Source organism: Podarcis liolepis (assembly GCF_965112155.1).
Source record: "Podarcis liolepis genome assembly, chromosome: 14".
In the NCBI taxonomy this organism is placed as follows: domain Eukaryota; kingdom Metazoa; phylum Chordata; class Lepidosauria; order Squamata; family Lacertidae; genus Podarcis; species Podarcis liolepis.
In genome coordinates, this window is record NC_139569.1 from 37,940,323 (window position 1) to 38,228,680 (window position 288,358).

Below are 288,358 nucleotides of genomic sequence, written 5' to 3' on the forward strand. Positions count from 1 at the left end.
TTAGTTTGTAACTATAAACTGTTTATTATTGCTATTACTATTATTGCTATTGTTGCAGTTGCTATTAGTTTCTGTTGATTTATTGGTTTGTTTGTTGCTCGTATAGGATATTTTGTTATTTCTTAATGTTTGATGCTTTCTTGTATTTTTATATATGTGGTAAGCTGACTTGATTGGCTAGAGAAACCCAGCAAGGTGGGCGGGATATAAATTTAAAAAAATATTATTTATTATTATAAACATAAGTCAACACCACAAAGTGAGCTTCCTGCCCCCACTTCAAATAAATGCAAGGTGTGTGGCGGATTGTATTTTCTTTTCTTTTTTAAGTATAAATCATTTAAATATATGTCTGACTCCCCCTTTATCACATACACAGCACAACAGGACAACAACCTACCCCCCTCCATTGTGTATGAATCAATATGGCTAACCTGACCCAACAACCTATCCCCAACACACATACAAACAAGCCACACTGCAATCAACTGAGAAATTTAAAATTGTATGTGTGCAGGGTCAGCTGACATTCAGGCTGAGGCTACGGAATGTTTAGCCGTTATTGTTGAAGTTCTACTCTCTTCTTTTGAAGGACATACTTTGGAAAGGAATTTGAGGTAAACTGCCACACATACCTGGATACACACAGAGCTGAAGAAGACAAGAATTACTGGGTCATGGTTACCGGGAATCCGAGCGACAAATCAACCACGATGTTTGATAGGCCGAAGCCTCCGTCGGACGCGGACAGAGAGCAAAACAGCGAAATCCCCAAAGTAATATGCCCCTGCTAAAGCCCATGCTTTAAAAAGGAAATACAAAAATGTCATTTTTTGTGCTCATGTAAACAGAAAGCGAGAGAGAGAGCGTGAGAGCTGAAGCTGTAAACTGGCAGCAGAGCACGAAGGATGCTTTGCTATTTCTTCATTCGAGCTGAACAGATAGGTGAGGATGTATTCAAATAGAAATAGAAATCTAACATTATTCTATCCTGTAAAAAATAAATAAAAAATCCAGAATACAATATCAGTACAACAAACTTAGAATCGCCTTAGTTTTTTACGTACCTTGGCCAGCATTGTGTCCTTTCCTATCCTGATCACTAGGTGGCAGCATCTTTTAAAAAGAAAGCCAAACATAAAGAAAACTCTCTCCCACCTCTCCTTTAGGGATCTAAAGGTGGAACTACACCAGTGTGGGCCACCTGGTGTCCTTCAGATGTTGCTGGACTACAATTCCCATCATCCCTGAGCATCATCAACATCATCATTTTGTTTGTATACCACTTTTCCATAGTTCAAACCAGTGTTTTTCAACCTTGGGTCTCCAGCATTTTTTCGGACTACAATTCCCACCATCTGTGACCACTGGTCTTGCTAGCTAGGAATGATGGGAGTTGTAGTCCAAAAACAGCTCAAGACCCGAGGTTGGGCAACACTGGTTTAAAGTGGCTTACAACATGAAATGAATTACATAATTACAAACATAAACAAATGTAGTCATGAACAATAAATAAAACACAGCAAAAAGCCCACAGCCAAATCAAACCATTTGCACATAAATCATAAGAAGATCTAAAGGTGCAAAAATAATAACAGCAACCATGCCCTCAAACAACCCCACAACTTAAGCATCTGTTCAGCAGCCTCTGCTGTTGTAGCTGGAGTCAGTCAAGCTCTGCAAGTGCAGCTTTCTCCCAATTGAAGTGCAGAGTGTTTGAGGACTGGGACATTCGCAGGGAAACCAAAATGCTTGTTTACAAAGCTATTGCACTTCCAACCTTACTGTATGCTTGTGAAACATGGACCACTTACAAACGCCATCTCCAACTCCTTGAAAGATTCCATCAACAGTGTCTCTGAAAAATTCTACACATCACTTGGGAAGACAGGCAAACTAATTCCAGTGTACTGGAAGAAGCAAAGATCACCAGTGTCGAAGCCATGATTCTTCAACATCAACTTTGTTGGACTGGTCATGTTGTGCGGATGCCTGATTATTGTCTTCCAAAGCAACTACTCTATTCTGAACTTAAAAATGGAAAGCGTAATGCTAGTGGTCAACAAAAGAGGTTTAAAGACTCTCTCAAGGCAAATATTTAAAAATGTAGTATAAACACTGACAATTGAGAAACACTGGCCTGCGAGTGCTCCAATTGGAGAACAGCCTTTACCAAAGGTGTCATGGACTTTGAAGACGCTCAAACTCAGGACAAAAGGGAGAAACGTTCTAAGAGGGAGGCACGCTTGGCAAACCCTCACCGTGATCAACTTCCACCCGGAAACTTATGTCCCCCCTGTGGAAGGGTGTGTGGATCCAGAATTGGCCTCCACAGTCACGGACTCACTGTTATGACCATGTTCATGGAAGACAATCTTACTCAGCTACGAGTGATCGCCATAGAAGAAGAAGACGACCTTTACTCCTGAGGAATCCTTGTCCATAGTCAGGCACCTCTGTGGATAGGTCAGGTTTAAGGTGTTATTTTCCCCACAGGCTTGGGACCTGTTCAGCCTTGATGACAGAGGCTGGAGCCACCCTGGCAGCAGACCACCCCACCTCAGTCTCATTGCAGAACTACAACTCCCTGACCCCAGATGGAGCCTGACCCAAGCCTTGGCGTAAGGCCGGGTGATAGAATCATAGATTTGGAAGGGACCCTGTGGATCATCTGGTCCAAGCCCCTGCAATGCAGGAATATGCAGCTATCCCTTACGGGGATCAAACCTGCGATCTTGGTGTTAACAGAACCACGTTCGAGCCAGCAGAACTATCCTGGTGGCTCCTCCTGGTCCTCCTCTGATGAGGACTCCCCCAGTTGAGACGTGACCATGTGTAGGGACGGAGGAGGCATCTGCAGAAGTCAGATTCCAAAGCCAACTCTCCTGATTTGATCAGGGCAGGCCATGACCCAGATCAGAGTATGAGTTCCTTTTGGTCCTCTTTAGAATCTGCAATCCTGTAGATTCTATTACGGGGTTGGACAGAGTTATTGCTGCAGCCATCGGATTCCCACATAAGCACATATATGCTTGCATGTATCTCTATCATAAGTTTTTGGGTTCAAAGGATTTCCTGTAAAATTCACATGGAAATGAGACAGGGCAGACTTAGCCCCATCCCCATGAAGAACTGGAACGGACAAGACATTGATGGATCTGTCCGTTCCTAAAAACGAGTAGCAAGGTTCCTTGCACCAGGAAAGTGCACCTCAAACAAGACCATGGCTCTCCCCAGCAACCCCCCCCCCAGACTTTCTAAGCCATTTTGCCAGCTCTAGGAGTCTACGGTATGTGATGCATTAGCAGTCAAGAACCTGGAATGCATTTGTTTTCCAGCTACGCTGCTGCAGGATAATTTATGCAGAGGAGTTCCTGGTATATGTTTGCATACAAACTGGTTGGGGCTTGCCTTCTGACTTATGTCAAGCCCAGTCACACGTGGAATATCGGAGCAAAGCTCAGCGGTCAGACCACCCAGAGCAGGAATCTATGCCTGTTATCTGGCTTTCAGCAGGGCTAGCAGTCCAGTCAACTCTAGCTGAGAGACCGCCTTGGGGAGAAACTATTCTCTTCTCTTCTTAAGCATAACATGGTGTGACACAATGCCTAAGGCAGCACCTAGCATGAAACCAGAGTATTTTCCCCCAAACACTTCCATGAATCCTTTGGATGAATTGCTGAACGAACTTTATTTTCACTCAAAGTGGGGTCTTGAGCTAGGACCGCATGGGGTGGGGTGGTATGTGCACTGTGCATGCAGAAGGCTTCAGGCACATTTCACAGTTAAAACATCAGCTAAGCACTAGTTGGTGATGGGGAAAACCTCTTTCTTTCTGCTGGAGAGTTGCTGTGAGTCAAGGGAAGACAACTTCGGACCAGGTGGACAAACAGGTTGCAGGTTGATGTGGCATCACTGCACACCATCACTGGCATCTGAAATGTGCTACTTACTCAGGGTAGACCCATTGATGTGAATGAATCCACGGTGGACATTTCCAGCAACTACAGTGGGTCTGCTTGTGAGTAGGACTGGCACTGGTAAAAAACCCACAGACTGCAGGTGGGGGGGGGGAATGTTCCTGGACAGTTTCATTCCTAAAAGGGGGAGGATCACATGAGAGAATCCTCTCTCATCACTAGATACAAGTGTATAACCCCAATGCACAAAAATATCCATTTACTAGTCCAACTTTCTTCCTTGATGATTTGCTTTAAAATGCCTGAGTGATTCTTCCTGTCACTCCATGGGGAGTCATTCAGCTGTATGGAACCAGTACAGTCCAAAAGCAGTTTTACTATTTCATCTTTTGTTTGTGTGAATTAAGGCACAAGTGTGTGGGGGGTGGTTAGATTTTAGCTGCACTTCAAAAGGAGCTTGCAAACACATTCATTTTTTTTTCTGAGCATCATAGCAGCAGCCGAGATCCCTCCAGCCCCCCCAATAAAATATTTGAGGGGCCAGCCCTCCCCAAGTTGATGGTCATTGCCATTCAAATGGTGTGTGCGCACTGTGTCTTGTGATCAATTATGCTGTGTGTGTGTGTGTTACCGGGCTCCCTCAATATTTTATTCAAGTTCGCACCCTGGCTGAGTGTGGAGCCCCCAGAAGAACACTTGTGCTTCTCAAAAGAGAAATCGACACCTCTGTACATTTCGTGTTTCCCTCTTTTAAAAGCAGTCCCATCAGCCCCCTCCCTCGACCGACTTGTGAGTTCAGAGAGCCAAATCTCTTGTTGCCTGAATTCATTTTTAAAAGGCTGTTACGGGCAGTGGCGGAATTTTGTCTCCAGGTGTCACTGGAAGAGCGAAAGGCTCTTTCGCATGCTTTGCATAAACACAGTAAAAGAAAGACGCCTCCCCCCTCCCTTTGTGCCTGCTTTCTATGAAATTAAATTAGGAGGACTTGCCATTTGCACTGTATACTAGCGTGTGCACAAACGTCGTCAACCTTCCCCTGCAAGCAATTATTTCCCCCCCTGAACAAAGCACTCATTCATCACACATGCACACAGACTCTCTCCCCTCACAGCCCCCAGTCCAACTCCAGCAGGGCAAAGTTGATTTATGCCACACATTAGGCCTCTTACACAACCCTACTGTAAGCTGTTTAGTTTCAAGAGCTACACATTATATAAAGACCTCGAGGCAGACTGAAAGCTCTTTTTGTTCGTAGCATGTGTGGGCCGGACACGAATCAAGCTCTTGTTGCCTTTATTTTGCAATGAAGTAAGGTCCATTGTATGGCCAGGATGCTAATTTAGAAGAAGAGAGGTGATTAAAGGCCATCCCCCCCAAGAAACATAACATTTAAAAAAAAAAAAACCAGCGAAAACAACACAAGCTGTCTCAGCCTAGGCACACTTATGAAATGACTGACACCTTGGGTACGACCGGGTTTCTCTTTCCCCGAATTGTGAACAGGTCTTGTGTTCCCGCGCGCAACCTTCAGGACATGGGTGTGCGGGTGTGATGGGCCCGTAGTTTTCCATCTCATGTGCACAAACAGGATCCCAACTGCCTGGTATGGAGACGCTGGGGTTGGGATAAGCAGCGACCAGTCAAGGAATGAGCGGGAGGAGCCAGTCTCACCGGATCAAAAAGGCACCTCGGCTGCATCAGTGGCACTCAACTCTTCTTAACGCAAACTTTTAGGGAGCAGAATTCTGGAAATCTGAAGACGGGGGTCGTCGTCTCGCAGGTAAGTGACTTGTTTCCTGTTTGGCTCGGCTTGCAATCATTTCTCCCGTAAAGTTTGGTCAATTGAACCGCTACTCAGCATGGGGACAGCCTGCTTTTAATTTGAATTTGGCAAACGAAAAAGAGGGAGGAAGAGCTGGTGAGAAGGCTTGAAGAGGCAAAGGAGCTCATTCCAACAATGGCATGTTGGCGAATTGTGTTTGCCATGATGAACATGTTAGTTTTTACACTGTCTTGAGAGACTTGGTGCGTTCTGCTAAGGCTGCATAGCCACCCTTTTGGAGTCTCCTAATTTTTTATCTTTTGTGTGTGTATGGGTATGGAGGAAGCTTCCAGACTCTTGCTGGGGTTTTTTTTGGGGGGGGGGGGTGTTCATCGCACACTGGCAAATTCAGGTTGTGCAACTAAAGTGGACTTGGCAGTCTTGCATAAGAAACCTGCCTTCAAACCAAAACCTCAAACCATTTTGTGCTTAAGGAAAATGACAGGAAAATGCACTGGGAAAGGTGGGTGAAGAATTGCTTGGGGCAACGTCATATACCCCCCCCCCCGCCAACAAAGCACAATGAATGTTCAATAAACAGATACCTGGAAGGGAGCAGAGTTTGTTTGCAAATGCCTCTAAAGTAGAGGTGAGTGAATCTGTCAATGTTAGTTCTCTCAATTGCTCCTTTTTCCAGTGTTAAATCCGGTTCTCTACATTTTCACATCAGTTTTTTTTTTTAAGCACATGAAAATTCATCAAACTCTAAATGTGAATTTCTCCTAATTTCTGTTTGCATGCCAATTTCCCTCATATACAAATTTTTGCAAAGCCATTTCCCCATAATATGATGTAATGTAACATAATATAATAATGTATGCTATTGTCACCAATACAGGCATATTTTTATGCACACTTTATAACCCAATATATGTTATTTGTTTGTGCACATTATATGGCTCTGCAAAATTTAGAGACCTGTGAATTTCCAAAGATGGCTGTGTTGGTTCATGTAACGATTTGGAAAGTGTGGTACGTTAGCCTCTCAATGTGAACTGAAGCAAATTTTCAGGTTGGAGAGCAAGGTTGCAAGTTCTCACAATCAGGTTGCTGCCCGGACAACTCAAAATAGCTGGAGTTCCTCCTCCCTAACTTGCTGGACTCCGCCATCTAAGCAGTCTGTCTTGGACCAACTTCAGTGTTAGGTAATTAGCAGCACCTAAAAAGGGATCAGATGAATGGAGCCATATTGAGGGCAACTGCATGTTGGTGGCACCAGGCTTCAAATCTCTGAATGATGCCTCCCAGCAACTCCCTAAAGAGGATGAAAAGCATGGAAGGGACAGGATGGAACCCTATGGGACCCCAGAGCACAAATACCAAGGGGCTGAGCAGAAGTTCCCCTAATGTCACTCTCCACTAGTGGTCCTGGTAGTAGGAGCAGAACTACTATAGTAGTTCCCCCACACCCAAGTTTACAGAGTTACTCCAGGAAATCATGGTTAATGGTATCAAAAGCCACCGAGAAGAGACCCAACAGGGTTGCATAGGTTACATCTCCCTTGGTATAGGTCTTTAACCTTGGTGACCTAGACAGTTTCAGTGTCAGAATGAGGTCTAACACCAGGCTGAAATAACCCTAGATCACCTGCTTCCTACAGCCATATCTACAGCTACTCAGCCACCACTCTGTTAGTCGCTTTGCCCAGGAAAGAGACATTAGTGTCCTAGAATCACAGAATTGTAGAGTTGGAAGAGACGCTTAGGGTCGTCTAGTCCAGCCCCCTGCAATGCAGGACTCTCAGCTAAAGCATCTATGGCAGATGGTCATCCAACCGCTGCTTACACACCTCCAAGAAAGGAGAGTCCACCACCTTCTAAGGAAGACCACTGTTGAACAGCTCTTACCGCCATAAAGTTCTTCCTGGCGTCTAGTTGGAATCTCCTTTCTTATAACTTGAAGCCAAGTTACTGTTGGGGTCCTAGCCTCCGGAACAGCAGAAAACAAGCCAGCTCCATCGTCCATTGTCCTTTAGATATTTGAAGATGGCCATCATAACTCCTCTCAGTCTCCTCTTATCCAGGCTAAACACACCGGGGAGGGTCTTTTAGGAATGGCCGCACCTCCAACTCTTTCAAGGCAGCCAGTATCACACCCTCTTGTAACGACATCTTGACCCCCACATCCTGAACCCATCCAGTGCACCCCACCCAGCTAAATTTGATAAGCTAAACGCCACCCAAGGACTTTCCCTTTGGATAGATTGCGCCCAACAATAGTGATCATTACAGTGGTACCTCTGGATGCGAATGGGATCCATTCTGGAGCCCCGTTCGCATCCTGAAGCGAACGCAACCTGCGTTTGCTCATGCGTGGGTCACGATTCACCACGTCTACACATGCGCATGACGTAATTTTGAGCGTCTGTGCAAGCGCAAGCAGCGAAACCCAGAAGTAATGCGTTCTGCTACTTCTGGGTCGCCGCAGAGCGTAGCCTGAAAACGCTCAGCCTGAAGCATATTTAACCCAAGGTATGACTGTATTTGAGACTCATCTGGATATTTCAGTGACTTCCATGGTGGCAGCAGGGAAAGGAGGAAGCTGGGAGCCCCACTGACATATGCCCCAAAACAGGGAGAGCGGTTTGGCACAAAGAGATAGCAGATGACATCCTGTGCCATAGGTAAGTGTGAGGCGATGCAAGTCAGACGGGCGTCTGAACTTCATCTATCCACTCACAGGCTGTATTTCTAAGTTAACCACTCTAGAAGAAAAAGAAAAATAGTCTTAGGCGTTACTCTGCACGGCTCAGTGGAAACTTCTGCTCAGCTCACAGCAGTGGTTAAAAAAAAAAAAAAAGCAAGCAAAACAAAACATTGGGACTGTATTAGAAACCAGACCAGGAAGAATAGGATACATTATAAGACTAGCTGCATGGTAAGCATTTAGTTTAATGGCGTATATTGAATGCTGGGTATTTTAAGTTTTAAAAACATAGACAACAAATGTGAGGTAAGGAAAGAGGTGGGGGGTGAATACGCAGTGTGGACCTAGCAGTTTGAGGGTTGTAGTCAATGCTAGTCCTACTCAGAGTAGACCCATTGATGAACAGGACTACCTTAAGTTCATTATTTTCAATGGGTCTACTCTGGCTACAACCCCAAGACATGTCTTCTACCAGAGGTACTACCCCCCTCCCCAGTAAAACCCCATACAACCCCCCTATAACTGCAGCAGGAACATTAGAAGCTGCCTTCTTCCAAGACAGATCATTGCGTGGCAAGTCCCCTCCCCCATGTGAAATGAAGACACTGGACACAGTATTTAAGGTTAATGGGCATAAAAGGCCACAACTTTATTGATTACAGAATTGGAAGGTATTGGCCTTAGGCATTGGCTCCTATCAACTACCCGGCATGGGAACCGGGAAGGGTTGTCCACAAGCCGTGGGAGTCCTGTTGAAGTACGCCAACTAGGATCCCAACGGGTATCACCGCTCTGGGGCGTGCCGGAGGCCCTTACCTCCCAAGGTTTCGGACAAGGCAACGCCCCCCGGAGTCCTCTACCAGACTACCCTTTTCTTTTGGGGAAGGTGATGGTGTTTCCTTCCCCCCTTCATTTGCATAACAATTGACCCCTGCCAATGCCTAACCGCCAATACCGAATAAGTTGTGACGTTTGCTACGAGGTAGGCAAAAAAACCAAAAGGCTCGAAGTGTGCCAACTTGGAAAAATTCCTACCAGGCCCCTTGCGGCGACCAACCGAAGTCCATAGCAAGGTCAAAGCTACCTAGAACCTAAAGGGTGGATGGGACGGGGAAAAAACCGCTCAGCTGGAACGGGGCAAAGAGGGCGGTCCCCAGGCGTGCCTAGCCTTAAATAGGCTAGGCCACGCCTCCCCGGTCCGCCGATTGGCGGGCCGGGTCGCCGACATGCTCGGGGATTCCCTAATCACACGGGGGCAATGGCCAGCCCCCGCGTGCGGGATGTGGGAGGGATTTCTGCCCGCAACCCCCTCTCCTCCCAGGTCGGAAATGGCTTTGCTCATTTTGCTCAATGTTGTCTTACACTGACCACCCAGGGTCTCAGGTAGGGGTCTCTTCCATCCCACACATTGCCAAGAATTGAACCTGGAGCCTTCTGCATGCCAAGCAGGAGCCCTGGCTCAGTCATCAAAGCCCGGTATGCAGAAGGTCCCAGGTTCAATCCCTGCCGTCGGCCAATAGGGTTGGGAGAGAACCCTGGAGAGTCACGACCCGTCAGTGTAGACCAGGCATGGCCAAACTTGGCCCTCCAGCTGCTTTGGGACTACAATTCCCATCATCCCTGACCACTGGTCCTGTTAGCTAGGGATGTTGGGAGTTGTAGTCCCAAAACAGCTGGAGGGCCAAGTTTGGCCAGGCCTGGTGTAGACAATACTGAGCTAAATGGACCAATGGCTTGACTCAGTATCAGGGCAGTCTCCTGAATTCTACCATTGAACGATGGCCTTTCCCCGTACAATAAAAACAATAGGCAAAAATGCTCTCGAAGACCAGGAGCTTTGGGTCAGCCAGATAGCTCAGTTGGTTAGAGCATGGTACTGATAATGCCAAGGTTGCAAGTTCGATCCTTGTTGTATTGGCTAGCTGCGTATTCCTGCACTGCAGGGGGTTGGACTAGATGATCGTCAAGGTCCCTTCCAACTCTGTAATTCTATGATTCTTTTCCATGATTCACACTACATTCCTGTTTTATTAGAAAATGGATTGGTCTGTAGCTCTGTTGCATTTATCACCACGGAGTAGCTAAAGAGAGCTACGAACCTAGCACAATTGCTACCCAATTTGCTGGGAAGTGGCTAACTCCCAATAATGGCACATTCCAGGTGGAAATATCATGCTGTGGTTAGTCACTAGCCCACCCCTTTGGAAAGCTGCCACCCACCTCCTTAGTTACAAGCGACAGATACATTCTCTCTATAAATAGGGACTGGAACTGCCAGCCTTACGTTGTTTAGTCTCAGCCTAAAGCGAAGCAAATGGGAATCCCATCTGCACAGCAACAGCCTGAAGAGGGTGTGGTTGGAAGCAAGAGTTGTTTTCTCTTGGAGAGCCTGTGCTTTTATAACCAGCTCCTTCAGGATCTGGAGGATGTCACAAGGTCCTCTTGCTATGCCCAGCTACGAAAGCAGGAGAGGAAAAAGTGAACCAAGACTGAGTTTTATAGAATGAACAAAGTGTGCTTAGTATTCTCTGCAGACAGGCGAAAGCTGGCCAAGAGATTTAACTGTTTCCTAGGGGAACCAGTTTTATCCTGGAAGCAGGGGCATTCCTGGGTAGGTAAAAGACTCCAGGGAACAAACTCACCATGCAAATTTGCATCAATAGATAGATAGATAGATAGATAGATAGATAGATAGATAGATAGATGTTGTTGTTGTTTAGTCATTTAGTTGTGTCCAGCTCTTTGTGACCCCATGGATCAGAGCACGCCAGGCACTCCTGTCTTCCACTGCCTCCCGCAGTTTGCTCAAACTCATGCTGGTAGCTTCGAGAACACTGTTCAACCATCTCGTCCTCTGTCGTCCCCTTCTCCTTGTGCCCTCCATCTTTCCCAACATCAGGGTCTTTTCCAGGGAGTCTTCTCCTCTCATGAGGTGGCCAAAGTATTGGAGCCTCAGCTTCAGGATCTGTCCTTCCAGTGAGCACTCAGGGCTCATTTCCTTCAGAATGGAGAGGTTTGATATTCTTGCAGTCCATGGGTCTCTCAAGAGTCTCCTCCAGCACCATAATTCAAAAGCATCAATTCTTTGGTGATCAGCCTTCTTTATGGTCCAGCTCTCACTTCCATACATCACTACTGGGAAAACCATAGCTTTAACTATATGGACCTTTGTTGGCTAGATAGCTAGATAGATCCATATTCAGGCCAATTGCCAGAGGAGAAAAACCAGCAAAGCTCTAGATCCAGCTACCTAGCTAATTTGTATACATAATAAAAACAAGAACAAGAAACAAACCAATACCTGCCCTCCCACAAGCACATTTAAAAGGAGGCCCACGGGGGTCATTTTACTGGACCCCGAGCTGCCCCCGTACCGAGCTGGCTGCCTGGCGAGTCCCTGTGCGCTGCGCTAAACCAGCACAGCATGGCGCAGGGACTCGCTTTTGCAACACCGCAAATCATGTCTGCGCATGCGCAGACGCCGGAAATCGTGGGTGCACATGCTCACGTGCACCCACAATCCAGCCCACACAGGGGGCTCCGTGGCAGTGAACCGGCCCAGGCAAGTTAAGCCTTGCTGACCCCTGGGATAGAGGATGTTAATCAGCCCAAGGTCTGCTTGAAGAGGAGTGTTTTCACCCAGCACCTAAAGATGTATGATGAAGGTGCCAGGCGAGCTTCTCTGGAGAGAGCATTCCACCAATGGGGAGCCACTGCAGAGAAGGCCCCGTTCTCATGTTGCCACCTTCTGGACCTCTCAAGAAGGAGGCACATGAAGAAGGACCTCAGGTGATGGTTGCAGGGTCCAGGTCAGTTCATAGGGGGAGAGGCGGTCCTTGAGGTATTGAGATCCTGAGCACATTCCTTGTCAAAGGTCAAAGCGCACAGTAACAACACTGATGCTTCTTCTCCCTCAGGAGGTTGTGGACTCTCCTTCCTTAGAGGTTTTAAAGCAGAAGCTGGACGGCCATCTGTCGTGGATGCTTTAGCTGAGATTCCTGCATTGCAGGGGGTTGGACTACATGACCCTTGGGGTCCCTTCCGAATCTACAATTCTATGAAGGACGTGTGCTAGGATACTAGAAGGTTCTTGTCCTGCCCTGCTGCACAGCAAAGCAAGTCCCCAACTGAGCTTAAGGCAAGGCAGCCTTTGGGTACTGCTTTTGTAACACAGCCCTATGGAATTGCTCCAGTAAGAAATGAGCTGAATATGAGCCCATATATAATAATAGCAACAAGTGCAGCAAAGTCCTGCTTTACCTAAAGAGGTCTAGCCTCCTCCAATAATCTCCTACTGTGACGGAGTGGAGGGACCTCTGAGTCAAAGGAGGGCGAGGCTGGTTCACCACTCACCACACCAAGGAGTCTGCCCACTTTGTATGGTACCCAACCCTCACCTTACCTCCATTCAGTAAGTCGCCACTGTGGGTGGAGGGCTCGTAATTTTGTACAGACTTTGCATGAATGGGCCATCCCGTAATTCTTAATACAAAGATGCAGAAAAGTCACCCACCCTCAGAGGATATTGTTATGTACTGAAGTTCTCACCCTGGGCCAGCAGGGGGATACTGTAGATAGTTCAGGTCCACATATGCAAATAAGGGATCGAAAGTGGTGTTCAGTGATTGGATAGTTACAGAAAATGGTTACTGTTGCGTTCTAGTGGAGCTCTATACTGTATAAGCAGGCTGACTGAACCCTTCAGTTCAGTTCTGTTCTGGCCTGTGAATAAACAAGAGCTGTTTGAAGAATCGTTGTGTCGTCTGATATGTTCACCCACAACTTAACAGATATATTCCATTATGTTCAGACCCAAGTCACCATTGTACACTTAACCACCCCCCCCCCATTGTGCAGAACAGCAACTCACACAGAATCACATTGGTGAACCCCTCTGAAGGTGGGCAATTCTTACTCTCTCTTTTTTGGTTTAAGAATGATGTGTAGCATGCCTTTCAATCTGGTGTGATATACCTTCAATCAAGGGTGGAGTTGGGGGCTGACGTTTGGGACTCATTCAGCAGAACACACACCCAGAAAATCCAGCAAAATGGCTTACCACAGGCATAGGCAAACTCCGGCCCTCCAGATGATTTGGGACTACAATTCCCATCATCCCTGACCACTGGTCCTGTTAGCTAGGGATGGTGGGAATTGTAGTCCCAAACATCTGGAGGGCCGGAGTTTGCCTATGCCTGGCTTACCACATTTTGAAGTAAATGAAGCAATAACGTTACCATCTAATGAGCCCCCGCCTAGGCTGATAAAACTGTTAAATCTAGAGGTGGGGCTGTGTAAGACCATTTTATCTAAGAGTACCAAATGGGGTACTCTTTATATCTATATTCCATTATTATTATTATTATTATTATTATTATTATTATTATTATTATTATTATTATTATTTCAGGAAAAGGTGTGCCTTGACTATGAGAAACTTAACCCCCCCCCTATATATATATATAATTTCAATTGGTTACACTGCGGATAGGGATCCTGTGGCTCTCCAGATATTTCTGGGGCTGGGATCAAACTTCCCCCCACCAGCCAGCATGGCCAGTAGTTGGAGCTGATGGGAGCTGGAGTCCAGCCATATCTGGAGGTTCACTGATCCCCCACCCCTGTATGCTTGCTTGGGGGATGGTGTGATGCAAAATACAAGTTCTCAACCTCGGTTTTCCATCTGTAAAATGGGATTAACCGTGACCTCATCACACAGGGTCACTGTGAAAACTCCCAGCATATGAGGCTGTAATGCCCTCATGCTTGCTGCAGCCTGTGACAGGACAATTGTAGCTGGTTGAGGTGGCAGCTGAGGCTGGGGTGGGGTGGCGAGAGAAAGACAGCGCGTTGCAGGTGAAGGGCTCGTGGGACATTTGTCACTCACAAAAGCCTCCATCTGGAAATACTCAAAAGGTAAGAGCCCTTGCTAGAGGAGGAGGAACTGAAAGCGCATGATTTAAAACAGCTGAATAAACTCTTAAGCCAGCAAAGGGGGAGTGTGTGTGTGTGTGTGAGAGAGAGAGAGAGAGAGGGGGGGGGGAGGGAAGGAAAGGAACCAACAACCAAGGACATTGGTGGCTCCAAAATCTTTGTATTATTGCCACATTATTCTTGCAAAGATCTCAGTGGTATTCAAGTCCACCCTTCCCTCTGCAACTGAGCCCTGCTGATCACTACATGGTTTTCATCCTACACACACACACACACACCATGCCTTCAACACAAGCATCTATGAAAGCCGTTTTTCACCAAGGCTGAAATGAACGAAGTACATTGGGTCTCCTCACCCCCCCTTCTTCTTTTGGGAAAAAAATAGTAATAAATGAATCGTTTCATTTCAACCTTGGGCAACGGGTTTTTAGGTGTTACATTTGAAATGAACCATGCAATTACATAGGAGCAGCCAGTTAACCAATGAGGGGAAGGGCATGGATTTAGGAAGATTATCTAAACAGTTGAACACATTTTCCATGTGTGTGTCAAAAAAGCTTGGGATGTTTGGGCTGGGCTGCCCCCCCCCCCGCCTCACCGCCTCTCCTGTTGTAGAAGGGAGTCGGTAAATGTCCAAAACGAAAGACTCAGGTTTTCGATTTCTGTTTGTGGTACAGGAAACTGGCGACGACAAATCTTGGTGGCCGATTCAGTGAAATAACATCTCCTCTACCCACACAGCCAGCTCCATCTCGAACAAGCTGGGCAGGAGATTGGAAGCTTAGCTGACTGAGCTATCCAGCCAGCCCAAAGAGGCAAATCAAAATATATTTTGCTGCTGAAGGAAGTTTTAAACTGAAATGTTACTTCGTGTGCCCTGGACTTACACCAAGGTATCTGAAAACTTTTATGGATTTACAGACTGGTTTTTAGCAACAGAACACAACTTTTAACCACTGCAGAAAGTTATTGCGTTGTGTATTCCACCTTGATCAAGCCACGACAATGAAATGCAAAGGATGGATCTGATCTCTTGATAATGGTGAGTGATTATTTTTAACCAAGCTGTTTAAGTTTCCTGTATGATGTTGTAAAGGCTGGGGCCACCTAACATTTGCTTGAGAGTAAGTATAATAGAATCCAGAGGGCGGTACTTCTAGATGGCTATGTTCAAAGAGGTTTAACAGGCGCCCACACATCTTTTGGTCGTCAAAATGAAAGGACTTCATTCAAGAGGCATAGTGATATATAAACCCACAACAGCAAATTCCAGAATTTAAATATGCAAGCTGAAATAAAAACAAAAACAAAAGCATTCAGCTGAATAAGGGAATACTTGAGATTGTAGCACTGGACAGCAGCATCAGTTGCCCACAAACATCACAAAGTCAGAGACACTGTGGGAAAATTAGATGGGTGAGTAGATTCAGTCACTAGTCGCTGCTTGAAAATAAAGCAAGGGAGGGCCAAGGCATGAGCAGCAGAGAGCCCTGCTGGGATACTGGTGCCCAGGCAGGTACCCAGGGATGTCAGCTGTTGACAATGGGCTTGGATGGAACCATCTAAGGTGAGGCAGGTGGTGACAAGGGAAATGGCTTTCTTGGTGGTGGCACCCTGCATGCGGAATGCTCTCCCTTGGGAGAGCAGCCTTCTCTGCTGTCTTTTATCTGTTTTATCTGAGCCGATTTATGCTGTTTTTACGTGCCTCTTAGGAAAATGGAAGCTGTCATTTCCCCTATGTATATCATTGTGTCATTTGTATGAAAATGCTATTGTTACATCGCCAGGATTCTTTAAAACGAACAGATTAACGTAAATAAGCAGGTGCAAGAAGCATTTATAAGTTTATTCACATCTTCGTTCACTCATATTTACTTATATATTCATTTATTTATATATTCATCTTAAGCTTCTCTGAAAATATTATTTCTGAATCTTAAAAATGAAAAGCATATAGATAAATGGTTGTGCAAATCAGACTGGAACTTCAGTGCTGGGGAAAAGGGAATGAACACCTTCTCCTATGTTGTTTCCCCATCAAAAACTGTTTTGGGTTCCCCCGCAACCTGCTCCCCAGAGGTGCTGTTTTCTCTGTCAGAGAAAACATAGCAGGGACATCTCTCCTTGGAGCTAGATTTGAATACCTGCTTAAGCTGGTATATGCAGCCCTGTCTTCCGAAATGTAAACCTGCTGGGTTACATAAGGGCTTTATGCTGAAATAACTAGCCGTGCCTACTATTAATGCTTAGATATTATAGGGGGGAGGCGGCAATAATAGGCTTTCACATCATGCCGGTTACCTGGGTAAGGAGCCAGGTGGCTGGCCGCAAGAGCTTAACAGTGATAATCTTTGGCAGCAAAACCTCACGTTAAAAATGAAACTCTGCTGACAACTTGGAGGAGTTGTCAGAATGTTGGGGGATCAAGGGAAGCGAAGGAACGGAGAGTTCAGAATTCATCCGAGACCAAAAAAAAAAAAAAAAAAAAAAAAGGAAGGAAAATTTTGAACTGAGCAGTTCTGCCTTTTGCTGGGCACATGAAACATACGACAAAAGACTTACAGAATACTTACAGCTAAATCCTTGCAGCTGAAATAACAACAGCTCCCAAAGATGTTGTGAATTCTTCCGACTCGGCCCCAGACATTTTAAGGGGCTAAAGGGGGCCGGTGGCAACATGCTTCTCTAAGCAATAGAGGGAAGCCGCCGCCCACCCCCGGCAACAGCAATATTAAACTTTCAGAAAACCTGAAATGAGCTATATTTAGTCCTTGCCGCTTCTTTGTGTGGGCCTCTTAGTGCATTGGCTTTCAAAGAAGAAGGAGCTTGCATTGACTGCCAAGCCCTACTTCCTAGTAGTATCATTTCTGTGGGAAATATTAAAGCCAGCATCACAAACGCAGAGCTGCAGCTTGGTGTGGATGGTACGGATTGGGCCCAGACTAAGGTAGTTGTGCATTGGCCTGCGAGCGCTCCAATTAGAGAATAGCCTTTACCAAAGGTGTCGTGGGCTTTGAAGACGCTCAAACTCTGGCTGAAAGGGAGAAACGTGCTAAGAGCAAGGCACGCTTGGCAAACCCTCACCGTGATTAACTCCCACCCGTGATTAACTCCCACCCGGAAACCTATGTCCCCACTGTGGAAGGATGTGTGAATCCAAAATTGGCCTCCACAGTCACTTACGGACCCACTATTAAAACTGTGTTCATGGAAGACAATCTTACTCGGCTACGAGTGATCGCCAAAGAAGAAGAGTTGCGCATTGAATTCTCGCTGGACTATGACTCACAGATAGTCTGGAACTGAACCTGGGAGGGCCAACTGCCATATTATTTTTAAAATATGGCTGGGTGCAATGGTGGGGAAATAGCCAAAGTGGGGAAGATTGTGGGATCAGCTAGCCTGTGTGCTTGCCAAGTCTGCTGTCCACGTGCTAATTGTTGATGCGCAACCTCCATGGCCCCTTGTCCCTTCTTAAAGGTAAAGGGACCCCTGACCATTAGGTCCAGTTGCGGACGACTCTGGGGTTGCGGTGCTCATCTCGCTTTATTGGCTGAGGGAACCGGTGTACGGCTTCCGGGTCATGTGGCCAGCATGACTAAGCCGCTTCTGGCGAACCAGAGCAGTGCACGGAAACGCCATTTACCTTCCCGCCAGAGTGGTACCTATTTATCTACTTGCACTTGGACGTGCTTTTGAACTGCTAGGTTGGCAGGAACAGGGACCGAGCAATGGGAGCTCACCCCGTCGCGGGGATTCGAACTGCCGACCTTCTGATTGGCAAGTCCTAGGCTCTGTGGTTTAACCCACAGCACCTTAGGGTTTTACAAATCTTTAAACCAGAGTTGAACTGGATAGCTTTCCAAATACAGGTTTCCTTCAGACAGAAGCTATCCTCTGTCAAGTAGGACATAAGACCAGCCTAGAAACTAGTCAGTGATGGAACTGAGTTGAATCTACACTAAAGAAACCTGGGCACTGTTCGGCTCCAGTTGTTATTCTCCAACTCCCATCAGCTGCAGCCAGCATGGACAATGGTCATGGATGATGGGAGATGGAGTTCAAAAACATCTGGAGAGCCACATATTCCCTACTCCTGTTACAGCCTATCTGACCACTGTTTCTATAGTATAAAGGGGAAGGGGTGATAAACCTGTGAAAATAAAGGTAAGAGCTTTGGTTGTGGTTAAAATAACTTCTATTTAGTCAAAAACCTCCATCTCCAAATATTCATTCAGTTTCAAATTCAAGTACAGTGGTACCTCGGGTTACAGATGCTTCAGGTTACAGACGTTTCAGGTTACAGACTCCACTAACCCAGAAACAGTACCTCAGGTTAAGAACTTTGCTTCAGGATGAGAACAGAAATTGTGTGGCAGTGGCTTGGAGGCAGTGGGAGGCCCCATTAGCTAAAGTGGTACCTCGGGTTAAGAACAGTTTCAGGTTAAGAAAAGACCTCCGGAACGAATTAAGTTCTTAACCCGAGGTACTACTGTATTTTTCATATTACCAGACAACTTTTCTTGAAAACTCGGGGGTTGGGCTGTGTGTCAAATGGTATTTTATAATACCTCCTTTAATTCAGGCATTAAAGGGGTCTTTATTTCAGCCTCTACTTTAGGAGTAACCACTTTAAAAAGAAGCCAGATTTTTTTTTTTTAAGAAACTAATATTCAAAATGTAGATGAAAGTCCACAAAAACGATTAAAAAAAACACCAGTCGTGGCAGTGCCAAATTGGCAATTTCATATAAATCACTACGGCTCCAAAGCCAAAATAATTTATATGCTGCACAGCAACCAGTTATTAGGGGGGAAAATAGTTGGTCATAAGATCCTAGGATCAAAACTGTGCGATTTAAAGGCACTCTGCTTGAAGTCATATTGCAGAACTGAGAAGAATATGGCAAAGAGTAACTATAATGGTCACAAGTGTTGTAACATATGGTCCCATTAATTCAGGCAAAAGTGACTGGGGCTTTTATTTATATAGTGCCCTATACCCGGAGGTCTCAGGGCGGTCCACAGAACAAAATCAAACTATAAAACCACAAAATATGTTATCAAAATAAAAGCAACAACCCAATAACCCCTTTTGAGCATAAGGGGGGTGGGTGGGAGAGAGATGAAGGCAGGACTATTGTGAGGCTGGTTCCAGGTCTAAATGAGTTCTCAGTGGGCTCTCCTTCATCCCCAGAGCTCCCTTCTCCCGCCTATGGCTATTCCTGGCTAGAGCAATAGATGGTATCAAGCCATCATTTAAGATTTTGGACACAGTGCCTGATGGTTCCACTGTTGTGGAGCATTGTGGGAAATATAGATTCACATGCAGCCACTTGGCCCAGGACAAGCGTCAGTTCCACAAAGCCCTGGTGGAATACTCCACTCCCAAAAGCTGTTCGAGGTGTTTGCATGCTGACCCTGGGGCTTGAATTCAAGTTACATGCGAAGCTGGGCTGCCCATCTAGCAGGTTTTCTGTTTTGAGACTTGGGGCGGGGGAGAATTTAGTTCAGTTCAAACTGAAATGTAAATCTACCCAATCCACACTTTCCAAAACAACAGAAGAACTGTGGCACAACCATCCTTCAAAATTTGCAGTTCTCTGAATTTAGTTGGGGAGCTCTCCAGCCAAGTAATGTGGACACAAAAACGCACATACTGGGGTAAAGTGTGCATAAAATGCATATATCAATGAAAATATCATTATATTAGGGGAAACTGTTTTTCAAAAATGTGTACATTAGGGAAAACTGCATTTCAGATAGGTGTCTATTAGGGAAATTTTTTTAATGTTAATGAATTTTCATTATAATTTTTTTGGAAAAGCCATCACATCAGTTTGCAAACCGAGCTTAAGCTCGGAAAGATGAAAAACCAAGAGAACGCGAAATTGACGGATTCGCCCATCCCTCATTGAGATTACTATCTCCATTATTCTATCAGTTATGAAAACCAACATATCGGGGAGCGTCCTTATTCCTCCAGACAAGCCAGGGTTTCTTTGCATGATTATCTGCAGGGAGTACACCCATTTGGGAACATTCAAAAGCAACATCCCCACCGTGACCTTCAACATGACATGGAAAAGTCCTTCCCAACCCCTTCATCCTCCTCCAGGTCTGAGGTGCCTTCTGTGTTCAAAGCCACCTAGTGAGGCCCTCTTCTTTTCGAGGTCAGGGCTCTCCTCATCAGCAGGCAAATTTATAATTTGTTTATTTATGCTCCCGCCTGCTGGCCTGCCACTGGGGGTCTGCTGCCCCAGACTTCCCAAATCCCTTTCCTCGCTTATCTGTTTCCTGCCTCTCTGCTAAAGCCCCCACTCCCTTTCATATGGCTGTAATCTCTCCTCTCCTAATGCACCACAGGTGATGCTCTGTTCCCTTATTCTGGCTTTAGTCAGGGTCTTACGCCTGCCTCTCATTTCTTCCCCTGTTTTTTGCCTGCTTATTACCCGGCCCTCGGCTTGTTTCTCCTCCTCCTCTGTTTCATGCTCACTCCCACATTCATGCTCCCGTTCTGCCCTCCATTCCAGTCCGCCCACTCTCACTCTCTCATCTTCACGCCAGGCTGCCATCCTACCTTCCCTCCCACGCTCTTCTTTCATTCCACCTCTGTCTCTCACACGCTCCGATTCATCCTTGATCTGCTGCTGCCTCTTTTACTGCTGCTTCCTTTCCTGTATTTCTATCAGCTCCTGCTACCCCTTCTCTGTATCGGTCACCGGCATCCACACCCAGTGCATTTCTTATCCTCCGTCAGGCTCAGCAGCGCTGCTTCATCACTGATCTCTCCCTTGCAACCTCACTTCCAGTCTGATTGGCTCACCTTTCAATTGGATTGTCAATACTTTGATGCACTGGAGAGGATGTCCCCTCAACCTCTCTTCACAAACCCTTACGTGAAGGGTCACCTTATCTCACATATGCCCTCTCGATTGCTTCTGTTTGCAGAAGTCCACTCCACTTCACTCCACCCACTCTCCTCTGGGGGCGGGGGACGAAGTTCCACATTGCCCGGGGGATCCCGGCCATGTCATCATCCATCTGGCCAATCCGGTGGCTGGGGGGGCGTGGCTGGGGTCATTTAAGCTTAGGCGCGAGCCAGAGGGCTTCCTCTGGGCTCGCTTCTTTAAACTCCCTCCCCCCTCCCTATTTTACGGGTTTTTGTTTTATCGGCCTTGCTATGGACCTCGGATGGTTGCCATTGAGGGGCCTGGTAGGAATTTGAAAATTGGCATGGGGCCTTGTGGTTTTTGCTTACCTTGTAGCAATTGTCACAACTTTGTAAGGTTTTGCGGTTGGGCATTGTTTGACCTTATGATGGGGGAGGGGAGGTGCGGCCATCACCTGCCCCTCCAAGCTTAAGGGTATTCCATTAAAGGAATCTGGGGGTGTGGATCTTGTCCGAAGCCCGGGGCAGGGCTAGGGCCATGACACGACCCCAACGGAAACATCTGGGGGAGCTCAAGTTGGTCTGCATCGACGTGGCTCCCCTTTCTGGTGGTTTACCCTTACTGGACTTCCTGCGCAATGGGCAGGAGTCAGATATAGTCGGATATACAGATATACAGACTCACAGTCTGTAATCAATAAAGTTGTGGCCAAAATTTGCCCAATTAACATTAACGTATTATCTGTGTCCTGGTGTCTTCTTTACAGGGGTGGCTGCGGGGTCTAGGTATGCAACTGGCATTCCTATGAATGCTTCCAATGTTTGTCCTGCACTTGCAAGGTAACTAGCCTTCACTGTAGAAACGCTTACACTCTAGAACTCTCTGCACATTGACATTAGGTAGCACTAGCATAGCATGGGTTGCCAGTGCCCGGGGCCATGAGAGAAACAGAAGGAATATGCATGCACATTCAACTGCCTAACAGCATCTGCATCACCCAGGAGATCGCAGCTGCAGAGATAAGAAAAGAAGAGTTGTTCGGTTGTCTGGAGAGGTCGCTTCCTGGTTCGCATGCAGAAACTTTTTTCAACAGAGCCCAGCAATAGAAGCGTGTAGCTGTATTGTGGCGGCACCAGGTATTGAGATTTTGTGCCGCTAACAATTTTGCCACAACCACCCCATGCCCCTCCCATGCTATGCCACTGCCAGGCAGGCACCTTGGCTGTATTTCTTCTGGCATTAGCTTAAAAACTTTAAGCCTACCCAGGGGTAAGGGACGCAGGTCGTGCTGTAGTCTAAACCACTGAGCCTAGGGCTTGCCGATCAGGAGGTCAGCAGTTCGAATCCCCACAATCAGGTGAGCTCCCATTGCTCTGTCCCAGCTCCTGCCCACCTAGCAGTTCGAAAGCATGTCAAGTGCAAGTAGATAAATAGGTACCACTCTGGCGGGAAGGTAAACAGCGTTTCCGTGTGCTGCTCTGGTTCACCAGAAGCAGCTTAGTCATGCTGGCCACATGACCCGGAAGCTGCCTGCGGACAAAACGCCAGCTCCCTCGGCCTTTAGAGCGAGATGAGCGCGCAACCCCAGAGTCGTCCATGACTGGACCTGACATTCAGGGGTACCTTTACCCAGGTGTATACTTTTGAGCTGAATTTTTATTTTATTATGTATATTTTTAATACTGCCAATTTTACTTACATTCTGATCCTTTCTTTAAAGCTCAGCTTGTTCTAATATACAATTTCATTTGTATTTTAAAATGAGTATTTTATATTGTTTCAAGTGATCCACTTAGTGGCTTTCGATTAAAATTCTGTTAAATAAAGAGCTTAGGGAACTTTATGGAGCCTATGTTTTACCAATGGCAATTAAACACAACAGCTAAATTGAGTTTCCATGTTCAGGTGCAGTTTACCAGAGCTCAGTGACAAACAACAGGGGCAGACTTCATGCCCTGCTTGGGAGCTTTCTGGAAGCATCTGACAGGCTGCTATAAGCAGCAGAGGATTATGGCCTAGGCCAGGGGTCTGCAACCTTTAAGACAAAAAGAGCCACTTGGACCCGTTTCCGAATAAAAAACAACAACTGGGAGCCGCAAAACCATTGCGACATTTCAAACGAATATATCTCCGGAGCCACGATCTGACAGCGGGCAGGAAGGTGACATCAGGACGGTGCGTGACTAACGCACGCACCGCCCCCATGCGACATCACAGCCAGTACAACGCCCGCCACAGTGAGGAGTGTCGGGGCGCACAATGCGCCTCCTCCCCTCGCTAGTATCCGCCCCGGAGCCGCAGCAAAGATGTAAAAGAGCCGCATGCGGCTCCGGAGCCGCGGGTTGCAGACCCCTGGCTTAGGCGGACCTTCGGTCTGATCAAGCAAAGCAATCCTTAAAGACATTCTTTCATCCTCCTCTACCACCCACCCGCAGATGCTCTCCATCCCTGAATACATACTCACTCAAAAGTTTTGTTAAAGTGTAACATTCCTATCAGGGCCCACACATCTTAGCAAAACAGTAATGGTTTCACAGCAGTTGCCTTTCGGGAGCCCCTGCTGCTTGTTAGTCCCTCCTTTTTACACACTGCAAATTCTGAATTCACGGTCCTTGCTCGTCACAAGAAATGCCACAAAAAGGCCAGGGCATTTCACCTACACACAAACTGAATCACAGATACTTGACAGGCTTCCGGGGAATCTGGCTGGGGGCGGCTAGGAGGCACGAGGAGCACAAATCATCAGGAGAGCTCTTTCGGTAGCAAGTCACAGCTGTCAACATTTCCTTTCCTACAAACCCTTTTGCTGTGCAAACTGCAGCTTAACAAATACGTCTCCTCCATTAGCGCCGGGTCTCTTCAGCATCTTAGGAACATTCCATGTACAGTAGAACCTCGGCTTACGTTACCCTCGGGTAACGTAAACTTCGGGTTGCAAAAGCACTGTACACACGGCGCACATGCGCAGAAGCACCCTGTCGCGCCATGTGCATGCGCAGAACAGGCACCTCTGGTTGTGGAAACCTCAGGATCCGACTGGAGCTCTGGAACGGATCCTGAAGGTACCACTGTATAAAGGTAAAGGGACCCCTAACCATTAGGTCCAGTCGTGACCGACTTTGGGGTTGCGGCGCTCATCTCGCTTTATTGGCCGAGGGAGCCAGCGTACAGCTCCCGGGTCATGTGGCCAGCATGACTAAGCCGCTACTAGCAAACCAGAGCAGCGCATGGAACTGCCATTTACCTTCCCGCCGGAGTGGTATCTATTTATCTACTTGCACTTTGACATGCTTTCAAACTGTTAGGTGGGCAGGAGCAGAGACCGAACAACGGGAGCTCACCCCATCGTGGGGATTCGAATCGCCAACCTTCTGATCGGCAAGTCCTAGGCTCTGTGGTTTAACCCACAGCGCCACCACTGTATAGAGAGCCGTAATCCTATAGCTCAGTAGCAGAACGCTTGCTTTCCATGTAAGAAGTCCTAGTTTCAATGCTCACCATCTCTGACAAAAGGTGGCGGGAAACCCCAAGTCTGAGGCCCTGGAGGGCTGCTGCCAGTCAGAGCAAGGACTGAGCTGGATGGGCAAAAATAGCTTGACTCAATGTAAGGCAGCTTCCTAAGTTGGAGAATGAATAATTGTTTCACGTGTTAAAAAGAATAATGGCTACACACTTGTCAACCATATGGACTTGTAGCATACCCCATCATACTTTTTGCCTTCCTGCTGAGAGTCACATTCCCATGGTGATCATGGGGGGGGGGGGAATTCAAGTCAGGTTGCATTTAAAGAGCAAACAGGCCCATTCCAAAACAACACATGAAGCAAAATACAGCCAGCCTGGGAAATTTGCAATTCTCCAGTGCAGTTCTCCAGCCAAGCAATGCATACCAAAATGATAAATTGTGCCTAAAAAGGTATATACTAGTGAAAATAACATACAAAAATATGACAGGCTACGGTTAGAGAGTTGGGGTTAGGACTTCCAGATATTGCTGCACAACATTTCCCATAATCCCTGCCCATCGACATGCCTACTGGGGCTGATGGGGGCTGTAGTTCAGCAACTTCTGGAGGGTCATACAGTTCTCATGCATGGTCTACACTGGCCATGAATCTCACAGTCCTGATCCAGCTGAGACCCCACATCTGCAACTTTTAGGGAAAGGAAAATGCACTGGCAAATCGCCTCCTCGATCTGTGAACTGGCTCTGAATGACAGGCACTTCAGTTTAACCCTGACCCTCTCAATAGACAATAAAGATGTCTTGGCAGTATGCTGTCTTCTTTCCCTTTGAGTTTATCGCTCTTGAGGCTATATAAATTGTGATGAGGGAGAATATGCCCCTCCAGCTCATCATGCAAACTGTGTCCACCCTGCTGTGTAGTGCCCTTCACCCCTGTAGATGTAATGGAAACTGTAAGGCCTAGGAACCGAGGAAGCCGTCTTGTACAATGTCAGACCTGTTGATCCATCTAGCTCTCCAGGTGTTTTTGGATTACAACTCCCATCATCCCTGACCACTGGCCCCACTAGCTAGGGATGATGGGAGTTGTAGTCCAAAAACAGCTGGAGACCCAAGTTTGGAAAGCCGTGATCTACACTGTCTGGCTGTGGTTCCCTGGGGTTTCAGAAAGGGTTCTCTCCTAGCCCTACCTAGAGATGCTGGGGACCTTCTGCACCCAGGGCAGATGCCATGCCAATGAGCGACAACCTTTCCCCTCTTCCCTGCCTCCATCCTATGAAACTGCAAGCCTTTGTCAGAAGAGTTAACCCTTTATAAGGTAAACCAAAATGGCAAGACCCTACTTGTGGGGGGTGGGGTGCACTAAGACATCTGGTGCGATGCCCTGGACACAAAAAAATCCACTGGGTTCATTTATCATTTTTCTTCCCCCTGCCCCTTTTTGCGGTTAGGAAACAATAGCTGTGTCCCATAGCCCTGTACAGAATTACTGAAAGAAAGTCATGTGACAGTCGGAGGGTGTGTTTTCAATTATTGCACTTGAAGCTTTCTGCCGGGGCTGCAAAGACAAACAGCCTTCTGAGGGAGTCTGCCGCTGCTTTCTTGTAAGTCCCTTTTAACATTTCATTTCTTAGAATGGTTCTATATGCTTCTCTCCTCTTCCCGCTGCAATAACCCCAGGCTCTGCTAGACGAAGTTATAAGAAAGGGGGAACCTACCAATGGGATAGCCCAAGACACATCGGATCCTTCTCCTTTTATTTATGGGAAAAGCTCAAAAGAGGAAGAAGAAGAAGAAGAAGAAGAAGAAGAAGAAGAAGAAGAAGAAGAAGAAGAAGAAGAAGAAGAGAGTCCTGAACCTTCTCGGCTTCTCATCAGAGTGGATGAAAGAAGTCAAACTACGCTGCTCGCGCCAAACGGCACAGAAACCCTCGTGATCTCTACAGCAAGGAAGAAATCTGGCATTTCCTGCCTTTTCATTAAGAGCAATACTCTCCAGTTCGGTTTTGCAATTGCGCCAAACAGTTTTTTATTATATTCGTAAATGCTCTGTTTGGTCATCCCAAATGAAGTGTAAACAGAATGGACGCTGTTCCTTGCAAGCACATTTGTTTACATAAAGAACCAAAAAAAAGGTTAGGATAATTTAGCACAAAACAGAGGAAGGGAGGTTGGAAGCGGGTGTGTGTGTGTGTGTGTGCATGTGTAGAAGTGAGACCAGCCAGCCAAGCTGTTAAACATTTGATTTGGATTACAAAAACAACGCAAGACAACTTTGTATCTGGAGCACACACAGGAAACAGAAGAAAAATCCTTAAGGAGGAGGGTGTGCCTTCATCGGGGCATGTTGGCTACACCGACTTATGACTGCATTGGAGTTGGCAGGTGGGCAAGTGTCTACAAAATAATTCTCCATACGTTAGTTCACAAAACTAGTGGGGCATTTGTATTATTCTTTTCTGCATGGTTGATCGTGACAGTGAATCTTATTCCTTCACCTAGCAGCTAAAAAAGGAGGAGGAAAAACTTAAGAAAGTTTCAGATCCACTCAGCCACATCAGGTAAACCTTCTTTTCAGGTAGGAGAGCCACCAAAAAGAAGAAAAAGAGGGGGGAAAGAGGACATGATTTTTCATGTGTTATATTTAAATGAATAAACATTTAGAAATACTGTAATTTAGATAGATATACTGTCAGTTAGGGATTTTTCCAGTCTTAAATTCAATTCTCCACATTTCCACACCAGTTTGCACATTGCTTTTTGAACAAGTCCTCACGAAAATGCAAAAGCATCTTAGTGTGAATTTCTCCCAAAAGACAATTTTTTTGTATGCAATTTGGCAAAATATATAGTTTGACAAAGCGTTTCATTTATGCAATGCACTTTTGTATGTCATTTTCACCAATGCATGCATTTCTATGCACACTGTATCCAAATACGTACATTTTTGTACACATTACTTGGCTGGAGACCTGAATTGCAAAATTCAGAAAAGTGTGAGTTTTCAAAGATGGCTGTATTTGGTTCATGCAATATTCTGGACAGGGCTAATGAGGGTAAGTTTGCCTTTAAATGCAAACTGAATTGAAGTCCCCCCCCATCCCTGAATATAGTACATGTCACCACAGTGAGAAAGACTATGACCAGATGACCCGGGCATTTGCTCAGGCTGCTATCCTGGTGCTAACGGGATAGGCAATTCTATTGCTCCCAATGCTCTTGTTTCTTTATCTTTAAACCAGACTTGGGTTGGTTGTTGTTGTGGTTTAGTTGTTTAGTCGTGTCCGACTCTTTGTGACCCCATGGACCAGAGCACGCCAGGCACTCCTGTCTTCCACTGCCTCCCGCAGTTTGGTCAGACTCATGCTGGTAGCTTCGAGAACACTGTCCAACCATCTTGTCCTCTGTCGTCCCCTTCTCCTTGTGCCCTCCATCTTTCCCAACATCAGGGTCTTTTCCAGGGAGTCTTCTCTTCTCATGAGGTGGCCAAAGTATCTGAGCCTCAGCTTCACGATCTGTCCTTCTAGTGAGAACTCAGGGCTGATTTCCTTCAGAATGGATAGGTTTGATCTTCTTGCAGTCCATGGGACTCTCAAGAGTCTCCTCCAGCACCTCAAATGGTAACTTGGTCACATGACCACCTTAGTTTTAAGCTCAGCACACACACGTGTGGATATGTAGGCAGATGTATTATGTTGAACTCTGGGTCAGTGCTCATGGGTCAAAATTTAAAGCACTTCGGTCTACCATAAAAACACTTATTCAGCATTAGCCTAGGAAATCCATCTTATCTATCCCCCCTTGCGCTCTTTTGATCCCTGCTTGTGCAGCTTCGACCTGTGCCTTATTAATCCTTTCCCCGAATGCATTCCTTCCAGGAAAACGAACATTTATCAGAAGGTGGTCTCGAATTCCTTTCTTCACTTATTGAGATTTTCCTTTCCAAGGCGATAGATCATGCTTAAGGGAAGCAGCTGGGCTGTTTTCAACACCAGGCTGGTTTCTGCTGTAATTGCTTCTGTTGTGGTTGCTGTTGTGGCTCTGATTTATGACAGGGTTAGTCCATTTCCATGTACAGCACGAACCCTTTTAGCCAAGGATGAGCAGGTCCTTGATTACCTGAGGTTCACAGATGAGGCAAAGAGGGGCTAGACACTGCTCCGCAAATTTGGTTCTCCTCTGCTATCTTTCTCAAGAAAAAAGAAAGAAACAAGCAAAGCCCAGGAGGGAAAACCCCAATAGCCAAAATTGTGGGTGCATGCTTCAATTCTTTTAGAGCACACAAAAGCCCCAGAAGATGGTATTGGCACCATAATTTGGTTGCTTGAGGATTTCAGATGTTTAAGTAAAGGTAAAGTGGCCCCTGACCATTAGGTCCAGTCATGACCGACTCTGGCGTTGCAGCGCTCATCTCGCTTTATTAGCTGAGGGAGCCAGCATACAGCTTTTGGGTCATGTGGCCAGCATGACTAAGCCACTTCTGGTGAACCAGAGCAGCATACGGAAACGCCATTTACCTTCCTGCCGGAGCGGTACCTATTTATCTACTTGCACTTTGTGCTTTCAAATTGCTAGGTTGGCAGGAGCTGGGACCAAACAACGGGAGCTCACCCCGTCGTGGGGATTCAAACTGCCAACCTTCTGATCAGCAAGTCCTAGGCTCTGTGGTTTAACCCACAGCGCCACCCACGTCCCTTTCAGATGTTTAAAGAAGAGCAAACTCCTAGCTTTGATACAACAGAAGGACCTGGGGCCCATGTAATCTATACCCTCTCCATGCAGGATCTAAAATGCAGAATGCAATACAACATCTCTGAAAGGTGGCCTTCTAACTCTCATAATGTTTACCCAAAGGAGAGGCTTTCTGGCAGCAAGAGGTGTTCCTAAGGTTCAGAAGATCTATGGCTAACGCTTAGGGAAAGAGCTCAAAGAGTTTCCTGAAGACACCTGAGTGGTTGGATGTGGAGCAGCAGTGCTTTTCAAAATGCCTCACACCATTCCTACATCTAGCAAAGCTAAACTAAATTATGCAAAAACTAATATGACATTATGCACCGTTGACTCAATGTGCATTATTCTCCGAATGCTATACAGTGGTACCTCGGGTTACATACGCTTCAGGTTACAGACTCCGCTAACCCAGAAATAGTACCTCGGGTTAAGAACGTTGCTTCAGGATGAGAACAGAAATCGTGCTCCGGCGGTGCGGTGGCAGCAGGAGGCCCCATTAGCTAAAGTGGTGTTTCAGGTTAAGAACAGTTTCAGGTTAAGAACGGACCTCCAGAACGAATTAAGTACATAAACCGAGGTATACAGTCATACCTTGGAAGTTGAAGGGAATCCATTCTGGAAGTCCGTTTGACTTCCAAAGCGTTCAAAAACCAAAGCGTGGCTTCTGATTGGCTGCAGGAATTGGAAGCCACGGAAGTCCCATCGGACTTTCAGCTTCCAAAAGAACGTTTGAAAACTGGAACAGTCAGTTCCAGGTTTCGATCATTCGGGAGCCAAAACGTTTGAGAACTAGCCTGTTCGAAAACCAAGGTACGACTGTACAGCTTAGTTTTCTTTGGTTCAGAAATGAAATAGTTTAATACAGAATACATGTATCAAGGAAGACCTTATTCACCTCTTCCTTGCTAGGCCTCAGCACCAATCATTCCCTGCTATGAAAATCCCATATGCAGAGCCAACATCCATATCCTCCTTTCTAGGATCACAATATGTGCAGACGACTTGAGGTTTTAAAGGAAAAACAGCCAGAGCTGGTCTGGTCACACATCATGATTCATCAGTACATTAGCAGAAAAGGAATGAAAAGAAGAGGATACTGAGGAGATTCTGTTTGGTGCACTTCCCAAAATTATATGCAAACCAAAACACAGCTACCCTTTAAAATTCGCAGTTCTCTGAATGTTGTGATGGAGCTTTCCGATTAAAGAAATGTGTACAAAAATGTGTATATTAGAGAGAGGGTACATAAAAAGGGCCTTCTTAGTGGCTGCTCCCAGATTGTGGAACTCCTTGTTGGTGCAAAACATATATAGAAATGAGAATTCCTGGATACCAGGATCCAAGTTTGGGACAAGTATTCTTTGGTGAGAGCACTGCAGCAGAGATTTAGAGTCACAAAATGTGTAACGAAGTGTAGAAATATAAGCTGCTAGACCTTTAAAATATGCCCTTCCAAGTAAGTGAGTCCCACTTCCCCTAGCATAGATGACAACACGTTTGATAAGTTAAAATTTGGTTTACTTACAAACTCTTCAAAGGCCTGCTTCATGTGCTTTCCCATATATCTGTCAGAAAAGTTGCACAGGCAGTAAAACTAAGCTGAGTTACAAAGTGGTGAAAGTTCCTAGATTATTGATATAGGAACTCAAAAGTATATGGTGAGAGCCATGCTGTTGAGCTGGAGCAACCAGCTCAGACCTCTTAACACACTGAACGTTTCAGGTAGACTCGGAGGAAAACAATAGTCTTGTTTGCCTATTTCCTCCTAAAGTAAGGGGAGTGACATTGCTAGCCGGGCAGGACAGCTTACTCTATGGTATTAACTCCTTCATGTATTAATTAGACTGAAGTATGTTGATTATGTGAGGCTGGTTATCCCACACTCCCTTCCATGGGAGGCTGGCCTCCTTTTTGGTTCCAACAGTCCTTTGGCTACTAACTGGCTGTTGTGGCAGGTCTTTTGAGAGTGGGTGTTGTAGTGTGTGGGTGCTTTTAAATGGTTTTGAGTGCTTTCAGTGTTGCTGAAAATGACATTCATAAATGTGTATACAGTGGTGCCTCGCAAGACGAAAAGAATCCGTTCTGTGATTCTCTTCGTCTAGCGGTTTTTTCGTCTTGCGAAGCAAGCCCATTGACGGATTAGCGGATTAGCGCTATTAGCGGCTTTTAGCGGCTTATCGGCTGATCGGATCAGCTGATAAGCGGCTTAGCGGCTTAGAAAAAGGGGGGGGAAGGGAAAAAAACCCGCGGGAACTTGCAAGACATTTTCGTCTTGCGAAGCAAGCCCATAGGAGATTCGTTTTGCGAAGCACCTCCAAAACGGAAAACTCTTTCGTCTAGCGAGTTTTCCGTCTTGCGAGGCATTCGTCTTGCGGGGCACCACTGTATTATGAGAAATGCACACTAAAAAGCTGATGAGTTTTCACAAGGAATTCTAAGATTGGGAAAATGAGATTCTCAGAGATACAGAAAAGGAAAGATTCATCCATCCCTGGTAAGGATAATCAGATCAGTCTATTTCTGGTCTGTGTCAGTTACATGAGCATTCATTCATAAATTTGGTTTCATTTTCACATTATTTTGTGCCTACATTTTTGGTACACATTTTAACTTGAAATATTTATCCTAAAATATGTAGTTTGCCAAGCCAAAAATTATATTCTAAAATCTGGAGCAACAGAAAAGTGAAAGGAAACTGCCTTCTGGGGAAACTAATTCTTGGTTGGTCTACTTACAAAACCCCAGACCTAACAAAATCCTCAAAAGCATCTGTATGATGCATATTTTTGGCTTTTAAACATGTTTCCTTTGCATAATTTAATTCCACAAGGCGTAAATGTATATGCTATCCAATGAGATCTTTTTATTTAAGCATTACCCTTAAGATGTTAGAAGAGGAAATCATCTTTGTAGAGATATGTTACTACAATAGTTAACTATATGCCAATATAGATAACAGCTAGTGTGCCATGAGAAATAAAATTTAAATCAAACTATTACAAGCTACCATAACTCTGAAGAACTACCCACAAGTGGAAGCTGCCCGTTAGCTCTTTTTGAAACTCCATGCTGTCCTCTTGCTTCCTTTCAATCTGCTGAGGATGGCCAGTTCTGCCTCATATGAGTTTGGTGCAATGGACTTATCCCATTATTCCTCATAGAGACACATAGACCTAACTTAAGAGGAGTTCACCCCCTGCTTTTCTGCATGAGTTACCCTTTTGCACCTGAAACAGTGACTCACACAGAACACAGTAGGGCAGACTTCTCTGAAGGTAGGCAATTCCTACTCTCAAAATACTCTTAAAAAGGGGTGAAGTGAAACCAGGTAGCTGATAATAGCAAGCATCCTGGTCTTTGTGGAACTACCAGCAGTGGTATAGCATGGATTGCCAGTGCCCGGGACAAGGCAAGTATTGCACCCTCTAAATATTGCACTGCCAGCCAGAGTGGACAGCACTGGGCTAGATGGGCAAAAACAGTCTGACCAGGGATCAATCAATTTCCTAAGCATGCCCAAATTCTCCGATGAGGAAAGGCTACAACATGGCAGGGGGTGGGGAGTAGTTTAGAGAAAAGGCAAGTAAGACAGCGTTACTGGGGTGGTTGAGAAAAGAGACTGTGTGTGCAGTTCCATTCCTCTCCATAGGCAGCTGAATATCAGAACAGGACTACAATCACAGCCAGTCCTAGACTTCTGCACATCAATGCATTTATTTGGATACAGTTTCTTGACTCCCTCTGTCCCCATCTGGCCAGCCGCCAGCCCAGAGCTTCCTTTCCTTAAGCAGCTACAGGTGGCTTCAGGCTGGACAGATAATCAAGCTACTTGCCTTCCCCAAAGGGAAAAAAGATACAGGGAGCCTCTATCCGGCGTACCTGTATTACAGATGTTTGGAAACATGTGCTTGCCACATGCCCACTTTGATTTTTGGGTGTATTTTTGAGGAGGAAGGGGCACAGGAGGATTGCCAAAACTGAAGAGGACCGATGCAAAATATTTGTTTTGAGTCTTCCATGGTGCTTAGAGACAGAAATAGAAAGAATATAAAGCCAAGAGATGAAGGCGGCGAAGGGGGGGGGGTGAGGGGAGACATGCCTAGCACTTCTCTGAAAAATACAAAATTAGCAAGTCATGAGGCATCACGTTGCTGTGCCTGAACTGAAGGCCTGTGTCTTAAAAAAAATAAAAATCGCAAATTTGAAACGGTGTGTTATTTTGGGGTGGGGTGGGGAAGAAGAGATGAAACAGCAATATCTACAAGCCAGCTTTCTCTCCTCTGTATCTCTCTCCTCCAGCAGGATGTACAGCTGCAATAATTGGGACAAGCCCCTGTAATAGCCATGGCAAATTGACGGGAAGCAGCAGATTACTGGGTGGGCGAAGATGGAGCGACAGAACAGCGCAAAGAGTCGGAAGTCGAAAACCCTGCGCTCCATTTCGCGCTCCCTCATCCTCTGCAATGGCAAGAACAGCGACGACGGATCGAGCCCGGAGGAGAAGTACCCCAATCCCTTCGAAACGCAGGCCAACTGGGGTCAAGAGGAAAGCGACTACTGCCCTCGGCTTCAATTAACGTGTGCATCGTCAAGCGAGGACAGCCCTCCTGATCCTTTTATGATCACCAGCATGATGCAACTGAGGGCTGCGGCCAGCGATGGCTGCAAGAATATGAAGAGAAAGTTCTTCATCAAGGTAGGAGGTCACACCTGACCACTGGATGTTTGGTGTTCCCTAAGATCTGGGTAAGAGTTACCCCCCCCAGTTGAATATGGGTTTTCTCCTGATCAGAGGTTTGGGAGACAAACCCCAGAACCATGTCCCTTTCCCAAGGCAGCATGAATTTCCGTGCCAAGGGTATTACCCCCCCTACTGTGTGGCTTGCTCATCCAATGTGCTCTCCGTTCTGCAGCACAGCAGGCTCATCCTACCAGGAATATAGAGAGCATTGCTATGATACAAAGCTGTCATTACAGCGCACACAGCAGGGGTAAGCTGGGGTCTTAAAAGGCACCTCTCATCAGCAAAATGTGGCTTAAAAGCTGTTAGTTGGAGGGAAATGCTCGGAGACAGGTCTTCCGACTTGTGTTGCAAACGTTACGGGTGCCCCTTAGGGATGTCACATATATACAGAGAGAGCCCCAGGCCGTAGGCTGGAAAGACAGGCAATAATCCTAATGCAGTGGAAGGTATCACTATTCATATCTGTTTCTCTCACCTACTGTTATTCACTGGCAAAGGGGATTTTGAAGCAGTGCGAAAGCCTGCATAGCTTGGAGTGGAGTGGATATAGGAATAACTGCATAGTTAGGGACAGCTCAGTTGGTAGAGCATGAGACTCTTAATCTCAGGGTTGTGGGTTTGAGTCCCGTGTTGAGCAAAAATATTCCTGCGTTGCAGGGGTCAGACTAGATGATCCTTGTGGTCTTTTCCAACTACGAAATTCTATGATACTAGTACACAATGGCTGACATGCAATATTGCCCAGTACAGTGGTGCCTCGCAAGACGAAATTAATCTGTTCCGCGAGTCTCTTCGTCTTGCGGTTTTTTCGTCTTGCGAAGCACGGCTATTAGCAGCTTAGCGGCTTAGCGGCTATTAACAGCTTAGTGGCTTTAAGAAAAAGGAAACAAACTCGCAAGAACTCGCAAGACGTTTCGTCTTGCAAAGCAAGCCCATAGGGAAATTCGTCTTGCGGAACGACTCAAAAAACGGAAAACTCTTTCGTCTTGCGCGTTTTTCGTCTTGCGAGGCATTCATCTTGTGAGGTACCACTGTACCGTATTTTTCGCTCTATAAAACGCACTAGACCACAAGACGCACCTAGTTTTTGGAGGAGGAAAACAAGGGGGGGGGGGGAATTCTGAATCTCAGAAGCCAGAACAGCAAGAGGGATCACTGAGCAGTGAAAGCAGCAATCCCTCTTGCTGTTCTGGCTTCTGGGATAGCTGCACAGCCTGCATTCGCTCCATAAGACGCACACACATTTCCCCTTACTTTTTAGGAGGGAAAAAGTGAGTCTTATAGAGCAAAAAATACGTTATTTAAAAAGTATGAGATTTCACACTTTAAATATTGTCATGTTAATTTGCATAAAGAAAGGTCCATAAGCTAGCTCCCAGATTTCAAAACCAGTACGCACCACCACCACCATCAAGATACAACAGCATAAAAGCGAGCTGTAGAACTCAGGATGGGCGATTCTGTCAATTACATTACAGATTAGCACAATTCTACATCAGTTAGTGGGTGGTGTTTGTTTTTTAAAGGTCTTCATTAAAATTAGACAGCGTTTTAGTGTGCATCTTTCCTTCTATATGCATTTTTGCAAAACCAAATTGCCTAAGATCATGCATATTGTTCATTATATTCACAAACTGACGCATCTTTATGCTCTCCCTTAATATATGCAATTTTGTATGTATGTTTTGGTTGGAGAACTATATTTTCCTGTAAACCTCTTTGAGGTATATATTGAGAAGTGGGATATAAACTTCTTAAATATATAAGAATAATTAAGTACATAGTAAAATATGGAGCAATGCAAAATTTGAAGAATAGCTGCATTTCAGTTTACATATTGTTTTGGGAAGTACAAATAAGGCAGGTTTGCATTAAAATGCAAGCCGTTTCAAAATTCTCTGCCCTCCTTAGGCAGAAGTAACAAATAAAAGACGGTGGGCTTTACATTTTCAAGCAAGCAGCAGGGGCCAAAAATATCTACCCGTCTGCAAAAAAGGGTGAAAGAAAACAATACTCTTCGGGTCAAATTCATGTTAGCAGAACCATTCAACAAGATGATAGGCAGGCAGAGATAATGGCATCTATCATCGCCTGTTTGCAGTACAAAACTGTATAAAAATGTTTTGATAAGAGATGATATAGGAATGACTATGAAGGAACAAAAGTTGGTGTGTAATGCTATTTAGTGTTTGATGCTGGAAAGATTGTGAGAATTCATACCTTTGAAATATGACTTGTCCATAGAAGAAATAATAGAATTCTCGAGTTGGAAGGTACCCTGAGGATCATCTAGTCCAGGGGTCTGCAACCTTTAAGACAAAAAGAGCCACTTGGACCCGTTTCTGAAGAAAAACAACAACTGGGAGCCGCAAAACCATTGCGACATTTAAAGCATGCGCGTCGCTGCCCTCCGATCTGACAGCGGGCAGGAAGGTGACGTTGGGACGGTGCGTGACTAACGCATGCACCGACCCCATGCAACGTCACAGCCAGTACAGCGCCCGCCACGGGGAGTGTCGGGGCGCACAATGTGCCTCCTCCCCTCGCTAGTATCCGTCCCGGAGCCGCGGCAAAGGTGTAAAAAAGCCACATGCGGCTCCGGAGCCGCGGGTTGCAGACCCCTGATCTAGTCCAACCCCCTGCAAAGCAGGAATATGCAGCTGTCTCGTACAACCTTGGCAGTATCAGCATCACTCTCTAAGCAACTAAACTGATCCATTGAACACTGCAGATTTTTTTATTATTATTTAAAGAGAAACACCAATAAAGCCATCATCACAAAAAAAGTGCAACTAAGCAGAAAGAAATAAATTGCAGGTTTTTAAAAAGGAACAGTAATGTGTAAAAACTTTATTAGATCAGAGGCTGAAATTCTCCTACATATCAGCAATAACGTTTTTAGAACAAGGCCAGGCTTCTTCAGAGACTTTCCTGGGCCCAACTACCAACAGAAAGGGAACTAAAATGAAACGAACTGCTTTGCTGCCAGAGGGCACGTCAAAAATATTGAAATGTGCAGTTAAGTAACATCCCTAAAGACCCACAAGGAATCACAATACCACAAAAGCCATCTTGGCTTTTCCTCCAAATCAAGTAGACCTCATTTGAGAGACAAAGTACTAACAAAAAAGCTCAACTTTATCAAGGACCACAGCACAGACACCCCACACTATCTGCACACCTCCAAGTGTCCCAATTTTCCCAGAACAGTCCCAGAATTACAGAAGTCGTCCCAGTTTTTGGCTTGATCCCAGAATGTCCCATTTGTCTGTTTAGGACGTCCCTATTTTCAATGGAGGAATGTTGGAGGGGATGTATCTGCTAAGATGCAGATTCAAAGATTGCATGGGATGGGGAATGTCTTCTGATTTGTATGAATACACCAGCACATCTGTTTTTAGGCTATCCAAATGTTATAGCTGGCCTCATGAGAAGCATCAGTTCTTACCTTAAATACCGTTCCAAATCTTCCAAACCAGGACAGCTGCATTTGGAAGCTCTGCATAGCCACAGGTACCGATGGGCTGGGAATTCAAGTCTCCAGGACTCCCAACTGCTCTGCTTTTGGAAAAGAATTCACCGTTAGCCACGTGATTGACGGAGGAGCTGCCCAGAGGTACTTCACATCTTCGCTTAAAGATGATGAATATGAATGTATTTGATTACTCATATTTCTAATTTACCTCTTCTAACCAAGGCTCAAAATAGGCAAAGGACATTAGCATAATATCACAATCCACAATTCTGGTCTGAATAAATTCTATTATTGGAATTAATTATGCATGTATGTATCTATTTGCATGATTCATCACAGTGCACAGGCTGTGTGGAGGTTTGCAAACACTGATACTCAGAAATTGGAACATTGGTGAACATTGCATGACATCACAGCAGCTCAGCCAGAGCAGTATTTTAATAACACAACACATTAAGTGCTCTCACTTACAGGTTACAGGTTGTGTTGTTATGCCCCATTCCAGCATCACCTGGTTGTGGTGGGGGGTGAGGGGCGTTGTTTGGTAAGGGGCAAATGAACCTCTGTGCAGTCTCCAAATCTCTTAAGTTACCTGAGCTTCAGGGAATGAAGCAGACACAGGGAAGTGATTCCAGTTCCAAATAAATACAGTGCTGTGGGTTAAACCACAGAGCCTAGGACTTGCCAATCAGAAGGTCGGCGGTTCAAATCCCTGTGATGGGGTGAGATCCCATTGCTTGGTCCCTGCTCCTGCCAACCTAGCAGTTCAAAAGCACGTCAAAGTGCAAGTAGATAAATAGATACCACTCTGGCGGGAAGGTAAGCAGTGTTTCCGTGCGCTGCTCTGGTTCTCCAGAAGCGGCTTAGTCATGCTGGCCACATGACCCGGAAGCTGTATGCCGGCTCCTTCGGCCAATAAAGCAAGATGAGCGCCGCAACTGCAGTCGGCCACGACTGGACCTAATGGTCAGGGGTCCCTTTTCCTTTACCTTGGTTCTCGAATGGCTTAGTTGTCGAACAAATCGGCTCCTGAGCGCTGCAAACCCGGAAGTGAGTGTTCCTGTTTGCAAATGTTTTTCCTGGAAGCCGAACGTCCGATGCGACTTCTGCTTGAGTGCAGGAAGCTCCTGCAGCCAATCGAAAGCCGCGCCTTGCTTTTCGAATGGTTTCGGGAGTCGGACGGACTCCCAGAACAGATTAAGTTCGAGAACAAAGGTACCACTGTATTTTCTAACATCAATTATAGTGTGTATCTGATGCTGTTTTTAAAGGGATGGCCGTCTAAGCCCTGGCGACGAACTTCTCACTGTCAACGGACAATCTCTTAAGGAGCTCTCCAACAAAGAAGCGGAATCGCTCATCCGGTCGGCAAAAGGCTTGGTAAACTTAGTCATTGCTAACAAGGTACGTGGGAGAGACCTCCTGGTAGGAGGACCACAGGTCTGCAGGTGTGTGTGTGTGGGGAGACTTTTGCAAGATGCCCTACATGACTCCTCCTTCCTCTTATCTTTTTTGTCTCTGCCCACTTGCTCCTTCAGCCAAAGGGGAGGCAAGTAGCACTTGTTATTCCTTTTTTTTCCAGAGGGGAAAAAGCAGGCCAGTGCCTAGCAATAGCCATAGGAGCACCGAGTGATCTCTAGTGATTACTGGTGTGGGGCCATTTCCTAATAAGAGGCCCTGATATGTCCTCCTGGAAGGACTCTGATGGCATGAACATAAAGTCACACATTCTCATAGCAAATAATTTCAAGTTTTCCAGGAACAGTAGCTTTCAGTCTTCAAAGGTCTGGGTGTAAACCAGAATGTTTTGGTTTTTTTTAAAAAAAAATCCACCTGGAAGTCAGTTATGATGGAGACAGACACACTTCACCAGGTAGGCCATTCCCCAAAGAGGGGAGCCACCACTTACAAGGCCCTGTTGCAAGTCTCTGCTGTAAATGTAAGAGGAAATTCATCAGATGGCAGCATCAGCCGCAAGGCAGTGGTATGCGTGGCAGGGAACAACTGGACAACATCACAAACAGGACCCAAGGTGGTTGGTATTAGGAAAGGTGTGGCCTGTGGGTTAAACCACAGAGCCTAGGACTTGCCGATCAGAAGGTCGGCGGTTCGAATCCCCGTGACAGGGTGAGCTCCCGTTGCTCGGTCCCTGCTCTTGCCAACCTAGCAGTTCGAAAGCATGTCAAAGTGCAAGTAGATAAATAAGTACCACTCCGACGGGAAGGTAAACGGCGTTTCCGTGCGCTGCTCTGGTTCACCAGAAGCAGCTTAGTCATGCTGGCCACGTGACCCAGAAGCTGTACGCCGGCTCCCTCGGCCAATAAAGCGAGATGAGTGCCACAACCCCAGAGTCGTCCGCGACTGGAGCTAACGGTCAGGGGTCCCTTTACCTTACCTTTACACATATTCAACCTCCACCCCTGTGCCTTTAATACCTGCATGGAAGATAGAAATTAAAGAGACGTGCTTTTCCTCTCTGTGGCATGGCCACACTGGGGGAAAAATATCTTCTCTTGAATTTCTGCCTGTCCCAGAGCTCTTAGTGGCACAGCTGCCACACTAACAAAAAGTAACCATCGAGAACACTGCAGGAAAGAAAGGTGATTATCAGTCTGGATAGCTCAGTTGATTAGATCATGGTGCTGATAACACCAAGGTTGCAACTTTGATCCCCGTATGGGACAGCGCTATCTTCCTGCCTTGCAGGGGGTTGGACTAGATGATCCTCAGAGTCCTTTCCACCTCTACAGTTCTAGGATTCTGCGCTTTTCTACATTAATCTCATCCCCCCCAAAGTGTTCAATAAGGGGAAGATACCCGAGTGGCGTAGCGTGGGGGGTGCAGGGGGGGCTGGCCGCACAGGGCGCAACATCTGGGGGTTAGGGTTAGGGGGCGCAAATCCACGGGTTAGGGAGCGCAAATTACTTGTCTTGCCCCGGGTGCTGACAACCCACGCTACGCCACTGAGATACCCAGCAACGGCGTTTGAGTAACTTAACAAAAGCGCCCTCTGCTGTGGGGAAAAGGGAAGTTGCCATTCAACATTAAATCTTGATGGCAGGTTGCGATGGGATTTTCGGAAAATCCAGGTGTTGAAAACAGGAGCAAGTATTCCCAAGGGCATTCCTGGCAGGGGGTGGGTGGGGTGGGGTACATTGCCCTAACAGCAATATCTATCAATGTGGGGTTTGTGGAATCCAAGCAAGCATTCAGCACTGCCAGTCAGTGTACATAATGCTTGGCTATATAGACTTAATAGTAAAAGGCGGCTTCCTACCTTCCTATGTTCATACTGAAAAGCACCACCCTTCTCCTGTTTCCAGCCTGCCACATAGCTGTTAAAACTAAGCTTGCTCTGAGCTGTTAGTCAAAGATTCGTTAACCCTAATTAAAAATTATGTAACATATAGGGGATTCATCATCCAAGTCTGCTAAAGTTTTCAAGAATCTCTTGCATGGGTATGACAAATGGCTCTGCCATTTTGGTGAGGGGTATTATTGGGGTTGCACGCCAAGACAGGAGAGAGCTCCAGCGTATTCAGGCAAGCTCAGAGTAAACATTCTCCCCTTAAAAGATTAAGCTAGTCTTTTTCTCCCCACTCCAGGAATCCTCAGTTTGTTCTCGCAAAGAACAGCCTGTTAAACAGGACGTACACAACGGCTCCATTCTACAGACAAAAGCAAAATGTCAGAGGACTCGCAGCAATTCAGCCAGTAAGTTCTAGCTGCAATTTATATTTTAACATTTAATGCTGTTATTTCCTCCTCCTCCCCACATCCATTTTCCTTTTGTGTCGTGCCTTCTTAGATTCTAAGCTCTCTCTTTTTAGTGATTGACAAACCTCTCTGGGAGCCTTCTTTAGCTGAAGATCAGCATTTTAAAATCTATCTGAATTCAAAGAACTATATAGCACTTTAGGATATCAAAAGCAATCCACGTATGTTATCTTGGTAATCCTGGCAAACAACACCGTAAGGCAGGGCAGAATAATTGTTGCCTTGTTGAACTCGGTGGTTGTTTTTAAAACTGCATATGTACATCAGCTGGAGATGTATTTTATGAGGCAACAAGTAACCTGAAAAATAATAACGATAATAATAATAATAATAATAATAGACGTTGCCATGGTGATATTGCAGATGGGTGTGCGAGGAGGAAGGACTGAGGCTGAAGATGCCCATGGTGGGCAAGGCCAGAGTCCATAGTGGGTGGAGCAATTAAGGGAAATTTTAACTTTATACAGTAGGCTAGCTTCTACACACACACAAACCTCCACAAGTGCTGGGTGGCACACAAGATTGGGGTGGTGGTGCGCATTGCATGTGTGATGTCACACACACACCTTCCAATGCTGTGTAGGCCGGGACAGCCTTTTGCTAGGCCGCACTGGTCTCCATGGTGACAGGAGATGCTGTGGAGACTGTCACAGCCTGGCCTGAGGCTAGCGGAAGGCTGCACCAGCCAGCTTGGTGTCAGGAGTAGCTGGTGCTCAGGCCAGTGTGAATTTGCAGCAGGCCATGCCAGTCCTCACAGCATAATAATAATAATAATAATAATAATAATAATAATAATAATTCATTATTTATACCCCGCCCATCTGGCTGAGTTTCCCCAGCCACTCTGGGCGGCTCCCAATCAAATGTCAAAAACAGTACAGCATTAAATATTAAAAACTTCCCTGAACAGGGCTGCCTTCAGATGTCTTTTAAAGATAGGATAGCTGCTTATTTCCTTCACATCTGATGGGAGGGCATTCCACAGGGTGGGCGCCACTACCGAGAAGGCCCTCTGCCTGGTTCCCTGTAACCTCACTTCTCGCAATGAGGGAACCGCCAGAAGGCCCTCGGCGCTGGATCTCAGTGTCCGGGCTGGACGATGGGGGTGGAGACGCTCCTTCAGGTATACAGGACCGAGGCATCTCCCAACATTGCACAGGCAGCACAACCTTCTATTGATGCTACGCCGTGCTCAGCTCGGCAGTTTGGCCTCCTCTGCCCCCTCAATATTCAGGGGGCTGAACCCCCCACTAAGGAATATTGAAGGGACTGCACACCTCTCCATCCTCCATATTTGGTAAGTTTGCACATGGTGAGCCTGCACACCTCTCCATCTTCCAAATCTGCCTTGAAAATGTTGATTTGGAAACACTTGCAGTGCTGCAGTTTATCTTCTGGTCCTTGTGATGCACTCCTGATTGTCTCATACCTTCTCCCTTCTCTTGTGTGTTATTGTTAACAGGTGTGAGTCCATACTGGATAGGGGAAATTGACAGCCCCATGGCAAAGAAATCAGCCTCCCGATACAGACAGTCCCATTCTCTTTACAGCAACAGGAAGTCTCTCTCTCAGCAGCTGGACACCTCAGCAGGAAGAGCCTCTGTAAACGTAAGAGGAAATCCATCAGATGGCAGCAGCAACAAGGCAGAGCTATGCTTAGCAGGGAACAGCTGGTATACAGCTTTGAGGCTACCAATTTCCCTCCTGTCAAGGGAACAGTCACCTATTTTCCATCACAGCTACAAGAGCATAGGGCTGTTGCTCCCAAACTGTGTGTGCCAGGGCATTAGTTTATTAACTAATAAAAGGGATGTGGGTGGCGCTGTGGCCTAAACCACTGAGCCTCTTGAGCTTGCTGATCAGAAGGTCGGCAGTTCGAATCCCCGCGACAGACTGAGTTCCTGTTGCTCTGTCCCAGCTCCTTCCAACCTAGCAGTTCCAAAAGATGCCAGTGCAAGTAGATAAATAGGTACCGCTGTGGCGGGAAGGTAAATGGCATTTCCATGCATTCTGGCTTCTGTCACAGTGTCCCGTTGCACCAAAAGTAGTTTAGTCATGCTGGCCACATGACCCTGTTTCCTGCTTGGCAGGGGGTTGGACTCGATGGCCCTTGTGGTCTCTTCCAACTCTATGATTCTATGATTCTATTCTATGATTCTATGACCCAGAAAGCTGTCTGTGGACAAATGCCGGCACCCTCAGCCTGAAAGCGAGATGAGTGCACAACCCCATAGTCGACTTTGACTGAACTTAACCGTCCAGGCGTCCTTTACCTTATCTTTACTTTATTAACTAATTAATGTCTCCAATGAACCCAAAGCCATCCATACATGGAGGAGGTTGCCCACAGCATCTCTAAGCATCCAGGCATTATCTTCTCAGTCTGGCTGAAACTCGGTAGTAGAGCATATGCATCGTGGTGCATAAGGTTTCCAGTTCAAGCCACACTAGGTAGCACGAGGAAAGACTCTCCTGGTAGGAATAGGGGAATTTAATGTTGTGGCCTCCAGATGTTCTTGAATTATAACTCCTATCAGCTCCAGCCTGAGTGACTAATTGTCAGTAATGATGGGAGCAGTGTTAGAAACTCAAATAACTAATCTAGGCACCAAATGACCCCCTTAAACCAGGGTTACAGTTGCCAAAACGGAATGCCTAATTGCCATTTCGGGGCCAGGCGGCTCAAAAATTGCATTTTCCAACACGCCTTTTTGGCTTGTGAAATTTGTTCCGATTGTGCGGAGCGGGCGCCACTACGGAGAAGGCCCTCTGCCTGGTTCCCTGTAACCTCACTTCTCACAGTGAGGGAACTGCCAGAAGGCTCTCGGAGCTGGACCTCAGTGTTCATACTGTTTCAGAAAGTGTGAATTGAGTAGGTTCACGTTAAAATTCAAACTAAACCCTATTTGTATCCTACCCCTAGTCATAACATCCATGGTCTCCTGTCCTTTCAAATGGCATTGACCTGTTGCTTTTCGTTGAACATGCAGCCCCTTTCCAGGTCTTCGCGGTCGCTGAGTACAGCCCAGCTGATGCATGCGACGTGTGGTCTTCAAGCCTCTGTAATCTCCAATATTGTTTTAATGAAAGGCCAAGGGAAGGTGAGATGCTAATTTTAATCATGTGTCTCCTCTGCTTGGGCAGGAATGGTTTCCAAGAGGCTGCTAAGCAATACTGCTTAGACTTAGGAGGGATGTAGGAAGGCATCATTAACCATTCTCAAGTTCCCATCAGCCCCATTCAGCAAGGCCAACACATTTTTCAGTAAGACTGGAATTGTATTCTCAGTTATCTCAGAGTAATTACACTGAACTCAGTGGAACTCATGGCATATCTGTAAAATTGTAGGTTTTGTCTATCAGTTCATAAGTTCTCTCCCATCTGTATTTTTGAGGGTTGGGTGGCTAGCATTGCCATACGGAATTTCCCAGACATAGCTGGGATTTGGTAAAATCTGGATGCATGGTAACCCATGTCGGAAGTGCAGATTTTGGCGAATTTCCATAAAAATAGTTGAAAAACTTTGATTTCTGAGCTCAAAAACAACTTTGGGCAAAGCTAAAGAAAGTGACACGGGTTGCGCTGTGGGTTAAACCACAGAGCCTAGGACTTGCTGATCAGAAGGTTGGCAGTTCGAATCCCCGCAATGTGGTGAGCTCCCGTTGCTCGGTCCCTGCTCCTGCCAACCTGGCAGTTCGAAATTATGCCAGTGCAAGTAGAGAAATAGGTACCGCTCCAGCGGGAAGGTAAACGGCATTTCCATGTGCTGCTCTGGTTTGCCAGAAGTGGCTTTGTCATGCTGGCCACATGACCCGGAAGCTTTACGCCAGCTCCCTCGGCCAATAAAGCGAGATGAGCACTGCAACCCCAGAGTCGGTCACGACTGGACCTAATGATCAGGGGTCCCTTTACCTTTACCTTTAAAGAAAGCTCAAGAACTTTGGCCAAAAATTAAAATAAAATAATGGCAAGACCTTTGTAATGTGCAGCGTTTACATTTAACTGGGAAAGCCTTTTTAAAACCGCTTCATCAACTAAACATGTTCCCCATGCATCCTCCCCTTAGGGCCTTGGTTTCAGCATTGTGGGTGGCAAAGACAGTATTTATGGCCCCATTGGCATATATGTGAAGACTATCTTTCCTGGAGGAGCTGCCGCTGCAGATGGAAGGCTGCAAGAAGGTGGGAGAACTTTGCTTCTGTATATGTAGACCAGCCTTTTCTTTTTATAACAAGTGGGTAACTGTGAAATAGAATAAATACATCCTGTTGTGCATTGCATCTTCTTTGCAGTATGTTTGTTTGCGCACACTCATTTATACTGAGTGGAAACTGAAAATACACAATGGTTTTCAATCTTCGTTTGTGACCCACAACCTTTGTTCAGGTTGCGTCCTTGGCCTTGCTATGGACTTCAGTTGGTCGCCTTTGAGGGGCCTGGTAGGACTTTTCCACTTGGCAAATTGGCACCGGCCACTTGGTTTTCACCTACCTCATAGCAATCGTCACAACTTTGTAAGGTTAGGCGGTTAGGCATTGGAATAGCGTTGTGGGGGGGAGGTGAGGTGTGGCCATTACCCACTCAGGGGTATTCCATGCTCGGGGTATTCTGTTAAATGAATCCAGGGGTGTGGATCTCGTCTAAAGCCTGGGGAGGGGCTAGGGCCATGCCATGACCCCAGCAGGAACCCATGGGGTGCTTGAGTCGATCCACATTGGCAGGGCTCCCCCTACTGGTGGTTTACCCTTACCAGACTCCCTGCAAGGCAGGCAGGAGTCAGATATAGTCTGTTGATGCCAATGCCTAAGCCAATACCGCTCACATTCTGTAACCAATAAAGTTGTAGCCTAAATTTTGCCCATTAACACCAACCTAAAATTCTGTGTCCTTGTGTCTTTATTCTCATGGTGGTGGCGTGGGGCTTTGACACACAACAAGTGGGTAACTGTGAAATAGAATAAATAAATGTATTTGTTTGTGAATAAGTGTGTTTGTTTGTGTGCGCGCACACTCATTTATACGGAGTGGAAACTGAAAATGCACAATGGCTTGGAATCTTCGTTTTTGACATCTATTGGAGCGATGGTGTTACATATAAACAAAGCTAAGGCTCTCTAACAGGATTATTTCTTTCAATTAACAGGGGATGAAATCCTGGAACTGAATGGAGAATCAATGCATGGACTCACGCATCATGAAGCTCTGCAGAAATTCAAGGTTACGTCCATCTCTGAAGTCCTGCCCCTCCCCTTGCCCAACACACCCACTCAGGCCATGGTGCAGAGTACAGAAGGTCATCCAAGTTAGTTTGGCACTCAAGACTAGGGTTGAAACAGAAATGTGATCTTATTCACACTTTCTGAAAATAATATGCAAACTGAGGCACAGCCGTTCTTCAAAAGTTGTGCATCTCTGAATTTTGCAATGCATTTTGCCAGCCAAGTAATGAGTACTGAAACCTGTATATGGGGGGGGGGGAGTGTGTGTGCATAAAAATGAAAATATTAGTGAAAGCAGCATACAAAAAAAGCATCACATTGGGGGGGAATTGCTTTGCAAAAATGTGTTTATTAGACAAAATGCACACTAAAATGCTGGTGAATTTTCTGGAGGACTTTAAAAAATAAATAAATCACAAACTGACCTGAAAATGTGGGCACTGGAACATAAGATGGAAGGATTGAGAAACAGAGAAAAATATAAAAGAACAGATTTGTCCATTTGCAGTTGAGGCAGAAAATGGCACAAGCACGTTCTCCTGCTTTCCGGGCAGCAAAAAACACAAGAATACTAAATCAAGTAACCCAACAATTTGTTGTCCTTTCATTCCCCCCAATCTGCTCCCTGGGGCAGCTGCCTGACTCTGCCTAATGTTTGGGTCTGCCCCATTGCCTCTCTCTTTATACACATAACACACACAACTCATGTTGCTTCCTTGTTTCTAGCAGGCCAAGAAAGGTCTTCTCACACTCACGGTCCGGACGAGCCTCAGTACCCCACATTCTGCCGCAAGCTACTTATCCTCCCATCTCTGCCGTTCCCTGAGCACCAGCATGTCTATCACCAAGGAGAACAGCTCCTTTGGCTCGGAAGGCACCACTTTCCCCTTGAACTCTGCCAACCCCAACGACAGGATCATTATGGAAGTTTCCCTCAAGAAAGGTGAGTGTTAGAAGTAACGGAGCACAAAGGAACAGAAGAAGAAGCTCTGCGATCCCTTGGAAGGCTTTCCCCAAATCGGTGATCTTTCCTGGGCATTGAATTCAACTGAATTGGGATAGCCAGGGAGGTATCCTCTGCATGTTGTGGACTACAGCTCCCATCAGGCCCAGCCAGCATGGCCAACGGTCAAAAATCATGGAAGTAGTATCCTAAAAGACCTGGAGGGCACAATGTTGACTACCCTTGAATTCAAGTATGATTTAATTCCACTGTAGCTAACATTGTGCCCTCCAGATCTTTTAGGATACTACTTCCATAATTTTTAAGTCCATCAAAATGAATGGTCTTGACTGACATGTCTATTGATTTCAGTGGGGTCTACTCTGAGTAGTTAGATACAACTCCCCCTTTGGGTGGTGGGGGGTGCCAAGTATTTCCCCCCAAACAGATTTAATAAGTCATAGTCTACTGAGAGGAGTAGGGCAAGGTGAGGGGGAAATTGCCAGTGTTTATAAAGGGGTGAGGAAATCTTAAACCTAATTTCCAAATGTCAGTTTTCAAAAGTGGGCCGAGCAACAGATGTGACTCCTTCCTTTGTACCAGGCATAGGCAAACTCGGCCCCCAAGATGTTTTGGGACTACAACTCCCAACATGCCTAGCTAACAGGACCAGTGGTCAGGGATGATGGGATTTGTAGTCTCAAAACATCAGGAGGGCTGAGTTTGCCTATGCCTGCTTTATACAGTAGACATTCTGGCCATGCAAATGATGGATGTCCCTACATGCACACCTCTCTCCAGCCAGGCAAGCACCAACCTCACATTTCAAAGTCACTTCCAGCCAGGCAAAAAACACTCCAAGCCAGCAAGGAGGCGCCAGGCCACTGAGGGGTGGGATCTGGGAAGGAGGGGTGTGGCCTCGAGTGGGGATAGTCCCAGAGGCAGGAAGGGATAGAGAGACCCAGACGGTTACATTTGGCCCCCAAACCTGATGTTTCCCACACCTGATTTAGACAGAAAGGGGAGAAACCAATCTAATTTTTCATCTAATGACAGTTTATATAATTCAAAAAACATAACAGATTGTCTTTGTTTTGCATCTTTCTGATATATTTTCCTCAGAGGCTGGCGTGGGTTTGGGCATCGGATTATGCAGCATCCCTTATTTTCAGTGTATATCAGGAATATTCATTCATGCCCTCTCTCCAGGCTCTGTAGCTCACATGGATGGAAGGCTCAGGTACTGTATGTTGAGACCAAATAGCTTCAGCAGCAGATATGTGTGTGTGTGTGTGTGAGAGAGAGAGAGAGAGAGAGAGAGAGAGAGAGAGAGGTGAGAGAGAGAGAAAGAGAGAGAGAGAGAGAGAGAGAGAGAGAATGAATTCACATCTCTTTAGAAGGCAGTCACTAACTGTTTTTCACTAACTGAAAAAAATACACGAGGAAATCTAATTACAGAAAAGATGTAGAGAAAAGATGGACCTATATTTGCAGCCGACTTTCATTTATTCGTTTTAGGCATTGACATACCGCTTAACCGTTAGCATTTCTAAGTGACATACATAAACAGTACACAGAATAAAACATCAAAAAGTCAGCATAAAACTGAACATAAAACGCCTACTGGAATCAGAAAGTATTTGATTTGCACTTAAGTTCAGCAAGGACGGGGCCTGTACAATCTCAGTCGGAAGGGGACTGCACAGGCTTGGTCCACAACAGGGAATGCACAGACTTATGAGTCATGCACCGAAGCCATGGAGGACAGAGACCCCCTCCCCAAGACCTCAGTGATTAGATAGTCCTGAGCCCAAGATGTTAAAGGGCCTTCTACAGTGGTACCTTGGTTCTCAAACTTAATCCGTTCTGGAAGTCGTTCCAAAACCAAAGCGTTCCAAAACCAAGGCATGCTTTCCCATAAAAGTAATGTAAAATGGATTAATCCGTTCCAGATTTTTAAAAACAACCCCTAAAACAGCAATTTAACATGAATTTTACTATTGAACTCAGGCACCCCCAAACTTGGCCCTCCAGATGTTTTGGGACTACAACTCCCACCATCCCTAGCTAACAGAACCAGTGGTCAGGGATGATGGGAATTGTAGTCCCAAAACATCTGGAGGGCTGAGTTTGGGGATGCCTGATCTAACGAGACCATTGAGTTGTTTGAGTACCAAGGCGTATGAGAACCAAAGTTCCACTGTAAATTAATACGAGAACCTCAAAACTGATGGTGTCAGCCCCACTTCCCTTCCATACACATGGCAGGGATAAGGGCATGTCTACACAACAAACTTGCACCGGACTGACTCCAAAACAGCCTCCGTACGTAACACATACACACATTTTCTAGGGACAACAGAGCAACCACTTTCAAACCTCCCCAACTGCCGGTGCTTTTAAAAACCACGTGCACACTTCCTAGAATGGTATGAGAAGCTGCACATTAGCAAGCTAAATTGTGCTGCAAATACCATGAAGGGCTTGGAGCACATTGCTCTTTCAGCCTTCTGTGCTTACGCTGAAAGTGTTTAAGCAACACTCACCCCCCCTACCCCCAAAGTGAAAGGCCAGGCTAAGCAAGCAAGCAAGCAGGAAGGAAATTGTGGGTGCAACACACTTGACAAATCACACACCGCAGGTCTGGTTGCAGCTAAAGGCGCATCAGAAGAAAGTTTGTAAAAGTCACCAAAGTGTGAAGGATGAACGGGTGCTTCAGACCTGCACGACTTCCACACGCTGTGTGTTTCGGGGATATTCTCCTGGGCAGGCAGCCCTCTGGGACTTAGTCATTTGCAACCTAATTCTATCTCCCTCTGCCCCATTGCAGACTGAGAGACCAAAAGGGAGGAAAATAGAATTACTGTATTTTTCCGCGTATAAGATGCCCCCATGTATTAGACGACCCCTATTTTTTTTTACCCAAAATTAAGAAATTAAGTTGTTTAGCTTTTTTGGGGGGTGGGGGAGGTCACTTCCACCAATTGCTCACCCGCCTGCCCGCCACTGCTGCTCACTTGTTGCAGCCACTGCCGATCACACACTTCGCTGCAGCCGTCAATTGTCTGCTCGCTCACTGCCACCAACAACCCACCCGCCCACTTGCCGCAGCCGCCAATCGCCTGCCCAATTGCCGTAGCCACAGCCAATTGCCAAGCAAGCCTTGCTGCAACCACCAATTACCCACCCAGTCGCCACTGCCAATCTCCTGCTTGCTGCTGCCATTAATCGCATGTTCCCCCCCCCTGCATTCACTATCCATGTATAAGACGACACCCAATTTTTCCCATTTTTTTTAAGCAAAAAGCATTGTCTTATACTTAGGAAAATACAGTATACTGTAGGCCACCTAGGCCACATTTACACCATACATTTAAAGCACGATAATACCACTTTAATCCACCATGGCTCTCCCCAAAGAATTCTGGGAGCTGTAGTTTCTTAAGGGCACTGAGAGTTGTTAGGAGGCTACAATTCACAGAGTTCCCTGGGAAGAGGGGTTGATACAAAGCGAATTGTAGCTCTTTTGAGACAAATAGTGGTCTCCTAACATCCCTCAGCACCCTTAACAAACTGGAGCGTCAAATTTTGGCCTTGTGGGACAGAACTACCTAAATTGTCTAGAAATTTATTTATGTATGCTATTACAGCAGCAAGAATGTTACTTTCCCCAAAGTGGAAAGAAGCAGAGGTCCCAGTAAAGGAAGAATGGATACAAAAACTTATGGAATGTGCAGAAATGGTGAAGCTTACTGGAAAAATGAGAAATCAAGATAACAAACTTTTTATAGAAGAATGGAAATGGTTTATTGAATATTTACAAATAAATTGTAAACAGATAAAAACATTAGCAGGATTATTGTCACAACCTGCAGTCTTATAAGAGTATATATTTACAGTAGATAATTAAATGAGCAAGTCAAATGAATTTGGATATGCAGAAAATATTAAAAAAATAAATTTAAGGAACTGCAGAAAGAGGGGGAAGGAAGTCAAATTTTGAAATGCGAAATTGATTGCAAAACTAATGAAATGTATAAGTTTGAAAAGTATAGCTAGAAATCTTTTTTTTAAAAGCAAAAACAAATTTTGGCCTTGCTCTTCACCTCCACCACACAACAAGGCTATGTGTGGCCCCTAGGTTCTGGGTCAAAGTACTGTTGTGGCCCACTTGGTATGGAAAGTTGGACTGCCCTGATTTAGGCCATCAATAGTAAATGCATACCTTCTAGCATTTCCCTGAAGAAAATAGGGACGTCCTATTCCATAATAATAATAATAATTTTATTATTTATACCCTGCCTATCTGACTGGGTTGCCCCAGCCACTCTGGGCACCTTCCAACATATATAAAAACATAACAAAACATAAAACATTTAAAACAAATGCCTTCATATGTCTTCTAAAAGTTGTATAGTTCCTTGGCTCGGGGGTCACATAACTCCATATCCTCCTACATTTCTCCGATGAAAATAGGGACATCCACGACTGGACCTAATGGTCAGGGGTTCCTTTACCCTTTACCTTTAAGGAAAAGGAGGGCATTCTGGAATCAAATCAGAAGCCGGGATGGCTTCTGTAAATCCAGGACTGTCCCTGGAAAATAGGGACACTTGGAGGGTCTGCATTATCAGTTGCTGGCGTTCCCAATAACAGAATGGGGAAGTACCGTATTTTTTGCACCATAACACTCACTTTTTTCCTCCTAGAAAGTAAGGGGAAATGTCTGTGCGTGTTAAGGAGTGAATGCCTACGGATAGCTGGAGGGATCTGCTGCAGTCGTGAGCAGAGGATCCATGGTTCCCCTTCCTTCCCTCCTCCATGGCTCGCTTTGAAACAGCAAAACGGGAGAGGAGCCGCTTACACAGGTGTAAGCGGCTCCTGTCTGGTTGGCTGCTTTAAAGCAACCGTGCTCTGTGTCCCTCTCTCCTCCCCACTCAGCTCGCTAAATAGCAGCAAAGCTTTTCAGCTCCCTAAGCCGGGGAGGAGGGAGAGAAGCAGAGCCTGCTTGTTTTCAAGGAGCAAAGCGGGAGAGGAGAGGAGCCTTCTCCCCTTATTTTTTTTTTATAAAATTTTTATTTGGTTTTCTGCTTTTATCAAGACAAAACAGACACAAAGAAAAGACAAAAGACAAAAACATGTATAAAATCAGCAAATCCCGATTTCATAACCTTGTTCCCTGACTTCCCCCCACCCCCCCTCATGCATCCCAGTTTCAAGATTAAGTCAGCAAGTTGATATTTCTCCTCTTAACAATCTTATTCATCTTATTTCCTTTTTTATAGTAAAAATTAATTTTCATAAGTTGGACTTAAGTTCTCTTCCATCGATTTTCATTTTATCTTAATTAAAAGTCATCTTTACCAAACCTAAAAGTCTTGAGTGTTTTTAAGAGTCTCTTCTTCCCTCCCTCCCATCCCCGGTTTTTGTCCCTTCCCAATAAAAATCCAAAGTCGAAGTTCTCAGCCTGGGTTCCTCACGTCCGAGGCTTTCAAATCTATTTCCGTTCCTCTCCGCCTGTCCTGTTGGTAGTCCTTTATAGCAGTCGTCAGATCTGGGAAAAGTTCTTTCACCATCAAAGTATGTCCTCTTCCGACAAGAAGATTCAAAGGTATCTGCTGAAGTATTTCCACAAAGTCTATCTCTTCCAAGTCAAAGTCCAAACGGAGGCCCCAATCATGTTTCTTTATTTTAAATTCCTGTACTCCATTTTGTCTTGGGGCCTCCTCCTTCTTCTTCTGTATCTCTTGCAGACTTGTGGTAGAAATGTTCCCAGCGTCTCCTTGCTTGTATTCCACAGATGTCAACTTTTGGTTGTTGCTTCCCAGAATTACTTCTTCTTTTTCTTGTTGTTTAGTCTCTTCCAACTCTGTAGATATTGTTTCCCAATCAGCTGTGGATTCTTTCTCATTGAGGTCCTCAATACAAAGAGCAGAGTTGCCTGTTCCCAAGGTCATAGTCTCAAGTTGTTTATTCATGGCCAAACTCTGCTCCTGTAAGATTCCCACCAATTGAAACATCCTTTCGATTTCCACTAGTAACTTTCCTTCCACAGCCATTGTATCCATTGTAGTTTCACAGAATTCCCCCTAGGGGGAATCTGGTTACTTATTTGCCTTTTCACCAACAATCCTTTAACTGATTATTATTACTTTGTTTCCAACAGTTTCAGCTCAATTATAACTCGTCTTAGTCCATAGGAATCTTAAATGGCAATTTCTCACTTTAAACCGCCCGTTTGGCAGCTTTGACAGCTGTCAAACTCCGCAGCTCTAACGCAGGCACAAAGGCAGGACGTTCCCGAGCCCGGGAGGGGGGGTTGTTTAAAACAAAAACTCTTCCAACACTCCGCTCTCCTGCTCAAATTTGCCTTTCCAAATCTTGGAAGTTACTGTCTTTTTAAATCTCACCCTTTACAGGGTAGGCACTCCAGCTTAGCTCTTCTATCGTTGCTCTGGATCGTCTGCAAGGGGGGGGGTGGGGACTTCCTTTTGGCACACCCCCCGGTCGTCTCAAATTCAGAAGGTAAAAAATTTTAAAGTTCAGTTCCAGATTACTCACGGGTTCTTTTTTTCCAGTCCAAATTTCAAGGAAGGAAGTCAGCGCTCTCCAGTTATGGCTCGCGGCTTCGCTCAGCGGCGGTAGCGATCGACTCTCAGTGCCGCGCCGTCCCCCGTATCCCCTCCATAGCCTTTAAAAAGGCTCTTCGCGAATCAGGGGGGGCGCTTAAGGCACCCGCCGAGTCTTCAGTCCGCAGGCATCCGCGCCTGCGGTTTTTAAGGGTCCCCGTGTCGCCGGCACGGCAAAGACCCATCCACCGCTGAGCCGATTCCCTCCGGAGCTCGGAGGGAATCCGCCATTCCCAGATCGCGCCAACCCGGAAGTCCCGGAGCCTTCTCCCCTTATACCCCTCTCCTGCATTATTAGCAGCATCCTTCTCCACACACCCCACGCGTGCTCCTTGTCCCTTGAGTGCTTTTCCTTCCCTCCCCACTTAAAACGTGGCTACAAAGCACAGATCCACATGGATCCTCAGGATTTTTGCATTGGGCTACCCCAAACTCACCGTCAGATCACATGTCTGTGGCCACAGCATGAACCACAAAAATCATACATTCACTGTTTCATTTAGAATATTTTTTTTCTTGTTTTCCTCCTCTAAAAACTACGTGCGTGTTATGGTCAGGTGCGTGTTATAGAGCGAAAAATACGGTAGTTTATCTTGTTCATGCTATGCTAGTTTTTCTTAAAAGGCTGCCTTTTGTGCATGTATTCAAGTCTGCTATTTAATAAAACTACTGAACTTCCCTCCACTTGTGTTGCTATTACCCCAAGAACTCTTACGTTTGGCAAAACAGTATTGAAGTTGCACTGATAAGCTTAAATCCATGGCTTCTGTAAATCCGGGTCTGTTCCTCGAAAACAGGGACATTTGGAGGGTCTGTAAATGTCTGCTAAAATAAATAATCACATCTTGGCTTCCGGATTGAAATATGTAAGTTTTTCCCCCTATCCATTTTGGAAGGTGCGGAGATGAAATAGTGGAAATCAACGAGGCATCGGTCCAAAACATGTCGCTCAATGAGGTCCATGCAGTTTTAAGTCATTGCAATCCTGGCGCTGTGCAGATTATCATCAGCAGACACCCTGATCCTCAGGTAAGCTTGAAGCTTCCATATTCTGATGGTGCTTGAGTGTCAGGACTTAGCCATGGAGTCACAACTGGCAAGACCTTGTTACCTTTTATAGCTCTTCCTGTCTAAGAGGCCCCAATGGGCAGCCTGGCTTAGGTGTGGCATTGATAGTCCAGGCCTGGTTTTCAACTCTTTATGCTCAGGAAGATATCCCAACTGCAGTTCTGGTGGGATACAGTGCCAGATTAACGTATAAGCTAAAAAAGCTATAGCTTAGGGCCCCACTCTCTTGGGGGCCCCAAAAAAATTTAAAGGGGGAAAAAACTGGATGTACTTTGATAAAATACATACAGTGGTACCTTGGGTTAAGAATTTATTTCGTTCTGGAGGTCCGTTCTTAACCTGAAACTGTTCTTAACCTGAGGTACCAGTAATGGGGCCTCCCGCTGCTGCTTCACTGCCACCGCGCAATTTCTGTTCTCATCCTGAAGCAAAGTTCTTAACCCGGGGTACTATTTCTGGGTTAGCGGAGTCTGTAACCTGAAGTGTCTATAACCTGAAGCATCTTTAACCCAAGGTACCACTGTATTTTGTTAGGTGCAAATAGCTTTAGATACCTATTAGGTCCATAAATTACCATATCGTATATATTCAACACAAAAAAGTGACAATTTGTTGTTTACAAAGGGCAGCTGGACATAGAAAGGGCCCCATTACCTTCAGTAGCTTAGGGCCTCATCAAACCTAAATCTGGCCCTGGTGGGATGCCATATGGGGCAGGCTCACACAGAGCCCAGAGATCATCAACCTTGTTAGACCGACAACTCCCATCAGATCCCCCAGCCAACTTAGCCAACCATTGGAGGTGATGATTGTAGTCATAGAATTGTAGAATTGTAGAGTTGGAATGGACCGCCAAGGGTAATCTAGTCCTTCTTCTTCTTTCTTCTTTGGCGATCGCTTGTAGCCGAGTAAGATTGTCTTCCATAAACACGGTTTCAACAATGAGTCCGCAAGTCACTGTGGAGGCCAATTCTGGACCCACACGTCCTTCCACAGTGGGGACACAGGTTTCTGGGCAGGAGTTGATCACAATGTGGATTTGCCAAGTGTGCCTTCCTCTTAGCATGTTTCTCCCTTGCGTCCTGAGTTCGAGCATCTTCAGAGCCCATGACACCTTTGGTCAAGGATGTTCTCCAGTTGGACCGCTTGCAGACCAGTGTTTCCCTGCAATGCAAGACTCTCAGCTAGATCATACAAGGCAGAACGGCCACCCAACCTCTGCTTACAAACCTCCAAAGGAGGAGGTTGCACTACCTTCCAAGGTAGTCGCTCCCCAGATGCTTCAACCCTGTTGTTAGGGTTGCTAACAACATGCATTGGGAACCCCCATGATGGAGAAGAAGCAAAGGAGCTAAGATTGGAGGTTTTTAAGCAGAGGCTGGGTTGCCATCTGTCATGGATGCTTTCATTGAAATTCCTGCATGCAGGGGGTTTGGACTAGATGATCCTTGGGACCACTTCCAACTCTACAAGTCTATGTGGCGGATGTGGAATAGGTGAAGCTTCTCTTCTACTGCAAATTGGGTGTTCTTCACAGCGTCTTGTTTTCCTTTAAAATGTAAGTGCTCAGGGTTTATGTACAGTCATTTGCATTTACTGTTTGTCTTTAATCCTCATGAGCGAAGTGCCATTAAGCAGCAGCTTAGATGCTTTACATGTTGTTATCTGGTGGCTTTTAGCTTCCTGGATGTAAAAAAAGAAAGCAGTTATTCAAATGATTTCACTTTAGAATTGTTTCCTAGCAATCTATATATATAAGACATTTTGAGTCTTGATAGCAGGTGGCCAGGAATGGATCTACTTTGAAACTAATGAAGTTTAAGCTTAGGGGGCCCCAATCCTGGAGGGGCCCTAGAAGCAACTTGAGTCCACATTGCTTAACAATTTTTGGTCTAGTAAACCCAGTTTGAGTCTCACATCTCAAACTGATTAACTTTTTATGGTACATATATATCAACAACAACAAAGTCTGAGAGTCAGTAGTGCAGATGTTGTAAAGGCAGAATGTCGCAGTAACACAAAAACTATAAGGCCTAGTGTTATGTACTGAGTTGAATAGGATCCAAAATGCAGCAGTCTGATTGGTCCTAGAACAATAGGATCCAAAATGCAGCAGTCTGATTGGTCCGCAGGAGCCACCCAATCCAGCTCCAGGTGGAAGTGAATCCACAATCTGATTGGCCTACAGGAGAATCCTGGAATTAGCTAATCACATGCAGCCCATTGTGTAAATAATGTAGATAAAGCAGATATTGTGGGGGAACTTCCATTCCTCCTCACCACTATGAGCTGAATAAAGAGCATGAACTCCACTCTCGACTCCGAGTATATTTCACCTAGATAATTTTTATTCACTACAGTGACTTTGACTTGCAAGATAATCCAGTACAGCAGTTTTAATCAGAGATGTGGTAGTTCTTTTCTTTTTTAAAATTGTGATCTGTTGTGGAACAACCCAACTGAAGAACATAATGGTGGCTACCCAGACCTTGTTGCTGGTTGTGAAGGGGCCCCCATAACAGTTCAAGTTTCAGGGTCCCCAAAATGTAGGTGGCAGGAAAAGGAAATGCTGTATGTCACCAAAAGACACCCTCTTATCAAGACAGATTTTTATCTGGTGTTAGTCCTATTCAGAGTAGACCCATTGAAAGTAATAGACATGGCTATTTTAGTCTCAAAGCTACTAACATGAGTTTGACCAAACTGCGGGAGGCAGTGGAAGACAGGAGTGCCTGGCGTGCTCTGGTCCATGGGGTCACGAAGAGTCGGACACGACTAAACAACATTTTAGTCTTATAAATTTCAGTGGGTTTACTCTGAGTAGCACTGAGCTAGGTTTTTCTCTGGGTTTTATGTATGCTGCAATTATCAGGTCAAATACAGCATTAGAAAACCACAAACCTCCTACATATTCTTTGAGCCAAGCTATGTAGTCAATGACCTCATGTGATGTCTCTGTTGCTCTACTGTGCTATTTCAGCTTAGTTCCATTTGTAGAACATGAGACTCTTAACCTCAGGGTTCTGGGTTTGAGTTCCACGTTAGGCGGAAGATTCCGGCATTGCAGGGGGTTGGACTAGATAATCCTCACGGTCTTTTCCAACGCTACAATTCTATGATTCCATGATTTCTGAAGCAAAAAAAAAAAGACAATACACTGTGGGCAAAAAAATGAAGGGGGCAAAAGCCGCACTCCACAAATCACAAAAAGAAAATTGATAAAGCGCCCAACAGAAACTTGAGTGAAAAGGGGCTCCTTTGTGTAAGAAAGGTATTCGGGAAAAGGGAACCAAATTCAGTCTTTAGCCAAACTTTCCAGCTTCCACAAGTAGCTCTGTGATCTGTGACGTTTTGTAGGTTTCTGAACAGCAGCTAAAGGAGGCTATTTCACAAGCGGTGGAGAGCAACAAGTTTGAAAGGGAGAGGTACCAGTGGCGGACAGAAGGTAAGGAAATCCCAATTGGTTTAGAAATTATTAAAAATTGAATGCAGTTTCTGACGCTGGCCCACTTGAATCGTATCTTGAAGTCCATTTTCCCCATTTTCTGGAGGTGAAGTAGCTCCAGACGGTCCTGCTATCATATGTGGTGGGCCTTCACCCCTGAAAGTTCTGGAGTTTGGCAGTATCAGATATCAGGACCACCGCTGGACAGAGGAGCATCACTCTAGATCCCAGGCTTTCCCCACGAAACATGTTTGTGGGAGAGAATTTGGACCACCATTAGAAAATCATCCACCTGCTGGGGGATGCCTGCTTAATCACAGCGAAAGGGTGGAAGGAGCCTTAATCACGCCTAGGACCCTCATACCTATGGGACCGCCTCTCCTGGTATGCCCCATGGAGGACCTTAAGGTCCATAAATAGTAACACCCTAGAGGTCCCGGGCCCTAAGGAGGTCAGATTAGCCTCAACTAGAGCCAGGGCCTTTTCAACACTGGCTCCAGCCTGGTGGAACGCTCTGTCTCATGAGACCAGGGCCCTGCAAGATCTGATTTCTTTCTGCAGGGCCTGTAAGACAGAGTTGTTCCGCCTGGCCTTTAGCTTGGAATCAACTTGATCACCTTCCCCTCTTTCCTTTCTCTTTCTGTGATGGAACTCCTATTTGGGGACTTCCCTGGCTTTTTTCTGGCCCACGTAGGACCAGTCTGGATAGTTGGCCTTGGTGAAGACTTGACGTTTTCATCCCCCCCCCCCCAAGTTTTTGATTTGAGTTCCTACTGAAATGAGGCTGCATTTTAATGTTTTAATGTCGTATTTTAATCTTGTTTTTAAGTTGTATTTCAATCAATTGTTTTTATACCTGGTGTCAGCCTCCCACTTGGCTGGGGAGGGTGGGGTATAAATAAAATTTATTACTATTATTATTAATCATATCCCATGGTGAACTGGCTCCGTAAGGCTCATCAACTGGGAGTTCTTTGAAGAGCCACTGAGACCTGCTGGACTTTGCAGCAGAATGGTGTCTTTTTGTCACGTATTTGTCACCAGAGACACCGAGTAAGCAGATCCTTTGAAAATATGGTTTGGAAATGTTTATAGTTTGCAGCTGTACAGGTTTTTCCTCTGCTTTGGGGGGGGGGGCACTGTGACTGGGCCTGCAACAAAACAAACAAACAAACTTTGTAGTGAGTTTCCCCATCCTTTTTCCAGAAAAAAGCACTGGCTTTGCCATGTAGGTTTGAAATTTGCAGTCATCCAGAGGGTTTGGGGTTGTTTTTTATTTCTTTTATTTAAAGTGCAGCTCATGCAGGGAAGCTGTTGTGGTTTTGGAATAACTCCAGAGCTTCTTCAGGTGCACAGAATTAGTTGTGTGGGTGTTTAGATTCTGGTTATTGTCTTATTCCTCACTCAAAAACTGTTGTTGGTTTTTTTTAAATGCAGGTGTTAAAAGCCTGGAGAACAGCTGGCACAAGAGACCTCCATGTGAAAAATACTCAGAGAGGAATAATGCTCATTCCAGCCACCGCTCCCAAAAGCTTATGATCCGTTCCAGCAGTGACAGCAGTTACAACCCCAGGCCATCATGTGTCAACGGCCTTCCCTACCAGCTGGCTGATATGAAAGAAAAAGGACACAGCATAGATGCACCGATTACAAGACAGCCTGGCTCCTTGTATTCTTCCTCTAGAACAAGCCTGGAGAAGGATTCCTCTCCACCAATGTTGAAAGAAGCCGGTCACCTCTTGCAAAATACAAAGAGGTCGGCAGAGATCCTTGTTAGGAAACCCAGGTCCTCAAAGCCCAAACCTCCGCCGAGGAAATATTTCAAGCAGGACTGCACCAGCACCAAGCAGGCAAGCAGGGAAGCGAAAGAGAAGCCCAAGCTGCAAGGGGACGGGAGCCCACCTCCTTCCAACGCTCAGGTAAGACAACTTCCCAGGGAATGGAGCCAACAAAAATAGGAGTCTTAAAGGTGTGGATTTTACCTCCCTGGTAAAATCCACACCTTCTAAGAGCAGTGACTCTTGGACTAGGAAGAAGGTCCACTTTCACTGGGCAGAAGTGATGTCAATGGGTAAGCTGGGGAGAAATTCAGTTCAGCTCACATTTAAAAGCAAATTTATCCAATTCACACTTTCTGAAACCGAAACAGAGGTGTCCTTTGAAATTCACACTTCTCCAAATTTCACAATGTACAGTGGATGCTCGGGTTGCGAACGTGATCCGTGCGGGATGCACTTTTGCAACCTGCAGCTGCACGTCTGCACATGCGTGGGTTGAGATTCGGCACTTCTGCGCATGTGCGACTGCCAAAACCCGGAACTAACCCGTTCCTTTACTTCCAGGTTTCAGTGGTCCATAACCCCAAAAAAACGCAACCTGAAGTGTCTGTAACCCACGGTATGACTGTAGTTCTTTAACCAAGTAATTTGTACAAAAATGCACATGCTAAATTAAGTGGTCTGATAAATGCATATACAGTGGTACCTCTACTTATGTGCACCTCTTGTTATGTATCCTTCGTGATAGACGCGCGGCAAACCCAGAGGTATACTTCCAGGTTTCGCCATGCACGCATGTGCAGATGTGCTTTACTGCGCTGCATGTGTGCGCAGAACAGGCACCACCGGTTGCGGAAACCTCGGGATCTAACCGGAGCTCGAAACAGATCCCATCCACAACCAGAGGTACCACTGTATTTGTGAAAATAACACACACACAAATGCATTATTAAGGAAGAGTGCTTCGTAAACAGTAGGGAAGAAATTAAGCAGGACCTGAGCACAACTCTTTCTGGGATGCTCGAGAGCAACTGATACTAGTCCAGATGGACCAATGGCCTGATCTGGTGAAATATCTGCATTCCCATTAAGAGTGGGAAGATGGAACGTGAGATTCCACACTAGGGGAAAGTGAAAGGGAAAAGGCAAGCAAATGGATGGGTGAGTGTCAGGGACTGGCTGGACGAAGAGGAGTGGAGGAAGGCACCAGCCAGGGAACCCCCAAGGGAAACCCCAGAGGAGGAAGGCTCAGAACCAGGGGATTGGTGGTGGGACACTGAGGAGAGGTCAGAGGGAGAGGATTGGGAGGAGGTGCTGGATGCTGAAGGGGTAACAGGGTTTAGTGAGAAGGAAGAGCCAGTGAAAGGGAACAGTTCAGACTCTCAGGCTGGAGCAGAGGATGGGAGTCAAGAGACTGCTGAAGAATCCAGGGAGTCTCCCTCTCCTGCTGCAACAAGCTCTCCTCCACCCCTGGTCTCCAAGAACTCACACAGTTCCGAGAGGTCAGAGATGTTCAGAGATTGCTTGGAAACATCCGAGAGAAGAGGGGCCTTAGAAAGGGTGGAAGGCAGGGACCTTCATCCCTGGCAACTGCTCCGTAGGTGCAAGACCTACTGGAAAGGGTTGCCGAGTTGTAGGTTGTTTCCTTGAATAAAGAGTTAACTTCACTGACAACTGAGCTCTGCTTCTTTTGTGCTGACTCCATCCCTGGCGATGAGTTAATAAGCAGCTAAATGACAGACTTAAGCACTCATTTAACTGTCAGGTTTTTATTGCTGGTAGCCAATGGCAATGACAATGCAAACTCTCCCCAAATCATTTAAAATTTAAAAATCTCCTTGGTATTAAAACCTGTTTTGGATCAGGGCGCATAACGCTACCCTATACTGTAGGTCACAGACTTGTCTGCATTGCCAGCAGCCATCTAATTCTTAAATAATCTGATTGACCACCTAGAGAATTCTGAAATGAGTGAAGGACTCTATGCCTAGGTGAATTATGTAAAGGACAATGTGACATATAGTCACAATGTCTTCAGTCTGACCTGATCTGTATTCACAAAGATGGTAGCTTGGTCTCACAACTGTAGGTGCCTGGGGCCATGGGTGCTATGCAGTCTATGGTGTTGGCTATTTGTATGTGGGATTTACAAAAAGGCTGATTTAAGCGCAATGTATCAAACTGCCCTTGACTGACTGATTCCCAAGAGAACTGTGAGTGCACGCTTCTTCTGGTACATTTGCACAAGTATACAAAGCTTCAGCGAAAAAGGAACTAGTTTTTAGATAGCATGAGCTTAACAATGGAAAGTACCAGGTAGCATATATGCAAAGCAAGCAAAACAAATATATCACTGGTACAAAGTTTTGCAAGAACTTATGAAACGCTGCAGAATGATTAAAAAAAAATTAAGCGCCAATTATGGTAAAAATTTGTAGGTATGATTTTTTTGTCTTCCACCCTTCAAATATGCACCAGTAGCATCCACAGATATTTAACCCTATAAGTCACTGAGGAAGGGTAACCCCTTAGATCAGGGTTTCCTAAACCTGCTGGGTCTCCAGCTGTTTTTGGACTACAATTCCCATCATCCTGATCACTGTTCCTGCTAGTTATAGATGATGGGGGTTGTAGTCCAAAAACAGCTGGAGACCCAAGTTTGGGAAACCCTGCTTTAGATCCTTCCTCCCCAAACTGGTGCCCTGATTGCAACATCCCTTATCACTGGTCATTCATCCTAAAAAGTTTATGTAAACGTTCAATCATATTCAGTCTTTATCAAGTAATTCACTTTGATTTGTTTGCAGGGCTGCTATATGACTGTGATTAGTCATCTTCTATTCATCTTGATTTGCTTGTGGAGTGTTTCTAAATCTTCCCACTCAATAATTTGTTCATTCCACAGTTTTCAATGCATATCCCTGTCACTTTCCTAACTGCAGAAAGTCATTTTTTTAAAAAGTGGATTTGTTTGTGTTAGGACAGTAGAACAGTTTAAATTAGGCATGGGGAGAAATTTGGTGTGATTGAGATTTTAATGTGCACGTATGTAATTTGCACGTTCCTACACAATATGCAAACAGGAACCACATTCGTCCTTTGAAGCTGAATTTTGTGGTGCAGTTCTCTAACCAAATGTCTACAAAATTTGTGTATATTGGGAGAAGTGTAGATAAAAATACGTACATTAGTGAAATTAAAATGCACTGAATTGGGGGAAATTGCTTGCAAAGGCGCATATTAAGAGAAATCCTGATAAATTTTCATGAGGACTTTACAAACAAATCTAAACTGATGTAGAAATGTGGAGAATTGATGACTGAAGGAATGAGAAGCTGGGAGAAACAAAACAAAAAAGGACTTATCTGTCTATTCTGAGCTATAATCCACTTTAATTGCACAACCCTAAATTTCCCAGAATGCACTGGAATCCTTGTCAGAAAATATTGACAATCTGGGGGCATCCTTAATTATCGGTTCATTCTTCCTTAGGAGTCCCAGCGTAAATGTTTCGCCGCCATTCTAGAGAGCAGGGGCCAGCTGGTGGGTGCAGAGAATGTAGTTTTTGTGCAACCGGGCCTCATTACACTTGAGCTTCCTGTTTATTCCACAGGAAGCAGAAGATCTGCTGCGGCAGAGAACTAAGACAGTTGTCACTCACGGTGCTTTTGCGAGCTCTTTAGTACCCAGAGCTTCAGAGCAGCCAGATGCCTGTGTAGGAGCCTCAGCCCAAGACAGAAAAACCAGCAAAGGTATGTTTCCTTGTATGATGACAAACATCACTTGTACTCACCACAGCAAAGAAACTGAATTTATTTTGGAAGGAAATTTCTGTTCCGTGTTAAATTGTGAATTTATGCAAATGTTAAATTATGAACAAGACTGCACACTTATGCAGACTAGGTGTGTATAGGATTGCCCTGTAAATCCCAGTGGAACAAATGAATTTTGGTGAGCTAGCCAGTGCAGTCCTTCCTATACACATCTGCTCTGAAGTAGTCACACTTCTAAAGGAAGTTTCACTATATTCAGTGGTGATTGCTCCCAGGTAAGTGTGTAGGGAATCAAAGCTGCATTGCTTTCGATGAGACATGCAGGAGAATCCAATGCATGGAAGGAACTGTGTCTTGTGGGACTTACCTTTGCACAGGACTGCAGCCTTGCTGTGCGATCCTGCGCATCTCCCCTGAGAAGCAAGCCCCATTGAGTTCAATGGGACTGGCTCCAACCTAGGTTGTAACCTGAGTCACAAGCCTTAGAAATCAGGGCTGGATTTAGGTTTGGTGAGGCCCTAAAGCTATTGAAGGTAATGGGGCCCATTATATGTCCAGTTGTCCTTTGCCAACAACAAATTGTTGCTGTTTTTTGAGTTGAATATATGCTATATGGTAATTTATGGACCTAATAGGTATCTAAAGCGATTTGCACATGTTGCCGTGCAACCAGTTCATGCAGAATGCAGGCATCCCACATATATAGAAATGAGCAAACCAGTGATATTTTAGGGAGCAGATGGGGCTCATTACTTACAGCATAGGAGCCTACACAACACAAAACACTGTTGCAGTATGTAGGTTTTATTTTTTATTTTTTAATCTTATATTTTGGAAATGTACTTCCAGTTTTTTTTTCTTTAAATTTTTTGGGGTCCCCAAGAGAGTGGGGCCCTAAGCTATAGCTTGTTTAGCTTAATACATAAATCTGGCACTGTTAGGAATGCAGCCTTAATCACAGCTAACTTTTGTTGTAGAAAGATAAATGGCAGCAAAAGTGGAACATGATCTTGAGGAATGGACGGCTCATTTATTTTACGACGTGTTTTGTGCAGACTTTTGTGATATGGCGCTTTTAAGATCTGTTTCGGAGATTGTTCCGCATACATAATTTTTAATATACCTGCTGCTATTTTGATATTTATTTTCTACTCTGCTTCATAAACATTTACTAGGAAGTGGTGTATAAATGCATAAATCTTGGCTTATTTCTCATCCTGCCTTAACCCAAAACACCCAGGGAGGAGCAAAATGGGAGCCAAGACATCTGTGCAGCCATGGTAAGCCATACTCTGGCATGCCATGATATATGAACCATAATGTTCTCTCTTTATCCTAGCTCACTACATTGTTCTCATGCTCACTGTTCTGAGGTCCTTAGAGGGCTGTTGGAGTAGAAGTGGCACAGAAAAATCTAAATGCAATTAGAAAAATCTAGACCACTCTCTCTATCCCCCAAAGATACTAGAGCTGTATTATGTTTCTTTAAAAAATAAATAAAACTTAGAGGAGAAACACAGGTGTTGCTGTGGTCTAAACCACTGAGCCTAGGGCTTGCCGATCAGAAGGTTGGCGCTTCGAATCCATGCAATGGGGTGAGCTCCCGTTGCTCGGTCCCTGCTCCTGCCAACTTAGCAGTTCGAAAGCACACCAGTGCAAGTAGGTAAATAGGTACCACTCTGACAGCAAGGTAAACGGTATTTCCATGCGCTGCTCTGGTTCGCCAGAAGTGGCTTAGTCATGCTGGCCACATGACCCGGAAGCTGTACGCCGGCTCCCTTGGCCAATAAAGCGAGATGAGCGCCGCAACCCCAGAGTCGTCCGCGACTGGACCTAATGGTCAGGGATCCCTTTACCTTTACCTAGAGGAGGCATAAGCAGCTGAGTTGATATTATAATGAATATTTATTCAAATGAAGTAGCCTTAACTTAGATGCTAGAGGGCATTGCTCATTCAGTAAAATGAAATGGCCCCCAAATGAAAATATATGCAGCGTTCAGGCATGGCACTTTCGTTCATTTCCTGTTGCATTAGACTGGAGGGAGGCCAGTAGCTCAGACACAGCTTCAGAAAACTTACCCTGTTGTAAACTGAAATCTGCCTGTCCCACGGAAGAAGCAGGGCTGAGGGAGAGCGCACCTCACCGCCCCCTTGTGGTGGCCTTGTGAGTTTGTGAAGCGATTTTGTAATAATAATAATAATAATAATAATAATAATAATAATAATAATAATTTGTGATGCAGTTTCAAGGGGCGCTCAGATAGAATCGGATTGAGATCCTTTGATTCTTGCTCTTCTCTCTGGAAAATGCAATGGGCGAAAATTTCAAGCTAGCAGATTTAGGTCTGAGAACGAGAAGAGAGGCTTGCAACATCGTTGTTCCTCCAGCACCTCCTGCATCTGTCACCAGAGACAGGGGCTATGGGAGACATCAGTGGCAGCCACTCTATGAGGAAGTCATGGCTTGCATGGGGAAAACATTTAGCTGCTTCAGTAGTCAGCTCTAGGCCAGGAAACTCGGCTGCAGAATGGAGCTTTTGTTGAAACATTGGGGAACCAGGGGAAGAAATATATACATTTTTTTGCCCTGCTTACATCATTATCTGTTTTACTGTGTTTGCAACTTGGGTTAGTAGATGGGGTGGTGTATAAACAAACAATCTCTTTCAACTCTACAATCATATTGACTCAAATTTAAAAAGAGTAAAGAAAGCAAGATAATCATCTCTAGAATGTATACCGTATTTTTCGCCCCATAGGACACACCGGCCCATAGGACGCATCAAGTTTTTTTGGGGTGAAATAAAGGGAAAAAATTTTATTCCCCCCCCCCCGGCACTTGTGGGGCCGGCAGCGGGGAGAAGCGCTCTTCTCCCCGCAGCCCGCCTTCAGATCAGGTCTGGGGACAGCGGGGAGACTGTCAATATATATATTTAAAAATATATAAGTCAATATATTTTTAATTGTTTTTTTTAAGTGTAGAAATCTTATGTGATCATGGCCACAGGTTTATGCAGCAGGGGGACAGGGAAATTTGATTCAGTTTGTGTTTAAAGGCAAACCTATCTATTTCACATTTTCCGAAACAAAACTGAAACGCAGCCATCCTTTTAAATTCGTACTTCTCCCAGTTTTGCAATGCAGTTCTTCAGCCAGGTAATGTGTGCAAAAGTGCATATTCGGGGGGGGGGGGCAAAGTTTGCATAAAAATGCACAGATTAATGAAAGTAACAGACAGCAAAGGATTACATTCGGGGAAAGTGCTTGGCAAAAATGCGCACATGGGGCAAAATTGCATACAGAAATGTGTGCATTAGGAGAAATTCACACTAAAACGCTAATGAATTTTCAGAAGGACTTTTTAAAAAGAAATTGCAAAGTGATGTGGAAATGAGAACTAAGCTTGAGACTAGAACAATGAGAAACTTAAAGACAATAAAATTGACTTGTTGATTCCTATCTGTGCGAAATCTTGGAATGAAATGAACATCCCTTCTTCACTGTTAACCATTATGGTACATTTACAGGAATGCACGATGTTCCTGTTAAATCACATTTTTCCCCCGATACAGGGAAGACTCTTTCACCAACTCAACGGCCTTTGCTCAGAAGGCAGGCACGGGTAGATTATAGCCTTGAGGCTACAACTGAAGACCCTTGGGTTCGAATTTCGGACTGCATCAAAAGCTTGTTTAACCCCAGCATGTCAGAAGGCAGCTGCCCCTTAAACCTGCACCCAACCATTGATGCAAATGAAGGGAACCAAACCTCTAGCTGCTCAGAAGCAGCCCTGCAGAGATCAGACACGGAAGAGGGGGACTCAAAGGCACCCAGGTCATCCGATGAAGGCGACTTTGCTAAGAAAGGGCCGCCAGTAGCCCCTAAGCCAGCCTGGTTTCGTCAGAGCCTCAAAGGGTTAAAGAAAGGAAATTCTGATGCAGCAGCCGTCAGTAGCACCACTGAGCACCAGAGCGTCTCTGACAACGAAGTAGGTTCTACTTCGAAGATAATCCGGGCCTCGCCTAGAGGGTCGTCAATAAAGCAAAGAATAAGCTCATTCGAGAGTCTGGGCACTCCTCAGTCTCCAGAAAGAGGAAACAGAAAACTTCTATCAATGCAGAACGAAAGATCTTCCAGTAGGAGGGAGCCAAACTCGGCCGCAGTTCATCCTAAACAAGTTCCCAGTGAGAGCGTTGACTTTCAAGGTCCTGAACACAGCCACTTTCAGCCCTATCCGGATGCCACCGGCCTAGATTCGTTGTCTTGTTCAAGAGGAGACTGTGCCCCGAGTCCAAAAGCATGTAGCAGTATCCCCACTGAATCTTCCTTGACATCAACACCATCACAAGGCACGGAGCCCATCTCACAAGTCGCCAAAGCACCCAGCAAAAGAGCCCGGAGTTTCCCACTTACCGCGGCCCAATCTTGCGAGATGCAGAAAATGGACGGGGAGAAATGCAGCAAGATCTATTCCATCAGCAACCACTTCTCATCAGCGCTAATGAAATCGTTGCATTCCCTTCCTCAGTCCCCGCTGTGTTCTGGGAAAAACCCACGGAGGCCACACAATGGGTCACCAACCCCCCAAACAGAAGAAAATGGGACAACTCTCGTGCAGACGCATGAAGCTCATTCTTCGGATACCAGCTTTTCTCTTAAGTAAGACCTTCCTACTTGGTATTTTTAAATGTGTGTTTCTGATCAGTGAGTAATTTTCTGTGTGCCATCAGTTGCTCTACTGGGATTGGGGATCTAGGGCCCTTCAGATGTATGGTGGACTCTCATCTTCCACCAGTCCCAGCCAGCATGGCCAATGGGCAGGGATGAGGGAACCCTCCGACAACATATGGAGAGTTACAGGTACTTTACAGGTACTTTACAGTTTAGGCCAGAGATGGGCAGATCATAGAATCATAGAATCATAGAGTTGGAAGAGACCACAAGGGCCATCGAGTCCAACCCCCTGCCAAGCAGGAAACACCATCAGAGCACTCCTGACATATGGTTGTCAAGCCTCTGCAAGATGACAGCCCCCCACAAGCCACCTCTGGGTCACATATGCTGGCTTGATCTCCCTATCACATTTGAATCAGTGTTTACTCTGAGTTTCATTCATAACGTTTCCCAAACTTGGGTCTCCAGCTGTTTTTGGACTACAACTCCCATCATCCCTAGCTAGCAAGACCAGTGGTCAAGAATGATGGCAACTGTAGTCAAAAAAACAGCTGGAGACCCAAGTTTGGGAAAAACTGAATATTTTCAGGTTCAGAAGGGGGAGAGGAGTGGCCCACACTTCATTGCCACATCTCTTTGGGGATTCTGTCGTTTTGCATCCAATGTTAGCCCTAAGGCTCTAAGGCCTCATCGGCACTATATATTTAAAGGAGTACCGTACCACCTTAAACAGTCACGGTTTCCTTCAAGGAATCCTGGGAAGTGTAGTTTGTTATGGGTCCTGAGCATCGTTAGACGATCCCTGTCTCCTTCACAGAACTACAGTTCCCAGAGTGCCCTGGGAAGACAGGCTGATTGTTAAACCGCTATGTGAATTGTAGCCCTTAACAAACTACAATTCCCAGGATTCTTTGGGGGAAGAATCATTGAACAAGTGTGAGAATGGATTTTTAAAATTGTAAATAACAGGCACAAGACTCCCCAATGCAGATCAGAACCACACAACCCTGCCACATCTGCAGCTTGTGTTGGTAGAAAAGTGCCACATGGACCTATGAGAGAAAATCTCTCCCAATGCAAAGAACAGGTGAAGGGGACTTAATTTGGATCAGGCAGGAGGGGGACGATGGAGGGGTAAAGCCTTCCCACCACCCCACCCCAAGTTCCAATTTGGATCAGGTCCTTTGTGCTTACTTTGATAAATGTAAAAAGTACGTATTTGCTAAAGGAATTTGGACATCGAAGTCATTCTGGGAATGAAAAGCACATTCATAATAAACCCACTGCAGTAGACACAACAGCCTCTGGTGTGTGATGGGTCACAGGGAAAGTTTACTATGATAATTTGGTGTTTCTTGTTTCCTATTCTACAATCGGACAGCCTCTCCGAGCTGAGAGACTACAAGGCAAGTAGGTCAGGCAGCGAAAAGGAGGGAAACATGAGGGAGCGCTCTTCTCCTCAACCTTTAGGCGCCTCCTCAGGACAGGCCGTCATATCGCTGCTCACCCCTGAAGAACTGGAGAAACTCATGGAGGAGGTGAAGTCCTTAGACGAGGCAACGTTAAAGGTAGGTCTCTTGCTATGGACACTTTCAGTTTCCCCAACCCCATCCATGTTCAGTGGTTTTCAACTATTGGGTTAGGACCAGGGCTGGATTTTCCTCTTACTGTGGAGCATTTGATACATGTTGTTTAGTCGTGTCCGACTCTTCATGACCCCATGGACCAGATCACGCCAGGCCCTCCTGTCTTCCACTGCCTCCCGCAGTTTGGTCAAACTCATGTTGGTATCTTTGAGAACACTGTCGAACCATCTCATCCACTGCCGTCCCCTTCTCCTTGTGCCCTCAATCTTTCCCAACATCAGGGTCTTTTCCAGGGAGTCTTCTCTTCTCATGAGGTGGCCAAAGTATTGGAGCATCTAAGTATTGATACATAAGGGTAAAGGGACCCCTGACCATTAGGTCCAGTCGTGGCCGACTCTAGGGCTGCGGCGCTCATCTCGCTTTATTGGCCGAGGGAGCCAGCGTACAGCTTCCGGGTCATGTGGCCAGCATGGCTAAGCCGCTTTTGGTGAACCAGAGCAGCGCATGGAAACGCCATTTACCTTCCTGCAGGAGCGGTACCTATTTATCTACTTGCACTTTGATGTGCTTTCAAACTGCTAGTTTGGCAGGAGCAGGGACCGAGCAACAGGAGCTCCCCCTGTCGCGGGGATTCGAACCGCCGACCTTCTGATCGGCAACTCCTAGGCTCTGTGGTTTAACCCACAGCGCCATCTGCATCCCATTGATACATAGAAGCGACCTATTATATGCCTTGCAAGCCACCACTGGTGTGGAAGGTTGTTAGAGTACTTTAAAACGGTGGACGGTTGTCACGTGTGGGGTGACGTTTTGGCAGCGGGGGCTGGTGACCATTGGAAGGTAGGGAGCCCAACAGGTGCAGCCAATGACAGGAGGAGCCAGTGTGATCTAGTTTTGTCCTCATCTTTCTCCTCGTTGACTTCAAGCTGATGGACAATGCCACTCCCTGAACTGCTTTGGAGTGAAAAGGCAGGTGGGGGCAGGCTGTGGGTGGCACAGAAGGGCCCTAGTCACCCTAATTGAATCATCCTTGGTCTCTAACACAGCACCAGTACTTCTGTTTGCTCCTCACCTGAGCATAACCTAGCCATTTTATTTCTAACAGCTTAAAATGCATGAGTGTGCCTATTTCCACCAACTCCCGTCCTCTGAAGGCATAAAGAGCAGGCCCTCTTGGAGAACCAGAGGGCCACTTTCAGCTGTTCAGGCAAATAAATAATAATAATGACACAGAAAAAACAAAATAATCTATATGACTTAACAACAACAAAGTATTTTACGAAAGCACGTCTCTTATTTGCTTAAATTTGCAGCTCTAAGCTGATAGAGTCTGTCACCTTTTGGACTGACGCACAAGTTGCAATGCTGATCAAATACCAAAAAAACAACCAACCAACCAACCAACCAACCAACCAACCAACCAACCAACCAGTGTTTAAATTGGAGATCTGCTTTGCACTTGAGGCCTAGGCCAAGTTATCCTCTACAGTGGTACCTTGGTTTAAGTACTTAATTCGTTCCGGAGGTCCATACTTAACCTGAAACTGTTCTTAACCTGAAGCACCACTTTAGCTAATGGGGCCTCCTGCTGCTGCTGCACCACTGGAGCACGATTTCTGTTCTTATCCTGAAGCAAAGTTCTTAACCAGAAGCACTATTTTTGGGTTAGCAGAGTCTGTAACCTGAAGCGTATGTAACCCAAGGTACCACTGTACTTCACCCACCCCTTCTCTGATAAGCCCAGATAAAGAGTCTTGCACAAGATCTCTATAGACGAACAGTCATATCAATATCATTCTTGTGCAAGACCTCAGCATTACAAAGTAAATGAAAATAAAACCCCATAAGGCTCTATTTTGCCCTTTGGATGCAATCCTAACAACCCCACTTACCTTGGGGTTAGCTCCACTCAATTCAGTAGTGCTTACAAATGAGTAGACATGGGACTTTTTATTTTATTTTTAAGGTGCACTTGCACAGATAAAGGAATATTTGTGTGGGTGCCCAAAACAGAAAAAGGAAGGAGGTGATGGGAGAAAGAGTGTAAAGGGGGGGGGGGGAGAACACCTCCAGAAACATTCCATGAAGTTCCGTCTGCCCAGCCAAACCTCCGCAACGAAAGGTTATGGCTCTGATTCCACCAGTGTAGTACTGCTTGTTTCTGCAGCAAAGACGCCACTGGGAGATAGGCTGCAGGGATGATGGGAACCTGGTGTCATCCAGACTCCAGTTCCCATCAGCCACAGCCAGCATGGGCAGTAGAGTCGTGGATGATGGGAGCTGGAGTCCACCATCCCCGAGAGGACCACAGGTTTCCTTACCCTTGACCTTCCATATTGGCAAACGTGGCAAAGCTAAAGCCTCTATGAAGTCTGCTTCACTGGCACCGCAAGGGTGCCCACACACAGAGCAATCTTCTTGCAAAGGAAGGCTCCTGCTCCATTAATGAGCCGAAGAGGAGATTTCAGCCAAAAGAAGCTTGTCACATTGGAGAGCTGCTATGGAATCACCTCCTTCAGCCCGCTATTGAGAGCATAGGCACTCTGGCTGTTATCCCTCCTCTTCCCATTGTGTGTGCATCCTGCCACTGCCTTGACTGAGGTCCACTTTGTTCTCCCTTTGCACAGCAACTCAGCGACATTCATGTCACAATTCTGCACAAAGAAGAAGGCGCTGGTCTTGGTTTCAGCTTGGCAGGCGGAGTAGACCTAGAAAACAAAGCCATTACCGTAAGTTAGCAGAGGGTTCCCCCCCCCCCAACCCAAAGGGCACATACTCTCATGGACAACCTTCCTGGGGAGCTACATTCCAGTGGTGGGGAGGGCCAAAGGAAAAGGGGTGTGGCCAGTGACAAAAGTGGGCGGAGCTCTTACTTTTGTACACGCGATAGGCAATATTCCGGTTATACAAAACTCAAGAGATTTCAACAGGCTCAGTTCAAGGACACAGTCTAGCCAGACAGAAGCATCTGCAGAGGGCATGGTGCACGACTGATGAGGGGTGTGGCCCTGTGGAGATTCCCGAGGGCCGGATAGAGAAGCCTGGGGGCCGCATTTGGCTCCAAGGTCTGAGGTTTCCCACCTCTTCCAGAAACAATCTTGTTCTGTTAGGTTTTTCATCCCAAGGCATATGAAGAGCTATGGGCATGAAAAACGCAGTTCGCTCATTAGCAAATTATAACATTTCTGAGCATAGATTTCCAAGTCTATGATTGCATCTGACTGTTGGCTGTAGCAAGATCCTGAGCTTCGGGCAGCAAAATGTATTGGGTCAGCACTGGCAGGGACATTGCAAGTTAAATGACTTCCTACACCCTCCATTTTTTTTTAATGTGTGGAGATGGGACAGATTTGCTAATTTGGGTTGGGAAGTTTGCAGGTCCCAAGACCTGGATGGCTTTCAAAGAGGATCTGGCAAATTCATGGAGGATGCATGTCAGTCTGATATGTCAAATTGAAAATGCCACATATCTTTCTTTTATGCATGCGATTATGTCGTCTAACAGGTCCACAGAGTTTTCCCCAGTGGGCTTGCGTACCAGGAAGGAACTATTCAGAAAGGCGACGAGGTCTTATCGATAAATGGGAAGTCACTCAAAGGCACCACTCACAACGAAGCACTGGAGATCTTGCGAAATGCCCGGCATCCGAAGCTGGCAGTCATCGTCACGAGAAAACCCAAAGAGGCTGAAAGGAGCCCCAATGTGTCCATTACATCCTCTGTATCTATAGGAAGTGAAACTTCAATGGAGTCCAGTGAGTTATTTGGTAACAAGGCTTAAATAAGCAGTAGGGTCAGTCAGTGCTATTTTTCTAGAAAAAGAGGTGCCAGAACCCACCATGAAGCCTTCCCTTGTTCTCATATACAGTGGTACCTCGTGTTAAGTACTTAATTCGTTCCGAATGTCTGTACTTAACCTGAAACTGTTCTTAACCTGAAGCACCACTTTAGCTAATGGGGCCTTCTGCTGCTGTGCCGCCAGAGCACGATTTCTGTTCTCACCCTGAAGCAAAGTTCTTAACCTGAAGCACTATTTCTGGGTTAGCGGAGTATATAATCTGAAGCGTATGTAACCTGAAGCGTATGTAACCCGAGGTACCACTGTAATGGGAATGGCGTCCACCTGAGAGGTGCCAGTACTGAGTTCTGGTGAGTTCCGGCTGAAAAAAGCCCTGGGGTCAGAGATGGTGAACTTCAGCCTGAGGGCCACATTCCCTTCTGGGTAACCTTCCAGGGGCCACATAGTACTGCTGGGGCCAGATTCTTCCCAGGTGTACTTGGAGACGCACACTCCCTACCACTGAGCTTCAGCCCATCCAAACCAACACATCCCCCTCTGACGATATTATTTCTCCACACAGCATCTGAAGACCTGATCTTCACAGTTATACTGGAGAAGACATCTGCAGGCTTGGGTTTCAGTTTAGAAGGAGGGAAAGGCTCCATCAACGGAGATAAGCCTATCATTGTCAACAGACTTTTTAAAGGTATGCAATGGCAACGAAATAGTTGAGCGTTATTCTTTTTCAAACTGTAGACACTGTGACGCTCACAAAGGGGATCTTTAGTTTGCAGAGGAGGGACGGAGAACCTGTGGCCCTCTAGATATTGTTGGTTTTTTAGTCTCAGCTAGGATGGCAAACAGTAGGGGATGATGGGATTGTAGTCCAACATCTGCAGGGCCACAGCTTATCCACCCTTGGCATAGAGGCTCAACCCAGGGATGTATTAAACTCCTCTGACCCTAGCAAACAGCACAAATGTACTCATTTAACTTGGAAACGCACAGAACAGACTTCAGCATGTACTTTCCCCAGGGAGTTCAGTGAACTGTGCAGGACCTGACATGTAAGGTAATGTGCCCTATCAAACTCTTTACCTAGAGAGCAGAAAGGCTTATTTCCAAACATGACGCATTTAGAACCGTCTGTCTTGAGAGAATCACAGCGCCTGCTGTGGCTGCAGAGACCAGTAACTCGTAACTGGTCTTGCACTGGTTTGCTGCATTTGCAGCACCAAAGTGACCTCTCCAGGGCAAAAGCCTAGGCAGTGTGTATGGAGGTCTTGGGCTGCCTGGACAAAATCTCCCTCTCAGCCTCACTGAAAGCAGAGTAATACATTTGGCCCCAGCTTGGCTGCAGAAGTTGCTGGAAGGAGCAGTGGCGTAGCGTGGGGGGTGCAGGGGGGGCGGCTGCACCGGGCGCAACATCTGGGGGTTAGGGTTAGGGGGCGCAAATCCACGGGTTAGGGGGCGCAAATTACTTGCCTTGCCCCGGGTGCTGACAACCCACGCTACGCCACTGGGAAGGAGGTGTATAAGGCACCATCCAACCGCCTTATGGACTCCACTCTGGATTTGTGTAGGGTTTACTCCTCAGCCTTTTCTTTTCCCAAAGATGTCCTGCACTCCATATAAAAAAATATTTTTTTTTAATATAAAAAACTTTGCACTGAATTTCTGACCCAATAAAAGCTGGAGTTTGCAACCTTTAGTAGCGATCACACAGGGTCCCCGGACGTTTAACGGTCTATTGATCCACCACTGTGCTCCCTTCCTCGCTGCCACCAACCAGTTACTCTCTGGTAAAACACTGAGTCCAGTCAGTTGTTAAAAGTGAACCAAAAAACAAGTTTATTTTACAAACATTAACAAGTTTATGGTTTCTCAGATAATATTCCTGTCAGTATCTTAACTTTAGTTTCTTTACCGGCCTATACCTTCCTAATACCTTCTGACTGATTATATCAACTGTTTGACTGACTCCTCTTAAGAGATTCTCTCACTCTCTCACATCAGACTAGCCCAACCCACAGACTTATCCCCTCTGTTTCTTCTAACTCCAGACCATCTTCTCAACCACCCTAACTCTAACTCCTCCAAAAGCCCTCTGTGCTTAAACCTTATACCCTGTTAACTCTGCCCCCTGGGGTTCCCATTGGTTAGTCATTTTACAATAAGTTAACCCTTTCCTTATGAACCCAGTATGATGCCACACACCTAGGAGGGAAAATGCCACACCTTTACACTGGTAACATTTGCAGAATGTCTCTTATGTGTATTTTTGCCACTGGCCCAATGGTCTCAAGCACAATGGGAATTGTGGTACAATGAGACATATAGGTCACTATGTTGGCAATCCCTGCAGTTAGGAATGGGAACTACTGGTTGTGCCAAAGGCTTCATTGGAAGAAGTGGCTTGTTTCTCCATGTGTTTGTACTGTTTCCCATATACCATATTCTCATAAGCCGCCTATTGTACTCCTTTTGCTTCTTTTAGGGGCGGCATTGGAACACAGCCCCACAGTTCAGCCTGGAGACGAGTTGTTACAGGTGCACACAACCCTGATGCAAGGGCTCACTCGTTTCGAAGCCTGGAACATCATCAAGACGTTGCCCGATGGACCGATTAATGCTGTCATCAAGAGAAAAAACTCCATCAGCAAACCTACGGCATCTCTCCATGGAGAGGAATGACAACGATTTTAAAAAAGGAAAGAACAGAGCCTGAACTGCTGCCCATGTTAAACAATGACCAAAAAAGCTTTCATTTATCACTCAAAAGCCACAGAAGACCCTGGTGCCCAGCACCAGATGTTCGTTGCGAGCAAAGAGAAAGTTGGCCAGGACTGAGAAGAGGTGTATGTCAAAAGCTTGGTTGGTCGTGGTCCCAGTATTAATAAAGCAGCTGCCGCGAGGGTTACACTAATTAAAAGGAGGCTTTGTTAACAAGCAACTCAAGAGCCAAAACCTGTAAAACAGCTTGGGGGTGAAACAGACGCTGATGAATTAACATGTCTTGATTGCATAATGAGTTGATGAAGCACATTGCACATGCACCCACATCTGGCAGGGAAGAGTGGCTCATGGAAGTGGTTCTGGACATATGGATCCCCATTATGGATGGGAACCACATGTGTAGTCTACGTGGCACGTTTTGACATGAGGCACCCTCTATTGCTGCAAGATGTAGAAAGTGGGCGCGTGGTGCAACACTGACGGGAACACATGGCCTCATCACTTAAGGACCGTGCATGGATTGTGGGCATATCTGGCTCAGGGACACTTGATTTAGCAACATCTTTCATCTTTGTTCTATGTTGCCCAAATAAATCATCACTGTTGTAATCACTGTAAGTTTACTTGTAATTACCACCCAGCCCTCTTTAATGAACTTGCCTGATCACTCAAAGTACCATGGCTTTCCAGCCACAACACAAACACACCAGCGACAGTTCAAAAGCACCATCTATTATGACTATGTTTATGATTAATTTACAAGGTACTAACCATCTTATGGGATGCGGGTGGCGCTGTGGGTTAAACCACAGAGCCTAGGGCTTGCCGATCAGAAGGTCGGCAATTCAAATCCCCGCGATGGGGTAAGCTCCCGTTGCTCGGTCCCTGCTCCTGCCAACCTAGCAGTTCAAAAGCACAACAAAGTGCAAGTAGATAAATAGATACCACTCCAGTGGGAAGGTAAACGGCGCTTCCGTGCGCTGCTCTGGTTCGCCAGAAGTGGCTTAGTTATGCTGGCCACATGACCCGGAAGCTGTGCGCCGGCTCCCGCGGCCAATAAAGCGAGATGAGCGCCGCAACCCCAGAGTCGGCCACGACTGGACTTAATGGTCAGGGGTCCCTTTACCTTTAACCATCTTACGTTCCATAAAAAACAAAAAGGGTAGAAGAGTTTTATTGCCTGAGCTATGCGAAGAACCAAATCGCACATGGTGGGGCTGTGAAATGGTGCAGGTAGGAGGTCACATGCTTAAATGCTTCTCTTTCTCTCCCTCTCTCTCTCAAAAAAAATCCCTGCACACAGAAGACTAGCATGTTAGAGAGAAGGCTAAGCCTGAACTTTTCTCCCTGATACATTGGCTTTCTATCAGCAGAGGTGGGTTTTTGTGTGATGCTCTCACCACCACCACAGACGCTGTTACCTGAATGCTGTTTGGTAAATGGGAATATGAGCAAATCCACAGCAAGGAGAATTTGTGCTAAGATTACCGTGGCATGGCTAAGGATGCCCACAAACTGTAAGGCCTTGTAGACCTAACACCAGATCCAAGTGTGTGTGTATTTTTATTGACATACAGCATTTGTACAAAGGTTCCCAGAGTTGCTTAAGCAAAGCCATGAAAAACAAGGCAGTTCCTTCCTGCAGGCTTACAATCTAAAAAAACCCAACAACGCAAAACACAAGGAGGAAGGGAAGAAGGCACAGGGGTACGAAGGTCTTCTCCATTCAGCTCAATGGGGTGGAACTGCCTTCATTGGTCAAGCAAACGAGAGCAGGGATATTTCCCCACAGTTCCATGTGTGCATTGCAGCACGCATGGGATTCTGCTTCAGGCTGCTAGGCTACCCAGATCTTATCGACCTGGATTGCAGCTGACTTTATAGGCAGGCGATCACAAGTTACGTGCTTCCCACCCTAGGGCAGAAGTGTGCAGATAGTTTCCCTTCAAGAGCCACCCCACCCACAGTTTTTCCTGCTAGCATGTTTTGCTTGTCATGCAAGCAGCACCTGACTCCTTGGTGCTTGGATTGGAAAGGCATCATTAGAATGAACGACATTGAGTCTATACAGTGGTACCTCGGGTTAAGAACTTAATTCGTTCTGGAGGTCCGTTCTTAACCTGAAACTGTTCTTAACCTGAGGTACTACTTTAGCTAATGGGGCCTCCCGCTGCCGCCACGCCACTGGAGCACGATTTCTGTTCTCATCCTGAAGCAAAGTTCTTAACCCGAGGTACTATTTCTGGGTTAGTGGAGTCTGTAACCTGAAGCATCTGTAACCCGAGGTACCACTGTATAGGCGTCTGGACAAGCAAAGCCATCACTGCAGAGATGGTAGCGCCCCCAGAACACACACACAAATATGTTCAGGGATTCCAGAGGTGTTCTAAAGTGGGATGGGACTCATGACAGCCCAGGATTTAAAAAAACTGGAATCAAAAGGGGGTCCTTCGCTGTACTGGAAAACCACAGTTCATAATTATTATAGAATGGCAAAATAACTAGGACGGGGTAGTCAATGTGGTCTCCTCCCCACCCCAAATACTGTTGGGACTCTCAATACAGTGGTACCTCGCAAGACAAATGCCTCGCAAGACGAAAAACGCGCAAGGCGAAAGAGTTTTCCGTTTTTTGAGTCGTTCCGCAAGACGAATTTCCCTATGGGCTTGCTTCGCAAGACGAAACGTCTTGCGAGTTCTTGCAAGTTTGTTTCCTTTTTCTTAAAGCCGCTAAGCCGTTAATAGCCGCTAAGCCGCTAATAGCCGTGCTTCGCAAGACGAAAAAACCGCAAGACAAAGAGACTCACGGAACGGATTAATTTCGTCTTGCGAGGCACCACTGTACTCACCAGCCCAGGATTATACCAAAGTACTGTAAGGCAAGCCCTGATGATGTCAAGGCATCTGTTAAAAATCTTCCCCAACTAAAAACCAATGGGATTTGCAATTGCTTAACTTTGTTTCAATCATGCCCCAAAGCTGCCACAGTTTTGAATCCCACATCCCCACATTACTTGCAGAGGGCAATCACAGAATTCTGTGCGCACACATGTGCAATTGGAGTTTGTTTGTTTTTAATTGCTTAAGCCGCTAGTTTCAACACTGCTTTGGTCAGATTGCTGTAAAAACCGGTCATGCTGCTTGGGAAGAAGGACTCCACAACTGTTTGAGGAAGGTTGCCGGCTAGGTCTGTCTGAAAGAAAGTGAGGAGTTGCGTCTTACATGGCTCTCTGTAGGGAGAGAAACAAAGCAAAAAGCCCCAAATAAGTCAGCAGAAATCACCAGTTTTAGCCAAAGATGCAGGAGAGCCCATTCCTGTAGTCCCACCCATGTGGCCCAAGGTTTCTGATATTTGAAGCACTAGGATACCACTTCAAGAAGTCATGGTTTCCCCAAAGAATTCTGGGAGCTGTAGTTCATTAATTGGTGCTCAGAGTTGTTAGGAGGCCTCTATTCCCCTCACATAGTTGTAATTCCCTGAGTTCCCTGTGAAGAGGGATTGGTTGTTAAATCACTCTGGAAAATGTAGCTCTGTGGGAGGAACAGAAGTCTCCTGACAACTCTCAGCACCCTTTGAAAACTACAGCTCCCAGAATGCTTTGGGGGAAAACCACGCCTGTTTAAATTGGTATCACAGTGCTTTTGTATGATGTTAATGTGGCCATTATCAGAATAGCAGGACATGTGGCAATGTCTCCCATGTTGCATTATAAATTTAATTATGGTACCATTTTAATTATGTTACCATTCTAACTGGAATGGCTTCCCTCAGAGAATCCTGGGGATTGTGGCCTGTTGAGGGTACAGAGAATTGCTTGTAATTCCCAGAATTCCTTAGGAAGAGAGATTGATTGCTAAACCACTCTGGGAATGTGTGTGCTGTTTGAGCCCCATACTGCAACAGTACTCAAAGCCTGCATATATTGGAAATAAGAGGGCATTATGATACTCTGGCTTCAAAGGCCCCAACCTCCCATAAGCCTTTGCAAAAATGAACCAGGAAGAAGCTGCTCACAATCAGCCATTTTACCTGCAGTAAGCTGACTGCATCTCTCAGCAAATTCAGTCTCCTTGTATCAAATTGGCCTTTAGAGGCTTTAGCATCTAGTTGGATGGTGGGCAAAACTTTCCCTAAACTTTGCAACAACTCCTCTCACTCAATGAAAGCAAGAACCCAACAACATGCACCATATATATACAGTGGTACCTTGGTTCTCAAACAACTTGGAACCCAAACATTGCAAACCTGGAAGTGTTCCGGTTTGTGAACTTTTTTTGGAAGCCGAACGTGCTCCGTTTTGAGTGTTACGCTTCCCGTTTGAGTGCCACACTTCTGTTTTGAGTGTTATACTGAGGTCTGTCTGTTTCTGCTAGTTATTTTGCGTTTTTGTGGCTTTATTGTTTTGTTTTTGTGACTGTGTGGAACCCGGTTCAGCTACTGATTGATTGATTGATTGTGTGACTGAAGTACATTGTTTATTGCTTTCATTTTGTAGATCAATGGTTTCGTTAGATAGTAAAATTCATGTTAAATTGCCCTTTTAGGGGTTGTTTTTAAAAGTGTGGAATGGATTAATCCGTTTTGCATTACTTTCTATGGGAAAGCCTGCCTTGGTTTTCGAATGCTTTGGTTTTGGAACGGACTTCCCAAACAGATTAAGTTTGAGAACCAAGGTACCGCTGTACATGCTTGTGGTACTACAACATTTCCACCCATCTTACCCTGGGGCCGGGATGCAGAAACAGCCGCAGGGATAATTAAGGCCTCTCACGTAACTTGGTTGAAGTTGGCAGAGCGGGTGTTCCACATTGGTTGCTGCAAGGAAGAGATATGAAAATAATGCACAAGATAAAGTCCGTTTAGTGCTTTGGGGAAAAGAAAGCCTTTTCAATTTTATAATAATAGTAGAAATACAGTTGTACCTTGAATCCCCAACGCCCTGGAACTCAAACGTTTTGGCTCCCAAACGCCACAAACCCGGAAGTGATTGTTCCGGTTTGCAAACGTTCTTTCGGAACCTGAACATCTGATGGGGCGTCTGTGGCTTCTGATTGGCTGCAGGAGCTCTGATTGGCTGCAGAAGCCACGATTTGGTTTTCAAACATTTTGGAACTGGAACGGACTTCCAAAACAGATTCCGTTCGACTTCCAAGGTACAACTGTAATGAAACAGCAAGAGGAGTGTGTCAGGGAACTGCCATCAGTGCCGGAGGGAGAGAGCAAAAGCCAGAGGGATTATAGAGAGCTTCCAGAGATCGGGAGAAGCAGCTTCTCTTCTGGGGAAGAGAATAAGCACAGCTCCAGGGGAGAGGGGGTGCAGGAGTCGGATGTGGCGAGGCGGTCCCACGACTCCTTGCCTGGGACAAGCGGGGAAGGAAGGGGTCCTCCGCTGCCCACGCCCTCCTTGCGCAGAAGGCTTTCGCGCAGAGAGGGAAGGCGGAGACTCGGCATCAAGGAGCTTCTTTGATGGAAGAAGTTTAAGAAACGTCCACTCACGGATTCTGCCAGAGATTGAGTCAGCCACGGGTGAGTGGCTCTCCGGACAGATAAAGTTTCCATTAGCAGCCAGCCAGGGAGAGGTTTTCCCTGCTTGCGCACGAGCAACCCCTTGTCAACCTAACAGAGTGGAACACTTTTAAGGTCAGGGTGAGGTGCAACATTATAATGCAATATCTCGCTCAGAATGGGGCAGCTTCTTATGTTTCTTTATCCATGAGGACTAGAGTCTTACTTTATTTTTAGGGGAAAGTCCACTCTTTGGTACAGCATCTGCTTGGCATGCATCCCAAGGACCATAATTTCCCACTGTCAGACAGTGTAGGAAAAGTACACACCCTAGAATGGACCAACGGTCTCATTTGATGCAAGGTAGCTTTCTAGGTGGCAAGAAGCACAAAGTTTGCAGCAGGGGGTAGCCAGTGTGTGTGTGTGTGTGTGCGCGCGCGTGCATCATATTGATTTGAAATAGCCAGTTAATTGCTTAGTTGCCAGCTTCTAGGAATTTTTTGGTTTTTTGTTGGTGGGGATCAAAACTGAGATTTTCAGGCTGTTGCATTCTGTGCTACGTATGAGATTCTTGGGTCTCTCACCTATGCTGTTACGGAATGGCTACTGGCTTTCAGAGCATCAGTTCACACATGTGAGACCATTGCTTGATGGCAGCAATATCTAAGAAGTGGTGCGTGTGTGTGTCATAGCTGTCAACTTACAGATTTGAAAATAAGGGACCAGCAGCCTCGAAAATAAGGGATCAGCAGCCAAAATAAGGGATTTTCTGGGCACAGGTATGTTCAGCTTCTGAGCCCCTCTGAGCCATAGGCAGAAAGCCCAGCCACCAGCCAAACGAAGCCTCAAGCGGTGGTTCCCACAGCGCAGCAACCCGGCAAAGGGGATGCAGCAAGGAAAACCACCATCACCTCTCCGCTGGGAAGCGCTGAGCAAAGGCGAGTCTCCAGGCAACGCGGCCGATTTGATCGGCACAAGGCATGCAAGCTCCATCCCCCAGTCGTTCTTAGACTTCTTATTGGGTGAGCAACATAGCCAAGCAACACAGTTGGAGCCTCCCTCCTCCCTGGCCGGCAGGGAGGGAGGGAGAGGAGCTGCTTCCTTTGAAAACCGGGAAATTTAAGGGACATCATCAATAAGGGACAGCAGCGGGACACGGCGCTGGGATAAGGGAGTTTCCCGCCAAATAAGGGACAGTTGACAGCTATGGGGAGTGTGTGTGTGTGTGTGTGTGTGTGTGTGTGTGTGTGATGGCGCATGACAGGTCAAGCACCACAGAAAGAGAATTTCCTGGTTGCCTCAGGTTGCTGCCAGTCCATACCCACAGCCACTGGTATTGAGTAATCATACTAACATGGGCACCAGCCTCTGGGGGCCAATATATTTAGGCTTTGGCCATCTTACCATTAGATGTGATGGTTCCATCCTCATCCCGCTGAATCAGGACGACGTCTATGAACTCCCTCGGAGAGATGATCTTCATAAAAGCCGACGGTGTGATAGTTCTGACTATGGAAACATCCTACAAAGCACATACCAGGGTTATGATGTAATATTGGGGCGTATTTGTTGATCTACTGCAGGTACCCCATCCCGGCCTTCATCTGCACCATACATTTAAAGAAGTATCATACTCCTTTAAACAGTTATAGCTTCCCCCAGAGAATCCTGGGAGTTGTAGTTTGTTAAGGGCACCAAGAGTTGTTAGGAGACTCTGATTTCCCTACGGAAGCTGCAGTTCCCAGAGTTCCCTGGGAAGAGGGATTGATTGCTAAACCACTATAGGAAATGTAGCTCAGTGAAGGGAATAAGGTTCTCTAACGCCTTTCAGCACCCTTAACAATCTACATTTCCCATGATTTGGGAGACTGTTTAAAAGTGAAATGAGACTACTTTAAATGTTAAGCGCAGATGGATCCAAAATGTAGCAGCTGCACTTTACCAGTTGCCACAGTCCAACTGTGTTATACTTACTTCGCTAATCTCTTCAACGACTTCAATCTCCTTCACGTTTGGATCCCATTTTTCTCGAAGTCCACCCGTCTCTGGTTTCAAACATTTAAAGACATCCTCCGGTTTTGCAGGCATAATCCCTTCCGCTTTGTATCTTTCAGGGGAAGGAAGAACAAAAGGGACATACAGACATAAACAAATAATTAAAAAATTGACCTCATTTTATTTCGGTCTCCGTAGGCAGACCTCTGGCGCTAGAGATGATAGGATCCCATTCCAGACTAAGGATTTTTCAATGTCCCATCCACATGATAAACTCAAATCAAATGCCATGTGTATTGGAAATGCATTATTCATGCCAATGACTTTGCTTTGGTCTTGTACTTAACAATCCACCTGCTCCTACAGGTGACTACAAATTTCATACAGGTATGGGCTGGTGGAGGAGAGATGGATTGCTCCATCCCTCTTTCCTCCAGCTCGCTCGGTGTCCGTGCTAGTTGAGGAGAAAGGGGCGTCTCCCCACAACCAGGATGCACACAGAGTGGGTTGATGTAGGGTGGGGAGTGACAGGTCACCCTCTTCTTCTTCCCATAGTCCACTTGGTAGAAGACATTTTTAAAAATTAGCCTGCCAGTTGGTTGGAGGCTGTGTGGGGAGGTTGGGGAGAAAATCTGCTCCCAACAGAATATTAAAAACATGATAAAAGATCAAACATTAAAAACTCCCCTATACAGGGCTGCCTTCAGATGTCTTGTAAGAGTCAGATTTCCTGGATGGGAGGGCGTTCCACAGGGCGGGTGCCACTACCAAAAAGGCCCTCTGCCTGGTTCCCTGCAACCTCGCTTCTTGCAGTGAGGGAACCGCCAGAAGGCCCTCAGTGCTGGACCTCAGTGTCCGGGCAGAACAATGGGGGTGGAGACGCTCCTTCAGGTTTACTGAGCCAAGGCCATTTAGGGCTTTAAAGGTCAGCACCAACACTTTGAATTGTGCTCGGAATGTACATTTGATAACTCAGATGTATAAAAACTGAATGGAAACTGCCCGTTCAGTCCTATACTCAAGTTATTTGGCAATAGGCCCCAGTGGAACTTATTTCTGAACAGACATATATTTTTATTTATTTATTATTTATTAAATATAGATACTGCCCTTCATCAAAAGATCTCAGAATGGTTCATAGAATATATAGGATTGTACTGCAGATGTGACCAAAGTGGTGGGATTTACCTTATTCCCCAAGTAATTTACCTCCTAAATAAATATGCTCATTTTGGGTGTATGTGTGTACAACTTTACTTACATGTTTCCATGGAACTCAGTTGATGGTCTCCAAGATATTGAAACTTCATTCTAGAAAAATTAAATTAAACCAGTCAAAATCCACTCCTACACTATAACTGTGTCAATTGAGATTATTTTTTAAAAAAACTTTTTTTAAAAAACTCAGCAATTATATAGCACTTTAGAAGTATTTCAAGCTCTCTCAGTATTATCTCAGTATTTTGCACAGGGTCCTGTAAGATAGTTAGAATGAATATCCTCTTATATTGCAGGTGGGGAAACATGCTTGAGACAGAGTGTGTGGCTTAAACCAGTGTGCTGAATTAGTTAGAACGCTGGATTAAATTCAGGGAAATGCAGGTCTGAATCCCTACTCAGCCCTGAAATTCACTGGGTTATCTTGTGACAGTCACCAACTCTTTGTCTTACATCTTACAGGTTTGCTGAAAAGACAAATGATTAGGATACGATCCAAGTTGCCTTCTTCTCCTTGACGGCAATGTAGGATACAAATGCACCAATAAATGCACCATTCATATTTGGAAGTCTTGTTTATTTGTTTCAGGGGAATAATGCCAAGGACCAGCATTCAAATAGGGTACCATTCGAAACAAAGAGGTCTGCAGCACTTCAAAGGCTAGCACATTTAGTGTGGCATCAATGTTCATAGACTAGACCAGCCTGTCTATAAACAAACGGAACTGCCTTATTTGAAGTCAGACCATTGGGTCCATCTAGATCAGGGGTCTGCAACCTTTAAGACAAAAAGAGCCACTTGAACCCGTTTCCGAAGAGAAAAAAAAACTGGGAGCCGCAAAACTCCTCATTATAAAAATAACTTTTTTGTCACTTTTTAAATTATTTCTTTGTTTGACCCCTCAGAATTACTCCTCCTCATAGAAATAAACGTTAAATTAACAAGTTACCTTTTTGTGTGTGTGTGTTCTTCACTCCCCTTCAAAACAGTGACCAGCGTACATGCCCCTTACAATGTAGCGGGCGGGCGGGAAGGTAACGTCGGGATGGTGCGTGACTAACGCACGCACTGCCCCCATGCGACGTCACAGCCAGTACAGCGCCCGCCACAGTGGGGAGTGTTGGGGCGCACAATGCGCCTCCTTCCCTCGCTAATATCCGCCCCGGAGCCGCAGCAAAGGTGTAAAAGAGCCACATGCGGCTCCGGAGCCACGGGTTGCAGACCCCTGATCTAGATCAATATTATCTACACCGACTGGCATTACTGCAAATGGCACCTGGGACTTTCTACAGCAGATGTTCTACAGAGCATCATCAGGAACAGAACCGGCTTCTCCCAATATCTATGGGTGCAGTGAAGCTGTTCATTTCTGCCTGTGTATACACCAGGGGGCAGGGACAAGACAGGGGTGCCTTTACACTATGCTAAGGTATTCACACAAGAGACAAATGAGGAACGCCTTAAGGACCCCGATCAGTGAGAAGTTGGCTTGAGAAATACACACTAACAGTGATATCTTAAAACAAAACACAGGATACATGTGCATTTTGGTTTCCCCCGCAAATTTTTGTTATTCATTTTATAACACAAATAAAAAACAAAGTCAGAAAAGACAAACAATACGAACAAATTCTTGTCATATCCTTATTTTTCTAAACATTGTTAAGTGGGATTCCCCAAGTCCCACCTATCTGATTTTCATTTTACTTCATCTTTAGCAGTTTACCGTACATATATCATAATTTCTAACCATCTTTTTTATCATACTTAAATTAACTTCACATTTTATCACTTACAAATGATACTATTTTAAAATACCCTATCTTCTACGTCTAACCCTACAGCCTATATCCACTTCCAAAGCTATTCTAAAGTTTAAACATTAACATATTTTTTCAAATATTCCTTAAACTTCTTCCAGTCTCCTTCCACCGTCTCTTGTGGATTTTGGAGAACGTTTGTATATGTTTTTTATTGAATTGTCTGTTTTACAATTTAAAGTACAGTGGTACCTTGGGTTAAGAACTTAATTCGCTCCGGAGGTCTGTTCTTAACCTGAAACTGTTCTTAACCTGAAGCACCACTTTAGCTAATGGGGCCTCCCGCTGCCGCTGCCCCGCCGGAGCACGATTTCTGTTCTTATCCTGAAGCAAAGTTCTTAACCCGAGGTACTATTTCTGGGTCAGCGGAGTCTGTAACCTGAAGTGTCTGTAAGCTGAAGTGTCTGTAACCAGAGGTACCACTGCACTACTGAAAACAAGTTTGGCGGCTGCAGCTTCCTTGAAACCACATTGTCTCCTCCCAGCTGGCAACATCACACTGTAGCATGTCCTCAGATGCACCAATGAGACCTGCTGATGCCTCCCCCTTCCCCCTCCTCCTCCAGGCTAAACAATGAGTGTCACATTGCTTGCTTGTTCGAGGCAGGAATAGACACCAAAGAGCATTCAAGGGGAGAGGGAACTGAATGAATTCCCTCCAACATTTCAGAGATGCAGGGGCCGCGGCGTGTGTGTGTGTGTGTGTGTGTGTGGGAGATTACAAGCCCCTCTTCACGCACTTGGAAAAGGTTCATGCCCTCTCTTGCCCCTTCCAAATAATGCATTGTTCCCCATTTTCTCTCCAAGGTTTCCTTTTCAGATCATCCATGAATCTGCCCAACCCTATTTGAAAGCCACCGCTGCCTCTTGTGGCAGCGAGTTCCACAGATTTAACTGTGCTCTGGGTGAATTGCTCTCTCTTTATCTTCTAGCATTCAGCTCTGTCTTATGTCCAATACAGTGGTACCTCGGGTTACAGACGTTTTAGGTTACAGACGCTTCAGGTTACAGACTCCGCTAACCCAGAAATAGTACCTCGGGTTAAGAACTTTGCTTCAGGATGAGAACAGAAATCGCGCGGCGGCAGCAGGAGGCCCCATTAGCTAAAGTGGTGCTTCAGGTTAAGAACAGTTTCAGGTTAAGAACGGACCTCCGGAGTGAATTAAGTTCTTAACCCGAGGTACCACTGTACTTCTAGCGTTACGAGAGAGGGGACTTTCCCCTCTCCACTTTCTCCAATGCCAGGCACAGTTTTATACACTGAGTTACTACTGTTCCTCCTTTCCAATAACCCGTGCGCCCACCCCACGCTGTAAGGTCCCGGGGGACTCAAGCCAGAACAGATGCCTTCTCAACACACATTCAGCAGCTACAGCAAAGCGTCTCGCGGCCCCGGAAAGAACCTTTTGTCACCAATTCCTTCTGCTGCTGCCAAAGCAGACAAACAGGGATAGATTAGAGGAAGCAGCTTGGTGGCATTTTGCGTCCCTGCGCTGCGCATTAAATGCACGCACGAGGGAAGCCACCCACCACATGCCGGGCCAGCTTCTTTTTCCACCTGCCAGCCCGGACCGGCAGCGGCTCACTCAGGACGAACAAGCTAGGCGCATCGCCCCGTCCACAAGCGGTACAATCCTAGAATTGTAGAGTGGAAGGGACCCCGAGAGTCATCTAGTCTAACCCCCCTTCCCCTGCGTGCGCAATGCATGAATCTCAACTAAGGCACCCATGACAGATGGCCATCCAACCTCTGCTTCAAAAGGAGAGTCACCAGGATTTTACCCCCTCTCAGCCAGGCTGCAGCGGTGAGAAGGGGGGCACCCTCTCCAAGCGCGCCGCGCGGGCCTCACCGTGCGCTTGCAGCTGCGCCATCCGCTGCAGTCCTTGCGATAGCTCTGCATGCGCTCCGCAGCCCAGCTGGCGGCCTCCCGGTAGTCCATGTCGCCGAGAGGGAGGGCAAAATGGCTCTGGCGCTGCCGGCTGCTGGCCCAGAAGCTCGGAAGCGGGGGAACGGAGCTGTCCAGGCCGGCCCAGAAAAGGGGCCGAGCCTCTGCGGGGAAGCGCCCCCACGTGGAGGCAGCATCGCGGCGCCGGGGCTGCTCTCCCCGGCTTGTCCCAGGGAGCGCCGCTTGCGCACGTGGGCGGATCAATGGCCCGGAGCGGAGCGGTGGTTCCGGTGTAAACGGAGGAGGAGGGAAGAGGTTTGTTGCGTGCCATCGCTTGCTGAATCGGGTGGGAGAGGGAGGGTGGCTGGCTGCCGGTCTCCCGCTGCCCCCGCGCCGCGCTTTTAAAGGTGAAGAAGGCGCATGCCTTTCATCCATCCAAGAGGAAATTAAAGCAGCGCACAACATTAGCCCCTCTCGGTAAATGGGTTGCCGGGGTAAAATTTCAAAAATAAGGGGCACTTCGCCACGGGAGTGCCCTATATATGGGAACACCCAGTATATTTTAATTGAAGCGGGAATAAAAGTTGGTACTATAAAATAGAGGCCGTGCGCCCAGGAACCTTTCACAGTTCAGTTTCCAGTCGCGTTACTGGCAGAATTCCAGAAGGCACTAACAAGAACAATCAACAAAGCATCGGGTAGCAACTTAAAGGGTAAGCAAGACATTACTGGAGTATGTATGAGTTTTTGTAGGATACAGGCAACTCTGCAAAATGCATGAAGTGTTTATGCTCAGCTGGCACTTAAGCAGGTAAGAAAAGAAAAAAGGGAGTGGTGCTCCATGTGTTTGAAATAAGATTTATTTCAGCTCCGATGTGTTTTTTGGAACAAATCCTCCCTTGGGCTAAAACGTGAAGGATTTATTCCAAAATAAGTCAGGCCTGGAATAAATCTTATTTCAAGCACCTGATGTTTTTCCTCTTTCTACCTCTGCTAGTAGTGTGTTCTCCATTTTTAAAAAAAAGTTATATTGAAGTAGCCAGTGTGGTATCCTATTGTTGGTGGTGGACCACAGCTCCCATCATTCCATGGGCATAGCCAGGTGGGTGCAGGGGAGCAGCTGCCCCCCCCCCAAATCAAGTAAATGAAAGTACTTATCTAACTGACCATCAGAGTCGCAGATAGCTTGGTTCTGCCCTCCCCCCAACAAAAGGCCTCCCCCCCACAACATAAATTCTGCATCTTCCCTGGCCATTGGTCATGCTGGCTAAGTCTGATGGGTGTTGCAGTCCAGCAATCCCTGTGCTCTATAGATAGGAAGCTGCCCACAGTTTGTCCCATCTGGTTCAGTACTGTCTACTGGGACTGGCAGTGGCCTCTCCAAAGGTTCAGGCTTTGCCATCACTTGATCCTGGAGATGCCAGGGACTGAACGCAGGGCCTTCTGCATGATGATCATGACAACTGAGCTGCAGATGGGATAGGAAAGGGGGTGAAAGTATTGCTGCAAAATAAGACCCGAAGACCCAGCTGCAGGAGAGAGGTGTGCCACAGCCATGTCCAATTTGTTTCCACTAATTCTCATGAGAGTCCAGTTTCACCAGCTGTAACAGAATGGCAATTGCGTGGACAGGCTGAGTAACCCCCCCCCCCAGCCCCTGGCGACCCCTGAGCGGAATAATGACTCAAGACAACGTGCTAAATTGGCCACAACTTTATTAAGTTTCAGATGTAGGGAGACCTTGGCTCAGGCACTGGGCATTTATCCTTCCCAGTCCCCAGCCGGGGATCTGGGAGACATCAGGGTTATCCAGAATGTGTGGGGATTGGGCTGACTCTGGAGAACGTCTGTTCAAGCAGGGAGCCCACCCCCCATTTTGCCGCCATTGGAGGGGAGAGCAATGACAACCTACAGCCAATGCCTCCCCTCAAGACCCCTTTAATGGGGAACCCTGGGATCACCGCTGCAAGGGGGTGTGGGTCACCGCTTCATGCCCCTCCCCATTTAGGAAGATAAACTAAAGGATTCTGCCCAAGGCCTGAAACCGCCAAAGTTGTGACGTTTTGCTATAGGAAAGGTAAAACCTGCCAATGCAGGAAAATTCCTTTCCGGCTTTCAACAGCGACCCTGGTGTAGCAGCACCTGCGTACCTGTGGAGAAGAGGTTAATCTGCAAAAGAAGGCTTAATTGAGGGAGGGCAGGGTGGGAGAAGCTCTGGAGCCAACTGACGCTCCACAGGTAGGATTCACCTTCTGTTGTGTGGGCAGGACGGTCCCTCCCCCTCCCCGGCTAATCCCCTGGCAACGCCTCCCCAGGCGGGATTGGGCAATTGGCTGAGGTAGGCGGAGACCTCCAGGTATCCAGCCTGGGAAGGATGAAGCCAGCCTGAACTACCAGGGGCGCACTGGGATCCGGGGGGGGGGGGCTGCACCCGACCACGCAAAAAGCACCCCCATTTGATGTGGGGAGTGGTCATTGCTAGCACGCAATGGCATATATTGCCTGTTGCAAAGGGACGCTTCCAATCTGTTGAGCTGGAATTCATGTGTAATTTGATATTATCAGATTTGGGCTCAACAGAGACTGGGTGTGGCTAGCCCAAATGTAGAAAGTAAATGTGCCCTGTTTGTGCCCGCTACGAATCTTGCTTTGTCAGCTCATTACCAGCTGGGAGAGGGTTACGCCCACTCCGGTTGAACCTTTTACACTTTCGACTGGATCTTGTTTTCACTTATGCCCTATTTAACACGCCTCTCTCTTTCATTGCCAGTCTTCTCATATAACAAGAAGCCTCGCCCTCCCCACTTCCTGGAATCTGCAGATATGGCTGGGGAAGGCGTCTGTCTGAAACCCCAAAGAGCCACTGCCAGTTGCTGTAGACCAGGGTTTCCCAAACCTGGGTTTCCAGCTGCTTTGGGACTACAATTCCCATCATCCCTGACCACTGGTCCTGCTAGCAAGGGATGATGGGAGTTGCAGTCCAAAAGCAGCTGGAGACCCAAGTTTGGGAAACCCTGCTCTTGACAATATCAAGCTAAATCAATCATCTTCAGCCTTTTCAGACTCAAGGCCCATCATTTCCATGATATATCTGTATGTTGGTAGTGCTGCCATGGTGGCCCAGCTTAGATGAGGTTGTGGTCTCCAGCCGAAGACCAATGAGGCAGATGAGCTGAAGGTTTGGTTTGGTTTAAGCAGATTGCGAATGCAAAATGGGGAAGGGTCAGAGTTCTTAAGCTTCTGGGAGGAAAGATGGACTATAGTAATTTGCACAGTCGTATCTTGGTTCTCAAACGCCTTGGTACTCAAACGCTTTGGAACCCAAACACTGTAAACCCGGAAGTAACTTTTTTCAGAAGCCAAATGTACTCTGTTTTGAGTGCTACACTTCCGTTTTTAATACCACGCTTCCATTTTGAGTGCTATGCTGTGGTCTGTCTGTTTTTGCTATTTATTTTGTGTTTTTGTTTTTACGGCTCTTTTTGTTGTTGTTTTTGTGACTGTGTGGGACCCAGTTCAGCTACTGACTGATTGATTGATTGTGTGACTGCAGTACATTGTTTATTGCTTTCATTTTATGGATCAATGGTCTCGTTAGATAGTAAAATTCATGTTAAATTGCTGTTTTAGGAGTTGTTTTTAAAACTCTGGAACAGATTAATCTGTTTGGCATTACTTTCTATGGTAAAGCACACTTTGGTTTTGGAACGCTTTAGTTTTGGAATGGACTTCCGGAACGGATTAACCAAGGTACCACTGTAGTCTCCAAGTTGCCATCAGACTTTTTGCTTCACTATAAAGTTACCCTTGTGGAGTACGTCAGTAATAAAATAAGGAGGCAGGGTTTACAGACCAATCTTGCAATCCGTTTTTGCCTCCACCTACCATAAAATGTGGAAGAACCAGTTTCGCTGCTACTGTGTGTAAACAGATGAGGCCTGCATCTCACCTCGTCTGTGTTAGGGTCAGCCCAATATATTTTGCTGTTTCAGTGAGATTTGTCCTCACCTCTTAGAACAATTAAACTTTAAACTGATTTATAATATTGCAGCCTTAATAATTATATTGGAAATGGGCACCGTGCAAAACTGAAGCAAAGCAGATACTAAACACTGATCTTAAGAAGGGAGTTGACCAGACGTGAGTTTTCAACTATGTTCAACTACTGCTTTTAATATTTTATTTAATGCCAGTGATGAGCACTGTATTGTACAGAGTTAGAAAGTGCACTGTTGATCTGGAGGCAGAACAGGCAATGAGGTGCTAAGTAGGTTTGCAATCTGAAAGTGGTTGTCATACAAACTCGGAGCAAGGAGGAGCCAATCCGAGTGATTTTATACAGCCAGGTGGAACCCTATTGGGCTACCTGTGTCATGTGGCAACTGCTGAACTGGAAGATGTAGTACCATCCTCCAGCCATAGGTGGTACCCAAGCATAACAGAGAGCAACTCAGCAGCGCCACCTTCTGGCAATGATGCAGAATGCAATACTTCATGTTGTGTTCTTATACACACTTAACCTAGTAATATGTCCTTTTGAATGCATTGTGGCTTACTTGTGAGTACACTACACCAAGATTCATGAGAGGGTGGAATAAGCTTCACACAATGGTTTATGTACGTTTCTTTTGAGTGCTTTTAAATGCCTTTCTCTACCGCTGCAATATCATTTCACAGTAACAGTTCAGCCACGAATGATTGAATATAGAGAATCTTGCTCAGTATAAGGACTGATTGGTATCTGCTCCAAGCACAATGCAATTGCCTCTTTGCTTCAAAAATGTTTTAAAAGCAGGGATGTGTACCATGTGGCACTCTGGGTATGGCTGGACCCCAGCTGCTATCAGCCCCAACCAGCATGGCCAGTTGGGTTGATAGGAAGCTGTGGTTCACCAAGCCCGGAAAGTGGATTTCAGCTTGCCTGCCTATTTGGCCAATGGCAGGTGGGCTGCGGCACCACCCCTGGGGCAGATTGGACTCTGGTCCACCCCATGGGTTTTTATTCCCGTGGCCTACCCTACCCTTCATCCAGTTTTGAAAAACCTTTACTGCGGCAGGGGGGAGACACAGAGTACAGTGGTACCTCAGTTTTCAGACATCTCCATTGCCAAAAGTTTCGGTTTTCAAAAGCCAAATACCCGGAAGTAAATGCTTCTGTTTTCTATTGCGCCTCACAAGTCAAACGGCTTCCACTGCATGTCTCTGTTGTTTTTCACAATTTTCTCTATTGAATTGGGAGACCGCCCTTTGTGCCTCGGTTTTTGAATGTTTCAGAGGTCGAACGGTCCTCCGGAATGGATTATGTTCAAAAACTGAGGTACCACTGCATTTTCTTTTCTGAAAGGGGGGGGGGGTGTTGTAGGCCAAATAACTTTAGGAACCTCTGCTCTTGAATGAAGCAGCCTCGTCTTTCCCTACTAAACATTTGAGCATATCAGTTCATTAGCCTCGGCCATATTCAAGTCAGCACCAGTCTTGGATTTCTTCCTGGTTAACGTCGCTCCAGGTTTCAGGTACTTGTCTTTGCTGTGGATGACTTGGATGTATTGGTCGTTGCTGCTAGTTGGCTGGTCACTGCTTGATTCGACAGAGATGGAGTCAGACTCCGTCGGGGACGGCTCGGGCTTGTGTTTGGATTTCGCCTTCAGGTGCTGCTCCGGGTAGCGCGGGTCCAGTTCAATGTTCTTCAGGTGAATCTTCCGGTGGGCGTGAGGGGGCCTGCCAAACGTGAGCCCGAAGCCATCTTCCCAAGATTTGTAGTGCATCTTCGCCAGCGCCTTGCTACTAAGGATCTGGCTGTCAGCACACTCTCCAATGTAGAAGCGGGGGGCTGCTCGGAGATCGGAGAGCGACCGTGGGCGGTGAGATCTATTGGCCAGAGCCCTCCTCAACTCCTCTTCTTCCTCCTCTTCGCTGAAATGAGGGGAGTAGGCCCTGTGTGGCGTCCGAACCATGTACCTCCGGATGTTTCTCGGATACAGCTCCACGATGTCCCCCGACTCGTCCATTCGGAAATTCCTCGGCAGCCGCGTGGTGGAGCGGAGGAGCTTTTTCCGGGGTTCGTGCTCGTTGACAAGGAAGTACCTGGCGGTGTGAGACCTGCGGCCCACAAAAGCAGGGGTGCCGCCAGCGCCGCGAGCCTCGGGGTTGGCTTGCCGGAGGCTCTTCCTGAACAGAGGTTCTGAGTGAACATCTTCTAGGCGCTTCTTGTACTTCACAGGGGTGTAAGCCTTGGCTTTGCAGAGGTCGCTTGCACTTCCATGGGCAGCACTTGGGTATCTACAAGAAAGAGAAAGAGAAAAAGTGTGTGAGAGATTAATTTAGGGCTTATCCACACTTCCACTTCTCCTCCTGCTTTTCTCCCTGGGGAAAACAGCTCTTTAGCGCTCAATTGGGGCCAACTATTTGGGTTTTGCCTGGATTGCCATTTGTTCCGGTCTATCTAAAAAACGGATTTCCCCTTGGAAATGAGCGATAACTCCTGTCAGACAGGATTGATGGAAGTCAAAAATTTGAATAAGATGTAAAAGTATGTTTAATTACAGTTGAAAATGATATATTAAAAAAACCAAATATATATATATATATATATATATATATATATATATATATATATACCCTATATATATATATATATATACCCTCACAACATGAACAAGCGTGACGACACGTCCCGCCTGCCAGACATCTGGAAATTAGCCCTCCCCACAAAAACCGACACCAGAACCAGAGGCACACAGAACGCCATCACCAATCAACCACACCAGACCCAAACCCAGACCCTCTCCACAGATAAATTACAGACACCATCCAGTAGCCAAACCATAGTGGCACCTCCGGATGCTGCACCCCCCTGCAATCCCTACACAGATCTGGCTGGCACAGGGCACAAAACCACAGCTCGCCCCTATACACGAAGCCAAGCCAGAGCACAACTAAGTGCAGTACAGCCATCTTCTCAGAAAAACTCTTCACAAGCTCAAGAGGTCAAGACACGAAAGCTTTAGCAACTAATCCACACCTAATGACCCACCTAAGTGGTACTCAGAATATCACTCAAGAAATCACTCAAGATATCCCTCAAGTAATTAAGGAACAAAAGAAGAAAAGGCACACTAACCTGGGAACTTCCTCTCTGCCCAGAACGTTGGAGGCTATACACCACACCCCCTCAACAGTATTTATAGGAACTCAAACACTGAGATCCTGCTCTGTTCCAGTAACAAGAAGCCGAAAGCACCAGCCTGAAGATGACGAGTGAGACCTCGTCGAAACGTCGCCTAGACACCCCAACTCTTACACGGGAAGACACCCGAAGACACCAAAACCTGCATTCCTGTACCCGTGAAAATCTACGAAAGCATATATATATATATATATATATATATATATATATATATATATATAAAGGAAATGAGCGATAACTGCTCAGAACCATGCTTTCTAGGCATGGCACAAGCGGAAGTGTGGATTATTATTATTTATTGAATTTATATACTGCCTGGTTCACAGAACAAAATCAAAATATAAAACCACAAAATATATAATCAAAATAAAAACAACAACCCAATAACGCCCCCCTCCCAAACACATTTTTAAAGGGCATAGGATGTCCAACAGATCAACCAAAATAAAAAAATTCCTTCCAGTAGCACCTTAAAGACCAACTAAGTTAGTTCTTGGTATGAGCTTTCGTGTGTACTTGGTATCTGAAGAAGTGTGCATGCACACGAAAGCTCATACCAAGAACTAACTTAGTTGGTCTTTAAGGTGCTACTGGAAGGAATTTTTTTATTTTGACTATGGCAGACCAACACGGCTACCTATCTGTAACTAGATCAACCAAAGGCCTGGTTAAAAAGGAACGTTTTTGCCTGGTGCCTAAAGGTGTATAATGAAGGCGCCAGGCGAACTTCCCTGGGGAGAGCATTCCACAGACGGGGAGCCACAGCAGAGAAGGCCTGTTCTCATGTTAGTTCTCGTCCTCAGTCTACACCAGTTTGTTATCAAATGGGTGTCTTTCCGCAAGATCATCAGTAATGGCCAACTATCTTCCTGAAAGAGACATTGCTAAATGCTACCAGCTTTGAGGGGTTTTGCTTACCTAGTAACAATCATCACAACTTTTGTGAGGTTAGGCATTGGGTTGGAGGGAAGGTTGTTGCCTTCGCCTGCTCCTCCTCAGTAAGGATATCCTTCTAAGGGGATCTGGGGTGTGAATACTGTCCGAAGCCTGGGCATGGGCTAGGGCCATGTCACAGCTCCTATGGGGACCCCACGGGGTGCCACTATCTGACCTAATTATAAGTCACCCCCCCTATCAGTGGTTTACCCTTCTGTGGACTTCCTGCAGACAGGCAGGAGTCAAGATATAGCCTGGCTTCACCACCAAACCGCTCACATCTGTAACCAATAAAGTTGTGGCCTATTTGAACCTATAAACCAAATATTCCGTGTCAGTGTGATTTATTGTTCTCCTGGGAACGTTGGGGCTTGGGTGCCTTGGCATGCAATCTCATGGTTTGGTTTCCAATCTCAACAACTAGGCTAGTTCTAGCTGGCTCTTCATACTCTGATGAATAGGACCTCATATTGGTTTAGAGAGGGAAAAGACTTAGGTCTTCTCGTTGTTGTTTTGTTTGCAAGTTAAGTCTCCAAAACAATTCAAGGCGAGCTTCAAATAATTCTTCCTATCTCTATTGATCTACCTTCTCTGCCAGAGGCAGCTTGCCTCTGGGTTCCAGTTTCTGAGATTCACTAGTGGGAAGATTGCTGTTGCATCCATGTGGGTCTCCCATAGGCATTTGGTGGCCACTGTGTGAACAGGATGCCGGACTACCTGGGCACCCAGCAGGGCTCTTCTTGTGATCTGCAATAGCGTAACATGAATGAAACAACTGAAGCTGCTTCTTGTGGGCCTCCATTTACTTCCAGAGCTCAAGAGGAGGGTTTTACCTGTTGGCGATGGGTTCCGCTCTCGGCTTCGGTACACTGGGCAGAGAGGGTGTTGGAGTGACGGGTGTCGGAGCTATAGGCACTGGGGATGCTACGGGCAAGGGAGCCGCTATAGGCGCTGGGGCTGCAGGAGGAGCATTTGCCGGCGGTGGGCTGACTGGCTTGGCTACTTCAGGCTGTGCTACGGACTGGGAGATGGTTTGTATTCTCCTGCCTTTGGGCGACTCAAAGTTCACCACACTGCCGTTCTTCCTCGGCGTCGAGCACCGGGCTGAGGACTCCTGGCTGATGATGTCACTCTCCTGCTCCGGCCTTATGTCGTTTCCTTCTGTAGTTTGTATTCTGGCTAAAGATGCGGATTAAATCAAGAACACGGTTATAGCCTCTTTATTCATCAACTAGTACATTTGTTTTCACAACTGCAGACCCTCCAAGTGTCCCTATTTTCCAGGGACAGTCGCAGATTTACAGAAGCTGTCCCAGTTTCTGGTTTGGTCCCAGAATGTCCTGCTTTTCCTTAAAGGTAAAGGGACCCCTGACCATTAGGTCCAGTCGTGACTGACTCTGGGGTTGTGGCGCTCATCTCGCTTTATTGGCCAAGGGAGCCGGCGAACAGCTTCCGGGTGATGTGGCCAGCATGACTAAGCCGCTTCTGACAAACCAGAGCAGCGCACGAAAACACCGTTTAACCTTCCTGCCGGAGCAGTACCTATTTATCTACTTGCACTTTGATGTGCTTTCGAACTGCTAGGTTGGCAGGAGCTGGGACCGAGCAATGGGAGCTCACCCCATCATGGGGATTCGAACCGCCAACCTTCTGATCAGCAAGCCCTAGGCTCAGTGGTTTAACCCACAGCGCCACCCGTGTCCCCCTGCTTTTCCTTAGGACATCCCTATTTTTATTGAAAAAATGTTGGAGCCCTGAGCCATGGAGATAACTAACTAACTAACTAACTAACTATATAATCTTTAGAAGACACCTGAAGGTAGCCCTGTATAGGGAAGTTGTTTAATGTTTTAGTATGCTTTTATATATGTCAGAAGCTGCCCAGCGTGCTCTAATTTAGCAAACAAAGCTAAAAACTTTGAAACTGTCAAGCCCGTCTAATATTGTATTTGCAGTTGCCATCCATTCATTGTTAGTCACGAGCTCACGAAACAAATTTTTCAGCGGAGGAATACAGCAATGGAAAATTTTGCACCCAACAATATTGATGCTAAGTCTCCCACTGACATAAATGTGACATGATTTCCTCATGCTTCTGGTGGAAGTAGTTGCTGAAATAGATGGTCTTTGCTCCTAAAGAGCATTCAGTCAACTACAGCTAAGTGTTTCTTAGGTTCCTGTTTGTGGATTTAACATTTCTTCTCACCTGCTACCATTTGGACCACTTTTTTCTTGTCTTCAGTTCTTTCCTAGAATGCACACAAAACACTTGGCATGACGTAATAGGATCTGCCAATAACAGAAGCACCCAGTGCAAATTGCTAATGCAGAATAAATATCACAGTTCCTCTTCCAGTCCTCGCCCACCCAATATTTTGGTGCTAAGTCTTTTATGAAATGCCACTAAACATGTAAAATAAAAGCTTTTAAAAATTGAAAGATATCAGTGCTTACATTCTGGATCTGCATCCTCAGTTGATTGTTAGTGAATTTTAGCGACCTAGCAATACTCTGCAGATAATAAATTAGCATGCTGGAAGAGAGAAGCAGAGGGTCATCACAGAACCACATTGCTCTGGTGCAGGGACAGGAATTGATTATAACTGCAAACCATTCATTTCCATGAAGATCAATGAATGTTGTGTAAACGTCTAACCTTGCAGAGTTGCTGAAACTAAGCAGGTGTGGACCTGATCAATAAGCTGATCAATACACTGAAATGGGAGACCACTTACATAAGAGCAGGTTAGAAGAATACCAGATAGCCTCCAATCCAAAATATACTATGCACCAATCTTCCATTATCAGTAAGACTTAAGTACACATTAAACTCCTGATCCAGACCGCTGTGTGAACCAAGATGCACATGATTCATTATTTCCATTCATTTCACTGGAGAACTTTGTGTACATTTTCCTTTCCAAGCCACCTTCAATTGAAGCATTCAGTTGAAGTGGACAGGGTGGCCTTATTGTATGTGTTACCCTGTGAACCTCCCAGACACCTGAGGACAACATACATGCACAGATGTATCGCCTTAAACCAGAGACAGCTTGTCACACTAAAAACCCCATTGAAATTAGCAGAATGAAAATAAGTCACAGCTCACTTGTCCTATTGAGCTCAATGGGACGTGGACCCAAATCCAGACATGTTGTGTGCATGCTTGTGTGTGTGTTTATAAATAGGAAGATTGGAAACTCCTCCACATTAAAAATAAAAATAAAATCTGGAAAGACAGCATGTCAGGAAGAAAGCTTCAGGTCTAAAGTGTTTCTTTATATGCTACTTTTTCTATGTCTGGGGAGATTTTGTCATGGGAGAGCATATTCCACCGCGGTGTCAGTCATCATTCTAAAATGATACAGTCTGCAGAAGGGTCAAAGGATGTTCTGAACATGTAGGTCAACAGCAACTGTAATGTTGGCAGTGAAATCGATAAAAGAGGTTTATAGACTTACAAGAGAAGCAATAAAGCCGGGAGGACAACTACAGGGCTGCTCACATAAATCATCATCTTGTGGAACCAGACAGGAAAGTCAGCTTGAATGGTTTCGGACACAATGTCATATATTTTTTCTTGTCCGCTAGGGTGAAAAACATTCAGTTGCTCTCTCAGGAGAAAAATAATAATAATCCCCAGCATCTTAAGACACTTCATATTTGTTTTCTGGTAACAGCCATATTATTGATTGCATTCTTATCCCACCTTTTTCTCCAAGGAGCTCGAAGTGATGTACAGTGGTACCTTGGGTTAAGAACTTAATTTGTTCCGGAGGTCCGTTCTTAACCTGAAACTGTTCTTAACCTGAGGTACTACTTTAGCTAATGGGGCCTTCCACTGGCACCGCACCGCCGCTGCACGATTTCTATTCTTATTCTGAAGCAAAGTTCTTAACCCAAGGTACTATTTCTGGGTTAGCGGAGTCTGTAACCTGAAGTGTATGTAACCTGAAGCATCTGTAACCCGAGGTACCACTGTACATGGTTCTGCCCTTCCACATTTAATCCCTGCAACAACCGAGGTAGGGTAGGCTGAGAAGCAGTGACTAGCCCAAGGCCACCCAGTAAGCTTCACAGCCATAACTGGAAATCTTGTGTAGGCGTCTCGCCCTGCGTTTGTTGGGGAAGTGGGGAAAGGACTGGGAGAAAAGGATGGAGATAAGCACATCTGAGTTTTGTCTTTCCGAACTTTGTCAGATTCCTGTGCTGAGCAAGGGTGCATGGGCTAGATGACGTCTAAGTGATTGTCTTGCTGTAGGATTCTCACACAACACAACAAACTCCAAATAAAGACTCACTAGCATCAACTCACCTAAACGGCCCACAGGTAAGGGATGGCTTATAGCGGGCAATAGCAAATATGGTTGGAAGCATACACAAAAACAGCATGAAGAGCAGCATAGCCAGGTAGAAGTTATTAGATCTACAAGGAAAGAAATAGTTAATACCCAGTTCTTCTGCATAAAGGGTTCTAGCAACACCCTAACTCATTCACAACATATTATTTTGCTAGGGGTATCCTCCCTTGAGTAGGATTTCCCACTTCCCTGGGCATCTTACCCAGCAAACTTGAATTCTGGACCCCAAAGCCTTCCTTCCACTGTATCCCATAGCTAGGAAGGAAGATATATGGCATTGCCCCACCTTGGAAGTTCCTGCTTTGGTTATTGGGGGGATATAACCAAGGTCTAGAGGAACATGGATGGCGCTGTGGGTTAAACCACTGAAGATCAGAAGGTTGGTGGTTCGGATCCCTGCAACAGGATGAGCTCCCGTTGCTTGGTCCCTGCTCCTGCCAACCTAGCAGTTCGAAAGCACGTCAAAGTGCAAGTAGATAAATAGGTACTGCTCTGGCAGGAAGGTAAACGGCGTTTCCATGCGCTGCTCTGGTTCGCCAGAAGCGGCTTAGTCATGCTGGCCACATGACCCGGAAGCTGTACGCCGGCTCCCTCGGCCAATAAAGTGAGATGAGCGCCGCAACCCCAGAGTCAGTCACGACTGGACCTAATGGTCAGGGGTCCCTTTACCTTTTATCTCTTCTTTACACCCCTCCCAGTAATATTTAATAAAGCATAGCAAGTCACATGGTGGCAGAATCCAAGGAAAAGAGGAAGGAAGGTGATCACAGCATATGACATCACAGGTTTTGCTTTATTAAATACTACTGGCCAAGAGAGGAGCAGGATGGCTGCCATTTCTGGTGGTTAACCACACAGTTGGCGTTGTTGTGCTGTTGTGCCCTCACTGCCCAGTTGTTATCTGTGCCTTTGGTCTGCCCTCACTGACCAGTTGTCATCCCTCTGACCTATTCTATACTTCTTGGCCCAGCTTGGCTTTTGGCATTCACCCTGAGCTGCCCAGCTCCAATCTTTGGCCCACGGCTCCATCTCTCGCCGAGGTTCCATGTGATCCCAGTGCAATACAGTCACTTAGAAAATGAACTTCGAACAATTCAATTAACAAAGTGCCATCAAACTATAGCCTTTCTCTCCCCCTTGCTGGCTTCGAATTGATGACCTGGAGGCGAAGAAGCTGATTTGCGATCTATGAGACCTGGGAGGGGAGGAACTTCTGAACCTCCAGATGTCATTGAGCTCCAGCTTCCTTCAACCATTGATGGGGGTCCCAGAACCTCTGGAGGGCTGCAACAGGTCCCCACCCCCTCGTGGCACCATCGGTTCTAATAAACACACACCTTCCTTTAAGGCATTTGGAACATTCTCGGGATCTACAGTGCCCTGCAAAACTCTACTTCCAGAGGAAACTGAAGGATATATTAAATGGATGCTTGTCTTTGAGGCATCCTGCTAAGGCAGCAATTACATGCAGGGGAATGGCCTGGGATGAGGGTTGAAGCACCCACCCTGTGGTGGCTCCCACCCTGTGGAACACCCTCCCCTGTGCCATGCTGGTAATAATGATGGTGATAATAATAATAATAATAAGAAGAAGAAGAAGACATCAAAAACATAAAACATTAAACATTAAAAACCTCCCTAAATAGGCTCCCTTCAGATGTCATCTAAAAGTCAGATAGTTGTTTATTTCCTTGACATCTGATGGGAGGGTGTTCCACAGGGTGGGAGCCACCACCGAAAAGGCCCTCTGCCTGGTTCCCTGTGACCGCTAGAAGGCCCTTGGAGCTGGACCTCAGTGTCCAGGCTGAACAATGGGGGTGGAGATGCTCCTTCAGGTATACTGGGCCAAGGCCGTTTGTCCTTTCTCCCAGATGCCTCTTCCCCTCTTGCCCCTCCATTGCCATGGAATGCCCATGCTGCTTTGCTGCATTTTCACCCTTTGGCATCTGAGAGGCAGGCATGACACACGCACCCCATTAGCTGCCCCTCACTGGCTGGCCTTATTTGCATCACTGCCACCCCCACCCCAAGCTGCCCCGGACTTCAGTCATGAAGTCTGCACCTAATGTTGCTACTGGCAATGAGAATTGAGACTGCAGTACCTCGAGAGGGAGGTTAACTCTCTCCCCTCACCCCCAGCTCCTTGGTCCCTGTAAAAATCACGTGCACAGCCTCCCCAACTGTGTTTCTGGCATCAGGTCAGACCCTCTAATGCCCTCTAGGAAAGAGGGGGTCTTCACAGTGAAGAGGCCACTGTTGATTTTATCTATACTTTGATGGTTTTATAGATGTCTACTTTTAAAAAAGTTTATTGATCACTGTTTTGTTATAAATATTTTATACTATTTCATATAAATTGCTTTGAAATCTTTTTTTAAAAAAAAATTAAGCAGTCTATACGTTTTGTTACATAAATAAACTAATTAAAGGTGAGTGATTGAAAATCTGCTTCCCAGATGTGTGTTTCCACCAGCCCCAGCCCCCAGCAGTTGTTATTTTTTTAAAAAATAAATTAAAAGCAAGACACACCCATTCATTTAATATATACAAGCAGAAGCTACTGTTTTCCACTTCGCTAGACTGGTGTGAAGCCAACAAAGTCCTACTTAGAGGAGACCAATCAAAATTAGTGGACCTAAGTTGATTGTGTGCACACCAAGTTTAGTGGGTCTACACAAAATAGGACTAGCATTGGAGACAACCCTATGGCCATCTTACTTACTTACTCACTGACTAACCTACCTTGAGGCTCTGAAGACTTGCTGATGGGGGACATTGCAAGTTAGCACAGCCCAGCTCCGCAGGTACATGAGCCCTATCAGCTTGAGAACGTTGAACGCTGGGAGGCAGGGCGAAAAGAAGGCTCCCATCCTAGGAGAGAAAACAAGCATCGTCCCCCCAAGCAGTGATGAATTTGGGGGAGGAAGGCACTGAGGACAGGGGAGATACAGGTAAGCAAGCTTGCCATTGGTCATCTCAGAGCAGGTGGGGTAACTGTGAGCTCTCTCAAGCCATGACATTTTATTCTAGAATCAGTGGAGACAGACTACTTGTTTTTCCTGTGTAGTTCACACACAATCTAGATCTATCGCGTAAAAAGTTATTTTGAATCACTATGAGATTGTATTGAAATGTGTTAACAGTTTGGTGAATTTGTTTGTTTTCTGCCTTCTTTATATGCTGTTGCGCTTTTGATACGATTAATAGTGACTGCAATCTTTGTTTAATTTTTAATGCCATTCTGAGCCACTTTGAGCTCAGTATTGTCAGAATGCAAGTATTGAAAAAATTAAAATAAAATCAATTGCAATTACAATTAAAAAAAAATACAACTCTCACAAAATTTCATATGTGTACTCACTTACCAAATCATCCCTTGATTGTAGACCAAATGCAGGACATTTTCTGCTATTTTGAATTCTCCATATTCTGGCTGCAAAGTAAACAAAAGTACAGGACTAGAAAGCCACTCTTTTTTTCAGAGTAAATATTCATCAATGGCACTCTTAATGTAATAATATGCCACAGCCAGTTGTCAATATAATTCTTTGCCCTAAAGAGAGCAGATCTGGCTGGAACACCAGGTGATGCTTACTGTAAAGCAAAGAATGGGGAATGTTGCATTGTGGCTAAATGAAATTATTGTTAACACTCACTTAGAACAGCAGACTTTATAACCAATTAGCAAGTTAAAACAACAGTGCTTTGGTCCCCAGTTTAGATCTGCCCAATTTAGGAACCCCCAAAGAAAGAACAACAAGATGGACAAGGTATAGAACCTTAGCTGGGCACTAAAGGATGTGGAACAGCACCATCTATTGACTGGAGGTGTTATAATAATCACAGATATAATCATCAGTAGTGGTAGGGAGACTGTGGCCCTCCAGATGTTGTTAGACTGCAACTCACATCAGCTCCACCAGAGTGACTAATGGTCCAACAATATCTGCAGGGTCCACAGATCCCCCGCCATTGTGTTACGGTGAAAGGGCTGGATGATGCAATATAGGAATGTAGTAGTCAGCAGCTACCTCCATGTCCGTGTAATGTGCCCCCAGTTTTTACCTCCCATTCTCCTTTACTAATAGTAAGTATATACTCACAAATTTGCTTTCCAAATCCCAGCACCAACAGTCACTTAAGTATCGGACAAAAAGCCCACGGAAGAAGTCAATCAACAGGATGCTCGCCACGGTGAAGAGCATGTCAATAATCGACAGCTTCAACATTTCCTGAAACAGGAAGGATGCAAAAATATCACATTCCAGGGCAAGGGATGCGCCTCTGTACCTTCCATTACTGCCAGGAACAGGGAAAGATGGATCAAACTATTTCTATTCTGTGTTGATGTCACACACGCTTTAGTCATGGGTAGGAATGTCAGAGAATTCCAACAATGCAGATACGGGAGTAGAAATTGCCTAACAAAGTTGGTTTGTCTGTCCCATGTTTGGAATGGAAATCAATCCAGTGAATACAATTGGCCCAGCAACATTTTGAGGGAAACAGCATCCCCATCCCTGATCCAAAAGCTAACATATAACGGCCTCAACAGATCTCCACAGTCGAACCATTCATCAATCCTGCTGCCATCACTGCAAAGACCTTGTCTTGGGTTCCTGCCTGTCTAATCTCACAAAAAGGTCAAACCTACTTGACCAACATAGGTCTCCCAGCATTGATCTTGGTGGCTTTGAGTGTTGGATTCATAAGATGCTGTCTTGTTGGTCACCATGCTGATGGGTAGAGCGTAGCTTTGAGTGTGGTTGTCAACCAGAAGAAAGGTGCTGGTCCTCATAATGTGCATACTAGGAATGATTGTTGAAAAGTTGTCTTCTCTAACAAGTTTAGTAGCTGAAGTGGTTGTGGCAATCACTGTGGTGCTTCCATTGTTGTGAACTTCAGATTCCTGAAATCATGGAGCAAAAGTGAAACTCATAAACGTAAGCTTTAAGAAGATGGTGCTTAACATATCCTGGTTCCAGCCAGTTTGGAGATCTAGATCTTTTAGGACAGAGCTAGGGAACCTGTGGCCCTCTAGGTATTGCTGGACTCCAATGCTCATCAGCCAACAGCCAATGGTCAGGGACAATGGGAATATGGGGTACACCACATTTGGAGGGTGACAGGTTCTCTTCTAGCCCTTATAACAACCCTATAAGGTAAATCAGTGGGCACAGCATCTTACGAACTGGGAGCAGTTCAGAGGAGAGCAACAAAGTGTGAGATAACCAGCCTCATATAGCCAGCATAAAAGGTAAGGGGACCCCTGACCGTTAGGTCCAGTCGCGGACAACTCTGGGATTGCAGCGCTCATCTCGTTCTATAGGCCGAGGGAGCCAGCATGCTTCTAATTAATGCATGAAGGGGTTAATGCCATAGAGTAAGCTGTCCTGTCTGTTGGTCTCTTCTTTATGCATTTGGACCCTCTTAATACTTTTGAAATATTGTTTTTGCATTTTGACTTGTTATCCACCTTGAGTTCTTCAGAAAAACAGGTGGAACATTAAAGGCCAAAAACATAAATAAAAAGAATAGAGCTTACACCCCAAAGATGGTCGAGATTTGCAACTTACAGCGATGCTCATGCTGTCCACTTTGTCCAGAAGTGCAATGATCAAACTGTATAGATTTCCCAGATATAAGACAAGAACTCTGTCAAAACAGAAACAGAAACGTCAAGTGCAGAAAGCTACCATCAGTTCACAGTGCTATATAGGAAACTGAATTATACTGAGTTAGACACTTGGATCTGTTCCAGCTTCTTCTTGCCTATACAGTGGTACCTCGGGTTAAGTACTTAATTCGTTCTGGAGGTCTGTTCTTAACCTGAAACTGTTCTTAACCTGAAGCACCACTTGAGCTAATGGGGCCTCCCGCTGCTGCCGCGCTGCCACTGGAGCACGATTTCTGTTCTCATCCTGAAGCAAAGTTCTTAACCCGAGGTACTATTTCTGGGTTAGCGGAGTCTGTAACCTGAAGCGTCTGTAACCCGAGGTACCACTGTATACAATCAGTCCAGCCCTCCTTCCCATACCTGGCAAGCTGAAAGCGTAGGGTTGTTCGAGGGTGGTACATCTCTAGTGCAGCAACCAATTCGAAGGCAGAAGGAGCGAGCATTGTGATGAGGGAGACAACAACACTTACCTGGAAAGAAGAGGGACACGTGTGATTTTTAGCAGAGGTCCCTGTGGAATTCTTTTTTTAAAAAATAGTTTTTATTAAGGATTTCAACACAACAAATTATCAAAACATATCATCTTCCTCCCCCCCAATTTTTTCCCCTTCCCAAGAAGAACCTTCCCTCCCCCCCCCAAGACTTCCCTCAGCTCCTCTCTCTGATGTTTCAACACATGTTGTTCTCTGCATATTGTAAAATTGTAAAAATCTTTAAATTATCTGTCTAGTATGTTAACAACCAATAAATTTGTGTATGTTTATTCAAAACCTGCCAAGGAGTCCAATTCATTTTGTTTGTTTTTTTAAATAAATTGTAAAAAGTTCCCATTCTTCTTTAGAAGAAGAAGAGTTTGGATTTGATATCCCGCCTTTCACTCCCTTTAAGGAGTCTCAAAGCGACTAACATTCTCCTTTCCCTTCCTCCCCCACAACAAACACTCTGTGAGGTGAGTGGGGCTGAGAGACTTCAGAGAAGTGTGACTGGCCCAAGGTCACCCAGCAGCTGAATGTGGAGGAGCGGAGACGCGAACCCGGTTCCCCAGATTACGAGACTACCGCTCTTAACCACTACACCACACAGTTGTCCTTGTCTCGCAGTTTGTACCTCAATTTCGCCAGGGGTCCCTGTGGGATTCAATCATTTGCTAAACGGGGTGCAGAATAACTTGATCCACACATCTCAGATTAATGTTCAGATCAAACTGCTGCTCTCTCTTGGATTCCACACTTCTACATAAGCTGTGGCTCTCAGTTCTTGGCTCAAAACCCGTATTCAAAATAAGGTTTAAAAATGTGTATTTTGAGAGAAAATTTTTCAAAACCTGTATTTAAGTGTGGATAGCCCAGTAACAAAGGTCAATGTAATCACCCCCATACTGCAGACAGAGACGAAGAGAATGTGTTTTTATTACCTCATTCTTTTCCCAGAGTGTTAGTTCCTTTTTCGTGCGCTCTAATTTCTGGGATCGATCCACTACGAAGTAAATGATGTAAATGCTTCCGGCGAGTGAGAGGAGAACAAGGATGTTGGCGATGATCCTTAAGCTTATGGTCACGGCCCTTTACACGAGGGTAGGACAAAGTATGGATATTGCTTCAGCAAGTCATTTTCATATTGTTTCAAAAGGACAGGAGGAAGACAATTCCACTTTTGCAACCGTGGAACACAGGCTGGGAATTGATACATATACATACATGTTTGTGCTTTTCTTCTTTTCCTGTTCTTCTAGTATGGCTTCCTGTGAAACACAAAAATAATAGCATGTAGCAGGGATGCCAACCTGAATAAAATCCTGGGGGTGGGGCATGTAAGCCCCGCCCCACATAATCGATCACATGATGCAGTGCACGCTTACCATTTGAATGGCAATGACCATCAACTTTGGGGGGCAGCCCCCTCAAATATTTTATTGGGGGGCAAAGGGACCTTGGCCCCTAGGAGTTGGTTCCTATGGCCTGTGGTGAGCTTTGTGGGACTTGCTTCTGAGTAGACATGCATAGGATTGCATTGTTGAGTCAGCCCCCTTTTGGACTCTCCTGTCCCTCTCTAAGGCAGGCATAGGCAAACACAGCCCTCCAGATGTTTTGGGACTACAACTTCCATGATCCCTAGCTAACAGGACCAGTGGTCAGGGATGATGGGAATTGTAGTCCCAAAACATCTGGAGGGCCGAGTTTGCCTGTGCCTGCTCTAAGGTATTAGAGAACTGTTAGGGTGCAAGTCAAGCTTTTTAGGCGCCACAACCCCTTTTTGTTGTTTTTACTACCCCCAGTCAGAAAGGAGAGGCAGACTATTTGAATTCTTATGGATAATAGGATTTAGGAGTGACCATGTGCTGCTATTTCCATGTGCACTTAGATTTTACTAGATGATTATTATTTTCTCTTTAGAAATGTGAGGCTTTATCATTTATTGGCAGGTCACAATACCCTGTAGCTAGCAATCCATTAAAAGAAGAGCTCTTAATTCTTCTAAAGTCATCTATTTCCTTGGGATAAAATAGAATCTTTGGGTTTTTTCACAGATCCCTTTGGGGTTCTGTCTGCTGTTTGCAGAGCTGCCTCTACAAACAATTACCACCAAACAGTGTTACTTTCAAACACTAACAAGAATTGCACCTTTGGAGTATTAACGTATTGCATTTTTCTTTTCTTTTTGCATTCGCTCCGCAACGCATTTGCCTCATGCACAATAATCACAGGCAGGCATCTCTTCCGGCTACAGAGACCAGTTGCTTACCCTGATGCTGTTAACTATGGCAGCTGATTTGCTCTCTGCAGCCTCAGGGTTGCCAATGAGATAATCCCAGGCACAGAAGACCCGCCAACAAAACGTGTAATTTTCATCAGAAGCGCTTGCTAGGCTCATTCTTGAATTTTTAGCCATCCTGGATAAGAGCAGCGGAGATATTGCATAAATGTGAGTTGCTCAAGGGCTGGTTCATCCAAGCACCTGATCCCCAATTACCAAATTCCTCCATTGAATGTGCGAACTGACTCCATTCCAAAGCACAGTGTTTGAACAGGCACTGAGTGATAGTAAACACTCCGACTGCAAATGGCTAATCATTAATAATTTTAATTCTAATCCTCCCATTGCAGGTACAAGAATTCTGGAGGCAAAAGAGTTAAAGATCTCCCATGCAGAGGCATAGGTAAGTCAGGTGGTACCCGGTGTGGAAAATTTCTTGTCACCCCCCCCCATTTATTTATTTATTGCCTGCAAAAATGGTTTTACGTTATTCCATATTTTCTTACAAAGAAAAAATAATAAGTAATAATAATAATAATAATATTTTTTTATTTATATCCCACCCTCCCCGGCCAAAGTTGGGCTCAGGGCGACTAACATCAGATACATAACATTGGTATAAAATCAAACAATAATTAAATTACCTCCTAAAAAACATGTCAAAATCAAATTAAAGTCTAATTAGATGGCTTTCTGCAAGTTTAGGGTTGGGAACAGTAAGTGTTCCACTGAATTGAAATTTCAGCCTTCACGACATAGGAAAACGGCCAAGTAAACCGCTATTTTCGCGGAGGACGGTCAAGATATTAACTGATATGCATGAAATTTCAAATATAGCTATATAATCCCTAGTGTATTAAAATAAGACCTTTGGAGCAAGCATTTTCAAAAAAAAGTTTTTTATGAACCGCCCTAGTAGGGCAGTAATTGTTCCTTGATAATTTGTCACCCCCCTCCATTATGGAACCTGGGGCACACCGCCCCCGCCCCCTGCCCCCCCTTCCTACGCCCCTGCTCCCATGCCTGGTCGCAATCTCTTTGTTGATCTCAAACCACCCCACTACCACACACGATCAGGGTTTTGTTTTTTTAAGTCAATTAGAAAGGGAAAACTGCACAGCAAACACCGTGTCTAATATGGCCTTCAAGGATGGTTCATCCTGCACATCATGCTCCTCATTGCAAATGCTATGGGAAATGGCTTGCAAAAATGGTTATGTGACTTACCCCCAATAAATCAACATACCTGTCCGGCACAGGGTAACCAAGGTGGCAAAAGAGGGAATGGGTTTGCACCAAATTTACACGTGCAAATTTATATGTGTAACTGCGAATTAAGAAATTATCACTAGAATTTAAACGGAAATGCAAGGCATATCGCCATTATAGGGAAGACTGTGGCTAGGTTGTGTGGGTGCCAGTTCAGTCTGCTGCCCACATAATACCTGCAGGTGAGAAACTTTATGGCTCCTCCACCTGTTCCTTATTCTATTGTGATTCATCTTGAAACCGGATTTGGACCACGCAGCTCTTCAAATAAATAGAGGATTTCTCCTGAGAGATGACTGCTCATGCTGAAATGGGTATTCCCTACCATGGAATCTCTCTTCTAACTAGTCCTGCTCCTAAACACTGTTTTTTAGCACCAGTAGGGATACAGGTAAAGGTAAAGGGACCCCTGACCATTAGGTCCAGTCATGACCGACTGGGGTTGCGGCGCTCATCTCGCTTTATTGGCCAAGGGAGCCGGCATACAGCTTCCGAGTCATGTGGCCAGCATGACTAAGCCACTTCTGGTGAACCAGAGCAGCGCACAGAAACTCTGTTTACCTTCCCACCGGAGAGGTACCTATTTATCTACTTGCACTTTGACGTGCTTTTGAACTGCTAGGTTGGCAGGAGCAGGGACCAAGCAACGGGAGCTCACCCCATCGCAGGGATTTGAACTGCCAACCTTCTGATCGGCAAGTCCTAGGCTCTGTGGTTTAACCCACAGCGCCACCCGCGTCCCCAGGTATGGTTCAATAAAACACCACCCAAACATCTTTGCTTATTTATGCCTTTGCTTATTTACACATTTTTCAATCCTAGCCAGTTTGTTTGCTTGCAAATGAAGTAATGTAAGCATGGCGGGGGGAGCAATTCCAGTTGGATAACTTTAGTCCAGTGGATTTTTTTTGGGGGGGGGGTTACGAACAGAGGGTTCGATCCTGCTCAGTTTGACTGAGCGTGTGTGTTCCCTTGCAGTGTGGTGCTGTTTGAAACACCTGCCTGCAAACAAACCCATGCAGTTTTTCACAGAGGCTGTCTGCCTCTGTTTCCCTGCCCAACTCCCTGCCCCCTTACAACTCTGGCTCGCTTCGGGTGGCCCAGCTCGGGGCAACCGTGACCTGACTTGGACAAAGCCTGGATCCCACCTTGAATTCACCCATCTCTGGATTTGGGATTCAGGTATTGACTGAACCTGATGCCCAGCCCCTACTTGCCCGTCTTCTCCCACATGCCCCGTAGCAACCATTTTGTGACCGCAGCGCTTTCTCAAAAATCAAAAATGTCTGCCCTGAGCCCCAAAGTTTGGCAACTCCTGCCTTAAGCAAAAGAGCTGCATTACTTCTTTAAGAGGATGATGAAGCTGTAAGCAAAGACGGCCATTCCAACGAGGAAGTAAGCAAGGGGCAGCCGGTAGCCTGCTGTCCCAATCTTCCTCGCCTGTCCGTAGTAGCCGTAGAATAAAACCGAGTACTGGAGGTAGCCCTGTGGAAACACCAAGGAAATAAATCAGCATCTAGCAGGGTAGTCACCCAGTCCATCTAAAGAAAAAAGGCCCAATCAATCGCTGATACGATAATATAATTTTTCGCCTTGCCCCCAAAGACCAGATCGTATCGAGATCTTGTGCAGATTCTTCTTGCCCAGCAGGGATGCTCTTGCTTGGAGTGCTTCCAAAGGGCTCTCCAGCCAGGATCTGTAATAACAAAGCAAAGGTTTAAACAGACCCTCCGAGTGTCCCTATTTTCCAGAGAAAGTCCCGGATTTACAGAAGCCGTCCCAGTTTTTGATTTGATCTCAGGGACTGGACTGAGGAGGAATGGTGGGAGCCCTCCCCCTCCCTGCACCTTACGAGAAGAGGAGAACAGTATAGATTTAGAAGAGTGGTTTGCAGAAGGGCATAGTTCAGAGGCTGCAGAGGGGAAAAGTTGGGAAATATTGAGAGAGCAGCAGGAAGAAGATGCACCAGGGGAGGGACAGCTGACAGACTCGGTGTCTCTAGAAAGCATTCCCGACTCCCCTCGCCCAGAACCAGGCATGCATTGAGAGTAGTAGAACAGAAAGCTCAGAGGCAGAAAGCTCAGATTAGCCAGCGCAGGGGTGGTGTAGAATAGGAGGGACTGAGGGGGTGGGACTTGGCTTGGAGCAACGCAATTACTTAATAGAGACAGTGTTCCTTTGTGTCTCTCTCTGTGAATACTGAATAAATTACGTGGTTAAGAACTCTTTTTGCTTATCTGCTTTTTGACTGCCACCGGGGGAAGAATCATAATTCCCTGAAACCTTGACATTTGACCCTAGAATGTCCTGCTTTTCCTTAGGACAGCCTTATTTTCATCAGATAAATGTTGGAGGGTGTGCAGTTGCGCAACCCCCCGAGCCAAGGAGATAAGTAACTATATAACTTTTAGAAGACTGTGGAAGGCAGTTCTGTAAAGGGAAGGTTTTTTATGTTTAATGTTTTATTATGTTTTTATATATGTTAGAAGCCGCCTAGATTAGCTGGGGCAACCCAGTCAGATGGGCTGGGCATAAATAATAAAATTCTTATTAATTATTACCACTTATTATTACTACTTCTTCTTCTTCTTCTTCTTCTTCTTCTTCTTATTATTATTATTATTATTATTATTATTATTATTATTATGGAATAGGAACATACTTATTTTCATTGGATAAATGTTGGAGGGTATGTGAAAACAGCTCAGGACCGCAGTACCTCAAGGACTGCCTCTTTGCATATGAACCTAGGTGTTGATTGCTTTCAGTTTTTAAATTGCATCAAGATGTAAACCACCTGGGGCGGCTCTTTTGAGGGCCAAAAGCCAGTATATACATGCTTTAATTTATAAATAAATAAATAAGCACATACCATGCCAAATCTCCCACACCACACCACACCAGGCAGACAGTAGTGTACCTAACACATAAGACTGGACTCCTGTTACCAAATTCCTGCTTTTATAGTGCAATTTTGCTGGTGTTTTGTTTTGGTTTTTTAAAAAAATGCTGTATCTCCGTTTTTCATGGGGGTTTTTGTTTTGTTTTTGGCATGATGTTGTGTTTTTGTATACCGCTTAGAGATTTTTTAAAAAATGCTGACAATAATAAACTTCTGAATGAATAAATAAATAACTCTCCACACATCCCACCAAGAAATACCAACCAACGAACATTGCTTACCTCTGGTAAAACAACAAATGTTCCTGTCATGATGGTGAGAACAATATTGATTCCAAATAGCCATCTCAAAAAAATAAAGTAAGAGGCGACTCCAGAGCCAAAGTGACCTTCAATCACAAAAGGAGGGAGGAGTATTATAGCATTATTATTCTATTCTATTCTATTCTATTCTATTCTATTCTATTCTATTCTGTTCCCTTCACCCCCCATGGTCCCAGGATGGGTTACAACAATTAAAACACAATATTAAAAAGAGTTTCTAACAACTTGCCCCCACAGAAATAACACGGGCCCTAAAAACATACATCTGAAGTGTCAAAAGCCTGGGTCCTCAGCATTTGATGGTAGCTGCATAACAAAGGTCCCTCCTATGGGGAGAGAGTTTGGCAACTTAAGAGGCTACCACAGAGATTGCCCTCTCCCAGGCATTAGGAGAATGTCACAGAAAAACGCTGGTGAATTTTCACACTGCATTTTAATAATAATAATAATAATAATAATAATAATAATAATAATAATAATAATCAGGGTTTTTTCCCCCAGCCAGAACTCACCGGAACCCAGAACCTCTCAGATGGGTGCAATTGCCATGCTAAAAGAACATGGAAGGCATTCGTGGTGAGTTCTGGCACCTCTTTTTCCACCAAAATAGCACTGATAATCACAAACGGATTCAGAAATGAGACGAACTAAACTTTAGGTTGGGAGGAAAAATGACAGACTGAAGTTGGCAGATTCTTCCATCCCTTCTTCCAAGTAGAAACATGCAAGATTGCAGTGTTACTCTGAGGGAAGTGCGCTTTAGAACCTCAGCTCAAAAATAAGGGAATGTTGATTTAATTTTTTTAAATTGGCTCAATTTGACAAATGTTGAAAGCATCTATCTATCTATCTATCTATCTATCTATCTATCTATCTATCTATCTATCTATCTATCTATCATCTATCTATCTATCTATCATCATCTATCATCTATCTATTTATCTATAATATAATATAATATTTTCAATAAGCCCAAGAGAAAGCCTTATTCCCAGCACTTTCCCATGACAGGCAACATCTTAGTTAATTAGCTTCCCTCCATACTTACTTTCTATTTTCTTGATTCTCATTTCCCAGGGAATAAAGATGACCACAAAGTTATATGCAAGCCGAATAAATTTTCGCCACAGCTAGGAAAAACACAGACATATTAGAAACAGCTTTAGTTCACGTGAAAGGAATACACTCTGCCCACACAAGGGATCGTTCTCAACATTTAGGTCGCATCTGCACTGTACATTCAAAGCAGTATCATACCACCTTAAACAGTCATGGCTTTCCCCAAGGAATCCTGGGAAGTGTAGTTTGTTAAGGGCTTGGAGAATTGTTAGGAGACCCCCTCCCAATTCCTCTCATTGAACTACAATTCCCAGAGTGGTTTAATAAAAATAATAATTATTAAATTTGTTGTTGTTGTTGTTGTTGTTGTTGTTGTTGTTGTTGTTGTATTTATACCACACCCATCTGGCTGGGTTTCCCCAGCCACAACCAAATCTTCTCTTAGTTTTTAATGTTTGATGTTTTATCATATTATTATTTCTATTTCTATTATTATTATTATTATTATTATTATTATTATTATTATTATTATTATTATTATTCTAGGAGCTGCCCAGAGTGGCTGGGGAAACCCAGCCAGAAGGGCGGGGTATTAACTACTACTACTACTACTACTACTACTACTACTACTACTACTACTACTTTTGTGATCATATCATATGTTGCAAGCCACTTTGAGCACACTTTTTGGCAAAATAAAATACAAACAAACATATGACTATAATGACATGGGGGATCCCCAGGGTCCCCCTTAAACCTGGCCAAGAGGAGAAAGTTCTCTGACATTTGATAACATGTACAGTGGTACCTCAGGTTACATACGCTTCAGGTTACAGACTCCGCTAACCCAGAAATATTACCTCGGGTTAAGAACTTTGCTTCAGGATGAGAACAGAAATCGTGCGGCGGCAGAGGCAGGCCTCATTAGCTAAAGTGGTACCTTAGGTTCAGAACAGTTTCAGGTTAAGAACAGACCTCCAGAACGAATTAAGTTCTTAACCTGAGGTACCACTGTATTTCTTTTAAAATTCCTCAGACATTTTGCTCATGGAGTAACTCTCAATTTCATGCTGAACTACAATTTGGGCAAAAAATTCTCATTTGACCCTTTTGCTCCATGGTATTGAGAAAGCAGTAACATTGCCGTGCCTATGATGGTTCAGCCCATTAGTCAATCTCAAGAGGCCGCCTTCTCTGGTCGCTAGTTGCTCATGCACAGTCCATTTCTTTCGAGCCAGATTTTTCTTAACTCATGAATAATCAATGCTGTGGTCAAAGCTAATTAATTCCATGGGTCTTCCAAGGCTTTATTGCTGTAAGTGGAAGTATTTTAATTAAACAAAAAATTAACAGATGGCACAGACCTTCTCGATCAATCAGAAAACCACACCAATGGCACAGATAAAGCTTTACAGGCAATATATTGTAAAGCAGCAAAGTGGCATCTGCTGGCCTCCAGATGTGACTAGCCTACAACTTCCATAGGGTGTATGGGGTGTTAGGGGAGGGTTAGTGTTATGTATTCAGTGGTCTGTGTTTGCCTGAGCTTGAGTCTAGACTAAGGATTCTGAGCTCCTGTGCTCCGATTCGATACATGATGTCCAATCACAGAACATTTCAGGATTTGGGCCTCTGCCATTGGCCCTTGAACTCGTGAGTCATGATTCGCAGCTTGGAAGTTTAGACAGCCAATTACGTTGGGAGTGGGAGTGGCCCAAGCTTTCAAGAATGTATATAAGCAGTTGCTTTGCCCGTTTCCCAGTTATGTGGTTCAATAAAGCTTCTTGCTGTTATTGCTGTGTCTTGCCTCGTGGGAACCCACCTACACTTCAGTAAGTACCTCCGGTGAGGGACACATGCTCCTTCTAGGGTGGTTTGTCCAGCTTTGGGTCCCACCCTGCACTCAGCTCCCATCAATGGTTCCTAGAAGCTGTCAGCATGTGACAGCAGCCACACTCCAGGAACAGCTTTGATTGGTCGGCTAAACCAGGTGACGGTAGCTGATGGGTCTCAAATCCTCGGTGAGTCAGCGACTTCCTCTGCATGTGAGAACAAGCTCTGGTGGATTGAGCGAACATGACCAGTAGTGGGTGCAACAGTCAAGAAGGTGGTTTCTGCACATTCTGGAGAGGGAAGTGTGGGGTAGATGGGACTTTTCAACCCGGGAAGGGAGCCCATCTAAACCTCCACTGCCTTGAAGGATATCGTCAGGAGAAAAAATGGCTAAGGGGTAAACACTACCACTTACAGTGGTACCTCAGGTTAAGTACTTAATTCGTTCTGGAGGTCCGCACTTAACCTGAAACTGTTCTTAACCTGAAGTACCACTTTAGCTAAGGGGGCCTCCTGCTGTCGCCGCGCTGCCGGAGCACAATTTCTGTTCTCATCCTGAAGCAAAGTTCTTAACCTGAGGTACTATTTCTGGGTTAGCGGAGTCTGTAACCTGAAGCGTCTGTAACCCAAGGACATAAGACAGAGCTGAATGCTAGAAGATAAAGAGAGAGCAATTCACCCAGAGCACAGTTAAATCTGCGGAACTCGCTGCCACAAGAGGCAGTCGTGGCTTTCAAATAGGGTTGGGCAGATTCATGGATGATCTGAAGCGTATGTAACCTGAAGCGTATGTAACCCGAGGTACCACTGTATTAATTTATAGCGTTTGAGGGATCCCTCCGAAATCCGTAACAATATTTGGGAAAATGGTTCTCAAAAGGCTCGGCTGCCTCTTGAAATATTGACACTAAACTTGGCAGGAGGGCTCCTGAGGTGGGGGAGGCAGTTTTTGTCCATGTTGCTGTCTGCCATTTTGAATCAAGATGGCAGACCAGCATGTGACTTGGGCATGACTTGGGGCAATTTCTGGCACGATGGGTCCAAACTCAGAAATTACACTTCTAAAAATTCCTGGGTGGTGACAGACACGCCCCACTAGTCCTTTATATTTATATATATTTTGTCCTATACAGTGGTACCTCAGGTTAAATACTTAATTCGTTCCGGAGGTCCGTATTTAACCTGAAACTGTTCTTAACCTGAAGCACCACTTTAGCTAATGGAGCCTCCCGCTGCTGCCGCACCGCTGGAGCACAATTTCTGTTCTCATCCTGAAGCAGTGGCATAGCGTGGGGGGTGCAGGGGGGCCCGGCTGCACCGGGCGCAACATCTGGGGATTAGGGTTAGGGGGTGCAAATCCACAGGTTAGGGGGCGCAAATCCACGGGTTAGGGGGCACATATTACTTGCCTTGCCCCGGGTGCTGACAACCCACACTACGCCACTGTCCTGAAGCAAAGTTCTTAACCCGAGGTACTATTTCTGGGTTAGCGGAGTCTGTAACCTGAAGCATATGTAACCTGACGTGTATGTAACCTGAGGTACCACTGTATATATATTGCAAGGCTGTGAAAGCTTCTCCTGCAGAATTTGTGCCAGACAGATACGCCGGCAACCTCTACCTTGCTGCCCTCTTTTTTCCCCATTTAGCTAATAATGATGACTTGGAAACATTTCCCTCTGCAAATGGAAATCCTCAATCACTTTCATGGAAAGCGAGTTCAGGAGCTTGTAATGAAAAGCAGACCCACCTCAGCTCCGGCTGCCTGGTAGCCTCTCGTTCGAGTCAGCCGACCTTCGTACTTCAGTACAATCTCTTTGGCTTGTCTGCCGAGGAAGACAAGAGATTCATTCTGCGTGGCCAAAATCTCATTACATCCCCAGCTCCTGACGTCCCCCTCTCATAAATAACATCTAACGAACTTGCCAAGGAGCGCGAAATACTGCCGCAAAATGCAAGCTGCCTTGTGGACCTTCCCCCCTCTCTCTACACTTAAAAGAAATTGGAGCATTGCAACAATGCTAAATCCATACCCTCCAACATTTCTCTGATGAAAAGAGGGATGTCTGATTCAATGATAATAATATTTTTATTATTTATACCCCACCCATCTGACTGCATTGCCCTAGCCACTCTAGGTGGCTTCCAATACATATATAAATTTAATAAAGCATTCCACATTAGAAAAAACCCTTCCCTATGCAGAGCTGCCTTCAGATGTGTTCTAAATGTTTACTTGGCTCGGGGGTCACATAACTCTATAACCTCTAGCATTTCTCCGATGAAAATAGGGACGTCCTAAGGAAAAGCGAGACATTTTGGGATCAAATCAGAAACTGGGATGACTTCTGTGAATCTGGGGCTGTCCCTGGAAAACTGGGACACTTGGAGGGTCTGTAATGTTTTCTCTTAAACAAAGAAATTTAAGAAAACAAAAACTTAGGAAGAAGGTGTTCAACTACTACAGTGCCTGAAGGAGACCTGACATAGCCTTCTCAGCAGTGGCGCCCGCCCTGTGGAGCGCCCTCTCACCAGATGTCAAGGAAATAAACAACTACCTGACTTTTAGAAGACATCTGAAGGCAGCCTTGTTTAGGGGAGTTTTTAATGTTTGATGTTTTATTGTGTTTTTAATATCCTGCTGGAATCTGCCCAGAGTGGCTGGGGAGGCCTGGCCAGATAGTTAGTATGTATGTTTGTATGTATGTATGTATGTATGTATGCATGCATGTATGTATGTATTTATTTATTTATTTATTTATTTATTTATTTATTTATTTATTCCAGGTAGACCTAAGAAGATCACCCTCTGAAATCCTGCAAATTAATGGTTCTACTGTTGACTTACAGAATATTACCTACTGCTTATCACTAGGCAGATGCAGCCATTGATTTGTTTCTTGGAAAATGTAAATGTTTTGAGATCACAAAACCCACAAGGGTGTATGTTTCAGAAATGACTGATGTTGTTGGAGAATTTCCATTACCTTAACGCCCTGAGTTTCTGCCTCATGGGCCAGGGTCTGCAACGGATGTTGGCCATGATCTCCTTCTGAAACTGTATATTCTGGAAGATCTGTTCTGGGTCACTGCTGTCAACCTTCTCATCCCCATTATCTTCATCTGAGTTGCTAGGTATGGCCGATATCCCATGGTGCATGTACACACACACACAGCGCACGGTGAGTTATCATCACAGTGATTTTTCAGCCAAAAGCAAAAGGTTGCATCAGTAAAACATACAGGTTGCATCAGTGCAGATTATCTAGAAACCCCCATCATACAAACAGATGGTTGGATATTTCAATCCTTGTGACTCTGGTACTTAATTTAGTCCACCTTTTCTGAATGCTTCTGCGCTTTAAACAGCAGACTGACAAACGCAGCCCCCAACACCACAATTCAACACATCTCTTATCAGACATCGCTCAGTTTACTCAGCTTACTCCCAAGTAGGGAAATCTAGCCCAGGGAGGAAATTCAGCTCAGTTCACATTTAAAGACAAATCTATCACATTTACTCATTCAAAACAATAAGAGCATTAAATGAACCAGCCATCTTTTATTCACAGTTACCTGGATATTTTTTTTTTGATGCAGTTTTCCAACCAGTGTTGACAAAAATGCCATACATTAGGAGAATGTGTGTACAACGATGGACATATGAGTGAAAAAAAAACTTACAAAATTGTAGCAGAATTATATTGCTTGCAAAAATGTGCACATTAGTCAAAACTGTATTAAAAATGTGCCTACTGGGAGAAACCTGCAATAAAACGATACGAAAATTTCCTGGGCAGTTTTATTTTCCTTAAGAAAATCCCAAATTGCTGCAGAAATGTGGAGAACTGAATTTAAGATTGTTAAAATAAGAAACCGAGAGAACCGAAATTGTCCCAGATAAGCAGGTCTACCTGTTTTTCTGACTTCAAGGCTTGACCAAAGCACTTTATTTGTAGACCAGGACGGTTAACTTTTTACCAAGTGGGCCACAAGAGTACTTTGACATGGAACCCACTGTCAAGTTCACTGCATGTACGGTGTTAAAGGAAAATATTATGAAAATGATGTATAGATGGTACTTAACCCCTGTAAAACTAGCAAAGATATATCATAATAGTGACAATCTATGTTGGAAATGTAAAGAAAAGGAGGGTACCTTTTATCATATTTGGTGGACCTGCCCCAAGGTGAAAGAGTGCTGGGAGAAGATTTATAATGAATTGAAAAAAAAATGTTGAAATATACATTTATTAAGAAACCAGAGGCCTTTCTTCTTGGAATAATATGTTTGGAATTGCCCCCAAAAGATGTTAGATTGTTTTTGTATGCCACAACAGTAGCTAGAATTTTGTTAGCTAAGAATTGGAAATCACCAGAAGTCTCAACAGTGGAGGAATGGCAGATGATGGACTTTTTGGAGCTAGCCGACCTGACTGGAAGAGTCCGCGACCAGAAGGAGGAGGAGTACCAGGAGGAATGGATGAAATTGAAAGACTATTTAGTTAAATATGCTAAGATAACTTAATTGGGAAAACTTGCAAATACCAGATAGGCTTAAGATTTAAATATGTGATGTTAGAGAATAATATGTTTAAAGTCAAAATGAAAACAAAGAAAGATGTTAAGTGATTAAGTTAATTTTATGAGAAAATTGGTTTTGGAAAACTGTTACAATGATATACACTGAAATTCAGCCAGGGGGATTTGAGGAAGTCACTTAACAATGTTACCAAGATTGGATCAAGTAAAGTTAAGATGTATGTTTGTTTGTTCAAAAATTTTGGAAAATCAATAAAAAAAAATTGGGGAAAAAGACATGGAACCTATGGGCTGTACTTGTCATGTTGGGGGAGGGGAGGCCAAAATTTGAGTGCCCCCTGCCCTCATGCTGCCTTCCCAAAGCTGGATAAGTGATGTGGTGGGCTTTGGGAAGGAGGCACAAAGCTCTCCCAGGGTCCTAGAGCCCTTCTACCTTCTTCCCAAAGCTGGGAAAGGGCTCTCTAGGCTCTGGGAAGAAGGATGGGGGACTCTAGGTGTTAAGTTGTGGGTGAACATATCAGACGACACAGCGATTCTTCAAACAGCTCTTGTTTATTCACAGGCCAGAACAGAACTGAACTGAAGGGTTCAGCCAGCCTGCTTATATAGAGCTCCAGTACAACGTAACTGTAACAATTCTCTAAAACTATCCAATCACTGAACGTCACTTCCGATCCCTTATTTGCATAACTATCTACAGTATCCCCCTGCTGGCCCAGGGTGAGAACTTCAGTACATAACACTAGGAAGCTGCCAGAGCCCTCATGCTTCCTTCCTCAAGCCCAGCAACTCTCTTACCTGGCTTTGGGAAGGCAGCGCAAGGGGTTTTTCAGAGGGGGGGGGAGTTCAAATGTTGCTGAGGGCTGGAAAAAAGGCCTCGAGAACTACCTGCATTTTGGACCGCCCTGTTGTAAACACATGGCTCCATAGGACTGAAGTGGCATGTCTGTGTTTTCCATTACAAGCGCTCGCTGCACATTTAATTGCAGTTCCGTATCGTCTTCCGTCTGAGCCGCACTGATAACACTGTGCTCCTTTCTAGAAGTGTGTGTATGTGTAAATAATAAAAGAATAAATGGCTCAAGGCCAACAATTCCCCGGGACTGCGAATAAAGGGTTCTGCAACCAGATCCTCTGCATATTTAACCAGATATAGGTCCCCCAACTGGATTTGCTCCGAAGTTAATATGCATATGACGACGGCAACCTTAGTTTTAAAAGAACAATATTATTCCTCTGCCACTGAGGCTGCCATCCTATATATTTATCTATTTAAGAGCATTTGTACCCCACTCTTTATCCAAAAAGATTCCCAGAGGGGCAAACATACAATTAAGAGAGTCCCTATCTACAGGCTTGCCATCTAAAACAATCCATAACACACAAGGGAAAAGGGAGGAGGAAAACAATCCTATATATGCTTACTTGGGAGTAAGCCTCACTGAGCTTTATTTGGGTTCCCCTTACATTAGAGTTGATACACACAGGACTACACTCTGAGGGAAGTAGGCAGCATGTGCTTGAATTTTTTTTTAACCAAGACTCATGGCTAACAATTTCCTGTTGCACATAAGAAGGGCAGTGTGGTGTAGTGGTCAGAGGGTTGGGTTGAGACCTGGGAAACCAGGGTTTAAATCCCCACTCAGCCATGCTGTTTGAGCCAGAGTCATTATCTCTCATCCTCACCTACCTTACAGGCGTGTTGTGAGGGTGGAATGGGAAGAAGGAGACCTATGTAAGTTGCCTTGAACTCATTGGAGAAAAGGTGGGGTACGCATATAGCAATACTACTAGTAGTCGTAATAGTAGTAGTAGTAGTAATATACATTTACTGAATTCAGACAGCATCTAGAGGCATAAACTGCATGGACAGTATTCCTCTTTGTAATGGTGGTTTGTGAAGATGTGTGTGTGAAGGAGATGCAGAAGACCACACTTTCCTACATTCATAAAACGAGTCTCCGAACAAATAAACAACCAAAGAGATTTAACCGCTTGCCACCCTGCCGAAATCAATCAATCAAAGCTGGGATCTTTCAGAAATAGAAATGCGCTGCGTTGGAATTCAACACTGGAAGTGCAGAGAAACAGCATCTGAAAATTTTAAGATGCAGCTTCCTGCACGCATCATTTCAGGGCATTACAAAAGGCCAGTTGCAAAAGCAGTGCTTGGGTTAGATTGTTAATTTGGACTGCGCGGGTGCTATACCCAGAACAGTGTTCTGAGTGTGTTCATTTTTAAACCGTGTGTTAGACTCCTTGTGTCTGAGTGACAGAAGGAGGGACATCTATGATTTTCTATTAATAAGAACAAGGAAGTAGATGTGTGTGTGTGTGTGTGTGAGAGAGAGAGAGAGAGAGAGAGAGAGAGAGAGAGAGAGAGAGAAAGAAAGAATTGAGAAAATCCCCAAAGGGACTATGCTCTTGTACTTGGAACAGCTGAATAAAAGGGGGCATTTTTTGGCTAGTGAAGCCTGTCAGGCAAGGATAAGAGAATCAGCACCTAATTAAATTCCCTCTCTTAGGGCTCCTCCAGACTGTCACTATTTTGCGGCGCATACCAGAAATTTAGCTTTGTGCAACTGAAGTGGGTTGAAGTGTGCTGTCACCCAGGTGCAGCAAAGTCCCTTAAAAAAAAATATGAATCTGACTTTTTGCAGTTTGGAAAGTGACAAGGAAAAGCACTGAAAAGGGTGGCATGAATGAATAACATGAAGATGTATAAACACCCTGTAATCAAATCAGGATGAATGCAGGACAAATTCACCCTATAAACAAGAGTGCTTAATAAGGACTGAATAGAATCTAACCTCAGCAGCAGCTTTGTGAAAGCAACCCTGAACAGGAGCAGTCTCTCTTTGCACCTGGTTCCCCATAGCCTTCCTATTCTAGCCTATCCTATCCAAAGGCAATCTCTCACCTGTGGGGTGGCTCCTGGTAGGTGTAGATGCTGGCATGGCGCTTCACCGTTTTCGACCTCTTGCAGGACTTTGCTGAAGAAGCACCTCCAGACGACATCAGGAGTTTCTGGATGTTTCAAAACTCAGGGTTTGGAAAGGCAGCAGCAACAACCAGATCTCGAGAACATGGGGGGAAAGCGTTGGGTACCACCAGGTATCTCAAAGCAGAACCAGAAGCTGACGGATCTTGACGTGGACTCCCTTATTTCCCCTCTTGATGGCATCTGGCAGTCCTGAGTCTGGGAAAGACCAGAAAGCTGGAAACACAGACATATTCTTAAAGGCACAGTGCACCAGAGCTGGTAGCATAGTAGCAGCGATGCTTGATCTCCTCCTTCACATCCAAGGGAGCAGCTGTGGTGCTCTTGGTCTGTTGCAGCAAAGGAAAAAGACGACATGTCTCGTAGCACACATTCATCAAGGCATAGCTTTCCCACGGAAAAGCCTACTGCATTAGACGCACAAAAATCGTCATCAAACGATGCAGCCTGCTCTGGATGCTAGAAATAAATAAAACCCTGAGTCAAGAATGATTGTGGTTGCCATTTTAAAAGGGTAATTTTGCAGCGCTTGCATTTCAAGTGTGTAACACCGGAGCTTCCTAAAGCTGTGCCCTGGGGGAACCTCACGTCTGGACAGGTGAGGAGCCTGTTGGAGGTGGGCTCTGTTCACCCTCCATTCGGGCTCTGCATACGCCCCCTGGAGCACCCATCCATACTCCAGCTGCCCAGTCCACCAGGGGGCAAAACACTTGCCCTGCCCTGGGCACCAGCAACCCACGCTACACCGCTGTTCCACAGTATGCCACATTCCACAAACACACACACAACCCTCTTTCCATCCAGCGAAGGCATTATCACAACTCAGAGACGCATTTCAGCCAGGCAAAAGCACTTGAGAGTTCAGGGCAGGGCCAGTAAGGCGTCCTGGGGAGAGTCCCGAGGGCCAGATAAACATGCCTGGAGGGCCACATTCATTTCTTATTGAGTCCTCTGGTTGAGATTTTGCAAGGATGTGAGGCTTCAGCTGCCTATATTAGGCACCCATGGCCTCTGCACACTTTATACGTCTCCTCTCTCAAGACGGAACATTAAGTTCTCTCCACTAGATTTGTAGCTGAGGGCAGCTGGCTTTTCTTCACACTCCCAGCTAATCTACTGTGTCATTGTTAGCTGAAAAAATGTCCCTTTTAAATGGCCATAGTTAAACCCTGTATGCATTCAGGCAACCAAAATGCAATGGCTGAAGTATTCTTCTCTTACCCAACCCGTTTTGTCGCTCTTTGGTAACCATACTAGGTTTTTAAGTGATATTCTCTCTCATGATTAAGAAACATCAAATGCTTTTAAAAGTGTTGTTTTGAAACCAGTGCAGCTTTGGAAAGTTCATTCCACCATCTTGATTCAAAATGGCGTTCAAATGCATCCAAACAAATGAGAACTTACTCCTTGATCCCAGGAAACCATTGTGCAAAAATGTATGGTGCCCAAACCTATAACAAACAAGTTTCATGAACACTATCTCACACGCACATTCCTGTGCTGGACATGTTTTGTCCTTATTGTTAGAAAAAGTGCACTATAATGATAATAAATTAAGTAAGACAATTTCCTCATTAATTTTTCTTTCTCTCTCTGTCACCTCCCCTGAGTCACAATCCTACAAAATTGCCTGGCTGGCATAATTGCCAATCAGGCCACAGATTAAATTCAAGCACAAATAAGCAGCCAAACATCACAGATATATCAACTCCAAAATACCCTCCTCCAATCTCTCAGCTGCAAGGCTTATCTCAAGTTCCCAGATGGAATTGGTTAAGATAACTGTGTGGAACATCACAGAAGCCCATGAAATTCTGTTTTGCTCACAAACTGGAGTCAAGCTGTCGGATCGCCCCTTTTCATGCCGGTGCTAGATAAACCTCTCATCTAATGATTTAAGGACAATAAAATGGAGCAATTAGATTGGCTGATTGACTGGTCTAGTCTCAAGCATCAGTTAATAGTCTTGAGCACCTACTTAGGGATGGGTGAATCTGACTATTTTTGACCCATGCCAATTTAACATGTTATCACTCATAATTTCATCCCATTCCCTGTCTGCATTAGTCTGAAAATTAAATGCATATTTAAATTTGAGTATTTTGACACACAATCATATTTAAATGCAGCTTTCATCTAAAAAATAATCTTTAAATTAATTAATGGGGAACCAATTATTTTGTTATAACCAACAGAAATGTCTAGAACAGGGGTGAGGGACCTGTGGCCCTCCAGATGTTATTGGACTCCATCAGCCCCAGTCAGAATGGCCAATGGTCAGGGGTGGTGGGAGGTACAGTCCTGTGACAGCACCCCATTCTTTAGTCTAGAACAGGGTTTCCCAGGGTCTCCAGCTGTTTTTTTTGGAATACAATTCCCATCACCCCTGACCACTGGTCCAACTAGCAAGGGATGATGGGAGTTGTAGTCCAACAACAGCTGGAGACCCACGTTTGAGAAACACTGATTGAGGACCTTGTCACCAAGCCCAAGTTCCTGTGTGTGGATTTAAGAGTATGTGAACAGCATCAGAAATGGATAAAATGGAACAAGAACAGCAAACGTTGAATTCAGAAGCTTTTACTTAAAAGGAATACCTTTCTGCAATAAATAATAATTTCCTTAAACTGTTCCCTTGAAGCATCCTGCGATGCTCACAGCCATAACAGCTCAAGTGAGGACCATTTTCCAGGACTACTTAGACATGATATAGTTCCCTGCAGAGACAACATATCCAGCAGCTACATTAGCAGGGCTCCTTGGAGCTGCCCAAGTCTACTAGACCGGATTCCAAGCTCCCCACATACCGGTACTTCAGATTCTGAACTAACTTTGCTGGCTGCCCCTATGAGACTAAAGATCTCAGACGAGCATCAGATAATATACAACCTTCCATGTGCGACTCCAGTCAGACTGTCTTTTTCAGGCCCCTTTGAACGTAGGCTGGATGTCACAAATATATTCAGCCCACCAGGGACTTTTCTGAAAGCGTCTTAATTGGATTATTTGGCATTGAACCTGAATCGCTGGAAACCAGGAACAGGATGCAGCTGAAATGCAGAAGGTAGAAATTCGGAGGCAATTGGCAGAGATGCAGGAAAGGGGATGGCTGACACAAGTGCTCCAGCAGAGTCCCTGCCAGTATGATGAGTGGGCGATGGAAGAAGCAGGGTTGGAAGAAGGGAGCAGTGATCTGGGAGAACCTGTAACAGCCAGGAGACAAGGGGTGGAGGCAGGAGAAGCTGCTGGCTTGGAGAGTGAAGCACAGGTGCAGGAGCAGAGAGAGAGAGGTCTGGCTGTTGGAGAGTCAAGGGCTTCTACACCTTCTCCTCCTATTCCACTGTCTTCCAGAACCAGAAGAGGACTGCAGTGAGAGGAACAGAAACAGGTTACACACAGGCAGGGCTGTCTTAAGCATATGCAGCACCGGGATGCAAAGATCCACTCGGTAGGGGCGCCCCCCAGGTTACCCAGTCCCAGGCATGCAGGAGGTTGGAGCCGGCTGGCTGCCTCAGCGTCTTGCTGGCTCGGTTGCCCCTGAACTTGTGGCCACAGCAGAAGAGCCTGTCGCGGCGCTCCAACTGATGGGCGGGCTCTTCCCTAGACTCAACTCTCGGGCCCCGGACTCTCAGCATGGCAGCCCTGAGAGCCCAGCGCCCAGGTGCCCCGCACCCCTAGCACCTATGGGTAAGATGGCCCTGCACACAGGCGTAGTCTTTGCCTGCTTGCGCACACCTCAAATAAAGGAGATACATAAGCTAAAGTTCGGGCTGGGGCCTCTCTGTTGCAGCAATTGCCTCATTGAGTGCACACCTAGGGGCAGCTCAGAGACACAGGACTGATGGTCATGCTTTCCCCTAATGTGTAAGTCTACTTTTGACAATAATGATTTAATTCCTCGCTCTGGGCATTCCTATTATTTTTTAAATGAAATTTCTACCCCACCTTTCCTCCCAGTCTCATTTTGCTGCATTCACTGGGGGATATCCAACATTGGTCATAATAATTAGTTCATAAACTGCTGAATTCAGTGGGTCTAGGTAAAAAAGGTAAAGGACCCCTGGACGGTTACGTCCAGTCAAAGTCAACTATGGGGTTGCGGTGCTCATTTTGCTTTTCAGGCCGAGGAAGCTGGTGTTTGCCCACAGACAGCTTTCAGGGTCGTGGCCAGCATGACCACACCGCTTCTGGCACAACGGGACACTGTGACGGAAACCAGAGTGCACAGAAACGCTGTTTACCTTCCCGCCACAGCGGTACCTATTTATCCACTTGCACCGGTGTGCTTTCAAACTGCTAGGTTGGCAGGAGCTGGGACAGAGCAACAGGAGCTCACTCCGTCATGGGGATTCGAACTGCCAACTTTCTGATTGGCAAGCCCAAGAGGGACAGTGGTTTAGATCACAGAACCACCCACATCTCTTCTTATCACATAGAAGCAACCCAGGTATCAAAGAGAAAGCAATGATGCGGGAACAGAGGTGTATTTTGCTGGAACACAGCACTACCTGAGTCCCACACCTAGGAGTAGCTAAGAGATGCAGGACTGATGGGCATGCCTTCCCCTAACATGTAAGTCTACTTTTGACAATAACGAGTTAATTTCTTGATCTGGACATTCCTTGCCTGACAGTGCTGTGACACTCATTCTTTTATTAATCAAATTTCTATCCCGCCTTTCTCCTCAGTCTCATAATAATTAGTTCATAAACTCTTGAATTCAGTGGGTCTTTTCTTGGTAAGGCTCCTGTTGAATACCATTCATTCTCTCTTCTCTTTTTTTACTGCCGCCTGTGGTGGTTAGTGAGGCCACGGGTCCAACTTTACAGAGGACAACCCTCTGTTTGAAGGGTGGTTTGGTAAAAGTGTGTGGTTTAGACATCAAGAACCAGAAGAGTGACTGCAGAGGCCTTGAAGTTCCCCATCAGCAGTTAGCAGTACTTGGACCACAGACAGAACAGGCCCATAGGCTCCCTGGTCAAAGTCTTTCACACTATAGAGAGATGGATTGTGCTTCTGTTGAAAGCAGGTGGAGGGAACTTTTGGCTGTATAGACATGGCTGAACTACAACTCCCACCAGTGCCAGCAAGCATAGCCAATGGCCAGGTGTGAGGGGAGTTATAGTTCAGCCAAATATCTGTGCGATATCGAGCAAGCTAGTGATTAAGCCTCTGGTAATAAACATTACAAAATGAATACTATTGATCCATTTTGCTCCCAATATAAAACACCGAGATACATAAAGAGCGGCGACAGGCAATCGCTGGCATTTTCGGAAGCAATGAAATATAGTAATATCTCCAGGATGTAAAATTCCTCTGTGACTCGGGCACATTTTGTGTTGGACGACCTTGAAATTTCCTGAGTCATGACCACTTTCCGCCTTTAGTTTCTGATGCCTGCCCTAAATCTCACACACTGTCATGCCGCTCCATGCTTCATGCACTTTGCATTTCCCTGCCATGGAAGTATCTCCACATAAATTATAAAGGAAATGGAGCAGAGATGTAATCACAGCGCCCAGTGCTGCCATGGCAGAGAGAAAGCGCCAGACAAAAGGGAGCAAGCAAAGGGGCAGGGTTTAAATCAGTGTCACTCCACTTGGTACAATGGATACAAATGGTGAAACCTGCCCCGCTGCTTCCAAAGCAGTCCTAGATTATATCATCAGACGATCATGTGACCTCAGTACTTGGAAGGCAAAGGCTGTTTCTGACATCAGGGGAATGAAATCCTGATGGGAGACATCAAATTTATGCTGCTTTTGTTTTTCCCTTTGAAAAGGGTGGTATCCTACAACCTGCTGGGCTGCTCTTAAAACACTGCAGAGGTGGGTGGGTGGTTGCCCATATCTTCCTCCAGTTCTGCTTCACAAGTGGATTCCAGTGCAGGATCACAGGCTCATGGGGTATAACAGATGCTGGATCATGCCATAGTCAGCAGACCCCGGTGCTAGGGACATAGTTAGGGACACGGGTGGCGCTGTGGTCTAAACCACTGAGCCTCTTGGGCTTGCTGATTGGAAGGTTGGCGGTTTGAATCCCCACGATGGAATGAGCTCTCATTGTTCAGTCCCAGCTCCTGCCAACCTAGCAGTTCGAAAGCACACCAGTGCAAGTAGATAAATAGGTACCACTGTGGCAGGAAGGTAAATCATCATCGCCATCATTTTCAATTTGTATACCGTCTTTCTATCTTACAATACTCAAAGCGGTTTACAAGCTGAAGAAACAAAAAAAATGTCCATCTTATAACAATCTAATGCAATACAAAAATGTGATAATAAAACCTAACTTTAAAATAAGCAACCTACATCAAAAAGTAACATTCAACAATCATTAGAATAGAAAAGACTATAAGAGTGGAAATCTGCCCAAAGACTTGCTCCGACCATAACGCCCTGAAAATGGAATTGAGACTTACTCCAGCCGGCTCCTTCAGATGGAAAATGAATGACACCCTGTTTAGAGATCAAGGGATCGTAAAGAAGGCCCAAAAAACTTTAAAGGACTATTTTGAAATTAACTTGAACACTTCAGTGGAAAAAAGAACAATCTGGGACGCGAGTAAAGCTGTAATGAGGGGGTTTCTGATACAACAAAACACAATTAAGAAAAAACTCTGGAATGGGAAAAAGGACAAAATATTAGAAAGGATAAGAGATGGAGAGAAAAGATTGAGATCTAAACCAAAATCCAAAGAGATCTTGCGAGAAATTAAATTCCATCAGGCACAATATTTGAAATTGATAAATCAAGAAGTGGAATGGAAAATTAAACAAATGAGACAAAGATCCTTTGAGTCAGCAAATAAATGTGGGAAACTGCTGGCATGGCAGTTGAAAAAACGACAGAAACTTAACTATGTTACCAATCTAGAGGTGGAAGGGAAAAATATCCAGAAACCAGGTGAAATTAGAAAGTGTTTCCAGAAATACTTTAAAAAGCTGTATACACAAGGGCCTGAGGAAGTGTCTGAGATGGAACGATTTTTGAAACTCAACGGCTTACCAGAATTATCTCAGGAGAAGAGATCAATCTTGAACTGTAAAATAACACAACAGGAAATTGAGGATGCCATTCAGAATATGCAGCTGGGCAAATCTCCAGGCCCAGACGGGCTTACCTCCAAGTACTATAAGACACTAAAAGACTACTTGATTCAGCCACTAATGGAGGTTTGCAATCAGATTATGGGGGGAGGAAGGGCACCGGAAACGTGGAAAGAAGCTTTCATCACATTGATACCCAAAGTGGAAACTGAAAAGACTCAACTTAGGAACTACCGTCCCATCTCACTCCTAAATGTGGATTATAAAATATTTGCAGACATTTTGGCAAGCAGATTGAAAAAGGTTTTAAATGAAGTAATTCATAAGGACCAAGCAGGCTTTCTTCCTGGTAGGCATTTGTTTGACAATACTAGGAATATTATTGATATTCTGGAACTTTTGCAAACAAATATTAACACTAAAGCAGTGTTAATTTTTATTGATGCTGAGAAGGCCTTTGACAATATTTCTTGGAAATTTATGAAGAAAAACTTGGAAGGGATGGGAGTGGGACGGGGGTTTGAAAATGGCATAGAAGCAATTTATTCAGAACAAAAAGCTAAGTTGATAGTGAACAATGTGGTGACAGAGGAGTTCCATATTGAAAAAGGAACACGCCAGGGGTGCCCCCTATCCCCCCTATTATTTATATCAGTCCTGGAGGTTTTGCTGAACATGATTAGGAGGGACCGGCAAATACAGGGGATCACGGTCGGAGTGAAACAATATAAATTGAAAGCATTTGCAGATGACTTAGTTTTAACACTACAGGAGCCAGAATCTAGTACAAAAAGAGTTTTGGAACTGATACAAGAATTTGGTCGGGTGGCAGGATTTAAGTTGAACAAACAAAAAACTAAAGTTTTGGGGAAAAACTTGACGCCTTTAGAAATAGAGGGGTTTCAGAAGGAAACAGAGTTAACTGTGGTTAAGAAAGTGAAATACCTGGGGGTAAACTTGACGCCTAAAAATTTGAATTTGTTTAAGGACAATTATGAGAAATGTTGGTTAGAAGTTAAGAAAGATTTGGAAACTTGGTCGAGATTGAAGCTTTCCTTGCTGGGCCGAATTGCTGCTGTTAAGATGAATGTTTTGCCAAAAATGTTGTTTTTATTTCAAACCTTGCAGGTCGTGGACAGAGTGGAATGTTTTGGAAAGTGGCAGAGGGACATTTCAAAGTTTGTGTGGCAGGGCAAAAAGCCCCGAATAAAGTTTAAAATACTAACTGATGCAAAAGAAAGAGGGGGGTTTGCCCTGCCAGACTTAAGGTTATACTACGAGGCGGCAGCCTTCTGCTGGTTGAAAGACTGGATCTTATTAGAGAATACAGATGTCCTCGACCTGGAAGGTTTTAACAACTCGTTAGGATGGCATGCGTATCTGTGGTACGGCAAGGCAAAAACACATGGAATGTTCAAAAACCATATTGTCAGGAAAGCAATTTTTATGGTCTGGATGAAATACAAAGACTTACTTGAAAGTAAGACTCCGAGGTGGCTATCACCAGTGGAGGCTAAGGCGTGGAAAAAACCCAATATGGAGGCCGGCTGGCCGAAATATTGGGAATTAATAGAAAAAATTGGTGACAATTGGAGGTTGCGGAGCTTTGAAAATTTAAAGGATAAGGTGCAAGATTGGTTTCACTATGCCCAAATTAATGAGGTTGTTAAGTTGGACAAAAAAATAGGATTCCAGGTGGAAAAATCGAAACTTGAGACAGAGTTGTTAGAACCAAAGACCAAGGTACTATCGAGAATGTATAACTTGCTGCTTAAATGGAATACACAGGATGAGACAGTTAAATCAGCCATGATAAAGTGGGCTCAAGACATTGGTTACAATATCATGTTTGAAGACTGGGAAAGGTTATGGACCACCGGTATGAAATTTACGGCATGTAATGCCTTGAAAGAAAACATCATGAAAATGATATACAGGTGGTACATGACCCCAGTCAAGCTTGCTAAGATATACTATTTGTCTGATAACAAATGTTGGAAGTGCAAGGAGGCTGAAGGAACATTCTTTCACCTTTGGTGGACCTGTCCAAGAGTGAAGGCCTTCTGGGAAATGATTTATAACGAGTTAAAAAAGGTGTTTAAGTACACCTTTCCTAAGAAACCGGAGGCCTTCCTCTTGGGCATTATGGGCCAAAAGGTGTTAAAGAAGGATAGAACGTTTTTTATGTATGCTACCACAGCAGCAAGAATTCTGATCGCCAAATATTGGAAGACTCAAGATTTGCCCACACTGGAAGAGTGGCAAACGCAACTGATTGACTACATGGAGTTGGCCGAGATGACCGCCAGAATCCGAGACCTGGGAGAAGAAGCAATGGAGGAGGATTGGAAAAAATTCAAGAACTATCTGCAAAAATTTTATAAGTTATATGAACTATAAAATGACGCATAACTTGAAATGCTAGCCCCAGCAATGAGAGTGCAATATTTATGAAATTGGATAATATTATTGAAAGAATCAAAGTTTAAATGTTAAAAATGATAATATGTTTTGTTTTCAGAGTAAATGGATAATAAGGGATTTAAACTTAAACTGCAATTGAAAGTACAAAAGAAACACATGAAACAAGGTTATAATTTGCTGATAAATTTATTGTCAAGAATGCACTGTGCGGGAGATGTGGGGAAGTTCGATAGAAAGTTGAAATAAGCTGTTGAAAGGTTATGATTCTTTTTATCTTCTTTTTGTGTCTTTTCTTTTTTCTTTCTTCTTTTCTTCTGGCTATGACTGAAAAAATGCAATAAAAATTACTTTAAAAAAAACCACAATCATTAGAATAGTATAAAATAATATCAGCATATAAAAGTTAAACAGAAATTCACCCTTAACAGTTACGATAAATAATTTCTAAACTATAATCAATAAAATGACGGCAAGCCACAGTACATAAAATAATACAATGGAAATTGAGAAGCAGAGACTAGAGGTTGGAGCAAGGCAGGAGGAAGAGAGTGTCTCTCCCCTCACAGTACTTCCTCCAGGCACAGCTCCCTTATGAGGAGTCCCAGGGCTGGGGGGTGGGATAAGGCAGGTGGACAGAGGCCTTGCCTGATGAAGTCTTTCCCCTCACAGTGCTCCATGCGCTCTGGTTTCCGTCACGGTGTTCTGTTGTGTCAGAAGCGGTTTAGTCCTGCTGGCCACATGACCCGGAGAGCTGTCTGTGGATAAACGCTGGTTTCCTCGGCCTGAAAGTGAGATGTGTGCCACTACCCCATAGTCGCCTTTGACTGGACTTAACTGTCCAGGGGTCCTTTACCTTTGCCTTAGTCAGCAGAGGTCAGTCAGGCCAGGCACTGGTTTCTTTTCAGATTGTGCAAATCTTTTGATTTTGCTCAGATATCAAGCCAAAGTCTGCCAGTATCAAATATTCAGCACCTCTATCACTTTGTCTGGAGAGCAGCTTTGGGTCTGGGAGGCCGAGAGGCTAATCTGATTTCCAGCATAATCAGATTTGGTATCTGTAACATGATCTAATGTGAAGCCACCATATCAATAAGACAAACAGCATTCACCTCTCAGAAAAAGCAGCAGGCCCAGCGGAACAGACACAACAGCTGGTATCCAGGAAACCTCGAAGATATGCCGTGGCTGCTGCATTTCCAAAGGGGACTGAAATTGACATCATTTTATTACAGAACAGCAGATCTGGAAATCTGCCCTGTCTATGCCATCCTTGGGGAGCTGCACCACTGTCATGGGAAGATGCCATATCATCTACTTGTGCATTTCGCTGCATTTCAAGAATCAGTGTTGCAGTGCAGGCAGGGGAGGGAAACGGATCAGGTTCACCTTTAAAGGTGAATAGGCCTAATTTGCAGGGACATGGGTGGCGCTGTGGGTTAAACCACAGAGCCTAGGACTTGCCGATCAGAAGGTCGGCAGTTCGAATCCCCACGACGGGGTGAGCCCCCGTTGCTCGGTCCCTGCTCCTGCCAACCTAGCAGTTCGAAAGCACGTCAAAGTGCAAGTAGATAAATAGGTACCACTCCAGCGGGAAGGTAAACGGCATTTCCGTGTGCTGCTCTGGTTCGCCAGAAGTGGCTTAGTCATGCTGGCCACATGACCTGGAAGCTGTACGCCAGCTCCCTCGGCCAGTAAAGCGAGATGAGCACCGCAACCCCAGAGTCGGTTATGACTGGACCTAATGGTCAGGGGTCCCTTTACCTTTACCTTTAGACCTAATTTGCACTTTCAGAACGTGAACCGAAATGTGGGGCTGTACACAGCCCCCCACTGATTTCCCCCATTGCCCTGATCCAGGAGCCCTTAATCAGAGTGATGTTGCCTTGGGTCAACCCACGGACCACCTGCCTCGCCCCAGATCCATCCCCAATGTAATTTGGGAGTTGGGCTTTTACATAGGGTTGGGAGGGGGGAGAGGGAGGAGGAGACACTGTATCTCCTCCTCTCCACCCAGCTGACTAAGAGCTGCCAGGATTTGATCCTGCAGGGTGCTGCTCCTTTGCTTGTGAAGGAACAGCAACCAGCACCATGAAGCTGGCAAGCTTGGACTACTGCAATGCTCTCTACTTGGGGCTACCTTTGAAGGTGACCTGGAAACTACAACTAATCCAGAATGCGGCACCAAGACTGCTGACTGGGAGTGGTTGCCAAGACCATATAACACTAGTCCTGAAAGACCTACATTGGCTCCCAGTACATTTCCGAGCACAATTCAAAGTGTTGGTGTTGACCTTTAAAGCCCTAAACGGCCTCGACCCAGTATCCCCAAAGGAGCGTCTCCACCCCCATCGTTCAGCCCAGACACTGATGTCCAGCACCGAGGGCCTTCTGGTGGTTCCCTCACTGCCAGAAGTGAGGTTACAGGGAACCAGGGAGAGGGCCTTCTCAGTAGTGGTGCCCGCCCTGTGGAACGCCCTCCCACCAGATGTCAAGGAAATAAACAACTACCTGACTTTGAGAAGACATCTGAAGGCAGCCCTGTTTAGGGAAGCTTTTAATATTTAATGAATTGTTGTATTTTAATATTTTGCTGGAAGCTGCCCATAGTGGCTGAGGAAACCCAGCCAGATGGGCGGGGTACAAATAATAAATTATTATTATTATTATTAGCAACAGGATTCGATCCTGCATAGTGCTGCTTCAGAGCCTGGAAAGAAGGAGAGGTCTGGTAGGAAAGGATGTAGGGGTTGCCCTACAGTCTCTTGTGAAGATGCAGTTGTGGTGCAATTTGGTGTTGTGCCTCCTGACAGCCCCAGGTCAATGTGGGACCACCCAACCTGACCTGAAGTGATCTGGGGCCTTCCCAACCCAGCCCAACCCAACTGATGTCCTCCCAATACGCCCAATTTGGCTCAGGCCTGAACCGAATCTGGTGCACAGCTCTACCCAAACACACCTATGGTTTGAAATTTGCATTCCTCTGAGTATTGCAACACAACTATATTCTAGCAAAGTAACGTGTACAAAAATGCATTGTATGGCAGGAAATTGGTTTGCAAAAATGGTCATAGAGCAAAATTGCATACCAAAATATGTATATTGCGAGAAATGTGTATTAAAATGCTAATGAATTTTCATGAGCAGAGTACTTTTAAAAAAAATAAATAAATTGCACACTATTGTGGAAATGTGGAGAAATTGAACTTAAGAGTGGAAAAAATGAGAAATCGAAACTGACAGATTTTGCCCATCCCTAGGTTTGGGATTCAAAAATGTGGACGCAGCAACTATATCACAAATGTAGCATCAAATCAAAGTTTGCTGCAAGAAAAGAAGCAGAGAGTCTTATGGCATCTATTTTAGATATCCTGCTGTGGAAGTTAAAAGAGAACAAGGAATTCCTGCAAATTGCATAAATTACCCAGGAAGCTGCCTTAGACCAAGATCAGATTGTTGATCAAGGGTTCTGGAAGGGGGACTATTGCCCCTGCTAGGATTGACTGAATATGTAATTTTCTCCTATCCTGATGCAGTCCAAAATGCCTAGAGAACACAAGGCTGCCAAAGGCTGAATGAGGTTACCATTTTTATTTTTCCAAGTTAACAGCCAAGACATTTCAGGACATTCCAGCTTTATAGGTACCACTCACCAGATGGCAGCAGAGACTGCAAGATAGCATAATGGGTCAAACTGTTAACATTATCACTAGACATGAAATACCGGTAATTTCATACTTTAAAAAATGTGTTTTAAAATCATGGGAAACCCCCCCCCCAATGCTTCCTCCTTTGTTCATATTGAGGCTGAGCTACACCCTGCACAGCAGATCTGTGACTAGATCCCCCAGTAATATAATAATAATAATAATAACAATAATTTTATTATTTATACCCCGCTCATCTGGCTGGGTCTCCCCAGCCACACTGGGCGGCTCCCAACAGAACATAAAAATCACGATAAAACATCAAATATTATTATTTTTACATTAAAGCAACCACACATGACAAGCCACCCTTGCTGAAATTCCTTCTCCTGTGCAACTATTAACTACAGAGCAGGAGCCCCACCCTCCAACCATGCCTGGGGAAGTGGGTTTTTTTGTTTGGAGTCAAGAAAACCAGACTAGTCATTTTAATGTTTATTTCTTTAGAGCACTCGTATGCTGCTCTTCAGCCAAACGTGCTCCTAGGGTGGTTAACATTCAAACAAGACAGTCCCTGTCTGCAGTTCTTACAATCTAAAAGTCATGGCAAGAAAGGAAAAGGGAACAGGGAGGGAGGAGGGAAAAAATGAAATAACAATACAGGCGCCGGTTCTTAAAGTTAAAGAATAATGGAAGGGAATGACCAGCAGGAATGGCAACACTTCAGCGGCAGAAGGGACTCTTCCCATCTCTCTCACTGAAGCAGGCTGCTAGAAAGGCAGTTACCAAGCAACAAGTGAGATAGAGGAGGCCTGGCAGCAGTTGCGGAGGAAGCCGCTCAGGCGCCTGGGGTGAGCCGCCCATAGGGGCAAGGTGCACTGTGGGGCTTCCAGAGTCTGCCTGCCTCCTCTCACTCAGCTGCCCTACAGCTGGGGGGGGGGAGGCAGCGGTCAGACCGTTTGGCAGCGTGGAGCCTGCGCGCGCCCAAGCCATTGCATCGCTCCCAGGCCCCGTGGTGAGTGCCACCCGCCATTTTGTCACCCCCCTCAGTGGTGACACCTGGGGTGGCCCACATCCCCCCACTCCCTTCCTCCACCGCTGCCTGGCAGAGGAAATACTTCAGCAGAGCTGGTTGAATGAGCCTTGCTTCCTATCTCAAGCGATTCTTGCAGCCAGCCTGGGTGGGATGTTAGTATCCAAAATGCCTATGTAAAGGGTTAATTGCGAGAGCTGTAGAACTCTGTGATGTCATATGCTCTGTGGCTGTTATGGCCATTATTTCCGTTATGGCAGTTAACTGAACAGTCTAAACAGTCAGAGCAACAAGTATGTCACGTTGTGCTGTCTGTCTCAGAGCTAGTTAGTCCGTAACAGTTTAATCTATGGCTGGATCGACACTGACATGAAAAAAAAGCTCGCTCTCTCTCTCTCTCTCTCTCTCTCTCTCTCTCTCTCTCTCTTTATATATATATATATATATATCAACACAATTTACCATGGGCGATGGATTGCTGCTCTACAGCACCCTCTGGTGTCACATTTTATAACACATTTTTAACGTTATAATTGACCAGTGTAGCTGAGTCCTATTTAAGACGTACAGTGGTAACTCTGGATGCGAACAGGAACCGTTCGGGAGCCCCATTTGCATCCTGAAGAGAACACAACCTGCGTCTGCGCGGGTTGCGATTTGCCGCTTCCGCGCATGCGCGTGACGTCAATTTGAGCATCTGCGCATGCGCGAGTGGCAAAACCTGGAAGTAACGTATTCCGTTACTTCCGGGTCGCCGCGGAGCGTAACCTGAAAACACTCAACCTGAAGCATATTTAACCCGAGATATGACTGTATTAGCAACTTAAGAATCACTTACCTGCATTGTCTCTTCAGTCTGCAACCGTAAGTACACTAAGTAAAAGTTAATGTGTTCTTTAAACTTCAAAAGAGAGTGTCTTGTGTAGTTTTTCTAGGAGGGAAAAGAAAACTCATTAAAGGGTTAAATGACCCAGGGCTGTCTTCCACATACTCTGTAAATGGGCACCAAGGTCTAATTGCCACAGCCTGCCCCTTCCCTTCAACCACTGTCATCCTGCCCCCATTTTCCTCATAATGCTTATTCATTGGCTCTGCTGTGGCAGGCCCTAGGAGCCAACTCCTAGGGGCCAAGGTCTCTGCGCCCCCCCCTCATAAAATACTTGAGGGATTTGATGGGCGTTGCCATTCAAATGGTGTGTGCTTTCCATTTGATCAATTATGGGCTTACCTGCCCCCTCCTATATTTTATTCAAGTTGGCACCCCTTGGCAGACTAGCTTCATTAGACCTCCTCTGCCATCTGTTTGCCACCGGGGGGCTGCCATTCCCTCAGACTGCCTCAGTGGGAGAGATAGCAAGCAGGGCTCATTCATCTCTTTGGCTTTGCTGGAGATGATTTTCCTCTTCCCTCCCTGTTCCTTTCCCCTTGCGTGTCTTTTTATTTTATTTTTTTAGGTTTAGTGGGGACTGTCTTGTTTTGTTTGCAAGTAAGCCGCTTTGGGGGACACGGGTGGCGCTGTGGGTTAAACCACAGAACCTAGGATTTGCCGATCAGAAGGTCGGCGGTTCGAATCCCCGCGACGGAGTGAGCTCCCGTTGCTCGGTCCCTGCTCCTGCCAACCTAGCAGTTTGGAAGCATGTCAAAGTGCAAGTAGATAAATAGGTACCACTCCAGCGGGGAGGTAAATGGCGTTTCCGTGTGCTGCTCTGGTTCGCCAGAAGCAGCTTAGTCATGCTGGCCACATGACCCAGAAAGCTGTCTGTGGACAAACGTTGGCTCCCTCGGCCAATAAAGCTAGATGAGCTAGCAACCCCAAAGTCGGTCACAACTGGACCTAATGGTCAGGGGTCCCTTTACCTTTACCTTAAGCCGCTCTGGGAGCCTTTTTGACTGAAGGTGTACAAATGCTCTAGATCAGGCATCCCCAAACTCGGCCCTCCAGATGTTTTGGGACTACAACTCCCATTATCCCTTGCTAACAGGACCAGTGGTCAGGGATGATGGGAATGTCTGTTCTAGATAAATAAATAACACTCCTTCTGCTGCATGGAACGACTTCATTGGCATAAGTTACTTCTTTAGCATCTCACTGCTACCAGTTTTCTAGTTATGCTCAAGGCGTGCCTCTGATTTCCCCGCCATTCATTTGCTCAGCGCACAGCACATAATGAATGGCCTCGGGTCTGTTGGAGGTGCCAAGAGCTCGCCTTAAACTCACCGCCCTCTTCATCAAGAGCAAGGCTACTGATTTGGAAAATTGTCCTTTGCAAAGAAGCTCACTACAAAAGTTCCTTTCGGCTTTATCGCTTATGTATATATTCATGCTTCACGGAGAGCCCCAGCGTTTAGACTTCGTCACATGCTGCAGTTTAGAGCCGGAAATTTGCCCAGGAGGGAAGAGGATTTAGGTTTATTCTGTTTCAGACACTTGGCTCTTGGGGAACTGAGAAGGCAAGTCGCTGATAAGCACAGATTGTTCCTGCCTTTGCAAATGCTGATAATTAGGCTCTGCACATAGGGCCGGCCTCGCCATTGGGCAAACTGAGGTAATTGGCTCAGGCGGTGGGATCCCACTGGGATCCCGAGGTGGCAGATACCACCACTGTACGTGCCTGAGGCCACGCTTTCCCGCCCACTGCTGCCACTGCAGGAGAAACAAGGAGAGGTGGTGGCAGCAGCAGTGGCAGGTTCCAGTGAGATCTCATAAGCCGTGGCAGAGCTCTGTGCAAGCTTTCATCACTGCTGCTGTTTCTCCAATGGCAGGGGGCCCTATTAATTCCTTCCTAAAACATGAAGGTAGCTTCGTGAATTTAAAAGGAGTTTCTTGTTGTGTTTCTGTTTTATTTTCTCCATAAAGTACAATTGAAAGAAGCAAACTTAAGCCAGCAGTAGCATATGAGGGATTTGGCTCACGCTGATTTTTGCCAGCCAAAGCAAATGCTCCAGACGTGACATTTGCAAAGTGAAGTCAGATGCCAAACTGGGGAAGATGATGTGCCCAGCTAGCATCAGCATGCATACAACTACCATCACAGACTGGTTTCCAGTGCACAAGCTCAAATTTCTGAATGGTGTCAAGAGAGGGTTCCTGCCCCCCCATGCCACTAAGGGTGGATCTACACACAGGAAGAAAACGCTATAAATAAGTCAGAAATTAAATCGTTATAACAAATGGGGGGGGGAAGCACTATGAAAAATCGCATGGAAAATTTTTTGCTCTCCAGCTCCACCTGGTGTTCCATGCTTATAACACATTCAAAATATTGTTTTTTGACTAATGTAGCTGAGTCCCGGGTGCAGCCGGAATCAAAAGCGGGCAGCACAATTAATGCAAACATTACCTTTGCACAGTAGGTGAGGTTCCACACACTCTCACACACATCTTGCGAGCCTTCGTCCAGGGAAGCAAGAGGCATTGTTTCATAGGTTCATAGGTTCAACATTCCAGCCCAGCAAAAAACATTCAGTATGCAAAGCGGGACCATTGGGTGATGTAGCTTGGAGAGAGAGTCTGTGGCCTGGGGAGTGTTCCAAGGGCCAGAATGAGAATCCTGGAGTGGCCGCATGTGCCCCCAAGGCCTGAGGTTCTCCACCCTTGCCTTCAAACAATTGAGATTAAAGATGAAATTGCCTCATGAACAGTTCACATGTTACTTTCTAAACGAAAATGCCACTTTTAAGATTGAGGGTGGGGGAATGGACAAAAAAACAACCACCAAAGTAGCAAATAGCAACACTAGTGTTGAATATTTGCTCGGAGTTGTTTTGGCTCGTGTCGTGAGCTGGTAAACCACATTTCTTTGGAAACGAACAGCACATATTAAAAGGGCCCACTGACTTCAGTGCACTTTGATCGTGCAATCTGAAAGCAAAGAGCGCTTGAGCACATTGCCTACTGGAGACCGCTGATGCAGATGGACGCGAGGAACAAAGAAAGCTGTGTGGGCCTTGCAGATTGTATTTAGAATTCAGATGTACAATAAGGGAGGGGGAAATTGGCACAGGACCTCTGTAAGTTAACACAGAGGGTGCCAAGGGTGGCCTGTGAGAGACACACAGCTGACAGGGTTCATTTCAGGATATTGAAGCCTGCCCATCTGTGCTGGATTTAAACTGCCGGGATACTTTTATTTAGTGAAATGCCACATTTGGGTGCAGCGACAACAGTAATGATTGAACAGATCCTTTCAGTTTGCAGAATCTGATTGATGTGTCAATACTATATGTCATCTACGCATATCCTGAGCTGTTTCCTCTGCAAAAGTACAACTACTTATAGAGCAGAAAACTCTGCCAAATGTAATTCAGCAGAGACAAGGGCAAAGTTCTGCATTTAGACACACACACACACGAAATGGGATGGTAGATACTCGGCGCTGTGGTCTAAACTACTGAGCCTCTTGGGCTTGCCGATCAAAAGATTGGTGGTTCAAATGCCCATGACGGGGTGAGCTCTCATTGTTCGGTCCCAGCTCCTGCCATTCTAGCAGTTCGAAAGCACACCAGTGCAAGTAGATAAATAGGTACCGCTGTGGCAGGAAGGTAAATGGTGTTTCTGTGTGCTTTGGCACTTGTCACGGTGTCCCATTATGCCAGAAGCGGTTTAGTCCTGCTGGTCACATATCCCAGAAAGCTGTCTGTGGACAAACGCCAGCTCCCTCGACCTGAAAGCGAGATAAGCGCCGCAATACCATATTCGCCTTTGACTGGACTTAAAGTCCAGAGGTCCTTTACCTTTTACCTTACTTGGCTTTGCACAACTACATGTGCAAAGGATCTCGGGACTGTAGTAGATGACAAGCTGAACATGAATCAGCCCTGCTCAAGGGCAGAGGACAAAGTTAGGAAAAAAGGGTTTTCAGTTCTTATGCTCACAATGTTAAATAAATAAACCAGAAAACAACACCTGCAACTGCAAGTATCTTATTTTTCCTTCTTTTAATAATTTAAATGTGGGCGAGAGGGGTGACAATAAATTTTCCACACCAGGCACCACCTGGCCTTGCTACACCACTGGTCCAACCCACAGGAATGCAGGAATAATGCACCCTTCCCATACTGGGATCGAACCTGCAACCTTGGCGTTATCAGCACCATGCTCCAACTGACTGAGCTATCCACTATGTGGCTCTGAAGGAATGATTATTGTTCACTAAGCACAAAACAAAATTATAGGCTTTCAAGAATGTGCTAATAGATACAAATGACAAGTGTTCAATCAACCAAATGATGCAGATGCACATATTGATCAGGCTAACAAATGAGACCATTATAGGATGCAGAAGCTGGCCTGCTGGGCCAGGAAACTGCTTGAAGATTTGACCTTTTCCCAAAGGAATCTTCTTTCCTTGGGTAACAGAGACCCAAAGCAGGACTGGCCTGTCCATGAGGTAGGGTGAGGCAGTTGCCTTGGGCAGTGGAAGCCCAAGAGGCAGTGTCTCCATGGGTGCCCTGCCCACCCCGCCACCAGCAGTGGTGCCAGCTTCCGCTGAGATTTTGCAATCTTTGTGGGTGCCACAACCCAACCCAGCTAAGGGGGGGGTGGCAATGGGGAGGTGGGGCCGTGGCATGGCATGGCATGGCATGGTGGCCTGTTTCAGTTTTGTCCTAGGGCAGAGAAATGAAACAAACCACCCCTAACCTGAAGCCTAACACATATCCTTCAAATTATAGTATACTATAGACTACAGTGGTACCGCAGGTTACATACACTTCAGGTTACAGACTCCGCTAACCCAGAAATAGTACCTCAGGTTAAGAACTTTGCTTCAGGATGAGAACAGAAATTGCGCAGCAGCAGCGCAGCAGAAGCGGGAGGCCCCATTAGCTAGACTGGCGCTTCAGGTTAAGAACAGTTTCAGGTTAAGAACGGACCTCCGGAACAAATTAAGTACTTAACCCGAGGTACCACTGTATTGGGGAGCAGTCTGCCCACCTCTGCTCCCTTCTCCCAATTAACCTCCATCTCCAGCATCAGCACCATGATACTAGCAGGAGCTTCCCAGCTTGACATCATCAGGGTGCCACCTCTAGATCTCAGCTTTCAGCCCATACATTTCATGGTCAAAGATGCTTCTGACTTGGCAACCCTAGCTGCATCTGAAATCATAGATTACAGTGGTTCCCAACATTTTTGGCGTGGTGACTCACAATTCCGAATTCACTTGGTATGGTGACCAGTTGATATATTAGCAAAGGAATGCCAGACCTTGGGTCTTCGGCAGCCATTGTCTTCCTGCATTTTAACTGCAGGTTAACCAATTCTACAAGCATTTCTTGGGATATCCAAGCCAAAATTAACTTACCACCTATGAGCATCTTGTTGGGTCCATCATTGAATCATTTGCCTGCCCCCAAAGAGAGGTTCTTTAACATCAAAATGCAAGACCTGATCCTTTCAGTGTTTGGTTACAAGTGTCAACATAGTATTGCAATATTTTGCAGTATTGCAAAAACAAAGTTATAAAGGTTTTGATCACACGCCAGCTAAAGATTAATTATCTGGGGTTTACTTATAAAGCCCACAACCCACAGGCTTTGTGACCCATTTATGGAGCACAACCCACTGCTTGGGAAATGCTGGTCTATGATATCAGCTGTAGGCAGTGCTATTTTTTCTGGGAAAAGAGGTGCCGAAACTCACTATGAATGCCTCCCTTGTTCTCTTATAATGGCAATGGTGCCCACCTGAGTTCTGGTGAGTTCCGGCTGGAAAAAGCCCTGGGTGTAGGGCGGGTGAATATGACTCTGCCAAAACAGTCTCCTGTGTCAAATGGAGGGGGCTGAATTAGACCCATGGGCCAGAGGTTCCCCACTGGTGGCTTAACCCGAGGTTGACACTTCAAAACTGAGTTGGAATAGTCAACTGCCTGAGTGAGCAAGGAGCTGGGAATCAGGGAGAAGGCCTGGAATACCTTATTGCTGGGACAGCATCCTGACCAAAACAGGAAGTCCTTTGCAACTCTTCCTGTCCAGGATTGCCCAATGGCCAGCCTGGCTGGGCGGGGCCTGTTCGGAGCCTGTGAACTCTTCATTGCCCAGATGTTTGGCCAGCTGTATGGGGAAGAGAGAGAGAAGTTGGCTGTAGGGCAAGAGCGCTCTCTCTGGAATTTGCCCCAGGTGTTGGTGTTTAATGGCAAAATGGGGTGAATCAGCAAGTCTGTTTTATATTGGTACTTTTGGCTATATGCTGCGCTAACGAATATTTACACAAAATCCTCCTGCCCGGCAAACATATGATTGATGATAGTATCCATATGGACTTCTGCTTAGAGTTATGGGAGGAATGTAAACCAAGAAAAACAAATAGCCTCGGTCGTAATTAATACCGTAGGACTGCTGCATGTCTCCCACCCCCGATCCCCTCCTTCGCCTTAGCCCAACTGCTGATTGCTTTCTTGGAAAGGGACAAAAAGTGATTGCTCTGTCAGTACAAACCTAAATCCAGAGCAAAGAATGAAAACCTGCCCTTCTCTGCTTTGGTGATGGGCAGGTAGCAATTAGGTCCAGCAATAAGTACAGTGGTGCCTCGCAAGACGAAATTAATCCGTTCCGCGAGTCTCTTCATCTAGCGTTTTTTTCGTCTTGCGAAGCAACCCTATTAGCGGCTTAGCGGATTAGCGCTATTAGCGGTTTAGCGGCTATTAAAGGCTTAGCGGATTAGTGGCTAAAAGGCTATTAGCGGCTTAGCGGCTTAGAAAAGGGGGGGGAGCGGAAAAAAATCGGAACACTCGCAAGACGTTTTCGTCTTGCAAAGCAAGCCCATAGGGAAAATCGTCTTGCAAAGCAGCTCAAAAACGGAAAACCCTTTCGTCTAGCGGGTTTTCCGTCTTGCGAGGCATTCGTCTTGCGGGGCACCACTGTACTTCAGTAATGAGTGCTTTTGATCCCTACACACACACAAACTTTTTTGTTGTTGTAAGGTAGGTCAGTAGAGCTGGTTCCAGGTTATTTTATTCTTTTATTTGTTTAGGGTTAACATAGGAGCATAAAAAGAGCCCTGCTGGACCATCCTGTTGTCGCAGTGGCCAACCAGTTGCTTGTTTGAAGCCCCACAGCAAGACCTGAGGGCGCAGCACCCTTGTGATTCCCAGCAGCTGGCATTCAGAGACATATTGCTTCTGACAGTGTAGATAACACACAGCCACCATAGCTGCAGAGGCGGTTGCACTAGCAAATGGGTTTTAATGTGGCACAGCAGACGAATCCAATGCAACAGCTGCGCTAGTGGCAACTCAGGCAACAGACTGCACAATCTACTGCACAACAGAGTTACCGCCAACCTGCGTATGCATTCTCCAGTGTAACAACGCTCTCCTGGTGCCAAACATTTTCGCTCACAGAGCAAGTCTACCACTAAGTGACTTTAACTGAGCACTATGCTGGATGCAACCCAATGACTGAAAGAGTTGAGTATCATATTATAAGGACTGGCTGAATCTTTATATCCCTCCCTGATCACTGATGTCTTGTGGGAGTTGCTGTTGGTGGCCTACCACGGTGTAAATGCAGGGTTCGTATCCTCTAGGGCAGGGGTAGGCAACCTAAGGCCCGGGGGCCAGATGCGGCCCAATAGCCTTCTAAATCCGGCCTGCGGATGGTCCGGGAATCAGTGTGTTTTTACATGAGTAGTATGTGTCCTTTTATTTAAAATGCATCCCTAGCTTATTTGTGGGGCATAGGAATTCGTTCATCTCCCCCCCCCCAAAAAAAATATAGTCTGGCCCACCACATGGTCTGAGGAATGGTGGACCGGCCCATGGCTGAAAAAGGTTGCTGACCCCTGCTTTAGGAGCTGTACATTCAGTACTGTGGGTCCAGTTCTATGGAACTCCTTCCTAGTTGAGATCAGCCAGGTCTGCTCCCTGTTGAATGTCTGGCACTTGGTGAAGGCTTTCTTATTTCTGTGTTTCCAATGGTATGGCTAATTTCAACCAATTTTATCTGTATGGTGTCTCTTTGTAACCTCAGTGTACACGGCTTAGAAACTACGGTGTTACATGTTAAATTAGGGATAGGCAAATCTATCTGTTTTGGTTTCTCATTTATCTAATCTTAAATTCCATTTTCCACATTGCCACATCAGTTTCCAATTTTAAAAAACCACTAGCATTTTAGTGCAAAATTCTCCTAATGTACAAGTATACCTGCAATTTTGCCTAGCAGATACATTTTTGCAAAGCATTTTTTCACTAATATATGCATTTATGTACATTTTACGTATGCGTGTCAACACACACACACACACACACACACTTTTGTACACATTACTTAGCTGCAGAACTGCATTGCAAAATTCAGAGATGTGTGAATTTTGAAGGATCCCTGCATTTCAGCTAACATATGGTTTGGCAAAGTGTGAATTAGGTATATCCGCCTTTAAATGCAAACGAATTTCTCTCTCATCCCTAGTGGTACATACATTGTGAAACAATAAATGAATGAATGAATGAATAGGAGTAGCATAAGTAGAACAATAGTGAGATGCAACACCAAGTTCTTACGAATAGTTGACTCTCGGTCTCTCTTTTCTTAATGGTTTGGGATTCATCCTGTGGCAGTGTGTGTGTGGGGGAATGGGATCTGCTCCCAGTGGCACGTGTGTGTTCTTTGCCCGAGGAAAGTTGTATCCAGCTTCATTAACATGTACAAGGAGCTGCCAGCCTTTCATCCTGGTCTCAGGCATCATGAATGAATTTAATCTCATCTCTCACATGTTTCTCTGCAATACAGCCTGAAGCCCTTCTGGAGCCCTCCATTGTCTGCTGCAGGATGTCGATTAACCTCAATGATTCTGTTTCTCTTAACCTTGCCACCACAATAGGCTCTCTGTCTCTTCACATTGCCTCTTCCGGAAGCTGAGTACTGCTCTCGACAAATCCCTGCCAACCGTTTCTGCAGTGCAGGAAACAAACCTCGTGATGGCAGCAGTGAGCTGAGAAGAGGTGCCCAGGACACTCAAGTGAGATCTCTCTCTCTCTCTCTCTCTCTCTCTCTCTCTCTCTCTCTCTCTCATCTTTGTGGTTTAATTGTGGTGAGAAATCTCACAGTACGGTGGCGAATCTTCTGTGCTCATCTGCCCATCTGTCCCCCAACAAAACCAATCTAAAAATTAACAAAGAATTTTGCCAGTCAAGATGGTCTTCTTTCAGTTGCACAACTCTTGGTTCTGCAAGACTTGGGACTGTTTGGAACACAACCATGAAAAGTGCACTGGGAGTGCATGGACTCCTGCTTTAAAAATAAAAACGCTTTGTGCGTCCACATCTAATCTTGCCCCTTTCTAAAATTTATTTATTGGTGTGAGTTTTTCTTGTTGTAAATCTACCAAAGAATAGAATAAAACAAAATTGGAATTAAAGGGTTTTCTTAGGGCAGTGGAGGGTGTTCATGCTGTGCGGTGGTACTTTAGTTCTCGAACACAATCCATTCCAGAAGTCCATTCGATTCCCAAAACTGTTTGAAAACCAAGGTGTGGCTTCCAATTGGCTGCAGGAGCTTCCTGCATTCAATTGGGAGCCAGGTCGGATGTTTGGCTTCCAAAAAACGTTCGAAAACTGGAACACTTACTTCCAGGTTTTCGGCGTCTGGGAACCGATTTGTTCGCCAACTAAGCCGTTCGAGAATGAATGTTCGACTGTATTCTGTTGGTGTAGTGTGAGTGGAAATGCTTTGCTAGGGGGCAAGGAATAGGGTCAGTTGGAGGGCGGACTGGGAATTGTTCCTATTTTCATCTGACGAATGTTGGAGGGTATGCATTCAGTTCTGGGGTGTGCCAGAGGCGTAACTTAAGGCAACAACTTCCAGCCATCAGTGGGTGGCTTGCACCACACACATCTAAACAATCCGGTACTTTGCAGTGTGTTAAGTGTCCCTCATTCAAATTCCCACCACTGCTGCAGGTGGCTTTAAAGAAACCACTCCCTCTCAACCCACAGCAGATGTAATTACTACATGTGTCACTTTTCCAGTGCATAGAACGTAAAGCAGGAAGAGGAAAGAAAACCTTCGTTTAAGCCCAAGAACCCTCCCTATTAAACACAAGTGGTCTGCCAACCATAATAAGCTCGCGGGCGCCACCCCAAGAGCAGCACTTGAGAAAATATACTGGTGAGGTGTGCCGTGCCAATTAAATCTCCCTGGCAGGCTAGGCAAACTTCCTAAAAATAACCCCTGCTAATTCATCAGGAGAGATTATCTTGTTAAAATTTGCTCACACCTTGTTCTAACACATTTGCACCCGCGAAATCCAAAGTAGTGATGTTGCAGGGAGAAACCAAGGACACTTCCTTATGTCATAGGAAAATCTTTGGTGACTGGTTTCAGGCTGAATAATAATAGCAATATACAATAATTAAACGCTATTGATCCTCCCTCTCTGTGGTCTCCTCTACTATCAAAATGAGGTAGGCCTCTCTCTGTTCTCAAGGTGTTTCCTTTTTTTCTGTAAAACTATCTATTACCACTAGCAGTGACAGCAATGATATGGGGTAGGTTTTTTTGTGGGGGCATGTTTCACTTGCAAATTATGTTACTTTGCTTGGGGGGGGGGTATCAGTTTTTCCCCAGACAATTATCTGATGCCCTAGAGCAGACTTCCTCAAACTCGGCCCTCCAGATGTTTTGAGACTACAATTCCCATCATCCCTGACCACTGGTCCTGCTAGCTAGGGGTCATGGGAGTTGTAGGCCAAAAACACCAGGAGGGCAGAGTTGGAGGAAGCCTGCCCTAGAGAGTGATCTCATTTAGCACATTTATTTGACTTTTATTTAGCTAACAAAGCTAAAAACTTTGAAACTGCCTCGCTTGTGTAATATTGTATTTGCAGTTGGCATCAATTCATTGTTACGAATGAATTTATGAAATGGAAGGTTTTTTCCATGGGAAAATAAGGCATTGGAAAGTTTCCCAGAAAATTTTCCGCCCCACATCACTGAGTGATAGTACACAGCACACCCAAACACACACACACGAGAGAGAGAGAGAGAGAGAGAGAGAGAGAGAGAGAGAGAGAGAGAGAGAGAGTTGTAGTACCTTGAAAATGAAACCATGGGCCAAAGCCCAGCTATCTATAAAATACCACATGAATCTGTGCTTTGACTATAATAGACTTACTCTTCTGGAATTCTGCTACCAACAGATATAGCAGTTCTTTCCCCCTACAACATTAACACAACAACAGTGATAACTGAGAATGGGGGAAAAACCCACAAATGCATTCCAACATACAGTCACAGAAGTAAAGTATGTATAGAAAGCAATGGTAGCCTCAGATATTAGGGGTCCTTGGGTAAGATGTCCTTCAGCAGACCCCCTTCCTAATCACCCTGGCCCATTTGCCGGCCTTCTTTGGGCATCCTGTTTGTGTGGAGAGATGGTGGGAGGGTGGGAGGGAGGACCTGTCAATTTCAGTTTTTCAAATATTAAGTTCGGTTCTCCACATTTCCACATCAGTTCACTATTCTTTTAAAAGCCGTCATGAATATTCACCAGCATTTTTGTGTGGATTTCTCCTATTTGCATGGTTGTATGCAATTTTGTCCAATAAGCATATTTTTATGAGGTAAATTGCTCTAAAAGAATGCATCTGTTTCTTTTAAAACTCATATATACATTTTTTAAAGCACAGTTTACCTCATCATATGCCTTTTTGAACACATTATTCGGCTGGAGAACTGCGCTGCAAAATTCGGAGAAGCGTGAATGTCAAAGGGATGGCTGTGTTTCCCTTCTCATATTATTTCAGAAAAGTGCATATTAGGTAGGTTCACCTTTAAATGTGAACTGAATTGAATTTATCTACCCATTCCTCCTTTCATGGAAAACCAGCGAAGGAATTTGGGGGGCAAATTCAAGCATGCTAAGCTCTGCCCTGTCACCCCTTCCATCACCTTCCATGAGTGGAAGGGCAAAGCTCTGGTCCAGGGAGCTTCCTGTACCTGGAAGCCATGATAGTCAGAGTGTAATTCTCAGCTTTCCCACTCACCCCCCTCCAAGCTTGTTCTTTGCTTCAGTTTGTTTTTAAACTGAACGTTAAATTTTCCATCGTCCTAATTAGCTGCTGGTGTAAAGATGGGGGGATGAAGGATTTTTAAAGATGCTGATGTTTATTATTATTTGCTTAGTGGGCCAATTTACAGGTGGATTAATTTGCCTGGTGGTTTCTAAAAGAGAAGCTGTAACCAGATTATACAAGTTTCATATCATGATATATATTGCTTCTGGCATTTGGGAATTTGGGGAGGCGTGTTCCCTAGCTGTACAGTCAAGCCATTTTGACATGGCCTCTTATAGGGACAAAGCAATTAACTTTCTTTTCACTTTTCTTTCTGTTACTGATAGTTGGAAGTTAGGTCCAGATAAGCCTCAGAAGATACCCAACTCCAATAAAGTTATTGTTGATAATTGGTCCCAGAAGCAGCATTATTATCCTTACACAATAAGGATGTGAGCTACCAAGCCCAATTCAAAGTTTTGCTGTTAGAATACAGAGCCCTAAACCAAAGACTGAGAAACTCAGGCTGAGGCCGGATTTAGGTTTGATGAGGCCCTAAGCTACTGAAGGTAATGGGGCCCTTTATATGTCTTTTGTCGACAACAAATTCCAGTGTGATTTTTCAATTATCCTGTTGTTTCTTTCTTTCCTAGAAACTCGCTGTGGACTGGCAGAGGATGGCTCGTGGGCTGGCATCACTTTACAGGCCACCATTTTGAGTAACACTGCCCTAAATGACGTTGGACTCAAGTAACTGGTGTTATGTGCATTTTGATAAGCGGGACAGGTCTTGCTCGTTGTCCCACCTGCAACAGAGGCAACAAAGGTGGTGAGACCAGACAGGGGATTCTCGGTGGTGGCACCTTCCAAGCATAGCTGTCAACTTTTCCCTTTTTTTAAGGGAAATCCTATTCAGAATAAGGGAATTTCCCTTAAAAAATGGGAAACGTTGACAGCTATGCTTCCAAGTGAAATTCTGTCACGATCTTCAGTAGAAATATTTCAGAGGAGGTGAAATATCTTTTTACAGTGGTACCTCAGGTTACAGGTGCTTCAGGTTACAGACTCCGCTAACCCTGAAATATTACCTTGGGTTAAGAACTTTGCTTCAGGATGAGAACAGAAATCGGGCTCCGGCGGTGTGGCGGTAGCGGGAGGCCCCATTAGCTAAAGTGGTGCTTCAGGTTAAGAACAGTTTCAGGTTAAGAACGGACCTCCAGAACGAATTAAGTACGTAACCCGAGGTACCACTGTATTTGGCTAAGGTGTTGGCCCATCAGATGAATTACTTTTGGGGTGTTATTTTACAGATGCTATTGCATTGATTTTTTTGTAGCTCGATTAGGATTCCGTGTTTTCAAAGGATGCTTTATACTTGCTTTATGCTCTTTATACTTATCTCTGCTCTTAACCACCCCGTGCTCCAGAGCAGCAAGATATAAATGTCCTGTTTAAATAAAATTAAACAAGTTAAGTAGAATTTGGGAAGGCTGCCAAGTGGCCTTCACTACTTAAACCACAGACCTTAAAACCAAAGCAGTAAATCGGGAAAGCCCCCCTGAAACCCAAAGAAACAAATGCTTTTTTTGTGCTCCAAAATGCACCTTTTTCTTCATAAGAGGAACATGGAGTTTATACAAAGAATACTGTATGTGTTTCCACTCCACCGGTACAATGCGAAAAGAGGATTCTGCTGTTTGTTTTTTCCTCCTGCAAACAAATTTGCTGATGTGAAGAAGCCAGAGTTATTGTTTTACAAACTATGATTGAGTGTACGCTTTGAAAATATGCACAGAAATTGCACCTTGGAGCTTAGGGACAAAAGTCCTGTCTTCCTTTGTTCCTTCAGCAGGAAAGCACACAGAGATGTTTTAATTTTTATTTTTTTGGCCTGTAACTGGTTCTTCCTGGAGGTAGAACTTTTCCCTGTTTCAAAAATAAATAAAGAGAAAATGCTTTCAGTGAAAACCTCCCAAACGCTGCAGCTTCACTGGAATAACCCTCATAAGATGCCACTTTGTTTTACGTCTGTAACAAGATACAGTGATAGCATAAGTGAACTTGACCTCACCCTAATCTTTGGGCTCAGACAGTGACCTCTGTTTGAAAAATCTCCCTTTCAAGTGCCAGATCGAGACCAAGACCAATCAGATAAAGCAGCGTATCCTGGAGGCTTACATCTCAGCTGTCCACATATTTAACCCTGGTGACAGAAAATCAGATCCCTTCTTTGTCCGGTGGGGTTAGCGGGATCACGGTTATGACATGGATTTCTTAAGAGGCTTTTGGAGAAGGAGGCCACCAAAATAATTTCCTGGATTTTGTGCCGTTTCACACAATGTGCACCAATGGTCACACATCTACCCGCAAGTCCTCAACAGGGTTGGCTGACACACAAGTATGTTCCTAGCTTACTGAAAGCAACATGAATGGGCCACCCTGATCTGAACATCACAGCGGGATTCCCAAGAGTCATGTGTCACAGAAGACACTCCTCTGTTTGGAGATACAGTCATACCTCGGGTTACAGACGCTTCAGGTTCTGCGTTTTCGGGTTACGGATGCACCGAAACCCGGAAGTACTGGAACAGGTTACTTCCAGGTCTCAGAGCTCGCGCATGTTGGGATACTGCCAGGGAGATAAAGTCCATCATGGCCCCCAAGCCGGCTGCTGGACGATCCATCGATCCCTGTAGTCATGCAGTATGAGCTATTAGCGACACGAGTTTCCTGGAAATACCTTGCCACATTCCAGGGCTCATGCACACTCTTATCAGCAGATAATGCACAGCAAAAGTCGCACCCAGGAGAGCATTATTTACAAGTTTTTATTCAGCGTTGATCAGAACAAAGCAAGACATGACTGTTCTGCGTCAGTGTCTTCGACAGAGAGAGAACGAAAGCAATAGCAAACATAAACATCCTGTGAACAGGAAATACGCAGGCAGTGACACAAACATCCTGCTCCCTTTTAAGGTGGAACGGAAATATCCTAACAGCGTATGCGCACAAATGCTAAATCGCACTTTGCACATGCGCAGAAGCATCAAATTGCAACCCGTGTGTGCGCAGACACTGGGCTGTGGGTTGTGAACGTGCCCCTGCACAGATCACGTTCGCAACCCGAGCGTCCACTGTATTCTCTAGTTAATGGTCTGCTTGGTCCATGTTCAGATTAAAAGCAAAGAAGCACAAGAGGATGCATCGAAGTTGCCTGTCTGTAGTTAGCAGCAGAGACTGAGCAGCAACGTGGCTGTCAAGCTTCAGGGAATCAGCTTCCTCCCCCCGTGGCAGTAGATAAGCAGAAGAAAGGAAAAGGAGTCTTCTTGCCAGTTAGAAACTTTAATAATCACAGCGAGAGAACAAAGAACACATCTCCTAGAAATGGCGGGGCTCCCAATTAAGGATCACACCCCTTTCTGTCCCAATTAATCTATGTCACTCCTATGTCTTGTAATCTGACTTTGTACGCTCTGTGCTTTCTGTGTAATCAAACAACCATTGATTAATTATTCTATACTATTCTATACTGCTCACTGGAAGGACAGACCCTGAAGCTGAGGCTCCAATACTTTGGCCACCTCATGAGAAGAGAAGACTCCCTGGAAAAGACCCTGATGGGAAAGATTGAGGGCACAAGGAGAAGGGGATGACAGAGGACGAGATGGCTGGACAGTGTTCTCGAAGCTACTAACATGAGTTTGACCCAACTGTGGGAGGCAGTGGAAGACAGGAGTGCCTGGTGTGCTCTGGTCCAGGGAGTCACGAAGAGTCGGACACGACTAAACGACTCAACAACAACAACAAAATGACTAAACAACAGCATTCTATACTATTCTATTCAAGATAAGGTCAGAGACACATTGGAGATTAAGTAAATGCAAAATTAAGATGAGACAAAGGTAAAGGTAAAGGTGCTTTCGAACTGCTAGGTTGGCAGGAGCAGGGACCGAGCAACGGGAGCTCACCCCGTCATGGGGATTCGAACTGCTGACGTTGTTTGACTATGTAATCAAACAACCATTGATTAATTATTCTATACAGCCCAAGATAAGGTCAGAGACACATTAGAGATTAAGTAAATGCAAAATTAAGCATGAGACTAAAGCACGGGCTAAAGAAAAAGTCCTCCTTTTTTTAAGAAACTTTTTTTTTAAGGCACACAGAAAACATCTGTGTCTTATAAGTGGTCTAATTCAGCAATATTTCACAAGTCCCACCTGTGTTATATTTCCCTGGTCTCTGCCCATCCGTTCCCTGTCACCAGCAGCAAAGTGAATAAAAAGTATAGCAGCTGGTGTCAAAGTATATGGGGGGGAAAGAGCTGCGGTTTTATTGCCATAACAATTTTCTTCAAGACGTTTTAAATGTCCATCGCAGAGAGTCCATATGTTATGTTCCTCTAAGGAGGTGCACTGTATGCCTCTATGTATTGCCAAGATAAATGTGAGGGGTTTTATAGAGTGGCAGAGAAAAGGGGCTTTGTAAAACCTTGTAATTTGAGTGCCTAATAAGCTACTCCATTGCCCCAGGACATCAATAGCTTGCAGACAATTGAGGTGGAAATTGCATTGACAAGTAAGAGGCAGAAGTATTAAAAAAACCCACACACTTTGGGGAATTGAGGATGGTATTCTTCCACAAGTACTGGGCATGGTGAAAGTCAAGGCATGATACACAACATGTAGGCAATATCTGGATTGAGTGTGCAGACATCAGTGATTGTAGTTGCACATCAGAGTTACAAAAGAGCCTTTTTTTCTTTTTTAATGAGCATAAGGCATAACATAGAGTTTGGCTTTCTGCATACACTTCCTTGGCCCAGTATACCTGAAGGAGCATCTCCACCCCCTTCGTTCAGCCCGGACACTGAGGTCCAGCACCGAGGGCCTTCTGGCGGTTCCCTCTCTGCGAGAAGTGAGGTTACAGGGAACCAGGTGGAGGGCCTTCTCGGTAGTGGCGCCTGCCCTGTGGAATGCCCTCCCATCAAGGAAATAAACTACTATCTGACTTTTAGAAGACATCTGAAGGCAGCCCTGTATAGGGAAGCTTTTAATGTTTGATCTTTTATTGTGTTTTTAATATTCTGTTGGGAAAGGTATAAATAATAAATTATTGTTATTACTATTATTATTATTATTATTATTCTCCATTTAAGCAAGCAAAGGGCATTATTTGTCATGGTTGGACTCAGAGGAACGGTGGGAGGAGCCAGCTGTGGAACCCCCAAGGGAAGAAGGCTCAGAGTCCAGGGACTGGTAGTGAGATGGCAGTGAGTCGTCAGAGGGAGAAGACTGGGAGGAGGATGGGTCAGAAGCTGAAGAGGTCACAGGGCTTAGTGAGCTGGGAGAGACTGTGATGGAGAGAAATCCAGAATCAGACACAGAGGCACAAGCCAAGAAGTAGACATGAGTCAGGCTTGAGATGAAGCCAGAGTGCCTCCCCCTCCGGCAGTGACAAGCTCCTCTCACCCCTGGTATCCGAGAACCAGAAAGGGTATGAAGAGGGAGGAGCAAAGACAGGCAAAGGCGATGGAGTCTCAGAATGCTTGGGAAGGACCTGGGGATAGGTGAAGGAGGTTTAGGCAACTGTGGGAAGGGGGGAAATTCAGTCCACATAAAGGCAAGATCTACCAGAACAGGCTGATGTGCTTACTAATCCTGGCCTCCTGAGCAAACCTTGTTTCCTTTAATGAAGAGTTACCATATTTTTTGCTCTATAAGATGCACATTTCCCCCTCCAAAAATTAAGGGGAAATGTGTGTGCATCTTATGAAGCGAATGCAGTCTCCTTGGCTTCAGCGATAGCAACGCGAAGCCTCCAGAGCACAGCGGGAGCTCCTGCCACGCTCCGGAGGCTTTGGGTTGCCTTCTGCTGAAGCCTGGAGAGCAAGAGGGGTCGGTGCGCACTGAGCCCTCTCGCTCTCCAGGCTTCAAAGATAGCCACCTGAAGCCTCCGGAGTGCAGCGGGAGCTCCCTCTGCACTCTGGAGGCTTTGGGTTCCTTCACTGAAGGGTAGGTGCCCCTTCAGCTAAGGCGCAGTGCCCCTTCAGCTAAGCGGGAGGAGAAATGGAAGGGGCTTTGTTTCTCCTGCCGCTTCACTGAAGGGGTGCTGCGCAGAGAGGGAGAGAATTTTTTTTCTTGTTCTCCCCCTCTAAAACAAGGTGTGTCCTATGGTCTGGTGCGTCCTATAGAGCGAAAAATATGGTAACTTCACTGATGATGTGTGATTTATTACTGACCTGCTCCTGACACCCGCTCCTGACAGTATCAGAGACCAAGGACACATTTCAGCCGGGAAGAAACACTTGGAGCGCAAAGCAAGACCAGTGAAGGGCGTGGCCTGTGGAAAGGAGGTGTGGCCTGGGAAAAATTCTGTGGGTAACATAATGGAATCTGGAGGGCAGTATTCTACCCCCACTTACCAGGTTGGTGAAAGTTGAGCTAATTTAGATCTTGCTCATTGCCTTCAATCATGAACCTTCCTTCATAACCTGCCAAGTATTATGGAGCGTGGAATAACTTTTCCAGACATAAAACTACCACAGTTCATTGTTGCATGGTGATCTGTGGCTGTATTCATCTTTCGCCTTCAGCAGAAAGTCAAGCTGGAGTTCTCACGCATGACTCATGCTTACTTAAGGTATGCCCTCCATATGTCTCAGAAGAAACATTTGCTTGGGGAACGGCACTACCTGGTGCTTGAAAGGGAGCCCTTCTTCTTCCTGCCATTAGCACTGTGAACTATTTATGCCACAAAGCAAAAAAAAAAAAAGGCAGAAAAGTTTAAGCTTTGCAGCTTTGAAGTTGAAACCTCAAGCAGATGTCAGCTTGCTGACCCAACACCCCACCTAATGCTTTATTTTGGCTTCCTGCTTATCCTGTCGCCTGTTTTTCTCATTAAGGAGCCTCTCTGGTGAACCGCAGAATCCAAACGCAGACAATCTGCAACATGAGGGTCATCATCCTTTAACAAATTGATCCTTGATGCTCTCTGGCTCATTCTTAGAGCAGAGAAATGTGGGAAGGACACCATTTTGGAAGGTTAGGAATATGTGAGGCTCATACCATCCGACATTTCCTTACCTGAAATCGTGACACGTGTTGCTCCCGGGTGGGTCATGTGACCTGTGCCACACTCTTACCCCAAAAAATGTGGGGTGAGAGGAGCGCAGGGTGAAAGAGTGGGGCAAGAGCACAGCGCTGGCACTCTGAGTTCATCATAGTGTCGTATCAGAGTGCTGGACCTTCGACACTCTGCCACGACTCTCCTCATGAGTGCCAGAGTGGGAGTCTTTTGGTCCACTGCTCTGGTGCAAGGACTTGCATCAGAGCACTGGACCAAAAAAAGGGGACACCTGGAAATCAAACAGAAGCTGGGATTGGGTTCTGTGATTCCAGGATATCCCACTTAAAATGGGGCAGTTGATGGGTATGTGCTTGTTCCTCAGAAGCAGTGTTTCCCAAACTTGGGTCTACATCTGTTTTTGGACTACAGTTTCCATAATCTCTGACCACTGATCTTGTTAGGTATGATGGGAGTTGTAGTCCAAAAACAGCTGGAGACCTAAGATGCTGAGAAGCATCTATATCTAGCTAGCTCATTGGTTTTATATAAGACCATGCTGGACCATGCAAAGACTCATCTCGTCCAGCTTTCTGTTCTCACAGCAACCAACTAGATGCCTCTTCTGGGAAGCCCACAAGGTGGACATGAGTTCAACAGCACTTTCCCTGCCTGTGATTCTCAGCAACTGGTATTTTATTCATCCAAGGACTTGCCGCAGTTGGAAACTTCAGCCATTTCAAGGGCTGGTGATGAAACACAGAGGCAGTTTGCTGGAACATCAGACTCTGTCATCGCTTCTGTTTTACTGGCTAGTGATTCTGGGCTTGATTAAAGGTGTTGCTGGTACTTACCTTGAAAGTCTTCTGTGGTTTGGGATGGAGATGTGCATCACCAAAAGCGCAACACGAGGACACAGATTTGTAAAAAATCTGAATATGCTAATTTATTGGTAGAGTGATACCTAGGGATGGAAGAATCTGGTGATTTTAGTTCATTCCATTTCTCCTCCTTCCAATTTTCAGTTCAGTTCTCCATATTTCCTCAGCAATTTTCATTTTTGGGGGAAAAAATCCTCGTGAACTCTTCAGCATTTTTGTGCAAATTTCTCCTAATAAGTACAATTTTGTGTGCAGTTTTGAATAACTCAAATATTTTTGGGAGCATTTTCTCACAATATAGTGCATTTTTGTATGTTATTTTCACAGATGTATCCATATTTAAGTTCTAATATATGTGCTTTTGTCAATGCTGGTTGGTTGAAGAATTGTAAATCCAAAGTAAGAGCACAGAAAAATACAGCCTTCACATCTCCTCTCTGGAATAATAATATTAATAAAGCCCCTGTTGATTAAGAATCTCACTTTCAGCGATGCATTCAGAGATCAACCGCGTCCACTGTTAAAATACGGCCATCAAAGTCTGAGAATTCACATATTGCTTATTTTGGAGGGCTTTGGTGTAATTGCAGAAATTTTCAGGAAACCCTACTCCGCTTTGCTATTTTTAAACTTCAGGAATGCAATAAAAGCTGCTCGCCACTTAATGGAAATAAATGATTATTGATTTTCTCACAGTTACTACGAGCCAAGTAAAACAAGCCTTAAATCAGGACTGGGAAAGCGGGACAGTATGGCAACAAAGATCCAAAGATACATAACAGTCTGGATAATGGTTTAACAACAAAGAACTAGCATATGATTGACTAGTACATTAGACCCACAGCTAGATCAAAATAAATAATGGAAGGGTTCACTGCGGCAAACAATATAGACTGCTATTATACCGCTGTATGGATACCACAAAGCAACCGCAAAAATTGTTTGCTGTCAATCTCTTTTCCTATAATGGCAACATTATTGGATTCATCAAGGGCAGGGTTCTCCCCCCCCCCCCCCAAATTAGATTGCCATGCTGGAATACAGGATTACAAAAAAACCTGGTTGGTATCCAACTGAGTCCCCATCTGCACTATACATTTGAAGCAGTATCATACTGCTTCAAATAGTCATGGCTTCCCCCCAAGAATCCTGGAAACTGTAGTTTGTTAAGAGTTATTAGGAGACATCCGCTACACCATTCCCCTCACAGAACTACAACACCCAGAGCTCCCTGGGAAGGAAGATTGACTGTTTAACCACACTGGGAATTGTATCTCTGTGAGCCAAATAGGGGTCTCCTAACGACTCTCAGCATCCTTAACAAACAACATCTCCCAGAATTCTTTGGGGGAAGCCATGTGACTGCTTGCGAGGGACACGGGCGGCACTGTGGGTTAAACCACAGAGCCTAGGACTTGCTGATCAGAAGCTTGGCGGTTCGAATCCCTGCGACGGGGTGAGCTCTCGTTGCTCGGTCCCTGCTCCTGCCAACCTAGCAGTTCAAAAGCATGTCAAAGTGCAAGTAGATAAATAGGTACCACTCTGGCGGGAAGGTAAACAGCATTTCCATGCACTGCTCTTGTTCGCCAGAAGCAGCTTAGTCATGCTGGCCACATGACCCGGAAGCTGTACGCCGGCTCCCTCGGCCAATAAAGCGAGATGAGCGCTGCAACCCCAGAGTCAGTCACGACTGGACCTAATGGTCAGGGGTCCTTTACCTTTATGTGACTGCTTATAAAGTGATATGATTCTGCTTTAAATGTATGGTGTAGCTGAGGCCTAAACCACACACCAGTTTGAGTCCATTGAATTCAATGGATCTAGAATTTTTTTTCCCTTTTCTCATGGTGATCAGTATTGTTTTGTGTGTGTACACACACACACACACACACACACACACACACACACACACAAAATAATAATAATAATGAGTGGTATCCAATGTTCTTCATACTCAGAATAGACTCATGGGAATCACTGGGTGTAAGCAACTTACTGATCTCAGTGAGTCTTCTCTATAATATTGAATATCATCCCTTATCTGTATATTATTATTATTACTATTATTATTATTTACACAAAACATATTGATAACCAGGCAAAAAAGGAAATTAAAGGGCAAGGAAGGAGAGTAAGTTTTTTAAAAAACATTTTCAAAAAGACTGTTTAATACAGTTTAGAACAGGAAGAACAAAAATAAATGGCTTGAATTCTGTACATGCTTTCTGAGGAGTAAGCCCTGTGGACTATACAAGAACCTGGTATTCAGAAGCAGACTACCTCTGAATATGGAGGTTTCACATAGTCACCATAACTAATAGCTGTCAGTCGTTCTATCCTCCTCCATAGCTCTAGCCCTCAGCTCCAGCTTGCTGCTTTTAACAGAGTGCCACTATTTTCCTCCTGCCTACGCCATCCCCATCTGCTCAACCCTGCTTCATCTCCGCTAACTATCTCTGTTGAAGGAGGGGCTCATACCCACCTGCTGGCCAACACAGAGTACTTGCTTTGTTAATCTCCCATTACCTTCCTTTTGTTCTTCCTAATGGCTCTTTTCCCAGGCGATTTCCTGAACATGGGAACCTGAGCCCAACAATTAAGTGTCTGACTTACATTCTACCACTTACTTCAATTCTAACACTTACTAAATCCAGGAATTTAGGGAAACCTGGCACCTACAATTCATAACAATCCATTTCCTTGTCATGCAGAAGACCCCAGATTCTGACATCTCAAGGTAAGGCTGGGAAAATCTGAAACCCAGGGGAGTGCCTGTCACTCCATGTGGAAAATACCGTGGTAGATGGATGAACAGTCTGTCTCAGCGCAAGGCAACTTCTTTTGTTTTGAGTATCTCTCTCCAGAATGGTTCAACATGAGCATGACAGCTTGGATTTATTTATTTCTTTAAAGTGAGAGAACACAGGTAAAAACATCCCAAAACACTGGTGTTTTTTTTAAAAAAAAGAAAAGGAACAATAGTGTCTCAAACAATACACTTACATGTTGTATTTCTGTTTCTTCCTTGGAACTGAACCTCTCCTGCCATTCTAATAAGAAGCAGAATGATAACAAATTACACACACACACACACACACACACACACACACACACCACTTGCCAGATGAAAAGGATCCAAGCTCAAGTCACACTCCCAATTTTTTTTTTAAAAAAGTCATAAAAGCGCCGCATTGTTTGAAGTCGGAGACCCAGCAAGGAACGAGCTGCTTTCATATGCGATCGTTAGCCTCCTTCCTTTTCCCTTTCCAGTTGCCCTTCGGGGCGCTCCCCTTATAAAAGTGACAGGACGGGTTAGATCGGCAGCAACTTCTGATTAGCACATGGCAAGCTCTGCTTCTCATTAAGAGGGATCACTTTGCCGTGAGCCCTCGTCGTCCCAGGTAGTTCCAGCCATTTGTTTCACGAGGCTCATCTGGCAGAGAGATCCCGGTGTCTAGCTTTCCTTTCTGTTTTATGATTGCAAGGTTTTTACACACACACACACACACACACGTACGTTGGTCCTTCTGGACCTTGGTGAAATAAGGATCCTTCAAAGCAATACTGGCCCACCCTTCATACTGGGATGTTGAATTTTAGGCCCCATTTAAAGCACTATCACACCACTTTAGGCAGCCTCCCTCCAAACAATCCTAGGAACTGTGGGGTTTTTATAAGGTTCTAAGTAGTGATGTATGGAAGTGAGAGCTGGACCATAAAGAAGGCTGGCTGCCGAAGAATTGATGCTTTTGAATTCTGGTGTTGGAAGAGACTCTTGAGAGTCCCATGGACTGCAAGAAGATCAAACCTATCCATTCTGAAGGAAATCAGCCCTGAGTGCTCACTGGAAGGACAGATCGTGAAGCTGAGGCTCCAATACTTTGGCCACCTCATGAGAAGAGAAGACTCCCTGGAAAAGACCCTGATGTTGGGAAAGATGGAGGGCACAAGGAGAAGGGGATGACAGAGGATGAGATGGTTGGACAGTGTTCTCGAAGCTACCAGCATGAGTTTGAGCAAACTGTGGGAGGCAGTGGAAGGCAGGAGTGCCTGGCATGCTCTGGTCCATGGGGTCATGAAGAGTCGGACATGACTAAACAACTAAACAACAAAGAGTTGCTAGGAGACCCCTATTTGCCTCACAGGCCTACAGTTCTCCAAGGGGTTTAACAATCAAACCTTCTTCCTAGGGAATTTGGGGAATTGTAGCTCTGAGGGGAATAGGGGTTCCCAGGATTATTTGGAGGAATCCACGACTGCTTAAAGTGGCATAATACCGCTTTAAATGTATAGTGCAGATGCAGCCTTGGTGTGGAAGAGCGAAAGGGGCTATTTAGAAACCATATGGACTTGATGCTTCTTGTATGAATGTAGCAACATGACTGTGGAGCAGTTGCCCTATGGCCAAAAGAAACCTTCCTCTTCCCTGACATAAATGCTTACAAATGCTGGCATACAATATGAAATAATGTTATTATTTCCATAATTTATTTATTATGACATCCTCTCACACCCTCTTACACAATTTGAAAAGGATTGCGCACAAATTCAAGCTTATCTTGAAATTTTCAAAAAATTAATCTCCGTCAGCGTAGGTCATTTGTTCTTTATTTTATGATTATATTTTTTTTGATGTGTTAATGATTTTATTATGATTATTATTTTATGTGTTGATGGGTGAAAACAACAGTATCATCAACTTAAAGGGCAAAAAATAAAATAAAATCAGATACTGAATTCTGGCTATACTGTTGCACAGTATAATCATAAATACGCCAAGTCCTGGTTCATCTTGTAATTTCAGCTACAAGGAATCCGAATTTTCCTTCCTGGAAGATCCAAATGTAAGAACCTTGTTCAATTCGCAATTCAGTGGTACCTCGGGTTACATACGCTTCAGGTTACATACGCTTCAGGTTACAGACTCCACTAACCCAGAAATAGTACCTCAGGTTAAGAACTTTGCTTCAGGATGAGAACATAAATCGTGCTCTGGCGGTGCGGCAGCAGCAGGAAGCCCAATTAGCTAAAGTGGTGCTTCAGGTTAAGAACAGTTTCAGGTTAAGAACAGACCTCCAGAACGAATTAAGTTCTTAACCTGAGGTACCACTGTATAGCCAATTACAAATATATTATATATATGCATCTCTCTCTCTCTCTCTCTCTCTCTCTCTCTCTCTCACACACACACACACACACACGAAAACAACACACGTACACACATCAATGGACTGGACTTCCAAATAATTCAGCTGGTCTGAACTTGGAGATGGGGACCTTTTCTTTTTTCCCACTTCCCAAAGCCCCAAAAATAGCACATGAGAAAGATTACAGCCATCTTACTACACAAACAAATGCTTTTGCCAGCAGTTTGACAAGCTTGGCAGCAGCACTAACAAAAAACACTGAATAAAACAGAAACTGAAAAGGGGAAAAGGAGGGGTGGGTGGGAGAGACGCTGATGGAAGTTTGAGGGAGCAACACCAGGTTTATTCACTTAAAATACCCGAGCCATTAGGTAATATAGCTCAGAAACACTTGCTCATTCAATAAATACATGCCTGTTTGCAAAATAAAGAAATAAATTAAAGAAAAGCAGGGAAAGTGTTCCACAGTTCACCACACTTCATTGTTTCCCTCGTTTTCTTCTGGATTCAACTTCCAGATGCAGGTCACTTTTATGCTTGAAAAGGTAAGATGGAAATTTTCTCAGTTCCCAAAAATGAGGAGTAGGAATCCTCTAGGACACCCAGCAAATTTGATGGCAAATTCTTCTGGCCACACCTACTGTACATTTAAAGTACAGGGCTTCCTCGAAAGAATCCTGGGAACTGCCGTTTACCCACCACCGGGCTACAACTCCCAGCACCCTTAACAAACTACAGTCCCCAAGATTTTTTGCGGGGAGCCATATGCTTTAAATGGGTGCTACGGGTGTGCCCTGATGAGTATGAATCTAGTCAGCACAGCACCATACTGCAAAAGAAGGTGATGCTTGCCAGAAGCCCAAGGGATGGAGAAGTACCCAAAAATCCTTTGGAACAAAGCCTAGGGGAAGGGGAACCGGGCATGAAGACTGATCACATTCAGTGAGTATGGGAAAGTAGAAAACTGAGAGGTGGATCTATACATGGGGGGCGGTGCTATAAATAAGTCAGAAATTAAGTAAAGGTAAAGGCACCCCTGACCATTAGGTCCAGTCGTGGCCGACTCTGGGGTTGCGGCGCTCATCTCGCTTTATTGACCGAGGGAGCCGGCGTACAGCTTCCGGATCATGTGGTGAGTATGACTAAGCCGCTTCTGGCAAACCAGAGCAGTGCACGGAAACACCGTTTACCTTCCCGCCGCAGCGGTACCTATTTATCTACTTGCACTTTGACGTGCTTTTGAACTGCTAGGTTGGCAGGAGCAGGGACCAAGCTCACCCCATCGCGAGGATTCGAACCACCAACCTTCTGATCGGCAAGTCCTAGGCTCTGTGGTTTAACCCACAGCGCCACCCATGTCCCTCAAGTCAGAAATTAGTTATAAAAAAAACACCCTATGGAAAAGCGCATATAAAAATTTCCTGCTCTCTGGCGCCATCTGGTGTTGCATGTTTATAGCGCATTGAAATCATTTCTTTACTAATGTAGCTGAGTCCTGGGATTTGGTGGTGGTCGCCATGCCCCTTTCCCAAATAATGCTCCCGCAATGCCTGCTCTGCACTCTTGTCAAGTGCTTTGCCCCTAAAGGGCCACTTTGAACTCACTAAAGGGTGCCCTGTGATAATGTTCCTTGCTTGCTAGATGGTGTGTGTGTTTAGAACCATCTGCCTTCAATGGCTGAAATGTAGCCTAAAGCCTGCTACAGAAAAGAAAGTGGCTTCTATGGCTCCACCCACTTTTGTCTTTGGCCCCTCCCACCACTGAGGTGTGGCCCCCAGAAGGTTGCTGATGAGGAAACGTGGCCCTTGGACTAAAACCTTCTGCAAACATTATCTCTCCAGAACCAGGAGAAGGAATTAACCATGCACCAGTCTCCAGAGAGATAATGTTTGCACAAGCTTTAAATCAGAAACAAAATGACGTACTGCAGGTTTAATTTAAGAGGAAATAATTCAGAGAATGAAAACCATTTGGTATCCTTAAATAGTTTCTGGAAGGTTGTTCGTGGGGTAGAAAGATGAGGTCTATTTCTTGTCGCTAGCTTCGGATGAATCAAGGGTATATTTAGTGCGGTTATTTGCACATTGTCAAAAAGCGGAAATGCAACTGCAAAAGGGAGAACAGAACAGGACAGAGATTTGCATAATATCTGCCTATGCTTATGTATATGTAGAAACACACATTTAGAAACAACGGCTGTAATTTAAATAGAAATACACCTCTCCAGAATGGGGAAGACTATGTTCACACCATATGGTCATACCTTGGTTGTCGAACGCCCTGGAACTTGTACGTTTCGGCTCCAGAAGGATCGGAAAGTGAGTGTTCCAGTTTTTGAACAATTTTCGGAAGCTGAACATCCGGCGCGGCTTCTGCGGCTTTGGATTGACTGCAGGACACGCCTGCAGCCAATTGGAAGCTGTGTCTTGGTTTTCGAACAGTTCCAGAAGTCGAACGGATTTCCGGAATGCAGTCTGTTCGACAACCAAGGCACGACTGTGCATTGAAAACACATTGATACTACTGTAACAATTATGGCTTCCCCATAATAATCCTTTGGACTGTGCTTTGTTAAGGGTGCTAAGAGTTGTTAAGAGACCCCAAATCAATCCCTTTTCTCAGAGAACTCGGGGTGTTGTCATTCTGTTAGAGGAATAGAGGTCTATTTTTAAGACCCTTGCTGCGTTCCAAATGTAGCAATGTATCCGTGTTCCTTGGTCCCTTACTGAAGAATGCTTGAAATATGTCTGTAAGTGCCCCTGACGACATCATTCATAACCATAGTCTTGGATTGCAGAGCTAATCTTTTAAACAAGAGGCAGGGAAAATTCATTTCCCTGATGTTGTGGGACTCCAAATCCCATCAGTCTCTGCCACCATGGCCAATGATAGGGGGTGATGGGAGTTGGAGTCCAAGCTTCCATCAACATTCGCAGGACTACAGCTTTCCCACTACAGTGGTACCTCGGGTTACATACGCTTCAGGTTACATACGCTTCAGGTTACAGAATCTGCTAACCCAGAAATAGTACCTTGGGTTAAAAACTTTGCTTCAGGATGAGAACAGAAATTGTGCTCCGGCGGCACAGCAGCGGGAGGCCCTATTAGCTAAAGTGGTGCTTCAAGTTAAGAACAGTTTCAGGTTAAGTACGGACTTCCAGAACGAATTAAGTACTTAACCCAAGGTACCACTGTACTGTCTTAGACATTAAGAAGGAAATATAGATAGCTCCAGGTGCACAGATTCTACTATCTGCAGAAGAAAAGGGGGGGGGGGTATTTTGTGTGAAGTGAGAAGGAAACCTATCCCAAACCAACAGCTTTCCAATTCATCGGACTCCTCTTATCTCCCTGAAAAATTATTGATGAGTAAAACAGATGCTTTTCTGGGAGCTTCGTGCTGAAATATGAGAGGGACTTGTGTTTGTCTGTGTGCAGCAACCATTCCTGAATTTGAAGCAATTTTTAAGGAGATGGATTTTGATAAGCTGGGCCTCCCAGCTTTGACTGGATGCTTATCAGCTATCTGTTTGCTTGAATTGGATATTAAATCTAGAAAGTGATGCTGCTGAAGAACAGAGAGCTACTGAAATATTGTACTAATATTAATGGTTGCTGTAAACAAGTCGGAGCATCCATTGGCTCTCCTTGGCCGCCACCACCAGCCTCCTCTTTTGGACTGCTTGTAGTGGCTACTGGAAAGAGGGAGAGGCTGTGGCCGTCATAGGCCAGCCCCATGTGACGCACCAGCTCTGAAGGGCAGTCCACCCTAAGCAGGAAGAAAGGGGGAGTACAGTGGTACCTCGGGTTACAGATTCTTCAGGTTACAGGCGCTTCAGGTTACAGACTCCGCTAACCCAGAAATAGTACCTTGGGTTAAGAACTTTGCTTCAGGATGAGAACAGAAATTGCGCAGCAGCAGCGGGAGGCCCCATTAGCTAGACTGGTGCTTCAGGTTAAGAACAGTTTCAGGTTAAGAACGGACCTCCAGAACGAATTAAGTTATTAACCCGAGGTACAACTGTAGAGTGGATTTCAAAGAGTTCTGATTTTTTGATTTTTTTAAAAATGCTTTGTACTTCCGCGTCTAATCGTGCCCCTTTCTAAAATTCACGATTGGTGAGTGTTTTACTTCTTGTAAACCTACCAAAGAATAAAATAAAATAAAATCAGGATTAGGGTTGGTGTTGTTTTTTTTAGGGAGGATGTATTTGCTGCGTCCTGTTGGTGACACTCGTCCTTCTTCCGATAGGAAATGCTGGAGGGACAACGACAAAAAAAAATATGGGGGTGTCAAGAAGGTTCAGTTGTGGGGGAGTGAGAAATGTCCCTGTTTTCATCCGTTCTCTGTGGCCATCTGCAGGGCGCTTTATTTTGACATAGAAATAAGACACAACAGCACTCTTGGGCTTTAAGCAGGCCACAACGTTATTGTGTTGGAAGGTTTCAGTGTAGGCATTGGGTATGTTGCTTAAAATCAACAAACCCACCTACTGGTTGGTGATTGGTGGGCTTGAGCATTTTTACAGATTGCATCAATTCCAGGCAACCCTCCAAGCTCACCATTTAGGGGTGCTATTGCCCATCATCCCCCAAGCCAGGAGTCTGGACAAGAAGCTCCTTTTAAGGGGATACCCTGTTATCATGGTGTGGGAGGGGCCACCACCCACTTCCTTAGACTAAGGATCCAAGCCAAAGCCTTATATGCCACTCAAACTGCCCCTTCCTTGCCCACAGTGGGGGGAGGCTTGTAAGTGCAAAACAGTCCCCTTGGCCAACTGGTTGGTTTTATAAAATGTTACGGAAAAATCTAGGTGTGAGGCTGCTCTGTCACCCAGCTCGTCGGGCAGAGCCCGCGGGTCCCTGCGGAATAAAGGAAGGAGTCCAGCCACCAACTGGAGCAAATAGCCGTAGATCAGTTTATTGCGCAACAGGCTCAAAGAGGAATTTTGAACCCTGAGGATGGGGTGACAAGGTGTTAAGTACTGAAGTTCTCACCCTGGGCCAGCAGGGGGATACTGTAGATAGTTCAGGTCCACATATGCAAATAAGGGATCGAAAGTGACGTTCAGTGATTGGATAGTTACAGAAAGTTGTTACAGTTACGTTGTACTGGAGCTCTATATAAGCAGGCTGGCTGACCCTTCAGTTCAGTTCAGTTCTGTTCTGACCTGTGAATAAACAAGAGCTGCTTGGAGAATCGCTGTGTCATCTGATATGTTTACCCACAACTTAACACAAGGACTTTTAATACTTCCCCATCATATTCCAGAATACAGTTCATACAGCATCATTGCTACATCATTGCTACATCACTGACATGTCACAAAAGGGGAGGGGTTAACCTTGGCAAGCATGTCCAGACAAGTCCTTGGTACAAGATTAGCATAAGCAGACATGACAGGGCAAGACTCAGGTATAAAATTAGCATAGACAAATATGTCTTAAGTACCCACCACCCAAAAGTACAATAGAAGTTCCTTTGCATGTCTGGAGCCCGAGACAAGTCAGGTGATGAGATTTGGCTTCCCTTGGCTAAGAATGAGCCCAGCAATTGTCACCTCTGGGAACTTCCTGGAGTCCTTTTTCAAGGGGAAAATAGCTTTGGCATGGAGGAAACTGGCAAAGGAGTTGATTTTATATTATTTTTAAAGCTAGGTAACTTCCCTGAGCTGTCAAGTTGAAAGGATACATTCAGGCATAATATCTGTAACATTTAACTTTAAAGATGTGCCCCCCCCTGTAATTTCCATAACATCACACACGTATCTTCAAGGCACCCTGAGAGAGCTTAAGGTCACTCAGCAGGAGACCCCGGGTTAATGGGCCCACTGTAAGGGTGACACATATCTAGGCCAACAAATTGTGTCCAGCAGGTTTCCCCTGCTGGTCCAAAGGGTCTTTACCATGAGCACCCACTTGTTAGTGTTCTGATCTTGTATTAAATGTATTTGTTGCTTTGGCTTTTTAATTATCTTATGCATACGCCTATATTTCAGGACACACACCCCCTCCAAAAAAAGCCAAAGACCACGATTTTCCAATTGACTTGCCTAAGATCGAGGACAAAGCGCCACATTTCGGAAATTCCCCTGGGCATCAATTCTGCCTTGGAAAATCCGGACGTATGGCAGCCCTAATACATCATGGTGGTTCATAAGGTGATTAGTAAATCAATAATGATGATGATGTTAAAAAAAATAGTAGCAATAATTTATATCCCTCCCTTCAGCGTAAATATTTAGTGGTTAACAGCAGCCCACTTCTTATTCTTGCTCTGATGCATAGCATAGAAAGACACAGCTGAGGAATTTCCAAAGTGGAGTTTTATGCTACACGAGGGGTCTACAGTTTAAAGATGATTTGTTTTATTTTATTTTGGGTGCCGGGGGGGGGGGACCTTCCTGAGTTTGCTCAAGCCTTTGGACATGTCTTAAAGTAGCACTTTGGGATCTAGCCCAAAGAATCTCATTAGTAGGGCTGGTTTGTTTGCAGGAAAAGGTCCCTGTCTCATAAAGACCTGGGGAAAGTACAGGGAAGATTTTGGTCTGGGAATAAGTCCTGATCGTTATTCTTTCCCCTATTAAAAAAAACAAAATAAAAAGACACACACCCTTTTCTCATGTCATGTGCATTTAATTTCACTGTATAGGGTAATCCGGTGGGGCTTCAGATTGTGCCAAGAAATATTTTCCCTGCTCCTTTTATTTCCTCAGGTGAATAGCGAAAATTAGAAAGACAGGGGGAAGATGAAAAAGGACAGGCAAGGGATACAGAGGTCCAAGAAAGTTAAGTAACACCAGTCTAAACAACGTGGTCTCCCGCCCCTTCTTCTTCCTGGCCCGTGCAAGGAGCAGTGATTATTTATAACAAGGGAAGCATCTGTCTTTGATTAGTATTTTCATGGAGACTGCAGACTGTGGAGAAATTACTATGTGCGAGGGACGGCCGCCATCCTGCAGCCTCACATTCCAGCAAACCAAATTCATCATTCTCTCGGTTTGAATGCCCCACTTTGCCCTAAGTGGAGTACATCACAGAGTGCGAAGTTTGTGCCAGGAAATTCGTCAATAAATAGACGAAGCTGACTTATGCAGAGTCAAGCCCAGAGCTGTCCACAATGGAGCAGCATTGGCTGTCTGGGATTAAAAGCAAGAGGGTTGATCAGTTCCACCTAAAGATTCTGGGGGTTGGAACTGGGACCTTTTGCATGCAGAACCACTGAACATATTGTGACGTTAAGATATGAGAGTGCTGGAGGTGAAATAGTTAAACAGGTTACCCAATCAGAACCCAGGGGGTGGAGTCAGAGGGACTATAAAACCAGCTCTGCAAGGGGCAAAGGGAGGAGTTCGTTGGGAGGTTGGTTGGAGTGGAAGTGAATTGGGATAGAGTCTGTGGGTAGTTGAGTTAGTTTAGAGAAATAAGTTGAGTCAGGAACGGTTAGAAGCTAGGAAGACAAGCAAATATCTGAGAGGTGGTTTAGTGAGTGAGAGCAGGTAGCGGAAGTTATAGGTCTGGATAGGCACCCTATGATTGTAATTGACCAATACCGTTTAAGAAACCACACGCTTGTTAAACTGCAATAAATAAACAGAAGTTTATGTTCCAATTTAAACCTGACTGGACTCAGTATTTTACCAGGTAGGGCCTGGGTGGTGGCAGCGAGAAATCTAGTGGTGGCACAGGGATCAATAGATGGTGAAACGTCCGGGGACCCTGTGTGATCGCCACACATATAACCATGGGCTTCTCCAAAGAAATTCTGTTCAGCTTGGGATCTTCTGCATGCATAGCTGGGAGTAGGCCCCAATGAACACAGCAGAGCTTAACTCTGAGTGAATTCGGATAGGATCAGATTGTTAACTGATGAAGCAGGGGAAGCAGTGAGATCATGCAGTGGTTTCTCGGCAAGCATGAAAATTCAAAATCTTTTGTGAGGATAACTATGAAAGTAAATAAAATTTTAAAAAACTTTTCAATGAAAACAGAGAACAGAGTTGTTGTATTTTTGTATAGGGCTTTAAAAGAGCTGAAGGCATTGTTACCTATAGTACAGAAAAATTATGTTATTAGCATTCATTGTTGCTGCTGCTTTCAATCTGCAAATGAAACACAACATATGTTTCCCCCCCTTCCATTTGCCCAGTGTTTCCTGGGCGTGGAACAACGTAATGACAGATGAATTTATGCCATTAAATTATGTAAGTTAGGTAGTTTTTGGTTCAAGGCGAACTGCAGCAGCATGGAAACAGCGCTGCAACTGACAAACACAGGGCAGAAGAGAAAATGATGCCTTCTTACACCCCCCAAGGGTGATTGAAAAATTCTCTGAAATATAAAAAATGCAAATTCTCTAAAATAGCAGTGATCTCTCAAGGCTAGGGCAGAGATCAGGTTTCCAGACCTAGTTTTGCATTTATTTATTTAGCCTCCAGGGGACAAATCCATCTCCATGCGAACGGAAAAGTAGCAGTGTGCAGGTCGGCTGGAAGACAGAAATTACTTACCTACCTTCTCCCCCACCCCACCCCAAATTGCTGACAGCCTATCTTAGCTGGGAGCACAAATTGTAATTTACCCACTTGGTTCTTGACTTTCAGAAACAGCACCAGAGAGGACATTTCGTAACCTGACAGGCAAGCCACATCCCAAGGTGTAGTTGCCCATCAAAATCCGTGCGACTGACAGCGCTTTCTTAATGCGTCTCTCCTTCAAGTCATGGTGAGACATATAGATTTGATGCTCAAACATTTTTGCATTTGATATGGTGCCAGGTGATAGCAGCTTGTCACTGGCAGCAAGCCTCCTGCCTCTCTGCTTCAAATCACCCTGAGCAAACTTGGACTCTGCAGACTTCCTTTTAAAAAAAGTGTGTGGGGGGGGAGAATTCAAGCCCTGGAACCAAATATGGTTCCCTTGAGATCTCTGTCTCTTGCCCTGAGAACTCTCCCAAGACCCTTTCTTACATCCCAAGTGTTTTCTCCTGCCTGGAAGGTGTCCCAGAATGCCAGTACTGTCTCTTGCTTGTCTGGATGGATGAGAGAGAGGAGACTGTGAGTGTGCATGTCGAAACTAGCCTACAGTACCAAAGTAAAAGTTGCACATACGGCTCCACCCACTTCTGTGTCTGGCCCCGCCCACCACTGGCTTATGGCTCCCAGACGGCTGAAAACTCTTTCCTTTTTTAAACATATATATAATTTTTGTTAGATTTTCTGTTTTACCATTTCAAATACTCATTTAAACGTCCTTACAACATCAATGACTTCCCTTCTTCTCTTTCCACGGTTCATTTTGCATACCCTAAATCCCTGCATATTTTACATAAACAAAACTATTCAGTATTCCATTATTACGTCCTTATTTACACTGTTGAATTTATCGTTATGCTGCCAGCATTTTCAAGTGTACACAATTTCCCCCCATATAGTCAATAAGCATTTCCCAATCTTCTTTAAACGTATCTTCTTCTTGTTCTCTGATTCTATATGTTAAGACTGCAAGGTGCGCATATTCCATCAGTTTAAGTTGCCATTCTTCTTTAGTTGAGACCTCGCTCGTTTTCCATTTTGGGGCTGCAGTAGTGGCATACATAAAGAACCTTTTCTGACACCTGGGAATTTCCATCTGAATTATCCCCAACAAAAAAGGACTCTGTTTTTTGGGGAAGATACTCTTAAAATGCTTCCCTAACCCTGTTTTAATATGTATAACGGTAACTGGGGCTCTGGGGTTGTGGCGCTCATCTCGTTTTATTGGTCGAGGGAGCCAGTGTACAGTTTCCAGGTCATGTGGCCAGCATGACTAAGCCGCTTCTGGTGAACCAGAGCAGCGCATGGAAACGCCATTTACGTTCCCGCTGGAGTGGTACCTATTTATCTACTTGCACTTTGACGTGCTTTCGAACTGCTAGGTTGGCAGGAGCAGAGACCGAACAACGGGAGCTCACCCCGTTGCGGGGATTCGAACTGCCAACCTTCTGATCGGCAAGTCCTGGGCTCTGTGGTTTAACCCACAGTGCCACCCGGGTCCACATTTCAGTTTAAAATGTTGTAAATTAAAACAGGGAAAACGGGTAGAGAAAAACGGGACTCCATGTCACCATCTGGTGGCACAATGTTATATCGCATATACAACGCATATAAATAGCTTTTCCTTTACCAGTCTAGCTGAGTCTTCAGAGAGTCTTTTAAAAATGAGATTGAATGACATCATTTCCTTGGCTCGGGAATCCTTCAGAGTCACTGTCTGAACTGTGATTAACTGGACACTCGCCTGGTTGTCACACTGGAAAACACAACTTAAATCACTCCAAATGAAGATATTGGAGCACTTCCAATTAATTTGCCCATGCGTGTGCACTGAAAATAGTAGATCTATATGAAAGCAACGCATGAAAATCTGCTTGATCACTGCAATGAATATCTAATTATTATTATTGTATAAGATTATTTTATAATCTTCAAAGGAGGCGTGGCTATGAGGGGGAGTGACTGTGATTATTACAAAGGGACACTGAACTTCTGAATTTGCCACTACACTACTGGCCAGAAATGTAGTATATATGGAAAGCTAGATTTCTGAGGTTATGTCTTATAGCAGTACTGGATGAGATGATGTAATTCTGGTGGAGGGACAATTGTGGCACATCAGGATGTTGATAGAGAAGGGGGAAGATACATCTATGTCGAAGTAGAAAACTAGCACAGGAGGGAGAGAACTGGGTTACAGTCTTTGTCCCTGATATCTGAGATTTCTACTTGCAGGGAGTTCTTCTAGATGAGCATTCAAAAACAGGATTTCCTACCTGCAGCCTGAAATGATGTGGTCCATTCTGCCAATGCACTTTGTTTCATGCATACAGACAATGAATAAGAAAGTTTATAGGACAAATATATATGTGAGTCATTATTTTTATTTTTATTTTAAATCTTTGTTGATGGGGATACAATTGATTGATTTTTATTTTATTTTTTTACATTAAAGGTTTTTGATGAAGGACATTAGAATGTTTCCTAGGAAGCATGGAGAAGTTTTATGGCTTTAATTTCCCCCCTTCAAAAGATGCTTCTAATTTTTATGAGAATAAAACTGAAATATTGCAACATTATTAAGATTGCCTATGAAGGAATAGTTAGCAGCGGTTGTGTCTTTGAGTGTGCATACCAATGAGGCAGTTCAAATCAAGGGCATGTGACGTTAATGCTAATGAAGGGAACCACTCATGTTCAATTTTATTACCGTCTTCTGCAATTAGAATTTTTTGAATTATAAGCCCCAGTGCCTATGAAGAGCTCTCCGCAGTTCCCTTAATGCTGGGCTCTCACACCACCCAGCTGCATCTGTTTACTAAGTACAATGCCTGGTCTATTGCAGATCTATTGATACTGACTTATGTGCTAAAGTAGCAATGCTAGCTGGTTGTAATATAATAAACACTGGTCAATTATGTTATCCCCTCCCACTCCCAATGCTGATATTCAACTTAGCTGCCTCTACATTAAAACACATGGGAATATTGGAACTGTTAGACCAGATGTGGAGAGTCTTTGGACACCCAGATGTTCCAGAATCACAACTACCATCATCCCTGGCCATTGGGCCAAAGGTACTGTATCCTGTGGGAAGGGGACTCACTGGTTGAGGAAACCTTTGCAGCAGGAGTCAGGGAAGGTTCAATAGTAGCTTTTGTCTGTGAAGAACAGGTTATCAGAAACAGCAGCTTACAGCTAGGGCTTGCTCCACATGCCAGATGTCAGGGACTGGTTGGATGATGAGGAATGGTGGAAGGAACCAGCTGGGGAACCACCAAAAGAAGAAGGCTCAGAGTCCAAGGAGTGGTGGTGGGACAACAGAGAGAGGAGAGAGGGAAGACTGGGAAGAGGAGGTGTTGGAAGCTCAAGAGGTAACAGGGCTTAGTGAGCAGGGTGAGTCTGTGGTAGAGAGCAGTCCAGGCTCAGAGGCAGAAGCAGAAGAGGAGGGAGGCGAAGAGACAGTGATGGATCAGGTTTGAGAAGAGGCACGGGTGTGTACCCCTCCTGCTGTGACCAGCTCCCTTTCCTCCTTGGTATCTCAGAATCAGGAGAGGCATGAAACTGCGTTAAGTGCAGGTAAAACATACAGGTAAAGGACCCCTGGACAGTTAAGTCCAGTCAAAGGCGACTATGGGTTGCAGCACTCATCTCGTTTTCAGGCCGAGGAAGCCGGCGTTTGCCCACAGACAGCTTTCCGTGTCCTGTGGCCAGCAGGGCTAAACTACTTCTGGCACAGCGGAATACTGTGACGGAAACCAGAGCGCATGGAAATGCCATTTAACTTCCCACCACAGCGGTACCTGTTTATCTACTTGCACTGGCGTGCTTTTGAACTGCTAGGTTGGCAGGAGCTGGGACAGAGCAATGGAAGCTCACTCTGTCGTGGGGATTTGAACCGCCGGCCTTCTGATCAGCAAGCCCAAGAGGCTCAGTGGTTTCGACTGCAGCGCTACCATGAGGCCTCATGCACGCATTTAACATCGCATCTAGCTTGACTCTTAGATCCACGCCACTTCATAATGCCAGCTTCCATTACTGACTTGGAGGTAGCTCATGGTCTCCTTGATAAGGCAATCTGATATCAGCTAGAATTGTAGTTCAGACAAACCGTTCTGAGCTGGTCCAGTCAGGTCATAGTCTAAAAGGTAGAAGGAAACACAGAACTCACACATATATGCCGGGTTTAGCATTTCAAAATCTTCCTTGCTTTCGTAAAAAAAAAGGGGTGGCATTAGGAAATAAGCCAGGCATGATCAAAGCACTGTTCTGCTTACAATCACTGGCGGAGGAAGAGGGGGTGGGGGAGCACATCGCCCCCAGCAGTGCGATCCTGGTGGGGTGCCATCGTGGCTGCCCCCCCCCGCCTGTCCTGGGACCAGGCCCCTGCAGACAGCGCGCCACCCCTCCCCCAGGATGTGCGCCACGCCCCTGCTGGCAGCGTGTCACGCCCCCTGGGAGGGCACCAGACACGCCCCCGCCTGCTCTCCGCCCCCCCACTGCCGGAGCATGAAGCCCTGCCACTGCTCACAATTTGTGTTACAGTGTTGTGGCATAAATAAAAGAGTAATTTGTCGCAAGCCACATGGCTATAAACCCTGAATGGCGTTTTACGTTTAGCAAAGTCATGGGAGGTCTGTGTAAACAGTAATAAGTCCCATCAGCGCTTATATACGTTGAGGGTCATTGTGTTTTCAGTGTACCAGCCGTATTCATTATGACTATCATTATGATGTAATATTTCCATTAATCCTTTCTGCTAATTGTGTTGTTAATCCATTCTCAGCCTCCAACGTTTCTAGATGGAAGAAAACAAATGCTCCAGCCGGTGTTTGATAAAGATACACATCAGGAATACAACTGCATTCTGTTGTAATTGGGTATTGGATCATAATTAACCCCAAGAGGCAAAATGCATCAATAATGGGTATATGTGACCCCTGTAAGACAAAGTATCAGATAGTGGGCTGTATCCAGCTAAGAGTGTCCTACTCAGAGTAGGCTCAACTGAAATTGAGCTTAGTCACAGCAATACATTTTGGTAGGTCTTCTTTGAGTATGGCTCCATCTTCACGGTACATTTATAGACCCTACAAGTGTCCCTACTTTCCAGGAACAGTCCCGGATTTAGAAAAGCTGTCCCAGTTTCTGATTTGACCCCCGAATGCCCCGCATTTCCTTAGGATGTCCCTATTTTCATTAGAGAAATGTTGGAGGGTATGGTGTTAGGTGACTCCTGAACCGCGAAGATATGTAACAACACAACCTTTAGAAGACATCTGCATAGGGAAGTTGTTTAATGTTTTATTAGGTTTTTATAGATGTTGGAAGCCACTCAGAGTGGCTAGGGCAACCCAGTCAGATGGGTGGGGTAGAAATAAAATTGTTGTTGTTGAATAGGACGTCCCTATTTTCATCAGAGAAATGTCAGAGGGTATGTATTTAAAGCAGTATCATGCCACTTTAAATAGTTATAGCTTTCCCTAAATAATCCTGAGAATTGTACAGTGGTACCTCAGGTTAAGTACTTTATTCATTCCAGAGGTCTGTACTTAACCTGAAACTGTTCTTAACCTGAAGCACCACTTTAGCTAATGGGGCCTCCTGCTGCCACTGCGCCGCCGGAGCACGATTTCTGTTCTCATCCTGAAGCAAAGTTCTTAACCTGAAGCACTATTTCTGGGTTAGCGGAGTCTGTAACCTGAAGCGTATGTAACCTGAAGCGTATGTAACCTGAGGTACCACTGTAGTTTGTTAAGGGTGCTTTATGCACTGGACAAAAGTTGCTGTTTAATACATGTCAGTGACAAAGGATTAGGAACATTAGAAGAACCTTCTAGATCAGGCTGGTGGCACGTCTAGTCCAGCATCCTGTTTCCACATTGGCCACACAGATGCCTGAGGGAACACTGAAAACAGGATCCGAGCACAAGATGGAAGTACAGTTTCTAGCAACTGGAAGCTACATGGAGTTTTTACTTCCCTTCACCCTTCCCCTCAAAAGGTAGCAGCCCAACTAAGGCTTTGGCCAAAATTCCAATAACTTTTCTTCCCTGAGGGGAGTGGGCGGTAGGCAGACACCTGCTTTGATATTTAATGGACAGCCAATCGTTTGCCAGCATTCCTGTGGAAAAGATGAAGCGCCTTCATTTAAAAAGGGGGGGGGATAATAAAGACCCACCTGGCTTAGCCCCCAAAACAACATTCATAGCTATTCACATAGCAGGCCATTAAAAATAAGCTTCCCCATTACCACTAGGAACCAGCTACAAACCATCCAATATGGGCTGACTACATTGTATATGTAAAGAACATGAGCTCTCTAGATGAGTCTTGGGAACAGTAGTTTTTGAAGGGTGCTGGGGATTGTAGCTACATGAGTGGTAAACTACTTTTCCCAGGATTCCCAGGATTCAATGTTAACACACTGAACTCACACTTACCTGTGTGTCATACCATAATGAAAGGTTAAGCATCTTTCTGAGAAGTGAAAAAGATGAGTTTCAGAAGAAGATGGAAAGGAACGACTAGAAAATACTATCAATGTTGATGTTTTCTGGGGTTCCGTGAGATGCAAGGGGTTTTCTGGGGTTCCATGAGGTGAGCTCCAGTTGCTCTGTCCTAGCTTCTGCCAACATAGCAGTTTGAAACAACGCCAGTGCAAGTAGATAAATAGGTACCACTGAGGCGGGAAGGTAAATGACGTTTACATGCACCCTGGCTTACGTCACAGTGTTGTGCAAGAAGCAGTTTAGTCCACAGGACCCGGAAAGCTGTCTGTGGACAAACGCTGCCTCCCTCGGCCTGAAAGCGAGATGAGGAACCCCATAGTTGCCTTTGACTGGACTTAACTGTCCAGGGGTCCTTTACCTTACCTTTTAATAAGTCTCTGCTTCCCATGCCACCATTTTGAATCTGGATGAAGGTGGTAGAAAAACAAAGGAAATCCTGTGCAAGCCTGAAATCTACCCATGTCTGCTCAAAAGCACTACATAAATGCTCAATACAGGGCAGGCCCACGAAAGCCAAGATGGAAGATCCAAATGCTCCCTCTCCCCTCCAGTCACAACGAATATGGTGCAACTAATTATCATGGAGAATGCTGGCACACAGAGGAATGTGTGCCAAGCATCCGGCTACACCATCATGCTTGTTTCAGAGTTCTCAGGAATGCTGACTCCATGTAATTAACAGCATTAGCCGAGAGACACCTAATCACTGCAGGAAGAGACCTTGGCAATACTCCCGGGGCAAAGCCACAGCATTCCCAAGAGCGATGCTCACACGCCAAATGATCACTTGCGGCTCAGGATAATTACCATCAGATCCTGAAGATTCCACCTGGGAGGTCTGATGGTAACCACAGCTATGGGGCTATGGTTGTGATGCCACACAGGGGTGGAGAACCTTAGTCACAAGGATCAAATCTAGTCCTTCGGGGTTGTCTACCTGGTTCTCAGGCTACACTTCCTCCAGAGCTGAATGTTGGAAGATTCAGAATACAGTGGTACCTTGGGTTAAGTACTTAATTTGTTCCAGAGGTCCGTTCTTAACCTGAAACTGTTCTTAACCTGAAGCACCACTTTAGCTAATGGGGCCTCCTGCTGCTGCCGCGCCGCCGGAGCACAGTTTCTGTTCTCATCCTGAAGCAAAGTTCTTAACCCGAGGTACTATTTCTGGGTTAGCGGAGTCTGTAACCTGAAGCGTATGTAACCCGAGGTACCACTGTAGACAAAAGAGAGGACTTCTTCATGCAGCTCATAGTGAAACTATGGAATTTGCTCCCCCAGGAGGGAGTGGTGACCACCTACTGGGATGGCTTTAAAATAAGATTGGACAAATTCATGGAGGAGAAGACTATTGGTGACTAGTCATGATAGTTAAGCTCGGGCTCCACAGTTGGAGGGAGTTATACTTCTGAATAGCAGTTATAGCACTGGATTTGGCAGGAGAAGACCCAGGTTCTAATCGCCACTCAGTGAAGAAGCTCACTAAGTGACCTTAAACTGAGTCACCCTCCTTCCCTCTAAGCCAGCGGTTCTCAACCAGTGGGTCCCCAGATGTTGTTGGACTACAACTCCCATCATCCCTGAGCTCTGGCCTTGCTAGTTAGGGGTGATGGGAGTTGTAGTTCAACAACATCCGGGGACCCACAGGTTGAGAAAGGCTGCCATCGTGGAATAATTGTGAGGGTCAAAAGTCAGAGAACCATGAGCTCCTCAGAGGAAATATGAGATATAAACATAATAAGCAATGAAGTTGGGCTCCAAGGGGCAAACCACAGGATATGCATCGTCCAGCCACCAAATGGGACATAATAAGAAACAAATCTGTGATCTAAATAAAGTACGGTTTTATTGTCCAGATTCTTTTTTAAAACAATCCATCCTGGAGGGGAATTAAGAACAAAAAAAAAAGCAAGCTATTTACATACTTGCAAAGATGGAGATTAAAAATGAAGGGGCTGTTTGACTGCCAATTATGCCTAAAGCCCCCCCCCCCCATGAACATACAAACAAATACATGAAAATGTGCTGCAACTGAAAGGGACAACAGATTTTCCCCTCCTTCCCCCTGCAAGATGTTTGCAATTTAGTAGGTATAAAAATATGGTCCTTTGCAGATCTAGCCAAGGTTCGCTAAAGCAACTGAATCAGTATGAAAGGGGTTGGAAGGAAGCCGTTGAGCAGACTCTCAGCAGTGATTACAACCATGGACCTCAGCCCAGCACAACAACCATGGACGGTTTTGCTGCTGCCTCCTGCCTCAGTTGCTCACAATAGTCATTCTGATCTCAGCAGGAAAGCATGCCTGTGTTTGCAAGAGGCTGGCTCAAGCTGTATATGAAGTAATCATCTCTTTATTAAATCTTTTAGCTGGCACCTGTCAGCAACAGCTTGTAAGCAGGTTGCAAGCTGGGGGCGGGAGTTTATTTTTCAAACCCAGATTTAGGCAGCGCAACAGAATGCTTATTTTGCAGAGCAATGTCTCTCCCCACTTTGTATTTATTTTCTCTTCATGCGATGAGACGAGCAACCCAAATCTATGCGCCAAATCTTTTCCTTTTCCCTTTTAAATAGCTGATGTGTGAGAGAGGGCATAGGATGACTTTCCCAAGTCCATTCCCAAAGCTGAGCAGGGAATTAAACGGGGGAGTTCTGGGTTCAAGTCCAACACTGATGTTCAACTCATGATCAAAGGGATGGAGCAACGAAAGGTCACAGCCTCTAGGGCTTTTTCAGTTTAGATAAAGGCAACACGAAAGAAGGATACAAACTGATGCGTGAAAATGGTGGGCGGATCTAGGAACAAAAGTGGGAGGAGCAACACATGCAAATTTTACTTTTCTGCCATTGGAACACTCACACGCCCCTCTCTGTCCCCCAGCCAGGCATGATCAGGGACTCATTCCAGTCCTGCAGAAACGTCTGAGGTGCAGAGCAGGGCGAGTGAGGGATGTGGTTTGGGGAAGCATTGGAGGGTCAGGCAGAAAGGCCCTTGTGGGCTGCATTTGGCCGGAGGGTCTGAGGTGCCCCACCCCACAGGAACCAATACATGACACAGCAGTGAGCAGAGGGACATAAAATGCCACCCAGTTACCAGCAGCCCTTTTGAGTATCTTCTCTGGCAAAGACCAGCCAGAGCATCACCAGCGCTTGATCAATTGGCGAAACCAGGATGTTTCATTACAGCAACAGAGAACGAATAATTTCCACACTTTCCCCTCCACCACAGATGTGCAATTAAATACTAGTATAAAAAGGTAAAGGGACCCCTGACCATTAGGTCCAGTCGTGGCCAACTCTGGGGTAGCGGCGTTCATCTCGCTTTATTGGCCGAGGGAGCCGGTGTACAGCTTCTGTGTCATGTGGCCAGCATGACTAAGCCGCTTCTGGCGAACCAGAACAGTGCACGGAAACACCATTTACCTTCCTGCCAGAGCGGTACCTATTTATCTACTTGCACTTTGATGTGCTTTCGCACTGCTAGGTTGACAGGAGCAGGGACTGAGCAACGGGAGCGCACCCCGTTGCGGGGATTCGAACCACCGACCTTCTGATCGACAAGCCCTAGGCCAGGGGTCTGCAACCTGCGGCTCCGGAGCCACATGTGGCTCTTTTACACCTTTGCCGCGGCTCCAGGGCGGGTACTAGCGAGGGGAGGAGGCGCATTGTGCGCCCCGACACTCCCCACTGTGGCGGGCGCTGTACTGGCTGTGATGTCGCATGGGGGCGGTGCGTGCGTTAGTCACGCACCGTCCCGACGTCACCTTCCCGCCCACCCGCTACATTGTAAGGGGCATGTACGCTGGTCACTGCATTGAAAGGGGGCATGTACGCTGGTCACTGTTTTGAAGGGGAGTGAAGAACACACACACAAAAAAAGGTAACTTGTTAATTTAACGTTTATTTCGATGAGGAGGAGTAATTCTGAGGGGTCAAACGAAGAAATAATAATAAAAAAAGTGACAAAAAAGTTATTTTTATAATGACGGGTTTTGCGGCTCCCAGTTTTTTTTCCTTTGGAAACGGGTCCAAGTGGCTCTTTTTGTCTTAAAGGTTGCAGACCCCTGCCCTAGGCTCTGTGGTTTAACCCACAGCACTACCCGTGTCCCTCCACTACAGATGTGCAATTAAATACTAGTATACTGAGTGCCATAATACACAGTGGTACCTCGGGTTACATACGCTTCAGGTTACATACGCTTCAGGTTACAGACTCCGCTAACCGAGAAATACTACCTCGGGTTAAGAACTTTGCTTCAGGATGAGAACAGAAATTGTACCCCTGTGGCGCGGCAGCAGCAGGAGGCCCCATTAGCTAAAGTGGTGCTTCAGGTTAAGAACAGTTTCAGGTTAAGAACGAACCTCCGGAATGAATTAAGTACTTAACCCGAGGTACCACTGTATCCAACTCAAACGACATCTCTTTTATTCTCCCGCGGGAAAGCTGCTTTCCCCAGTCCCTCCCACCTTTAAACTAAACCTATAAGAGTTCTCCCCTTCCCAGTAAATGCATTTGTTCTTCTTTTATGGAAATAAGGTTCCAGGTTGATTAATGTATTCTTTTTGTGCACTTCCTTATCATTTCCCCCCAGTAAATAATCTCATTGAACAAAATTAAAACGTAGGTCCAACGAGCAGCATAAAACACAACCCACATATCAAAAACTGATTTTTCTTAACAAAAAATAAATAAATTCCTTCCAGTAGCACCTTAGGTAAAGGTAAAGGGACCCTGACTATTAGGTCCAGTTGCAAACGACTCTGGGGTCGCGGCGCTCATCTCACTTTGTTGGCCAAGGGAGCCGGCGTACAGCTTCCGGGTCATGTGGCCAGCAGGACTAAGCCGCTTCTGGCAAACTAGAGCAGCACACGGAAACGCCGTTTACTTTCCCGCCGGAGTGGTACCTATTTATCTACTTGCACTTTGATGTGCTTTTGAACTGCTAGGTTGGCAGGAGCAGGGACCAAGCAATGGGAGCTCACCCCGTCGTGGGTATTCGAACCACCAACCTTCTGATTGGCAAGTCCTAGGCTCTGTGGTTTAACCCACAGCGCCACCCGCATCCCTAGTAGCACCTTAGAGACCAACTAATTTTGTTATTGGTATGAACTTCCATGTGCATGCACACTTCTTCAGATACACTGAAACAAAAGTCTTAATTACAGAAGATCTTCACGGGGTTAACAATCATACAAAAATCATGCAGAAAGTAAGCCCTTCCGAAGATATCCGTGCTGGTTTGGGAATGGTGTGGCAAAGAACAATCGTCAGTAGAAGCAATTGTTGCTGCACCCATTCTTCCATTCCATCAGAGTTCCTTCCTTCCTGTCCATTTCCTCTTTATTCCCCCCTCCCCCTGGCTTCCTAAAATCCTTCGTTACCTCCCACCCTCTCCTCTTCCTATGGCATTTCAGAACAATGGGAATAGCAATGTTTTATGTGATTTAAAAAAAACAACCACCACACTACAGTGGTACCTCGAGTTACAGACGCTTCAGGTTACAGACTCCGCTAACCCAGAAATGGTACCTCGGGTTAAGAACTTTGCTTCAGGATGAGAACAGAAATTCTGCTCCGGCGGCGCAGCGGCAGCAGGAGGCGCCATTAGCTAAAGTGGTACCTCAGGTTAAGAACAATTTCAGGTTAAGAACGGACCTCCAGAACTAATTAAGTTCTTTTTTTAAAAAAAACAAACTTTTTTTTATTCAAAATTAAAACAAAACATATTATCCAGAAACACATCATCCTTCTGTGTGTTTAAGACTGCAGTCTCTAATAACTGCATCACAGGGTCAGATTCTAACCCATTACGGGTAAATGGTTGCATGCAAGAGCAATATATTGTTTGAATAAATGTGTTTTGATCAACAGTGTGAATTGATGAGGCTACAGTAAGAGCCCTACAATATGCTTCTATGAGCAACCGGGAGACGCAATGGTTTTTAACTTTTGCTGGTTCTGTCCTAATTTATTTCCTGCTCACCACCTGTCCTAACTCATTTTCTGCTCAAACCCAAACCCTGCCACCCACCAGGGCCCCAAACATCCCACAAATGCCATCTTGCATATCACAGCAATAATAAACACCCTGCTAGTATAAATTATGGATAAGGGGAAATTGGGATTCCCCACCATTACTGTTGCTAACCCTCCACCCAATTTAAAACCAATAGATTGCTGGGAAAGTCATGTTAAGTGCTGGGTAATCCACAATTGACTCCCAACTGGGTTTCTGTTGGGCCTCTGAAAGCCTGAGTAAGTTGATATCCACATGAAAAGAATTCTTGGGCTGACCCTAACTCTTTCCATTTGGAAGACGGAGCGGGTGTGCTTGAGCATGACCTGCACATCCTCAAGGCACCGGGCTGAAGAAAAGCGAACATAGGAGGAACATATGCAGCTGGATCCAATATCCTCAAATGAGCTATTCATTAAACGTGACAATTTCCAGCTAGACAAGGAAAGATTGAGTCATCAGACTGCACAGGTTTTGTGCTCTCTCTTTTTTCTAAATCAGAGAGGGAAAGGGGGCTTGAGGTGTGTGGGGTGTCAATCAACACAACAAGCAGAGACGCAGAATGACCTTGCGGGTGACTGCATTAGACTTACCGCAAGGGGATTAAGAGAGCAGGTTGGTAGCTTAACTCCTAGCTTGATCAGGGCAAAACACAAGAATTAACCTGGATGGGGTCAAAGTGGAATGTGCATGGTCTCAAAGCACTTCACGTGCCTCCTTAGGGAAGCCCAGCCAGCATCTGGAAAACTATGGCTCCTCTTACTTATTTTACAATATAAAGAAAATGAAAAGGGGGGCATGGGAAGGGAGAAAAGGGGCTAAGCGCCAGGAGAGCAGAACTGCTTATCTTTACATAAGAACATCAGAAAAGCTCTGCTGGATCCAGCCAATGGTCCATCTAATTCAGCAACTTGTTCTCACAGTGGCATAGCTGTCAACTTACAGATTTGAAAATAAGGGACCAGCAGCCTCGAAAATAAGGGATCAGCAGCCAAAATAAGGGATTTTCAGAGCACAGGTATGTTCAACTTCTGAGCCCCTCTGAGCCATAGGCAGAAAGCCCAGCCAGCAGCCAAACGAAGCCTCAAGCAGTGGTTCCCACAGCGCAGCAACCCGGCAAAGGGGATGCAGCAAGGAAAACCACCGTCACCTCTCCGCTGGGAAGCGCTGAGCAAAGGCGAGTCCCCAGGCAACGCGGCCGACTTGATCAGCACAAGGCATGCAAGCTCCACCCCCAGTCGTTCTTAGACTCCTTATTGGGTGAGCAACGCAGCCAAGCAACACAGTTGGAGCCTCCCTCCTCCCTGGCCGGCAGGGAGGGAGAGGAGCTGCTTCCTTTGAAACCCAGGAAATTTAAGGGACATCATCAATAAGGGACAGCAGTGGGACACGGCGCTGGGATAAGGGGCTTTCCCGCCAAATAAGGGACGGTTGACAGCTATGCACAGTGGCCAGTCAGATTCTTCCAGGAAGCCCATAGACGGGGCAGAAAGAAAGCAGCTCCTCTCTCACTGTTACTCAAAAGAACATCAGAACACCTTTGCTGGATCTGGCCATTGGCCCATCTAGTCCAGTATCCTGCTCTCACAGTGGCCAATCAAGATGCCCATGGGAAGCCCATAAACAGGACCTGAGCACCACAGCACTCTCGCCTCCTACATTTTCCAGAAACATACCACCTTTGACTGTGGGTGCAGAGTGTAGTCATCATGGCAAGTAGCCATCAATAGTTTGAGAAGTAATTTTCCAGGAATGCTCAGGGTACCTGCAAAACCAAATATTGAAAGGGTTCTTCTGAAGGATTGGGTCATGACTCTGTCTGATCTGGTGGACGGACACACCAGAAAGCGGATCTAGATGCTCCAATGCAACTAGGTGGCTTCTCTGCACCATTGTGGGTCATAAGAACAGAAGATCAGTCCGGTTGGGTCATGTCCATGTGTTTCCATTTAGTCCACTGACCTGATTCCCACAGTGAAGTGAAGACAAGTCCGATCGGAGTATTTCAACAAAAGGCACTATGAAAAGGATTAAGTGAGATTGAAACATATTGATAGCTTACTTCCCCCTCTGTGTTTAATGGGACATTCATAATGGTTGGCAATTTGAAGAAAGATAATCATGGGTGGATTCAAATTACTGGGGAAAAGATTCCCTCAGAAGCTCCCATATTTGCAAGTGTATTGAATATAATACTCTAGCATAGTACTGGTGTCAGGAGCACTGCTATTTTATTTTCCCCCCCTGTGTGCTAGAATGTATTAACAGGAAGCTGCCCTGGTTAGAGTACAGTTTGGGGGGCTAGATACGTATCGTATTTTTTGCTCTATAAGACTCACTTTTTCCCTCCTAAAAAGTAAGGGGAAATATGTGTCCATCTTATGGAGTGAATGCAGGCTGCGCAGCTAACCCAGAAGCCAGAACAGCAAGAGGGATTGCTGCTTTCACTGTGCAGCGATCCCTCTTGCTGTTCTGGCTTCTGAGATTCAGAATATTTTTTTTCTTGTTTTCCTCCTACAAAAACAAGGTGCGTCTTGTGATCTGGTGCATCTTATAGAGCGAAAAATACTGTATATATTGTACTGGGCATGGCAGCCCTACCCACTTGATGGCAGAAGACAGAAGGTGCGTCCTTTCCATTCTGACATCCCAGAGTCACTGCCTGCATCAAGGAGGCAGGACCAGCAATATGTGCCGTCATGGTGGGTCCCAATCTCCCCCTTTCTCCATACGTTTAATGTATTCATGGAAGCAGTCTGAACAAGTCTAACACAGGGTTTCCCAAACTTGGGTCTCCGGCTGTTTTTGAACTACATTTCCCATCATGCCTGAGCACTGGTCCTGCTAGTTATGGGTGATGGGAGCTGTAGTCCAAAAACAGCTGGAGACCCAAGTTTGGGAAACTCTGGACTAACATGTGAAGCACTTAAACCCTTAGAAATGGCATAAATGTTAGAACTAGGAAAGTACCTTCTCCCAAGTCAGCCCATTGGTCCGTCTAGCTGAGTGTTGACAGCTAGAGATGGGAGTGGGGCAGAATGAAATTTGGTTCACATTTAAAGTCAAGCCACCTAAATCCACACTTTCCGAAAGGGGACGTGAACTGAAACTCAGCCATCCTTTGAAATTCATACTCCTGCGAATTTTGCAACGCACTTCCCCAGACAAGTAGTGTGTGCAAATGGGCATTTACTAAGGGTGCGCAAAATGAATGCATTGGAATTGTAGACAAAAATGCATTATGTTAGAGGAAACTGCTTTGTGAGGGAACATGCTTGTTTTCTCCTGCTCTGGACGGTAAGACTCGAACCAAAGGCTCTTACAAAAAAGGAGATTATGACTAAACCTTCAAAAAAACTTTCTGACAGGTAAGAGTAGTTCAGCAGTGGAACGACTCCCACAAGAGGTGGTGGACTCTCTTTCCTTGAAGGTTTTTAAGCAGAGGTTGGATGGCCATCTGTCATGGATTCCTTAGCTGAGATTCCTGCCATTGCAAGGGTTGGACTAGATGACCCTTGGGGTCCCTTCAACTCTAAGATTCTATGATTCCATAAATGTGCATATCAATGTGCATGGTAGGAGAAATGCACACCAAAATGATGAATTTTCATGGGGACTATTTTTTAATTTTTTAAAAAAATTAATGGGATCTGTTGTGGAAATGCTGAGTGCTGAACATAAGATTGGGGGGGGGAGAGAAACTGAAACTGCAAGAAGCCAGGTTACAGGGAAACAGGCAGAGGGCCTTCTCGGTAGTGGCACCTGCCCTGTGGAACGCCCTCCCACCAGATGTCAAAGAGAAAAACAACTACCAGACTTTTAGAAGACATCTGAAGGCAGCCCTGTTTCGGGAAGTTTTTAATGTTTAATAGACTATTGTATTTTAATATTCTGTTGGAAGCCGCCCAGAGTGGCTGGGGAAACCCAGTCAGATGGGCGGGGTATAAATAATAAATTATTATTATTATTACAGATTCACCCATGCCTACTGACAACACTGACTTGCGTGGCTCTCCTGGGTCTAACGCAGAAGTCCTTCTCAGGCTTCTTGCAGATGGCAGGAATTGAACCCGAGTCCTTCTTCATCGGGTGGCGCTGTGGGTTAAACCACAGAGCCTAGGACTTGCCGATCAGAAGGTCGGTGGTTCGAATCCCAGTGACGGGGTGAGTTCCCGTTGCTCGGTTCCAGCTCCTGCCCACCTAGCAGTTCAAAAGTACGTCAAAGTGCAAGTAGATAAATAGGTACCACTCCAGCGGGAAGGTAAACGGCGTTTCCGTGCGCTGCTCTGGTTTGCCAGAAGCGGCTTAGTCATGCTGGCCACATGACCCGGAAGCTGTATGCCTCCTCCCTCAGCCAATAAAGCGAGATGAGCGCCGCAACCCCAGAGTCGGCCACGACTGGACCTAATGGTCAGGGGTCCCTTTACCTTTTACCTTCTTCATCGAGCAAAGTCGATGTTCTACCACTGAGCTTTGACTCTTCCCCAAGCAATTTGTTACCAGGTCAAGGCCTCTAAAAGGCCATCACGTTTTCCTGTAGGATGGAATCTGTATCTTCTGTGTTTCTCTTCCTTCTAGTCCCCTTCCCTCATTCCACCCCCCCCCCCAATTCCCTCTTGAGCCAGCAGGATGAACTTGAAATCTGAACCGTCTGCATTCATTGTGCCTGATAAGAGTGAATGAAAGATCCCTAAAGCCATATACCCAGTGCTGTGAATTGACAGGAGTAATTATAAGCTTAACCAAGACTGCAGAAATGTTTAAGACAATGGGCACTATTACAGATGGACGGGCAGAGAGCTGGGTGCACCGTAAATGTGATGGAATGAGCTTAAATTAATAACAACCTTCCAAAAGATATTTGCCAAGCGGCCATTTAACAGAACTGCTCTACACTGAAGATTTCAAGCACTTGTGAATGGATTAAATTGGATTTCAAGGTCTCCAGCATCTGAAGTGGCTGAATCACTAATGTGACTTCTCTGGTGTTTGATATTTAAAACAGAGGTTTGAGGAGACATCCACAAGGATGCTTCAGTAAAGGAAAAGAAACAGAGCAAGCACAGTAGAGCAGCAAGCTGAGAAAAATCTATCTCTTCTGGCTTCTTTCAGCTTCTCATTTTATCCAGGCTTAAGCAATAACTGAGTAGCAACGGATAAGAGGAACTAAAAATGAGGGAGAGATTTGGTTCCATACACTTTTTCTTATGAACCTACCTAATTTTGCACATTCCCAAACAATGCATATCCTACAAAAACGGGACTCCTATGAATTTTGTAACCACATCGCAAAATTTGTAGGGGAAGGTGTGCATAACATGTATGTATTTGTAGCAGTGGACAAATCTATCAATCTTAGTTTCTTATCTTTCGGATTTTAAAATCAGTTCTCTTTCCACATCAGTTTCCAATTTTATTATTATTATTTTAAAATTTGCCAGCATTTTAGTACACATTTCTCTTAATATGAGCTTTTTTTTGCAAGCAGTTTCCCCTAATATGATGCGTTTCTATATGCCATTTTGGAAATATTCAGCTGGGATTCAGCGGCAGGTCAACAAATTCAGGTTGTGCAGTTTGAGTGGATTTGGTGTTCTTGTGCAACAAACCGCCTTCCCCAAAAAGCCCCAAACTCTGGCATTTTACAGTTAGGAAATTGGTGGGAAATGCACCAGAAAGTCTAGGAAAACACTTTTTTTTTACATAACCTCTCTGGAAACAAATCAGAATGCATGCTCAGTAAACAGTGGATGTTGTATAAACTCAATGCAAACGATCAGGATGGATGCTGCATAAACAGACCATCTGGGTGTGACCTCAGACAATCCCTGGCCTGGATTAATTGGAGAATATGACCAAGGCTAAGAGACCAGATGATGTTATGTATGTACCAGCTCTTTGACTCTAGTGTGCCAATCTATACAATCAGCATTAGTGGACAGGTAAAGCTTTACTTTGAGTGCACCAGTTTGGGTTATGGGTGGAGACAATAGGAACGAAGGTTTTGTTGGACTGTAGAGATGGGTGAATTTGTCAGTTTTTGTTTCTCTCCGTTTCTCATTTTTCCACTTCTCCACATTTCCACAACAGTTTGCTCTCTTAAAAAAAAAATTCCTCTTTAAAATTCTTCAGTATTTAAGTACTGATTTTTCCTAATACGCATGCTTGTATGGAATTTTGCCCAACATACGCATTTCCCCCATACAATTTCCCGACATATAATTTCACTGTTTGTATATTATTTTCACTAATATATGCATCTTTATGCAGATTAAACTCTACATACTTTTGTACACATTACCTGACTGAAGAAATGCATTGAAAAATTCAGTTAAGTGTACATTTCGAAGACCGACTATGTTTCAGTTTGTGCATTGCTTTAAAAGGTGAAAGTTGGGTAGGATCACCTTTACAGTCGTACCTCGGGTTAAGTACTTAATTCGTTCCAGAGGTCCGTACTTAACCTGAAACTGTTCTTAACCTGAAGCACCACTTTAGTTCATGGGGCCTCCTGCTGCCGCCGCCAGAGCACAATTTCTGTTCTCATCCTGAAGCAAAGTTCTTAACCTGAAGCACTACTTCTGGGTTAGCGGAGTCTGTAACCTGAAGCGTATGTAACCTGAAGCGTATGTAACCCAAGGTACCACTGTAAATGCAAACTGGATCAAATTTCTCCTCCATCCCTGCTGGACTGCACCATTTCATACTGTAGAGGGAGTGAGCAAATTTCTGGTTTTGTTGCAGCTAAGCCGAACCATTCTTCCCAAAATGCTGTGGGTTTTCTTTTCAAGCAGTGTTTTGCTTTTCCTAGCAGCACTATTACTGACACACACCTCAGCAGGGCAGTCAAGGAAGAGTTTCTGACACCAGCTTCCACTTTAAGATCCGTGCTCTTGAATCATCCTTTGTCACTATGAGGAGTTTGATGATAAACAATGAGGATTGATGAGGAAGATAAGTGTCAGAAACTATTAAGGAATGTTCAGCTGCTCATTCTGTGCATGAGTGATAACTGCACAAATGTGCTAAAGGAGGTTTTGAAACACCAGGAAAGGTGTAAAATAGGATTAGGATTTGGAAGCATAAGATTGATAGGGGAAGAATTGCTTAGGAGAATACAATGGACAAGATTTCCAAGTAGACTCACTGGTGGCTGATTTAAGACACCGTGAATTACAGCCTGAGGAGCATGTTATAATGTTCATAAAAAATCATGTTGTACAGGCCTGCCACTTCGGAATACAGGTGAGTAAAATTGCATGCTTAAATGTACTTTGAGTCACCATTCCTCCTCTGCCCAGTCCCTGACAGTAAGAATAGAGTCCTATATCTGTGACAGCCAGGCTTTAATGGGATTTACTTTAAGAGTCCTCCAAAACCTGGCAATTGTTACTCTGGCAAATGGGTAAAAAGAACTTTTATAGGCATTCCTTGAGCATCTAAAAGAAAATAAGATAATAGTGCTATTTTGGAGTAGGTATTTCCTAATCTGGTTTGTGGTATGGAAAACTTTTCCCCGCAAAGGAAACAAATTTTCGACACTACCACCATATGTGTGGTACAGTGATTCAGGAAGTTTACAATCTCGCCAGCATAAAGGAGAGGTATTTTGGCTGATTTTATGCAATTTTGCAGGGTGTTTGTGCCATCAGTGTACCTCTTTAAAAGCGTAAGTGGGGACAAAGCCAACTGAACTAGCATCTTATGTATTTGGGAAATTATTCTTTTTCCTAACGGGTTAATGGGGTCAACTATTTGCTCAAAGGTGGTTAAAGAGTATGTAGCTCGAGTGATTGTTTTTGGCCGGTTGAGAAAAAGTATGAGTGGATGGATTTCTAATCATCTAAAGCAGGCATGTCCAAAGTCCACTCCAGGGGCCTAATCCGGCCCACCAGTCAATTTAATCTGGCCCCCATGGCAGTATATGTCCTGGGGTAAAATCCTTTAAAAAGCTCAACAACTTTGGGGTAAAATTGTTAAAAAAAAAAAAGGTCAACAACTTTGGTCGGCCCTCACACATGTTCACTTCATCAGATCTGGCCCTCTTTGAAAAAAGTTGGGGGACCCCTGATCTAAAGGCTTTGTCTCCTAGTCAAAAGTTTAATTCTGGGACTATAAGTGGGTTGTCGTTTTTTCTCCCCCTTAAGCCATTTACTTAGAAGTGTGTCCTATTGAAATTGTAGCTGGATTTGCTTCCAAAACAAGATAGAGAGTGAGGGAGTAGTCCTAGCACCCGGTCCACATTCCCAGATTAGGCTGGTGTACCCTTTCATTGGCCCCAAAGGATAGATTCTGCACAATGTGCTGAAACTACAAAATGCCCCACTAGGGGAGCACCAGACTGTGGATTGTATCCTACTCATTGAAGGATACTACCATGATTTTATTTATTTCAATGGGTCCACTCTGAGTGGGACTAGCATTAACTATAATCACAGAATCGCATAATTGTAGAGTTGGAAGGGACCGTGATGATCATCCAGTACAACCCCTTGTAGTGCAGGAATCTTTTACCCAACATGGGACTTGAACCCACAACCTTGAGATTAAGAGTCTCATGCTCTACCGACTGAGCTACCTCTCCCCCCCCCATTTGTTTTTAACTGGAGATGGCAGGGACCTTTGGCGCACAAAGTATTTGTTCTGTTGCTAAGCTGTGGTCCCTCCCCTGGCTGTGAAAATGGTGTCCAAACATTTCAGGCTTGCAGGGTGCTGAAATGCAACATTTACACGGTGGGCGCAAAACTGAGATCAATAGGAGTTGATCAGATTATGCTGGCGCAATCGATCTAACTAACTGAAATGGATCGTTCCGCTTCCTTAACGGGGCTGTCATTTCTACCCTGTTCTATTTCCATTCACTGGACCTTTGACATTACAAGCACTCCTGCCTCTTTAATTACAGGCATTTAAAAACCAGTGGCAGGGAACTTGTCACTTAATGCAGAAAATGAGCGTGCTGGCAATGCTAACACATTCATCTCCTGGCTCATTCCTGGAAGCAATAATCATAGCTCGAAAAAGCATAGAGGGTCAGAGAGAGACGGGAGAAGCCAGAAACAGAGGTGATAGGTGGCTGATAATATCTGTTTTGCTGGGAGCTGCGCAGGATTTTAAATTTCAAAATTGGTTGTGGGGAGGGAATAAATAGAGAGGAGCTATTTCAGCTTCACTGCGGAGAGAGGGGGATGCAGCAAGATCAAGCAAAGCGAGCAACGCAAAACAAATGAAACATTTTCACACGTTACACTGGTTGACAGCTAGAAATACATGTGGGCAGCAAAGTCCTGGGTCCCAGTGGAAGGCTGGCCCAGTAGGGCAAATGGGGCACTGCCTTCCAGGAGCCCACGGGGCAGTGAAAGGGGTGGTCAGAGGCACAAGTGAGCACAGCAATGCGTGTCAAGTGTTGAGTGTTGAAACTAGTATGTTAGTTTCTATACACTTTCACCCACCTCTCTCTATGCTCCACCCAGGGAAGCAAAAGATGCAATTAAGAGTTCAAGGACACATTCCAGCCAGGCAAAGACACCCAAGGAGGGTCATTAAAGGTAAAGGGAAAGGGACCCCTGACCATTAGGCCCAGTCGTGACCGACTCTGGGGTTGCGGCACTCATCTCGCTTTATTGGCCGAGGGAGCCGGCGTACAGCTTCTGGGTCATGTGGCCAGCATGACTAAGCTGCTTCTGGCGAACCAGAAACGCCGTTTACCTTCCCGCCAGAGCGGTACTTATTTATCTACTTGCACTTTGACATGCTTTCGAACTGCTAGGTTGGCAGGAGCAGAGACTGAGCAACGGGAGCTCACCCCATCACGGGGATTCGAAGCGCCGACCTTCTGATCAGCAAGTCCTAGGCTCTGTGGTTTAACCCACAGCGCCACCTGTGTCCCTGGAGGGCCATTAGGCCACTCCTAATTTCAACAGTTTTGATCGGGGTGGGTGTCACAGACTGGTTGGATGGAGAGGAATGGAGGGAGTGGCGCGATCACACATGGTCCCCGGACGTTTCACCGTATTGATCCCTGTGCCACCACTTTATTTCTCACTGCCACCACCCAGGCCCTACCTGGGACAATACTGAGTCCAGTCAGGGTTAAATTGGAACATAAACTTTTGTTTCTTTATTGCAGTTTAACAAGCGTGTGGTTTCATAAACGGTATGAGTCAATTACATTCATTACATCCAGACCTATAACTTCCGCTACCTGCTCTCACTCACTAAACCACCCCTCAGATATTTACTTGTCTGCCTAGCTCCTAACTGTTCCTGACTCAACTTATTTTGCTACACTAACTCAACCTACCCTCAACTCTAGCCCAATTCACTTCCACTCCAACCAACCACCCAACTCCCAATGAACTCTCTCCTTTGGCCCTTCCAGAGCTGGTTTTATAGTCCCACTGACTCCTGTTTAACTATTTCACCTCCAGTACTCTCTCATATGTTAACGTCACAGGGAGGAACCAGCTGGGGAACCCCCGAGGGAAGGAATTTCAGAGCCAGGGGACTGATGGTGGGATGACGATGAGTGGTCAGAGGGATAAGACTGTGAGGAGGTTGTTGCAGAAGCTGAAGAGGAAACAGGGCTTGGTGAGCAGGGAGGGTCTGTAGAAGAGAGATGTCCAGAATCAGGGGCAGAAGCTGGAAGCCAAGAGGCAGGGAGGAGTCTGGCTGGTCAAGAGGCACAGATCTCTGCGACAAGCTCGCCTCCCACCGGTCTGCCAGAACCAGGAGAGGCGTGAAGAGGGAAGAGGAGAAGTTAGCTTTCCACAGCTACAGTCTCAGATTGCTTGGGGAAAACCCTGGAGAGGAGGGGACTGGAGAGGCAGGGACCTTCAGTCTCAGCAACTGCTTCATAGGGGGCCCGACCTGCCGGAGATGAGTTGCTGTGCTCACTAGGCCTGCCACTCCTGTGTAGATCCTGTTTTTGCTAAGAGTTAACTCCAACTTACTCAGTGCATTTTTCTGCTGGCTCGCTCCTGTCAGTGGGTGCCCATTGGGATAGACTCGAGGTTTGTTCCTCTCCGGTTCAGGAAAGCAAAAATTGGAATGGGCATTATAATTCTACTCTCTTCTCCCTCCAGCAGTTTCTTGTTAAGCGGCAGCCTCAAGATCAACATTTGGCAGGGCTTGGTACTTGTGCAGACGGAGAGTCGTTTCTTCCACCATGTTCTCTTCCTGAGAACAGCCACAGGGGCCAGACAGAGAGGCTCAGAGGGCCGCACTGAAGTTCCCTATCGCTGCTCTTATGTGTGAAATAGAAATCTGAACTTTTCATGCTGAATTGGAGAAGAGATTACATTAGATTAACTCATCCCACCTATGGTGGCCTTTGGGCACTGTGGACAGGTCAGGATATCACAAGGCTTCTTCTTCCACTTGAGCCTTACTTGAGCAAACAGGATACATCTGTGTTCCCACGTCCTTGCTTTCTCTTTGATGCCTGGGTTGCTTCTATGTGATAAGAAGGAATGTGGGTGGCGCTGTGGTCTAAACCACTGAGCCTCTTGGGCTTGTTGATCAGAAGGTCGGTGGTTCGAATCCCCGCACCGGAGTGAGCTCCTGTGTCATACCATAATGAAAGGTTAAGCATCTTTCTTAGAAGTGAAAAAGATGAGTTTCAGAAGAAGATGAAAAGAAACTACTAGAAAATGCTATCAATGCAGATGTTTTCTGGGGTTCCATGAGATGTAAGGGGTTTTCTGGGGTTCCATGAGGTGAGCTCCCGTTGCTCTGTCCCAGCTCCTGCCAACCTAGCAGTTTGAAAGCACGCCAGTGCAAGTAGATAAATAGGTACTGCTGTGGCGGGAAGGTAAACAGTGTTTCCGTGCACTCTGGTTTCCATCACGGTGTTCCATTGTGCCAGAAGCAGTTAACTCATGCTTGTCCACATGACCTGAAAAGCTGTCTGTTGACAAATGTTGGCTCCTTCAGCCTGAAAGCGAGATGAGCGCCACAACCCCATAGTTGCCTTTGACTGGACTTAACCATCCTTGGGTCCTTAACCTTTACCTATGTGAGAAGATTTCTGGAAAAAGCTACCTCCCCACTTCATGAAATGCATTCTGCCCCCTCTGTGCCCTCCCCATTTTTATGGTATAACCACTGCAGTGACAACTTTTCTATAAATGACAAACTCAAATAACCCACTTCTTGAATATTCTTATTTCAAAGCTGTATTTGAGAGTGTTTAACAGTCAAGGCTATTTTTGTCAACACAGCTATGGTAGAGAAATTTGCACACGCACGCGCACACACACACACACACACACACACACATTTCATTTTCTTATAAGCGCTATTAACTGTTACACAATATGCTTATTTTCAAAGCTGCAATTGAAACATTAGAAAGAAACTCAGTAAGCTGTAATAAGCAAGGAAAACATGCTTATTAGGAAAGGACATGAAGTTCAGCTGGGTTCAGGAGGGGTTGCGGAAAGTCTACTTCAGGTGACATTTGCTAAGTTCAAAAGATTTAAGCAACTCAGAAACACACAAAGAGACACATATACACACCTGCTACACAACCTTACCATCAAAAATTAAGAAATATTGTCCTAGAGAAATATTGTTTCTATGTAGATTAGGGATAGAGGGTCTGCATAAGTTACCAGGTTCAAGCTCCAGATAGGGCTGTGAGAGACACCTGTCTGAAACTCTGGAGAGTTTTTGCCTGTCAGGGTCAACAGTGCTGAGCTAGGTGGCTTACTGTGTTCCCATATTGCAGGACTGAGAAACTTTTGGCCCTCCAGATGTTGTTGAACTACAATCCCCATCAGCCCTAGTAATCAGGTAACCTTATAATGCTGAAGTCCCACCCAACCAGGAAGTATTTGACCCCTGGCATATATGCAGGTGTCAGGGAGCAAAAGCAGACATTCCAAGGGAGTTTTCTCTCTGTATGTTTCATTGAACGTCTGCCTGCTATGTACAAGGCCTGAACTAAAAAAAGACAAAACCTTCCTGTTCCTTTCTCCTCAAATAATACACAGTTTTGTTCAGTTTCCTCAGTAAAATGTTATAAGGATTTCTCTCCCCCCCCCCCATTTGTGTCATTTAAGTGACTTTGCTGACAGGGGTGCACCCTGAGAGAGAGGCCTAGAGGTCCACATTTGGTGTCTCCTTTCTGCATTAATGAAAGGTCCCCTTGGGGTCTTACTGGGAGAACTGAGTGCTACCCATTGGCACAATTCTAAGGGAAATCCGAATGGGGGTTTCATAGCCAAGTCAGCAGGAACCTGTGAAGAGCTGCAGCTTGGCAGAAGTTCGCTCAGAGCTAACATGGATTTCCAGGATGCATCTGTCACCGAGATGCGCCGCTCAAGTCTGCAGCTGGATTTTTCAAGGTCAGATGCTTGCAAAATACACCAGGAAGCTCATCTCTTCTATCGTGAATTGCCTGAAAGGACTTCAGAGCAAAAGTTGACTCCTGACCTTCCCATTATACATCGTCCAATTTTTAGCGTGGCCTTTTGATTGTGGCCCTGGCTGAGCCGATGCCAAGCTGCTCTAATCTTTCAACCTTCTCCTTTTGAACTCTGCTGCCCTCTTTGGTCTTCCTGAGTTGCGCTGCAGAGTCTCTTGATCTCCTCTGGGCCATTGCTACCCTAGCACAAACTTTTAAATCTTGCCTTTGTCAAGTCTTGTTTTCAGTCGCTTCTCTGGACGGCAGCCCTCAGTTTGTGCATCAATCCACCTCCTCCCACCCGGCTAAAATATTAGGCTTCTATTTTTAAAATCTTCCATTTATTGCTAGCTTTCCGTCCAAGCCCTGTGATGGAGCCAGACACCCTAAAGCAAGAAAAGTTTCTCTGTGCTCCAGAATTCCGTCAAAGAATTAGCCCTTTTAAATGCCAGATATGAAAAGGGCAGCTGCCGCAGGCAGATCATAGAGATGGAAGGGACACCAAGGGTAATCTAGTCCAAACCCCAGCAATGCAGGAATCTCAGCTAAAGCATCCATGACAGAGGGCCATCCAGCCCCTGCTTAAAAACCTCCGAGGAAGGTTTTTACACAACCTTCCTGCCTTCTGCTGAATGGAGGTAGTGCCTGATTTATGTATAAGCTAAACAAGCTATAGCTTACGGCCCCACTCTCTTGGGGGCCCAAAAAAATTAAAGGGAAAAAAACCTGGATGTACATTTCCAAAATATAAGAGAAAAAACAAAATAAAACCCACATACAGCAACAGTGTTTTGTGTTGTATAATAATAATAATAATAATAATAATAATAATAATAATAATAATAATAATATCTTTATTGTCATTGTCCCCTTCGGGGACAACGAAATTACATAGGCGCCTATGATGTAAATAATGGGCCCCACCTGCTAGCCTGCTCCCTAAAATATCACTGGTTTGCTCATTTCTATATACAGTGGTACCTCGGGTTACAGACACTTCAGGTTACAGTCTCCGCTAACCCAGAAATAGTACCTCGGGTTAAGAACTTTGCTTCAGGATGAGAACAGAAATCGCGCGTTAGCGGCGTGGCGGCAGCAGGAGGCCCCATTAGCTTAAGTGGTACCTCGGGTTAAGAACAGTTTCAGGTTAAGAACGTACCTCCAGAATGAATTAAGTTCTTAACCCGAGGTACCACCGTATAGGGTGCCTGCATTCTGCATTTGCAAATGGCTTTAGATACCCATTAGGTTCATAAATTACCACATAGCATATATTCAGCTCAAAAAACAGTGGCAATTTGTTGCTGACAAAGGACAGCTGGACATATAAAGGGTCCCATTACCTTCAGTAGCTTAGGGCCTCGTCAAACCTAAATCCTGCCCTGAATGGAGGCATGCTAGGTAGCTTATATCCAACATTTTGGAGCTTCTGTTTTGCAAGATTCTACTCCCACATAGCAAGGGGAGGATATAACGTAGATCAGGGGTCAGCAAACTTTTTCAGCAGGGGGGCGGTCCACTGTCCCTCAGACCTTGCGGGGGGCTGGACTATATTTTGAAGAAAAAAAGGACGAATTTGTATGCTCCAGAAATAACTCAGAGGTGCATTTTAAATAAAAGGACACATTCTACTCATGTAAAAACACACTGATTCCTGGACTGTCCGCAGGCCGGATTTAGAAGGCGATTGGGCCGGATCCGGCCCCCAGGCCTTAGTTTGCCTACCCATGATGTAGATAGTCCACTGTGGATGACTTGCCACAAAGGCAGCAACAGGGGTGAAGTTCCTGCAGCCTCTCATGGGTAATTCCGTGCATGTGTGCGCGCACATGAGTGCTTTAACAATAATGTATAGATCCTAGAAACAGCCACAAGGCCGCTAACATTCGGGGGGGGGGGGACAAAATTGGCAGTAGCTGCACCTTGCACCATGACAGCCGCTTTCGCTGCTAACAATCCAGCCCTACGTTCAAATCTTGGCAGCAAAATTAAGGCAGACTCCACTTATCTTGCCCTGAGGTATTTCACCAGGTGCTGAATATTTAATTTTAATTAGGGTTTGAAATGTGGCCTCTAACAATCTCTCTCTCCCCCTCCTCCCCCTCCTCCCCTCGATATTGGATTTAGGCTCAAAGAGGAACTCAGCAAATTACACCAAGTAAAGAGGCAAGCCTCTCTAGACGTTTTCACACAGCTGGTCGCCGGAAGACATTTCTTTACATTGGGGCTGACAGTTGCTTCACTGAGCACTTATGGCTGGTGGCTACTAGCTAGTCAATATCTCCCCACCAGCTTGGTTGGCAGCAGGGCTAGAGAAGAGTTTTGCAGTTAGAATGAAGCCAGAGAAGGAGGATACATCTAGGTGGGAGTTTATTGTAAGACAGAATTGTAGAATTGGAAGGGACCACTGGGGTCATCTATTCCAACAACAACAACAACAACAACAACAACAACAATTTATTATTTGTACCCCGCCCATCCAGCTGGGCTTCCCCAGCCACTCTGGGCAGCTTCCAACATAGATTAAAAATACATTAAAATGTTAAACATTAAAAACTTCCCTGAACAGGGCTGCCTTCAGATGTCTTCTAAAAGTCTGGTAGTAGTTGTTCTCTTTGACATCTGATGGGAGGGCGTTCCACAGGGAGGGCGCCACTACCGAGAAGGCCCTCTGCCTGGTTCCCTGTAACCTCACTTCTCACAATGAGGGAACCATCAGAAGGCTCTCGGAGCTGGACCTCAGTGTCTGGGCAGAACGATGGGGGTAGAGACGCTCCTTCAGGTATACTGAGCCGAGGCCATTTAGGGCTTTAACGGTCAGCACCAACACTTTGAATTGTGCTCGGAAACATACTGGGAGCCAATGTAGGTCTTTCAGGACCAGTGTTATGTGGTTTTGGTGGCCGCTCCCAGTCACCAGCCTTGCTGCCGCATTCTGGATTAGTTGCAGTTTCTGGGTCACCTTCAAAGGTAGCCCCACGTAGAGCGCATTGCAGTAGTCCAAGCGGGAGATAACTAGAGCATGCCATAGTACCTCAGGTTAAGAACTTTGCTTCAGGATGAGAACAGAAATCGCGCTGTGGCGGCGCCGTAGCAGCAGGAGTTCCTACTAGCTAAAGTGGTGCCTCAGGTTAAGAACAGTTTCAGGTTAAGAACGGACCTCCGGAACGAATTAAGTTCTTAACCCAAGGTACCACTGTAGATGATTCTCAGGGTCCCTTCCACCTCTGCAGTTCTATGATTTTATGGCTTTGCTTTGCTTTGGGGGGAATGGATGCCGATCTACAGAGTAGCATTGTCTTGCCTGGGCATAATTTCAGAGGAATCCCCCTGTTGGAAAGAGCTGCAAAAGAAGTGAAAACATGCATGCAGTTTGGCAGCGAAACCTCTTTCCATTCCTGCCCCCCTCCCCCCTTTTTTTGGATATAGTACAGGAATCCTTTTGTGGGTTCTGCATGGTGAAAACTGATATAAAACAGCTTGGGTTGGTTTTATGTATTCCCCCGCTCTCTCCCACCCCTCCCATGTTAAGCACTGGAACAAACTGGTCAGGAAGATTGAATGTTTATGCAGGAGGACGTCATGCAAGTGGGGCAAGCCAATTCTCTCTGAGTTTATAAGGAAGCCAGCCAGACGAGGTCTCCAGTCTGTGCTTTGACCCCTGGTCGCCTTTTAATTTTTCAAAGTTTATCTAGCCCCATCTCAGCAGTGCTTGAATGGAAAGCGATCTGCCTACTCCGGGTTTTTGGCAGAAGGAGACTTCCCTCACATGGAAAAGTGTTTAATACCAATTTAATGGTCTGTCTAGCCGCTGTTACATCCCTTCCCTCTCCATTTCTCTCTCTCTCCTACTGACAAACAACGCTGGAACAATTCTGCCAGGGGGGAGTGGGCCTTCTTTGTTCGTCCCCCTCGCTGCGATGCAAAAAGCCCCCCACTGCCCCCCACTTAAGCTTCCTTTAAAATTTGCTTTTACAATAAGTTGCGTGGCGAAAGACAAAAATCTGTAAAACGTCTTGAATTAGTCAGCAGTTTTATAAAAATGTTGTGGGCTTGCGGTGAATTTGGGGGAAGAGGGGAAAGGAGAGAGAGAGGGGGAAAAAAGGGATGGGAGGACAATTTGATTTAGTTCACATTTAAAGGCGAACCTACCCAATTCTCCCTTTCCAAAACAAAACGAAATCCAATGGAAACACAGCCCTCCTTCAAAAGGTGCATTTATTCAGATTTTGCAGTTCGATTCTCCAGCCAAGAAATGTGTACAAAAATACATACACCAGAGTGAGAAAGAAAGTAGAAAGTAGAAAGAAAGTAACATTCAGAAATGCTTTCTATTAAGGGAAATTGCTTTGCAAAAATATATGTTTTAGGCAAAATTGCATACCAATCTGTTTATATTCTGAGAAATCCATATGAAAATGCTGATGGATTTCCACAGGCATTTTTTTAAATTAAAATAACACAAACTGATGTGGAAATGTGGAGAATAGAATTTAGGACTGGAAGAATGAGAAACTGAAATCAACAGATCTGACTGTCCCTAACAGCTAATGATAAAAATTTATCCCACTTTTTTTAAAAAAATAAATAACATTCACACACATATTCTCTATCAATTAATGAGAAAAGAAATAGCTTTTGAAAATGATCGAGGGGTGGGACGAGGTGGCAGATTTCAGTGAACTTAAGGAAAGACTCATTTAAGGAAAGTGTATTTTTATGTGTTCAAAAAATGGTTTTAAAGAGAAGCTCAGCTCATGCTGCAGGAATTTTTGGGCAGCCAAAATAAAGAACAACACAGCTTTTAGAAGACAACTGAAGGCTCCCCTGTATTGGGAAGTTTTAAATCTCTGGTCTTTTACTATGTTTTTATACGTGCTGGAAGCTGCCCAGAGTGGCTGGGGAAATCCAGCCAGATGGGTGGAGCAGACATCATCATCATCGTCGCCTTTTCTCTAAACTAAAAAATCCTCAGTGCTTCAACCTTTCTTTAAAAGGTGGTCACTCTGTCCCATGGATCATTTTGGGTTAGGTTCTTTGGTTGCAATTGCTTCATGGTGTCCTGGGCTTACGGAAGTATTGGGTTGGTTTCACAGGTTCCTGCTTCCAATACTGTCACATCTGCAAAACCGTAGAGGCAGGTCTGTTTCCAATCAGAGCATGTCCTGTGACTTCTCACTGAAATCCTGAAATCTTCTACACCGCAGATGTTCTTGCATTAATGACACGTTGCAGATACAACTATGTACTTGCGAGGTTGGGGAGTCAGAAGGGGTTCCCAACACACACCATAGGAAGCTGCCTTCTACTGACCAGCGGTCCATCTATGTTAGTGTGGTTAATAATAATAATAATAATAATAATAATAATAATAATAATAATAATAAATTTATTGTTTATACCCCGCCCATCTGGTTGGGTTTCCCCAGCCACTCTGGCTTCCAACCAAATATTAAAAACAATACAGCGTCACACATTAAAAACTTCCTTAAACAGGGCCGCCTTCAGTTGTCTTTTAAAAGTAAAATAATTGTTTATTGCCTTGACATCTGCTGGGAGGGCGTTCCACAGGGTGGGCACCACTACGAAAAACCCCTCTGCCTGGTTCCCTGTAACCTCACTTCTCACAGGGATGGAACCGCCAGAAGGCCCTCGGTGCTGGACCTCAGTGTCCAGGCTGGATGATGGGGGTGGAGACGCTCCTTCAGGTATACAGAACCAAGGCCGTTTAGGGCTTTAAAGGTCAGCACCAACACTTTGGATTGTGCTCCGAAACATACTGGGAGCCAATGAAGAGTTTCAGGTGAGCATCTATCTACCTGGATATGCCAAGGCATTCAACTTGGGACCTCCTGCAGGCTCTGCCACTGCGTGATGGCCCTTCCTCAATCGGAGAAGCATTGCCAAACAACTAAGAAATAAAAAAGTGATGTATGGAAAGAGCCGTAGCTAGGTGATCTTGCGCCCCTGGCAGAACTGTCCAGATTGTGCTCCCTAGCCACAAATTAGCTCTTCTTTCTGCCTCTCTTCCAACCCCCCCTCCACCCATTCAATTCACCCTCTATTTAAAACCATTTTTTATGAGGCAATAATCAATATTTATATTTATGGACATATTTTTAATCCGATTTTGTGCCCCCCAATCACCTTCACCCCTGATGGTGGCCCACCTCACCACCCACTAGCTACAGCCCTGTGTATGGACTGCCCGGTAAAAACCTTCCACTAATGCAAAATACAACAAAATTGTATTCTGCCAAAGTGTGAGCCATTGTAATGAATGCGCATGACTAACTTGGATCCGTTCATTTCAGTGAGTGGAACTTAGGTGGATACTACCGAAAAAGACAGACTAAAGACACCCATGTTGCAGATAGTCTTGCAAAAGAAAGGAATGGAGGCCAAAAAACCCAAAACTGAGAGCCAGTGTGGTGTAGTGGTTAAGAGCGGTAGTTTCGTAATCTGGGGAACCGGGTTCGCGTCTCCGCTCCTCCACATGCAGCTGCTGGGTGACCTTGGGCCAGTCACACTTCTTTGAAGTCTCTCAGCCCCACTCACCTCACAGAGTGTTTGTTGTGGGGGAGGAAGGGAAAGGAGAATGTTAGCCGCTTTGAGACTCCTTAAAAGGGAGTGAAAGGCGGGATATCAAATCCAAACTCCTCTTCTTCTTCTTCGTATTTGCTGATAATGTCTTTTTCTTTTTAAAACAAAAAACAAAACTTTGAAAACATTGCCTAAGAGAGAAAAGGCAAGACAGCTCTGTGAATGTACAGTAGTGGTTGAACAGTACTCTCCATCAAGACCTTTTCTTTTCCAGCCACCCCACAAAGTGTTTTTTCCCTACCCTTACTGATCAAATGGATGTTTTCAGCTGTTTGATGTTCAATGTGTCCCCCAATTCCCCTTCCCCCTTCCCCCCTTCCTTTCTTCCTTCTGTTGTCCCCCTTCACTAGAATGCTTCAGCCAGCCTCAGGCTTCCCTCACCTTACATATTCTTCTATAGACAGGAGGAGCAACAAAGTCCTGTTTTGAATCAGATCATGAAGTTCAAATGCTGCGCTTTTTATTTCAGCAGCTCCTGGGCTTACTAACTTTGACTTTCCGGCTAACTTGGCAACGAATATTGTTTGGTACTTTAAAGGGGAGGGAGAGAGGGTTGTAGACTCACTTGAAACCTTCAGAGTTTTCTAACTTCCCAACTGGTATGTCAGAATATATAATACAGTGTAATTTATCTACTAAATCTAAGGCCCGCCTTTTGGTCTGACAAACTCACGAGATGGTTTACAGTAATCTCTGTGCAAAACCTTATTTTGCAAGGGTTTGGTTTTTTTACGAGTTTGTGGAACATTTTGTGCTGAGGCATTTTTTAATTCTTTGATATGGTTTTAATTGTGTTTTATGGCTGTTTCTCTTTTATTTTCGAGTCGCTTTGGAGGGGGGAAATGTTTTTTAAAGTAATGATAAAGGTAAAGGGACCCCTGACCATTAGGTCCGGTCATGACCGCCTGTGGGGTTGTGGCGCTCATCTTGCTTTATTGGCCAAGGGAGCCGGCGTACAGCTTCCGGGTCATGTGGCCAGCATGACTAAGCCGCTTCTGGCGAACCAGAGCAGCGCACGGAAACACTGTTTACCTTCCCGCCGGAGCGATACCTATTTATCTACTTGCACTTTGACGTGCTTTCGAACTGCTAGGTTGGCAGGAGCATGGACTGAGAAACGGGAGCTCAGCCCATCGCGGGGATTCGAACTGCCAAAATTCTGATCGGCAAGTCCTAGGCTCTGTGGTTTAACCCACAGCGCCACCTGCGTCCCTCAGAGTAATGATATACATAACCAAAATAAAGAACAAAACATGAAACCTATATGGGGCAGTTATCACAAACCTGGGCTCAAAATTTTGGGTTCAAATGTGCGCTCATCTTCAGCCAAGGGTGCCCAGTCTTTCTTGTGTATATTTGGTAAAATGCTAGTGATTTTTCCCCCCATGAGAAACTGAGAGAAACCGAAATAAACAGATTGGTCCTAACCTGAATCTTTAGTGACTACAATCAGCTGATGATGGGCCCGTTCACAGTTTATTTGTTGTATTTGCTAGTAACTTTTCTCACAGGGTGCCCCAAAGTTTAGCAAACAGGTAACAGCTTGGCCAATGTGAGAACAGGATGCTGGACTAGATAGGACACTGGCCTGATCCAGCACGCTCTTCTTATGTTCTCAGACTGAGCAGACCCATAGGTCCCCTCACCTGAGACTTCCCCACAAGGTGAGATGTCTTGTATTTCTCTTTAAGTTATACTCATGCTTCCTGAATTGGCATCTTAGCATGCAAATTTTATGCAAATCTATACTCCCCCCTCTTTTTTATGATGTTGTAGCTGATGTATCGGGACGCGGGTGGTGCTGTGGTCTAAACCACTGAGCGTAGGGCTTGCCGATCAGAAGGTCGGTAGTTCGAATCCCCGCGACGGGGTGAGCTCCTGTTGCTCAGTCCCTGCTCCTGCCAACCTAGCAGTTTGAAAGCACGCCAGTGCAAGTAGATAAATAGGTACCACTCCAGCGGGAAGGTAAACGGCATTTCCGTACGCAGCTCTGGTTCACCAGAAGTGGCTTAGTCATGCTGGCCACATGACCCGGAAGCTGTACGCAGGCTCCCTCGGTCAATAAAGCGAGATGAGCGCCACAACCCCAGAGTCGTCCGCAACTGGACCTAATGTTCAGGGGTCCCTTTACCTATGTATGATGGAAGCCATCTGGAGTGGCTGGGGTAACACAGTCAGATAGGTGGGGTATATGTATTCTTATTCTTATTCTTGAATAGGACATCCCTATTTTTGTTGGAGAATCGTTGGAGGGTATACAAACCACATCTGTTGTCGGTACATTTTCTGTCAAACACACACACAGAGAGAAAGAGAGAGAGATGAAACCACTTCCTGACCTGGGCAGAATATGCCTTGCACCATTGCTTCAAAAGTAATCTCTGCTGTCCCTAGAAAACCTCCCATTAATCCACATCAACCCTAAGGATGCAGAGGAGTCATTTCCTCCCAGCACGCAGCACTGGGTTTCTCAACACGCCGGCCATTTGGCAGCAGGCTCCCAAAGCCACAAAAGGAAGAGAATTAGCCGTGTCAGCATCTTCTCTGCCTGCCGAGTGGAACCCGGTCCCCTTTCCCTTGCCAGAAAGGCATTGTTAAAAGCCTGCGTGAAAGCCTGGAGGAAAGTAATTCTCGCCAGCTGTTCCTCTGCCTGGAGCCAGCCGCATTGAGCAGAGCTAGCTGGAGCATGCAGCAAGCAATGCAGCGCTGTGCTGAAGGCAGAACAGAATATATGTGGCCCGTGGTATATTGGACAGACGCCTCTAAGCCAGACACGTTACAAGGGAGGGGCTACGGGTGAAGTCAGAGGCCAAGGCCACATTCATCCCATCCATCTAAAGCACTATGACGCCCTTTTAAACAGCCATGGCTTCTTCTCCCAGAGAATTCTGGGAGCTGCAATTTGTTAAGGGAGCTGAAGGTTGTTAGGAGGTCCCAATTCCCTTCACAGTGCTATAACAGACCCTCCAAGTGTCCCTATTTTCCAGGGCCAGTCCCAGATTTACAGAAGCCATCCCAGGTTCTGATCTGATCCCAGGATGTCCTGCGTTTCCTTAGGACGTCCCTGAGCCGAGGAGATAAGTACGGTAACTAGACAACCTTTAGGAAACACCTGAAGACAGCCTTGTATAGAGAAGGTTTAATGTTTAATATTTTATTATATTTTTATATGTGTTGGAATCCATCCAGAGTGGCTGGGGCAACCTAGTCAGATAGGCAGGGTATAAATGATAAAATTATTGTTGTTGTTATGGAATAGGATGTCCCTGTTTTCACTGGAGAAATCTTGGAGGGTATGCTACAATTTCCAAATGATTTAACACTCAATCCCTTTCCACAGGGAATTTAGCAGGACCCGGGCGCAACCGCACTCTCTCTACTTGGGGTTCCCAACAACAGGAATTCAGAGGTTATAGTGTCTCCCACTTGGACTACTGCAACATGCTCTATGTGGGGCTACCTTTGAAGGTGACCCGGAAACTACAACTAATCCAGAATGTGGCAGCTAGATTTGTGACTGGTAGCAGTCGCTGAGACCACATAGCACCAGTCTTGAAAGACCTACATTGGCTCCCAGTACATTTGCTCCCAGTACATTTCTGAGCACAATTCAAAGTGTTGGTGCTGACCTTTAAATCCCTAAATGGCCTCGACCCAGTATACCGGAAGGAGCGTCTTCATCCCCATCGTTCACTGAGGTCCAGGGCCAAGGGCCTTCTGGCAGTTCCCTCATTACGAGAAGCAAAGTTACAGGGAACCAGCCAGAGGCCCTTCTCGGTAGTGGTGCCCACCCTGTGGAATACCCTCCCATCAGATGTCAAAGAAATTAACAACTATCTGACGTTTAGAAGACACCTGAAGGCAGCCCTGCTTAGGGAAGTTTTTTATGATTGATGTATTTTTAGTCTTTTGTTGGAAGCCACCCAGAGTGGCTGGGGAGACCCAGCAAGATGGGCGGGGTATAAATAAATTGTTGTTGTCGTCGTTATCATCATCATCTCCAATACTGGAGGGAGAACATAGCTACTGAAGCCACCGATAGCCTTATCTTCCATTTCCAATGCTCTTTTAAAGCTAGCCAAGTGTAGGGTTGCCATATTTCAAGTTGTTGAGCTTTCTTTAGGAAAACCCCAAAGTTTGTCTAAAAAGCTTTTCTAAAAAAACACCTGCCAAAACCCCCACGGATTTTCAATTGCTTGAGATCCAAGACAAAGCACCACCTTTCGTAAATTCCCTCTGGACATCAATTCTACCTTTGAAGTCCTGGGGACTTCAAGTGGCTGGGCATCCCCACATCTGGTAGGAACGGATTCTATAATTTAACTCTTTTTGGGTCTGTCTTGTCTTGAATCTTACAACAGCCCTACATTTTGATTCAGTGCAGAGAAAAACAGAAGACAACAAGGCCTCTCCCGCTTAAGTCTTCCTCCCTTATGCTTTGACCAGTGGATCTGGGATCTGTTTTTACTTGCTCTGCTTATCCACTTAATACGCACACTAGAAAGAACAAGAGCATTTTGTAGTGTTATTAGGCACAGAGAGGATGAAGGCATATAGCTGTCATCTAAATATTTTCCATTGAACCCGTAATTAACTATTTCTAAGAGCTTGGCTGCACTACAAAGATAGAGAGCTAAAGAACGAAAGCATATTAAATTTCCTCTGCTATCAATCAGTAGTTCTCCCTCCAACACAAAGTGTCCCTTTGAGGCGATTCTTGTCTTATTGCTGTTTTGCTCAAAGGAGGTGGAGGCAAAAACAACAAAACAGAATCTTTGGCGTTAGGAGTCCTTTGCGTTACATACCTTGAGAAAGCGCAACGTTTTTAGGAGTGCTAACGGAGCCATTTTGCTAATCCGTTCAGATAATTGAATTTAATTAATTTGTAGGTATTGTGGCTTACAACCCATGCCAAAATTCACCTCTTATTTGGGTGCAGAAACAGCTTAATTAGCACCAGGAAACACACCATTCTGTTGTTAAATTAGAGATGTTATCGCAAAGATCACTTTGGGATAATGTGTTTCCTTCCATCCCCATCTAAGCAAATTGCACTCCTAGATTATATTTATTGTGCCTCTGATAACTCGGCAGTTGCCCTTCAGGGTCCAAACCTATAAGAACATGAGCACTCCAGATCATTATTGTCTCACTTCAACATTTTCCATATGCCACAGATTCATACAGAGCAAGCTGTTTGGAGTTGTATAAACTTCCTTTGGAACAAGGATGGCAAACCAAACCTTGCTGAGGTCATCAATGTTTTTCTGTTTCCACCAGAAGAGTAGATGTTCAGAAGATATAACTTCACCGGGCTGAATTTAATTTGTTATAAAGTTGTAGGAGACATGCTGGACATGGTGGTGGGATAGAATTGTGTTGTTGTTGTTTAGTCGTGTCCGACTCTTCACGACCCCATGGATCAGAGCACGCCAGGCACTCCTGTCTTCCACTGCTTCCCGCAGTTTGGTCAAACTCATGCTGGTAGCTTCAAGAACACTATCCAATCATCTCGTCCTCTGTCGTCCCCTTCTCCTTGCGCCCTCCATCTTTCCCAACTTCAGGGTCTTTTCCAGGGAGCCTTCTCTTCTCATGAGATGGCCAAAGTATTGGAGCCTCAGCTTCAGGATCTGTCCTTCCGGTGAGCACTCAGGGCTGATTTCCTTCGGAATGGATAGGTTTGATCTTCTTGCAGTACACAGGACTCGCAAGAGCCTCCTCCAGCACCATAATTCAAAAGCATCAATTCTTCAGCGATCAGCCTTCTTGATGGTCCAGCTCTCACTTTCATACATCACTACTGGGAAAACCATAGCTTTAACTATACGGACCTTTGTTGGCAAGGTGATGTCTCTGCTTTTTAAGATGCTATCTAGGTTTGTCATTGCTTTTCTCCCAAGAAAACTTCTCTGACTTATTCAAGCCCCTTCGCCACGGCAAGGCAGTGATCCATGAAGGGGGGATAGAATTGTAACCACCCCAAACTTAGGAGTCTCCTTCTTCCTAATCCTGCTCAATAGGGTTTCCTAACTCTGTTGATCTGGCTGCATCTCATGTCATTTGACTTAGGGAAACAGAAAGAGGACTTAGTTATAACACCCCTATTATCATGCCAAGAATTACTGCCCAGCATTCCCTGCCCCCTCCCTACCCCAATAAGGCAGTGCTCCATCTGCCATTTCCTGTATTCATTAACTGTGAAATAGCCAACTTCTGTACAGTTTTAAGAGCCAAGTGGGTCTTTGTTCATTACATTGGAAAAAACACTATTGTCCTGCAAGCTGTTCTCAGCCGTTTACAACAGCCCAGTTTGGATGATTGCACTACAGTTTATTAATCTGAAATACAGTATGTATGAAACTTTTGCTCATGCACTGAACCCATTGGAGTGAGCTGTGATTAATTTTATTAAACTTTATATATATGGTGCCCCACAAGACGAATGCCTCGCAAGACGAAAAACTCGCTAGACGTAAGGGTTTTTCGGTTTTGCGTTGCTTCGCTAGACGAATTTCCCTATGGGCTTGCTTTGCAAGGTGAAAACGTCTTGCGCTTTTTTCGTAAAGCCGCTTGAAGAGGCGCAGTTGCGACGGACCGTGCTTCGCAAGACGAAAAACATCGCAAGACGAAAAGACTCGCGGAACGAATTATTTTCGTCTTGCGAGGCACCACTGTATATGGTTTACAAGATAAAACTGGGAATCCCATAAATAACATTAGTTTTCCATTTTGTCCCAACAAGGAAACCATGGTTACTAACTTTTGAGAAGGCAGTACAGTGGTACCTTGGGTTACATACGCTTCAGGTTACATACGCTTCAGGTTCCAGACTCCGCTAACCCAGAAATAGTGCTTCAGGTTAAGAACTTTGCTTCAGGATAAGAACATAAATTGTGCTCCGGCGGCACAGCGGCAGCAGGAGGCCCCATTAGCTAAAGTGGTGCTTCAGGTTAAGAAGAGTTTCAGGTTAAGATCAGACCTCCGGAATGAATTAAGTACTTAACCCGAGGTACCACTGTAATCTTAAACTAACTTCAAACCATGGCTTACTCTCCTGACTTGCTCTGGAAACCATGGTTAACTATGGTGAGTTAATCATGGCTTGATCATGCCTTGCAGTAAAGTGAGGAGTGAAGGGTGAGTAAAAATTTTCAAACTTTCCAAAGCAATATGAGAACTGAAGCACAGTCTTCTTTTTGAATTTTGCAGTGGAGCTGTCCACCCAAGTAGTGTGTTTTTAAAAAAAAACGCATCAGAATGCAAATGTCAGTAAAAATAACTTACAAAACTATTATATTAGGAGAAATTGCTTTGCAAAAGTGTGCATATTAGGAGAAACTGCACAGGAAACTTGTGTATACTAGGAGAAGATGCTAGTGAATTTTCATGATGACTTTTGCAAAATTCGCAAACTGATGTGAAAATTTGGGGAGCTGGAATTTAAGATTGTAAAAATGAGGAGCAGAGAGAAATTGAAAAGCACAGCTTCAGCCATCCCTACCCTTGGTCTCCAAGGTCCTAGTCTAAAATTGTAACACTGGCTGATTATAAAATCAATTACTATTTACCATCAATCATTCTTCATATAGCTGCCTCTTAAAAATTCAAATCAGAAGCATCATCAGAAATCATTCTTTGCTCATGATCATGACAGAAGTCTTTCTTTGCTCATGATTGTTAAGTCGTGGGTTGACATAGCAGCCGGCACAGCGATTTCTTCAAGTAGCTCTTTATTAAGGTAAGCTGGAATAGAACTGAGAGCGAACAGCTCAGCCGGCCTGTATTTATAGGGAGCCGGCTGTCAACATTGTAACCACAACAGCCCAGAGTTCCCGCCTAAAATAACTGCCGCGGACCTGAGTGAAAACTATCTACAGACCTGAGTGAAAACTATATACAGTATCCCCCTGTTGGCCCAGGGTGAAACTACACTACATAACACCCCTCCCCACCGAGATAAGGCGTTAGTTACAATCGTAATGGTTTCCTTATATACAGCACTACGCGTAATGGTTCAATTAAGCACAAAAGCATATCGGTTACATTTCCCATACTTAGACCAACAGTGATACCTGTCCAACAACATAGTCCTTTAAATAAGTTGGGCGCTTGGAAACTCTGCCAGACCGCCGGGGACTGGTAGCCAAGTCCGGAGGGCCACACAGTTCTCGCTGAGGCTGTGGTGCGACCCTAGGTGGCGTTGGGACCAACTCCCCTGGATCCGCTGCTGTGGGTGGAGCCTCCGCAAGTGGAGTGGTCTGAGTCTGTTCTGAAACGGCTTGGTTCGGCTCCACGCTGGCAGTTTGCGAGGGAGGTGTAGGTGGGGCCTCGCCATCTGTACGTGTCTCTTCTGGAGCCGCAAGCGCAGTTGGGGGCACCTCGGTAGTGTCCAAGTCCCCAACCCTGCGCCTAAGCTGGTCTATGTGCCGTCTCCACAAGCGTCCGTCTTCGAGTGCCACCTGGTACGAGCGAGGTCCAGTGACTCCCACTACTGTGGCTGGCACCCAAGGGATGTCCCCCACATAGTTCCGGACAAAGACCTGGTTTCCTGGGACAAATGACCGTGGTGCGTTGGCACAGCCTGGGGGTTCAGCCACGGCAAAGTCTGGGTGTAGCCGGTCGAGCGGTGACCTGAGGCGGCGGCCCATAAGCAGTTCAGCAGGACTCCTCCCTGTGGCCGCATGAGGGGTGATGTGTTGCACGAACAAGTATTCGGCGACCCGCTCATGCCATTCTCCCCGGTCCAGGCGCGCCAGTGCCTCTTTTGTCGAGCGCACCATTCTTTCCGCTTGCCCGTTGCTGGATGGATGAAAGGGTGCCGTTAGGGCATGGCGGATGCCCAGTCCCAAAAGATACCGCTCAAACGTGCCTGACGTGAACTGCGGTCTGTTGTCAGAGACAAGGACATCAGGACACCCATGCGTTGCAAACAGGCCTCGCAGCACCCGGATGACAGCTTCGGTAGTGGTGGAGGGCATCAGGGCGACCTCCAGCCATTTGGAATAGGCGTCCACCACTACCATAAAGGTCCGGCCGTGAAAGGGGCCAGCCAGATCGATGTGCACCCTCGACCAGGGTGTCTTTGGCGTCTCCCAGGTGTGTCCCTTAGCTGCCGGTGGTGCAGGCCTCGACTCCTGGCACGCTTGACAGGCGGACACCCAGGCAGTGATGGCATCGTCCATATTAGGCCACCAGACGTAACACCGAGCCAACGCCTTCATTTTGACAATTCCCGGGTGGCCAACGTGCAGAGCCTCCAGGACGCGCTGACGGAGTCCCTGGGGAATCACGACGCGGTCTCCCCACAGCAGGCAGACGCGATGAGCTGAGAGTTCATGTTGTCTGGTTGCGAAGGGCTGGAACTCCGATGCAAAAGGCCCTTGTGGCCACCCCCTCCACACCCAGTTGAGCACCCGGCTGATGGTGCGATCCTGGGCAGATGCGGAGGCCACAGTGGCAGCCGATACAGGCGCTGCCGGAAGATCCTCAATCAGAAGGAGCGATGAAGCTGGAGCCGGGTCTTCCACAAATGCTGGAAGAGGGCAACGGCTGAGGGCGTCGGCATGGCCCATCGATTTCCCCGGGCGATGGATGAGCCGGTAGTGGTAGGCAGCCAGGAAAACAGTCCATCGCAGCATGCGTGGTGAGAGGACCGGTGGAGTTGGACGATCACCGGCGAGGAGGCCCAGGAGTGGCTTGTGGTCAGTGATGAGGTCAAAAACCCTGCCATAGAGGTATTCATGGAACCTCTTCACTCCAGCCACAAGTGCCAATGCCTCCTTGTCGAGCTGGCTGTAATTCCGTTCCGTTGGAGATAGTGTCCTGGAAAAGTAGGCGAGCGGTGCTTCTCTTCCATCTGGAAAACGGTGACTAAGGACAGCACCGATGCCAAAAGGTGAGGCGTCGCAGGCAAGGACCAGCGGCCTGGATTCACTGTACTGTACCAGCACACTGTCTGAAGAAAGGAGAGCCTTGACCGCGTTGAAGGCTGCCGTCTCCCGATGACCCCAGGCCCAAGGCGTCTTAGTGCTAAGGAGTCGGTGAAGAGGCTCAGCCACTGTGGCTTTGTGGGGCAGGAACATGTTATAAAAGTTCAGCAGCCCCAGGAATGCCTGCAACTCCGTTTTGTTCTTTGGGGTGGCGGCCTGCTGGATAGCGCGGATCTTGGATGTGGTTGGATGAAGACCGGAGGCATCGATAAGATAGCCCAGGAACTCTACCTGTGGAACGGCGATCTGGCACTTGTCCCTCTTTACCTTGAGCCCGGCCTCCTGGAACCTGGTCAGCACGGCACGGAGGCGCTCGAACAGCTGCTGGTGTGAGTCTGCAGACACCAAGACGTCATCAAAATATGGAACCACGCCCGGAAGCCCTTGCAGGAGACGCTCCATAAGGCTTTGGAAGATGCCAGGAGCCACACTCACCCCGAACTGCAACCGGCGGCAACGGAAAGCCCCCCGGTGGGTGACGATCGTCTGGGCTTCAGCAGTGGCATCATCGACTGGCAGTTGTTGATAGGCTTGGGCAAGGTCCAGCTTAGCGAAGACCTTACCCTCACCCAGGGAATGCAGCAGGTGTTGGACAACAGGAACCGGGTAAGCGTGCTGCTGAAGTGCCTTGTTGATCGTGCACTTGTAGTCAGCGCAGATTCTCACCGACCCATCTGGCTTGACAGGCGTGACGATGGGGGTTTCCCACTTTGCGTGGTCAACCGGCTCCAAAACTCCTTGGGCGATCAGTTTGTCCAGTTGTTCGTCCACCTTAGCCTTGAGAGCAAAGGGAACCCGGCGTGGCTTTAGCTTGATGGGGGCGACTTGTGGATCAAGGCTAAAGGAGATGGGCGTACCTGTATATTGGCCCAAGGTGCCGTCAAAAACCTCGGCAAAGTCTTTGACCAGACCCTCAGTCTCTGCGTTAGAGATGCAGTTGATGCCGGTGACTTCCAGGCCGAGGGCATCAAACCAGTCTAGCCCTAGGAGGCTTGGCCGCTGACCTTCGACCACCACCAACCGGAGCAGGCCCGAAAAATCCTTGAAGGCGATCCGGAACCGGCCAACGCCCACCACGGGAATGTCGTTTCCCTGGTAGTCTCTCAGGTGTACGCGGTGAGAGTCGAGTTGCCTTTTGGACACTCTGGGTACCAGTCTTTTGATGGTGCTCCATGACACGATGGACAGGGCAGACCCGGTGTCGATCTCCATGTCACATGGAGCTCCTTCAATGAGCACCGTGACGTTCAGCTTGCGTCGCGTAGGCGAGTCGGTTTGGCCAATCGTGGTTCCAGACGGGCAGCGGCAGTTGGTGAGAGCGAAACAACTTTCCTTGGCAGACTGGAGTGACGACTTGGACTTGCGAGTCGATGAAGGGGGGGTGACAGACGGAGCCGATCGGCAGACCTTAGTGATGTGGCCCCTTCTGGAACACTTCCTACAGATGGCGTCTCTGAATCGACACTTGGCACGGGAATGGTTGCCTCCGCAGCCAGCACATTCCGGTTGGCCCTTGGACTTCTGTTGGAACTTCCTGCGCTCCCGCTTTCTCTGGTGCACGTCATCGTCTTCACTGGAGGATGCCTCCTCAATGGCTTTCTGTAGCGTGAGGTCTGGCTTGGCTAGGAGGCGCCGTTGCAGATGGATGTCCCGGACCCCGCAGACGATTCGATCCATCAGGGCATCGTCTAAGTCTCGGAACTCACAGTGCATTGCAGCCTGTCGCAGGGCAGTGGTGTAGTTGTTGATTGACTCCCCCTCTGCCTGGTTCCGGTGGTAGAACACATGGCGGGCAGCAATCTTGGACGGCTTTGGTGCGTAGTGGTTGCGGAGCTTCTCTTGGATCGTGTCCCATGGTGTTGCCTGGACTGCTTCAGGCGCAACCAACGCTCGGGCCGTCTCAAACACCTCAGGCCCACAGAGGCTGAGGAATAGGCCCCGCTTCCGCTCCTGTGATACTTCTGTCAGCTCGTTGGCTTGGAGGTAGCAGTCGAACCGAGCGAGGTAGGAGTCCCATGATTCAGAGGCTGGTGCAAAAGGCGGTAGAGGCACAAGTGAAGCCATGATTCCGATGCCGGCGTGAAGGGCGATGGATGGAACACAGTGCTCTAGCCAGAACAGTCAGCTCTGAATTGGTTCTGCCCAGTGATTTCGCTCAGTGATTTCGCTCTGTGATTCAGCTCAGTGATTCAGCTCAGTTCAGAGGCTGGCCGCATCTGGCTGTGCTCTGATGTCCATCCATCCCATCCTCGTCGCCAGTGTTAAGTCGTGGGTTGACATAGCAGCCGGCACAGCGATTTCTTCAAGTAGCTCTTTATTAAGGTAAGCTGGAATAGAACTGAGAGCGAACAGCTCAGCCGGCCTGTATTTATAGGGAGCCGGCTGTCAACATTGTAACCACAACAGCCCAGAGTTCCCGCCTAAAATAACTGCCGCGGACCTGAGTGAAAACTATCTACAGACCTGAGTGAAAACTATATACAGTATCCCCCTGTTGGCCCAGGGTGAAACTACACTACATAACAATGATCATGATAGCCACAGAAATATTCCATAGAGGCAAAACATAGCATTCCAGTCCCAATGTTTTCTTATTATTCAAAATTGCTACCACCACACATAAGATTCCAAGTTAATGAACTGAATACAGAGGCTGGAGTGTATGTACCAAGCATTCTATGCCTGAAATATGTATATCCTAGTGGTGGTGGTGGGACCACCTAATTTTTCCCCTAGTGGCACAGTGACCTAGACAAGTCTGGACCTGCCTGGTAGCCTCGACAACAGGAAGAGTGATGAATGGGTCAAGTCTCCCTCTTGCTCTGGCTGAGCAGCCTCTGCCATGGCACCATCCATCAGCGTGACACTTCAAGAAATGCTGCTCAGATTTATCGACAGGGCATTCTGCTGGCAGAAGGCAAAGGCATATTTCCCCAAAGCTGAAAGAGGAGATAACCAGTAAGGAGCATTATGCCATTTACTTGTCCGAGAAGTAAATTGACAAATTCTACTTGGCTCAGACAGCTAAGTTCAAAGTGTAAGATTGGAAATGTATGCTTCTGCTTTAGATAAACCACAGTTGTTTGTGTCCTCTTGACCCTAATCTCTGGTTAATCTAAAGCAGGCTTCCTCAAACTCGGCCCTCCAGATGTTTTGAGACTACAGTTCCCATCATCCCTGATGACTGGTCCTGCTAGCTAGGAATCATGGGAGTTGTAGGCCCAAAACATCTTGGAGGGCTGAGTTTGAGGAAGCCTGATCTAAAGCATGCTTAGTTGAAACTAACCAACCAGCTTTATACACTATGGTTTGTAGTTGGTTTGTTTCAACTAACCATGGTCAAGACTAGTCACAGTTTGCCTGGGTTTGGTCAACAGGGAAGACTATGGCTGATGAAAAATAGAAGCACATGCTTCTGATCTTCCCACTACCTTTCTAGAAAAGGTAAGAAGTGTGGAGTGCACAAATCTAAGGCTCATTCTCATAACCATAGTTTATCATTATGAGCGAACGGGGCCAACATGTCCTTTCCTGCTTGGACATCTCTTACCGATTTATTTGGACCTTAACATTTAAATACCTTTGGTCTTGAAGAGTGTTGTGTTTATAGAATGCATTCTAGAAGCTGGGGCTGGGCCTGGTGTACAAAGCCCTATACAGCTTGTGATCAGGACAGCAAAAAGATTGTTTCATCCCTTCTGTACTATACAATGTGTAGTGGTTAAGAGCGGTAGTCTCGTAATCTGGGGAACCGGGTTCGCGTCTCCGCTCCTCCACATGCAGCTGCTGGGTGACCTTGGGCTAGTCACACTTCTCTGAAGTCTCTCAGCCTCACTCGCCTCACAGAGTGTTTGTTGTGGGGGAGGAAGGGAAAGGAGAATGTTAGCCGCTTTGAGACTCCTTCGGGTAGTGATAAATCCAAACTCCTCCTCCTCTTCCTCTTCTTCTGCCTTTACAGTAGTGGCATCAACTCCCACCCTTTCCATATCAGAAAAGTGCCATTTCTATTGTATTCTTAGCATCATTGATTTTAAAGACTCTTAACTAAAAAGGTGCCCAAGATTAAGCAGGAATGTTTTTAAAATTTGTTTTAATACAAGGTAAACATCATCTTAAGAGAGGCGTTCTGCTTCTCTAAGAGGAGGACTACATTTTCTAGAATAAAACCTACTGCTACATGTTTTCACCATCTAAAAACAAAATGTGTTCAGAAATAGTTTTACCCAGAGGCAAGTTTAATTGATAGTCCAATTTGATCGACTAAAACTCTCACGATTATTATTATTTATTTAAAAAAATACTCTAATCAGATTGCAATCTTACCAATAGGTATAATTCCAGTGAACACAAAACCTAAAATCACTACTATCACAGTCACTGCAGTACCTTCCAAAACAAATAAAAAACCTAACCTTGAAAATAAAGAGTACTGTATCTGGAAACCTGAGATACTGTATACAGCCCTCACCTTCAGAATAATATAATCATAGATTTGGAAGGGACCCTGGGGAATATGCAGCTGCCCTAGAAGGGAATCGAACCTGCGATCTTGGCGTTATCAGCACCACACTCTAACCAACTGAGCTATCCACAAGTGTCATGACCCATGACTCAGAGACCATATGATGTGCAATGGATTCAAAGGGAAGAGGAGCCTTTGACTCTATCCTTTTGCGGGGGGACGGCGACGATGACTTTCAGGACTGTCTTCAGTCCCCTCTCAACCACAGGACACAACCTTGCCAGCTTCTGATAGTTAGTTAAACAGAGGGGAAACAATGCTGTCCAGGGTTGTAAAGACTGTGGAGAGAATAACTGGGTGCACTCTTCCCACCTTGGATCAAATCTATGCTTCCAGGTGCCATAAGAAAGCTGCAGAGATAGCGCAGGATAGTGCACACCCCGGAAATGATCTCTTTCAGCTTCTGCCTTCTGGAAGAAGGTACAAGGTTATAAAGACTAGGACTGGCCGCCTGAGAAACAGTTTCTATCCAAACACAATTTTGGTTTTAAATGCAGTGTAAGGAGTCTTTTGGGATGCCGGTGGTGCTGTGGGTTAAACCCACAGAGCCTGGCCTTTGGTTTGGACTCAGTCTGACCCTCCCCTAATGGTCTTGATATTTCGGCTACTTTTAAAATGAGGCTGCATTTTAAATTGCATTTTAACCTGTATTTTAAATTGTCCCCCCCATTATGTTTTTATTGTAATTTTACTGGTGTTAGCCACCCTGAGCCCAGCTCTGGCCAGGGAGGGCGGGGTATAAATAAATTATTATTATTATTATTATTATTATTATTATTATTATTATTATTATTATTTAAAACAGGTAGGTTAAAATATTCAGTCATCAGGAAAACCAAATGAAAAATAGCCCAGGTTAGGTAGACAATTTAGAGAGGAGGAAGGATCCTCATATAGGCCTTAAATCTAGTCTGTTCTAGAGCGCAGTGCTATGTTGTCTTTTATGGGCTGACCATATGGAAATCGAGCTTTTGCTGTGTCCCACACAGCCGTTTTCCTAATCCTGCCTCCTGAACCATTTAATTATACTCCATCACAAAACCCAGAGCTGAGTCTTGACAGGAACAATGATCACCTTACTTCCATTGTGGCCATTGGGGGGGGGGGCATTTCTATAGGCAACCAAGAGGGAGGGGGAAACCACACAAGCCTTTTAGACTTCTGGGGTTGAGGAAGAGAGAGAAGCAAAAGCATTTTATCAGTCACGTCACATCCCCTGCCCAATTCTAAGACCAAAGAATTGCATGCATGCGCATATATATATATATATATATATATATATATATATATATCAACCCTTCTCTGACAAGGATATGTTCACAAAGAGGCCATTCATGGGAACTGTGCTGAGGCGAATGCAGGGCACAAAGGTCAGAGGGCCCCGAACTTTGATCTATGGTTTCGAATTTGGCAGGCTTTGAGAAGGCTCCTGCTTCACTGGGTTTCCTTGATTAACCCAGTAAGAATGGCCGGAGAAGGGTCTGTGATCTGCCTCGGATTAGCGGCCTAGACGGTGTTCTGCGAAGCTTAAAAATCTCATCAAGCAGCATAATGAGAAATCAGGGAGAGAAAGGGTGAATGGGGAAAAAGGGAGGAGGGACTCAGCTTTGGGTTTTAATTATGCAGGCACGGATCTGAAATGGAAGAAGTTACCTGGGAAGTTGCATCTGCGGAACAATCAGGGCATTGTCTGCCTGGCAGAAGTGATTTCTATTATTATTTATTTTTTATTTTAAAAAAAACTTGGAAGAAACTAGAATTGGACAAAAGGTATTGATTTGATGGGTATGTCTCGCCCATTTCAAAAAGGCCATCTCTTCTCTCCACAGGAACACTCTCTATTGTTGATTTACCATTTAAAAGTAAGAGAACAGCATCCCTAAACTCAGGAGACCTTAAAAGAAAAGAAGATTTAAATAGGACAAAATTCTGCTATTACTTATATTCATGGAAGGAGCTTGAGCTGACATGCAGGCTTGTCCCCTCCCCCCTCCTGTTTTATTCTCACAGCAACCCTGTGAGGTAGATGAGGCTGAGAGACTGTGAATGGCTCAAGGTCCCCCAGTGAGCTTCACAGCTTCCTTCGGATATGAACCCCTGTCCTAGTCCAACAGGGACGCGGGTGACGCTGTGGGTTAAACCACAGAGCCTAGGACTTGCTGATCAGAAGGTTGGCGGTTCGAATCCCAGCGACGGGGTGAGCTCCTGTTGCTCGGTCCCTGCTCCTGCCAACATAGCAGTTTGAAAGCACATCAAAGTGCAAGTAGATAAATAGGTACCACTCTGGCGGGAAGGTAAATGGTGTTTCTGTGCACTGTTCTGGTTCGCCAGAAGTGCTTTAGTCATGCTGGCCACATGACCCAGAAGCTGTACGCCGGCTCCCTCAGCCAATAAAGCAAGATGAGTGTCACAACCCCAGAGTCGGCCATGACTGGACCTAATGGTCAGGGGTCCCTTTACCTTTACCTAGTCCAACACTGTAACCAGCACACTGGTTCAATTATTCAGAGGGAAAAATTCATCACAATTCGCATAGCCAGACCATGCCCTGAGTCCTGACATGGCTGTCCTAGAGTGGGAAAATCTGTTAATTTTGGTTTCTCTCGTTTCCCCCCTTTTACCATCTTAAGTTCAGTCGTCCACATTTGCATATCGCTTTTAGGTGTCCCCCCCTCCTCCAAAGTCCTCATGAAAATTCATTAGCATTTCAGTGCAACATTCTCCTCATATACACATTGTTACACAGCAATTTTATGCACACTTTACCCAAGTATATGCAGTTTTGCACTCATTACTTGCAAAATTTGGAGATGTGCGAATGTCTAAGGATACAGTTGAATACTGTTTCAGAAAGTATGGATTAGGTATTGTATTGTAATTTTATCTTGTGAACCGCCCTGAGACCCACGGGTATAGGGTAGTATACAAATTTAATTAATTTAATAAATATTAATGAATAAATGAATGAGTGAGAACTGAATCAAATTTCTCCCTCATTCCTATCTGTCCCACTGTTGGAACTCAGGGTCTAGTTCATCCTCTGATATTTTGTGTGTGTGTGTGTGTGTGTGTGTGTCTGTGTGTGTGATTTTTATTAAGCTTTCTATTTTACAATTTAAAATATTCATTAAACAGCCTTAAAATGTCAATGACTTCCCTTCTTCTCTTTCAATGGTTCAATTTGTATATCATAGATCCCTGCATATTTTACATAAACTGAACCATTCAGTATTCCATTAATACATCCATCAAAACTTGTTTACACTGCTGAATTTATCTTAATACTGCCATTTTCTTGGGTCTACTTCATCCTTCATCCATTCTTACCAGGGGAAGTCTGCTTTTTAATTCTAAAGTAAGCTGGCACCAGCCATAAAGAGCAGCCACTTGGGTACTGCAAACCTAAGGCCACGCCCACCTCATCCCTATGTTGACAACAGCCTTTGTAGCTTGGTACTATCTGTCATGGTCTGGTTCACGGGCGATCGAAGTCCCAGCAGGGGATGTCAGGACCGGGGGCAAAATGGCGGGGTGGGAGCAGGAAAAGGGGTCCAGAAGCCAGGATTCAGGAAGCCAAGGGTCCAAGAGTCCGGAAGCAAGGAGTCACGAATTCAGGGGTCCAAGGATCAAGAAGCAGGGAGTCAAGAAGCCGAGGTTCAAGGGTCAGGAAGCAAGAAGCCCAAGACAGGAAGCATGTTGTTGTGGCAAAGAGCTGAATGGAAATGCTGACCTTATAACCCTTCCCAGCTCTTGCCACCAGGTGCTGTGAGTTACTTGGTGAGGTACCTCACCTGTGAGGCTGCGCCTTGCCTCTTCAGAACAAACTTAGGAAGGCCCCAGTCCTGCAAAGTCCTATTGGTCACAGGGCTTGGCTCCTGCACGTACACCTGACACTACCTGTGACCAACACATTCACCTTTCAGGGTCTCAGTGTCCTCCATATGGCTCTTCCTCAATCGTTGGACACTTGCTAAGGTGGGACAATGGGAAAAGCTCTCCTCTGCACCTCCCACCAGATGTACCTCTGAGAATGCTGTAGAATCAGCAGGTCCTCATCTGTGGACTGCAGTGACCTTGACAGTGTATGCAATCTCTCAGATAGCTGTTTAGGACTTTGTAGACCAGATCTTGGCTCAGCAGATAATCCCCAGCCAGTGCAACTCCCTCTGTGCTGTTATCACATGGCATTGTAGGAATGCAAGTGGTCCATTGGCTCTGTGATGGGGAGGAGAAAGTCCAAATGGAGCAAATGTTGGCTGTTGACCCATTTTCTTATTTTAAGCATAATACTTTTCAATTTTATTCATTTCAAAACTTGACATGCTTCCCCCTCTTTCTACAGTTCCCTAAGTTTATTTTTAATATTTTCTGCATATACAAATTAACTTAGTTTGCTCATTTATTCATCTACTTTAAATATATACGCTCATAAAACTGCAGGTTGGTGGGTTTCTGGATGAAACATCGGCTCTGGATCCATTCCAGTCTGGCTTCCGCGCTGGTCATGGGACCGAGACGGCTCTGGTCGCCCTAACAGATGATCTCCGCAGGCAGCTGGATCGAAGCGGGTCGGGGCTGCTGATTCTTCTAGACCTGTCAGTAGCCTCCGACATGATCGATCACGAACTCCTGGACCACCGCCTTGCTGACATGGGGATCCAGGGCACAGTCCTTAAATGGCTGCGCTCGTTTCTCTCTGGTCGGGGACAGAGGGTGGCGCTTGGAGGGGGGATTGTCATTGTGCCACTCCTTGGTGTGTGGAGTGCCTCAGGGTGCGATATTCTCCCCGATGCTTTTCAACATCTTTATGCGCCCCCTCGCCCAGCTTGTCCGGAGTTTTGGGCTGGGCTGCCATCAGTATGCTGATGACACCCAGCTCTATCTGTTGATGGATGGCCATCCTGACTTGGCCCCAGACACACTGATCAGATTTTTGGAAGCTATGGCTGGATGGTTACGTGGGAGCCAGTTGAAGTTAAATCCTTCGAAGACAGAGGTCCTTTGGCTGGGAAGGGACGATATGGGATTGGGGGGGCAACTCCCATCTCTTGCGGGGGTGCAATTAGTGCCAGCACTGTCCCTTAAGAGTTTGGGTGTAATCTTCGACACCTCCCTTTCCATGGAGGTGCAGATTGCAGCTATAACAAAGGTGGCATTTTTTCATCTCCGCCAAGCTAAGCAGTTGGCTCCTTACCTCTCTCGCCCTGACCTAGCCACTGTGATCCACGCGATGGTCACCTCCAGACTGGATTATTGTAACTCGCTCTATGTGGGGCTGTCCTTGAGACTGACCCAGAAACTCCAACGGGTGCAGAATGCCGCAGCGAGATTCCTTACGGGGTCCTCGCTGCGAGATCACATTCACCTGGTGCTATACCAGCTGCACTGGCTCCCGGTGGGGTACAGGATCAGGTTTAAAGTGCTGATTTTAACCTTTAAATCCCTATACGGCCTAGGACCCTTGTATCTACGGGATCGCCTCTCCTGGTATGTCCCACAGAGGAACTTACGGTCTTCAAACAAAAACATGCTAAAGGTCCCAGGCCACAGAGAGGTTAGGCTGGCCTCAACTAGAGCCAGCGCGTTTTCGGCAGTGGCTCCAATCTGGTGGAACGCTCTGTCACAAGAGACTAGGGCCCTGCGGGACTTGACATCTTTCCACAGGGCCTGCAAGACAGAGCTGTTCCACCAGGCCTTTGGTCAGGGCACAGCCTGACTCCCTCCTTTGGCAATCTTCACAGAACTTTAGCCTAATGGTTGCCATCAATTTGAGTTGAATTAATTTTATAATGAACTGATTTTAGAATGTTGTACTATTTTATTGTTGTTAGCCGCCCTGAGCCCGGTTTCGGCTGAGGAGGGCGGGATATAAATAAAAATAATTATTATTATTATTATTATTATTATTATTATTATTATTATTATTATTATTATCTGTTTACAGTTTATTTGTAAATATTCAATAAACCATTTCCATTCTTTTATAATTTCTTATTTTTCAGTAAGTTTCACCATTTCTGCATATTCCATAAGTTTTTGTATCCATTCTTCTTTTGCTGGGACTTCTTTCCATTTTTGGGCAAGTAACTTTCTTGCCGCTGCAGTCACATACATGAATAAATTTCTATACAGTCTGTCCCTATAATTCTCAAAAGGAAAGCTTCTGGGTTGTTGGTGGTTTTTTTTACAAACGTTATTTTAAACACCTTTATCAATTCATTATATCTCATTTCCCAGTAAGCTTTAATATTGCTACAAGACTGCCACATATGATAAAAAGAACCTTCTTTCTCATTACATTTCCAACACTTATTTGATTTGGATTTAAACATTTTTTGCCAATTTACTCAGTGTTACGTACCATCGATACAACATTTTCATAAAATTTTCTCTTAGTCCATAACATGCTGTAAATTTTATATCCCTATTCCACATTATTAGCATTATAAATTTAATTAATTAATTGCCCTTCACCCAAGGGGACAGGGCAGTGGCGTAGCGTGGATTGCCAGGAAATGGACTGAGTAGGCATGTGCATTCAACTGTCTAACGGCATCCATGGCACCCAGGAAACTGCAGCTGCAGAGATAAGAAATTAAGAGTTGCTCTGTTGTCTGGAGAGGCCACTTCCTGGTTTGCATAGAGAACCTGTTTTCAACAGAGCCCAGCAATGGAAGTGCGCAGCTGTATTGAGGCAGCACTGGGTGTTGAAATTTTGTGCCCCCTAACAGTTTTGCACCCAGGGCAACAACCCTGTGCCCCACACTGTGTCAGCGTGAGTCACAGCAATAGAAAAGGCAGTATTAAGAACAGCTTAAAACAAAATCAGTCATGGGAGTAGGGTGGGTCCTAAGGCCACTATTCAGATAGCCAACTGCAAGTACCATGTGTTTGTTATTGCGTCGTACTCTTCATTATACAAAAGGATAAAGGTAAAGGGGCCCCTGACCATTAGGTCCAGTCGTGACCGACTCTGGGGTTGCGGCGCTTTATTGGCCGAGGGAGCCGGCGTACAGCTTCTGGGTCATGTGGCCAGCATGACTAAGCCGCTTCTGCAGAACCAGAGCAGCGCACGGAAACGCCGTTTACCTTCCCCCTGGAGCTGTACCTATTTATCTACTTGTACTTTGACGTGCTTTCGAACTGCTAGGTTGGCAGGAGCAGGGACTGAGCAACGGGAGCTCACCCTGTTGCGGGGATTCGAACTGCTGACCTTCTGATTGGCAAGTCCTAGGCTCTGTGGTTTAACCCACAGCGCCACCTGCGTCCCTTATACAAAAGGATACTCAAGACCTTATAAAGGGGGATGGAGGGGGAGGGGGAGGGAGGAATTGGGAGCTGATGGATGGGAAAGCAAAGGACATGGGGGGGGGGAATCTCTATGAAATCCCAGTCGCGAAAACACAGCCACACAGTCAGCTTCTGTAGTAGTCCCATCCATCATCAGGCTAATCCCTTGGCTTCAGCCATCGATGATGGAAAATATCTGACCTATAATGCATTGCCCTGACTTCTCATGTATCAGCAAGGGGAAGGTTCCCAGGAAAGAGCCTGAAACTATTAAGGGGAAGAGCAGGGAAAGGTCTCTTGTAGGTGATCAGGGTAGCAACAGACAGCATTGTTCTCATCAAGATGGCCAGGGCTGAACAAAACAGGAAAAGGGGGTGGAGACGCCAAATACCTCTCAGTCTCCATGAGAGAAAAGGGTTTGTATTTAAAAGTAACTATTATGATTCGTTGGAATTCACCCTGGAGGGCAGGAAATTCCCTGTGAGAAAAGGGGAATTTTCCAATTCCACAACACTAGGCCTGACTGTGATGACATCCCTGAAGTCAACTTGTTTTAGAGATAACTAGACAAGTCTAATTGGTTCTTGCTTGGAAAGAAGTCAAGAGCTTATAGCTCCAAGCATTTTATTTTATTTTTTTAGTCCTCTTGCTGAACACATTATACTTTTAAGGCACTATGATGCTATTTTACATGGCTTCCCCTAAATATTCACGGGAACTGTAGTTTGTTATGGGTGCTTGGAATTGTTAGGGCTTCTCCATTCCTCTCACAGTGCAACAGTTCCCAGGGTGACAACTGCCCGTGCAGAGCTTATCTGAGGTCCGGAGCAGGAATCTTGTTAGAATAAAGTTATAAACTAAAAAAAGGAGCCGGTATCTGGTGGGGGGCCCTGATTGGCTTAAACCTCTGAGGTCTGGGGCAACTGTACCCAGCTGCCCACCTCCTCTGGGAATTGCAACTCCATGAGGAGAATATGGGACATCTCGCAGCTATCAGTTCATGTCATTCTTTGGGAGGAAGCCATGACTGAAATAACCCTCAGAGAGCTGCAATTTTCAGGGTTCCTTGGGAGGAGGGGTTGGTTTTTAATCCACTTTGGGAACTGCAGTTTTGTGAGAGCAGTAGGAATCTCCCAGTGATTCTCAGCGCCCTTAAAAGGTAAAGGGACCCCTGACATGAGACCCCACTGCACTATTGAGTCATGGTTTAAGTTCCTTATATTTACAAAGCCCCAACAACTTGGGTCCTGGTTATTTTAAAGGCAAAGGTAAAGGGACCCCTGACCGTTAGGTCCAGTCATGACCAACTCTGGGGTTGTGGCGCTCATCTCGCTTTATTGGCCGAGGGAGCCAGTGTACAGCTTCTGGGTCATGTGCCTAGCATGACTAAGCTGCTTCTGGTGAACCAGAGCAGCACACGGAAACGCCGTTTACCTTCCCACCGGAGTGGTGCCTATTTATCTACTTGCACCTTGATGTGCTTTTGAACTGCTAGGTTGGCAGGAGCAGGGACCGAGCAACGGGAGCTCACCCCGTTGCGGGGATTCGAACCGCCGACCTTCTGATCAGCAAGTCCTAGGCTCTGTGCTTTAACCCACAGCGCCACCTGCACCCCCCTCAGCGCCCTTAAGAAATGACAATTTCCAGGATTTGGGTGTGAGTGTGAACTGTGTGGTATGATGATGCTTGAACTGCATAGGGTCTTTATACCGTTCTCTGCTTTCCTTGATGAGCAAGAAAAGTAAAAGCATACAATGATCCAATAGGCCTCGAGGCATTTGCCTAATGAAGCTTGAATGAATTTTCTGCTGGCTGTGTGTAATGAGAAGGTGGCTCAATACCAAAGTGGTGAGGAGGCCAGCGCAGTGCACATGCAATGGTGGAGTCAGTCCACTGCATCTGCCAGTGTGTTTGCACCACACCAACCTCTCCTCCATTAGCCCCTCCCCTTCTTATCAGTAAGCAGCAGCAACTCAGCTATAAGGAGGTCAGGTGAGTGATGCTGTCTCACCATGCAGTCTGCTACTGACAACAAGGATACCATGGAGAGAGGAAAGGGTCTAGCAGGTGAGGTTTACAGGCCTTCTGTTGCATACATACAAAAGTGCATATGCAGGGGTGATCTGTGTATAAAAATGCATATATTGTTGAAAATAACACATACAAACACATTATTATTATTATTATGTGAGTGGGTGGAGCCGTGGTCTAAACCACTGAGCCTCTTGGGCTTGCCAATCAGAAGGTCGGCGGTTCAAATCCCCGTGACATGGTGAGCTCCCGTTGCTCTGTCCCAGCTCCTGCCAACCTAGCAATTTGAAAGCATACAAGCACAAGTAGATAAATAGGTACCGCTGTGGCAGGAAGGTAAACAGAGTTTCCATGCGCTCCAGCACTCACCATGGTTTTGTTGTCCTGGACACATGACCTGGAAAAGCTGTCTGAGGGCAAACGCTGGCTCCCTCGGCCTGAAAGCGGAGGTGAGTGCTGCACCCCATAGTCAAATTCGGCTGAACTTAACCATCCAGGGGTCCTTTACTACTACTACTACTACTACTACTACTACTACTACTACTACTACTACATCATCATCATCATTATCATTGGAAAATGCTTTTCAAAAATGTCTGTGTTAGGCAAAAAAGCATACAAAAAAGGGCATAATAAGATTAATTCACACTAAAATGTGAATGAATTTTCAGGATGACATTTTTTAAAAATTGCAAACTGATGTGGAAATGTGGAAAGCTGCATTTAAGATTGGAAGAAATGATAAAATGGTACAGAAACTGAAACTGACAGATTCACCTATCCCTAGTGGAGACCCCCTAGAATTCTTTGAAGATCACCAAAAGAGTCAAGATAATTTATGTCCAAATGCACGTGCAATTACAAGAACCTTCTTTTCCCCCAAGTACTTCCATTCAGAAGCTTCTCCCGACATTTCACGTTTCTCTTTGTTCTTGCAAAAGCTTTCTGCAGGCCAGTAGGTGTACTTTTATGAGCCGTCTTAGGAAGAAAAAAAGTGTTTAATGCCTGCCCTTTCACAATCCAGGCAGGGAGAGTAAGTTCATATTTCAGGTTAAGGCACAAAGGCCCACTGGAAGTCATTATTCCCTGGATGTGAAATAAGTGATCTAATCAGAGTAAGACTGTGGAGGAATGGAAATTAGCTGATGCATAAAACTACTTGTGGTTCTTGATGAGGCAATGACATCTAAAATACAGAGCATGGCTATGCCCACGATGTTCCGCCCAATTCAAATTCCATCTTGATTTCTAGTTTGGAACCAGCACAGAAAAAATGTAGTATAACCCCCCCCCTTCCCCCAAAAATATAGAGGTAGAAATGGATAAGTGCATCAGTGTATTCCCATTCCATGCCCATGTTTCGTCTCTCCATTATAAACCTGTTCTGTCCCATTTTCTGTAGTTTTGCTTTTATATCGCTAGTGATGTTAAATTCTCGAGAATAAGCTTTTCTCAAGAATATTCTCAATTAATGAGGTGTGTACATTTAAAGCAGCTATGTAGATGGCACAGAATTTATAGTTTATAGAGAATATTCTCCGGAGAATTTTCTAGTAGAGAATATTCTTGAGAATATTCCCTATATATCGCACAGACAAAAATCGCATTTAAGTTGTACATCTTTTTGTACTCACTTCCCTTTAAAATATGTAAAATATGTAGGTGTTTTAGTGCTAAAACATGCGTTTTAGTCTTTTCTATGCATTTCCCCCCCAAAAGCGTGCATATTGTACACATTTTTTTGATCCCAAACAACACAACTGAATTTGTAAAAGGTAAAGGGACCCCTGACCATTAGGGCCAGTCATGGCCGACTCTGGGGTTGTGGCGCTCATCTCGCTTTACTGGCCAAGGGAGCCGGCATACAGCTTCCAGGTCATGTGGCCAGCATGACTAAGCCGCTTCTGGCGAACCAGAGCAGCGCATGGAAATGCTGTTTACCTTCCCGCTGGAGCGGTACCTATTTATCTACTTGCACTTTGATGTGCTTTCAAACTGCTAGGTTGGCAGGAGCAGGGACCGAGCAACGCGAGCTCACACTGTCGCGGGGATTCAAACCGCCGACCTTCTGATCAGCAAGTCCTAGGTTCTGTGGTTTAACCCACAGTGCCATATTGTACACATTTTTTTTGATCCCAAACAACACAACCAAATTTGTAGACGTGGACAATTTGCTTGTTAACTGTGTTGCAATCAATATATATGTCAGTGAAGTGCAAATGTGGTTAATTTGCTTTAAAATGCAGACCGAATTATATCCTCCCACCCACATTCCTACACATGGTACCGTGCAACCTCTAGCAAGCCACATGTAATATTGAGGTTTAAGGTGGGGTTTGGGGGTTAAAAGGTCACATAGATCCAAGTTTTGCCGCTGCAATACCAGGTAGCAGTCACTGAAAGATATCTTGTAATTTAACTCACCAAAATTGTTGCTCCTTGTAAGAAGGGAATGTCGTGAATAATTATTTCTCATTCCCTGTTACAGTGATATATGAAGAAGAAGAGGGGGGAGGTTTTCTTCTTCTTTTTTAAAAAAAACAATTTCTAGCCCTGCTGATTACCTTACTTTCCACGGGTCACTTAAAGCTTGGGTTGATTAATCTACTGATGAATCTGATTAAACGGATTGAAGCTTGCAGCATTGATTTTAAACAGAGCTGGGGAACGTATTTCAGGTTGAGGAATGCTGGAAACCTTCCAGGGGCCACATGCATGTGTTGGGTGGGGCCAGAAGCAAAAGTGGTCAGAGCAATGAATGTAAACTTTCCCTTTGTACAGCAGGATCGTTTCTACACGCACACAAACATATCCCGTACCCTCCCACATTTATCTGATGAAAACAGGGATGTCCTATTCCATAATAATAATAATTTTATTTATACCCCACCCTTGTGTTTGGGTTGCCCCAGCCACTCTGGGGGCAGCTTCCAACATATATAAAGACATAATAAAACATTAACCATTTAAAAAAACTTCCCTATACAGGGCTGCCTTCAGATGTCTTCTAAAGGTTGTATAGTTACTTATCTCCTTAGCTCACGGGTTGCATAACTCCATGCCCTCCAACATTTCTCCAATGAAAATAGGGACGTCCTAAGGAAAAGTGGGACATTCTGGTATCAAATCAGAAACTGACACAGCTTCTGAAAGTTCAAGAGTTTCCCTGGAAAATAGGGACACTTGGAGGATCTGACATACCCCTCCATTGTCCATAGGGACGCGGGTGGCGCTGTGGTTTAAAGCACTGAGCCTCTTGGGCTTGCTGATCAGAAGGTCAGTGGTTCGAATCCCTGTGATGGAGTGAGCTCCCATTGATCTGTCCCAGTTCCTGCCAACCTAGCTGTTCGAAAGCACACCAGTTCAAGTAGATAAATAGGTACTGCTGCGGTGGGAAGCTAAACACAGTTTCTTTGCGCTCTGGCTTCCATCACAGTGTCCCATTGCGCCAGAAGCAGTTTATTCATGCTGGCCACATGACCCGGAAAGCTGTCTGCAGACAAACACTGGCTCCCTCGGCCTGAAAGTGAGATGAGCACCACAACCTATAGTTGCCTTTGACTGGACATAACCATCCAGGGGTCCTTTACCTTTTACCTTTACCCATTGTCCATTCAGGCAAGCAAGAAGCATTATCGGAATCCGGTGACATATTCCAGCCAGGCAAAGGATGGGATGTAAAACATTCACCTTCCTGGTGACTCAGGAAGGTGTGTGGCTTACAGAGGGACCTGAGAGCCAGATGGAGAGACCTGAGAGCCACATTGGGCCCACTGTGCCCAAGGTTCCCCACCATATCTGTCAACTTACAGATTTGAAAATAAGGGACCAGCAGCCTTGAAAATAAGGGAGCAGCAGCCAAAATAAGGGATTTTAGTCAACCAGCTGAAATACGAAATTAAAAGGGACCAGAGAATTTGGGAGAGCAGCACCGGTTTTTAGCCCTTCGTTTCCAGAGGTTGCTGCTCAAGACACCAGCTGATGAAACACTGCAATTAAATAACTGCAAGCAGCAACCACTTTTCGTGCAAAAAGAAGTCCAAGCTATGAAGAAGCTGCTGCAGTTCTGTATCTTTTCTCTCGTGCTCCATCTGCAGCTCTCAGTTCCATCAGGCGGGGCGGGAGGAAGAGGGGGGGAAATAGCGCCCGAAGTAAACCCGCAGATCGGACCATCTATGCTCGTCTACCACTACAAATCTATGGGAGAAGCGCTTGCAGTCCTTCCCCCACTTTCCCCCTCTATGGTTAGCCCTTGGAACACCTGCCCGCGCCTCTGCCTCCCCTCCTCCTCTCTCTGAACTTCTTTCTCTATGGTTGCCCTCACTCTCCTCTCAAGGCTCCTCAGCAATTGATAAGCCGCTCCAGGCTGCCCATCTCATCCACGTCCTTTGGCGGCGGAGCCACAGTAAGGCCTAGCGGGAGCGGCGGCGGCGGTGACGGGCAGAGGGGAGGCCCCAGGCAGAGATGCTCAGTTTGGTGGCTGCAAGGAGGATGGTGGCAGAAGGGCCCGAGGCTCCCGCCAGTCCCGGCGAGGAGGGGCTCCCGGGAGCCAAGGCTGGTGAGAGAAGGCCGGAGGGGGGCGGGGCGGGCAGCCAAGCAACACAGTTGGAGCCTTCCTCCTCCCTGGCCGGCAGGGAGGAGGGAGAGAAGCTGCTTCCTTTGAAACCCGGGAAATTTAAGGGACATCATCAATAAGGGACAGCAGCGGGACACGGTGCTGGGATAAGGGAGTTTCCCACCAAATAAGGGACAGTTGACAGCTATGTTCCCCGCCTCTATCTTAATCAAACATTTCAGTAAGCCTTTTGTATACATGTGACTAATACAAAAAATAATAATAGAGATGGAGCAGATCCGAATAGGGAGCATATTGTACTTCTCAAACAAGTTAAGCTGGCAGTTTGGTAAATAGGAACTGTGAAGCAGCCTTACAGCCTCTCCTTGGATTTTCTGGTTTATCGCTAACAAGCTGAGATTTCTGAAAACAAGCCTTTGTAGGCATAGCGGTGCCCTCCCTAAGTCCGTGCGAATAAAAGGGCCCATTCCAGACACATCTGTACTTAAATAAATAGGATGCAAATACCTTATATAGTTAAGCAACCTAACAAACTGGCCCATTTGCATCATGTTGGCTCCTTTAAATGCTCTTGCAGGAGACTCTGGTGTTGGAAAGACAAAGAGGAGAGACTAGTCAGGATTATATTTTTCAACAGGCAGCACAGTTGTAAGTAATCCTCTCTGCACCCACAGTCTTCCTTGGATTTTTCAGTCTAGAGGAATTGCCTATGACCAGCCAAGATGACCCACAATGTGTGATTGTGATGTGCTTTTGCATGTTCTGTGTGTCTGCGTCGTCCTCAGCACAGCTTGCCAGCTGTCCCAGTGGGGCCCAGGCACCCCCAAAAGCTTGGTGGCTCCTGGTCTAACCACTGCATCACACTGTCTCAATCCGTAACTAAAGGAATAGGTACTGCATATAGTAACCACTAGGTGGCTTCCTCTGCAAACATTGCCGTACTGGCAGAATGTTTGCTTCAAAATTAAAATGCACATGCACTGCTTTCCTTTGATGCCATGGGTTTTAATGGTGCAGGAAAGCCTTAAAAACTCTTGAAGTGCTGCTCATAACTAAAGCAATGTGGGGCTGCCTTCCTTGATAAGCCTGAATAGACTATAACAATACACCTGTTCAAAAATGGGAATTAAAAGGGCATATGTTTATTTGCAGCACAGTTTAACTTGTTATATGTGTGGCAAAATTGTTATCTGAAATTTGACATATTCATAGACCTTACCAGATGCACCATGCAGGCCGTGTTTCAAGTTATTAGTTTAGCAGATGCATTTTTATAAGCTACAGAATTTTGAGGCTTATTACACCAAAGCCTTTTATTTGACTATTCTCCTTAACTGAAGGGTCTCTCTCTCTCTCTCTCTCTCTCTCTCTCTCTCACACACACACACACACACACACACACACACACACACCACTGAACAATAGTGCTTAAAAACAACATGTTCGCTACAATTCCTCATCTGGCTTGCAACGGAAGAGCAATGACTGGGTCTCAATGGACCCAGAGTTAAGAACATGGCAGAGCTGTGTTTATTAATTTACTCAGTTTGAATCTCAGTGTATTAGCCTCTACAATACACCAACTCTTTGGCCAGGAATTTGCATGCCCTTAAAGAAAATTGGTACCAGCAGAAGTGCCCGAACCGCTCTGCTGATGTGCCTGCAGAGGGCCAGCTACTTTGCCACCTCATCTCTCCCAATAAGTGGCAGTCATTCTGCTGCCAGGAGGCCAGGTGTGGTGGTGGTGGTGACTCCTTCCTGTCACCCACTCTTGATCACATGTGGTCTGAAACACAGGCCACATTCACAGCATATTTTTAAAGTGCTATGGTACCACTTTGAACAGGCATGGTTTCCTGCAAATAATTATGGGAGCCTTAGTTTCTGAAGGGTGCTGAGGGCTAGCAGGAGACCCCCTATTCCCCTCCCAAAGCTACAGTTCCCAGAGTGGTTGAGAAATCAACCTCTCTTCCCAGAGAACTCTGGGAATTGTAGCTCAGAAAGGGGAATAAGGGGGTCTCTTAACTGCTCTCCACACTCTTTAACAAGCCACAGGAACCAGAATTCTTTGGGGGAAGCCATGAACATCAAAAAAATGAAGATCATGGCCACTGGTCCCATCACCTCCTGGCAAATAGAAGGGGAAGAAATGGAGGCAGTGAGAGATTTTACTTTCTTGGGCTCCGTGATCACTGCAGATGGTGAGAGCAGTCACAAAATTAAAAGACGCCTGCTTCTTGGGAGAAAAGCAATGACAAACCTAGACAGCATCTTAAAAAGCAGAGACATCACCTTACCAACAAAGGTCCGTATAGTTAAAGCTATGGTTTTCCCCGTAGTGATGTATGGAAGTGAGAGCTGGACCATAAAGAAGGCTGATCGCCGAAGAATTGATGCTTTTGAATTATGGTGTTGGAGGAGACTCTTGAGAGTCCCATGGACTGCAAGAAGATCAAACCTCCCCATTCTTAAGGAAATCAACCCAGAGTGCTCACAGTGTTCTCGAAGCTACCAGCATGAGTTTGACCAAGCTGCAGGAGGCAGTGGAAGACAGGAGTGCCTGGCGTGCTCTGGTCCATGGGGTCACGAAGAGTTGGACATGACTAAATGACTAAACAACAACGACTGTTTAAAGCGGTGTCATATGGCTCTAAAACTGGTGTGAGTGTGGTTGTGTCATGAGCCTACCAAGCAAGTTCCTGGCTGAGATAAGAGTTGAAGGTTCCAAGCACACCATCTGTCATAGAACCCATGCAGCCATCAGGGCAAACCTTTGGTGTTATCTTTCTGAACAACGGTCCACCAGCAATGCTGCCATTTTTAAGGTAAGCAACTCTTGACCTTGCTTCTAAAGACCCAGCCTTCATTGCGCATCCCAATTGCCTGGGCACTAGGGACAGACTGTAAACCGGAGGCAAAGGCATTGTGCCTGTTTGAAGGAAGCTTAAAAAGTGAGCCAGAGACAGGTCTTTCTGCTGTGATGAAAGTTGGCCTACAAACCTTGGCTCGGTGCCGATGGTTGACTGGGAAACTGGAATTGGCAGACACAGAGTCTTTGAAATGAAAGGCAAGATGGAGGACTGAGAGCGTCTCTAAATAATTAATTTCAGGTTACTGTGCAATCCAGGAACCCTGTTGATTTTAAAGCCATTAATTGCTTGTTAGGCTCCATTAAGTCACTGGGAAAAGCACGTTGGATTTTTATTTTTTTTAATGCAGAGATTAAATGGCAGCTTTTGCACTTTGGCTAAGTCCCCCCCCCCCCCCGGAAAACATCTAAAGGAAAAGGGAAAGACGGTATGCAAATATATTTGTCCATATGTATGAATTTTGGAAATGACCTATTTTATTTTGAAAATCATATCTGTCTGGGTCCTCGAACACTGTAAAGTCAGAGCTCTGTACAAGTGTCCCATTACTTACAATGGATTGCTAGGTGCAGAGCTACAGCCGGAAGCTGCCATCCCACCCCCAGTTACCTGGGAGTAAGCCCCACTGAATTCACTGGAACTTATTTCTGAGTAGATGTGTGCTGCAGCTGCACAGGCCAATTTAAACAAGAGTGGCTGCTTAGAAGCAAGTCCCTCTGTTCAGTGGGGATTACTCACCAGATTAAGGGGAGAGAGAAGGATTGGAGCCTATATGAGACACTGGAATGTATGAGTGTATTTAATAGGTGTCCAACTCTCTTTTCAGACAAAAAAAAATCCCAAAGCTACTTACCACAGTTATTAAAATTCAAATATGCAGTGCCGGTGGCAAATGTGTATAAATGTTCACAAATGGAAAACAAAGGCATGGCGGGCTTACACATTCAGAGACAAAGGGAAAGGCGGAAGGTCTGAGAGGAAACGCTAGAGGAGGAATGTGAGATTGACAAATGTAGGATTGGTGAGTTACTTACATCAGCAGCAACAGGAGAGGAGGCAGTCACTGTAGTTCTTATTTCTATCCCAAATTGGGATTCAAGGTGGCTTGTTGTTGTTGTTTAGTCGTGTCCGACTCTTCGTGATTCCATGGACCAGAGCACGCCAGGCACTCCTGTCTTCCACTGCCTCCTGCAGCTTGGTCAAACTCATGTTAGTAGCTTTGAGGACACTGTCCAGCCATCTCGTCCTCTGTCGTCCCCTTCTCCTTGTGCCCTCAATCTTTCCCAACATCAGGGTCTTTTCCAGGGAGTCTTCTCTTCTCATGAGGTGGCCAAAGGATTCAGCTTCAGGATCTGTCCTTCCGGTGAGCACTCAGGGCTGATTTCCTTTGGAATGGATAGATTTGATCTTTTTGCAGTCCACGGGACTCTCAAGAGTCTCCTCCAGCACCATAATTCAAAAGCATTAATTCTTCGGCGATCAGCCTTCTTGATGGTCCAGCTCTCACTTTCATACATCACTACTGGGAAAACCATAGCTTTAACTATATGAACCTTTGTTGGCAAGGTGATGTCTCTGCTTTTTAAGATGCTGTCTAGCTTTGTCATTGCTTTTCTCCCAATTCTTCGGTGATCAGCCTTCTTGATGGTCCAGCTCTCACTTTCATACATCACTACTGGGAAAACCATAGCTTTAACTATATGGGCTTTTGTCAGCAAGGTGATGTCTCTGCTTTTACAACCTTTGAAAACAATACTATAAAATGCAAAGTAATAAAAAGGAACCAGTTGAAAATTAGAATACACTGGAACATTTAGAATTGGCAATTAAGATACAACTCAGTGACCAGCATCCTCTGCACTTTGGTTTTCAACAGCCCATCTGCATAGGAAGGGTTTAGCCTGCTGGCAGAAAGATAATCATAGAATTGGAGAGTTAGAAGGGGGTCCCAAGGGTCATCTAGTCCCACCCCCTGGAATGCAGGAATCTCAACTAAAGCATCCATAACAGATGGCCATCTGCTTATAAACCTCCAAGGATGGAGAGTCAACCACCTCCCGAGGGAGACCGTTCCCCTGTCAAACAGCTCTTACTGTCAGAAAGCTCTTCCTGATGTTTAGTCAGAATCTCCCTTCTTGTCATTTGAAGCCATTGGTACGAATCCCACCCTCCAGAACAGGAGAAAACCATCTTGCTCCATCTTCCATGTGACAGCCCTTCAGATATTTGAAGTTGGCTATCCTATCTTTTCTTAGTCTCCTCTTTTCCAGGCTAAACATACCCAGCTCCTTCAACCTTTCCTCATAACATAACATGAGCCTTGATGGATCCAATGAACAGGTCTATCTTAGCCCTGCATCCCATCACCTGATTGGCGGCTGTGGCATTTGCCCTCCTAGGTGTGTGACATCATACTGGGTTCATAAGGAAAGAGTTAACTAATTGTAAAATGACTAACCAATGGGAACCCAAGGGGAGGAGTTAGAGTTAGGGTGGTTGAGAAGTCTGGAGTTAGAGAAGAGACAGAGAGGATAAGTCTGTGGGTTGGGCTAGTCTGATGTGAGAGAGTGAGAGAATCTGTTAAGAGGAGTCATTCAAACAGTTGATATAATCAGTCAGAAGGTATTAGGAAGGTATAGGCTGGTAAAGAAACTAAAGTTAAGAAACTGACAGGAATATTATCTGAGAAACCATAAACTTGTTAATGTTTATAAAATAAACTTGTTTATTTGGTTCACTTTTAACAACTGTCTGGACTCAGTGTTTTACCCAAGAGTAATGGGTTGGTGGCAGCGGGGAAGCGAGCACAGCGGTGGCACAGGGATCAATAGACCATTAAACGTCCGGGGACCCTGTGTGATCGCCACAGCAGCCAATCAGGCTTCAATGGAGAGCCTATGGGCAGGACACAAGAGGAACAGCTCCCTCCCAAGTTGTTCCCATCAGTGGCTTACTGCCTCCGAACCTCAAGGATGACTATAACAGCCATGGCTAGTTGCCACTGAGAGACTTATCCTCCTCAATGGATCTGTGGATCTGCACACAGAAAGATTTTGCTTGTCCAGAGAAGCACAAGCCCCCTTTCCATGGAAGCCAATTTAACTGCTGAATCTGGGCATCTTAAATGAATATACTTAATTCAAGAGCCATTCATTTTATTTCCTTTAAAATATGATGCTGCTTATACTGTCACGAGTGCATCTGCATTTGCAGCTAACCCTAACTTAGAATTCCTGTAGGCAGTCTTTTCCTTGACAGTTTTATTAACATATGCCCTGCAGTGACATAAATCTAATGGGTTGGTTTTTTTGTAATTAAATATTTATAGTGATCAATAAAGCAATGAGTTGCAAAAAATTGCAAGGGGGAAGGCACACATAAAATGGTTATTAAGGGATCTCAGTTTTACTTTCACTCATTCTGTTGTTACTACTAATGAAGAAAATGTTCACCATGGTAGGTTGAAGGAGGTCAAAAACATTGCAGGAGTCTTAATTTGTCCATTCTCCACCCTACAAAAGATGCATTTTGCAAGTTCCCTATCAATTTTCTTTTATTTATTTATCTATTTGTTTGTTTGTTTGTTTGTTTGTTTAGTTACTTACGTATAGTCCAGGTCCTGGACACTGAGAAGTTCTCAAAGAGCTATGCAAAAGCTATTACAGCCATACCTCTTGTTACGTTTGGTTCAGGTTACGTATTTCAGGTTGCGTCCTATGGCGACCCTGAAGTACCGGAAAGGGTTACTTCCAGGTTTCGCCACTCACGCATGTGCAGATGCACAAAATGACGTCACGCGCATGCGCAGAAGAGGCGAATCGCAACCCACGTGTGCGCAGACGCGAGTTGCGTTCCGTTCAGGTTGCAAACGGGGCTCCGGATCGGATCCCGTTCACAGCCAGAGGTACCACTGAACTAACCCCCAACTGTAGAAGCAGCCCATAGCCATCATGCCTTGTAGATATGAATAGCTCTCTCCTCTGGGGGAGCCACACAGCAGACCATAGCTCAGGTCACCTCCCTGACCTTTGGAGCAAGGATGCTGTCTGGTCCACAGTATTCCAGATACCTTCTTTTGAGCCATGCAAGTTGGTGGCAACCACATCCTCTTATGTGAGGCATACTGGACCATCAAAGCTGCTCAGTTCCCACAGATTCAGGTTGCTCGATCTGGGCAGTTAGAAAGTTGTTTTTTAACTACAAAATGGAGGGTTGGGGTGTGGTGGCCTGGGACTCGGGCTCGGACTTGGAACCAGAGGAGTCTCAGTCTGCACCAGATCCTTTGCTTCAGGCATCATCTGAACCAAGTCTGGGGCCTGGTCCTGAAGAGTCCCAGTCTGCACGGGTTCCCCTGCAACAAACACCAGCTGGTGCCGAGTGGGGCCTGAGCCTGCCCTGGCTCCAGATGTGGGGATTACCTCGTCGCCTTCAGCTGGGCCATCACTTACAGCTGCTCCACTACCGGTTGGGTCAGGGGAGGCTGAGGTGGCCCCTGGGTCTAGTAACCCACCGACGTCTCCCGAGCTGCAGAGACTAAGGTCTGTGAGAAGGAGAGACCTGAGTGCTCGCAGGAGGAGTGCTCACCTTCGGGTGAAACAGGGAGGTGAGTCGCTGGGGGATTAGGACCAGGCGCTACCCTGACAAAGATAAAAGGCTGTTGGACCCCGCCCCAGGTTGCAGGAGCATCATTGCTGTATGCTAGATCCTGCCTGAGATCTTGTGCCTGTCCTTGCCGGGTTTCCTGCCTCGTGTCCTGCCTTGGCCCTGTCAGACTGACTCCCAGCGGAACCTTCGGATTCTGGACCAGTCCTGGACCACGTTTCATGGGTTACCCCCGGGCCCAGCACAGCAACCACATTTAAGGTGGTTGGCTTGCAGTTGGGTATCTCCTGGCAGAGCTGGGAAAGTTGCCATTCCTGAAATCCCAGAGCGTGTCAGTCAGTGTTTATAATTCCTGTAGTTGATCTTGGCTATTGAGCTGGGATATAAGGGTTTAAACTGTCCCTAAAATAACCTGGACCCAAGTTGTTGGGGCATTGTAAATATAAGGAATTTAAACCATGACCCAATAGTGCAGTGGTGTCGTATGTTATTGGCCGTGTGGCCCCATCAACAGCCCGGCTGCCATATTCTGCACCAGCTGGAGCATCTAAACCAAACCCAAGGGTGGCCCCAGGTAGAGTGCACTGCAGTAATCCAGACTTAAGGCTACCAACTGATGGATAATGGGGGTCAGTCTATCCCTGTCCCAGAAGAGCCATAGCTAGTGAACCAGATAAAGCTGGTAAATGCACTCCAAGCCACAGAAGACATTTCAAACCATGACAAAGATGCCAGCAGGGCCCCTCTCACCTAGTGCCAACCTTGCTGGAACTACGACTGTTTTGTCCCAGTTCCAGTTCGAAAGATCCTTTAATAAGAGATTTTGGAGCATGGCTTTCAGGCTCCACTACCACTGAGCTGTGCTCATAGGATGCGGGTGGCGCTGTGGTCTAAACCACTGAGCCTCTTGGGCTTGCCAATCGGTAGGTTGGCGGTTCGATTTCCCGAAATGGGGTGAGCTCCCATTGCTCTGCCTGCCAGCCAGCAGTTTGAAAGCACACACGAAAAGGTAAAGGTAAAGGTAAAGGAACCCCTGACCATTAGGTCCAGTCGTGGACGATTCTGGAGTTGCGACGCTCATCTCACTTTACTGGCTGAGGGAGCCGACATTTGTCCGCAGACAGCTTCCGGGTCATGTGGCCAGCATGACTAAGCTGCTTCTGGTGAACCAGAGCAGCGCATAGAAACGCCGTTTACCTTCCTGCCAGAGCAGTACCTTTTTATCTACTTGCACTTTGACATGCTTTTGAACTGCGAGGTTGGCAGGAGCAGGGACCGAGCAACGGGAGCTCACCCCGTCGCGGGGATTCACTACCAGTGCAAGTAGATAAATAGATACCGCTGTGGCGGGAAAGTAAATGATATTTCCATGCGCTCTGGCTTCTGTCACGGTGTTATGTTGCACCAGAAGCAGTTTAGTCATGGTGGCCACATGACCTGGAAAGCTGTCTGTGGACAAACACTGCTCCCTGAAAGCGAGATGAGCGCCGCAACCCCATAGTCAGCTTTGACTGTACTTAACCATCCAGGGGTCCTTTACCTTTTAACCTTTACCATAGAACATCCTAGCCAAAATCTCCTAATTGATGCAGTTACCCTGTAGGTAGGGCTGGTCAATGAGAATCTGGTTTCAGGGAATCACTGCTTTGCCCTTTTAATTATTATTTTGAAGCCCATGAGTCATTCCTTCTCCATGTGTGTTTTGCAAGACATTCATCTAAACTTTTAACAGCTTTCTAAAATTAAAAATAGGGAGGGGGAAGCAAGGCCTCCCCATCATGCCTTAATGAAAGTTCTCTATTTGCATTAAGATGCAAATTAACCACAGCCTCTGGCATATTGCCAGTTTTATTTCTTGTTGCCAGGAAGGCTGTGCTGTATATAAATCTTGCCCTTAGGAATTCCTTCTCGAGATCCAGACTAAAAAATTCTTCTTTGCTTAATTTAATCTCTTTATTACATGTTATACACTTGATTGGCAATTACCAGCTACTCGGATGACTGTATATTTTAATGACATATTTAGTCTTGTAATTAAAGCAAGAAATTAACATTTCAGTTGTTCACACCTTTTTTATTATTATTGTGTAGGCTTGCGAGTGTAAAAGTATGCCAGCTTTTTCATATTAAAAACAGCAATGATGAAAAGAAATGTGAGTCCTGGTTGCTGTGGTTTGTTGCCTGCCACTTGGCTTGCAGCACCCAATGGATGAGTTCCATTTTCTTCTCCTAGGAATGGGTCATAGGGTCATTGCTGTGGGAATTCTGATTCCCAATATCACATAAGAGAGTGTTCTCAACTGCATTCTGTCTGGGATCTGTTCCATTCTGACTGTCCCTTGCTCTTATCTTATGGCTTAGTGACATGGTAGCCATTTGAGCATGGCAAAAAAAACCCGGGGGGGGGTCAGAGAATCATAGAATTGTAGAGCTAGAAGAGACCCAAAGGGTCATCTAGTCCAACCCCCGGCTAAGCATCCATGACAGATGGCCATCCAAATTCTGCTTAAACACCTTCAAGGAAGGAGAGTCCACAACTTCCTGAGGGAGACTGTTCCACTGTCAAACAGCTCTTAACATCAGAAAGGTCTTCCTGGTGTTTAGTCAGAATGTAATGGCAGAACAATGGCAGTGCCTGGGGGTAGAATCCTCTATTTGAAGGAGTCCTCCTTCTGAAGGACTGTCCAATCAAAGCCTGGTTTAAGAATAAAGAACCATGGACAAGACCTGCCCAGGAATACAAAGAACTTATTTATGTATGCTACAACAGCGGCAAGAGTCTTGATAGCACAAGGATGGAAGAATGAGGAAACCCCGACAAAAGAACAGTGACAAGAGAAATTGATGGATTATGCAGAATTGGTGAAATTGACATACAAACTGCGAGACAAGGACAACTGTGACTTCAAGGAAGAATGGGAACTTTTCACAAATTATTTAAAAAGACAACAAAATGAACTGGACTCCTTGGCAGGTTTTGAATAAACATACACAAATTTATTGTTGATAACAGGATGGACAGATATGTAAGGATATATACAATTTCATAATATGCAGAGAAAATATGTGCAGCGAAAGCAGGGAGAGGAGCTGAGGGAAGTCCTTGGGGGGAAAGGGGGGAAACTTTGTAGGTGATTATATGGTTTGATAATTTGTTATGTGGAAATTGAGCAATAAAAAATATTTTTTTTAAAAAAAGAAAAAGAATAAAGAACCATAAGGAAGGGGGGGGGACCTGGAAGATGGACGGCCACATTGAGAGACCGCTGGACCACAGGCACACTAGTCTTTAGGCCTTCCCCAATATGCTGAGCTGCGCTGCATTTCTATGTAAATTATAGCAATTATATCTAAATTTGCATCTATACATATAAATCAGCATGGAGAAATGTTATGCAAATTCATGCTCTTTTTTTTTTTTGCGGGGGTAGGTGGGTGGGTGATAGACTTGTTTTCTCCTGCTCTGGAGGGTAGGACTCGAATCAATGGCTTCAAGTTACAAGAAAGGAGATTCTCAGTGCTCACCTGGCTTCTGTTTAGCTAGGGGCAGGGGAGGAATTTGATTCAGTTCACAGTTAAAGGTGAATGTCCCCAGTTTGCAAATTCCGAAACAATACGCAAAACACAGCCATCCATGGGTGGGTCAGTTGGCTAGAGCATGGTGCTGATAACACCAAGGTTGCAGGTTTGATCCCCATGTGGGACAGTTGCATATTCTTGCACTGCAGGGGGTTGGACTAGATGACCCTCAGGGTCCCTCCCAACTCTACAGTTCTGTGGTTCTATGATCCTTCAGAATTCACATTTCTCTGAATTTTGCAATGCAGTTTTCCAGGCATGTAACATGTAATGTACTAGTGAAAATAACCTCAAAAATGCATTATATTAGAGAAGGTTAATGGGGGGGTTGTTTTTTTAATCAGGCCAAATTGTGTGCAAAAATGTATATATTAGAAGAAATCCACTGAAGAATTTTCAAGAGGACTTCAAAAAGAATGACAAATAGGTGTGAAAATGTGGAGAACTGAAGGTTGGAAAAATGGAAAAACAAAATTAACATATTCCCCCATCTCTGCCAGGGACAACCCCTATAAATTCCCTTTTTTGTCCCTAAACTTTGCCTTTTGCAGTGGATTTCGGACACAACTTTTAATGGGTTTTTTAAAAATTAGTTTCTGTGTTGCTACTATTGGCATTATTCCTGTTTTGGACACCGCCACCCCCTGCCCTTTAACTCCTGTTAAATCTCTGAGTTGAGACTTGCTGTTTTGCCTCCAGTACAGACTCGTGCAAAGGCACATCATGTACTGAACGCTAAGGTACCATCTGTACTATCCCTTTAAAGCAGTGTCTTGCCACTTTAATCAGTTATGGCTTCCCTCAAATAATTCTGGGGACTGGGAATTTGTTAAGGTTACTCAGAGACCCCATTTCCCTCACAGTGCTACAAAGGAGTTGTCAGGGATTGGCTGGATGAAGAGTTGTGGTGGGAGGCAGCAGCCTCAAGGAAGCCTCAAAGGAGGAATGCTCAGAGCCCAGACTGTGGTGGTGGGACACTGGGTACAGGTCAGGGGGAATGGTTGGCTGCGGAAGAGGCAACAGGCTTTAGTGAGCAAGAGGAGCCAGGTGCAGAATGCAGTTCAGACTCAGCTGATGAAGCACCCCAGGAGCTTGTTGCTCCTACTGTACTAAGCTCCATCCCACCTTGTCTCCAAGAACGTGGAAGGCTATTTGTGTAGCAAAACAATGGGGACAGATTCCACCCCAGGGAAGTTAGAGCCTGCTTGGAAAACACAATCTAGGGAAATCATGGCATCACACCCTATAGAATAATGTGGGCATTTTCTGCTGTTGCCCCTGGGCGGCTCCCAATATAACATTAAAAACACGATAAGACATCAAACATTAAAAACTTCCCTGAACAGGGCTGCCTTCAGATGTTTTCTAAAAGTTAGGTAGTTGTTTATTTCCTTGACACCTGATGAGAAGGTGTTCCACAAGGTGGGCACCACTACTGACAAGGCCCTCTGCCTGGTTGTAAAGACTTACCTTTTTTTTACTGGATTTTCCCTGACCCATAACATTGGACTCTAGTTTAAGTGTATGGATCCATTGAATCTGTTTCATCTGTGTGTAGAAATCTTTTATTTTAAAAATTGGTTTTTGATATTTATTTATTTTACTTTGTTTTCATGGATATTGTTTTTCTACTGTACATAGTGTAACTGCATGGAGATTTTAAAAACACTATGTGATTTAGAAAGGGTTTTAAATAAAATAAACAATTTCTCTGCCCCGGCCCCAGACAGATAGAACATCTTGGACCATGTACGGAAAAACAAAATGGCGCCTGCCAGCCAAATTGAGGTCACAGGAGCTCAGTCATTCCAGAGTACGAGTCATTTTGACATACATAATGCATAAGTACGAACAAGTCTTTCCATTTAAGAAAAATTGCACCGAATCTTAACAATAATAGCAGCTCTGTGAATCTACAAACATCATATGCTCTACATTAAGGGTACCATATTTTACAGATGACCCAACGGGCTTTTTTAAAAAAGGCATTTGCTGCTCATTCTATTGGCTGTTGCAATGACCTTTCTGCTGAAAAATCTTAATGATGGCAGGGAAAATATTACCATGGGATTCCGAAACCTTTGGGTAGTTGCATAGTTTTCAGAAGGAAGCGCCAGCAATTATAAAGCTTCCAACCACTTTGCAAATGTGAAATCTTAGATTCGTTCTCAGCAAACTGTATTCTGCCCCCAAAGTCTACACTTGCATGGCAAGCCCAAAGATCCAATCACACACACACACACACCCTTGTTTATGGGACAGTATACTGATCCTGCTATTTTTTGCAGGTAAGATATGCATTTGGAGACTGCATCCATTCACTTGCCAGTGCAAACAAGGTATAATCTAATGCCATTCTTGTGGGATTATACCCTAACATTTTATTACTGTAAAGCAGATTTATGTGAACTTTTGGAGTTCATTGTTGATGACTCATTAAAAAAAAGAGGAAAAAAAAGAATCAAGAAACGAGGTTAGGTCAACATGAGATCTAACTGATGTTTTGCCAAATTCTGCTTCTGAAAATTGATAGATAAGAATCTTTATTTGCGTCAGCCATCGGCCATAGCAATAAAACAACAATACGACACACAAAGAATAAAACTAAAAAGTCAATTATATAAAATACATTTTAGGGGACGACAAAATAGTAGTAGCGAAACATAACGATAATAATAGTAAAATCCTAGGAGAGGAATCTGGGCGACGACGCTAATGTCACTCAGGTAGCAGCTCTCAATCTCATTGCTCTCTCGACAAATTTGGCAACCTTCTCTGTTGTCGCGCCGTTCTGGTCGGCCAGGAGTGAGAACAGCTTGGCTTCGCAAGAATGGCCCGGGATGGCAGATAGGAGCGGCGCGATGGTCTCGTCCCTGAGATCTTTATATAGGGAGCAAGACAAGAGGACGTGAGACACAGTCTCCACGCAGCCAGCTCCACAGGGGCAGAGCCGGTTCTCAAATGAAGTTCCTTGATATCTACCCTCAAGAACAGCCGAGGGTAACATATTTAGTCTGGCCAGTGTGAAGGCCCGTCTGAGTTTTGGAATGGTTAAGGTAGACAAATAAGGTGCCCGAAAATCAAAGTGGGAGGGGGGCAGATAAGCGTACCAAGCACTAAATTTCTTAATATAGGCCAGATTATTTTGCTGCTCAATATCCTTCATGCGCTGATCAATAATAGTTTTTGCCTTGGGGAGACCCATTTTCAGGAGATGCTGTGCTTGGAGGCCACATATAAGTAGTTTTTGATGCACTACTTTGGACCACCGACTTCTATGTGCATCTCGTGCTACTAGGGGTAGTAGTCCGGATGGGTTTAAATTTAAGCGAAGCCAATAGTTAAATGTTCTTAACCAGGTTCGGGTTTCGACGGAGAGGAGGCCAGTCTTCTGAAAATTACGACGGGTTTGTGCATACAGATAAGGGGGGAAAGAAAGAGGGTTGGTGGAAGAGAGAGGTTTCTGGCTTTCTGGTTTCTACACTCAATCAACACAAAGCCAGCCAAACAGACAGATAATAAAAAGCATTAGAAATAAAAGCCACATTGAAAAAGAAGAAAAACCTTTACAGGCTATGTTCCAACATGAAATGTTATTTTTAGTGGTGGTTATAAACCCTAGAAAATTGGAAACTAAAGTCGAAATGCTGGCACTGCCTTCAGTATAATAACATAGAAGCCATCGCAATAAAACCAGGTACAATATTAAATAATGCACTTAATCAAGTGAATTTCTCAAGGCCTTTTGACTCCAGAGAAGTGGGGGCAGTTTTCGTTGTTTGGCTCCTTGATCTCCTGTTGCAAATAGCTGTATCTTCCTTCCAGCATACGACTGTCTGCTAATCTTTTGCTTTTATAGGGTGGACTTTTGCATTCTATATTATCAGGTCCTTGATTTATAGCTGTTTTACGACTGTAGTGAATTGCTACAAATTGGTGGGAGTGGGGAGTCTCATGAAATGGCAAGAGACTCCTGTCCTGAAAAGCACAAAGTTAGGGTTGCCAGACCCCCAGGGCTGGCCTGAAGCCTCCAGGTTTGCCTTCCCTACTCCAGGTGGCAGGTAGAGGTCTTAAATCTAAAGGTAGACAAGAGCCCTTTAAAAGAAAAAAGAATTATGAAGATGATTGTGCATGCAGCTTACTTCAGCCTGATGAGAGCCAGCCGCAAATTACTGTGTAGTCAATATTTTAACCTCCTCCTGTCCTTTCCCCCTCCCAATTAACCTCCATCTCCAAAAATTGCTGCATAGACTCCCTGGGAGGGGTCTGTCCTCCTCCTTTCTCCCAATTAACCCCCATCTCCAGGTCTCAATAGTAGGAGGGCATGCAGAGGAAGAAAAATAACTGGATTGGGCTCAAGAGGAGGAGGGGGTTGTGAGTGTGCATGCACACCGAAGGCAAGGGGTAGGGTTCCAGAAGTGAGAGGAACATGTGAAAAGCAGGCACCAAGCCTAGCACACTGCTGCAATTATGGAGCAAGCAGCACACCTACTGTACTTTCCCCTGCTGTGCAGCCGTTGAAAGTTGGAAATACAAACTGCCGAAGCATCAGACATCTTGGTGCATAAAAGAAAAGCCTACACAGGAGTTCCATTAGGGTGCCAATCAAATGCTTAACTCTGGGAATACAGGAAATCTGCCCAAGGATTGTAGAATGATTGTAAATTGTCTTTAATCTGTTTAAAAGAACTCACTCTCTTTTTCCTAAATAGCCCCCTTTGAAGAATATATTACATAATCAACCCAGGGGAATATTGCTGGATCTGTTGTTCTTTGGGAAGAGCATTCAAGATCTTCTGTGTGATTATTCTCAAGTGTTTTTAGACATAACCCTCTTCTCCATGTGCAAAGGCTCCTGGCATCTAATGGAGTGGGGAGAGGAATCTTTTTCAGGTATTCCCCTATGGGCAGGTTTTGGGGAGGTCACATGTCACTGGTGGGCAGGGCAGAACTGGGTGGAGAAATCAATGCAAATTTTTGCCCTCTTGAAATATACTCAGAGTCGAGTGTGGATTTCATGCTCTTTATTCAGCTCATAATAGTGAGGAATGAAAGTTCCCCCAAAATATCTGCTTTATATACATTATTTACACAATAGGCCGCATGTGATTGGCTAATTCTGGGATTCTCCTGTAGGCCAATCAGGTTGCGGATTCACTTCCACCTGGAACTGGATTGGGTGGCTCCTGCAGACCAATCATACTGCTGCATTATTCTAGGACCAATCAGACTGCTGCATTCTGGACCCTATTGTTCTAGGACCAATCAGACTGCTGCCTTTTGGATCCTATTCAACTCAGTACATGACACCTCTCTACAGTAAGTGAGTTTCTACACATTCCTGCACCTCTCTATCCTCCTTGTGGACAAGCAAGAAGCATTAGCCAGAGTTCAAGGACACATTTCAAATGCTCAAGGAGGCTACAAAGCAAGGTCAGGGAGGGTGTGGCCTAGGGAAAATGTGTGTGGGAGGTGGATTTTGAAAGATTGGATGGGTGCTGTGTTTATGTTCATGTATTGTTTCAAAAAGTGTGATTTTGGTAGGTTTACCCTTTAAATGCAAATTGAATCACCTTTCTCCTCCCATTCCCTGGCTGGGGCTGATGGGAGTTGGAGTCCAACGACATCCGAAGGGCCATAGGTTCCCCGTCGCCCCTGGCTTAGGTCAAGGGGAATGGGCAAGAAAAGAGGACTGGGTTAAAATGGGAAGCTCACAGTTAATTCATTGTGGGGCTACCTTTGAGGGTGACCCAGAAACTACAACTAATCCAGAACGCGGCAGCTAGACTGGTGACTGGGAGTGGCTGCCGAGACCACATAACACCGGTCTTGAAAGACCTACATTGGCTCCCAGTACGTTTCTGAGCACAATTCAAAGTGTTGGTGCTGACCTTTAAAGCCCTAAACGGCCTCGGTCCAGTATATCTGAAGGAGCATCTCCACCCCCATCGTTCTACCCGGACACTGAGGTCCAGCACCGAGGGCCTTCTGGCGGTTCCCTCACTGCGAGAAGCCAAGTTACAGGGAACTAGGCAGAGGGCCTTCTCGGTAGTGGCGCCCTCCCTGTGGAATGCCCTCCCACCAGATGTCAAAGAGAAAAACAACTACCAAACTTTTAGAAGACATCTGAAGGCAGCCCTGTTTAAGGAAGCTTTCAATGTTTGATGCGTTACTGTATTTTAATATTTGGTTGGAAGCCCAGCCAGATGGGCAGGGTATGAATAATAAATTATTATTATTACTATTATTTATTATTGTTAATAATAATATTATGTCTGACTACAACACGGATGGAAAGCAAATGGGATAAAGAGGGTGCATGCTGGTTCCCTTCTCCATTTTGCATGCCATTAAAAGAGGGGGGAAATTCAGTGATTTTGTGTGAGCAGGATTTACTTTCGCAGAGCATTCTTGGATTTCATGCTTTGGAACAGTTCTCAGGCTGGGTGAACTTTATGCTTCATATGGGCAGGGATTTTTTTCAGCCGGAGCTCAATGGAGCTCAGCTCCGGCACCTCTCAGGTGGGCACCATTGCCATTATAAGAGAACTAGAGAGAAGTTCAGGGTGAGTTCCGCCACCTCATTTTCTAGATAAATAGCACTGCATATGGGCCTGCTGCAGAAAATGGCAAGCCCATGCTGCACTATCTTTCCCCCACCAATTTTATTAAAACACCCCTGTTCTGCTACATCACACTATCTTCCCACCACAACTTCAGTTAAAACATCCCTGTTGTGACTTCATCATTCTTCATTTTTGGCCACCAGATGTTTAATTCCAACCTCAGTGTCTTGGGTCCCTGGAGTAATTTTTTTTCATTAAGGGAGAGAGGAGTGGGACAAAATAGGAGTGTGGGTCAGGGTCAAGGCAAGGGACCATCTTTATGGAAGTTGGGGACCTGAGAGCATTGTTAAATTAGATCAATTTTAGTTTTAACACAGACAGAGCACTCTTTTCTTTTAGTATATTTGATTACCAATTTCTGAAACCAATGAGTTAAAATCACTGGTGTCTGTTCAAATTATCTCCTCTAAACTGAAGCATATTCGATCTACTGCTGCTTTATAGCCCGAATCTGGGTTATTTTTCTTTCATTACCACAAGCTCAGTTAGCTTTTGAGCATTTTCAAAGCAAATAGATTATTTATGGCTCAAAACGGCTGAGTTCGTAGTTATGCTTAGAAGAAAGTTTTTACGGTAAGTTTTTAAATGCAAATGTACTATATAGGCTCAAATTCTGAAGATGGTCTAGTGAGTTGCATAGTTCCTTCTATATCTCTAAATGCCAGTCCTGAGGTCACATCATACATTAGCATGACCAGGAAACATAAGCAAAAGTTTCCATCCCAGCTTGTATTTGTTACAATCAACACTGTTTCTATTCCACTGCAATCCAGTTTCCACCAAATACTACCATATTAATCTCACTGTCTCCTATTTACTGTAACACGTTGCACGACTTAAGTAACTTTTTACATAATCTACTTTCATTTCAGTGTAAAAGAAACAATGAAACAATGCAAAATGCCACAAATTACATGTCATCTGTGGATTTAAAACCAGCACAACAATGATGTGAATGAATATTTGTTTAACTGATTTCTGTTCCTGACCACACAAGAACACAAGAAATGCAACCGATTTCTGCTTCCTTTTCCTTTTACAATTTTCCAATCTCCTTAGCCACAGTAGTGCCCCAAATTCTTAAATGACTACAAAATGGCTTGGAAAAAGAAGCAGACCTGTCAATATAAGGGTTGTTCTTTGAGAAACTAAACTACTATTCAGAATCCACAATACAGTGGTACCTCGGGTTACATACGCTTCTGGTTACAGACTCTGCTAACCCAGAAATAGTACCTTGGGTTAAGAACTTTGCTTCAGGATGAGAACAGAAATTGCACGGTCGTGGTGCGGCGGCAGCAGGAGGCCCCATTAGAGCTAAAGCGGTGCTTCAGGTTAAGAAAGGTTTCAGGTTAAGAACAGACCTCCAGAATGAATTAAGTACTTAACCCGAGGTACCACTGTATGTTGATAGCATGAGATCAAAAGCCGGCTCAAATGTTGTCTTGGCACACAGAATAAAAAACCTCTGATAATTGAAGGCTTATTCAGGCATCCAGAGAACATATCAGTGGCTAAAGTGTAGGAAGATAAAAACAGAAGCAGAGCCTCAGCCTCAAAAGCTCAGTTGGATAGAAGATGGTGCTGATAATGCCAAGGTTGCAGGTTCGATTCCCATAGGGCACGGCTGCATATTTGGGTTGGACTAGATGATCACCAGGGTCCCTTCCAACTCTATGATTCTATGAATCTATAGACTGTCTAGCCCAACATTCTTTTCTCACAGTGGCTACCCACTGTGAGAAACCCTTCAGCAGGACCCAGGCACAAGAACACCCTCCCTGTGGTAGATACATTCATTCATTTATTGAATTTACGTATATACCACCCTATACCCGGAGGTCTCAGCTTCCAGCAACTGGTACTCAGAAGCATTCCTGCCTCTAATCATGAAGGCAGAGCATAGCCATCGCAGCTAGGGTCTTGAAAGAGTATCAAAGTCAAAATCATAGGTTTCTCCAAGAACCTTCTGGGCATTTAAACCAAAGCTTGAAAACGGAAATGCAAAACTTATACTCTCGCTGCCATTTTTCATGATGTACAGTGGAACCTGTATGGAACCTGTATGATGTATGGAAGTGAGAGCTGGACCATAAAGAAGGCTGATCGCCAAATAATTGATGCTTTTGAATTATGGTGCTGGAGGAGACTCTTGAGAGTCCCATGGACTGCAAGAAGATCAAACCTATCCATTCTTAAGGAAATTAGCCCTGAGTGCTCACTGGAAGGACAGATCGTGAAGCTGAGGCTCCAATACTTTGGCCACCTCTTGAGAAGAGAAGACTCCCTGGAAAAGACCCTGATGTTGGGAAAGATGGAGGGCACAAGGAGAAGGGGACGACAGAGGACGAGATGTTTGGACGGTGTTCTCGAAGCTACCAGCATGAGTTTGACCAAACTGCGGGAGGCAGTGGAAGACAGGAGTGCCTGGCGTACTCTGGTCCATGGGGTCACGAAGAGTCAGACACGACTAAACGACTAAACAACAACAACAGTGGAACCTTGGATCTCAAACTTAATCCATTCCAGAAGTCCGTTCAAAAACCAAGGTGCAGCTTCTGACTGGCTGCAGGAGCTTCCTGTACTCAAGCAGAAACTGCGCTAGACATTTGGCTCCCGAAAAACGTTCGAAAACCGGAACACTTAGTTCCGGGTTTTCAATGTTCGGGAGCCAATTTGTTCATCAACAAAACCATTTGAGAACCAAGGTTCCACTGTACAGGGGAAGTTCTTGGGCTAAGTTTCTATATCCTTATACTGGGAGCAATAGTGGAAAAGTCCTAGGCAGCATGTTGGTAGATTTTTTTTTAAAAAAAAGGATTTGTGACTGCCATAAACAGTAAGAGCCACTTGACGCAGATCATCTCATCATAGAGAGGGTAAAAAATGTACAACATTATGTCTGAGCGCAGTGAGAGCATTCGTTTTGCTAGAAATACACATGTTGGGATGGCGATGCGTGGAAAACCAACTCTTATTATTCAACTCTCAGCATGTTCCTAATTTAGTTGCACCCAGCCTGTATCTACAGCATCATTAACATTAACGAAAACAATGCTGGAGGTAATATACTATCTAATTAACAGAGATCTCAGCAGGAGCGGATCTAGTGTAGAAGAGGACAACTTGAGGGTAGGGGGGAATCTACTCTCTCTTCTCTCGTTGTTTTTGCAGTGTTCAACTATTAAAAGCAGCAGCAATGGTAATTAAAAGGGGGATGATGACAGTGCACACCAGGAAAGTGGCTGCCAGAATTTTAAATCGATACCTTTATTTTACCCATTCACACTTCAAGTAGTGCCTCCTCTCATCCTAATAGGAGCATAAGATAAACCTTCTGGATGAGGCCAGTGGTCCACCAGAGGCCTATGAGAAGCCTGCACAGACCCTCCAAGTGTCCCTATTTTCCAGGGACAGTCCCAGATTTACAGAAGCCGACCCAGTTTCTGATTTGATCCCAGAATGTCCCACTTTTCCTTAGGATTTTCCTATCCATCTGTGACTGTATTAAAGACTGATAGATCGGACACAAACAGTGAGGACTGGACATGTAACATCTAATTCCTTAAAAATCAGCACTGGCACACCACAGGGCTGTGTGCTAAGTCCTTACCTGTATTCACTGTATGCATACGATTGTGTATCATCTGACCCGTCTACTGCAATTATTAAGTTTGCAGATGACACCACCATAATGGGTTTAATAACAGGTGGAGACGAATCAGCATATAGAGGGGAGGTCCAAAAAATATCTACATGGTGCCTAGGGAACAACTTGCACCTTATCAACAAGACAAAGGAGATGGTGTTGGACTTTCGGAGGAAAAGAGGAGAACTAGCCCCACTGTACATCGGGGAGGGCTGTGTGGAGAGAGTCTCTTCCTTTAAATTCCTAGGAGTTTATCTCAGTGAAGACTTTACTTGGAAAATAAATACAACCCAGGTGGTTAAGAAAGCCCAACAGAGACTCCATCTCCTCAGAGTATTGCGGAAGAATGATGTCAATCAACATTTGATTATCTCCTTCTACCGGTCAACAATAGAAAGTGTCCTTTCATACTGCATTACGGTGTGGTAAGCTGGTTTGACACCAACTGATAGGAAGTGCCTACAGAGGGTGGTGAATACAGCACAGGATATTATCGGCTGTCCCATGAATCCGCTGGATGAAATAGCAGAAGAACGTTGCCTCAGGAGAGTGAGGAAAATTCTCAGGGATGATTCACACCCTGGCCGGCACTTTCTTGATCTTCTGCCCTCATAGAAGCATGATTAGTCACACCAACAGGGTAAAGAACAGTTTCTATCTGTGGGCTGTTCGGCTGCTGAATGAAAAGATAACAACAGGGCAACTGACTTTTGGGTTTGGTGGGTATGCGTCAGTAAACGAGGAGAATTAAGACTAAGAGAGCTGAGTGGGGGGGGGTGCTCGTGTAATCTCACTGTATACAAGTTGTACAAGTGACAATAAAGTATTTCAATTTCAATTTCCATTGGAGAAATGTTGGAGTTATCCGAGCCATTTGAAGGCAACCTTGTATAGGGAAGGTTTTTTTTTTTTTAATGCTTAATGTTTTATTATGTTTTTATATATGTTGGAAGCTGCCCACAGTGGCCGGGGCAATCCAATCAGTAAAATTACTATGATGGAATAGGACGTCCTAATTTTCATCGGAGAAATGTTGGAGGGAATGCCTGCAAACAGGAACCTGGGGCAACAGAAACTCCCCCTCCTGCTGTTTCTAGCAACTGGTATTCAGAAGCACTCTCTGTGCTTGTGATCCCCACCAGCTGCCAGCCAGAGGCATACTGCCTCCTACAGTGGAGGTAAAACATAGCATTTTTTCTGGAAACACTGGAAATGCCGATAATAAGAATAATAGTTTTATTATTTACACCCCACCCATCTAGCTGGCTTGCCCCAGCCACTCTGGGCAGCTTCAAGCACATATAAAAACATAATAAAACGTCAAACATTAAAAACGTCCTGAAACAGGGCTGCCTTCAGATGTCTTCTAAAAGTTGTGTAGCTCTTTATCTCCTTGACATCTGATGGGAGGGCGTTCCACAGGGAGGGCGCCACTGCTAAGAAACACTCAGCCTGCTTCTCTACAACTTCACTCCTTGCAGTGAGGGAACTGCCTGAAGGCCCATGGAGGTGGACCTCAGTGTCCAAGCTGAACAATGGGGGACAAGACACCCATTGTATCTCGACAGGAATTCTTCTCCACAGAGCAAGGGTGGTCTCATCAAAAGCCAAGCTCTGGGTTAAAGTTAAAGGTAAAGGGACCCCTGACCATTAGGTCCAGTCGTGACTGACTCTGGGGTTGCGGCGCTCATCTTGCTTTGTTGGCCGAAGGAGCCAGCATACAGCTTCCAGGTCATGTGGCCAGCACGACTAAGCCGCTTCTGGCAAACCAGAGCAGCACACAGAAATGCCGTTTACCTTCCCGCCGGAGCGGTACCTATTTATCTACTTGCACTTTGACGTGCTTTCAAACTGCTAGGTTGGCAGGAGCAGGGACCGAGCAACGGGAGCTCACCCTGTCGCGAGGATTAGAACCACCGACCTTCTGATTGGCAAGTCCTAGGCTCTGTGGTTTAACCCACAGCGCCACCCGCATCCCTAAGCTCTGGGTTACTACGGGGCAAACTTGGGAGATCTTTGGGATTGAAGAGAAGCTGTCCCATAGAACACAGTACCTAATGCATGTAGATCTCTCAGCTAACCTGATCCTGAGCTGCATAGGCTCCTTGTATTAGTAAAAGGTAAAAGTACAGGTAAAGTACCCCAGGATGGTTAAGTCCAGTCAAAGGCGACTGGGGGTGCGGCGCTTATCTCGCTTTAGGCTGAGGGAGCCAGTGTTTGGCCACAGACAGCTTTCCGGTTAATGTGGCCAGCATGACTAAACCACTATTAGTGCAATGGGACACTGCGACAGAAGCCAGAGCACACAGAAATGCCGTTTACCTTCCTGCCTCAGAGGTACCTGTTTATCTACTTGCACTGGTATGCTTTCGAACTGCTAGGTTGGCAGGAGCTAGGATAGAACTATGGGAGATCACCCCGTCATGCAGATTCGAACCACCAACCTTCCGATCAGCAAGCCCAAGAGGCTCAGTGGTTTAGACCACAGCACCACCCGCTTCCTCAACCTTTGTATGATTACCAACACCTGAAACCTGGCAGTCAATTCAAATTCTGCAAGCAGGGTGCAATATGCTGGCTGTATAGTTTGTCTCCACAAGCAAACTAGCTGCAATGTTTTGCACCATCATCAGTCACCAAAACAACCTCGAGGGTAGCCCCACATAGAGCACAATACAGTAATCCAACCTTGAGGTGTATGGAAAACTATGCTCAAGCTATGATACCAACTGAAGCAGGTAAATTGTAGCCACATGCACTTCCAATGTCAGAGTTGGATCCAGGAGCAGCCCCAAACTACACATCTTCAAGTGCAAAGCCACCCAGGACGGGCAATGTACTGGCTTCCTAGGCCTGGGAATATTTACCCACAGAGCCTCCATCTTGCTAGGATTCATACTCTGTTAATTTGCAGATGTTTAAACCCTTTCACAACCAAAAGCGGAAGCTAAACCATAACAGAGTACCAACTAAAAATATATAAAAAAGAAATAAGGCCACTTCAGCAATTGGAGAATTTCATTTTTTGACATCCGAGACATAACCTAAAATGTTAAAAAGAAAAACAACCTGAGAAGTCTGTGTCATTGCTTATTCCTAGAAGATCTGCAACTGAGCCTTGGAGCCATGAAGGCTCATTCCGTCTTATGCTTTCTCCAGCTGCCTCTATTGCTTTTAATTAAAACCGCATCCTGGCATGCAGCTGGTCTTCAGGCAAGTCTGCATCAAGATAAATGCCACCGCTGTCTCCATCGGATTAAAGCCTTTACCTCTATGACCTGGCAACTCATCCAGATTCTGAGGGCCATTTCTTGAAAGCCCGCCCTCAGAGCACCTTCCCTCCATTCCTTTTCTTCTTTTTTCATTAAAGCTTTGCTGTTTTAGCTTTAATTTGCCTTTTGTGATAAGAATATTGAACAGCTTGTGAAATTGGGAAGGAATGCTATTTAGGATTGGAAGTGAGGCCAGGCACAGATATGAATGAGAAGGTCACCTTGCTTACTTCTGCTTTACAGAGGATAGTCCTCTATTCAAAGGATGTCTGGTTTAAAGATAACAAACCATAAGTAGCGATAGATGGAGCAATGCCAGAAGCGTTGACGTTTCCTATCAACTAGGAATGGACGGACCTGTCATTTTGGATTCTCTTGCTTTCTTGTTTTTCCAGTCTTAAGTTTAGTCTTTTATATTGCCACATCAGTTTGCTTTTTGAAAAAAGAGCAGCAGCAACAACTTCTCGTTCGTCCGTACAGTCATACCTCAGAAGCTGAACGGAAGCCATTCCGGAAGTCCATTCGACTTCCAAAATGTTCAGAAACCAAGGTGCGGCTTCTGATTGGCTGCAGGAAGCTCCTGAAGCCAATCAGAAGCCGCAGAACCCGCGTTGGACATTCAGGTTCCAAAGAACATTCGCAAACCAGAACACTCGCTTCCGGGTTTGTAGCATTTGGGTGCCAAAACGTTCAACTCACAGGGCTTTGAGGTACGACTGTATTTGGGTGCAAATGTTGCATACTTATTTATTATTACATTTATTACTATTCATTATTATTATTTATTAAATCTGTATACCGCCCTCTACCCATAGAACTCAGGGCGATTCACAGTGTAAAAATCACAATATAAAAAACACAAAATACATAATAAAAACAAAAAACAAACAACCCAGTAAGCCCCACCCCCTTCCACAACACATTTTAACAGGGCATCAGATGTCCATCAGCCAAAGGCCTGATTAAAGAAGAACATTTCCGCATGGGGCCCAAAGGTGTGTATTGAAAGCACCAGCTGAACCTCCCTGGGGAGAGCATTCCCAAACAGGGGGCCACTGCAGAGAAGACCCCGTTCTCATGTTGCCACCTTCCGGACCTCAAGTAGAGGAGGCACATGAAGAAGGGCCTCAGAAGATGATCTGAGGGTCCAGGTAGGTTTAGATGGCGAGAGGTGGTCCTTGAGGTACTGCGGACCTGAGCCATTTAAGGCTTTATAGGTCAAAACCAGCACTTTGAATTGGGCCCAGAAACTAATTGGTAGCTAGCGCAGTCAGAAGAGGATGCTCAAACTGTCTTGTCCTGGTGAGCAACCTGGCCACTGAATTCTGTACATTTATACCCAACCTTATCTCCAAGGAGCTCAAGGTGGCCCATGTACTTCTCCTCCTCTCTATTTTATCCTCTCAACATCCCTGTGAAGTAGGTTAGGCCAAGAGACAGTGACTGCTCCAAGGTCATTCAATGGGCTTCATGTCTTAAGTGGGGATTTGAAACCTGGTCTCTCATGTCCTAGTTGGACACTTTGACCACTACATCACAGTGTCTTTCTAATATCTCCTTATACAGTGGTACCTCGGGTTACATACACTTCAGGTTACATACGCTTCAGGTTACAGACTCCGCTAACCCAGAAATATTACCTCGGGTTAAGAACTTTGCTTCAGGATGAGAACAGAAATTGTGCTCCGGCAGTGCGGCGGCAGCGGGAGGCCCCATTAGCTAAAGTGGTGCTTCAGGTTAAGAACAGTTTCAGGTTAAGAATGGACCTCCGGAACGAATTAAGTACTTAAGTTGAGGTACCACTGTACTGTATTTGTTTATATGCGAGTGTGCTTAATATACACATTTTCACAAAGCAATTTATCCCTATATAATGCATCACAGTGTCATTTTTATTGATGTGTGTGCACACGCATGTGCATGCATTATTAATATTTTAAAAATAATCTTCATTGATTTTTGCAGGTAAGTAAATAGAATCAAACAGAAAATCCAGAAAAAGGAGGGGGGAAGGAAACAAGAAGTGGCCTGGAGATGCAGCTGAAGTTATCAGGAAAATAATTAGAGACAGTAGTAAAGGGATGCACTCTGCTGAACTCACAAAGGTGAGGAAAGATAATACCTAATAAATATATCCTCTCCTAGCATCCATACACATCCCTATACTCACAAGCAACACACCACCATCACATCTGGTAATTAGACCGTCCATAATAGGAATGGAGACGCGGGTGGCACTGTGGGTTAAACCACAGAGCTTAGGGCTTGCCAATCAGAAGGTCGGCGGTTCAAATCCCCGCGACAGGGTGAGCTCCCGTTGCTCGGTCCCTGCTCCTGCCAACCTAGCAGTTTGAAAGCACGTCAAAGTGCAAGTAGATAAATAGGTACCGCTCTGGCGGGAAGGTAAATGGCGTTTCCATGCGCTGCTCTGGTTTGCCAGAAGCGGCTTAGTCATGCTGGCCACATGACCCGGGAGCTGTACGCCGGCTCCCTCGGCCAATAAAGCGAGATGAGCGCCGCAACCCCAGAGTCAGTCACGACTGGACCTAATGGTCAGGGGTCCCTTTACCTTTTAATAGGAATGTAGGAAGCTGCCTTATACCGAATCAGACCGTTGGTCCATCTAACTCAGTATTGTCCTCTCAGACTGGCAGCAGCTCTCCAAAATTCTAGGCAGGAGTCCCCCACCCCGGACCTACCTGAAAATGCTGGGGATTGAATCTGAGACCTTCTGCATGCAAAAGAGATGCTCTGCCACTGAGCTACCGCGCTTCCCCAAATGCCTTGGAGATTGACTGGAATGATGTGAATACTTTCTCGGGAAAGGATTCTTTACAGAGGACTTTTGACACCAGCTCACTTTTAACCGTCAGGGCAATCAGCTCATTCAGCAATGAGAAATAGTATGTCTTAAAAAATGGCATTGCAGAAACAGCAGGCAATTCCCCACATCCAGAGGGATGCCGTAAAAGACTTGCCAAGCCAAGACTGAGATCATTTCCTCCCAATTTGTACTCTCTTCCTCCTCCCCACTTTCCCTTTTATTTATTTGCTTGTCAGCCCTTTTTCTAGGTGAATATATCTTTTGCAGGGCCGGAAATGATAACTTCTGTGCTTTGTGTGCACACATGTGAGCCCCGCTACACTTTGCATTAAGCCCAAGTTTGTTTGTTTGTTGTTTTTTTACATGCATGGAAATTGGGGGAAGGGGGAGCCCTCCCTTCTGCCCCTCCAGCACAATACAGTGGTACCTTGGGTTACATACACTTCAGGTTACAGACTCCGCTAACCCAGAAATAGTGCTTCAGGTTAAGAACTTTGCTTCAGGGTGAGAACAGAAATCGTGCTCCAGCAGGAGGCCCCATTAGCTAAAGTGGTGCTTCAGGTTAAGAACAGTTTCAGGTTAAGAACGGACCTCCAGAACAAATTAAGTACTTAACCCGAGGTACCACTGTACAGGTAACTGTGCTTCATCCACCCTCCCTGCCCTTTTGGAATGCTCTGCTCAGGTATTTATTGGAAATTCTGCAAAACGAACATAATTAGCATGAATGCACATTTGAGTGATTTTAAAAAATGTTGTTAAAATTGAATGGCATGTTCGTTAAGCTCCAAAAGCTTTTGATTCTCATCAAAGAACAGCTGTTGTAGCCCTGTGATATTTTTGGTTGCCCTCTTCCAGCTCTACAACAACCTCTTGGAGATGGGAGCCTGTGGCTTTTCCAACATGACTGCAGCTTGCATTGATATAATCTAGCAGTTCTCAAGGCTGATCGCCGAAGAATTGATGCTTTTGAATTATGGTGCTGGAGGAGACTCTTGAGAGTCCTATGGACTGCAAGAAGATCAAACCTATCCATCCTTAAGGAAATCAGCCCTGAGTGCTCACTGGAAGGACAGATCCTGAAGCTGAGGCTCCAATACTTTGGCCACCTCATGAGAAGAGAAGACTCCCTGGAAAAGACCTGATGTTGGGAAAGATGGAGGGCACAAGGAGAAGGGGACCACAGAGGACGAGATGGTTGGATAGTGTTCTGGAAGCTACCAGCATGAGTTTGACCAAACTGCGGGAGGCAGTGGAAGACAGAAGTGCCTGGCGTGCTCTGGTCCATGGGGTCATGAAGAGTCTGACACGACTAAACGACTAAACAACAACAACAAGCAGTTCTCAAACTTTCCCCCCGTGAACCACTTGAAAATTGCTGAGGTTCTTGCTGAACCACTTAAAAAAATTGTCCGCCTGTTGTAGCAATTGCAATGTACTGTGCTACATATGGTATGATTTTTTTAAAAACTGCATTTCAGTTGCTTTCATTTTTTTATTTTACTGTATTGCAATTTGAATTCCATAAAAATTGGATTGTAAGTGTTCTTCACAGGGACGCCATGGACCACCGGAGTGAAGCTCGCAGACTGCAAGGGGTTTGCAGATCACAGTTTGGGAACTCCTGATATATTCCACTTGAGTGCAACGTGCCTGAAACATAGATCCAGATAAGTTAAGAAAGTAACTCCTTTGCACACACCTCTTACATAGTACTCAGAGTTGATTTTTGCCCGTGGCTGTTAGTACAAAAGCACCCATAAATTAAGAAGGACCCAATTTTGGGTCCTTATGATGAGAATATAAATTATGCTTTATGTAACTATCAGATACATAATTATGATCTCATTGAGCACCGCGTACACAAGCTATTAGGCAACATTTTGAAAGCTACTGCTTAGTGAAGATAATTTTAATTGACTGCAGGGTATCTCTCAGTGGACGCAAGATGGTTCAGGGGGGGAAATATTTCAGGAGAGAGAGAGAGAGAGAGAGAGAGAGAGAGAGAGATGGCTAGTGGTAAGGAGGAGAATGAATGCATTTTAATAACACTCTGCAATTTCAAATGCAAGATGCTCTTTAGGCCTAGAAGCAATTGTGGCAAAGCTGGAGATAGACCAAAGAAAAGAAAGCTTTTGTTGCCTGGTTAGTATAATTGCGCAAGCTGTCTGCACTCCATTTGCACCTGAACTTGGCTGAAGTTTCTGGATCTCCTTGTTTCTACAACTTGATGTTTTACTTTATATTTGCAGAAGACACACAAACACACACACACACACACACACACACACACACACACACACACACACACACTGGACAGGCATCACCTGCACCCTCAGGCAGCTGTAGAGCCCATTCCTGTGTGTGGCTGATGGTTGTGATGGGCGAGATGCACGTACAGTGGTACCTCGGGTTAAGAACTTACCGTGATTTGTTCTGGAGGTCCGCTCTTAACCTAAAACTCTTCTTAACCTGAGGTACCACTTTAGCTAAAGGGGCCTCCTGCTGCTGCCGTGCGATTTCTGTTCTCATCCTGAAGCAAAGTTCTCAACCCGAGGTACTATTTCTGGGTTAGGGGAGTCTGTAACCTGAAGCGTCTGTAACCTGAAGCGTCTGTAACCTGAGGTACCACTTTACTTGACCTCCCAGCAGGTGAGTCATTCCTGCTTCCCAGGTGTGGGAGAGATGGTGATGAGACCACGATGGTGCAAACAGAGCCAGTTCAGCACTCCTGACAGTGTTTTTGCACTCTACTACGAGGGTGTCGCTGTGGGTTAAACCACAGGGCCTAGGATTTGTCGATCAGAAGGTCGGCGGTTCGAAACCCCGCGACGGGGTGAGCTCCCGTTGCTCGGTCCCTGCTCCTGCCAACCTAGCAGTTCGAAAGCACCTCAAAGTGCAAGTAGATAGATAGGGGGGAAGGTAAACAGCGTTTCCGTGCGCTGCTCTGGTTCGCCATAAGTGGTTAGTCATGCTGGCCACATGACCCGGAAGCTGTACACTGGCTCCCTCGGCGAATAAAGCGAAATGAGTGCCACAACCCCAAAGTCAGCCACGACTGGACCTCATGGTCAGGGATCCCTTTACCTTTACCTTTACCTTTACCTTTACCTTTACCCTTACCCTTACCCTCCCCACCACTTCCCCCTTCCCTTCTCCCTTCCGGTAAGCAGCAGAGACTCACCTGCCTGGGGGTCAGGTAAGCGCCTTGGAGCTCACTGCACCTTCAGCCCTGCTCTCCTCAGTAAATGTTTTCCTGGGAGGCTTATATCTCCTCGGCTTGGGACCCTAGCCTCCAAGAGCACCTACAAGTGCCTGACAATACAGCAGGTTCCTTGTTTATAGATGCCCCCAATGCATGGACAGTTGCAGGCAGGTCTAGCATGAGACGTCATGGCAGTGGGCCTGCCCTCACCCTCTTGCAGAGAGCACCTGAAAAGGCTAGGAATGGCAGGCATACCCTAATAGGGCCGTGTAACATTTCAAGTCATACTTCAACTCCTAGTGCAGCAAACGATTTGAAAGCCATTGTTTCAGCACCAAGCAAAGTTGCTGCTGTTGTTTAGTCGTTTAGTCGTGTCCGACTCTTCGTGACTCCATGGACCAGAGTGCACCAGGCACTCCTGTCTTCCACTGCCTCCTGCAGTTTGGTCAAACTTGTGCTGGTAGCTTCGAGAACACTGTCCAACCATCTCGTCCTCTGTCGTCCCCTTCTCCTTGTGCCCTCCATCTTTCCCAACATCAGGGTCTTTTCCAGGGAGTCTTGTCTTCTCATGAGGTGGCCAAAGTATTGGAGCCTCAGCTTCAGGATCTGTCCTTCCAGTGAGCACTCAGAGCTGATTTCCTTCAGAATGGACATGTTTGATCTTCTTGCAGTCCATGGGACTCTCAAGAGTCTCCTCCAGCACCATAATTCAAATGCATCAATTCTTCAGCGATCAGCCTTCTTTATGGTCCAGCTCTCACTTCCATACATCACTCCTGGGAAAACCATAGCTTTAACTATACGGACCTTTGTTGGCAAGGTGATGTCTCTGCTTTTTAAGATGCTGTCTAGATTTGTCATTGCTTTTCTCCCAAGAAGCAGGCGTCTTTTAATTTCGTGACTGCTGTCACCATCTGCAGTGATCATGGAGCCCAAGAAAGTAAAATCTCTCACTGCCTCCATTTCTTCCCCTTCTATTTCCCAGGAGGTGATGGGACCAGTGGCCATGATCTTAGTTTTTTTGATGTTGCTGCTTCCACCCCAAATAAAAATGTCACATTGTCCATCTACGCTGTGGCTAATGATTTAACCTGTCTTGAAACAGCAAGTCTGTCTGGAGCAATTTCACGTTAAACCTGAGGGGATGCAGCTAGGAGTTTTCCTAGCTTGCTCAGGGAAATGAGTTGCAAAGCTTGGTCCAAATGAACAAGGACAATCTTTCTCAAGTTAAAGAAGCCCAGGTGGCAAAAAAATCTTGAACAAGCTAGGAGAATCCTTTTCTGATGCTGTTTTTTTTTTAAAGCAAATTAAGGATCCAATAAAGAAAACGATATTTTAAATTGGCCACAAGTCAACCATTGCAGCTGTACCCTGCTGGAAATCAAATACCCATCGTGCAAATCAAGAATGTGGGCAGATTACAATGCTTGCTGCTTTCTGCATGATGGGTTTGCCATAATTTGTGTTACAACTGTCTATGCTGCCCCTTGTGTGTAAAAAGGATATTATTTCTCAAATGCTTTTATTTATTTTTACTTTATTTTATTTCCCGTTTGATAATGGTGCTTTATGTAACCTGTAATGTTTTGATACGCTTCCTTTCCCCCTTTCCCCTTGATGATTGGTTGTCATCAATATTCTGCTTCACAGCATTGAATTTTATTTTTATTTTTTGAAGTGTGGGCAGGTGTAGAGCACCCCAAAAAGCCCTATGAGTGGACAGAAAATGTGCAACAGCAATGAAACAACCCATTTCCCTGATTATTATTATCATTACTGTTTCAGTTTATTGGTTGCTTCCTACATAAAAGAATCTCTAAACAACATGCAAGATTTAAAACAGCTCATTTGATAAGACATCTTCCGCCTAGCTCCTTTCCTTAATAGCAACATTTGTATATCTCTTTCAAAAGTGTTCAAAGCGCTATCTAGATGTCAACATTAGAACTGCCCTGTAAGGTAAGCCAGCATTTGTTCTGCCATCTGCAAAAGGTGAGATAATGAGAGAGAGAGAGAGAGAGAGAGAGAGAGAGAGAGAGAGAGAGAGAGAGAGAGAGACTGTCACCTAGTGAGATTTTTTTGAGCTATTTTTATGGAAAATCAGCAAAAATGACATTGCTGCCATGGGCTGCCATACGTCCAGATTTTCCCAGACGTGTTTTTGTTTTGTGGGGAGTTTGGGGGCCAATTCCCACCCGGACACTGCTGCTGACTGCAGTAGTCTGGCTATGTCCAGGAAATTCTGGATGTATGGCAACCCTGGGACAAGAGCTGAACCAGCGATTTCCTGATTTGTAGCCTCTTAGCTGCTATGGTGTACCAACCTTTTTGCAGAACAGCACAGAGTCTCACAGTTCTCCATGCTATTTGTGTGCAGGGAAACTGAGGGACCGTTCTCCCAGGGGCGGGGGAGTAGAAATTCTCCAATAGGTCTTCAGAGGTGCAGCTCACCATTAGCAGAGGCAGTAGCACAGCCCCCCCCCCTTTTCCTGAGATATGTATGCGAGAGAGAGCACTTACACAACCACTGCGAGCAACAGATGCAACAGTATTGGCATCCTGGCCACCATTTTGCACGCCCCACAATGCCCTGCGTAGGGTGGTGCAGGGAGAATGGAGTTATTGAAATCACAGGAGCCAGCACAGTCTTTAGCATATGCGCCGCCGGGGTGCAAAGATCTGCCCAGCACCCCAAAAGTTAGTTTAGCCCCCAAATTAACTTTTATTATGATGCAAGAGTTAATTTTGCATGCACGGCACCGTTGAGAATGACAAGTGCCGTCGTTGAGTCAAGCACCGCCATTGTGAATGATAAGCACTGTCGCTGGCGCGACGCGTCTTTGGTAAATGAGCCCACATTCGAAAGTCCTTTAGTGAACAGTAGGTATACATATTGGTAATACCTAGGTATATATGTGTTTTGTTTTTCTATCTTGATCACAATTATTTATTATTTCTCCTCCCCCCCATTTATTTATTTATTTATTTATTTATTTATTTATTACTAATGTTGCAATACATATATCAAATCTTTACATAATGATACATATACATTATATCCGTAAATTCACATTTTCACATTTCGTTATGTACCAACATTGATCCATTTCTTATTTCTTGCCCTGTGTCTTCCCTCCACCCGTGCGTGACTTCCTTGTTATTATTTTGTAACTTTATTATTGAGATTGTAATTTTGTTTCGTAATAATTAAACATTCAATCTTACATATCTGATTAACTTAACTTAGTGAAATCAGTCTATATATATATCAATATATTATTTCATCACAGGTAGCTAGTTAAGAGCTTAGGCGGCTTCAGCAGCGCCTAAGAATTTGGCGCCCGGGTGCCCTGTACCCCTTGCACCCCTGGGTAAAGACAGCCCCGATAGAAGCCAACTCCTAAAAGCCGAGGTCCTTTCTGCAGCCCACCCCCCCCCCAAAAAAAAATAATTGATTCAACTTGGCATGCCTGATTGGAATTGTAGCTTTGTGGAGGGAATAGGGTTCACCTTAACAAATGACAGCTCCCAGTATTCCTTGCAAGAAGCCATGGCTGTTAAAAAGTGGTATGATGTTACTTTAAATGTATAGTGCAGACAGGCCTTGGGGTGCTCAATTAGGCAGGAGGGCAACCTGGCTGGAGAAGAGTGTGTACATCACCTTCCCTTCTCAATCTGCTGCCTGAGACAGTGGGAACAGTGGGTGAGCTGCCCCTACGTATTCTCTCCCTTCTCTAATTTCGCCAAGTATCTAAATGTGCTTTTTGTTAGCTATCTCTCCTGCAAAAACTACAGCACCACAGTAATACGTCTTCTAATAATTGAATAATATGCCTAAGGTACAGGAAAATCCTTAATGTTATTGATAGCATTTGCTACTTTTTTTGCCGTGTAGTTTAGAGTAAAATGTTTTGATGGATGGTAGTTGTTTTGGGGGTGGCGAGGGCAACATACCAGGTTTGGGGTTTTGTTTTTTTAAAAGAAGAATCAATATTTCATTTACGATGCACGTAATACTTCAGTAGCTACTGTCTTAATGGATGGAAATGGGTCACACCAGGGAGGTCAGAAATCAAATGATGTCATAAATAATGGATCCTTCTCCAAGGCAGTCAGCAGAAAGTCAGCCATGTTAGAGACTTCGGGGGATTTGAAGTGGTCAGTGGTTGATTCATGGGGACAGAAAATGATAAGGTTATTTATAAAATATCCCTTCGAGCAGCACCGGCTCTATCATTAGGCAGAGTGAGGCAGTTTCCTCAGGGGCAGAACTGAGGGGGAGCAGTGTGCTTTGCTCAGGTGCAATAGAGGATAATATCTGACCAGCAGCCCAGAAGCAATAGTCAATTATCACTCTCAACAGTTAATATATATTGAAATGGGGAGGAGATGACTCATCCTTTGCCTCAGGTAGCAAAATGTCTTAGACTGATCCTGAGTTCTGAATAGTTCTTTATTATCCTTTATTTATTTCATTTAGGAACGTGGGTGGTGCTGTGGTGTAAACCACTGAGCCTTGGGCTTGCCGATCGGAAGGTCGGTTGTTCGAATCCCCGCGACGGGGTGAGCTCCCATTGCTCAATCCCAGCTCCTGCTACCCTAGCAGTTCGAAGGCATGCCCTAAAGTGCAAGTAGATAAATAGTTACTGCTCCGGCGGGAAGGTAAACGGCATTTCTGTACGCTGCTCTGGTTTCGGTGTTCCGTTGCGCCAGAAGCGGCTTAGTCATGCTGGCCACATGACCCGGAAAAACTGTGGAGCAGACAAACGCCGGCTCCCTCGGCCTGTAAAGTGAGATGAGCGCCGCAACCCCAGAGTTGTTTGCGACTGGACTTAACTGTCAGGGGTCCTTTACCTTTACCTTTTTTATTTATTTCATTTAAAAAAATACACTGCTTGATTGTAAATAAAAACACACACCCTCACAGCAGTTTACAAAGAGAATAAAACGATCAGTAAAAAAAAAACTCATTAAAACGTTCAAAACAGGCTCTTCTCGCTGTAGATGTTTTGATCTCATTTATATTTTTTGCATTTTAAGGTATGTGCTTAAAAATATGTTGTGGAGCAGTCCACAAGTCCTTGACCACGCTTCAAGGCCAACTGAGCTGTTGACTGAATGATTCTAGAATCACAACTTGCTGCACCACTCTTTAAAAAATAGCATTAGGATAGATCCAGCACTGTTTCCTGGCTGAAGTTTCTGCAGCGGTATCAATCTTATCTTAGGAAACAAGAGTCCAGGAGTCCTGATTTTGATGGGTTGCTGCCTGACTAAGCTCTTACTGAAATTGGCCCTCTGAATGGTCTGGCAAGAGGAGGCTATTATTCTTGCATGTAACAAACTGGCGGCCTAAGATGTTCAGAAAAACCACAGGCCCTTTTATGTACTGATGACATTGCATTTCTGTTTGCTTGTTTGTCTATCTCCAAACAAGTCTCTCTGCAGCACTCCAGGAAAATCTCAGAATGCAGATATGGCCGTAGACATAATAAAATTACATGTCTATGTGCGTCTTGCCTGAAAAGAGGCTGAAAAGTATTTTGATCTGCAATGGGTACTTATACACATTGTGCACTTAAACACTGGCAATAATTTCAGTAATTGTGACCATAAAATTGGGCTGGGACTTGAGCTGGAAGCTTAATGTAGGTTTCCATGTTTCTAAAACATATATTTTGTATTCAACATTGAAACACAACAACTATCTATCATCTACCTACCTACCGACCTACCTACCTACCTACCATATCTATCTATCTATCATCTATCTATCTCTCTCTCTCTCTCTCTCTCTCTCTATCTATCTACCTATCTATCTACCTATTTATCCATCATTGTTATGGCCGATGGCTGACGCAAATAAAGTTTCATTCTACCTATAGATCTATCGATCTATATCTATCTATCATCATCATCTATCTATTACAAGCAATCTGTTGTTGTTGTTGTTTAGTCGTTTAGTCGTTTCCGACTCTTTGTGACCCCATGGACCAGAGCGCGCCAGGCACTCCTGCCTTCCACTGCCTCCCACAGTTGGGTCAAATTCATGTTAGTAGCTTCGAGAACATTGTCCAACCATCTCATCCTCTGTGGTCCCCTTCTCCTTGTGCCCTCCATCTTTCCCAACATCAGGGTCTTTTCCAGGGAGTCTTCTCTTCAAAGAGAAGGCCAAAGTACAAAGTATTTCCCTTCCCCTGCCCCTCCAAGTGCCTCTCCAGCTGGCAATAATACGGAAAGGATGGGGAGGCATCTCAGAGCAACAAAGCAAGCAGAAAGGTGATGTGTTAACAGTGCAGTATAAATCCACCACAAATGCACTGTTATTGTCTCAGTGCGGCATTATTGCAGAATAAACCCACAAAAAGAACTACCCACTGGACTGGATGGGCCCTAAGCATCAGCATTAAAGAAGAGTATCAAAATAGCAAGTGCTGTCTAGCTGCCATAGCCCAAGAGGGATGCCATTGGCCTCCAGTCTGGTTCAGCCTCAGGTCCACAATGATACCAAGGGATGTTCAAGGAGCTAGTCGAGTAGAACTGTTGGCTTCTTGCCACCCCGACCTTGAATGGATCATGCCTGTTGTTGCTTAGTCATTTAGTCGTGTCCGACTCTTCGTGGCCCCATGGACCAGAGCATGTCAGGCCCTCCTGTCTTCCACTGCCTCCTGCAGTTTGGTCAAACTCATGTTAGTAGCTTCGAGAACACTATCCAACCATCTCGTCCTCTGTCGTCCCCTTCTCCTTGTGCCCTCTATCTTTCCCAACATCAGGGTCTTTTCCAGGGAGTCTTCTCTTCTCATGAGGTGGCCAAAGTATTGGAGCCTCAACTTCAGGATCTGTCCTTCCAGTGAGCACTCAGGGCTGATTTCCTTAAGAATGGATCGGTTTGATCTTCTTGCAGTCCATGGGACTCTCAAGAGTCTCCTCCAACACCATAATTCAAAAGCATCAATTCTTCGGCGATCAGCCTTCTTTATGGTCCAGCTCTCACTTCCATACATCACTACGGGGAAAACCATAGCTTTAACTATACAGACCATTGTTGGCAAGGTGATGTCTCTGCTTTTTAAGATGCTGTCTAGGTTTGTCATCGCTTTTCTCCCAAGAAGCAGGCGTATTTTGATTTTGTGACTGCTGTCACCATCTGCAGTGATCATGGAGCCCAAGAAAGTAAAATCTCTCACTGCCTCCATTTCTTCCCCTTCTATTTGCCAGGAGGTGATACACAAACTAATAAAAATAGGTTTTTATATTTCATCCTCTGTTCAGTCTTTACAGTCCTCAATGAACATTCTCCTCAATTTTTGGGCAGCAACTGCAGATCTCAGAACTTGGTCTGTCATAAATTTGCCAATTTGTCCATTGGTGAATTGTTTGTTCATTTGATATGTTGTGAGCCACTTTGAGCACAATTTTATGGAAAGGTGGCATGCAAATAAACAGATGTTGACCACAAATCTGCATTGTATCCAATGTTTTTCCTACTCAAACCCAACTGAAATTATTTGTTATATTTGTTTAAACAATTTATATGCTGCTTAACCACAAGAGTCTGTAAGCAATGTACAAGAAATACAATATAGTGAAACTGAGTCAGTCATGTCCATTAGCCCCAGTGGGTTTATTCTGAGCAGCACTAACATTGGAAACAACCCACGAATCCAGGCTTGCTTAAAAAACAACCAACAACATCAAACATACCATCTCAGGACTATTTAATTGCTCATCTTCTAACATTGTGTATGCCATCAAATGCCAACAGTGCCCTTCAGCTCTCTATATTGGACAAACAGGCCAAACCCTATGCCGAAAGATAAATGGACATAAATCTGATATCAGGAATCACAAGACAGAGAAACCAGTAGGAGAACACTTCAATCTCCCAGGACATTCTATACAAGATCTCAAAGTAGCTGTCTTATTACAAAAGAATTTCAGAAATAGACTGGAAAGAGAAGTTGCTAAATTGCAACTTATTACCAAACTTAAAACCATGGAGAGACCTGGTCTGAATAGAGACATTGGATTCTGATCTCATTATACACGATAAAGCTATTTTTAGCCATCTCACCCCTTGTGTTTTCCTGTAAGACCAACTGCAGTTGTTAACAGTCGTCAACAGGTTTACCACACCTATCAGCCAATCACCCATTCCCACCACCCTTCTCAGTAAGACCCCTCCACACCCTCTCACTATATATAAGAGTCTGGTGACTTCTATTTCAGTATATCTGAAGAAGTGTGCATGCACATTAAAGCTCACATCAATAACTAACTTAGTTGGTCTCTAAGGTGCTACTGGAAGGATTTTCTTTATTTATTTTATTTTATTTTACTTTAAAAAAACAAAGTGTGCCATCTACTATACTGTGGTACCTTGGGTTAAATACGCTTCAGGTTACATACGCTTAGGGTTACAGACTCCGCTAACCCAGAAATAATAGCTTGGGTTAAGAACTTTGCTTCAGGATGAGAACAGAAATTGTGCGGCACTGTGGTATAGGGAGGCCCCATTAGCTAAAGTGGTGCTTCAGGTTAAGAACACTTTCAGGTTAAGAATGGACCTCTGGAACAAATTAAGTACTTAACCCGAGGTACCACTGTATATCTGGTATATCTGTGTTTGTGTGTGTGTGTTCAGAGGTTCAGGGCAAAGAAGTGTGGGCTTCGTTCAGTCTAAATATCTGAAAGGGGATTCTAAGTGTGTTCCCCTGAATACATTTTGAATCTTCCCTGGCTTCCCTGCCCTGGGGAAAAATGCTAAATGTATCTACCTGGACTTCCTTAGTGTTTCCCTTCAGACCTTCACACAGCCTGCAGGACATGTGAGCTATCAGGAGCGGGTCTTGCGTGCATGCTCGCACACCCCTCTCCCCATGTGTGTTCACCCCAAATTCCTGAGGAGATCTTGCATGTGTTTATGGTATGTGTGTATATCTATAGCCCTGTATCTTCCTGGCCTGAGAGGGACTTCAGAATCTTTCCACCATATCCGCTGGGGAACCATTACAGAATGAGGAAACCCCAAATGTGTGAGTGCACGATGCCAGCTTTATCGAGCCAATGCTACTCGTTGAAATTTGGCCCCAAGTTGACCTTTCTGAAGAAGAGCACCTTTTACGAGCAGAGAGAGAGAGACAGAGAGAGATCATCAATAATACGGACATTGGTCCTTTGCTCTCTCTAATCATCTGTGAAGGGCATCACTTTTCACCTTATCTGGTTTACATGGCCTGTGCAAAGCCTTGATATTCATTGGGTGACCTATTTTAGTATTAGCCAATGGAATCGCAGTTGGCAAAGAACAAGAGATGCTAGACAAGGGGAGGGGGACAGTAGAGTGGGTTGGGGAGAGGTGTCATTTTTTTCTGTCTTTCCCACCACCCATCAACAGAATTTTCAATAAAGGTAGCACAGAGAATAGGTTGGGGGGTTTTTTTTGGGGGGGCGGGAAATATGCAATGAAATACAATGGACAATGAGTGTATAATTCAGTAGTGTGGCTGTATGAACAGGGATGGAGGCACAGGCTGAAGGCACTGCAATATTAGCAATCCATACTAACCCTGTATTAGAAATGGGGAAGAAATCCAATTTGGTACACATTTAAAGACAAACTTACCTTACCCACACTTTCAAAAACAATGCACGAACTGAAACATAGTCATCTTTTGAAATTTGTACTTCTCTGAATTTTGTACTGCAGCTCTTTCGCCACGTAATGTGTACAGAAGTGCATATAGTATGCATAAAAATGAATATATTGGTGAAAAATAATATACGAAAAGGAAATCCGTTAGGGGAAATTGTTTTGCAAAAAATGTGTATATTGAGCAAATGTGCATACAAAAAACAGGGAAATGTGCCCTAAAATGCCAGTGAATTTTTGTGGGGATTTAAAAACAACAACAACAACAACAACAACAACAACAACAACAACAACACAGCCACAAACTGATGTGAAAATGTGGAGAACTGAACATAAGTTTGGAAATAGGAGGAACTGAAAACTATCTGTTTTTCTGTAGGAGATAAAAGATATAATGCAGTAGAAAAGGTTTGAGTAAAAACATGGCAGACGTGGGGAGTGGATCAATTTATGACATAGCTGTCAACATTTCCCCTTTTTTTAAGGGAAATTCCCTTATTCCAAATAGGATTCCTCGCAAGAAAAGGGAAAAGTTGACAGCTATGACTTATGAAACTATTTGATATGAAGATTCTTGCAAAAATGTTTGAAAAAATTAATTTTTAAAAAATGCTAAATAAAATACTAAATATATACTTTTTAAAAAAAGGAAATAGGAGGAACTGAGAGAAACTGAAATTGGCGGAGTCACCCACCCCAAACCTGTATTAAACATGTTGAATTCTACCAATCGGCATATCCCTATTTGGTATTCCTCTGGGAAGGAGAGTAGATATCATTCCGTCTAGCAAGCAGGCTGAAGAATTGGAAGTGTGTGGCGTTGAATTCCCCCAATTGATTTTAAATAGCTCCTCCTCCCCTTTTTCATGTCCTCTCTGATACACTGCCGTGAACCTCTTTTTTAATGGCAGTTGATATGTTTTACAGATAAATAGGTAGTAGAAATTTTATTACGGGGCGGGGGATACCCTCCATAAGTACACTTTCTAGAGGATGTGGATAACAGCTCATTGGAGATTGCCCTCGCTAGCAGCTCCTGCGCTATAAGCTGACGTGTTTTTGATTTCAAGACTCTCCTTTGCAAAATAACCTGTGGGATATGAAGCAGAGAAGGGGAAGAAGAATCTGGGGAGCAGGGAGAGAATATACCCCTGTCTTATTCATTATTTCCGGCAGATTGTCCATGTCCTGTTCTGGAAAGTGCTCTTGAACGCATCAGCTTTTGATAAACTAGAAAGAAAGATCACTTATCGGAAGAGCTATTGTTATCCAGCGCCCCTTTTGGTCTGTTCAATGGGCAGACATCTGCTCCATCTGCGTTTCAGTGAAGGAGAAGGCGATAAAGGGGGGGAGGGGGGAAACCCTGAGGAATATCCCACAGTTTGGCTCGGTGCTTAAGTCTTATAATGTCAGATATGGAGAATGCAAAACAGCAGGGGTTGCCACGGATATGGCAAGGCTGTCCAAAGGATCTGCCCTAGTTTCTGGCTGAAAACTAGGTCAAAGAGGCAGTGTAATTCAAGCCTGGCAGCACATACGAATGACTAAAAGGATCCCTTCCATGTGCTGCAATTGACCTATGCGCGGCACAACCCACAGGGGCCTTCCCCGGCGCCTGACCCACAGAAGCAGATGGGGAAACACGTAAGGATGTGCCTTGCGTAGCTCCCATTAACTATAATGGGCCTAGAGCAGGAAAGGGCTGCAGGCAGATCCTAGTTTGCAAAATCTGATGCCACCCCTCTTTTTATTCAAAGGTGTAGCATAAAGCAGTGTATCAGCTAAATTGAGTCCCCATCCCACCCCCTGCCCCAAAATGCAGTACTGTGGTACCTTGGTTCTCAAACTTAATCCGTTCCAGAAGTCCGTTCCAAAACCAAGGCGTTCCAAAACCAAGACGCGCTTTCCCGTCGAAAGTAATGTAAAACAGATTCATCCATTCCAGACTTTTAAAAACAACCCCTAAAACAGCAATGTAACATGAATTTTACTATCTAATGAGGCCATTGACCCATAAAATAAAAGCAATAATCAATGTAAGGTAAAGGTAAAGGGACCCCTGACCATTAGGTCCAATCTTGACCGACTCTGGGGTTGCGGCGCTCATCTTGCTTTATTGGCTGAGGGAGCCGGTGTACAGCTTCTGGGTCATGTGGCCAGCATGACTAAGCCGCTTCTGGAGAACCAGAGCAGCGCACGGAAACGCCGTTTATCTTCCCACCAGAGCGGTACCTATTTATCTACTTGCTCTTTGACGTGCTTTTGAACTGCTAGGTTGGCAGGAGCTGGGACTGAGCAACAGGAGCTCACCCGGTCGCGGGGATTCAAACCGCCGACCTTCTGATCGGCAAGCCCAAGGCTCAGTGGTTTAACCCACAGCACCACCCGCGTCCCTAATAATCAATGTACTGTACTATAAAATAAATAAGACAGTATTGTAGATGATTAAAATTTAAATTTAAAAAAATTTCTTGCCTGCCTTGATGATAGTCATTGTTTGTATGGGTTTGGTTTTTTTAAATCCATTTCTGTAGTCACACAATCAACCAATCAATCTGTAGCTGAACTGGTTTCCACACAGATCACAAAAACAAATTAACCGAAAAAGTTTCAAAAACGAAAACGCAAAATAAAAAGCAAAAACAAAAGCGTCAAATTTAATCCTTTCCAGAAGTCCGTTTGACTTCTGAAATGTTCAAAAACTAAGGCGCAGATTCTGATTGGTGCAGGTGCCCTGGAAACAATAGCCGGACATTTGGCTTCCAAGAAGCTTTCGAAAACTGGAACACTTACTTCCAGGTTTTCGGCGTTTGAGAACCAAGGCATTTGAATACTAAGGCGTTTGAGAACCAATGTACCACTGTATATAATTCTCAAAGGAGGGTGAGTTTATGTGAGAGATTCTGATTTCACCTAAGTATGATGTGCAAAACAGTACAGCAGCCCAGTGCGCATGTCATATTCCATCCCCAATAAATGTTTTTATTGAGTTTTCAACTAGGCAGAGTTACAGAAAAGAAAATCAGAAGAAATACTGCAAAGAAAATAAAACCGTCAGAGCTTGGAAAAAAATAAAATAAAGAGGTGTTACAATGCAATACAGATAATAAACTTACATCTGTTGAAGTGCATACATCATATTTCTGAACTACTCCAGATACATCCCATAGGCGCAAACACTGGCCACCTTCTCCCACTGGGAGGAAACAAATCCTATCCACCCTACTTAAAGAATGTGGATAGCGAAGGCCACTGGCATAACTAACTACCCTCCCAATTAAAGACCAAACACCTGGCTGAATAATGTTTTTGACTGGCAGCTAAAAAAACAGACGAAGATGCATGTGCTTCTGGCATGCTTCCCTGGGGAGAGCGTTCCACAAAAGGGGAGCCACCACCAAAAAGGCCTGTCTTCTACACCTTCCTCAGAGATGGCACACAGAAAATGGCTTCTGATGATGATAATTATAATTTATTTATACCCCGCCCATCTGGCTGGGTTTCCCCAGCCACTCTGGGCAGCTTCCAGCAAAATATTAAAATACAATAATTCATCAACTATTAAAAGCTTCCCTAAGGAGGGCTGCCTTGAGGTGTCTTCTAAAAGTCAGATACTTTATTTTTTTGACATCTGATGGGAGGGCGTTCCACAGGGCAGGCGCCACTACCGAGAAGGCCCTCTGCCTGGTTCCCTGTAGCTTTGCTTCTCGCAATGAGGGAACCGCCAGAAGGCACTTGGCACTGGACCTCAGTGTCCGGATAGAACGATGGGGGTGGAGACGCTCCTTCAGGTATACTGGGCCGAGGCCATTTAGGGCTTTAATGGTCAGCACCAACACTTTGAATTGTGCTCTGAAACGCACTAGGAGCCAATGTAGGTCTTTCAGGACCGGTGTTATATGGTCTTGGCAGCTGCTCCCAGTTACCAGTCTAGCTGCCGCATTCTGGGCCGAGGCTGTTTAGGGTGTTAAAGGTGATGAAGTGGCCGGTTTGGTTCAATTGGGGAGAGGTATTGTAGAGAAGGAGTGATACATATTCTAAGAAGGGATGCGTTCACATTTTAGTCTTGTTTTTTAAGTTGTATTTTAATCAACGTGTTTTTATTATTGGTTGTTAGCCGCCCTGAGCCCAGTCTTGGCTGGGGAGGGTGGGGTATAAATATTATTATTATTATTATTATTATTATTATTATTATTATTATTATTCCTTCCCTTCTCTGGCTAGCTCACCTGCCCCTTGACTGAATCTCCCTGCTAAGGGAGCTGGGCATGTTTAGCCTGGAGAAGAGGAGGTTAAGGGGTGATATGATAGCCATGTTCAAATATATAAAAGGATGTCACATAGAGGAGGGAGAAAGGTTGTTTTCTGCTGCTCCAGAGAAGCGGACACGGAGCAATGGAGCCAAACTACAAGAAAGAAGATTCCACCTAAACATTAGGAAGAACTTCCTGACAGTAAGAGCTGTTTGACAGTGGAATTTGCTGCCAAGGAGTGTGTTGGAGTCTCCTTCTTTGGAGGTCTTTAAGCAGAGGCTTGATAGCCATATGCCAGGAGTGCTCTGATGGTGTTTCCTGCTTGGCAGGGGGTTGGACTCGATGGCCCTTGTGGTCTCTTCCAACTCTATGATTCTATGATTCCATCGCTGCCTCAGATTTTCATAAGCACCTAGCACCAAGTTGCAGCTGTTTGCAGGCTTCCCACAAGTATCTGGTAGGCCGCGGTAAGAACAGGATGCTGGACTCAATGGGCTACTGGCCTGTTCCAACAGGCCCTTCCTGGGTTCTTACATTCTTATGAGAAATGGGACCATCCAGCTACCTCATTGTGATGGCTTTCAGAGCCCCAGGGTTTTTGGCACCAGCTCTGATTGGGCAGTTCCTATGCACACAGAGCCCCCTCATGCACAAGCGGCTCCTTCCATGCGCACCCAAGCTGCTGGATTGCGGCCAATGTAAATAATCAACTTGCTAAGCAAATATACTCATTGCTTAGGGACTTATTAGAAACTGGCAGCTAAATAAATCTTCCTAAACAAACAGTGATAATAAAAACAAGCTTAGGCGAACAAGTTTTGTGTTCTGTAATACCCATATAAATCTGTTCAATGAATAAGACTCGGCAGCATCAGAGGCTAAGAAACATCCTTTAATTTCTCTCTCCAACACACACACACACACACACACACACTCAACATAAAACGTTCAACCGAGTGGCAAATCTGTGACAGGAATAATGTATTCAATTGTGCAGGAATACTACAGGTAAGGTATGCAAATAGACAACGTGCTGCATCGGGGAGAAGTCAAAAGAACAGCTAAGCTCATTTATCCTCCTTGTCGAATGGTGGGACATTTTTTAATGCAAGCATTTTGCATCAACGAAGTGTTTCTGGTTTTGTTTTTTTTTAAAAAAAATAATGTTAATAACTATTTTCTTACACAGTGGTACCCCAGGTTAAGAACTTAATTTGTTCTGGAGGTCCGTTCTTAACCTGAAACTGTTCTTAACCTGAGGTACCACTTTAGCTAATGGGGCCTCCTGCTGCCGCCGGAGCACGATTTCTGTTCTTATCCTGAGGCAAAGTTCTTAAACCGAGGTACTATTTCTGGGTTAGAGGAGTCTGTAACCTGAAGCACCTGTAATCCAAGGTACCACTGTAGAAGAATTTTGCACTGGGGCCATTTTTTAAAAAATGTTGCCAATAGCAATTATGTGACCCATACAGTGGTGCCTCGCAAGACGAAATTAATTCGTTCCGCAAGTTTTTTCTTCTTGCGAGTTTTTCGTCTTGCGAAGCACGGTTTCCCATAGGAATGCATTGAAAATCAATCAATGCGTTCCTATGGAGACCGTCCGGGGACAGAGGGGAAGCGCCGAGCGCCTTCCCCTCTGTCCCCGGACCTGTTTTAAAGCAAGGGAAGGGACAGCGGGGAGAATCGCTTCTCCCCGTTGCCGCCCCTTGGTTCAAAAGGGGTCCGGGGAGAGAGGGGAAGGCGTGTGCGCCTTCCCCTCTGTCCCCGGAGATTGCGGGGCTGGCAACGGGGAGAAGCAATCTTCTCCCCGCTGCCCCTTGCTTCAAAAGAGGTCCGGGGACAGTGGGGAAGACGCGCTGCACTTCCCCGCTGTCCCCGGAGCTTGCGGGGCAAGCTTCGTTTTGCGAAGCAAGCCCATAGGGAAATGCGTCTTGCGAAGCAGCTAAGAAAACGAAAAACTCCTTCGTCTAGCAAGTTTTTCGTCTTCCAAGGCGTTCATCTTGCGGGGCACCACGGTACAGAAGAATAACCGAATCACCGAACTGTACAACTGGAAGGGACCATGGCAATCATCCCTTCCCACCTCCTCAATGCAGGGATCTTAACTAAAGCATCCATGACAGATGGCTATCTGAGTTTTCCAGGGCAATCCTATACACACTTACCTAGTAGAAATCCTGTAGAGCTCAGTGGAGGCCCTTATGGTGACAGGCAGGTCAGAAATAATGGGTTGTATCCATGTCCATCATACAAAGGGTAGACCCATTGATATAACTGGTATAGGTTCATTAATTTCAGTGGGTCTACTTGGAGTAGAACTCAGTTGGCTACAGCCCCCTTATAAGTAAAGAAATAAAGTACTTTGCAAATTAAGCGCCTATCTGGAGGGACCCTATAGGTGTTTGGCTTGCATGTTTAAATAAATATGGGGCTGGGTTACTCCTATGCATTCTGCTGCCATATTTCGACTTCCCTGTTGAAAATTCACGCTTGGAAGCAAGGTGTGTGGCAAGCCCAGAACTTGTGGCTTACCACCACCACTTCCCTCTCTGGAGAAAGCTAAGCCAGTTGAGAAGAGAGCCCTTATTACGTATGCAATTAAGTCAGCTCTGTTTTCGCACAGGATGTCTGCCCTATGGGTTGTGCGTTTTCAGAGTGCGCGTCAGCCGGCAACAGAGCGGCCTTCCTTTTAATAAAATCCAACTTAGCCTTGAGCCTTCCCGTAAATGTGGCATTTACATTTATAGTAAGCCCCTCTCTCTGGGCAATGATAATAAAAAGCCCTGAGTACAAAACAGTGAGTGGTCTCCACTGTTGCAGAGCCACACGGCGGGATAATAGAAGGACCACACAGTCTTTTGTACCGTGGAATCTGCCAAAGCTGATAAGCAGCAGCGAAAGAAAGACAGAAAGCCTTTTCTTGTCATGTTTACATCAGTGTTTACAGTTGTGAAAAGAAGGAGTGGGGAATCAAAGTGGGTCCAGGCAGAAGCACAGATGAGGGTTTGAATGCTTTGCGATAGGCTATTTGAATGCTATGAATTTAACTTTTGAGGAAGCAGGAGGAGGGTTGTGCTGTAAGCCTCCTTGGGGCTTCAGTGGGGTTGAATCCCAGTCCAGTATGTGTGCAAAAGATTGCAAGGACAATTGTATGCAGATCCTCCAAGTGTCCCAATTTTCCAGGGATGGTCCCAGATCTACAGAAGTCATCCTGGTTTCTGATTTGATCCTGGAATGTCCCGCTTTTCCTTAGGACATCCCTAGTTTCATTGGAGAAATATGAGTGGATATGGTAGGATGTCCCTATTTTCATCAAAGAAACGTTAGAGCCTGGGAGATAAGTAACTACAGTGGTACCTCGGGGTTAAGAACTTAATTCGTTCCTGAGGTCCGTTCTTAACCTGAAACTGTTCTTAACCTGAGGTACCACTTTAGCTAATGGGGCCCCTTTTTTTACAGTAAGGTAGCAAAAAGGATACAGTGGTGACAAAACCAGTTAAAGTCATAAAAGCTTGCTTTAAGTGCGCTCTGAAATAAGTAATAGACACATAACAGAAAGTTTGTGGCTCAGTACAGGGCAGTTTCCTGCATTCTTCACATCTGGAGGACCAGAGGCTCAGTGGCAGAGCATCTGTGGTACATGCAGAAGATCCCAAATGCAATTCCCAGCATCTCCAGGTAAGGTAATGTCTCCAGAGAGCTGCTGGTGGTCTCTGGAGGCAGCACTGAACTAGATGGACCAATGGTCTGATTCAGTATGAGACAACTTTCTAGAATTACTTCTTTTGGAAAAGATTTGTTTTAGGGAACAAACTGGCCCAAGGCTGATGTCTGCTTCATTGTTTTACATCACAGTATTTTTCATCTTCTTACGAGCAGGTCCAAATCTTCATTTGACCCATGCATTCCTCCAGCACCCTGCTCCTTTAACTACTTACTAATGTAATGGACCAGATTAAACTGGTGTCAGGATTTGCCTATTAACCACCAGGAGAGACAAGACGGCTTTAACACTTAGGAATCAAAGAGGAGAAGTGGGGAGATGCGCTGGAGTAAGTCTTGCGATATGTTTTTCCTTTAGGCGGCCGGATTGGTTATCAGCTTACTTCAGAAAACACTTCCACGCTAGGTGAGCAGAATTCAAGCAGAAACCAACTATAAACTGGAATATTGCTGAAGGGTTAGAGGGAAAGCTCTCGGGGGAATTAGGAGGGATGCTAATGTATTTAAACCGTTGCCTACTTTATAAGGTGGGAAGGTGAGGTAAGCAGCTACCCTAGGATGGCAGAAATCCAGAGGCGCTGTGCTAATGGGGAGAGCTCTGGAAAACACTCTCCCTTTGCTTTGACCCTGGAGATAACAGCGACAGGTCTGTGTAGGAATGGGTGAGAAATTTATTTCCAATTTAAAGGCAACCTACACAACTTGTGCTTTCTGAAACAATATATGGACCAATATACAGCCACCTTTTGAAATTCCCCACCCACATGAGAAGCCAGGCAGGAAGAGGCTTTGGAGAGAGGCGTTTTTGCCCTGGAGGACCCCTCCCCATCTCCCCAAATCCCTTTCCTCTCTAGGAATCTAGTCTGGTTCATTTTAAGCAGGGTGGATTTGATTTAAATCAAATCATTTTAAATCGCAATTAAATTCACAATTTGAATCACTAGTCAGTAAGACTTGATTTAAATCATTATTTTTTTACAGAAAGACTCATTCTTGCTGGTATAATCTTAATCTTTATGACCAGATGAAGGTTTCATTTTTGAAATAATAGTTTTTCAGAGCAGTTTTTACAGTTATATCAAAAATTACTGATTTGGTTATACTCTTAGAAATACATAGACAGATAATTATGAAATTATTACAAAGTTTAATAAGTTAATTGTTTATATTTGGACAACTTTATGCTGTATTTTATTGGAAGGAGAAAAATAAAATTTCCTCTATAACAATTTAAACAATGTATTTAACTAAAACAAGAACATTATAGCATATGTGTCCATGTTTGTAAACTGATGTGGTTAAACAATTTTTTGAGGAGGAGGAGGAGGAGGAGGAGGAGGAGGAGGAGGAGGAGAAGAAGAAGAAGAAGAAGAAGAAGAAGAAGAAGAAGAAGAAGAAGAAGTTTAGACTGAATTTTAGCACATATGAAAAACTTAAAACAAATCCTTATTTCCTGGTGAATAGCCTATGGACTATACTGTAACTTAAATAGAAAAAAACCATCAGAATTTTTTTTCCTCCAAAAGCATTTTATTTTAAAAATCCAATTTAAATTTTAAAAAATCCAATTTATATTTTAAAAAATCATCAATTTTTATCCACCCTGATTTTAAGCCATAGAGAGAGTCAAGCTGCAGGACCATAGCTCTCTGCGTGTCTCTCGGAGCCAGAGCCAAAGAGGAAAAGGCCACTACACAAAGAGGTGGCGCTTGCATTCATGGTAGGGGCAGGGGTGAAGGAAGGCGTCGTGACACCCGGGGCGAGCGTCGCTACGTAGGGCGCATGTGCAGCAGCTCTATGTACAATGCATGTGCCATACGTAGTGACACCGCACATGCACTGTACATAGCGGTTTGCTGACAGCGGCACTCCAGTGCCGTACGGATGGTGCCGGGATCCTCTGCTTGAGGCTGCAGCCACGAACGGAGGATCCTCCACATGTGGCTGCGGTGGTGCAATGGCTGCTTGCGCTGCCGCGAGCCCCTGCGGGCTGACTTCTTATCACCCCCGCAGGCATGGAACCCGGGGCGCACCACCACCCCCTCCCCCCGTTGCGACGCCACTGGGTAGGGGGAACAAGATGAGGTCAACAAGGACCGTTTGGTTAAGTGCAGAAGTGCTTAAGTGCGAAAGAGTTTACACTGGGCTGGGGAAATCGCCAGGCACATCGTAGTGCAGGCACACCCCTATTCTCGCTGAAGTCACCATTAACATTTGCTTTTTTACCTTTGCCGTCTCAGCATAAGTGGGATTATCAGACTCTAACCAGCAGAGAATGATTCCCTTGTCCAACCCAATCCCCAGAGGTGAGCCGAACTAATATATTTACTTAAGTGTTTAAGAAGTTGGAGCTAGGTGGTGGTGGCAGCAGCAGCGAGGGCCCTGCTTTAATAATAATAATAATAGTAATAATAAACCCAGCAGCCATCTCCCTTCACCTCATTTTACATACCACAAAGGAGTGTTCTTCTGTGGGTTGATTCCAGCGGGGCTCTAAGTAGACGAAAGGCCTGGCAACCTCGTGAGGAACAAGGAAAGCAATTAGTTTTACATTTCCTAAAACATTGCGGATCTGTTTTATTTTGGGGGGCTATATGGGTTTTGGCTATTAAAATAGAACTATTTGTGTAAGAATGTGGGGAGAAGGTGGCTTGTGAAAGGGAGCCTTGTTGGGGATGGAAAGCAGGCATTTTTACAGGGCCCGTGGTCAGGCCTTCCTGTGTAGGGCTCAGTCAGAATATAGACAGCATTTAAGAATATTTTCCAGTGTGGGGAGGAATTGGCCTGCAGTTGGGCGATGCCCAGGAACACACTAAGGAAGCGGCGTTCGGTAGGATTGAATGCTCCTGCCCTTGGTCAGGAGGGGGACAGGAGAAGAGACACAGCACCTCCTTCTTCCCCCTCCCAACCATATGTTTAGTTGGGGGTTAAAATTCTAATGAAACATTAGTAAGGTACAGGTAAAGGACCGCTGGACGGTTAAGTCCAGTCAAAGGCGACTATGGGGTTGTGGCGCTCATCTCGCTTTCAGACTGAGGGAGCCGGCGTTTGTCCACAGACAGCTTTCCGGATCATGTGGCCAGCATGACTAAACTACTTTTGGCGCAACGGGACACCGTGACAGAAGCCAGAGTGCACGGAAACCCTGTGTACCTTCCCGCCACAGCGGTACCTATTTATCTACTTGCACTGGCGTGCTTTCAAACTGCCAGATTGGAAGGAGCTGGGACAGAGCAACCGGAGCTCACTCCGTCGCGGGGATTTGAACCGCCGACCTTCCGATCGGCAAGCCCAAGAGGCTCAGTGCCACCTGCATCCCTGAAATATTAGTCCTACCCCCTGAATGGATTCAGGGCTGGAATTGGATGCAAGCCAGGGGCCTGAACTCAGAGGGCTGTGCACAAGTAAGGCCAGCTCTGTATCTAAGGTTGCCACATTTGGTCAGGTAAAATATGGGACAGGCAGGGGACAGGGGTAGACGTCGGCTCCCATAGGCAACTTAAGCCACAGGTCCAGCCCCTTGCCATGTTTGTGTCGGAACAGACTTGAGCACAGAGGAGGAGAAGAAGGAGGGGGGGAGAGGTCAGGTTGGGGTGGCGGAGGGGGCCAAGCAGCAATGCACCATGCTAGACCAGTGTCAGTGGGAGCCAGTGGTTAAGAGCAGTAGATTTGTAATCTAGGGAACCGGGTTCACTTCCCCTCTCCTCCACATGCAGATGCTGGGTGACCTTGGGCTAGTCACACTTCTCTGAAGTCTCTCAACCCCACTCACCTCACAGAGTGTTTGTTGTGAGGGAGGAAGGGAAAGGAGAATGTTAGCCGCTTTGAGACTCCTTAGGGTAGTGATAAAGCGGGATATCAAATCCAAACTCTTCTGAGGAGGAGTACCAGTGAGAAGAAAGGAAGGAGGGGTTAGGGAGGGTGTCAGGTACCGTGCTGAGGAGGGCTGCACTGAGGCAGAATGGTGGGAGCCACCCCCTCCTCCTGATCCTGAATCTTCCCAGGAGCAGGAGGACAGTGTAGATTTGGGACACTGGTTTGCAGAGGGGCATAGTTCAGAAGGCAGAAGCTGGGAAATACTGGAGGGGGAACAGCTAGGAGAAGAAACACTGGAAGAGAGAGGGTTAACAGATTCACAGTCTCTGGACAGCATCCATCCCGCATCTCCAAAGACACAGAGAGCTCAGAAAATGTTAGAGCAGAAAGCCCAGAAGGTACAAACTCAGATTACAAGATGTAGGGGTGATGTAGATTAATAGGGATGGGGTGGGGAGAGTGAGCCTTAATTGGGAGCACCACCATTTCTAGTAGACGTGTTATTTGTGCTCTCACTGTGATTATTAAAGAATCTAACTGGTAAGACATTCCTTTCATTTGATCTCTGTTTATTTACTAAGCCAATTCCCTGGAGCCTGACAGAGGGAAAGGAGGTTGTTCCTTCCCCCTTCTCTCTATTATCGCTCACACCGGGCCAGGCTCCTCGTCAGCTGCACCAACAGCAATGCAACCACCATTTTGGGTTGGCCAAGCATGAGTATGGGAGAAAGCTGTCCTGTTTGAAGCCCAAATGGGACAGAAGATGGGTAGCAACCCTACTGGAGAGAGTCTTGAGGGCCAGGCAGAGAGACCTTGAAGTTTAGCCCCCAAGCCTGAGGTACCGCATTCCTGCCCTAGAACTACTGTCCTCCAAAGCTACTAAAGTCCATCTAAGCCCCATAACCAGGCCAGGATCCAGGTTGAAAATGGTCAAGTATTTTGCCCCAGTTACATGGAGTTGTACCCAATGGTAATCCAACTCAGAGTAGACCCACTGAAATTAATGAACCTAAGATAGCTTCAGTGGTTTGCTCTGACTGGGACTAGCATTAAGTCCAACTCCATCTGTCTGGAACCCCTGCATACTTTTTGCTGCCCATTTTCAAGTGTCTGCCCAATCCCGTTTGCAGGATATTGCAAATGTGTGTGTGTGTGTGTGTGTGTGTGTGTGTGTGTGTGTGTGTAGCTCATCATAATCCCACTGCTGTCGCAGCTGCTGTGCGTTTTAGGTTTGGCAGGCAGCTGTCCCAAAATTGCCCGAG

At 45.3% G+C, this 288,358-nt stretch overlaps 4 protein-coding genes and 4 long non-coding RNA genes across 26 annotated transcripts in view; 3 read left to right on the forward strand and 5 right to left on the reverse strand.

The window, feature by feature from the left end:
• The window catches only part of CFAP161 (cilia and flagella associated protein 161), an 8,738-nt gene extending 7,699 nt beyond the window's left edge, over window positions 1-1,039 (forward strand). The window contains exon 7 of the mRNA XM_083475369.1: window positions 593-1,039. Within this exon, the coding sequence (XP_083331495.1) occupies window positions 593-794 (202 nt within the window). The 3' untranslated portion in view covers window positions 795-1,039. The remainder of the gene's footprint in view (window positions 1-592) is intronic.
• A 4,541-nt stretch (window positions 1,040-5,580) lies between these two features.
• Window positions 5,581-78,316, forward strand: IL16 (interleukin 16). 10 transcript variants are annotated; one of them, XM_083475297.1, is made up of 22 exons: window positions 5,581-5,700; window positions 15,001-15,365; window positions 33,711-34,107; window positions 37,635-37,771; window positions 38,902-39,034; window positions 41,236-41,344; window positions 42,870-43,015; window positions 44,398-44,508; window positions 45,474-45,588; window positions 46,551-46,624; window positions 47,353-47,569; window positions 48,692-48,809; window positions 55,095-55,227; window positions 58,624-58,711; window positions 60,149-60,630; window positions 64,103-64,241; window positions 67,836-68,922; window positions 70,319-70,505; window positions 73,151-73,252; window positions 74,029-74,278; window positions 74,885-75,010; window positions 76,802-78,316. In XM_083475297.1, exons 3-22 carry the CDS (start codon window positions 33,799-33,801, stop codon window positions 76,996-76,998), a joined length of 4,260 nt encoding a protein of 1,419 aa, XP_083331423.1. In that variant the 5' UTR covers window positions 5,581-5,700; window positions 15,001-15,365; window positions 33,711-33,798; the 3' UTR covers window positions 76,999-78,316. The 10 variants fall into 10 exon arrangements, with proteins under 10 accessions (XP_083331423.1, XP_083331427.1, XP_083331422.1 ...); XM_083475301.1 differs by having other exon boundaries at window positions 5,589-5,700; window positions 33,714-34,107; window positions 47,356-47,569; XM_083475296.1 differs by lacking the exons at window positions 5,581-5,700; window positions 15,001-15,365 and adding an exon at window positions 15,607-15,739 and having other exon boundaries at window positions 33,714-34,107; window positions 47,356-47,569.
• On the reverse strand, window positions 5,700-42,974 carry LOC310693416. Its single transcript, XR_014519154.1, has 4 exons — window positions 42,837-42,974; window positions 37,604-37,713; window positions 7,591-7,767; window positions 5,700-5,790 (listed from the first exon to the last, which is right to left on the reverse strand). It is a non-coding gene; the product is annotated as an uncharacterized lncRNA (long non-coding RNA).
• Window positions 78,317-80,096: 1,780 nt separating the features above from the next.
• On the reverse strand, window positions 80,097-89,915 carry STARD5 (StAR related lipid transfer domain containing 5). Its single transcript, XM_083475368.1, has 6 exons — window positions 89,430-89,915; window positions 85,802-85,851; window positions 84,520-84,652; window positions 83,950-84,067; window positions 81,762-81,855; window positions 80,097-80,269 (listed from the first exon to the last, which is right to left on the reverse strand). Exons 1-6 carry the CDS (start codon window positions 89,898-89,900, stop codon window positions 80,122-80,124), a joined length of 1,014 nt encoding a protein of 337 aa, XP_083331494.1. The 5' UTR covers window positions 89,901-89,915; the 3' UTR covers window positions 80,097-80,121.
• Window positions 89,916-93,608: 3,693 nt separating this feature from the next.
• TMC3 (transmembrane channel like 3) lies at window positions 93,609-140,492 on the reverse strand. 8 transcript variants are annotated; one of them, XM_083475324.1, is made up of 24 exons: window positions 140,300-140,492; window positions 127,906-128,358; window positions 125,228-125,767; window positions 120,753-120,896; window positions 119,516-119,591; window positions 115,922-116,003; window positions 114,832-114,938; window positions 113,246-113,344; window positions 112,991-113,133; window positions 110,368-110,515; window positions 109,323-109,366; window positions 109,040-109,187; window positions 107,986-108,095; window positions 107,525-107,603; window positions 106,603-106,857; window positions 106,052-106,180; window positions 105,314-105,381; window positions 104,691-104,819; window positions 101,903-102,013; window positions 101,049-101,174; window positions 100,042-100,120; window positions 99,794-99,836; window positions 98,421-98,766; window positions 93,609-95,744 (listed from the first exon to the last, which is right to left on the reverse strand). In XM_083475324.1, exons 3-24 carry the CDS (start codon window positions 125,323-125,325, stop codon window positions 94,883-94,885), a joined length of 3,426 nt encoding a protein of 1,141 aa, XP_083331450.1. In that variant the 5' UTR covers window positions 125,326-125,767; window positions 127,906-128,358; window positions 140,300-140,492; the 3' UTR covers window positions 93,609-94,882. The 8 variants fall into 8 exon arrangements, with proteins under 8 accessions (XP_083331450.1, XP_083331451.1, XP_083331453.1 ...); XM_083475325.1 differs by lacking the exon at window positions 127,906-128,358; XM_083475327.1 differs by lacking the exons at window positions 127,906-128,358; window positions 140,300-140,492 and adding an exon at window positions 135,894-137,079.
• Window positions 140,493-159,168: 18,676 nt separating this feature from the next.
• Window positions 159,169-163,454, reverse strand: LOC310693420. Its single transcript, XR_014519159.1, has 3 exons — window positions 163,406-163,454; window positions 163,198-163,307; window positions 159,169-159,199 (listed from the first exon to the last, which is right to left on the reverse strand). It is a non-coding gene; the product is annotated as an uncharacterized lncRNA (long non-coding RNA).
• Window positions 163,455-170,351: 6,897 nt separating this feature from the next.
• On the forward strand, window positions 170,352-172,984 carry LOC310693794. Its single transcript, XR_014519389.1, has 3 exons — window positions 170,352-170,524; window positions 170,792-170,965; window positions 172,266-172,984. It is a non-coding gene; the product is annotated as an uncharacterized lncRNA (long non-coding RNA).
• Window positions 172,985-192,084: 19,100 nt separating this feature from the next.
• Window positions 192,085-235,699, reverse strand: LOC310693417. 3 transcript variants are annotated; one of them, XR_014519155.1, is made up of 4 exons: window positions 235,533-235,699; window positions 225,026-225,343; window positions 224,547-224,588; window positions 192,085-192,704 (listed from the first exon to the last, which is right to left on the reverse strand). It is a non-coding gene; the product is annotated as an uncharacterized lncRNA (long non-coding RNA). The 3 variants fall into 3 exon arrangements; XR_014519156.1 differs by lacking the exon at window positions 192,085-192,704 and having other exon boundaries at window positions 224,434-224,588; XR_014519157.1 differs by lacking the exons at window positions 192,085-192,704; window positions 235,533-235,699 and adding an exon at window positions 228,620-228,738 and having other exon boundaries at window positions 224,434-224,588.
• Window positions 235,700-288,358: the final 52,659 nt, after the last annotated feature.

Excerpts from the sequence above, each read along its gene's own strand:
- IL16 (XM_083475297.1), top strand. The coding sequence starts at position 33,799 with ATGGAGCGACAGAACAGCGCAAAGAGTCGGAAGTCGAAAACCCTGCGC. Across the intron at positions 43,016-44,397 it reads CAGGAAGAGCCTCTGTAAAC|CCCCTTTCCAGGTCTTCGCG; the intron begins GTAAGAGGAAAT and ends TTGAACATGCAG. Across the intron at positions 58,712-60,148 it reads GTACCAGTGGCGGACAGAAG|GTGTTAAAAGCCTGGAGAAC; the intron begins GTAAGGAAATCC and ends TTTTAAATGCAG.
- STARD5 (XM_083475368.1), bottom strand. The coding sequence starts at position 89,900 with ATGGATGAAAGGCATGCGCCTTCTTCACCTTTAAAAGCGCGGCGCGGG. Across the intron at positions 85,852-89,429 it reads GGCGCAGCTGCAAGCGCACG|AATGAAGTTTCAATATCTTG; the intron begins GTGAGGCCCGCG and ends TAATTTTTCTAG. Across the intron at positions 84,653-85,801 it reads ACTGAGTTCCATGGAAACAT|ATACAAAGCGGAAGGGATTA; the intron begins GTAAGTAAAGTT and ends TTCCCCTGAAAG.
- TMC3 (XM_083475325.1), bottom strand. The coding sequence starts at position 125,325 with ATGTCGTCTGGAGGTGCTTCTTCAGCAAAGTCCTGCAAGAGGTCGAAA. Across the intron at positions 114,939-115,921 it reads GAGAATCAAGAAAATAGAAA|GTCACTTTGGCTCTGGAGTC; the intron begins GTAAGTATGGAG and ends TTGTGATTGAAG. Across the intron at positions 113,134-113,245 it reads ATACGATCTGGTCTTTGGGG|GGCTACCTCCAGTACTCGGT; the intron begins GCAAGGCGAAAA and ends GTGTTTCCACAG.